General features: G+C 34.4%; 1 protein-coding gene across 2 annotated transcripts; it reads left to right on the forward strand.

The window, feature by feature from the left end:
- Positions 1 to 2,407: 2,407 nt before the first annotated feature.
- On the forward strand, positions 2,408 to 221,951 carry sema3ab (sema domain, immunoglobulin domain (Ig), short basic domain, secreted, (semaphorin) 3Ab). 2 transcript variants are annotated; one of them, XM_088647165.1, is made up of 19 exons: positions 2,408 to 2,606; positions 76,518 to 76,623; positions 142,695 to 142,874; positions 169,327 to 169,487; positions 173,349 to 173,411; positions 184,325 to 184,444; positions 192,848 to 192,941; positions 196,852 to 196,971; positions 203,111 to 203,253; positions 205,023 to 205,137; positions 205,234 to 205,303; positions 206,272 to 206,416; positions 206,637 to 206,856; positions 207,305 to 207,396; positions 208,805 to 208,846; positions 210,570 to 210,727; positions 213,588 to 213,655; positions 215,381 to 215,526; positions 216,891 to 221,951. In XM_088647165.1, the coding sequence occupies exons 3-19, from the start codon at positions 142,763 to 142,765 to the stop codon at positions 217,344 to 217,346; spliced, it is 2,325 nt and encodes a 774-aa protein (XP_088503291.1). In that variant the 5' UTR covers positions 2,408 to 2,606; positions 76,518 to 76,623; positions 142,695 to 142,762; the 3' UTR covers positions 217,347 to 221,951. The 2 variants fall into 2 exon arrangements, with proteins under 2 accessions (XP_088503291.1, XP_088503292.1); XM_088647166.1 differs by lacking the exon at positions 2,408 to 2,606 and adding an exon at positions 101,154 to 101,312 and having other exon boundaries at positions 76,194 to 76,623.
- Positions 221,952 to 288,358: the final 66,407 nt, after the last annotated feature.

Consider the following 288,358-nt stretch of genomic DNA (forward strand, 5'->3'; position numbering starts at 1 on the left):
GACAGGAGGAACTGTAGACAGTGGTGTACCACTTTCCCCGAGTTCTGCTGAAGTGTTGGTGTTTTTCTTTAAGCTTTTCAGATTTTCTAAAAAGAACTTTGGCTGACTTAGATACATCCCTGAGAAGCATACAAATCCACATATACACTATTATTATTATCATCCACAGTTATTTAACAATCTACACATTTTAGGGCCTTTGTTTTAGCAGAACTTTTTATGAGATGGGGAAAAAAACAATCATGCAGCACAAATTGAGAATTTTATCTTCAGCGGATATTGTATCTCATGTTAAAAACATTTACTTTCTGAATGGAGGTCTATGTCCTCTTTTTCCATTACCTTTGAGCATGTCAGCAGACCATGGATGGGGTTATTTGAGTGGAGCCTAAGGTGGTGGTGGTGGGGGGGGGTCTTTTGTATATTTTTAACTTATGAAGGTGGGGGAGCCTCAATAATGCTTTTTCATAGAAATTAATACACACACTCTGTTCTGCTCTCAATTCAACAGTTTTTCTCCCGTTTTCAAAGGAAGGGGGTTCTTATTCAGACGCAAAAGACTTGGGCTACTGTATATAAGATACCATAATTTACAACATCTACATTCCATTTTGTAAACTGGCACAAGACACAGCAGTATCCTCCATCTAAATGAGAAGTGCCAGATTCAGATTTAACTCGCAAAATCCCATCTGTTGCAATATTTAAACTATAATCCAGCTCCATGTGATGAGTCGTATGAAGAGCCCAAAAGAAAATTATTTTCTAGTCTTTGGCCTATATTTTGCTACTCCTGTGGTATTCTTGTGCACTTATCTCTAAGGAAGGATTAGTTTATGCAAACATTAGATGGGAATTTAGTGAGTCTGTGCAAAACCCAGCTACCGTTTGAAAACATATATTTCAGTTTTTTGTGTACAAAATAAAAAATGAAGTTGTGCAGTGGTTCTGATAGCAGTGTCATTAAGAGTATTCAGCAATTACCATAGAGATGCAACATTTCTTTGTAAATGTCTGGTCTATTGTGTACATTTTGAAACTCCTAGTTATGAAGCTCCTAAAAATTAGCTCACCTAAACTTTTAAAAAGAACTAAATTATTATCCTACTATGATAAAGTATGGGTTTTATTTGCTTACTATTATTATATTTATTTTTTTGGAAAACAAATGATACAAAGCACAAAATAATTAGCTAAATAGTTCTATAACTGGTTTAGCAATGACACTGGTTACTGGTCTGGTTATATTTCTCATTCTCAAAACATAATTCTCATGCGAGCAGGCTTAGTGAGGTCCTTACTTCCTACTTTAGTGTCCAACAATTAGGAAAACTGTAATCTTTACAAGTAAAACTAATTATTTCACATTTGAAAACTTAAAGTTTTGGATGTGAAAAAATGCTAATGGAAGAAGTTTGGATATAAGCAACATTCTTAAGAAATTAATATATATATATATATTCCACAGTTTCCTAATGGCATTGTAAGAGTTAAAGATTACTTCCACTTAAAAGATTTAAATTCCTGGTTATTTGCTCTGAATCTTTGTGGGATCAACACTGTGTTTTTTCAGGGTGTTTTCAAAATGCTAAATTATTTACAGATGTACAAACTTTATGTGTGTATATGTGTGCATGCACGTTTATTTAAGAATTGAAGATAATTTGTTTTACAAGACAAAAAGAAACAAAGTCTTGAATATCTAAATCTAAACTGTTCACATAATTCAGACAGCACAATTTCTAACCTAGTAATATTGTGAAAAATCATACAACCCCAAAAACCATATTCCATCATTAAAAAGCCACGTTCTGGAACATTCATTTCTCAGGATGTAAGTGAGCAGTGTCTTTTGAAATTGGAAAAATTTAATCATCCAACTGTACTGAAATGCTTCAAGTATAATACTGTATGTAAAAATAATTTGTGGCAGTACAATAACAGTGAAAATGAGGATCCTTCTGCTTCCATCTCCCAACCTCTAGGATGTATTCAAAGACAGAATAATAAGAAATGTTCTCATACTACAGCAAAGCTAATTTAGGAATGTAAAGAGTATTTTCATGTTTATTGATTAATGAAAGATACATTTCCACACATTCAGCCGGCAAACACTTGGCAAGAGATATCAGATTTGCTTTGCGGGATTAGTGTCTTAGTGGTGCTTGGTAGCAAGTTTCTGTACAGAGTGTTAGACTGGTGTCAGATGCTATCACTTAAGAACTGCTAGCACCAAACAACTGCTAGATTGCTTCTACTTGGAGCCGCCTGGCTCCCCAATCTCGTACTGTATATCTACACAGTTTAAAATAGTGGCTTAAAAGAACCTTGTTTTTTATATTTTCTCCTCATCTTCAGACAGTGTCACCGTTGAACTTGCAATTCATCAGTGATTTGGGAACTGTGGTTTATGTGTGATGGGAGGGCTGGATTTTGAAGCCAAAAGAGAGAACAGGAATGCAATGCTACTTATTCATGCTGTCAGCTTCTCAATGTCCTACAGTATGATATGTTATAACCTTAAGGAGCCTTAAAGAGTTACATTCAGCAGTCTCTGATAATTCTGTACCACTGAGCCCGAGAAGTTTCCACAACAAATCATCAAGGTAAGAAGACTTATTTTTGCATATAATGATTAAAAGAAATCAGTCTTTTTAGGGTTTACATATAAATACATGAAGTTTTCATTGTGTGAAAGCTTTACGAAGAGGCTTTTAATAAGTATTATAATGTAATCAATTAAATCTAACTGTGACAATTATGTTTGTACATCTAAAGTACATCTAAAGAAAGAGAGGGAAATGCAAATGCATAAACACCATTTGGATACTTAAGATATAACTTAAGATCTGTTCTGGATAGAAAATGAAGCTTAATGAGTATTTGAATTTGTGCAGCATTTGAAGAATATTTAGTTGTTTCTGAACATAGTAAGAAATTAGCCTCTTCTTTGGTTTTCATATTTTCTAAATTAAAAAAGGCTTAAGTACATATGATCATGATGATAGCTGTTACCAATATTTAATGGATTATTTCACCAAACAATAAAGAAAAAAAATATTTAAGAAAGTATAGTCTAGTCTATCTTTATAGACATAAAAAATTAATTTAACAATATCATTGAACAATGCACAATGCATAAACCATTATCCACTGTGACTGTACCTAGTAGAATTGTGGGGGTGCACATTTTTATACCATGAGTCAAAACTAACTTATCTTGATACTGTAGCCATTTGGGATTTTTTTCGCATTATTATTTAGCAAAAAATGCTTTGAAGAAGAAGAATTTCAGGAGTCTGGGATTTCATGTTAAGAATAGTCCCAGGTGAAACTAGCACTGCAGCTGCTGACATAATGACAACCACTTTATCAAAGCCATGGATGGCCATGGGATATCTGCCAAACAAAAAGCTATAGCTTTCACACAAGCTACTCATTAAGTTAACTTGATAGTGATCCTGCTTTCAGACCACAATACATGTTTGAAATTAGTGTTTTTTTTATATCAAGATCAAACATTTGAAATATTTACTTATATATAATATTTAGTTTAATACTTTTCTTGCAATCCTCAGACACATCCCACAATGTACTCCTCAATTTATATATTTAATAAATCTTTAAGTTAGTTAATTCTCCAGCCCCATCCTTTTCAACTCAGTTGAAGTGTTATATTGCCAAAATGTAATAATAGAATAGATAGAAGTAGAAATTTAATTTCTACTTCTATCAATTTCCAACTTTTTTGGAAAAGGAACAATGTTATGGATTTTTTATATATTAAGATTAAACAAGCCATACCATATATTTTCTGTTATAATGTGAATGTTCCTTTCATCTATTTGATTACATTTACAAGAAAGTAAATTTAATTTTCCTGCCTGTATGTGAAGTAGCCACATCTTCCATGGGTTATTTGTTTGCGGTTAGTTGTGTTGCAAAATTAACAGAAGGTCAAGATGGAGATGGCTGGTTTTGGAGTTGTGAAAACATACTTGTTCAGGACAGTGTACAGTATGTCATTTTTGACAGCTCAGATATTTAGGCATTTACTGGTCTGATCCACAGAATGAATCTGAGTCTCATATTCCATCCACTGTGACTTTAGGTACTACTTGGGCATGTTGGACATGTCCTGCCAGATCAATTTGAATTCTCATGTAGAGCAATGACAGCAATGTAGAGAAAAATAAAAGTGTGAATTTTATTTTAAAGCTTATCTTACCTACAAAATAAGTAGTTCTATATGGTGATTGCTGGAAAGACATCTTGTAATAATTAAAGCAATACTATTTAAAATATCACAATAAAATAGGAAAAATAAATTGGTATATAATCCTTCTAAATCCTTATATTTTATTACATAGTATACACATTTTACAGTATCTATTTAGTATACACCTAAATAGTTGATTGCTAAAGTGTAATTGGCATAAACGTTACACAATCTTTGCATGTAACATTATCTGAATGACTAATGCAAAAAAGTTTTGAACTTCAGTTTTTAAATAATATTCTTCATATACAGTATATGGAGTGCATTAATATAATTACTGGATTGCCTGCTTAGTTCTATATATGTTGGTGTAAAAGGGTTGCATATACGTACAGTATGTTATAATGTATACTGTAAGTTTGATGTGGTATAGACGATTTCTGAGGTGTGAAGGTGGAAATTTGGATTTGTAGTGTATTGGAATTTCCTAAAGAGTCCATTAGGTCATTGTAGTTCCTGTCATGTGTTGAAGCTTTTTGCTGCTTTTCTTATATACAGTATGCTAGTTTAAGTGTAATTGTAAATTCTGCATTGCTGTTCAAGTTGGTTGGATCTATTAACTGAATGGAAATATGTGATGGCAGTTTCCATTTGTGTGAGGACTAATGTTGAATGTAATGCATTTGGATGGAATGCACTTGAGTAGTATACAAAAGAGCGTAAAAATGATTTATGTTTCTTCAGTGTTATTTTCTTTTTGTGTATTGTGTTTCTCTGTACTCAAATTGACACTCTGGGCTATCGAGTAAATCTAGTTTTTCAGATTATCTTTGATTACAATAAAGAATACATTCTGAATGGAATATGATTCTCATATTTTAATAAACTACAATAGTTTGATTTCTTTATTCATTTACTTTATTTTATTGTTAACTTATAACAATAATAAAAAGTATAAAAAATAAAAAGTATACAAATCTTTTAAATGACTGTGGTTGATGATGTTACAACTTTTATAAGTTTTTGAACTGCTGTTGTAATAACATGAAGACTACTTGTTATGATACCCTGATATGCTTGTACAGCAGTTCTGGCATTCTGGCTCTGTTTAGGCTTACTGAGTTAAAAAGATTCGAGTTTGGTTTATCACAATCATATATGTTTATCCTTGTTTCTGATTCTCTGTAAAATAATATTTCCCTGGCTCCAACTACAGTTTTTAGTGCTGCTAAAATATCCCTTTGTAAGGCATTATTGACAGCATACAACAATGGAGTACACTCATCTTTTTCAAGCATAAAGTCCCCTGACACCATTTAGTAATTTAGGCCCTTTTTATAAGTAGCAACTGGTGTTGAGACAAATTTTTTAGCTTTTAGTAGTGAGCAGTGAGTGATTTACTAAATTACTGTGGAGTTAAGCAGCCTTACGTTTTGTCATATTTTTGGATTGTCATTTGTCATACAGCACTTATCCAAGAACCATTTGTAATTTCTATGAGAAACAAATAGCAGTAAAGGAACACTTGCTGTTAACCACATAGGTCACATAGAGTGTCTCTACTTTCTTTGTTTCTAGTAACTTAAAATATACATATCTACTGTATAATCAGACTTTGTATGCGATTGTTGTATTTGTGTACTAAAAAACGTAATGTAGTTCAATGAAAATGTGTCAGTGTAACATAAACTTCAAATCTAATTTAAATACATTGGAAGCATTTGGCCGTATAGTACAATACGTACTAAATGTCTTTTAGTCTTTTGATAGAATTTGACTTTTGGGAAACAAAAATACAGAAACACATGCTTTTAATCTGTATTTCACCATTGTAACTGATGATAAACCAATATAAATACTGATTTGCTGTTGATACTGATCAATGCATATATTGATTGATGAAAACTAAATTGAAAGAAAGAAATGTTTCATTGTTTCATTAATATGGATCTCTAACCAGTATTAATATTGAATTGCTTGCTTATCTATCTTGTTGGGCACCATAAGTCTTAGATTTCAGTGATTTGTAAACTTTGTAGTCACGATGTTTCCATTAAAGGAAACACAATTGCCAAGATTCAGAGGCTGGAGCTCTATTGTGACAGAGTTTTATATTTGAGAAGTTGAAGGAAAATATTTTTTAGGAAACTTCATAATTTACAGTAATCTGTGTAGTCTCTAGTTAAGTTACTATGTAAAGTAGTGTATTACATCTGTAATGCATTATCCTCCAACTTCTAATTAATTAAATAATATAACCCTTCATACAACTACTTTACTTTAAAAGCAGCTTCTCCAGCACTATAAGGTAATCAGGTCTGAAACTTGTTTCTGCACTATCATAAGGCTTTAAAAGGCAGCTGATGGAATTGTCAAGATGCTTGTGCCATACTAAGCAATTGTTCAAAAAAGCAAAATTTTGATTAACATTCATGTAGAGGAAATACATCTAAATAGCAACCAGTGCAATGTGGGACCATGTAAAATAATTTGGCTTTACTGAATTATTCTCAAATAAACCCAGCAAAGCAGTACATGTTTCTGTTTACACAAAGATGTTTTTACTTACAGTATGCTTGTCAGTACATTGTTTCCTCTTTCCATTGCTTTCAGAACTACATCATTGAAATATCCAGTTCTGTACAAGTTTTGTATGTTGATATTTGTATTGATAAATGCATAGACAGATGCTGCATTCATGGCCAATTACAGCTTGTCAAACAACATTAGAAAGATTTCTGCCGACATGTTCGTTTTGCACCTCATGTTGTCCGTTATGCTTTTGTTAATAACTATTAGATATTTAAAAAAAAGTTTTTTTTCTTTTTTTAATGCTCTATGAAGACTCAATGTTACATATATACCAACTAAAGAACCACTTCCACTTCATTGTCTGTGTTCTAGGATGGTGTCTTCTCAGAATTGTCCATGCAATTCGAATTTCAGAATTCACAGCTGTCAATGCATCACCAATGTAGGGCTATACTGATCAAACTGAACTGTAGCAGTTCGATAGATAATACACAGTGATCTCTGAATATTCAACAATAGTCATGGTTATAAATGTACATATTTCTGAAGAACTAAACAAAAAATGAAGAGGCAATAACTTTGTCTATTTTTTGGCTATTAGCCTTTGTCTAATTGTGCTTGTTGTGTTCAATAGAGCAGTTTTCTGATTGTCCTTCACTAGACACAACAATTTTAAATGTAGTGCTGTTGTTTTTTTATCTATTCCTGTCTGAAAAGTATGTTTAATTAAAATCAATCTCACCATTCTGAAACTAAATAGTTAGTACATGTTTAAAATTGAATGGATACAATATAAATGTCCATATCTGAGGTGCACTAGCATAAATATACAGTACTTTAGAGTGTACTGTTTGGTTTTGCATTATTACTTTAGCCCTGCTTGTATCTTGCCAGGATAAAACCATATCCTTCATTTCATTCCAGTGCATATCAATGTGACTGAAATCAAGAGATTATTGTCTCTTTACACTTCAGCTTTTGTATTCTAACCAATTCTGCGGTTAACCCCAAAGCATGTTTGGAATTTGTATTATTAAAAAATAACCTTTCCCTTTTCTTCCTTTTTTTGGCTGATACGATATTATTCTGAATTCAAAGCTGAAGCCTGTTAACATTTACATTAATACTTTCATTTTATTTGAATTAGAAGCTTAACAGTAAGCCATGATCTAAAACTTGGTTATTGCAATAACTTGCTTAGCTTTTTTTTTCCATTGTAATCTCTTCTGATATAGGCTGATAAATACAGTATGTTGACATAAACTCCATCTAAACTGCCAAAGTATTAATGAGATCCAATAGTGATCAAATAGTTTGTTTTGGAATCATTTGAGCTTGAAATTTGTGCATAAAGATTTTTTTTTCTGAAGAATGGAATCAATCAATCAAGACCCATCAAGCTGCTTAAATGTAGTTTTCTGTAAGTACATTTGGTGAAACATGAGAAAAATAAACATTTTTATTGCACTAACAGAACATTTTTAGACATTTATGCCACCAAAAATAAACAATAATTAAAAAATTAGGGTGGTATGGTGGTGCAGTGGTTCCTCAAACTGCGGGTGCTCTGGTTTCAATTCTGGACCTGGGCTGCTATCTGTGTGAAGTCTGTATGTTCTCTCTATGTTTTGAATGTTTTTTCGCCAGGTTTCCTACCACTGTCCAAAAACATACAGGTATGTTAACAGACTTCTGGGATAATTGTCCCTACTGTGATTGTGCGCATGTGTGTGTCTGTGTGCCTTTCGATGGACTGATGTCCTGTTCAGACTGTATCCAGTCTTGTACGCATTGATTGCTGGGAATGGCTCTGGAGGGATAGATATAAACAGTTAAATGAAATAGAGTCCTGAATTATTGTACATATTTACATATTGACCAAGAGTGCCAACTCATAACATTTGTTACATTTTTACAGTCTCTCAGTATATCATGCTTTATTTTGTTTTTACACATACAGGTAAAGATTAGAAAGTATTATTGTATTTGAATCTATCTAAAACATACACATTTCTAAATCTCAAAATAGTTAAACATCAGATTTCATACACCTTAAATGCTGCATTTTGGTTTCTTTTTTGTGCAAAGCTAAAAAGTGTCCTTCTTGAATGGTCAAAGATATTAGATGATTTTGAAATTTTAGAGATTTCAATAAACCAGATATGATCAGTTCACTTTGTTTACAAATGTGTTGTAGACAAATATGTTTTGAATGTAAACATACAGTGTGTATGTTTTTAAAGCCAGAGTGATTTTATCACCGATGAATCTTCAAAACAGTTCACTATCTGAAAGTATTATTATCAAACAGTAAAAGATGACATCCGTTGCACATATTTGAAAATTTGAAAATCTAAAATATGAAAGAATAAAAATGAAATAGTGATATTGGATTTTTATTTTCTCTAATAGAGTTTAAAGCTTTATATTACACCAGTCAGTGTCATTATTCCTGCCAATCAGCTTCCAGAATGCTACACAAAAATATGTCTCTAATGGAATAGTGATTTTGCATGAGAAACTATATTCTAAGTGGAAAGAATTACAGAGAATAATGCAAAACAGAACCAGTTAAATATACCACAAGTAAGATGTTTAATAACAGAATGCAGATGTATATTATCCCCTTAAACAACTAGCCTTCTGAGCAGTTTACACATCATTGTGTTGATATTTTCCATGATACATCGCACTTTAATATAAAGAGAGAGCATTGAGAAAAAAAAAGATAAATTTGGGTTATTTTTCTCTTACTTGAGTAAAGTTAGAATTATTGCTACCAAGTTGCATTGGTATCATAAGTATTATGTTTATATATTGTATAGTATAGTAACTCCTGATATTCTCAATATAATCTGTAAAAAAAATGACCGCATTACAAACCACAGAGCAACATGATGTATGGGCCCCTTCAATTCAGAATGGCAGCTTGGTCTGTTATTTAGTTTGCCTATAATATAATAATAATAATAATTGCTTACACTTATATAGCGCTTTTCTGGACACTCCACTCAAAGCGCTTTACAGGTAATGGGGTCTCCCCTCCACCTGGATGATGCGACGGCAGCCATAGTGCGCCAGAACGCTCACCACACATCAGCTATTAGTGGGGAGGAGAGCAGAGAGTAATGAAGCCAATTCATAGATGGGGATTATTATTATTAGGAGGCCATGATTGGTTAAGGCCAATGGGAAATTTGGCCAGGACGCCGGGGTTACACCCCTACTCTTTTCGAGAAACGCCCTGGGATTTTTAATGACCACAGAGAGTCAGGACCTCGGTTTTACGTCTCATCCGAAGGACGGCACCTGTTTACAGTATAGTGTCCCCATCACTATACTGGGGCATTAGGACCCACGTGGACCACAGGGTGAGCGCCCCCTGCTGGCCCCACTAACACCTCTTCCAGCAGCAACCTTAGTTTTTCCCAGGAGGTCTCCCATCCAGGTACTGACCAGGCTCACACCTGCTTAGCTTCAGTGGGTTGCCAGTTGTGAGTTGCAGGGTGATATGGCTGCTATATACAGCTAGTAAAGGTTATAAATAAAAAATGTAATGAATAGCATTACAATTAAAGCATGCAAATGCCACCTTTGGTCAGAAGAACTTTTAAAATGATCTATTGCAAGAAATTCTTGAAATGGGCTAATAATTCATTTTCATTACAGTGAGGAAGTCATTAATGTACAGCATTTCAGAGATGGAACAAATGTAAAGGCTCATGGCCAAATTAAACTTAATTGTTTATTAGCTTTTTAAAAATTATTTTAAGTGGTACACATGAAGGTGCTTGAATAACTACAGTAAACTTAATGGTAATTGATTTGTGCAATCCAATCAAAGAATAAGAACTAATGTTTCCTAAATAAATCGGTGCAGATCAAGTTTAAATATCCACACAGCAAACTACAGTAAATGGTTGACCTTGGAAAGGTCACTGTAGAAAGCATAGAAACCTGATGAGGTCCAGTTCTAGAAAAGCCAACTTGTATTTTGTCTATACTGTAAATTGGATATACTGTAAGTATGCAAAATAATATTTGGTAATATTATGGATACAGCATATGAGAGATTAAATCCATAATCCATTTCCAATGTCTAATTAACCAGGCAAGCAATGGGCACAAGGCAGGATACACCCTAGAAGGACACACACTCACTCACACCACGGCCAATTTTATAGAAGACAATTAACCTTCCAATATGTCTTTGGACTATGAAAAGAAACCGGAGTACCCAGAGAAAACACACATTAACATGGGAAGACCAAAAAAAAAAAAACCCATGCAGATAGCACCCCAATTATTGAACCCAGGGTCCCAGTGTTGTGAGGCAGCAATATGAACCACTGCTCCACCATGCCATCCTTTTGTTGTCTTACAATCAGAGCCATTAAAAAAATGCTCTTGTACAGTAACATATCCACATAATTTACTATAAACAAACCTCAATGTCTGAAGAGTAGAAATACACTTTGGACTAACATGGTTTGTATCAGGCTTGTTCTTTCCTGAATGCTTTTCCAAGTTATTTTTCCTTAAGATAAATATTCTTGCAGGACTAGATGTTATTGCATTCAAAATTTGGCCTATGGTTTCACTGTCGCTAAGATTGAACTACTTAATGCTAATTTATGTCAGTAAGTCTACGGCTCTTGCTAATCAGGGATTGTGAAACTACCCCTGGAGTGTACTAGTATACTTTATTCATGATTAAACTTAATTAAAGATGGCCTTGTACACATTTTGAGACAAAAAATCAAATTAAGGATAATGGGAATAATTCAATATAAATGGTTAGTATACTTGGTAAAATGAATAAGCGATATTGCTTCACTGGAACACAATTCAATTAGAAATTATAAATTGCTGATTTACTGAATTAATTATACTGTAGTTGGTGCAATGAGAAAAATTGTCAGAAACATTAAATATAGGTTATACAAAAGTGACGAGGTTGTGTCGCTGGTACCAGAATTTCCATTCATCTGTTTTCTTTTTTTATACGCTTTGTGTTCCTAATTTAGAGTTCAAAGGCTCATAGAAAATACTTTTTTTTTACTGTGGTTCTTATCAGTACAATACGGGAAAAACACTTTCATGCATTTAACAAAAAATCAAACCAGCTGTGAAGAAAACCGAATTAAACTTGTGACCTCTTAATTAAAACCATGGTCTGTCTCACATTACATGCATGTTGAAAATCATGAGCCAATTTAGAAACCTTTTTCACCTTTTCATAAACCATAGTATAGTCCTCTGAAAGGTGGGTTAGCCTGGAGCTAATTAATATAAGCCAGTGTATTATTTTATGTTTTCCCATGCAGAACCTTTTTCAATAATAATAATGCTCTTTACTTGAAACAGGTTACAGAAATCTGGAAGCAGATACAATTTAGCAGAAAATGCCTGTGTAGTGTCAGGACCATAAAAATAATACATCATGGAAAAAAAAGGATTTCTGTTTGTACTCCATTGAATGGTTGAGTGACTGACGCATATTAATTAATTTCCTGCTATTCTTCAGCAGATAACCTTATCTTCTAAAAAATGTTGAAGAGTGCTAATGAATTGCTTTAAAACATTGTGCAAGTTCTATATATCTGTCTTTTTTCTAAGAAACCTGGACAGTTGGAGATAGTATATGTTGTCTGAATAATCAATCACAGCAGTACTTCCAATGTAATCATTTTACTGCTATATTAGCTCAATTAAGAAAATCTGTTGTGTCGAACATTTTATACTAAGGGATTTTTTACCACCAGACAAATGAGTATTCTATGAGTATTGGAATTTTGACTGCCTTGTTGGCAATGGAAGATTTTTTTTCACTTTTCGTCTTCTGTGTACTACTGTATATTAAAACTCTGCTTTGCTATCAATACCATATTTGTCATTTTTCTACATTGTTAAGAAAAAGGGTTAAAAAGAAAATGTAATAATTTGTATCATGTATCTTTTTAGAAAAGCTTACATGCTTAATTTATACTCTGTCACAACAAACATCATCCTTAACTCTTCAGCTTTCCTAAAAGAAATGAGGACTGTTTGAAGTGTAGTCAGACATATGGAACAATTTCCTCATCAGTGTCTTATAGATATTTTTAAAAAGGAAATGATTGTGAGCTCAGGGATGCCAAAATATTACTAATCCAGCGATCAGAGTTACGAATTGACCAAAGCAATGAATATAACAATAATGGATAATGATGGCTATCATGATCATTCCTGAATTTATCCCCCTGTGTTTCCAATCCACTTTAAAAAGAGGAACAGTGATGGTAAATTGAGGTATCTGTGTTTTTTTGTTCATCCCATTTCATTGCTAAAGCAGAGTACTTTTCTGCCAGTAACTTGAACCATATGGCCATCCTTTTGATGTGTCCTCAGTGTTAGTTAAGGAGTCATGGCTTTCCGTTTCTCCACCTGAATGCGATATGAAGCAGACTTCCTTCACTGGCCCAACTGCTTATAGCACATAATGGATGGGCTTTTTGACAGATTGTGTATGGAAGATGTACCAGAGGAAATAAAAACGTTAGCCTAAAAATAGTCATAACTGAAAAATGTTAGTTTTAAGTGCTGCAGATTGGTTTTATAAACGTTAACCTTTCAGAAAGGATACATACAGTTCAGTAGTTTATGGGAACATTTTCATGTCAAAGTTATTGTTATGATTCTCTCAAAATGCAATAAATTTAACCTTTACTTGTTTTATAAAAAATAATTAACCCCCACTGTATTTCCAATCTCTTTGTGAAACTAACGATATCCTTTGGGAGGTAGTTTGAAACAATGAACAATTTCAAAGAAGTAATGTTTATCCAGTTATAGGCATCAGCTTTTTAATCTTTCCACAATAAATTGTGAGTTTCACATATGGCAGTGTGGGGGTTTTTTTCTTCAGAGTTTGATTTAAATTTCATGAGCGCCTGTAAAAAAGTCAAAGTGTGCGGATGTTTATATTTTGGTTTGTACAGTCCTAGGCCAACACCATTTATAATATAGAACATGTAAAGGTTCATTCCACGTGGAGAAGGAAAGAGACACAATGTTTGTCACACCTGAAAGAGACTCCATAGTTGAAATGCTGCATCTTTTTTTCTTTTCAACATGGAATAAACCTGTACATGTTCCATTTGCAGCCTACGCATACTCATGCAGTTACTTATTTGTACTTCAGTTTATGATATGCCGAAGGCAATTTAATTCAGTTTATATCTGTGGTAGAAGGAATATGAGTTACATACATAAAGTTGTCTTTAGTTAACTTAAGTACAAAGAGAATTTGAGCCAATTGATATATTTTCCCCTTAATTACTCATTATTAAGCTATTAGGATAATATTCAGTCTTAGAAGTCCCTATTTTTCAAGTCTGTATGTGTAAATGAAACATATAAAATTAAAAATAAGTGTTTAAAAAAGTAAATGTAACATCCGAAGAAAGGTCAGAAAATAGTTTCTTGAGCCAAAGATATTTGTTTTCATAAAAATACAACATATCAATTTAATTTCATTATTGTTAATTATTTTTGTGCGTGGCTGTCATTTATTTTCTGATTTAAAAGTTACTATAATTTGTTTTACATTTGCAAGAAACAGTAGCACTAAAGGATAAAAACTGTATTAAAGTAGTTTTCAGAGAATTGATATGGCTAATGGATGTAAACCTAAGTCATAGGTCCAGTAGTATGCATCAAGGTTTGTTCCTGTTGATTGGATGTGGAGTAATAAAGGGCGTTCATTAATGAGTCTTAATATTTCACTGTCTACTTCTCTCTTCGGAGGTGTTATCAAAACTTCATTTTCTGAAAGATGTTGTTTGAGACAGCAAACTAATCAAGATGTATTATGCTATTATAATGTTCTATTTTGTACCGTAACTAGAAGACAAGGCAACATTTCATGTCATTCTCCGGAGACATTTTTCCATGTGAGCATTACCACTGACAAGCTGATGTGCCTTAATTTCCCAGAATCCGTCATATTCATTTAATTTGGTAGACAAGCCTTCACTTCTGAGAAATGGACATCAATTTGTTCCCTTCTTTCTGGATGTCAATCTGGATGTCAATCTGTTTTTTTTATTTTCTCTACTGAAAATAGGTAAAACTTCAGTTAATAGTATCGTTATCTGTTTGATGAGTTTAATCCCAGCAATGGTGTACTGAGATTCAGAGACATGTAAACCAAAAACCAAAACAGGACAATGAAGAATAAGCCAGAGTTGTGTGTTTTAAAAAGCATAAATCATTACACATTACAAAATCTACATTTTTTTTCTTTTGATCTTTTTCTCATTCTTACAGCTAATAAAACACCAAAAAACAAAACTCAGCAAAATATAAGAATTGAATGGACCGAACAAAACTGTAAACTTAACTGGTGAATAATGAAGCTAAAATTCTCATAACTTAGTGGTTCTCTTTCTCACAAAATAATTTTTAAGTGGATAGCTAAATTATCTTACATTTTTCTAAGTGAAAATGTTTAATCTTGATGTGATTATAAAAATACAGGGAAAAATAGGGGCATTTACAAAATTCTAAACTCCAGTTGAAGTTTACCCCAGTCCTTCTAATCCATGAACTTTTCCATTTTAACCAGACCATAATGCAATCATTGAACTAATTGTTGGGCTAATTTTCCAAAATTAAAGTTTCTTCCAGGAATTTATCATTGTGGATTTACTAACACATTCAGTATGAAGCCTTTAAGAATTAGTTTTACAACAACAGAAGAACAATAAAGGATGAAATAAAATGTTTACAACATAATAACTGAAAACATCTCAGCAATGGAAAGAATATGGCTGATATCTATCCATTCTTTTTCAAATTGCTTCTCAGTTGCCTGCTGGGATGGGTTTCAGGGGAGCCAGAGCCAAACCTAGCAGGCAATGAGTGCAAGACAGGATACACCCTAGACAGAATGCCAGTCCATCACAGGACACACACAGACACAGATATGCACACACTAACACCAGGACCAATTATCCCAGAAGACAATTAACTTACTGTACCAGTATGTGTTTGAACTGAGAGAGGAAACCATAGCACCCAGGAGAAACCCATATGAACATGGAGAGAACAGTACAAACTCTGTGCAGAAAGCACCTCAGGTCCAAAATTGGACCCAGGGCTGCAGTGCTGCAAGGCAGCAATGCTAACCACTGCACCACTGATATATTAAATGAAAATTTAACTCAGGACAAATCAACATCATACGTAAAGGGGCAAAGTTCTATATTAAATGGTATGAGCTTAGAAGTGGCGGATAGTATTATAAACATTCTACTTAGGGAAACAAGATATTTGTTTAATACAACGACATCTCTTTTAGTCTCCGATGTAATGCCCATTCATTGAAATTGTAACAACCCTGAACCAAAAAATAGACCAATAAGTCTGTAAGTCTGACCAATAAGTATTTGTAAGGATATAAGGTTAAACTCAAATAGATGATCATATTAATGGAAATAAGATCCATGGGTGTATTCAACACAGTATTAGAAAAGGCAGCACTTGGTTCACTCATGTCTTAGAGTTCTTTGAACAAACAAAATAATAATGGGCACACAGAACAGAACATATGGTGTGTTTGCAGAAGATTTTTGATACACTTATTCTTAAAGGATTAATTTTTAGAATACTAAGAGTAGACAATAAAGGTATTGTGTGTATTAGACAGTATAGTGTATTGAACATGGTTCAAAAATTGCATTACCTTCTTGAAACCTCATTGTAGAATTCTGGCATAACAGAAGACCCGGTCTTGTGACGCAGAGGAATTTGCCGCTCTCTAGAGAGTGGTGATGTGTGGCTCTGGGCCCACTAATAACTGTGATCGAATTCCAGCAGGGATGGAGTAGAGCTGCAGTTGTCATTCCTACTGTGCAGAATTTTCCCGTGGTAGAAGACCTGATCTCTTGGCACAGTGAAGCTCATTGCTCTCTAGGGAGTGGTGCTGTGTGGCTTTGGGCCCAATCGTAATTGTGATCAAATTGCAGCAGGGACAGACCAGAGCCGCACTTGTCACTGGTACTGCGTAGTATTCTCTCATAGAGGCAGCCAGTTAGGGTGTGGGAGAGTGGGTATGCTCTTAACCCTGAGAGCAATTGTGATTGAATCCTGCCTAAGGCAGAGCAAAACTACATACATTAAACCATTGCTATTCCAAATTGAAGAAAATACTCTTGTGAAAGACATTCAATTGTATGTCGGCACATAATTTAGATTATTGTGGGCCATGAAATGGTAAATGAAATCTTAGAATATATAGAGTAAAGCACATAATTTTAATAATGGGATATTTTCAAATTGAATTTATACAATGTACTGTTAATATCTACTTATTAAAACAATTCTGTACTATTTTAGTCAGTATGTCAAAAATTATGTTGTTGCTCAATTCTTCAATAATCAGTCCAGAGAAGAGGAACCAGAGATATTTCTTGATTCAAAAGGAATATCTTATTCATACAAGATAAAATAACTAAATCTCTTTAGTCTTGAATAGTGAGGACTATTAGAGGAACTGATTTTTCAGTTTAATTTACAGTTAACCCTATAAATTCAGAGGTGAAACATGCATTATTGAAACAACATAATCATAGAATAAGATACTGGCAGGATAAGATCCTCAAATTAATTGGCTACCAGCAACCAAATTTGCTAATTGGGTCAAATAGCCTCCTCTCACTTGTAACCAGTCTTATTTTCTTACAGTCTACAGTTGCAATTCACTGGAAAAGGGTGGCTACTCCCAGCACTGTTGAATGTTGTTTTGTTTTCTTTATAAAAAAGAAAGTGTATGAGAAAATATAAACAAACAAATAATATAACATTTTACACTCTTAATCTTCTTATGTTACCTACCTCTTTTTAATTTGGAATAGTCATATATTTACAGTATCTTTGCTGTACAACTATTTACAACCTTATAGTTGCTATTCCTATACTGTACTGAGAAAATGAAGACCTGTAAATGTCCTCTGACATGCCCACTTGCTAGTGCCATTTATCTTCAGACAGTGTGAGCTCCACTACACCTTAAAGGAGAATTAGCATTGACTGAAGTAATAGTGTATCTCTCACTAATGTCTTTGAAAGCTTTCAGACATTTGACATGTTTAAGGTGTCATTAATTTGCAGAAAGGCATAAAGGTCTTTGCTGTTTATTGCCCCCCTCCATACCACTGGCATATATTTTTATATCAATGGCACAACTTAATATAAACAATTATATTTCTTCCTACCTACCAAAGGTTGCAAAGTACATTTTGTTCGGAAATATTGGTAGACCTTCATTATAGAGGCAATATATTTATGTATGAATCTCTTACAACATCTAAGAACATTGACAGAATGTTAATAACTTGGTAGTGAGTGAACTTCATAAATTACATGATTATGAAGTCAGACATTTAGCATTTATATTTAATTCATGGCTTTTTTAACGTCAATAACTGTTTTTAAAACAATTATAAAATGTCATTGGTACCTTCTAGCACAACATCTTACTGAAGTATCAGTTTCAGGGTATCTGTGTACAGTATCACATCACCTATTACATTGTGCAGAGCTTCAGTGTTTTCTAAATGTTCTCTAAATGTAGTTTTAATTGAAACTGTTTTTACTGTTTTGTGCCCATTTGCTGCTGATTTAAGCTCTGGCTCCCCCATGACCCTGTATTGGACAAAGTGGTTAGAGAATGGAGGGATGGATTATAGAAGATAGTCTTTGAAGATAAAGGATACAGGATATTTTCATACACAATACAAACCATAGAAAATGTACCTTGAGCTTTCAAAAAAAGGTGTTATAGTATTTTGATCTGTACTACTCTTAAAAGTAGTGTTCTTTTCCAGGATACATAGAAAAAATTATGGATAGATTAAACCCTGTCATGGCTTCTGATGAATGATAAATTCTTAAATTTAAATTTATAGGAATTAACAGTTTTATTTAACACATAATATGCTGTGTTTAGATTTGGATTTGGCTTTAGATGTGTTTCCAGGTAAGATGCAGTAAAATAAAGAGTCAAATATAAAGTGAAGTGCTGGAGATAGACATCACACAAAGAGATGTCCCACAGATTTTGCTGCTTGGATTGCTGCTCTCCAGGGTATTGCAATGACCTACAATAGATAAAGGTATCAACAGTATATTGGTACAAACAATATAAAAACTAAAGGTGAATAGTAGACAACAATGCAGTTAGAACAAAACAAAATGATTCAGATAATATTAATATGTGGAAAGATATATAGCAAAATAACTATGAAGTTATGACAAATATAAAGCATAACCATACCATAGGTGTGACAGAATTAAAAAATGCTTAAAAGTGCTCAAAGAGAAAAGCACTTTGGAGTTGTATTAGAGCCATATCTCTACGTATCTATCTAGGTAATACACAGATGTAAGGTGTAAACAATATTTGGATAGATTGCAAAAACTGCATAAGTGAAGAGAAGTTGTGCTGAAAGTGTACAATGCTCTATTTAGACCACGTCTAGACTAATGCATACACTTCTGGTCTCCATGGTATTTTTTTAAAATACAGAATTATCATTGTGTGGAATGAATGACTGGAACACACTGTGGAGGCAGAAATGCTGGGAGTTTTCATGTCTAGGCTTGAAGCAGTGATAGGATGATGACAACATTGAGCTGAAATGGCCTGATCTCACCATTGCCTTTTCCTGTGCTAACAGTATATTCTTGTGTACTGTATATATTGTAGTTCACAAAACAGTGCAACCATACATGGGATAGTACAGCAAATAACCAAAGCTTTAATTTATATGAATGTTATATTGTAATTTGTCAAATCTGAGTGTGCACAGTGCGATTTATTTAAGCTCTGTATTCCACATACTCTACATCATCTGTTTTTCAGATGACGCTATGCGCAAAAGGTAGGTTACCACTGCAACAAGCATGCCATATATGTGACAATGCATAATTCAAACCAAGGCTGTAACGTCCTTCACCATATTATGGTAGAACAAGGTTCATCATTATGAACTGGAAAGATCTACAGTTGTCAGTTCCAAATTGGAGGGTATACAAAAGACATGTATTGCCAATTCTATTTTTTTTTCATTTTTAAATGAAGCGTATTAAAAAGTCCATAAACATACTGTTCACAAGTCTCCTTAATGTGAAACTTTCAAATATGGTAAAGTAAATTGGATATCTGCCAAAAACAGATGATTAAATTAGCGTCAATTACATTTTTCTCCTGAAGACATTATTTTGCAATTTTCAAGAAAAAATGATCAAAGGCCTTTCATGAAACCTGTGCAATAAACATACAACAGATGTCCTATTTAGATTGGCACACATTACCGCCAAGCATAACTCATGCAGAATATATGCTAATGAGCCATCTTGTCTCCTTGGCAAAACAAATCCTATTATCTCGATAGATAAATGTGAAATGTCTGATGTGCCTCTATCTGTCATTTAGTGCATACGTCTTAATTTCCACATCCTCACAGGACCACATGATGTACTCATTAGCCACCTGTGTTTGTTTCTCCTTGCTTTTACCTTCAAATAATATTTTTATCTGTTGAAAATGCACCTTTATTTAATAATGAGTAGTAGAAGGAGAAGATGATGAAGAAGAACTTGCTTAAATGGAATGTTTAATTGAAGAAAATCTAATTTGATCAAAAGTAATGCAAATAAGTTATATGAGGGAAGAAAAGTAAAACAGAAAAAGATCTACAGAGTTCCATTTTGTAAATTAATATGTATTCTTATCTCATCAGAAATGAGAACCCATCAGAAAAGGAATTGAAATATTTCCTTAGAGAATAGTGTTAGCACTTGTAAGTGAGTTTATAAATAATCCATCAGTATCTAATTGCTCTCGTCCCTTTAGACCAGGCTCTTTCCCTGCTCCAGTCTTCATGATCAGGAATCTAACAGGTTTTCTATATTTACTTAATTACTACACCTGAGAGAAGGGTTAAGTTAATCCAGTTAAGGCTTATCAGGACCAATTTATCCATATAATATTTATTCATAGAGAGACATAGAAAACCTGTTGTATTCCAAACCCTGAGGCCTGCAGCTGGGAATCCCTACGTTATTGTGTCCAAGAAAATTCACTGGTTTTTCCACAGCCACTGCTTCCCGCAGAGCAGAAAACGAGAACCAACTAATCTGCATTCTAAATGATCTGTCATGAGTTATATGAGCCTAGAGGGTTTTACAAATGAATAAACATCATCATAATTGTTTATACGTTTTCCATTTAAGATTCTACATCTTCAAACTAAAAGTGAGAAAGATCACTACCGCTATGTTTTTAATCGCTTTCCCCTCATTAGAAAAATTGCTGAAAAGGTGCTGGTTCAGAGTTTGTTCCTTGCTTTAAAATACTTAGCCATTTCTATCAGTGTGTATGTAGTATTTTGGATTGTAATGTTATTTAATTTGGAGCAGTGCAATGTAGCCCTGAATAATATCAATATATTTTATTCTAATACAAATAAGCATCTTCAGATTGCAACACATACATATTTGATATGTTACCTTAAAAAGCCTCAGATTAGGCTGATTTGGAGCTTGGACAAAACAAAAATTTAACAAAAAGCATGTTCAACAATTCCTGGCAAAGAATCCAGATACAAAAGGGATATTTCAATAACACACTGCACACTGATTTAAGATCTAACCAATTTATTATGTTCCTAGCTAGCCTGGAGGAAGGGTGACCCATTAGTCATAAACTCCCTGTGGTTTTCTCATATAATTTTTATTTGTTTAAAAGTGTTTTTTCCACCTCTCTGTAACAACAGATCCAGCTTGCTCTTGGGGAAAAAAACAATGATGGGCTAAGTTGAAACTGTGGTACTGTTTTAGATTATAATGGTTACTAAAAGTACAAGTGACGATGATCGCTTATCTGTGATATAAAATTCAAACTATAACTCTATTTGGAATATTTTTTTCAATTTAATAACCATAGCTAAACATTCATACAGTATACAGTATGCATCTGTGTATATGTAGATTTGTATTTTTCTCATCTTTGCTGGTAAATTTACATTCAAATCACTTTTTCTGCAACATTTGGCAGAAACATATTTTAACGAAGATCCAAAATATAACATAATAACTGTCACTTTAATTTATAACAATTGTGGAAGTTTAGAGATGATAGATTGATAGATTTGCATAGATATCATTCAGGATGCAGGTGTGTGTGATAAACCAGATATGTCTATGGTTGCCATCCAACAACTCTCCCAAAAGCATCATATGATCTTTCCACTGATAACCATGGGTAGACCAGGGAAACCACTCAAAAAGCTAAAACACTCATGCCAAAAAAAAAAAAATGCTTTGTATCCAGCATTTACTCAGGAAACTGCAACATAGACAATGCAATTTTCTATTGAACTGTCACATCATCCTCTCAAAGCACTTTACACTCTTGCATATAATGTATGGGTTATTATGTTTGGGAAATGGAATGTAGTGGATTTCTGTTAATTAGACTATCCATCTCTGTAACAATTTTATTCAATTACCTAGAATATGTAGTAATTATTAAAAACAGAAATGTACATTTCCATAGGAAATAGGCTTCACTTAACATGAATGTGCCATTATAATTATCAGAATACAACATTTCTAATCCTACCTGTTGTTATATGAATTTTAAATAACACAATACAAATAATACCCTATGTAATTTGCATTGTTATTTTGTATGATTCGAATGAGCTAGTGCTTTACAACACATGTATTACAAAATAGTTCACCTGTAATTTAAGTTATTTGTTTTAATTTACCCCAGGGCAATACCCACAAATATGATACTTTATTGTGAGCTGTATGAAAATACGTTTTCTGCACAGTGACATACTGTATGGTTTGGGGCTCAGAAATAGTGTTGTATGGCACACTTAATATGAAATAAGGCTGTAGAAGAAAGTTGATACATACTGTAAAAGTCAGAAATAATCAGGACAAAAGATGATATTGTAACATTGAAAGATAATTCAATCTCATATATAATGTACACTCATGGAAATCTTTAATCATATCCACAATAAATCAGTTTATGTCATTTTAGAAGTTTTTTAATTTTACACGGTTACAATTGATGTAGCTATTTTAATTTTAAGAACAGATAATTTTGTAGTACTTATTGAAATTCATAAATACGCATAATGAATATTGTTAATGGGAATAGTCCACATATGAACTTCTTCCTTCTAAAAGTAGTAATGTGTTATTAAATTACCATGAATAAATGTCACTTTTAATGCTTTGAGACTGATGACAGAGAGTATAAGTGAAGATAACTGTTGGACTAAAAATAATAGGTTGCACATAAACACAAATGCCTTATGCATTCCTGTGAAATAGAGACACACTAAGTATGTCATCTTATAAAGATATCTACTATCTATGACAAAATGAGTTTGTCGACTGACTAACCCCTGCTTGTACCCAGGGCACTAAAGCTATTATTAGCACAGTGTAAAGTCTCCAGGGAGCAATAGGGGATTTGATTATGGTGGGTATGTCCTGTACAGCAAAATCACTTTGCAGGACATAATGTGATCGTTATTAATGAGTTCCAACATCAATGATGCTAGAACTATTTACAGCTAGTCATTCCGGAATGGTGCTTTATTAATTTAATCCCCAAGTTAATTATTTTTGTGAAAAGCAGGCACTAGTTTACTTTACTATTAGCCATTCTATCAGTTATAGTGCTTTATTGCAGACATATGTTCTTTGTAATACAGTAAATTAAAAGAGAAATAATTTATGACCTTCCCACATCTAAAGTTTCACTTTTTCCTGTGTGATAAATGTTGCAATGATACAAAAATACATTTAAATTAAGATTTAATAAATTACTCATTTGTCTGTCATATAATTTGAAAAAATGCCATAATACTGCAAAAACATTGTTCCCAGCAATTCTGGGTTTTGAAAAGACTTTTGAAGCAGAATTATAAAAATCAACAACAGAATACAGATACAAGTAATGGTTAATCCATGCTAAAAAGTAAAAAGAAGCAACACAGCATCTACATCTCAGTGTGGAATTAATGCTTACTTGTTCCTTTGCAGCCAGTGCAGGATGATGCAGCTCCTCACTCAAACCTCTTCATATGAGGATATATCAGCATTGTTGCCTTACACCATACAAATTAGTGAAATGTGATGGCAAAATGTTTATTTGCCTCTGCTTTACCCTTGTCTTGACCAACATTGTTGAGGTTATTATTCATCAAAGTCATTATCATTAAGTTATTATTAGGTTATTATTCCTCAAACACAAGAAACGGCACCTCAGAAATTATATACTGAACATTGAAACAACCTTATCACTCTAGATATATATGTTTTTATATAAAAAGTATAGGGATTTGGGCTTTTGTTTATGTTTTTTATCGTAATTGTCACTAATCATTTATGATTGACACCCCTGTGTGACTTTGATTTTTACAATAGCATTTGAAATTAGAAATGGAGTCAAGAAAGATAGGTGTGCCACCTATCAAGAAAACAATGTCTTTGTGCAACTGGTAAGCAGTGGGCTGCATTTAGTCGACACAATCACTGATCATATCCAGTATAGAGCCAGTTATTAGTATCCTGACAAAAAAACAACATTAGGCCACCAAGATCACTGGGGAGCTTTAAGTGTGATGGTGTATCTAGTGTGCAGATGTCACTAAAAACAACAAAGTCACTACAGAGTTCCACTTTTAGTGAGTAATGGCAACCTAGCTACATAGTGCTTCACTGATCAAGACCACATATCTCAGTCTGATTTCCTCCTGTCTACTCATCCAGATGTGACAACATTTCAACAGGACAATACACGTCCTCATGCTGCTCATGTAAAAACAGGTTTCTTACAAAAAGAGACTGACAGTTGTGTCATGGAAATCCTATTTGCTTGGCTAAATCCCCTGTGAAAAAATGTGACATTTAGGGCTCAAAGACCAGTGCACATGTAAAATATGAGTTGCAGATGTACAGCTGGAATTACTCGCTACTATGGCCACTTACGCTACTAGACTGTGACATTTACTCAAACCTTTTAACCTTTTCACACAGTTACTTTGTAAATCTGATGTATGGTCGATTTTGAGGCTGAGCATTTATTGGAAGCATGAAACTGCAGGTGTATAAAATGTTTCTCTTAGTGAAGATTTGTGTTTATTTGTAAAGAAAATCTAATACATTTTTATGTAAATATGTCTATAAAACTAGCTTCTCAACATAAATTCTAACTTTACGTTAATTACATCTACTTGACGACACCTGCTTTATTTAAAGAACACATTAAATGATTCCAACTGTGAACTATGCATCTTTAAATTCTGAAACAAAGTACTGTAACACAGTAACACAATGTTTAGTGTCTCATTGTTTGGGTGCAAATGAAAATACCCCCATGCTATCCATTAATAAGGAAGAACTAGTAATTTCCTTACTCATGATAGCCATCTACATTTTTTGGCTTTTTTCTCATGAAAAGTTTCATTGTGTGAGTAATACAGCAATGCCAATATAATCTTCAACAGAAACAGAACAATTGTAAGGACTTGACTTAAATGACACTTGCACAGAACATTTGTTGAAAATCTTTGAGGGTCTATTCCATATGTCCTGTAAAAGCAATGCGTAATGTGAGGGTTATTTGTTTGCTTTGCAGCTGTCTCATGCAGAGCTATAGTGAAGCATGCTATATAAGAACTCTCTAGAAGCACTCTAATCAGTTAAATGTTTTCTTTCCAACTGTTCTTCAGATTTCTATGGGGAACCCATGAGGTTCCAGTTGTCTATAATGCCCCTATTGCTGTAGGAGAACACAAAGTTGGAAAATTCCATGTAAAACAATGCACTCTTTAATTAATAGTGTGTTCCTTATTTCACTGTTTCTTTTATCCAAGTCCTGACCTTTTGTGTAATATAATACAGTAGGGATTTTGAAAACAGGATAAATAATAGAATGCCATTTGTATGAAACAATATGAACAAACGTCCCAGGACCTCCAACAGAGTTTTGTAAAGTTACTTAAGTTTCTTTTTGCACGGTATTGAAATAATCTTTTGTTCTACTTTACTTGTAGAGGCAAGCAAGCATCCTGAAACACAGCAATGTTTTTTGAGGTTTAGATGAAAGTTTGTTGAGCACTACTGTCACACTGTACAATGTTTTTATGTTTATTAGTGCTTATTTTGTGTTGTATTATTTCTAACCTGATACAGTTTAAGTCAAATATGATAGAAGACAATTCCTTGTACTGTAGATCAAATTACCTGGTTCAAGTAGTACCATTCTTTCTTTTCCATTATATGCACTTTGTAAGTAGTGAACAGTATGACAAACCTAACAAATGTACAGTATCACATGCAAATATTAGTATGTTGAAAAAATAATGTATCTGGGTCTTCGTTTTTTACTCTGACTCTTAAAGTAAACAATTCCAACTAATTTCTATCAAATCTTCTTTTTCACACAAAAACTATTTCTCATGGAATTGCAGTTATTTGATCAGCAATTCAATGCAACTTTTGTATCTAGGCTGCCAATACATTTTTAAATGACAGTGAAGTATAATTAATTCAGCCAGAAATCTTGCCTGTCATATTGTGGTGACTGTTGGACTGGTATAATATTTATTATACCTTACATATTGGTGTAAAACATGTTCTTGTTCCCTTAAAATTTATCTAGATTAGTATTATCTTAAAGGTTTTCTAGTAATTAACAAATAACATAGTACATAATGCATCCCTTAGTTTATACAGCCTATTTGTTTCCCTGTAAATTAGCTTTAGTAGTGTAATAATTAAATAAAAAAAGAGTGCTTCCAAAGTTCAATAGTGTTGTATAATACCATGTTTAGAAAATAAAAAAGAGTCTAAAAGGTTCAGTTTGGAGCAGAATGAATGGCCCTGTGTGTTTTAGTAAGTGGCTTCAGTAGTGCCAAATATGTTTTATAGCCTGGCTTCAAGATTAAAGAATGTAGCCTCTGGCAATCAAAGCATAATATTACATTTTCTCTGGACATGTTTTAAGCTATAAGTGACATGTTTAGGGCCCAAACTGGCTGAGTGCCATTTTTGTACATTGTTGTATTTTTTTCCTTTTTAAAGATTTTAAGGTTTACATAATATTTATGAAAAGACAAAAGCAGTTATTGCTAAGAGTTTCCATTTAAAGATTTTGTTGCTCCTGGGGACAGAGATAGATGGATGTAAGGTGACACCTTGAGATTTTGTCTTGAGGAGTTGCTGACATTTTTCACTTGGAGGCTGGCAGCTGCTAATGAATATATTTTAAACACGACACCCAAGAGGAAAAAAAATACAAAACAAGTTACAAATATTATAAATGGCATTCAAAGAGACAAGGAGAAAATGAACTAATTTTAGAAAGTTCTCTTGCTTCAGGCCTTGCAAAAGAATCTTAATAATGGTTTCTCTCAGTGTTAAAACATTTTTTTCAGAAATAATAATGCTGTAAAGCAGCTTATGAAAATATTAAGAATAAATGACATCTAGAAAAATGATTTAATTTTCTCTTTCTTTTCATTTCTAACAATTACAGGAAGCTTCACTGTTGCACTGAAGACAACATATCTATTTGATTTTATTTTGCAAAAGAGTTACATGTTTCCAGACATTTCCTGTCACCTCACAACTCAGGCAGTGTGATCTCTTTACAAGCTCAGAACTACAGTATATATATATAAACAAAATAGTTTGTGAGGTTTCCAATTGTAGCAAGACCAATAACCTAAAATTCTAATCTTATTTTTAAATGCACTTGGTGGCAATTATATGTTAATATAAATCAAAGTTTTCTAGTATTAAAAATACAATACCTTGCAAAAGTACTCAGATCCTTTCTATGATGTCTCATTTGGTGAAATTACAAAATGATGCATACATATTTTTATAATGTAATATTCTACTCAGATTTGAATGCTAAAACTGAAGACTTCTAAGAGTAGGATATGTTAGAATAAATGTAAGCAAAATCTGAAGAGACTTAACTGAAATAATTAATTACATAAGTATTCAGTGAACTCGGTATTTAGAAGAAACACCTTAGGCTGCAAGTCTTTTTGTGTAAGTCTCTGCCACTTTTACACACTGGCATTGTGCAATTTATGCACATTCTACTTGGCAGATTTGTTCAATCTCTCTCAAGTTGCTTGGGGATTGCTTATGGACAGTTTTCAAGTCTTTGCACAGATTCTGAATAGGATTCAAGTCAGTACTTTAGCTGAGCCACTCAAGGACGTTCACTTTCTTATTCATAATTTTTCCCATTGTAGATTTGGCCTTGCCCTTTGGGTCATTCTGCAGCTGAGTGGTGAATTTTCCTCCCTGTTTTTTAGGTCATTAGCAGGCTGAGGCAGGTTTTCCTCAAAGATTTGACTTTAGTTTTCTCCATCCATTTTCAACTCATTCTTGACAAGCTTCTCAGACCCCACTAATGAAAAGCAGCCCCACAAAATAATGCTGCCGCCACTGTTTAATAATAGGGATGGTGTTGACTGGGTGATGCACAGTGTTGTTTACACTAGTTGCAACATATGGAGTTGTTAAAAAGAAGTTCTGGATAAAATCAAATTATAATCTCACACTTACACTCTCAAATATAAAAAATAGGTGCTTGCTGAGCAGCTCTTTTTCACACATCTTTTCGAATACTCAGTGTTTCAGGTTCATCATGGATAGATGTCTCTCACACACGTTGTTTTGAGGCTTTGTTGCTTGTGCTTTCTCATCTCCTCACATTCATCCGCCATTATACATGGTTATCTGACCACCATTTGTCTAATCCAAGCATGACAGGAAACGCTTTTTTACTTATTTTGGAACAATCACTTTTTCCTCAGGTGCATCACTTTAGATGACATTTTTCTTCAGGCTCATCATTTTAAGAACATTGCTTGAGCCGATATGTTTTTTTTGTAGGGGAAGAATTCTATTTGAACTTATCCATTCAGTTGTAGCACATATCAGCAAGTGAGGAGTCAATACCAGTTGCTATTCTACTGTACATCTGCATTAGTGCAGATGACCTAAAGCTTCTTTTTCTAAGTCAGTACAATGTCTTCCATTGCCCAACGCAGAATTCCAATTTCAACCATTCTAAGGTTTTTGTCTCTATTGCGCCACTCAAGGACATTAATTGACTTGCTCTTAATTAACTCCATTCTAAATTTACTTAATTGCAAACGCAAATTTGTAGACTTGCATTCCATCACCTGCAGTTCTCATCCACTCCAGTCCACCACACACATTCTTCAATAAAATGAGATCTGTTATTTAAGAAATCATGTTTTTTGGGTTCCTTTAATGCTTTTTTAGGGGTTTGGCAGCCTTGGCCTAACAGATACAGTTTTCTTTTCTTCAGCCAGATAACTTAACACTGAATACTGACCTATGTATGTATGTAAGGAAGTATGCTATCCTTTCAGATACATCGTCACATTGCGTTAATTAGAATATGTCTATTGAAATAGAGCGTAAATTGTAATCTGTTCTCTTACTTATTATTTTCTTGCTCAGCACATCTTTGTCTGCATCTTTTCTAGCACCCATTCCTCCACCCCATCTTCACCCTTGTGCGGCCTCCATAGTTCATTCCTTGAAGCTGAGGGGGGGGGTTGGTAGCCTTAACATTATGGTTAACACTGGTTATTGGTTACTTCTTCAATGAAAGTTTTTGAAAAGTTTGCAAAACCAATTAAATGCTTTGTTGCAAACTTCATGTAAGATCTGGGATGTGTTTTTCTGTAATGGTGCAATAGATTCCTTTTTTCAAGTAGTTAGCTGTGTCAGCATGCTATTTCTGCAAAGGAACAAGTAAAGGTTTGTTGCATGGTGAAAAGAAAAGACACAATGTTTCGGCTGTGGAACCTTCTTTTCTATTTCTTAATTATGTTTTTATACTGTATATGGATGCTGTTTATTTGTGTTTGTAAATGAAGCTTTATGAATTAAACATTCTTCTTTTTTCATATAACCTTTTCTTGTTCCTAGTTTCCTTTTTGTCACTTTGGCATACAGGCCATCTTAGACTCATAGACATTTTCACCCACCTCATTCATTGAATTCCGTAGATTTTTTAAAGTCAGTGTTGGCTTCATGGGTGTCAGTTTGGAGGGACAGTCTGATATATATATATATTATCTGTGTAGTACAATATACCTTCCATTTTCTTATGATTCACTTCACGATAAAATTTGCTATTTTAAGAGGTACTGACTACAAGCTTTAAAGCGAAAAAAAGTGAAAATTGTGCAAGGGTCTGAATACTTTTACTAGGTATTATGCTAGGAAGCTTTTTTTATTTTTCACTGTGAATTAAAAAAAAAAGTGAAGTCCTCACTGAGAAATAAATTAAAAAACAGTTCATCAATAATCAGTATGCAGGTCATAAAATGAATTACTTATATCAATCTTTTTAATATCTTCTCTTTTTCTTGTTCATTTCAAATTTAGCCTTAGTCCCGGATTTTGATTTCACATTTTTTTTCTTTTTTTGTCACTTGTCAGGTCATGTGCATCTTAGCATAACAACACAGCTGCACAACTTCAGATGGAGAACTGAATGTAGCTCTCACTCTCTCTAACAACAGTGGAGGCTCATAGTGGCCTAGCTAGTCAAAGGCATATTGCTTCGTTGCAAGGAATGAGTAACCTTACTGACCTTCTACTGACCCAATCCATGTAGACTTTACCTAAGTCTTTGAGAGCTTCAGCTTGCAGTCAGCTAATGACAGCGCGGATTCACATGAATAATCTCAAAACGGACTCTTGGACTCTCTCATACTTTGCTCCTAGTTTATAAACTGAACCTTTAATATAACCATACGCACTAGGTGAACCCAAAAGATCTGTCTCATTTATAAGTATTATTATGTTTTTATACTGTATATGGAAAAGCTGTTTATTTGTGTTTGTAAATGAATGTTTAATTGATCAAATTCTTTTTTTCTTTTATAAGCAATCAGCAGATTATTTTTCAAATATAACTTTTGTCATTAGCTGGACCTTGACCTTCAGCACAGCCATTCAAAAGCAAATGTGTCACTGGCTTTTGCTGTCATACCCTGGAGGTTTTATAATGTTTAATTTAGATTCAAAGAGGAAATCAAATATAATCAATGTTTCTATGTCTGTCACTGGTAGACTTTAACATGTCACATGTGCCAATAGCTGGAAAACTGAAAATTAAAACTTTTACCATACAATGTGGTGATATGTCAGTGAGGGCAGAAAGCTTGAAATGTCCTCTCTCAGATGCAGAAGAAATTGACATTATTTACTATTTAATACAACTATTTTGAATTAAAATTTAATCTAATTCATAAATATACAGTACCTTGGCCTTTTAAAATGATACTGAAGTTTATTTATGTTTCCTTTAACATATGTGTGATTCACTTCACTTATTCAAATGACTTGCTAGAAAACAACAGGATATTACAAATAAGCAGGTGCCCTTTCATTCAAGAATGCAGTTTTACTGCTACTAAGCAGAGTAGCACCCGTAGAATTATGAGGTGACCTATCGGTAAACCAGCCATTGATCAACTTACAAGTCAGCGAAAAAATGATTTCATTTCTGGCTACAATATACTGCATTGCAGAGGCTGAATTCCTACATATAATGTTAACATAAGACAAGCACGTTGTATGTTTGTCCTCGACAATTATTGAATGTGAGAGACTTGAGTTTAAACTGTTTCAAGATTGAAAACTTGCCCAGGATAGAAATCTGACCTGAGCTATATTTTCTCCATGAGTTGACAGGCTATACATATCATATGTTCTTAGCTGCCCTGGTATCTACATAGAACTGTGTATAAGGAAGCATGGTGTTAAAATAATAACTTTATATTTATTTTTAGTATCTTATTAAAAGGCATTATAATGCCTTGCGAAAGTGTTAGAGATTTTACATTGTTCTACTCTTTTCTCCCAGCATTTTCTTCTTGATTTGTATTTCAAGAAGAAAATGCATTTGCATGTTTTTCAACATTTTGATCAATGAGAATGAAACATTTCACATCATACAGTTTTGAGACAGTTTGCTTTGTCTTATTTTCTGCAACAGCAGCAAATAGCCACATACTGTAGCACACATTGAAATCTGAGAAGACACCCATGCCTAAATACCAGCCTTTAGAATGCCCTTGAAGTCTAAGTCACAATCCCTTATCTTTTTTCATAACATCACACGTGTCGCAATTGAACATTTATAAATTGCAAAAATCACTTTATATTTTTTCACATTTTTATGCATAGCAGCTACAAAGGTTTATTTAAGCTTAAATTTTATTTTTTAGAAAAAAATTAATTATATGGATGCTAGACATAAATTGAATGTAGCTGAAATAAAAATAAAATTTTGATTAAGTTCATCATTCCTGAGTGACTACAGTAGGTACACTCAAGACAATGTATAAACACAAAACCATTGGAGTACAGGTGCTGAAGTGACATAAATAATTGAATATCAATCAAGGTAAAGACCAAGAAAGCAAACCCAAAAGGGAAACTATATGCTTCACTTATCAAGAGGGCAATGCCTTTGTAATATTGAAGATTGGACTAAGTCAGCATGCTTGCAAACTGTGTGTTTGTGTTTGTGGTGTTAACATCCAGCAAATTCAAATCTGTATCAGCAAAACTCAATTTGTCAACGATAGGCCATAGTCATGGAGTTTGGATGACATATGACATATAAGACTCAGTTATACTGTAAGTGAAGAGGGATATGCTTGTCAAGGTCCTGTGAGAGGAATCCCACCTGTCAAAATCTGTAACATGGTCCAAACCATGTATTGCTTATTTACAGCTTCAAGATACTTTTGAAGATCCTCTTGAACTATGGGTGTTCTCCAAAATGTGCCAGCATCTTTTGCCTTCTTCATGGTAATATGCATGCATTAATCCTTGTTTATGGATTAATTACAGAACACAGTGAAGTGTGAACAGATACTGTATCAACAAGGCTAGATGCTCCAACTATATTCTCATCAATAAGTGCCATATTCCATTTGATTACTCCCTGATGGAGTGCATATGACTTAACAAATAGACTATAGATTATTTCATCTCCACGGAAAACATGGTCCAAAACTAAACCTGCACTTGCTTAACTCATTGCAGTCCACTATATTGTGGAATGTATCTTAACAGAAATAGATCTCCAGACAACTTATAACATATTTACCGAGGCATATGAGAAAAAGAGCATTACATTTCATATTCAGAAGAAAAGTCCTTCATCATTGAGCTGAAAACACAAATTCATGCAGCATCAATTTGGATTCATGATGAAAATCTCAGCAACGTAGAGTACTCTCTGTTTCTTGGAAGTTATATTTCGCAAATATGTTATCTTGACAAATAATTGAACAACATAAACAACTTAAAAGGACTGAAACCGTATCGACAATGTTGTATGCAGAAGATTTTACATATCTAGTAAGAGCACAGAAACACTGACATCTGTCAGTGCAAGGACTATAGGCTTGGACCACTCACTGTCGTCTGTGTTGGGTTGACAATGTTGCCTAGTTTATAGACTCAAGACATCTAAACGTCCCCTTCTCCCAGCTTATTTAAGACGATCCAAGACAAGGGAGATTGACCAAACCAGATAGAGGAAGAATATCGGGAAAGGAACGAAAAGTGTCAGAATATGTAAGCAAGGAAAAAGAGACACTGCAGGGTCACCATGACCAGATTTGCAGTAAACAACCAGATACTGTATGTGCTGAGACCACACCCAATCAACTCACCAGAGGGTGTGCTTATCGGTCTCACCAGTTACTTTCAGTTTAATGGAACACAATCATCCTCAATTGTGAAGTGTAGACACAATTCTTTGATTATAATTTTTTCTCTGACTGGGGTAAGTTTTCTTGTGATGTTTTTAAGCATTGTAAACTGTCCACATCTACTGTATTTTCTTCACTTAATATCATGATGACTAAGGAGCTGTGAACTGAACAAGTGGAGGGGACAGGGAGGTAGGCATTGCAAGCAGGGTTTATTTCTTTTCCTTCTATTTTATTTTTTGTGGGGAGCCAATTCTTTTTGTTCATTATTGGGAATTTTGGTGGTAAATGGTACCCTCTAAAGAAGTGCTGTTAAGGATGTAATTTCTACCGGTGTATAAACACTAAATGACATTTTTTTCTGTTGTGTCCTGGAACATATGTGGTATAAATTCTACAAATATCTGAGCTCTATAGACACAGAATACTACAGTCTCAATTTAAAAATCAACATATTTGTAGATTTGTCAATAAATATTACTATATACAGTACCATTCTCCTCTTTGCATAGAATAAAACACAAGTTGCTTTAAATTTCTATTTTGTGGCAAGAATTGAATAATGGAGATCATACTTCAAAACCAGTATTTCACATTAAAAAAGTCAGCCCAATTGTTTATATTTTAACTTGGCCAATTCCACTCTGTCTGATTCTGAGTTTATGTATGAATTCTGTCATATTGCCATATACTGTACTAGGCAGATCAAAACTGAATTATATGAGTGCCCCTCTCTATGACATCTACAGCATGAACAAAGTGTCTGATATGGGTGTGCTAGACATATACAGCGTATTTAACCCCTCAATCAAATAACTTTTTCCAGCTAGACATAAATCATACTCCAGAAATGACGACATCTATCCATTTCAGTTTTTTTGTGGAACACATGTTGAGATACTCTGATCACTAGATCACTATGCCAATTTTTTTAGTTGCTTTATACTGTTATGTTTTTACATGTCCCCTGCTGTTATCTTGATACCATTACATTACAAAATAAGACATTTTGGACACAGCTTCAAGCTAAATTGGAGTAGTTTTAACTTCTCTGTGGCTTGGTCAGTGACCCTCAGTGGAATTCTATTAAAAGCTTTATTAAATGTAATTCTACTGCATTTGCCTCAGCTGTGCATAAATCTTCTCTCTCAAAATAAAAAAAAACTTAATTGAAGTTGACTTTTTTAAAACATGATCACTAGCTCATATATATATATAGCCTTGTTAGAAAATAATTAATGTTGTTGCTGAGCTCATTTCCTAATTTTATGCTTTATATATATATAAGCATCATTAATGTTAACTCTCCTGCATTTATTTGACTTTTTGGACCAGATTAATTAGCCCTTTACTGGAATAACATTTTGCCATTCAGAAAGGATAATTTCCAATGGATGAGTACTGTGGATATACAGCAGTCCTTTTATTGAAAAAAAAAAGACACATGGGATATGTTATTGCCAGTTCATATGGGTTTGGCATCATGTTTCATATACTGTATGTAGTTGAAACATAAAAAGCCAGCCATTGAGCAAAGGTGTTAACAGATGACAAGTGCTCTTTCCAGTAAACATTACTGCCTTTACATTTTACAATGAAGAAAATTGGCTTAGCTCAGATTGTGCTGCTAGTTAAACATCAAATATCTTGGTATCGGAAGTAATTCCCCTTTTACATAGTATAACAGTACAACAATATTTCTAAACAGGTAGACTTGGACCTGAACAGATGGACAGCTCACATCTCTATTTTAAAAATGTATGTGCTTTATTCCTTGTGGTTTGTCAGTCCTATAATTATTCTTTCTCCTCTTTTAGTGTATTTGTTACACTGGGCCCATAGATGGAAAGCAAAGGAGCACAGCAAAGTAATTGTCCTTGAAGTCTGATTAGCAGTGAAGATTAAAAATGTATTATGTGATTGGGTGATAATGTAGTAATGGGAGGCAGAAAGAAAAATGGCAGGTAGCTGAGATGCGCAGGGGAAGCCACAGGAGAAAGGCAGGCAGCTGAGTTGCACAAGGGGAAGCAGTCAGATCTGGGCTGGAGACAGGAAGGGATGATAGCTAGTAAGCGAGTGGTAGAGTTGCAAACAGGAAGTGGAAGACTGAATGGGAAAAACTGTAACTCCCAGAAAGCTTGGAACAAAAAACAAACACACACTCTTGTTAGTCAACTCAATGTCAGAGCCCTAACCCCTAATGGTTCCTAAGGGTTAAATGGTGTGTGAGGTGCAAAACGAGGTTGATAAGCCCAGCCTGATCTCGTTAGAGATGGCCCTGATGAGCTCCTTGCACATTTGAAATGTGCCGTGGTGATGCAGGAGCACTGGAGCTTGTCAGGGCATCACAGTATTGGAACAGACTGCATAATAGCATTTTTAAATTCATATGTAAAGGGAGGTCATTACAGAATCTTTAAATTCTCCATTCTACTATGTCAAGAATATGTAGGGGGCTAGCTGTGCCAAACAATTCCAACTCTCCTATATCTTGAAGATTAAATTAATTTTGTTTTTTACATTGCATTTTGGCTCAATTATTAAACAATTAATTATGACCTGGTATTTTGTAGAAAGACATGGTATTCCTACTTTACTACTTTGTATTATCATAACTCTTTAGAGGTAAAAACCCTTATTCAGCTTCCCTTTAAAGGGTTTTAAATTCTGGAAGATATTCCGACATGTTATCTTAATATAAGCTTTCTGACTCCTCTTTTTAATCTGGCAGTTACATTCTGCAATGTGTGCCTATGGTGTGATGTTATTTATGCATTCAAAAATTAATCTGCTAGACCTCAGGAAAAAAATGTACACATCTTTACCACCTGTTACTTTGGAACAAGAACACCTGGAACAACATGTAATGGTTCACTTGAATTTTCTTTACAAAGCACAATCAACCGCTCATAAACATTAAGATACTGTATAAGTCTAGTAAATAATAGTCATTATTAGTATTAGTGTGGTACTAATAGTGGCGGACTGAGTCATTTAGTTCCATATCCTAGATTCCTTTATTGGACGCTTTATTCCACATTTACATGTCTTCCATGATCTCCTACTTCATATGCTCCATGTTGCAGTGTGCATTGTGCAGGGAAAAGTAAGCTTTTATTATCTCCAGTCTACATTCACAAGAATCATTAACAATAAACTGTGCATACATTAGTGATATTATAATCATAGTTTTTGTGTTATATTCACAGAAGCATGGTGGCAGCCCACATATTTTAGACAAGATATTAGACTCAAACAATATCATAAATGCATACAGTCATTAACATGCAGAAACTGTCAGTGTGTGAATTATTTCTTTAAAATGATCAATCTTTCCTTTCTCAAGTCAAACACGTCTTGAATAAATAACTGGGAAATATACATTCCCAGTTTATCCCAAATACTAATGTAGCTGCTTTCTTATTTCTTTATTAATGCAGTAGTCTTCTAACATGTAATTGTTCACATGCCTTTTCACTGGCATGCTATAGTTTAGCATGTCTGAGTTTATATAAACTGCTTACCTGGTTTCTTGTGTATCATTTTAAATAACAAAATAAATTAATATACTGTAATAGTCGCTGCTATTTCATATTTTTTAAGTAAATTTGTTTGATGTACTGCTTCTTAGCAGAAGGCTGTGATTATGTGTCGATTTAAATTATATGGATAATGTAAACTATTATTTAACCCATCCTTGGTGCATGCTTAGAAATAAGGTTGGTATAATATACTAAAACAAAACAATTGTTATTTCTCCTTTGTTATTTTTGGCTCACTTCACTCACACCTTTTTCCAAAGTGGCAAAATTATTCAGAATTGTTTTTTCAGGGAACATTCAAGCACTGTTCAATATCTCTGTAAAGTGGTAAACCATGAAAGGCAGCATGAAATAAAGTTAAAGATTAGCTAGTATGAAGCTATTACATTATTTATCCGGTATTTCAGGAATTCCCAACAGCTTGTTCATTTTTTTAGCTTTTCAAGCGCTGTAATGTCCTTGGGTTCCCCCTCTGTTCGTACTGAAAACTGTCGAGCCTTTCAACACAACATTGTGCTCTGGAAGTCTTCATGAGACATACTTATATAAAATAGGAGAACACACCAGGGAGTTTCTCTGAATTTCCTCATGTTTCCTAGATTGAATTTCTGTGGTTTTTACATCCCTTTACAGGAAACTGGTTTTGATGGACAAAGGTGTGCCTAGAAACTTAAAAATTTAAGTCTCTGTGAGGTTTGATTGTATTGCTTCTATGTAATTTTGATCTCCCTCAGGTCTTAAATGACAGATGGTAGTTGTGTTTCGTGAGAGCTCTTCAAAGGCTTACTGGTATTCGAGCTCATTTTCCAACAGAATGCAGTTGCACAAATGAAAAGATCGGAAACAAAAGACAAATCTTGGCCAACCCCAGTGTATCTCGTACCACAGAAGTGGAAGGAAAACCAATTTAACACCGACGGACACCATACATTTGAACATCAGAATTATTGATAAAAAATTGGATTAGATGTGCAGCATTCTCACATTTGTAATCAAACTTATTTTCATACAACTTGCTGCTTTTAGGTTTTGAAGCCATGGTGAAAATGTCCCCATCATTCGTATACATTCATTTCCTTTACTACGTTTGAAGGTAATGAGCAATTTGTATAAAACAAGTGTAAAATAGTTTATAATCAATTCATATGGATTAGATGGTATAATAATGTAATTACAGAGAATTTTACTACATTGCAATTAAGAGGAAAGAGGCCGTTACTTTCAAGGCTGTCATGATAGAACTAAGAACTTTAATACAGACTTTACTTTTCATGTTTCTAAATGTTAGTCATTAGTATCACCAAAAAACTGTCTTACAGTATATATACAGTAAAGCAATAATACAGTAAAGCAATACTGTAAGTTCATTTTTAAATAAAATAGCATAGTGCCAGAATATGTAGAACATATCCTTTGGAAGTCAAATAACAATAGCACTGTAATGTGTTTTTTTTTAGATGTTGTGTGCTGGGGTGGGGGGTGGGGAGTAAAATAAACCTAATAAAATACCAGAAAAAGAAGATATTGAATTGAATTTACAGTCTTTATCTCTCATTAGTCTAACTGTCCATTATAATCACTTTCACTACAAGGGATACATTATAATTTTCAAAATGTAACCTCAGTCACATAAATACCATCTTTCCTGTTTTAAAAGTAAATATGCTTCTAAAGTTTGTTTAATTATGCAGTCACCAACTGCTGAGAGTTTGTTTGGATATTTTTATAATATGGGTATGTGCATACATACCTTTTGGAGTTTGTTTAGTCTGGCTGCATTTTATACACTTATCTTGAATACCGCCAATAATGAAGTGTGAAAAGTTCCCAAACCATGTGCTACTTCTAACTGGATAGCAAGCCCAGCAAAATAAGCATCTGGAGTTTTCTGTACTTTCACACCAATAAAACACTAAGTTGTAAATGCAATAAATATAGTAAGTTAGAACTTCAGGGGTGGTGCTGCTTATACTTAAAATGCCATAGAAAATATAAAGAGGTATCTGTGGAATTGCAAATATAATCACTTGTGATGATGTGCCATGAGAAGGGTTGTATTATAATATAAGGATATGGTAGATAAAGGACATACAGGATTATGAAAAAGAAAACAAATGAATGAAGACATCCAATCATTTTTATCGCCTTCTTTCTTCACTTCTACTTATACTTGAATTCATCCCACTCTAGAAAGGTATCATTGATGGGTATATAGTAAAGTAATATTGAACTAAATAATTAACATTCTTTGAAATGAAGGAGGCACTTCTTTTGTCTGTGTTTACTGAAGCATTTCCAGCAGCCTCTCTGTGGAGATGTGTTCTTTTACTGCCTCTCATCCTGCCATGCTTTTTTGCAAGCCGCAATGTTTTACAACCAAGGCAGTACTGATGTGTTGGTACCGTCTACCTTAAAGTGTTGTCCTTTATTGATACAGGTTCTTTACCAGACTTTCTGCTCATTTTTCTTCTCACCTCTTTACCTTCAGCGTTTTGATCCCTATTATTACGACCCCAAGTGTCTAGGGGAAAAGGGGTGTAACATTTAGGATAATTCTTTTGGAAGCAGGTTGGTTTTGGTGAGGGACTAGGAAGCGTGATAACAAGGGTAAGGAACTAGAGTGGTGCCAAAGGAAAGAAAATAACAAACAAAATGGAGCTGGCTAGGACAGTGAGGGAAAGCTAATCTGACTACAAAAGAAAACCCGAAACACACGGGTCTTCGGTGTCTTCAACACCCTAGCTAACCTGCACTGACTACCCAAAACCATACAAGACAAATGCCACTCACCCGTACTTAACTAGTGTACTAATACAAAATCAACTAAGTGTGTAAAGTGTACCCCAACAACCTAAACTAACCTATATACAAAAGTTCACACAAAACTGAAGTGAACCAGGAATACAAATAAGGGAAAACAAGAGTAATCAACAGGAACAGGGTACAAAAGAACACAAAGGTTGAACATGTAACACGTTAGGGCAAGGCAATAACAAAACAAGGATGAACACACAAACAAACAAAAGTACAAAGAAACTAACGTAAAACCAACAAAACAACAAAGCCGAAGCTATACGAAAATACACACACACAAAGCAAAACAAACCAACAAACGAAGCCGAAGCAATAATCAAAAGCGAAGCGAAGCGATAACCAAAACCAAACAGGACCGAAGTCAAACGAAAGGCCTCTCCTTGCTGGAAACCTCCATGTTATATGCTGAATAAGATGTGTTCTGATTGGCTGAGAGCTAACTGATGACGACATCATACTGAAACAGTGGTGTGATGGTGGGTCAATGGGGAAGGGAGAACAATTAAGGGTCAGCAGTGTGGACATAACAGAAAAAACACACACAGAACACACACTGGGACGTAAGATCTATAAGAACTGGAAAACTCATTCGGTGTTTCATTAATGGTGAGATATTTGCCAGTTGTCTGTCCTGATGGACATTTCATGAATAATAATAAAAAAAACTAAAATATATTTGTCATAGTTTTAATCAAATACAGAGAAAATTCTACTTTCACAGCATGTCGGGGGTAAAATAATTTGGGGATAATATGTAATGAACTGTGTTGTGCCATAGCCGCAGCCATATCACCCTGCAACTCACAACCGACAACCCACTGAAGCTAAGCAGGTGTGAGCCTGGTCAGTACCTGGATGGAGTAGGGGTGTAACCCCGGCGTCCTGGCCAAATTTCCCATTGGCCCTAACCAATCATGGCCTCCTAATAATCCCCATCTATGAATTGGCTTCATTACTCTCTGCTCTCCTCCCCACTAATAGCTGATGTGTGGTGAGCGTTCTGGCGCACTATGGCTGCCGTCGCATCATCCAGGTGGATGCTGCACATTGGTGGTGGTGGAGGGGAGACCCCATTACCTGTAAAGCTCTTTGAGTGGAGTGTCCAGAAAAGCGCTATATAAGTGTAAGCAATTATTATTATTATTATAAAAGTTATTCTAAAACAGGAAAGTACTGTCTACAACCTTGGTCTGTAATAGCCAATAGAGAATAGAAAACAACTGCTAAAATTAGAACATTGCTTCAATCTAAAGTCTAGTGAATACAAATTTTACATTGCACCAGTAAAATCTATAGAACGATCAGGGATTTTGGTTATGGAGAGATATTGTGTACATATTTTTTACATTTCTTTCTCAAAAACAACACACACACAAAAGATGTTCATGAACTCCAATATAGTTTGACAAAGAATGTAAGGATACATTTCAATACAATAATAACATAAAATCCCTTGCATTTCTAAACTGCTTTTCATCACAGTTGATCTGTCATTGAAGTACAGCACCCATCTTAGTGAGGTTTTGGTCATCATTTTGTGCCAGCAACCCCACTGCATACAATAGCTAACCACAGGGTGATAGGAAATGTACAAAATTGTTTATGTACAGGATGGAATTAAGTCACCTAGTGTCTTAACATCCTGGTGTTAATGCCCTTTTTTATGAATACTATTGTGGGGTCTAAGGTCAGGAGTTAAATTTAAAATTTAATTTGAAGGACTGCATTTTATAGCATGGTATCCTGGTCACTACAAAGGGACATTAACAACACCACTTACAGCACTAAGCAATAACTGTTAGTTAGCACTAACCAGCACTAACAGGTTTTCCCTAGAGGTTTTCCAGTATTGGCACCAGCCCAGCCTACTTAACTGAACACTAAACACTGAGGAGATCAGCCGTTGAGGTGGTTAAATTCCATTATTATTGTTATAATTATTAGATGTTCTTTTTAATGTGGTCACCTTGTTTTCTACAAGTGCTTTTGCTCTAAGTTTCTTTGGAGTTCAAATAAGATCAAGGGCACACTCATTTTTGACTGGCTTAAGTAGGAAAAACTGTCACTAATTCTACATCATTAAATTTAATTGATATGGTTCATTTTTTATACGTCAAATCATGATCAACAGTAATAACTAGCAAAGTGTTCTTCCCAGTTTGTCATTTCACTCATCAGAAATGTCTAATCTATTTCCTTTGTTCTTTGCCTTTTCCTTGGATCCATTAGCTCAAGCTGTCAATCTGCCATTTCTACCTCCATTCTGTCACCAATGTTTAACACTGCATGGCATGTCATACAGATGATACATAGCTTGATGTAGGTAATGTCTCCTAATTCCTGTCTCATCTGCTAACTACTTTAATGATTTTAGTGCTTGATAGGATATAAAATTTATTGGTCCAAGACATTATTACCTTCACATTTTGTAATGGAAAAATGGCTTACCTCTGATTGTGTCACTGGTTTAAATGTCTTAATATTGAACTTTATTTCACTTAGTCTTTGCAGTCTTGAACAGATGGCTTCCTCGCTTGAAATTTCTTTACTCTTATATTTTATTAGAATAAATTATAGACTCAAATGTCCAAATGCTTCATTCTGCAGTCAGAAACAACTTGCACTGTCACACTTTAAATTGTTGTTTTTCCCTTAATTTTTTGATAACTTGATTGGATCCTAAAATCTTTGTAACTTGGCATCCCTCAAAGAATCTGTTCTTTCCACATATAGAAATTGATATTCAATCCATTCTAGTGTTCCACTTGACATTGTAAATTACATTTTGGCTCTATAATGAGGAATTAATTACAACTTGGGATTTGGTAGAAAGACTCACAAAGTCCAAGAAATCATGGCATTCTCTTTCTCCTATTTCTTATAATTATAAACTCCTTACAGGTAATCTCTTTTCTGTGCTTCATTTCAGAATGATAACATTTTATTTTAATAAGCGTAGTTCCAGTGCATGGAATCTCAAAACAAGCTACCTGGCTTTTTTGTGTATCCATTTTGGAATGCATGCATATAACATTCCTGGAGGTGAATTTGTTTTTGTACTCGGAGCATAATGTACTGGAGTTAAGGATCAAATTAGAGGGACTGCTAGTGGCCTTATTCAAACATTTAACAGATGTTAATATATAGAATAGAAGCTTGAATGTTACATTGTTGTGTTTCTTTGTTCTCCATTGTTTTGTTCTGATTTTGTAAAAAAAATAAGACTAAATTGTTAAACTACAACAATACAGTATGTAGATGATTACAACTTGAGTATATACAGTACAAAACATAGATATTTATTTGCTATTGTTCACTTAGTATTGATTTTTAAGTCTCAGGATACTAAACAAAAGATAATGCAGTCTTGTTTGCATGATATTTGTAGTGAATTACCATGACCCTGGAAATGTTTTAATTCCCTTTAAATATAAAAACAGTTATTTTTATTTGCTACATTGTCCAAGAGTATTTTTTTTATGTTTCAGCCCACCCACTGCATTACACAAATACACATGGAAATAACCTGCATTAATTTAAATATTATTCTCATACATCGATATTGAAATGCAGTATGCATACATTGGCATTTTCATATTGGCACACCTGAACCAAGCCCTTATGGTATACCTCTACACACACTAGCTGTTATACCAAGCCAAACTGGAACCAACACAGGGCTTTTAAAGTGATCTAGTGCTTTCCCAAAGCAGAGCAGTGTTGGAAATGTGGTTTACATTTTGTACACTGTCTTTAAACCCATGCACAAACATTATTTTTTATACTGGATTGGAGGAATAGGTGCAATTACTTAATTAACTTAAGATATCAAAATTTTAAATTTGCTAGTTCCATAACACGTGTCATATTCAGCTTCTTTCTTTAAAAATCTAGGTTATGGATTAATCACCATAGAGATTACAATGGTACTTTTTACAGCAGTGGGATTATTGACATTTGCTGTTAGTCTATGTGAATGACTGAAACAAATTAACAGTGTGGATTAAATCAGGAAAAGGTTGAATACCTCTGCTGCTTTTTGGTAGCAAGTTACTGTGAACTTGGAGAAATCAAACAATCATAAAATAAAGGAATATTTGTGGAGATCAGGTTCAGCCTGATAATACAGGTTTAAGACTGGGTCATGTCAATAGCTCACTGTGACTGGAATTGATCAGAATGTAAGAAACATAAAAAAGTTAAAGCATGAGAAGGCCTTTCAGTCTATTCAGTCTGTGTGGTAGTAAGTAGCTATTTGATCGAAGGCTCTCCTCCAGCCATTTCTTGAAAGAAGCCAGGATGTCAGCTTCAATAACACAGCTGAGTAGCTTGTTCCATACTCCCACAAAACATTTGGTAAATGTTTAGTGTTTCCTGTTCTTGATTCAAAATGCTCCTCTATGAAGTTTCCACTTGTGTTCTCTGGTTCCTGTTTCAGTGTTCATTCTGAAGATTAACAGTGACTTGACTATTCAAAGCCTTTGAGGATTTTGAACATTTGTACCATGTCCCCTCATAATCTTCTCTGTTCAAAGCTACAAAGGTTCACTGCCTTTATCCTGTCAGTGTAGAACATGGAGTGGAATGCCCAGGAATTATTCTAATTGCTCTTCCAGAGCAGCAATATCTTTTCTATAATATGGTGATGAAAGATACAGAATATTCCTTAAGCATCCTCAGCATCAGTATACAATTGCCTGGGTATATACTGTACAAGGGAAGGGTTGGGATTTGTTGACTAGGTTATCACAGCTCCTGGTGACACAGCAGTCCCTGTGCATTCCTGGGCATCTCTGCTGCAATCAATTTTGAATCTGTGGGTGCTATGGAGCCTATATTATATCCTGTATTAATAGGATGAATGTCTTGAAGGTGAGTGAGTCAGAGGAGTGTGTCTACACTTCTTTATTCTCCCTGTGTAGTTGCAGGGTTTGTGGCAATGAGATGACACACACAAGTGGAGATTTCAGATCAGGTGGACATACCATATGACAAAATAATTGAGAAAATGTTTGAAAAATAGTAAAGGAGTTTTGAAAAATTATAAACCTTACATTACGTTTGTGATCTAATTACCTATATATCCTATATATCCCTCTGTGTCTCTGCAATATCCTTAAATGCTAGAAATAGAAAACACTCTCATGACTTAATATACAAGAATAAAATAGTAAAATGCAAAGAAGTTATTGGGAATAAAATGTAAAGATACAAACTAACACCTTCTTCATAGTACATAAAAGGAGTTTTGTATTAATACAGAATTCATTCTATTTAACTGTAGGGCAACTGTCCCTTAAAGTACTAAAAAATCAAGTGATCTTTGAGAAACATACAAATAGATGAACACTTCCTAATTAATATAAGGGAAGTTGTAGCATAGGGATTTATGTTTTCAATGTAATTGCTTTTTAATTTGTAGCATGGTGTGCATTTCAGACTAAACGTGTTCTATGTTAAACTGTTCGGGGTGTTTCAGTTTCTCCAGCTGTTTTCAAATTTGCTGTGCCAATTTCTTTTCAATTCAGCAATATTTGGATAACCAATACTTATACCAAGACAAGTTCCATCTACTGTGTGTTACTGACCACATCTGCAGTGCAATTTACTCTTTGCAGAGTAAGGAAATAGTTGAGTCATGCTCAACTATGCTGGGTAAAATAGTTGCTGGGTAAAATGCTGGGTAAAATCATCCAGGCCCTGACTCACTTTAGCTTCAGTGTGCCAAATAAAAAGGCCCTAGTTATGTACAATAACAGTGTACATGTACACAAACTATTAAAGGCAAAATTGCACAGCCTGGAACTTTTACTACACATTCAGTCTTAGCTTATCAGGCGAGGTGTTAAAAAAACAGCCACTACTGGATGGCAATCAGTTCTCAACAAGGAATCAGTAACCAGTGACTCTGGGGAAGTCTGTGAACTACAATTATACCTGGTTAGGCTGCAACCTAGAAATTCCTTGGGGAAACCAGTGAAGTGCTATCAGTTGCTACCAGTTATGCCTTTCAGTTTTTGTTGTAAGACATCACACTTGAAGTTAACCAAGTAGAAATACAACTGTGTATTAAGCATTATTTTGATGATGCTTCTCTCAGTTTTTAAGTAAGATATCTACTGTAGGTTTAGCAAAAAATAGAATGTTCTTATTACAAGATACCTTCTTAGATTGCTTTTAAATTGGGGATTTATATATAATTAAATTTAACATTAAATTTCATGTGAATTTATTTTAGCTTATTTAATGTGTGAGAACTAATAATATTTTCCTTTTATATACTGTAACACTTACACAGTATCATTTCTTTGTTCATATTTTTGTTCATTGTACATACTGTAGCAAGTATAGTAGGTCACATCAGTTTGGAATGATGTTATGAAAATCGTTTCACTTTTAAAGCTCTGTTACTGAATGAGAAAATATAAGGCATTTGGCCAATGAAGCAATATTGGAAAGTAGCACAGACATCAGAGTCCTCTGGGGCTCTATGACATCCAAGAATGTCAGAGAACAGCTCTGTATTGAAAGAAAAATTGATTGTTTCATGTGCAAGGACATTTTCAGTATAAAGATCCTGTATCACTGAAAAGAGACAAGAGTGTGTTATAATAATTTAATTATATTATAGTGCTATTCTTGGATGATGAAATAAAAGCAAGACCTGCCTGTCAGTTTTCATACAAATGGTTAGGAAACATTATATATAATGTGCCTCGGCATGGGTATGTGTCAAAATTGATTAATTTATTTTTGAAGAAAATAAGACACAATCTTGTTTTAATGCTTTTGGTGAATTATTACATTTAGCAGTTTCACATCTGAGACATGTAATGTGATTTTTTTCTCAAGGAAAAAAATGGTCTCTAAGAGCAATAGAGACATCAGAATACATAAGTGATTCTTTTAAATCTGAAACAATGACATGGCTTCAATTCCTGACAGTTCAATTTAATTTACCTGAACGTAATTAACTCTTAAATTCATTGAAGCACAGTGAGCGTCTACAGCAATGTCTGATGGATAACGTGTTTGAACACTGGCCAGAAATTAAATGAATGCTCCCTCCTTTTACATTTGAATTTGATTTCGGTGCTGACAGCATTTATTTTAAATACTGTTGCATTCTATTATTACTCCATGGAAGCTGCTGTAAAGGTGCACATATTTTAGTTACATGTATTCACATATATACTACAATACACTTATATGCACTTTTACATGGCGGGGGACAAACCATGTTCTTCTTTCTTATTCTTTTACATTTGCAGATGAAACAGTTCAAAAGAATTGCGATTTAAACCATGAATATGCTATATATTAAGTAAAGATGCATATTGAATCTGATTCTGTATTGATGATGCAATGAAAAGTTTAGACAACTTGTTTTTTTTTTTATAACAAGTGTGATGGACATATCTAGCTCTTTGACCCAACATACACTCTTTTTAAAAAAGAGGTCATTTGCTGAAAATGTGCAAAATATATAGTTAGGATCTTTGTATAGGCCATACTTCCTAGTACCTGAATGAATAAAATAACATAATAAGGGAACAGCACAAAGAACATGATGGCTTGAGAGAGTCCTGTATAAAAAAGATATTAATCATGTTATCAGCTCAAGTTAATACCATTTTATTATTCTTATTTTTAAATACAATTAATAATAACAATGATAAGTCCCCCTCTATGAATTGGCTTCATTACTCTGCTCTCCTCCCCACTGATAGCTGATTTGTGGTGAGCGTTCTGGTGCACTATGGTGCCGTCGCATCATCCAGGTGGATGTTGCACATTGGTGGTTGTGGAGGGGAGTCCCCATGACCTGTAAAGCACTTTGAATAGAGTGTCCGGAAAAGCGCTATATAAGTGTAAGCAATTATTATTATTGTTGTTGTTATTATTATTATTAAATCAAATATTTCTGCATGTACGTTTCTCAACTGCCTCTTAACATGCATAAATAAGCTGTGCTATTGTTTGTAAAAACATCACTAGGCATAATTGTGTTTTTTGTTGTCTTTGTAATTACTGTAGCACACTATATTGTTGTAACCCTTTGTGATAGTTATCATGCAGAGAACTGTGATTATTACCATGCTACAAGGAATATGGTATTACATGACAAAATGTGGAATTCAGTACCCGAATCCAGGAATTGGAAATACAAAAGACCAGAATATGTGCATATACTGTACATGTACACACACTTATAAACAGATGGTTTGCCTTTTAGATTCATTGTTTTATAGTCTTTGAATGCTTTCTTAACCTAGCAACTGCACCCACCTGGATTCTATGAAATAACCATAAACATTGACCTTTGTTTTTTTTTTTAATGCAGATTTTTTGGGGGAAAAAAGCACAGAACAAAGAAAATGATACTGAACAGATCCAGACAATGTATTTCTAGACACCCACCACACTCTGACATTTTAATGTACAGTCGATCCTCATAATCAGATCCAGTTTCCTCAAAAGGAAGGAAACAAGATAAAACTGGCAAGATGACCAAACACTAACCCTCAGAATTTACCACAGACATGGAAATGCCATCTTTGTGAATGTTAAAAACTTGGATAATTTCCATCCATGTCATGGAGACATGCAATAGAGACAAGCTCTAAATATTTCTCCTTCATTCCAGATTCAACTGTATGAAATAGAAGTCATAATAAAGTGGGTCATTTCTGACAGAAGTTTCTCCAAAATTATATCTCTGAATACCTGCAATTTTACATGACTTGTAAAAATAATTTGAAAAACTTTTTGGTAAGGCATTTCCTTTAATTCTAAAATGGGCACTCTGTTAATCAATTGCTAAATGAAAAAAAAATATCTTGAGTTTAAACGAGACTAAATTTTGGAACTCGGTTTTATGTGAAGTGTTGTTTAAGTCCTTATTTCAGGTATTTTTGCATTTTAAAGATCTTATATCCAATGGCAGATTTCACCCTTTTTAATAAAGAAACAAATGAAAAATTTTAAAAATAAAATAAAATTCAAAAGACTTAAAAATCAGCATATAGTAAATTCTTATTATTCACCTGAAATACATTTTGGTTGAGCTACTTTTATAATTTCAGAAATAACAGCAGCTTCTCACCTCTCAAATCCAGTAATTTGTTCTTCTTGCCTTGTCTTCATCCCATGCTTCTGCTTGGAAAATAACTGACAGGCACAGCCTTTACCTTAATTAAAATGCCTTTTCTTGTGAAACAATCTCTCAGCTAGTCACTGTTGGTGTTGTTCAGTGTGAGATGGCCTTTGACCTAGAAGTTGAGTTTTGATAAGTATTAAAGTACCTGTAACAAGAAGAATTACACCATTGTGTTGTTTTGGGGTGAGACATAAGTTTAAAAAAAAACAACATGAAAATCATTTGAGATTAAAAACATACAGTCAATATTTCAATATTATTATTATTTTGATAATTATATAATAATAATAATGTAGTATTTAAGAGGTATAATAGTATTTAAAACTTTAATTTATATTGCATTATAATCTGAAATGATCACATTGTTCTGATTTATTTTGGCTTTTTATACCATAATTGAAGATTTACATTTACTCCTTATAGACATACAATGGAACCTCAAAACCACTGTGCTCTTTCATGGATATACTGTAGTAAATGAATCTTAATGTTCATTAAATAAAATATCTAAAGTGTCTAAATATGTATTTTAAACTATATTATTCTACATCTAAAGCTTGTATGCTTCTCTCTAGTCATGAGATGTTTTAAAAATACCCAAGCAATTTAGAATTAATCCAAATGTATATATTATTCTGTTTTGCTGAACATAAATATTATATATATTTAATCTTTTTTAGGCAACTCTGATTATATTTTTGGAGAATGTAATCTTGCTTATCCCAAAAAAAGAGAAAATTATTTTGAATGTTAAAATGTTCAACTTAAGACAATCCTACAAATATTTATACACAATTTTATGACACGATGATGTAAACAAAAAAATGGAAAATAATAATTTGCAAACTTTAATCTTATGAGAACCTGCAAAAAAACAGTGAAAATTCTTACACAGCTGTTTTGACTCAAAGGCTGGGCTTTGCTGATCTAGAGTGTAATGGAAGACATCTGAAAGGTGTTTGCGGTACAGATACACACTGGCTTCACCCAACAGACAGAAGCCAAATGGTTAGTGTGCCCACTGCAATTAATGTGATGAAGTGACGAAAAGCAAATCATTACACTGCAAGGTGCATAGGACATTTTTCTCAATGTTTAGCCAATGTGTCCTTTTAGTATAAACACTGCTAGATTCATTAAGCTAATTTGGCTAAGTGAAACACCTAAATCTACCCAAAGACAGAGGTTATCTGTGAGGCGTAAAAAGGTATTTAAAAGGCATAACAATTTGTAATTCCTTTACCATTTGTGCTTCCTCTATTGTATTGCCTGTCTAGGGTGCATAGTTCAGATATCTTTGGTGAGATCAAACCCTTTAATGTGATTCCTGCTGTGTTTCCCAGCAAGTGCTAATGGCTGTGTTTTCCTTTGCATAATGTTTTCTCCTCACAGAAAGCAAATTGTTTTACCACTTGGGTTTCCTTGTTTTATTTCCCTTCCTGGGAGTTCAGGCAAGTTTTTACTGATTGATACAAGAAGCTGTGTTTCACTGTGTTCAGGAATTAGCTGTGACTGTGGGGTTTTTAATGAAAGTAGACTAAGCACTTGTTAAGAAAACATGCATTTGGTGAGTTTATTTGGCTCAGTGGGTGGGGTGGCGGGGGGAGGGGAGAGATTTTAAATCTAGAGCTGAAATACTTCCCCATATTTACAGAGAAATTGTAAAAAAAAATGAACGAACCTACAATCTACAATGTGGTTGTTTACTTCGGACTAAAAGAAATAGAAAATTCACCAGAGCTTAGATGCTTAGAAGCAAAGTTAGAAAAGCAAAATTTCTCTCTACTGAATGCATGCTGTAGATAGAGTATGTGTGTCTCTGTTCATTTTATAGGCATGTTACACTTCTCTTCATTCTAAATGCATTTTTTGAAGTACACTTCATTACTGCACATCTATTCATTGTGGATTGAACGATGATTAAGATCATTTGCTCTTTTGTGAATGAGTGAAGTGTAACATATTAAAATAAGAACCTATACACGTAACCTTGAAGATTTGAATACACTGAAAAACAAAGCCACGATTCCCCTGACCTTTAGTGCAACCACCTGCGTCTAGAATGGTAACCCCCTGAGGAGTTGGTAAGGTAGTAAAAGCAAGGGGTTTTCTCAGTAGTAGGTGTTTGGAGATTTCACTCATCAGTGCATTCATAGTAATAATACTGTTAGGGACAAGCTAAAGTGGCTGTTGGAACTTTCACAGCAAATCAAATGAAGTCCTATACCTGTTAGTGGCAAAACATCTGCTATGATTTCAATTGACATGTTCCACAGATGTAAATTTAAAGTCACAGCTGAAGAGACGCAGAAGGATGTGGTCTCTAGACATAAACCTGTCTAAGGCTTTTTCCTTAACGTAAAGATAAAGGAAGACAATTCTCTGAAAAACATCTTGATCAGTATTTAAAACATTTTCAAAACATAGTGACGTTTTATGTTCATTTATTTATTTAAAACACAAAAATAAACAAAGATGATATGTATATATCTTGCTCTCTAAGATTGTTGACCAAATTTATGGTGTTAGCAAAAAGTACCCTGCAGATAAACATTTCCAAGGCTCTGATTAACCATTACTTTTTTTCCCTTTATTTTTGTATCAAAATGAAAGATTATTTCATTCAAAAATAAAATGTCTATACAGTGTTTTAGAGTACCCTGTGCTTTTTGAAATAGTTCTTGAGCTTAATAAGTATCATATCTGAATGAACATTAGAAAGACAAGAATTTATACAAGGAAAAGAAAAAAAACATGCATACCCCAGGAACACTGTGATGAAACAGGCATACACAATTACAAATTTTACTGTGCAGCTGGATTTGTGTGCATTCCTTTTTGTGGGAAAAAAACATAAACTCGGGTACTTTTTCAGTGTTACTAAATTTTGGATAAAATATGTGGTTATTCATTAGATCATTAGACAAGCCATAAATCATTTAATTAATTTGATAAAAATACAAATATATTGCATAATACAAGTAAAGTAATGTAAACCTTAGTACATGTAAACAAATCGGCAGTATGAAGTGATAGAGGCATAAATCACTTGTGCTTGTGGTAAACTGTTGTTATTCCACAAGCAAATTTAAACCACGAAGCACCAATGTTCTCTAGCCTAGAATATGGCTCACGTTCAAAGAGTCAGATTAATATTTTAAAACAACTGCTAATATTATTTTAAACTCATAGACGGCTACTTCTATTACCAAACCTAACCTATGTATGACAAAAAAAATACATGGTTATGAATATATTCCAGTATATATTGTATATATATACTGGAAGATATATTGTATATATTACCTATAAATTTGAAAAGACCAACAGCATTTTAAACTCTTGACATTTTTCCCTCTCTCTATATATAAATTTACATATTCAAGACATAACCATACAGTAAATAGTATTGGCTGTGGAACTATGAGTTAGGTTAGTGCTACATGTTGACACCTTTTCCTTTATACACACCAGCAACGTATACTTGCCTTTTAGAATGAAATGATCATCTGTGCTATTGTCATACATACATGATTCTACATAATCAGTTTGCTGGCTAACTTTTCACATATTTTTCAGACTGTATGCAGTCACTGCGGTTATTCAGTGGTGAATGGCCAGGCCATGGAAGAATATTGGTATTATTGTCTTTCAATCATTGCATTGACATTTTAGTTTAAAATGTTCTCGCACATTTCTAACAAAAAATGCTTTCCTGGGCAGATGTCTATAGGTATTGAAAGACGGAAGTCCTGACAGAAGTCTTGCTTTCTGATTGATTTACATCAGTCAATACATGTCCCTTGCAGTTAACCAGATGTGACCACACAAATCTCACACCAAAGGGAGTAAAGACTTCATAGATTTGTTTGAGTTGGGAGCTGCTTCAGCAACTGTTGGCTGCAGATGAACAAGTAAAGGTTAATTTCATACAAAATATAAAGAAGAAACAATGTTTCAGCTTAAAATCTTCTTCAAGTGTGAGTACTCTTTCTACTCTCAACTTCTTCGTCACTTCAGTTTCTTCTTTGTACTTTTGTACAGCCATAGAATTTACCTTAACTTGTTTGTATTTGTAGATTTATTTTAGCTAAAAGTCTCACTAGACGTACAGTATACCATATACTGCAACAATTGACATTGCTCAGAGTTTTCCTGAATTTTTTTAACAAACTCACTATCAGTGCTCCCACATGCAGAATGAAAGTAACATGTCAGCACTATTGATTATTTCTACCAAATATTAAGTCATGTTTCTGCTTTTCAAAAGTAACAGAAGAAACTTTAAAATGAAGAATCCTGACACAACTCTGTTTGTGAATCTTTTACATATAGTATACAGTAGTGCTTTGTAATAGGAATAATACCCCTCCAATGACATCTTATTTTAATCAATTACAAATGTTGTATACACATTTTCTAATGTTAGTATTTTTAATGAACACTTGAGTGCCCAAACAGAATTCTTTTATGGGTAAAGATGTTAAATGTCAACAAAACCTCCCGACAACAGTACTAGGGTATACATGCTACAGTATATGAATGTATATCAATTACTCAGAAAATGTGCTAATTTAATACAAATAATATTTTTATTCATTTGGATAGTCCATGTAATGAAAATAGAATTAATCATAGAATATGCATGTTGAGTTTAGAAGGACATAGATCTGTTTCCTTGAAAAATAATGTTTGCCCATCCCTTGTGTTGTAAAGACAGATTGCACTTTTACACTATTTCAAGGTGATTTCAAGGACAGCAATTTTGTCCTTAAAAATGCAATCTACTGTATCATCTTAAATCTGCATCCAGTTATTGCCAGTACTGGATTACTGGATTAATTTTAAAGATTTATAAGGCTGAATCAGCATTCAGTTTTGTAATTGCACATTCTTTTTACTTATTTATTCTGTTTCTGTGACTTTAAATATGATGTCAACTCATATTCCATTATGTGGCCTTTCAAATGTACAAATTATTGTATTCTTTCATCACTTACGGGAAGCATAAGAGATACATAATCTCTGTACCTTAATTCCAATTGAACATTTGACACATTAGTAGGAAGCATATGCTTGTTCTTCCTTTCTGTGAAATTAAAGTTCACAGTACATCCTGTTAGTGAGAACATTTTGTGCGTATCATTCAAGGACTGAAGGGCAAAAGGAACTATCATTTGTCACTGCCAGTAATGCTAAAATAATTATTTTCTTGTGAATGAGGATAGTTTTGATAGCAAAGGATGTAATGCAATTTCTAACACATAAATGTATTATTTTTATTCCTGTGCAATGTCAGTTTCAGCTTCATAAAACATTACTGAGACATTAGTTATATTCAAGCCTTCTTCTCTGGAACTGTATCTAAATTAATCCTACAGTATGTTCAAGATTAAAACAGTTTCTTTGTATTACCAGTAATACAGTATCTCTCATTTCACACCTCAATGCAACTGCTATATCTTTGTTTAATCACTTTGTTGTATCTCTGTGTTTATTAACATAGTCCTATATTCAAAATGCATGGTACAAACCCGTACCACACGCAACTACCCACAAGCCACCGCAGTCCACCACGGTAAGTGATTGGCTGGCCAAAATAACCGACAGGGGCACTCGTGGTGCATTGGTCGGTAGTGAAAAGATTTAATCATTTAATCTCTTTACTGTGCACGTTTTAATCCACTTAGTATTGAATATTTATATGGAATTTTACCACTAAAGGGAAATTTTAGTAGTTGAGCATAAAAAGAAGAGGAGCATAATGCATCTGAAGGTCATAAATGATATTAATTTAGGAACATATTTCTGTATGTAAACTGTACTGTATATGGCTGGTTTTGGTAGTTTAAAGAAAAAATACACACCAGTCTTCCATTTCTCCCTAAACATTTTAAGCATCAAAGTTTTATGAAACGGTCCCCGAATATGCGATTGCTGTATAGAATGAATTTCAATTAAAAAAAATTATTTAACACGAAAATTAAGCTGTTTACGTTCCTCCGCCTGAGAATATAGTCACTCGTTGCTACGCAACGCAGAAACACAGCCACAGGTAACTAGCAAGGAGAGGAGATTAGCTAGCCAATATGATAAAGGAATAAATTATTTTTTAATTTCTTTTGCACATTTATTTGAACATTTCCATCGATTGTACAAGCACTTGGAAACTGTCCAATCCCTAGTTTGTCTGCATTTTTATGTTCCGGGCAATCTCCCGGTCTGGCGCCGGTCTGTGTTATATAGGATATAATGCCAGCGATTTGTGTTAAAATTGCGTTTCCAATAATGCCGCAGCAAACTCTTGTTTTTATGTCCACTATAATGGACAATCTCTGAGCGTTTCATAATTTCCAAAAATGAAAATGCGACAGAATTCTGGGGTGTCCCTATACCAGAGATTACAGTAGGCTTCAGAATGGTGATTGGCTGACACCATCTGACACCCTCTGATTGGAGAAAAAAAAACTTGCTGATCTGTTCTACATAGCAGGAAGAAAACTGCATATGCTGCTTCTTTTAGAAACGCGTATTTTAAAAGTTTAATTAGGAAGTAAAAACCTTAAAGCATACACAGATTTCTAAACTGATCAGGAGGAAGAAAAATCTGCTTCTATTCAAAAGGCATATTTTAAAAGTTTAATTAGAAAGTAAAAACCTTTGCTAGTTACCTGTTTGGTGCATAAAAAGGAGTTATTAACTATCGAAACCTGTTTTATTTATTTTATTTGAATTTAGATTAAGAGTTCCCATCACCCCCATTTCCATTTAAATCGCAAACCTGTGTTTAATTAAATATTTTTATTGATTCACAATCTGGCAATGCAACGTAAATCGTTATCTTTGTCTTCTGCAAAATAATGTTCACCTCTCTGTCCAGCAAATTAATAATAAACTTTATTTTCGTCATCTCCGCTTTAAAGGTACCCCCGTCGCGGAAGAATTTGACCTTGGAACGTTTACCCAGCGTAATATTGTATTTCATTGCACTTTGACAGATTGTCTTTAAATCAATTGTTGTCAGAATATCCCCACCTCCAAACAAGAACAAAATTGCAACAATTTTATTAACTGGCTGTTTCAGTAACTTAAAGTATATATTTAAAGTAATAATTTAACAAGATATGTACATTTTTTAAGATATGTTTATGTTGTGAATATCTGTAGATTGTATCTTATTTTTAGTTTTTGTTTGTTTCACGTTAATTTTATAAGGGAATCTTGATTAAAATACTTTTATTTTTCACAATCTGGCAATGCCAGACAGAGTTCACTTTTGATGCAGCCAAATGGCCTTGCAGATTAGAAAATCAAGGAACAAAACAATTATCGCGCCCAACATGCTAATGCGTTGGTGTAACACTCTGTGTCTACAGTACATTGTGAACAAACCGGTTTTACAGGTATTTTCAACCCCCAGCCACTGTTATTTCCTCGGTTTTTATCCTGTAAAGCGCTTTGAGGAGCCACCTTTAAAGGCGCTATATAAAATACAATTTATTAATATTATTAATATTGATCATATTTTTCCTCCCAGAACTTGTAAATTGTTGTTTTTATTGTTGTTGTTATCCTGTAAAGCACTTTGAGAAGCATACTGTCCAGCATATTGTATTTCATTGCACTTTGACAGATCGTCTTATAATCACTTGTTGTTAGAATATCCCCCAAGAGGATATTCCCCCCAAGAGGATATAGAGGATATCCCCCAAGAGGTATCCAGGTAACAGTGAAACGGGTGTACAGTCTGGGGAGATCGCCCGTTTTCCATGTAAATAGTTCCCTGGTTCCGCACCCCTTGGTGTCTCTCTGTCTCTCTCTGTCTCTGTCTCTCTCTCTCGGGCCCGCGTTCTTGGCGGGCTTGTCTTGTGTCTCTCTCTTGTCGCGGGCGCGGGAATGCTGCTGGCGGGTGGTGACAGAAGAAATAAAGCACAGTTTTTAACTCCACAAGTTTGAGTCTCTGTGTTCGTCCTCAACAAACCCAAATTCATTACATTGGTGTCAGAGCGGGAGGATGGACAGTGAACAGCCGATGATGTCGGACTCAGAGAAGCGCCGGCTCCCCCAGCAGCCGAGTGACCCCCTAAAGCGCCTTTTGGGGGCGAGCAGCAGCCGCCAGGGGCCGGGACGACCCCTCAGCACCGCCACTGGCCACAGCCCTTATCAAGGCTACCCCACGGTGACCTATTCAGCGGAAGGGGGGCCCTTTCCCGGGTCGCCTCAGGCCGTGTGGCAGGAAGGAGATGCCAGACCGGCGGGGTCCAGCCCGCCAACCCTGCTCCAGCCTGCGCCGGTGAGACCAAGCCGTTACAATGGAGAGATCCTATGGCAAATGTTTGAGGCCCAGTTCCAGATGGCGGCCTGGGCAAACGGCTGGTCTCAGGTGGAGATGGTGGGCCACCTCGCCGCCGTCCTGGAGGGGAAGGCCTGCCAGGCATTGCTGGATGTACCCGGGGACCAGTGGTACAACTACGTGGCGTTGGCGTCAGCCCTCTGGGGGCGTTTTGGCAGGAGATGGGAGGCGCTGGGACTGCTGCGGGCAAGGTTGGCCCAACGCTGCTGCCTAGCGGGAGAGCCACTGGGTCCAGTCGCCACAGACGTGGCCTACTTAGCCCGCCAGGGTTACCCTACTCTTCCGGAGGAGGCCCACCGGGAGATAGCGCTCCAGGCGTTCCTCTGGGCCCTGGTGCCGACTGAGTTGCAGCGCCACGTGATGCTGGCCGCGCCGGTCCTCTTGGACCAGGCCCTGGCTCTGGCTGAGCAGGCTGATGCCGTATTCGAGGAGACCGGTGGGCACCAATGGAGGGGCCCACAGGGAATCAGATGGGGAGGAGGAGACGGCCAGCGTGGCGATTCTGGGGGAGCGATGACGGCTGGTCATCTGCCACCGCTGTGGGGAGAGGGGGCACATGGCCCAGGAGTGCCAGGCTCTGGATCCCTGGGGACTCCGGAGGCCGTTGGGGAAATGGGAGCGGGGCGGCCTAAAGGGGGGAAGGCCGCCCTTGAGCGACGCTACCCCCGCTCCGGAAAGCCAGAAAGAGTGCTTCACCCCGCCTGCTGTGGGAAGGGTTGGCCACAGCCGGGGCTTATTTCTTCCCTGCCTCGTCGATGGCAGACCCTGCCAGGCCCTCGTCGACACCGGTTCGACCATCACCCTGCTGCAGCCTGGTGTCCTGCCAGGCACAGCGGCAGCCGGACCCCCCATGGCGCTCACCGTGCACTTTGGGGCTGCGAGGGTGAAACACCCCTTCTACCTTGCCCCAGTCCACGAGGACTGTATCCTGGGGTTGGACTGGTTGCAGCAAGTGGGTAGTTGCCTTGACTTGGTCCAGCGAGAGTTGGTGGGGCAGGGGGAACAAATCAGTCTCGCGGTGGGCGGGGCGGGAGGTGTCTGGGATGTGTGGGTTGACCAGAGCGGGAAGTGGAGGTGGCACCCACCACCTCTGGCGCAGCACCCTGTCCCTCACGCCCAAGTCAAGGCAACCACCCACTTGCTGCAACCAGTCCAACCCCAGGATACAGTCCTCGTGGACTGGGGCAAGGTAGAAGGGGTGTTTCACCCTTGCAGCCCCAAAGTGCACAGTGAGCGCCCTAGGGGTCCGGCTGCCTCGGTGCCTGGCAGGACACCAGGCTGCAGCAGGGTGATGGTCGAACCGGTGTCGACGAGGGCCTGGCAGGGTCTGCCCTCGGTGAGGCTGGGAAGGAATAAGCCCCGTCTTCCCCGTCTTCTTTTATTTCTTCTCCGTCACCACCCGCCAGCAGCACTCCCGCACCCAGACGAGAGAGAGACACAAGACAAGCCCGCCAAGAGTGCGGGCCTGAGAGAGACAGAGAGAGACAGAGAGAGACAGACACCAAGGGGTGCGGAACCAGGGAACTATTAACATGGAGAATGGGCGATCTCCCCAGACTGTACGCCTGTTTCACTGTTACCTGGATACCTCTTGGGGGATATCCTCTATATCCTCTATGGGGGAATATCCTCTTGGGGGATATTCTAACAACAAGTGATTATAAGATGGTCTGTCAAAGTGCAATGAAATACAATATGCTGAGCAGTATGCTTCTCAAAGTGCTTTACAGGATAACAACAATAACAACAACACTTTTACAAGTCCTGGGAGGAAGAATATCATCAATATTAATAATAATTATAAATGCATTTTTTTAAATGCATTTGCATTTGCACACAGAGCAGTGTTTACTTACTGTACTTACTGTACTGTACTTAAGTACTACTACTGTAAGCAAAAAAAGGGGTTTTGGAGGGGGGGGTGTCTTTCACTGGAAGACTTGCCCCCTTCTACTTTGAAAATACCTGTGAAACCGGTTTAATTTGTCACAGCCAGCACTCCCGCAGAGAGTGATGAAAACCGCGCAGCGCCAGGCGAATGCACATTAATATGTTGGGCTTTTGGGCTCGGGTGAATTTGCGCCCTACAGTTCAACCTGCGGTACTGCTGTGTACTGTACATACAGTACGAACATGTGTTATTTTTAAATATAAAAACTGTCAATATACTGTAGGAGAAATTGAGTATTGGTGTTTTTTTCTTTAAAATTCCAATAACAACATACAGTTTACATAATATGTTTATGTTCCTAAATTAATATCGTTTATGACCTTTATGACCTTCATTATGCTCTTCTGCGTTCTATGCTTAGTTACTAAAATTTCCCTTTAGTGGTAAAATTACATATAAATATTCAATACTAATCGGATTAAAATGTGCACAGTAAAGAGATTAAATAATTAAATCTTTTCACTAACGACCAATACACCACATTATCTTCCGTGTCGCATTAACATTGAAATGTTTTTTTACAAGTGTAAAAAGAAGCAATACACAACCTGTCTCCTCTATAACTCTTTAGTTTACAGAGAAATTCCTCCAGAACGTCACAACATTGTCCAATAATATTCTTCTCGTGTCTATTTTTTAGTTAAACTGGATTTGAGCTACAGACTATAACAGACCAAAAAACAGAATCCACCTGCAATTCAGGTGTTAACAAAACGTGTTTACAAAGAAAGTGATATACAGTAATACTACCAGCTATATAGATACATAGATTTCGATATTTAGATCCTTAAATTAATATCATTATTAATTTATTTAGATATGTGATTACATATTCTCGATTATAAAACAGATAATTCCGGTCCTGGAATCTGACTGGCTGACACCCTTCTGAAGCAGTACCATAATCTCTGGTATACAGACGCCCATGAAATTTGACTTTTTACAGTGTGATAAATTTTAAAGACTACTTCTTACAAAGATAAGAGAGCGTAGATCAAAAAGCTTGGATTCTCATGTATCTGGTACAAGTATCTTTTAAAACAGTCTTTGTTGTGCTCTTGAGGATCCTTGTGATATTTTGAGCTCTGGTTGAATGATAAGTGTCGCAGTTTAAATAATTTTCGTTGTTAGAAATTCTGAAATGCTCTGTTAAAAGCAAGGGAGTTTTTATGTCTGTTATACTAAAAGAAAATGCCCGACAAACTAGGGATTGGACAGTTTTTCAGTGCTTGTACAATCGATGGAAATGTTCAAATAGATGTGCTAAAGAAATAAAAAAAGTAATTTATTCCTTTATCCTATTGGCTAGCTAATGTCCCATCCTTGTTAGCTAGATCAACGAAATGCTGTGGTGTTACTTTTTGTCGATGAAAAAATAAAGTATTTTCATTTAAAATGATGGTTACAAATAATGCGGACCAGCGTAATACGTTTAGTTTACAGCTTGTCCAAGGTCATTCATTATTAATACTATTAGTAAGATCTTCGGTAAAGGCTTTGATGCATAAAATATTTCTGCATAATTAAAATATTTATGATAAAGGTAGGTTGTGTACTTTTGCCCAACTGAGCAATCTTGCTTACATAAAATACACCAACTTTTTAATGACTGATGATTAACATGCTGTAATAAACAGTTTAAATGTAAAAGCTCAAATGCTGTACATGAGAGGTTAAGCTTTATTGGCTCCTCCTGGCAGTTTTACAAGGTGATTCCAGATACTTTCCGGTATGACGTCAAATGACGCGATACACCGCGTGATACTGCTTGAAACTGCATTTTGATGCAACACGCCCACCGCGGTGTACCGCGAAATACCCCACCCCTTTTGAATGGCTGCATCTGTACATCTCTCTTGCCAGACATGGTGTAACTCAACACTGGGCCCATTTTCTCTAAAACCTAAATGACTAGAAGCAGTCAATGTTTTTCTTGCTTTTAGTATGAAAACTCCAAATATTTTTATCAGGTGTGTTTGAAATGAAGTGTACTCAGATTGCCTGTGGGAGGAGGTTACACCAAAGTTATTTCAGAACTCAAAACAGCCCACTCAGTGTTGCTTCTTGTGCAAAACTACAGTATGTAGCCTATGTGATTCAGTGGACAATGTGTGAATATAACAAGTCAGAAACATAAAAATGAAAAAAAATCACCTCAGTATTAAATGTTTCAACACTTGAAAATGCCTAGATGTGAAATTATCTAAATGCATGTCCTATATTAAAAAGTTGACTATTTGGAAATTCACTGTACACTGCACACAAAGAACTGTGTTTATTGTAAAAAGGATTAAGTGTAATCTGGTCAACAGAAAGAATTAACACTAATGCCTATCCATCCTTGAGGAACCGGGCCAGCACCTGAGTCATTGCTACATGGAGAGCCAAGGACTGTCAGTCGACCATAGCACTTCTAATCACAGTATCACTTGAGTACTTCAGACTGTTACTCCGATTGCACACAGTCACGGTTCAAACCACCAAGGGCTCAAAGCAACAAGGCTCATCTTACACCATAGATACAGTGTTTTACAAGATAAATCATTAACTTAAACATTTTCAAGTAGACTTGAAATTGTACATTACCAAAAAACCTGGGAAAGCTCCAGGATTTGAAAACGAATATACATTTGTTACTTTGTTCTTCTTTTCATTCATTATTTATGTTTTCTGAGGTATGTGAACTAATTCATAAACTGAAACTGTATAAAAGGAACTATATTTTTCTCGCCATTTTAAGTGAAATGGTTTCTGACTAGGTTAACTTGAAATAACATATTTTAAGTGGTTTTGAAAGAAATACACAGAATTACATAAAAATACAATTACATATGTCTTGATTGATTCATTTATACTTAATAATTCATGATTTTGTAATGTATATTCCAGAATAGAAAAAATATTCATGTCCAATTTTCTTTTAAAAAGGAATATTGTGAAACTAATAAAAATCTCCTTTAAGTATTTCAAAGAAATTAGGAATGTTCTGATCAAATTTATTTTGCTTTATTATAATTCAATATAAATTATTTGCTTTCTCAAAACAAATAAAAAATATTTTCCCCCTTGGTCATTATATAAGTCATCAACTATACAAAATTATATGTGATATTTGATAAGAAAACATTAAATGCAAATGCATGTTGGATGTAGCAGTTGAAGTAAAGCAAAAAAGTTCATGCAATTTCCCTCAGAATTACAACTATAACTAAGCAATTGGATTATATATTGTAGAGCAAATAAGCAATATTCATTGCTACATATGTGCACCAGAATTCTCATTCATCTTCACTTCTAATTAAAAAGTTACAGAGATGTGAATGTCTAATAGTTTCCAGACATTTGATTTTTCCGCCAAATAATCGATGCAGCCCTTCATCCACAGTCATATATTCTTGGACAACAATGTTGTGAGTCGTTTCCAGTTTCCAAACATTGATTGCTCATTCTTGGAACAATAAACATTTTGCATCGTTAGGAAGGATTATTGTTTAGAATTTTTTTCATATTTGGAAGAAAGCTGAGCCAATTGCGTAATGACTCTCAGATGTACAGGACATCCCAATGCAAACAGTCTTTCCAAGCAATGGGCATGCCCCATTAGTGACTATGTGATAAAGACTTTCTGTATAGAGAACCATTCATTTCAGGGAATCTAACAATAATTGAAAGTAACAGGTTTTATATTTAAGTGCCTGGTAATGACAAGGAAGTGGCCATGATCCTCAGATCTGAAATACAAAGATTTCAATTATTTTTAAAATCCTTTACTTACTCGATGAAGGTCTCTTGGTAGACACTGAGAGTGAACGATCTCAAGTTAAAACCAACTTGGAACACTTTTGGATTGATAATCATTTTCTTAGTCAAGTCAGACTGAATTAAAAAAAAAACAGCTAAACTGGCAGAAATGCGGGCTAAGCTTTAACTATTTGGCACATTAAAATGCCATTTTTAATGTTAGTTTTAATAATGATATCCAAGATCACATGAAAAAGCATTTATTTTGTGTTGCATGACAGATTACAGGACATGAATCAGAAGAAACAAAATAAAAGCTTTTTGCATTAAGAAGAGCAAGACAGTATTGCATACTTGAAAGTAATTTCCTGAAAATGTAATTAAGACCTTGATTCTTTTCACTGTTCAGGTGACATGTGAGCATAGATACAGTATGACACAGGATTTCCAATCAAAGCTGTATTTTTTTTTAGAATATTTTTATATTCCCTATGTTTTATTTATTATATACATTTTGTAAGAAATATGTTCAAAAGTACTATCTTGATGTTTATTTGTATTTTTTTCTGCATGAAATATAACAAAACTGTTTATATGTTAATTATGTTTTTTCAGTCACCATCAAATTGTTACATGTGGGAAAAATGCAATAGTGGGGAAATGCTTAGTCTATTACATTTATAAATATTGTCAACTTATGTTAACAAATGTAAAAATAAAATGAAAAACACATGTACTCATATGAAGTAAATCTTCTGCCAATTAATTAAAATATATAACAAGTGTTTGAAAATGCTAATACTGTACATTGCAATGGAGTAGTCAAAACAAAAATGCATTAAACACTTAACAGAATAAGTGCAGCAGTACTGGTGTTTTTCTCCTCTTACTAACTTTGCCTTTATGGAGGCAGACTGAGATGTGAATGGAGGCACCTAAGAACACAAGAATTTAATCCACAGTTTATTATTGTCCTTTTCAATACTGAACTGTACACTGTCCAGTTTTCATTACAGCAATTGTGTAGACGGTTCCATTGTCTGTCGTGAGTCTAGGAGCGATATAAGAACATAAGGAAGGTTGCAAATGAGAGGAAGTCATTTGGTCAATCTAGTCCGTTTGGAAGTGGCTAACTGATCCTGTCTCATCCAGCTGTTTTTTTTTTTAAAGAAGACAGAATATGAACAATTTGAAGAACACATTTCCTTCATAAGCAGAGGGATGAGTGTATATGTTTTACAAAAATTGCATATTAGCCGCAGTTCTGAGATGTGAATTGCACAGGCTCTGGGATTAGTGATCAGCAAAACCTGTAAATTCTGTCTGAGATACTGATAGTACCATTACTCCATTACTATCTGTGAATAGTGAGACACATCTTTCCTTTTTTAATACACAGCAGTTTTAGCATTTTGAAATAGGACACAGATTTGCAAAAGACAAGATTAAAGGAATGCCATGTGACAAAATATAACCGTAGAACACTATTTTCTAGATATAAGCAACATGGAAATAGCAAAAATCATATCAAAAATCCCTTTCTATAAATAACTCCTGCTGAACCTCTTCAGTAGCACATATTATCAGCTCATTCCCTTTTATGAAGAAATATACATTTTTCAATTACTCTTGCACCACACTTATTTATCATAATCCATCTGAAGTTATAAAAAACATTTGAGACAAGGGGTTATCATGTCTTTGAGCTTGCTCTGGATTTTGGAAGAGCTTAGAGGAATTATATGGACGTGTCTTGCGCTTGTAGTGCAAAAACACACTCCTAAATCTGTGACATCATGAAACATTAAATTAGGGGTTCTCAAAACAATTTTAGTGAGACTCCCTACACATATTTAAGACATTTATTCAGTAATTTTATATATCAGAATGGAGGAACATAAGAGTTTTTGAAATTTCAGTGAGAAGTACAGTACAGTACGTCACAGAATAAGAAAAGTTTTTTTTAGCAAGAGAAGATATTGTCCACATTAAAATTCTTAGGGAATATCAAGGTTATTCGATCTAGTGCTCGGTTATTAATTTAGAAACAGTGACAGAGATCTTGTTTTTATTATTATTTTACATTCATTATGACATGAAAATAAATTGATCTAATATCATTTAAAAGTTTATAAAATGTAAACCAATCTTCCAGCTATTGACGGGGCTTATCGTTTTTTCTTATATTCTGTAAAAAAAAAAAAACTAAGTTGGTTAAGTAACAAAAAAAAGCTGGAAAAGGGTATCAAATTAACATTATTATTCAATAGGTTGAAAAGCCACATCTTTTAACCCATAAAAGGTTTTTGTGAAATATGTTAAAAGTTTTAAAGCTACTTCAAGACCAAATCCACCCATCACAAATTGTGAATCTGGTACTTGACAGCAGCTTTTTGTTTTGAAGAGGCCCCCTTTCCTTCCCAACAAAAGCAATCTGCCATTGGCAAGCGGTTCAGAATTTACAATTGCCAGGTCGGTTGAACTCAGAAGGCTTTGAAACAGTTAACCTGTCAATCATTCAGTCAAATCAAAAAACATCATAAAGGAGAAAAGCAACCACACATACCAGTCCCTCAACATCTCAGTCTCACAAAACACTTAGTATTGTGCATTTTACATTCCCCCACTTCCACTCCTTATTAAGTGTTTCCACTAATTATTTTTTTTTAATTGAAGGGTCCTCACTTGTCAAAACACATATGGACCCATAAGCAAGGTGGGTAAAGAAGACAAATACATGTTCATGAAACTTCTTGTGGGTTCCTCTATCTCATTTCAACGAATAGTCCTATTTTCTAGAACTGAATGTTCTTTCACATAATGAAATGCACAATGTACAAATTTGTTGTGAAAGTAAGCTGTTTCCTATGATTTGTATAAGCCCAGATATCAAAGCAAAGTGATATCTATTAACTAGTCTCCTGCATTGCATTATTAATAGGAATGTTCTTGAGATGCATTTAATTTCAAAGACGGATGGTTTTATTTGTCCTATTTGAAGTTTCAATTACCTATCCTGGTAAACATAGAGCCTTTATTAATTAATTATTGGCATTTTCCCCTAAACAATAAAATGACATTGGTTTGTTTTGCTAGGGTTTAGTCAGGTCTAATCAAAGACAGATCTTGCTTTATTTATGGTTTTAATATATCTAATGTTATTTCAGTTTTTAATAGATTTTTTTTCTTTATTTAATCATGTAAAGGTTGTTCAGCAAGTGGTACAGATTAACAAAGTATTTTCAGTTCTTATGTTAGGTTTTCCTTTTGACTTGTGGAATTAACCTATTAAATTAGGAAAACATTTAACTTTGATGTGTTTATTAAACCAGGCAGCATCATGCTAATGTGTTTTTAATTTTCGTGGTTGTTAACTTGAAATGAAATATAAAAAAAGTACAGATCATCCTGAGTATAACCATACTTTGTATTGCATACTTGTGTTTTGTTAAGAAAAAAAATACATTGTTTAAATGTTATTACCCACTTTAGAATACATTTCTAATCTATAACATACAGCTGTATCTGTCCAAGCTGACATAGTTTGTGCCTTAGCACATTGGAGGTTAGCTGCAGTTATGACTACAGGTAGAAGAGCAGAGTCTGGGATACACAAGGAAACCCAGGAAGTGAATAAGATTCCCTTAGTTTCTGAAATGTGTGCAGGGCATTACCATCAAAAATGTTTCAGAGACTGTAAAGTTTACACGTTAGTTCTGAACCAGGGTTCAGAAATGAATAAAACAAATTCCAGCCTGGTGGGTGCTTGTAAAGTCTTGGGGTGTGCAAAGAAATGTGTTAACTTTATTCCAAATATCCACTGAGATTGCAAAGCCTCCTTTGTTAAAGACTAAAAAGCTTGGGTTCCTTTAATCTCTTGAATGTAGGACATTCCTTTACGCTGGGGAATTGGACAGATTGTGCAGTGCAGTAATAATATATCATTTTTTTGTTTTTGTTTGTAACATTACATCCTCACAATGTTATTGTTTTCCCATAAGTACCTGTCTTTTTTTTACAAAAGAATTATTTGAGATCAGTGTTTTCTACATAATATTTAGAATTTGTTTTTGCTCTAAGTAACACTGCACTTATTTACATTATTTGCCATCTGACAGGTATTTCCTTTGTATTGGCTTTTGTTAAAGGTTTTTGGAATGTCCTTTCCTGCGTCTACAATGTTTTCTAATCCCCTATTTTGATATGAATAACCAACATACTGAATGGATTAGTAATCATACCATTATTTAGATCATTGATTTAAAACAGGGTGAGAAGTGATCCTAATACAGACCTCTGAGGTACCAAACATATTTCTTTACCCCTGTGTGGGCATTCATCCCTTGTGTATACTGATTTTCACCCAGTTAGCCATCAACATACTGTATAAGTACAATATGACCGTGGATGACTTCAATCTATGTGGGTTTTTAGCCAAATACTTATAAAAATCTAAAAACATAAAGACGTCTTAACAATCTAATACAGCTGTTACCTGCTAATGCTAACAAGATGGCAAAACAAGACCAACCTTTTCACTTTGACTATCCTCTAGAATCCTATTACTATATTCACACAATTTTCAATTTTAGGTGTACAGTAACTGTTGTCTGTTATTTTGCAGTCTTACAATTACTTTGGTATTGTTAACATTTCTATGGGTATGTGCTACATTAACATTTTTCTAGTGAATAAACATTTCACTTCTTCTTGTATGTTGGTAAAATAGCACCAAACCCTGGGATTTTTTTTTATCTGTAACACTCTTTTTTATTTCTTTATTTGTATACAGCTGTGCGAAATATTTAATACTTTATCCATTTGCCTTTCATTATCTAAAGGTTTTGCCACCTACAGTAGATAGTTTACTTCAAATTATAATTCTGAAAAAATATTTAAGTTACTGTAGCTATGAGTCAAATATGATTTTCTTGCTTCTGGCCTTTCTAATATCCTCTTTTACTTACACTTGTAATTCATTATTCTCCCTTTCTTTTTTTGATCTGTTCTTTTTTCAACAAAATACGAATTGCTTTCTTTCAGCATAAGGTCGCTTCAGGAATAAAGAAATTAATAATACTAGTGACAATGATGATACATGTGTCAAGTGCAAAAGGTGTCATACTTGGCGTATATATATATATGATGGGACTGTTGTATAGAGTACTATTCATGCAAATTAATTAATTCCAACCAAAAAAGCTTATTGAGTTTCCAGTCTCCTGAGAAGTTGGTATAGATATAGTATATATACAGTATATAGTACCTGTTCTAACCTGCTGTGTAATGCTACCTCATTCATGCATGGTTTTGGTAAATACACTAAATTTCTGTGGATTTTTATCTTGATTAGAATATCACTTTGATGACTAAGTGGTGGTAAAAACACAATTTCCATGTTGGGAAAATATTATAGATAGAACTTTCTACCTGTACCTAAATTTACATTAATTCTGTAATGTATATTTAGGGGAACAACAGCTTTAGTTGTGATCTCATTATTTAAGGTTTTCTATTTTATGTAGAACAATGAAATATTTTTTTTTGCAATCTCCTTTGTTATTTATTAAGTTTCACTCAAGGTAAACACAGACATTGTTTTACGATATTTGTATCATCAAATACAATGTCAGTCTTTTAAATTACTAGATTGGTATTCAATGCTTGGAAAATATTATTTTTTGCAGTTTGGAAATGTATCTTTTTATTTGAACTTGTCTGTCTGTCTGTAAGTATCTTCCAATTCAGTTAGTAATTTGTTTTAAAACTCTGTCATATTTTATATTATTTAAAAAGGAGAAAGAGAACACCTGGCACTATACTATAAGAATAAGAAGAGGACTACAAACTGTCATCCATTAAGGCCTGAATGTTTTTTTAAGGAAATAACTTACCCTTGATGAAGTTCTAACTGTCTAATTATACTTTAATTCGCATTTCCTTTAAATTATTAATTGTATTTATTTATGAGCCAAGGGAGCATTCAGTATAATTTTGGTTTGTGTAACATGGATTAAGAATTAATGAAGTTGAAACTAGCCCAAATCCTGTTGTACTATACAGTAAGCAACTGGATTATTTTTACTTTATTTTTTTCCTATTTCTTACATTCAATCAATGTCAGGTGTTTTAGAATAGAAAACAGCTTAGTTAAATAAAAACATATAAGACTAAGTGATCTATGCAATCCTACTTGTGAAATTTATCAACCCATTAGAGGCTGTACATTTGGACTGTACAGTGTATGTCTGTTTATAAGAAAGGATTTGCATGCAGCTGTTTTACATCCTTATATCTGTTTTACGTATCCTGCAATGCAAATGGGATGTTGAAGCAACAATAAATTTACATTTGTGTCCCCCCCCAAAAAAAAAAACAACTTGATCACACAAGCTACAGTACATATGTCAATGTTCAGTTTTATTTTTAATTAACAGCCATCTCATAAAAATAATTATTTTGTGGACCACCCAGTGTAAATGCATCCTTTTAAATAAATAAAGCTGTTCCGGGTTCGTTCCATCATTTATCAACATGCAATTGGGTGTCAAACTCTCTCACAGCTGGAGTCAATATTTCGTGAGGAGACATTTCATGCATGAATAGATAATTACAGTAGCCACAGCTCAGGAAGACATCAAGTATCAATTCCAAGCTATGTAATTACTCTGTGCTCACGAAATTGCTGCCTGCAGTGCAGTATAAGCAGCAAAGGCTTGAGGCTTGAGTTTGAGGGTTTCATATAGTGTTTAATAAGTCAAGAGTCTATATTCTTTTAAACACATAGTAGCTATAAAAACTCGTTCACAGATTCTGTTTTGAGTTATCCAATGAATAACTACTTATCCAATGGAAAAGGCAATTTTGATTGAATAACATCCCTTTAGAAAATATATCACTTTTTAAATAAATATTGCATCGATCATTAACTTTGTCTCTCAAGCATACAATATATTCTTGCCAACACTATTTCTAATTTATACAAATATTACAAAATGACATTGATCTGGGCTCAGTAAAGATCACAGATGTCAGCTGAAACATTCTTGAAGAACATCTTTATGGTTCCCAGTTTATGGTTATGGTTTTCCTTTTAAATATTGGTAATCAAGACCAATCTTTATGCCAAAATATAAACCTAGGGCTGTTGAATGGCTTAGAAAAACAACTCTGTCCGTTGCACACAGAAGCAGAGAACCTTACCTGAATCCTGATTCTACTTGTGCTCTGGATTTTCAGTGGAAGTACGGAGCTGGCGAAGCTCCAGTGAAACTAAGAACTGTAATGCTGGCTGGGGGATCCTTAGTTCACTGTGCAACAGTAAATTATTTGGCTGGCTTGTTGTCTGTGTCTTGACCAAGGTAGCTCTGTCTGTACTCCAGCTAGCACTAACTCTAAGCTGCGAATGTTGTGGAGCACAGTGTAAAAGGTAACTGGATTTAGGAACCAGCTTAAAGGATGCACAGTCTGGCTCATATGCTGTAAAATTACTCTGTATTAGCATAGACCTATGCACTGTGGAATTTGCACTTCCTCCCTGTGATATTAAGTGTCACATTTAATCTTCACCTGTTCACATATGCCTCGTACTATTGGTTGTATTGGACCAAGATAGCATGCTTTTACTCTTTACATCTGTTAGCTTAAACAAAATCTGTTTCTATATAGTAATAATTGTTTTTTATTAAATTCAGCCATATACTGCTTTCAGGGTGTGTGAGGTCTCTGTGACATGTGAATTGAGTCTTGCCTTTATTGCTTACCTTCTTCTGACCCTTGGCACATGTTGATTTTGCTGTTATCTACTGATAAGATGGTTTCCTCTCAGATACACACAAATGACTTTAGATTCCCCTCCAATGGCCATTGCTACTCTCATACTTCAAGTGTAATATTAATCACAAGAACTGCAAATACTACAAGAAAGGTGGCTTAGCTGGACACTGAGAAAGGAAATGGCCCTCTCTGCACTTTGAGGAGTAAGGGGCAATTCAGGGTTTTGTTTATCCAATGGGAGGTTATAGGCATGGAGGCAGCCAATAAGTTTATATACAGACTGATTTTCATTCTCTGTGGGTCTGGTATTAGTGTAGGAACCTGGATCAACAATAACGTTTAATAGTGTGATATAGCTTTAAATGAGTAAACAAATAATCCAAAGAGACTATAGATCCAATGAGGGATGATTAGGACTATTAAATAAAATCGAAAATGATTAAAAAATAGGAAATCTATGATTTGAGTGTAAGTTTACATTTGTTTTGTTTTTTTTCTAAAGTGGTTTCGAAGTTTTGTTGAAGTTTCTCTAGTATTGCTTAATAATTTCCCTTCACTCACAAAAACAGAATAGACTAATTGTCCCTTGACTTTTATTGTTACCAAAATTGTAAACATTTTCCAGTAGATTAATGAAGTGGAAATGAATGCTTAGATGTATCTTAACAAGGGATACACCATGAAACACAATATAGGACCAAGGGAGGAACAAGTCCTGACGCAAAGTAATTTGCTAAAAGGCATCATTTGTTGTGAAAATGGCAACAACTGCTGGTTGTTAATGCTTCATAAAATACCCTTCCATTTATTACAGAAGTCCACTTTTTCATCTTCCAACAGACATAATTTTGCCTATGTGGCTCAGTAGTTCTTGGAGATAAATAATGTATAAATGCCTTTAAGCCACTATGATATTATTTTTCAGCAAGATCTAGAATTGTGCCAACAAGTAAAATCTCCAGCAGTTGTGTGCAACTAATGATGTCAACAATAGGAATCAGAAGCATAAAGTTGTTGGTTTGGAGCCAAGATGGGTTACAGTTGGAGTTTTCTCCCCAGGATGTACAGTATGTTGTACTGGATCGTGGCCATTTGAAATGGTGTGAGGGGTTGACATCTTAAGGAATGAAGAATCAAAACCAGGTGAAGCAGACAGTCAGCAATATTTAGCAGTCTCATATGCTGTATTACCTGCTTAGAACAGTTTGAAAGCAACTTATAAAAAGTTATTTTAAAAATTCATATTTCTAATTTTGTTATTTTGATCAAATGTAAAAATAATCAGTGTTTTTAGACCTAGAATACTTTTTAACTCAATAAATATACATATATCCCTTAATATAATGCATGTACCAGGTCAGGATTCTGTTTCTGACAGTGACTGTTTTTTCTGTCATCCCTCATATTACCACTATACAGCTCTGACTACAACTACATTATTGAGCAAGATATAGCATTTTATTCTGTCCTACCTACTCCTTTATTGTAGTACTATACATTGAAACCCAGGTTGCAACGTGCATAATCTCTAATATATTTAACAAACCTGTTAAAGTTGAAGAAGTCTTTGTTTATATTGTGCCTTTTGCTGTAGTAGCCAACACTGGGCATTTTAAAAGGCATGGATACAGAGAAAAAAGCATCAAAACTGGTATGCAACTATATTACTCTATTAAATGGTCATTATTCAATGAAAAGCATTGCTTGAGATATTGTATAGTACCATGAAAGGTGTTATGTAAAATTGTTTTTGTTTAGGTGGGTAGCTGCGTCAGCATGTGTAGGCTGCAAAGGAACAAGTAATAGGTTTATTTCATGCTGAAAAGAGAAGAAAGAAAACACAACATTACAGCTGTGGAGATGAATTTTCTAGCTTATTTATTAATCGTTTTCTATTTTATTTAATAGTCCTAATCATCCCTCATTTGATCTATGGTCTCTTTGGATTATTTGTTTACCCATTTAAAGCTATATCACACTATTAAACATCATTGTTGATCCAGGTTCCTACACTAATACCAGACCCACAGAGAATAAAAATCAGTCTATATAAACTCATAAACTCATTGGCTGCCTCCATGCCTATAACCTCCCATTGGATAAACAAAACCCTGAATTGCCCCTTACTCCTCAAAGTGCAGAGAGGGCCATTTCCTTTTTCATTTTCCAGCAAAGCCACCTTTCTTCTGAAAAAGGCTCCACGGCTGAAACATTGTGTTTTCTTTCTTCTCTTTTCAGCATGGAATAAACCTATTACTGTTTTTGTTTCACAACAATGAGTTTCTCACCATAAAACCAAAAAAACGTCCAAATGGCTTAATCTATGTTTTAACATTATTTTATTTTATTTACACTTCTTGGGCATAGTTATAAAAAATAATTAAATTTATCCTTTTTAAATTATCTTGTGTTAAAGTATTTCCCATGCTTTTTCTTTCCTATGTCAAGATGCCGGTGTCCAGATTGTTTCCAGCAAAAATTTTGATTATTTTAAATGAAACCCAAATTTAACTAGTAATTGTCACATTCAAAAGGTTCAATATACGTACACTTCAGTATAACTTTCCAAAATTTTAACAGATGTATAAAAATAAGCACATTACACTTACAAGTACTGTAACAATTACAGTACAGGGCAGAATATACTTAAAATATCTAACTTGTAAAATTACTAGTTCAATTAATGACCATTGTCAATTAAGCTATTGAGACTGTCTTTGGTAAAAAAGAAGACAAATAGGTCATGAGGACCAGGATTGGGCTCTAGGTGAGAATAATTTAAAAAAATGAACAAGAATTCATTAAACACTGTAAGTTGTTCATCTTTTTATGTCCCATTTCCTGCTTAATAATGCCTCACAGTTTTCACATTTTCTAGATGTTTGTATTGTTTGAATTTAGAATGCAGCTAATTTCAAATTAATAACATTTCTTGACTTCAACATGGTTAGTTAGATGATGCAGACTTCTGACTTTTTTAAAAAAAATTACACTTTAGTTATAATTCCACTTCCTTTTGTTTTGGATGTTGACAAACTGAACTTTTTCAGATTTATTTCCAAGCATAAAACTATTTGAAGTTTAAGGTTGTATTCAGCCAACAAAACTTTGTAACATTCTTGTTTGTGGTTCAGAAAATTATGTAACATTTATGTCTGGATATATACTGTAGACTCTTTGTCACCTGCCAAGATCTGGCAGATTTCAAGGTATTCCTTACTTCATAAGTGTAGACTGCATGTGTTTCTGGTTTATCCCTATAAAGAGAAGAACTGAGAAAAATCAGCCTTAAAAACCAGGTTTCACACAACAAGACAGCAAACAAATTTGACAGCTTTTGACAAGCTAAAGCTCCATTCCCATTGACATTTCTAAGTGCAACAGGCTTTGAGGTAAAGGGCTTGTATTTTGTCTAAGAGCTGGGATAGTTTTCTGCTTGCATCCCGTAGGTCATGGATTACAATCCCATTGGAAACCAATTTTCAAGCCCTCTGGACTTCATATTTATCAGATTTGTCAGATTCCACTTCCCATAACAATTGAGATCCTTTTCTGTGTTATGTCTAAACTGGAGTGATTAGAATACTTTAATGAGTGAGTCCACCAACCAAATAATATGAGCTGTACCCCAGGTGTTTTGGATTGTTGGAAAATTGTGTGGAGCTGTTTAAATATCGTATTTATGTTAATGAAGACATTCGGAAGCGAATATTTTTAAAAATAGCATTATGCAAATTGCATCTAAGTATGTATAGATGCTTAGGTTTTTAAATGTTTTCTCTAGGCACAGTGAATTCAAAAGCTTGAGAGAACAAAAACATTGTTCCTGTATACAGAACATTCTGAGGTATTTATTTAAGACAACTGTTCATTTTCCCACAATAACTCTAGAAAAAAATGTTTTTGCTTTTGTACAACATACTCAGCAGGTAACTTTTCTGTCACAAACATTTGCTTACTGACACATACTGCATCTTATTGCAAGAGTTATTGATCTAGTTATTTATGGTTATATTTTCAACAACATGATTATGTTTCAATATTAGCCTTAGAAATGGAGATGTTAAACACAAGCTCGGAAGGAGATCAAATTGTAATCCTGCGCTTGTGCACTCTTATGTATAAATACTCGCCTGCTGTTACCCCATCTTCACCCTTGTGCAGCTTCCCTGGTTCATTGCTTGCAAGTTGGGGGGGAGGGGGTTGGCAGCCTTGACCTTATGGCCAGGTTGACATTTCTTGTGCCAGGCGAGTTAATACCAAACATTAAAATATTATACATGCTCTCTCATATATTTATATTCATTGTCTTTTGACCAAATTTGACCAAAATACTAAATTAATTTTATGTGATTGTGTTTTTGAATGTTAAAAGGAATGTTAGTTCATTCTGAGTGCTGGTCATGCTATTCTGTGGGGATACAAATATTAAAATGTCAAGATTAAAACAGGAGCAATCTTGAAAGTGTAAACTGGAGAGAAAGGGGCCATTAAAGGCATCTTAGCACATTTTCAGCCCATTTATGACAAAATTTATTTATGTTATATTTCATAAATGTTATATTTCAAATAATAACACATACAGTACATGATAATACATTTTTACCTTAAATTGTTGTATTTCTTAATTGTTTATCCAGCATCATAATTTGCCATGGAAAGGAAGTGAATTACAGTATTACCTGAATATTTAATGGCTTATGTTTATTTTTATTTTGAAAGATGACTTTCTGTGTTGCTTACATTTTAACAATTCATGTACAGTATACTGTATGCCTTTATAGTGTGCTATTCATTGATACATTTTAAACCTAGGATAAAACAAAATTCTGCCATGCAGCAATATAATATGAATCTGGAGGAGCAGAGATAATTAAATGAATGCTTCAGAACTTCATCCATTTCCAAAACAAAATCCTCCAAGTATCTTTGACATAAACACAGTTTATAATTATAACACAATATATTTTTGCCCAGTAAATTAGGACCTTTTTTTCTCAGCAATAAGAATCATGTTAGAAGCTGCGAAACAGCTCTTAAGGCTTATAAAAGAACAATGCCTTTAACATATGATGATTCCTATTAGTAATATTATCAGCCCCATTCCCTGCAGTGCACACAGAGGGATTGGCGTGTTCATCACCGCCCAAGTCAGTGTGTTGTTTGTGCCCTGGCACGGCCCATCTCTACAATCCTTTGCTCTGCTGGGACTATTTCACACATCTGCTAACCAGACTACCTTCTCGCACAATCCACTATAAGGCTCTATTAATAGGAGACAAGTTCTTATTTCCATGCAGAGGCAGAGTCGGGTCCTCTGACAGAGGGAATGACGCTTCATAGATCCACCCAGGTGTAGGTGAAATGGTAGAGCCTCAAGGGTAATAGATGTCTATGAGAGAGCAGTACTTATGTAAAGGGTGTTTAAAATACAGTACTAGCAGCAACAAGGGCTGTCTTGAGTAAAGAGCAGGGTTAGTTAAGTAATTCTGTCGCCTCATTAAGCTGTCATTTTTTGTTGTTATTATATATTGTCTTCAATTCTATTAGAAGTAAAACCCACCTCGGACTTGGATGAGAGAATTTCTGTGGAGACAAAGCCTTGGCAAGTGATCCATTCAAAGTGTGAACCCAGTCTGAATCACAGCAGCTTACCGTAAGTGCAAAGATTTTCATTTCTATTCTTTTGTTCAATTCATTAGTGAAGTAATTAAGTTCTAGTGATTGTTAATTAGCATTTACAAAGAAATAATGACATACATTGGGGCCTCATGTGTTAAGTAAGAATTTATATAGACTTGGATGTGTTTCTGTTTCTCAAGGCTGCCTGTGAGTAATTGAAAGAGTGTGTTTACCTCATAAAGAAAAAAAAACATTAGACTTCTTCTAATTTTTGTAATGCCAAGACTAATGTTAAAGTCATATGAACAACAAATATAGTAGACAGAAAACATGTAAGTACTATATCATACTACATATTTTTATCCAACATTTTGAATATGTTAAGAGATGTCTAGTATATTTCAGTACAAGGAATTTGAACTCTTTTTTTCAATTCATTTTGGTTTAAGCTGATATTTACCAAGGGATCTTCTCAACAGAGAAACCTGTATGATTTATACTGTAAACACTGCACCTGCAACTGTAAAAATAATAGTAAACCTGACAGCAAAATAATCAGTTTTGTTTTTTTTTTTCTGTTTTAAAATAGTTGTTTTATAAAGACATACTTACAAAGTGTCACATAAAACATTATTTTGTATCCTCCTGGGCAAAAAGATATCACTTTTTTTGTAAACTTTTTATTTATTTAAATGTATTTATTTAAATTAATTTCTAAAATACTCGACCGAGACAGATATATCTTTTTCAGTGGAGAATTTCTAAAGAGACAATTAATGTCAGAGTAAAGTAATAGTAGTAGAGTCTGTTTTTCTAAAAGTGCAGAAATATATGAACCAGATGTATGCTGCCTAACACAGTGCTGTTTGATCTTTCTGTTGCACATTTCATGAGACTAAAAAAAAAAACATTTCTAGGTTTATAACATTGACCTGTTTAAAATCATGGATGTTGAATTTGTCATTCTAAACCTTGCACTGAAAGTTTCTATCTTAATACAGTTCTGATATATATATATAATTTGATTGATTATAGGCTTGTTACATTTAATAATAAAACAAATCTTATATCTGCATCTGCACTAGTGTTTTTCACAAACAAATATCGTTACACTTATTGTGCACATCCTAGTCAAGGACATTAATATATATATTAGACATATTATGACAAAGAATTTGAATCTTTATACTGTAGATTGTTCTCAGTCTCTGTAGATTAATAAATTCTTAAGGGGTTACTGAGTCTTCACTTTTCATCTGCACAGTCAGCATCATTGTCTTTGCAAGAATTTATGTGACTAAAAAAATAATATTTAGCATTAAACAAGAAAGGTTAATTGTCCATTGGGTCATGCAGTATTTTTATTTTTAAGCTTTATATATTAATGAAACCTGATCTAAAAGATGTTAAATATTTTTAAATTGATGGTATATATATATGTCTTCATGCAATATGTTGCATTTTAAAATGATGTCATTGCACCTAATGTTGTACACTGGCTTGTTGTAATTGGGTGTGACCTCAGTGGTCATTTGAATTTCAGTTTGAGTGGCTTAGACAGAAATGTGTGATAGACGTTATGTGGCATTAATATGATTTGCCTCAGATATGCTGTGCAAACTTCTTTTTTCCTCAAATATTTTACTCTTGTGAACAGTCAATGCATGCTTGCTAAAATGTTTGCACAATTTTATCAATGCTATTTGGTTAAGGAGTGATTTATATATAATTTATATTTATCCATTTTGTTTTTGGATCACACCCGAATAAAAAGTTACATCATTAATTGTATTTTTACCATTGGTTCTGTATGGTATAGTGCTGGGCAGATATCTCTGCCTGAAAAGTATAATTCTGTCCATTTGCAGCTAAATTTACTGAACTGTAGTTCATAATAACTAGTTCATATGTAATTCTACAGAATATGTTTTAGTTTTTCAGTCTCAGTTATGAGTCTGGTTCATGTGTTATGTTTGCATGTTTTAAAATGTATTTTATGAATACACGATTTAAAAAATGCAATTCCAAATCCAGGAGACTTGTATTTCCTTCTTTTTACAAGATCAGTAAAAACTTGTTTATTAACATAAAGTACACTATACTACCCCAGAACTTAATGGATGAGTCTAGACGACCTTGAAGTGCATGTTATATAGTACCATAAAATATGTTTTGTTGGTTCAAAATACATTCAGATTCTGTAGTTCACGTTTTAGAAAGATTAAATCACAAATATCACAGAAGTTTAGTAAAATATAAATATAATATCTCCACCCAACCAAATTTGTGTAACCCTAAACAGAACTACTGGGTTATGAGTAAATGAAGTGGCTTTAATAATATTGTAGCTTCGGATTAAAATGAGTGAAGAGTGAAATTTATTTATTATTTTATTTTTTAAATAAATGATAGTATTGGTATTTTAAATGTTGAAACATTGGAAGTGGTATGTCAGTATGTGAGAAATCTCTTAAACTGTAATTACAATTATGTACAGACTCACAGCCTTTGTCAGTGATCCAGTAGTAGACGGGTATGCCTTAGTTTAAAAAAATAGATAGACTTAAGACTGGGTCCATGTAAATCAATGTAAAATGAACGAGAGAATTGCAGGGCTACATAAAAGTGAAGTACTAACAATTCTTGGACACCAATCAATACTCATTAAAAAGAATGAAAAAATTATTTTCTTCACATGACATTACAGAATTAGGGCTGTATTTTCATCACTGGAAATTATATGTTGAGAATCAGCAAACATAAATGATGGTTGAACACCTGCCTATAACAAAAAAATACTCTGAGAGAGCACTGTAGCATTCATGTCTTGTAAAGAAAAGGAAGAAGTTTTACTGCCAATTTACTAAAGTTTGTTTACTATGGGGTACAAACTTAGTTTTAAAATTATCAAATAAAATGATTTCAATTCATCATTTCTCTACAAGTGTTTTTAATTTTAATTTTATTGCAAGTTATTCCCACAGAATGTATAATTGTAGAATTACTAAACCATTCCATTTCAGACATGATCCAATTTTGATGAGGTTTTGTTGAACTCATATTTAAAAAGTGTTTTCATTGTAACAACCCTTAGTAATACATGCTATGGCAGCATCATTAGTAGGGTGTGACAGACTTGCTTGTGGAAGTGTACAGCTTTATGCAGTGTACTGTAGCTCAATAAATAAATGGTTTGTAAGGAAGTCAGTTAAATGATAAAGTTAAATTATTCAAGGCAACATGGATTTTTTATTTTCCCTATAACCTCATATTTAAACAAAAATCAAACAATTGAAAAAATAAGTGTACTGTACATTAAAAATACACTTCATGTTAAGATAATCATCACAGATTTTATTTGAAACATCAAACCAGGTATAATTATCATGTTTGATTTTTTTCAAAGTACTGTATTAGTAAAACAGTAAAACGAGGATAAAGGTAATATAAACAAAAGACAAAATAAGAAACTTGTCATTGCTTCATGACCTTAAGCTAAACAAGTGTGTTCTTTTAAAAGCCATATTTTCTTGTGGATTTTTAAATAATAAGGTGAAAAAAATCTAAAAAGACCAAAAACCACATTAAAATCATTTTGATAAAATAGTAAAAGGTATTCTGGACAGAATATGAAGATTTAATTATATTAAATTGGTTTTTCCTCAGACGAAGATAGAGATATTGATTTTTTTCACGTCCTCCATAGAAGTGATGAATTTAAATGTATTTCCAGACATTCCTCCATTGATAAATGATCTTGTTGTTTTTTTTCCCCCATTTTTGGTCAGATTGCATATTGCTGTCAAAAAGATCTGTACAGGAAACAAATTTTGTGGTGGCCCAGAAGTGCAAAACACAAAAGCAAAGATGAGTGCACAAAGAAAAAAAAATGACACAGTGAAAATAAAAATTAGAAACCAAACAAAAAAAAATGACATAACACAAACAAAAATGAGTGCTCAAATATGTGTTCAAAACAGAAATACGTTCTCACAACGGACATAACATCTGTTGTAAGGTGAGAGGGCAGTGCTGAGCGGAGTGCACATGTTGAGTTCTTGAGACGTTTTCGTTAATTTTCTAAAACCTTGAAAACCACGACAGTAGGATGTTGTGTCCGTTTTTTGGAGGGCAGCTTTGTTAGAACCATTTGTTTTGCCCATACTGAGGTCAAAACAATATGCTGTCTTGTGGTCCAACCTTTCCAGAGATACTGTATGTTTCTGTGAGAAGCTCATACAGTATACTGTACAGTACATAGCTTTGAATGAAAGTTTCCCCACTCTAAAACCTTTATTATTTTAATTTAAAAAAGTAAATAAGAAGTCTATAGTATTTTAAATTAAATTATGGCATTCTTACTACTTTATTTATATTAACCTTTAATATGGTCCAGATAAATTATACTTTACCTCACACTAGTCTGTAACGTCCCCTCTCACTTTACAAAAGATGTCATGTCAGTTATGAGAACCTGTTTCCATTTTGAACACATTTTTATTTGTGCACTTATTTTTGTTTGTGTTGTGTACATTTGTGTAGGTGTTGTGCAGTCTTTTTTGTCTGTGTTGTTTTTGTGTTTTGCACTTCATATCACCCTGCATAGATAAAATGTATCAAACTTTATGAAAAGGCCAAAGTTTATGTGCCTGTTGAAGGCAGATAAATAAAACAAAAGTGTTAAATGTAGATGAATATTTTCAAGAGCTGCCTTAGCCTAATAAAACAGCTGAATCACACAGGGCACTCTCAAATGGAATGAAACAGACAGTATCTCTGTTTATATTAAGAGATATTCATCCATATTTATGGTGCATGTAATGTTCAGTTAAAATAACATTGTGTGGTGTACCGAATTACAAGACTCACAGAAAAACAGAACCTTGTGTGTGTCATGTTAACATTTCACTGTTATCACACGACTCCAGCTGGAATAGAGCAACCATAGTGTTGCATTTCTTAAAGAATGTTAGAATGCACCCAATAGCATATTATTAGAGACATTACAAATATCATATGGCTGTAAATCAAATATAAAAGGCAACCTACAGTGAAGAATAATATATTATAACCTCATTAATGTCCTTTCCCAAACAGTGTGAGGAAACAATATAGAGGAGCTAAAATTCTCTGATATATACTATGAAGTGCTGAGTTGATATTGCTCTGCTTTGGTGAATATTCTTCCAAAAAGGTACTGGTGCATTTTAACAATGTCCAATAATAACAAGATAATAAGACAATTAAAAGAGTTTTTCAATGTGTCTGGAAAAAAGTTTTTTTGGAGAAGCTGAGCACTTTGGGAAAATTCTTAATAATAAATAATAATAAATCACAAGATAACGTGATATCATTTGAAACTGGTATGAAGACAGTAATTTGCTCTCTAATTTATGAGCATGTACTGTACAAACATATTAATACAGTAGGTATTTAAAATAAAAAAAAACAAAGTATGTTACACTTTTCATGATGAATGAGTTTAAATTTTTCTTGTTAGCAGGTCATTTAGTTTCAAAACACAATTTTCTAAATTTACTGCCACAATCTGTTAAAGGTTACAATGCATAAGGTGATCTGATTCTGTTGAAAGTCAACTGCTTATATGTACTGTATACTGTACATATATGGTTTTATATCAATATTATTATAAATGTGAATAATAATATATTAATAATGTGAATCTAAAAAGAACTGTTAAAGATAAGTCATGCAAGCAAAATCTGGATCCATCCTCAATAAAGTGTGTACCATTAAGCAGAAATAGACACCATGCAGCTGTTGAATATGTAATGAATACACAATATGTTTTCAATCTTCTTTCTACTATGGTTTCTTTGTGCATTGTTTTCTAATTACTGTGTTAAGAGACTTGCAAAATATGTAGTAACTGTTGGCTGCATTCATTACAGTGTAAATCTTAACTAATTTTTTCTCAAGTACAGCCATCAGACTCTGGCTGTCTATACTCTGCCATATGCTTTTGTGATGTTTAGGGATTTTAAAGCCTTGAATGCTACATGTTTAATATGAACAGGAAATTACATTGTTACATTGAAGTGTTGGAGTTTGCAAGTAGGTGTAGGTGGTTTTCAAGCAGTAAAAGAATACGATGTAAAAAAAACATTTAAAAATATCATAAAAACAAGCCTAGAAGATACTTCTGTGCCTTTATAGGTCAATTCCACTTCTTTACAGATGTTTAATGCTCTTTTCCAAAGCACTGGTCTTTCCCTGATTCCTGCTGTCCTATTTTTAAATCACCAATCTCTCTAGTATCAAAATTTCATAATTCATCCTTGTGGCATGGTTTCTTGATAACTCACAACTATTTAAAGTCAGGAACACCAGCTCGAACTGTATGTAATAACTAACTCTGCTGAAAATGAAATAAACTCTTCATGAGTGGTGGTGGAGGGGAGTCCCCATTACCTGTAAAGTGCTTTGAGTGGAGTGTCCAGAAAAGCGCAATATAAGTGTAAACAATTATTAATTTTTAATTATAATTATAAGCTTCATGTCCTGTACAGCCTGAATAGAAAAGTTCCAATAAATGATTTGTTCTGAAAAAGAAAGGTTTGTAAGCCAGCTATTACAATAAAAAGACATTGTTTGAATAATTTGAGTACATCTTGTGTTTGTACATCTTGTGTTTGGCTTAAGGAGCATGAGATGTGCTTTCATCACCTTCCCTGACCAGAAGGCGCTTTTAATTGCAGAACATGCAATTAAATTCCAGTCTCAATTACTATCATGGATGTTTCAAAACAAAGTGATAGCTCTAGAAGAATGGAACAGGATTAAGCTGCAAATATTTCAAAACCTTGTGGCATACATGGCACATTCTGAACAATAGCAAGTTGAACAATAATTCCTCATTGTTACCCATAGTAGTGCTGACTGGACATATTACCTAATTCACAAAAAATACTCTATAGTTATCAAAATAATGAGCCTTCAGAAGAAATATCTAGAAATTTAATTTATACCATTAAATACAGACATTTAAAACAATCTTATCTATTCAGTGTGCTTTGTTACACAGTTGTTAAGAAGCAACCCTTGCTAATACGAAGCAGAAAACACCCATGTCAGCTCATTATATGTAATGTTATATAATTATTATTATATATTGATGCAATTTGATTCACTGAACCTTAAATAACCCTTCAGTAAATGTGTTTATTTTTACTCTGCTGTCTTTTTTGTACAATGAAATATGTATCAGACAGTATGTTGAGTAGAAATTATAAATACCTTAGATACTGCACTGAGCTAATTAAATATTCACCTAACCCATGATAAATATATATGTACATGTATCAGATATATAATTATAAGTAGAGAAAGAATCCTGAGATGGAAATTAATTTGTAGCTTAGATTTAGATTTAGACTTAGATTTAATGATATCTAAATGTGTATGTATTAAAAAGTGAACAAAATGCTGACAACACCTTTTGGACTTATAGATACATTCTTTGTGTGCTGTTGTAGAATTTAAGATAAGCTCAGGTCTGATAGACTTGCCAGCAGAGATGGCCCACTAGACACTAAATTACCATGTTCAGAACAATTTGAAGTTACATTTGAAAGATATGAACAAATGGAAGACAACAAAATATAATTTCCTACATTTTAAATTGGCGGAAAGAAACCAAAATAACTTATTCGGTTGTTACAGCATGAATTATGTAACATGCAAATAATGGAAATTTTGAGGAGTCTGTGTAAAGGTTTTGGGCTAGAAGCTTGGATTTGTTCCACACTAATAACTACTTAATTTTAATACCTACAACAGTGTATGTCAAATTGTCCCAGAAATTGTATAATAGAGTATATGTTCACTTATACAAAGATAATTCATACTTAAGGATATTAAAATTCGCGGGGTTGGAATATCATTGTGCCAAATTACCTGTCTGTTCATGAAATATCAAAGAGCCACTTATGCCTAGTAAAGGCTGTGGCACACATAAGCCAACTCCAGAAACAGAAGGTACAAAATAAATTCTGAAAGAGATACCAATCAGTATCCCGCGGCCAGCAGAGGAATCCTACTCCGTTGGGCTGCTGAGCCTTTAAGGCCCTTAACCCCAACTGCTCCAAGGGCACAGTATAAATGGCTGACCCTTAGCTCTGACCCCAAGCTTCTCTCTCTCTGTCTGTCTGTGTGTCTCATGAAGAGCAAGTTGGGGTATGCAAAAAGACAAATTTCTAATACAAGAAATTGTATATGGCCAATAAAGTGATCTTATCTTATCCGGCATCTCTTTGGAAGGGGGGAAGGAAACCAAAGCACCTGACAAAATGTCATGCAAACACAAGACAAACATGCAAACTACACACAATTCACCAGTATGCAACCATACCCAAGTTTTGTGAGGCGGCAGTTCTAACTGCCATAACACTATGCCACCAAGACAACCTAAGACATTTTTCACCAGCAGTAATTTCAGTATAACTACATGCATACATCTGTTTAGTATTACTTCAGCTGTTGACTTTAAATAGGAACTTAATAGTGCACTTCTTTCTATTGCTATGGAAAATGAAAAAAAAAATCACAAATAGTGTGTATCTACTATGACATCACCAATAGTCACACAGGTGGTTCTCATCATTATTTGCAAGGCAAATCATTCCATTCCAGACCTTTGATGAAGTACAAGAATGCTGCCTGTTTCATTCACATGAAAGATTTTATGGGGAGGAAGGGTACAAAGAACTGCTGAAAGTACTGAAATATTTGATGAAATATAAAACAGCACAGGGCTTACCTATGGTGGACTGTAAAGTATGTTTATGATTTCTCCAAAATCCTTCTAGGAAAACTTCAAAGCTGATAGATTTGTTTTTCTTTGCTGAATAAAAAACTTTCATTTTCTGTTGTCCTTGTTTAGCCACTCTTATTCACCCTCAGGTTTCAATAAGCGTAATGCATTTTCTAGTTATTTTTCTACGTAAGATGTTTTTGTTCCATTTTGTTAAAAGCATTCAGATTAAAAGTTCAATGTGAAAAGTATTTTACGATAATGTTGGAATGTACTGTAACTTCTTGATACTTAAAAGAATAATTTATTCAAAGTACAGAAGAGAGGAATATGATTTCCTCGGGATATAAGAACACTTAACACCAGTTATGTTTCCCAGTCACACTATGTTAGTTCTTTAGTTAACAGTACTTCAGAAGAAACCTGTAGGAGTGTGATAAGTGGAGGCTGAATGTAAACTGGTGACCAACCACTTCCCAATAAAAGATGATAGCTCTTGAGGCAAAGAGCCAAGTCATTTTATAGGAGCAATCAAAACACCTCAATTGTAACATTATAACACATACTGGGGAGGCCATGCACAATTGTTGTGTTTTACACAAAACAGCATTTCACCCTACACATTTACTCTATCTTCTGTTAAATACTGTATTTTAAATTAAAACATTTGTTTTTTAAGCTCAACTAATCTTGGAACATGATGAAGATTTTCTTTCTTCCTTGGCACGAGCAATCAGTATGGCATCTGCATCTGGAAATAAGTTAATTTTGCATTTGTCTTTACATAGGAGGATACACAACTTAAATACATTAAAGAACTGTTATAAACTAATTAATCATTCATCTTCTGGGCGTGTTTTGAAGAATGAGAGAATACTGAGGTTTTCAATGTTTGGTAGGAGTTGAACTTATGCAAATATGCTGTGTGAGTGGTGTGGTTCAAGTCATTGTTTTAGATTTGTCATGCTCAATGAATTGGTTTGAAAGGGATGTGAGACTGAAAATTTTACAGGGAACATAGATATGTTGAAGCAATGGTTACATTTTTCCAACACACCTATGCAGTGCCTCAGTGCCTTTGAGATACAGTATAACAATGAAATTGCAAAGTTTCAGAAAGTGGTCAGAGAAAAAAATACAATTCACAGAGCATCATGGATGTAGGCTTGCAATTACACTATTTGCAAGAACTCAGGTGTGTAATTCATTGGGTTGTAGGATTATTGTTATGATGGTAAAAGGTAGGAACAGCAGGGTGGCACAGCTGTTAGCATTTCTGCCTCATATTTAGACCAAAAAGGTCCAGTTCCAGAGTGTTGGAACCCTGGCTTCATTTCCTAGGGTGCTGTCTGTGTGGAGTTTGTATGTTCTTCTTGTGTTTGTGTGGGTTTCATCTGGGTGCTCCAGTTTCCTCCCATAGGCCAAAGACATACTGGTAAGTTAATTGGTTTCCTGCAAAATCGGACCTGGTATGAATGTGTGCGTTTCTTTCTGTGTGTGTTCTGCGATGGACAGGCGTCCTGTCCAGGGTTTATCTTGCCTTGAGGGTTTTGCTTGCCAGAATTGGCTCCGGCAACCCCCCAATCACTGTATTGGATGAAGCGGTTAGAAAAAGGATGGATGGAAGGATGTCTGCAACTTCTTGTGTAATGTGTGCATTTGTGTTGTTTGATTGCACTGCTTGTGTGAGTCATTCTCCATGTGTGTCCTTGTCCTCTATTAATCTATGTTTCCTCAGCCATAGTTTCTAGCTGTATTCCTGTTAGTCTCTGTCTCTTGCTGCTTTTACAGCAGGGTTCTCAATATCTCTTGATCCTCAAGGGAAAAAATGGTTCTGTTTTTTTATACCACAAGTTTTAACTGCTTCCTTGAATCAGTTTATTAATTGATAAACATTACCATTACATTACCTGATTTTCAGCATTGTCCTTTTAATACTGCAAATGGTAATGTTTTTCCCACTGATAAACTATGCTTATTCATAAGAAAAGGCTGTATTTCATTCTTAACTGAAGGATGAATTTAGAATGGTCCCACTTTCTCTTTATCTTCAATGCTGGTGGTCATTCTAGAAACTTTAAATGTGTTGCTTTTAGTAGTCAAAATATGGACAAGAAAAACAAAATGCAAATGTTTATCTGGGTTCTGCACTGTTCTTTAATACCCATATATATAATAAAAGCTGTGCATTTTGCCTCATTTTGTCTTATGTTCTGTATAATTTTACAGCATGACCATAGTCTCATACTGTAAGCTATAATGTTTTTGTAGTATTTTGTTGTAAATTCGAAATGATCAAATGTGCACACCAACTTGGTGCAAAATTTCTCGATTCTTTTTGGGAGATGTGCTTAAGCTCTTTAAGATTGCTTGGGGTTCAATTATGGACAGGGTTTTTGACATCTTTCCTCAGATTCTCAATAACATTCAATTTAGGATTTGGAATGGGCCACTCAGGATAATCCATTGTCTGAATCTTTAGGAACTTCCGAGTAGCTTTGGATCATTGCCCCGATGAAAGGTGAATTCTTTTCCCAGTTTCAGATCTGAAATAGGTTTTCTCCTAAGATTTATCAATAGTTTTTCCATCGGCCTCGACAAGCTTTCCAGACCCTACTGATGCGACAAGACTTAAAAGTATAACACAATGCTGCCACCACCATCCTTGACAGTGAGGATGGAATTGACTAAGTCAGTGGTTCTCAAACTGTGGTACGCGTACCTGCAGTGGTACGTGGCGTGCCGCCAGGTGGTACGCCAAATGACCCCGGAACTGTGTTGTGTGCGCTGAAAAAATCGGGACGGGTTTTCAGATTTTGTATTTTTATACGTGTTGAATACGCAGCCTACGTACTACGATACAGTGCGCGCTAATACTTCAGTGAACACAAGAGATACTCTGTAATTCTATACCACTCTATAGGAATGCGTGCTACAGACGCAAGTGACCAATTTTATTTAAAAAAAGCTACTGTATCTCCAGCAAATAGGGAGAAAGGAGAATGTGCGTGATTTTGGAACAATGCCAACGTTGTAAACACAGGAATGCATAGAAATGCGTGCTACGAATGCTGGTAATCTTGTGAGCACAGGAAAGCGTGAAAAATAACAGAAAAAAAGAACTGTTCTGAGTTAATTTGAGAAAAATACACCGAGCGTCCCTGTGTTTCTCTCCCATTCGCATGAAATAAATACTTAAAATAAACACTGAAATAAAAACGGAAACGTGGAAAAACTCAAGCTTGCGGATTGCTAAAGCAGGTAAGCCCCACACTATTATGTGTGGAGAAAAAGCTGCTGAACAGCTCGACCTGCTGCCCCCCCCGAAAGACACAGTCATTCATAGAATTATTGAAATGAAGGATTATATCAAAAGTACGCTGACAGAGCGCGTTAAGATGAGCAGATGTTTTTCACTGCAATTAGATGAGTCTGTATTCGATTTGGCCAATTTGCTCGTTTACGTTAGATACGAGTTTGAGGGTACGTCCCGTGAGGACTTTCTGTTCTGTAAGCCGCTACCAACAGGAACTACAGGAGAGCACGTATTTCAGCTTCTGAATGAATTTATCAAAGAGAATGGCATCGACTGGATAAAATGTGTCGGAGTTTGTACAGACGGTGCTAGAGCAATGACAAGCCAACACAGCAGTGTAGTTGCATGAATTAGAGAGGTTGCTCCAGAAATTCATTGCAACATCCACCGCGAGACCTTTGCTGTCAAGAAAATGCCTGACAATTTAAAATCTGTTAGACTGTTGTGAATTATATCAAGGCTCGAAAAATTAATTCACATCTGCTTTGCTCGACTAAACAGGCTCACCCCTCTCACTGAAATGGTGCTTTTTTATTTTTATGTGTTGTTGTTTTTTTTCTGTAAAAGACTTTGAGAAGCCACATCTTAATATATCAAACAAAGTTTATTATTATAATATTTATTATATGTATGTGTGAGTGTGTGTGCACATGCGCTCATGTTGGTCATTGATAATTTCTGGGGTTCCTATGAGATGATGGCTTGTAGGTGGTACTTGGATGCTTTGGTTGGATTAGGGGTGGTACTTGGTCCAAAAAGTTTGAGAACCACTGGACTAAGTGATGCACTATGTTGGGTTTGCACTTGATGTAACACTTTGCACAAAGGTCTAATTTTGTTTTTTCTGACTTTAAAAACTTTTGCCACATGTTTGCAATATCACTTAGATGCTTTGCTGCAAATCCTATGTGGGACCTGAAGTGTTTTTTTTTTCCATTTCTATACAGGCCCCTTTTGTGTAGTGACCAGATAATTGTTGACCCATGGACATTTTCTCCCATCTATCTCAACCACTGAACTTTGCAGCTCTGTAGCTCTATTTCAGAGTTGCTGTTGGCCTCACTGTGGCTTTCCTTCCCCCCTTGCCCATCTCCTCATTTTAGAGGAACAGACTAATCTTGCATTGTATGGGTGCCTTACACTTACACTTAGTAGACTTCACCAAACAGATATTAAGGCTCTTTAAAATGCTTTTATATCCTCTTCCTGATCTATGCCTTTAGAGAACTTTATCCCTAAGTTGCTTTAAAAGCTCCTCAGTCTTCATGGTTGAATCTCTGCTTGAAATTCACTACATGATTGTTGGATCTTACAGTTTAATTCTGAAATCATGTGAACCACCTATAATTGCACACAGACAGAGACTGGGTAATACATTAAAATAAATCATTTTTTGACTTTGACAAAGAGTTTTAATATTATTAATATGCAATTATTATTTTTTTTCTTTTTGGTTTCATATTAATTATCTATTTACTTATTTATTTTTCTTTGCTTTAAATGTATGAACTTGGCAGAATCTTTGACTCATAGTAATTGATAGCCTGACAGCAGTCTTTCAAGCAACAAAATGAACAAATCATTTTGAACTCATGTTTGAGAATTATTTTAGGCTCACATTTGTGCATTTATGTACTTTAGAATTGTTGAGCAAGAATTCCACATTTTTTATATGACTAAATATATAAATGATTATGACTTAACCTTTTTGCTGCTTTATATTTATATTGTACAGTATGTACAGTATATTTAACTGTATATGAAATGTTTACATGCTAATTTGTAGATTTAGTTTAACAAATAGTAATTTCATACCATATTAAAAATAATACAGTATATCAGTTTCAGTATATCTCAAATGTTTTCCAGCATAAGATACACTTGCTTTAAGCCTTTAATAATTGTAAATAATAAACCTGGCCCCTTCCCACACTCCCACAACCCCCAAAACTATGACTTCTTAAGCAGTATATTGCTGCATGTTTTAATAGCATCTCCTTTTACAGTATGTATTTCATTACATTGAGCTCAAAAACGGTTACACAATTAAATTAATAAATTAATAAATAGATAAAATAAAAACCAGAAGGTTTAAACCCTGTTTAACAATTAAATACAACCAAAAAACTGAGGCTGAAGCAAAAACAGATATTGCTACTGTATTATATACAGTATATAATCCTACACAATTTTTTTCCTTAATGGCATAATGACTGGTTTCATTAACCATTATAGAGAATATTACTTCTAAACTTCTACTTCTATAGAGAATGTTTTCTGTAGTTTTACATAAGCCTCAAAATTGTAGCTTATTTTGAATTTGTATTTTTATTCATTCATGCCAGGTATAATTGATAGGTGTGGATGTGAGTGTATTATTTGAATCAGCTTCATCCTCATCTCTTTGTAAAATTTACTTTTTAGATTCTTTACTAACTTCCATGGTTCCTTTTCTCTTGCTCAAGAAGTGAGCATAGACTTTCACCAGCACTATGGAATGATTTATGAATACTTACTGTCTTGAAAACTGAAACTTCATGACAATACAGCTCCAGCAAAATTTTGAAAAGTGGAAATGCAAGAATTATATTGCAATGCTATTGGACCAGTTTGGAAACAATGCAGTACATTATAGTATAGTGGGTTTTGTTATAAACAGAAATACATTGAACACATTCAAAATAAGCATTACAAATAAAAGGGTTTGTTCTATATTTTAGACACTTTTGTAAACAAGTTGTAAACAAGACAGACCTAAAGAAAGTGATTAATATAGTACGTTGATTATGAATATAAGCCTGCAAGACTCACAGAGATGTGATTCTCTGGGATGCTTCCACATTGCCAGATCAGCAAGATGATATGGTGGCTTGATTACTCAATCTACCTTATCGAGCTACAACCAAAATCTGGTGATGTTATTTATCCTTTGATCTTAGACTCAAGCAGGTCTAAAGTGACCCTGGTATGCTGTGATGAACATCAACATTACATTTTAAAGGACTGCATTTTTAATGTAGTTTTTCAATCAAAATATTTTTCTAATGCTCAGAGAGAAATAAATATTTTCCAAGGATGTTGAGATTTATCTCATATTTACATTAGATATGCAAGACATTATCTACTAAAACGGTTTATTGCTTGAGGCTTTTGAGGTCTGCAATGGACTGAAACAAGAATGTGTTCTAGCAACAACTCTTTGGCACGTTCTCCTCTCTGTGGCCTTCGGTAATTCCACTGAGGGTATTTACTTGCATACTAGGGCTTATGGCAAAATGTTTAAATTCACTTTTTAGAGTACAAAAATCAGAGTATGCCAAGTCCTTATCAAAGAGTTGCTTTTTGCAGATTATGCTCCTCTAGAAACCCACAAACAAAAACCTTAAAAAACCTATTTAAAGACTCTCCTGTGCCTGCAGCGTGTTTGACAATCAGTCTCAAGATTGACCAAAGACATTGCCAAGATATGTATTCAGCACCCTCATGCATTGTGGCAAAAAATGGAAAATGTACATTTAAGAGAAAAAAAAAGACTCAATGTTTTTACCTTTGAGGCCTCATATGGATTATACAGTATGTACAGGCAGGAAAGAGCGCCAAATGCAGTGGTTTTCAAACGTGCAACCATCCTGTTGAGTCAGTGACACTTGTGTTCGTTTGACAACCTTTAAAGATGAAAATCAGCCAGATGACAAAGGATCTTGGGCACCCAAGTCAAAGACATGACACAGACATTTTCATTTTCAAGTGTCACATAAAGATGTCAGCAACATTTAGAGTCAGATGCTGAAATTTTTGATGGAACCAGTAAAGGAAAGAAATAAAGGAAAGAAGAGACACATTGTTAACTTGGAAGAACGAATACAGGATACATAGGACAGTAAGTCTTGTCCCTCTAAGATAACTCCTTGCTACAACTATGACAAAGGTTGCCACTCAAGAGTTTGTCAACTCAACCACTACAGAAACAATAGTCAAATGAAAAGATGTCTCTGTATGGTGCTTACAGACAGATGTTGACAGCCACATTGCTATTGCTGCTAGTATAGCATAAAGGGCAGTTCAGGTCTTAAAACTTTACGTTTAGCTATGAGATTATTTACAATATCAGTATTTCAGCTCTGACTGTTGTCATTAATAGTCTTTAGATCATGCCATTTTTTATGCAGTCATCTGTCACCACTTTTCTGGTTTCTTCTGCAAATAGAGTTTTACCAGATGGCACACAAAATCGATAAAAAAATACCACCACTTATCAATAATTATGGGACTACTGTCCATTTTAATGCAGAAAGTACAGCCATCCACCTTGTTTTTGTTGAGTTATATCGTTTACATCATAGAGGTTCCTTAATCAATGCCACTGTATATATATTTATTTGTCTTTCCTGGATTACTGTACTTGTTCAGCCATTGCTGTGATGGAGCAATTCCTTTCGTGATCCTCTAAATCTTGCAGTCCAAGAAGTGGGTTGATGCATGAAATATATCACTTTTGGATTAATCCTGGGTGTGTATTGGCTGGATCCTGAACATTGTGTTGCGACATCCATATTAACAACACTACCACATACTTTCCTCTCCCTCTTACTGGTCCAGGGATTGCTTTGAGATTTAGCAGGAAACCTTTGTGCCTTTAATACCTTAAACATCCCCTATTCATGTGAAAACAATGCAAGAACATGTTTACTACCACATTTGTTTTGGATATATTCTGCAATTTTTGTTATTTAGTGCTATTGTAACTGGTATTTGTTTAAACAGATGTGGGGAGGAGGTCAAATTGTAATCTCATCTGTCTCTTTCTAATCCGTCCACTTTTCTATGCATATAAATTATCAGGCTGCACCCACCACATCTATTCTAGCTCCACTCCCTCCACCTCATCTTCATCACTGTAGCATTTTCTCCCTGGCTCATCCTTCATAAGTAAGGGGGGGTATGACAGCACTGATCTCTGACCATTTCTTCAACCAAGCGAGTTAACTCCAAAGTGTTAAGTACACTATCCCTTTATACACTGAATATTTAATATGTGTAATTGGACTCCATGATGATGAGAGAGCTATGAAGCCACAGAAAAGGATGTACTGTATGTATGTAGAAAAATATAACTTATAATTAATAAGGATTCAATTACTAACAAAATTAATATTAGCAAATATTAAAGTACACAGTGCTAAAATAATTTAAAATCGTTCATATTAGCCTAACAGAAACAAACTAAAGAGTTCTAAAGGGTATGAACATGAATTAGCTTTGTACCAGGGGAGTAAAATCAAAGCTGAGGAATTAACTTAAGTAACAGAACTGCTTGATAATATTTAATAATGTACAGCTCTGACATGAAAAGAAAACAACAAAAAACATATCTTTTTATATAAGAAATTATTTCTTGAGGTGCAATTTAAAATAAAATAGTATAGAACACATGGTAGTTAAAGCCTGAAAGGCAGCAACAAAGGTTTATTTCTTAAAAGCTTGTTCTAGTTTGCTTGTTCAAGTACCTGTCAGGGTGATGAGTGAGCTGGCAATAAGAGACTGTTTGAGCTTCAGCAGGGAATGAAAAGCAGTGTGAATATTTGCTGACAACTGAGTGTGCATTTATCACAAAACGTCCTGTAAACAGGTATAGACATTGTTAACTGCTTTTCCAAAACCAGTAAATCAGCTTTTTTATCAAGAAAAAAATACTGCATAGGTCTTTTCCCATAATAAAGTGAAACATGCATTTTATTAAATTGTTTTTTTGTTAGAGTTAGGTCAGATATAGTCAACACTAACGACATTTAAAATTAATCAATCAGTTAAGCACATTAATGAGTTGCATTTTAAATCCATAATTGTGGTTTTAATAAAGGGCCCATAGTCTTGCTATACATTGTGTATTTAAGTTAGTAAATGTAATAAAATGCTTTTTCCACAAATCTATGAATAATATATGAAAAACACACACATCACAAACAACTATGTAAAAAACTATCGTAATTAATCTTATTTTTTATTTCAAATTGTTTTTTTTTCTTTTGTAAACAATGATTTGAATGGGGGTTGAGTTAGAGTTATCTTAACTCTAGATGACTCTCAGAGTTAAGCTGATGTGAATTTTTATTCTTTTTTGAAAGAACCTTTCTTCTAAAGGGGCTTTGAAAGACATCCTCCACTAAACTTTAAGAAAAGGTTCCATTATCTGGTGGCTATAGTTATCAGTTTCTCCTGAGTGCCCCTAAAGAGTACAGCTAATTCTTTTGATTATCTGTATAAAGTGTTGGTAATCGGTAGGATGAACTTAAACTGACTATATGCCCCACTGCTCACAGCCAGATACTTTACTCTTTTCTAATGGCAAAATTAAATCTGTTCACACATCTTCAGGGCATAGATAGGCTTTTGACACTTAAAAGTAACCCTTTGTTTCAAATTGCGGCTGTGATCTGCAGTCAACCACTCCTGGACTATTCAATGTAAACATATTGAGTCTAAAAAGTACTAGCTTGTATCTTGGACTCTTTGGCTTACATTATAAGATACATACTTCTTACAAATTTCAAATTAGAAAATGTATCTGTGTTACTGTGTTATTTTTAATTTTGTAAAATAAATGTGTGTTTCTTTGCAATTTTTAGGTTACTAACAGTAGAGTCTTACAAGTTTACTTACCTAATATCAATATTCTTCATTTTCTATTTATTATATCCAGTGTTTGTTTAATGGCAGATTCACACAGGAAAAAAGATGCCACTGCCACAAAAATGACCATCAAGTACTGGATATGCATTTATGACTAGCAGATTCAAATTTTGATTTGATCTGGGTCCACAAACTAGAATAATATTCTTGTTAGCTCCTGTATATAAATGGCATGGATATAACTGAAATAAAATTAAGGGGAAGGTGTAATGGTTGAACTGAAAATCTTTTTACAGGATGTTGTAGATTTAGGATACTGTACCAATAGTAACATTGCTATAAAATACTGACAAGATACTTCATCTTGATTTCTTCAGTTAGCCATGCGTAAGTGTGTGTGGGCTTGTCTAGGAACATAATGTGTAATGGTGTTGTCTTGTGTTTTTAGATTTGCCTAAATGCAAAAAGAAGAATAAGCTTTGGCCCCATAAGTCACTTAGGACCATCACCTTAAATTCAATATTTTGGTTTGGATGAAAACTAACTTAAATGTATGCCTGTTGTTTACACATTCAGGGATAAGACCTTAATCAATAGATATTCGTAATAGACCATTTCAGACACATGAGAAACCTGTGATAACTATAAAAACAGTTATAGACTAAAATAAACTTTAATCTTCACAACAATCATAACACAAACACCCCTTTCCACACCACAAAAATACTGACAATGAATGCTGTAAATAATAAGTCTTGTCCCAGCTGAAAATATGTGACCCTTCAGGTAGTTCAGTTGTATTGTTTGCAAACTGTGACAAAGTATCAAATTCTTTTCTCTTTATCAGTGCAGTCACCATGGCATGGTGATGTTACGGGGTTAACTCTGTATGCTTTGTATATCCTGGAATTAGGAATTCAGACAAGGATGAATGACTAAGAATACCTAGTTTGGTGGGCTAAAACTGACCTCATCCAAAATGTTCCTTGGGTTTCTGATGGCCTTTTCCCTGATCCATAAATGTAATTGAAACATTTTTACTCTTCTGTGCTTTTCATCACTATATTTTAAAAGGCTTCCTAATTTGACTTCACATATGTAAGAGTATGCAGCTTTCAATAACTTCCTTTCAATGGCATTTCTTTTAACTTCAGATGGCAACTGTGGTGAGGCTCCTGCAAGTTATCCTATTGTTGTTGACAGCAGTTGAATGTTCTTCAAAGTAACCTGGGAAATTCCTAGAATCTATGAGTTGATTTTTCTTTACCTTAACAATGAAAGGATCATTAAGTGTTTAGCACGTTTTACCAATTTATTTTAATACATTTTACAAGGATCAACAAACATATACTGTAACATTGTTTCATGTTAGTTATAGTAAAAAGGTAACTGCTACAAGAGTGAAGAAAGCTCTTACACATCGTTTTTTGTTTTGTAGACTCTTGGTTTAAAACATGAACCAACCATTTTTATTGGTGCATATTAGGATTATCAGTATGCCAGTTAAGCAAACCTTTTCCTATTGCATTTCTGTGATAGTCCCAAGTCTTTTTGAAAAGGGAAAACAACAAAATGGGATACTGCAATTTACACTTTTTTTTTAATATGACCCTATCTGTTTTATGAGAACAAGGCTTTGATCTCTGTTTTAAAAGATTACATGTACAGTATAATGTGCAGTGGGGCCAATTTTAAGTAATTACCCATTTTGTTTTAGACTATTTGTCTAATTCAAGCAACTACAATGACCTAGAATTCATAAAATATGATAATCATGCAACAAATACAAAACAATTTACAAAACATGAAAAAAGGAAATATATATGCAGACCTGTTTGGCATAGTCATATCTTAAAGCCTGATTTAATTTTGTTGGGATCCATTTAATTTGCCCCTAATTGAAAGACAGGAAGCTGAACAGCTTCTGGATGTTTATAAGAAAGGTCATAGTTCACTCACACTGTTAAAATAAGTTGATGTACTGTAGATACAAAACATTTTGAAAATGCCAAATATTTTTAGGTAAACCTTCCATAACAAAATAGAAAAAATCAGAACCTGCAGATTTATTAAGGTGACAAATTAAATAATACAGAAGTATGTAGAAAATAACATTATTTTTTTAAAGCTACATGCTTTAATGCATCTTTTATGCTCTGAAGCAGCATAAAGCTTTTATTTGATTTTTTAATCAATTTTTGCACCTACTTTGAAGATTGTTTAATTGAATGCTGTTTTTAATGTTTTGCAATTTTTATATTCACAAAAAGTCTGTGGCAGGAACATTTCATGTTGCTATACCAACATTTGATGTATATATTCTTAACAGTATTTAGTTCTGTTTAATTTCTCTTTCACACTGTTAACATTTGTATTCACTGTGAAACATTTTCTTTCACCTGAATATTCTGTATGCTTAGTAGTTCTAATCCAATTGTACTGAAAAAGCTAAATTTCACAATTTAGTTATGGTATGCCATTAAGTCTTGAATTTTAATAATATTGTATATTCCTAATCATACTAAGTACATTTTTATGTCATTCTCCAACAAAAACAAGTTAAGCGCATTTAGTATGCACCAACCCCAGGCAGTCACAGAGGGATACATTTTATTCATAACCAAAAACATTTGGAGATCTTTTACTGAATGCCAAATGTATTGAACTATGCTGGGGCAAAGAAGTTTAGAGAAAACAGATGCAGTGAAAGAGTATTGGTATTGCAGAGATTTGCGATTCATAACTCAAACCAGAGTAAAAGATTTGCAATACAAGGTGGTTGTCCATGTGTTGGGTTTTAACAAGTATTTTATAATTTCTGGGTTGCAGATGCAGAGGATTCAGATATTATGCATGGTAATGTTTTAAATAATTCTTTAGTCAGTGCTATCTATGAAGTTTTAATTTGCCACATACAGGTATATGATGCTCATCCAGGTAATGTTTTAAATCATATTTTGCATCTGTGCTGTTTTTTTAACTCTTACAACAGCTGGTATATGGATTTCATGCTATGAATGTCTAGGGAAAATCACTCATTAAGCCATGTTCTGTTTTGAATTTAATCAGAGATGTAAGCAAATCACCCTTAAACCAGCATTGGAGTTGGCTCTGATTGGAAAGTTTCAGGCAAGATGAATGTTTTCAAGAAAGTTTCTTAATGAACTAATTTTGAACACGTTTGTGTGTTTCCTGATTTATTTTAATTTAATGTGTTATTGCTTCAAACAGCAAAAGGATATACTGGTTGACATTTTAGCTCTGTTTCATGTAAAATGTCTGCATATGGCTAAAGCAGTAAAAGATGGGAAGCAAGAATTGTTTATATAACTTCATCTTCTCAATTTGAAATGCAAGTATTATGTTTATTTCAAAATTGAACTCTTTTCACCTAAGTGAACCCTTTTCGTGTGAAAGTTATACATACACTAGAATCCACAGTTAAAGTTAAGATTTATAGAGTTTTAAATGTTCCCCAAACCTTCTGTTCACTATTGTGAATGCATATTATAATCATAAGTTAAAAAGAAGTACCATCAACATGCGTAATATCTATCCACTGCTCATGTCACACTTACAATAGGCTACAGTGTTTCTAAGGGTGCTTGTCTGCTACAGTACAGTATATGCAATTTAAAATTACAGTGACTCAAAGACACACACCCTATTCTTGTGCTTCATAGACAATTTACCAACATTTTGGAGACCATTGAAGCACAGTGATTGCTCATCTATAATTAAACAGACAAGATTTAAAATTTGATTCCCCCTGTACAGTAAACTACATCTCAAGTAATTATACAAGATTTATCAGAGGAATCCAGGGCTCTTGTACACCAAACAGGAAGTCATTTTCCCAGTATGTCAAGAAATCTCATGAAATTGGAAATGGTGTACTATGAATAAGTCTAAGTCATGCAGTAAAGAGTGCAAATGAACCAGAGCAGTTGTTAAGTACATTTGCTGTAAAATAAACAACCATCAAAAATTTTAATGACAACCTCCTGACTTTACATAGCCAGTGTTTACACCGCTGCTGTCATCAATGTGCTTTGTGGTTTCATTGAATATATAACATACTGAACCTTACCTGGAAAGAAAAAAGAATGAAATGCAGATTCTCTTATTCAGACTTATAAACTGGACATAGACTTATTTTGAATTGTTAGTAAAAAGCACAGAGGATATAACTGAAAAGAGGAAGCACTATTTCACACAAAAGGCTATGGAAATCTGGGACACGTTACTCAGCCATGTTCTTGTAGCTGATATTTCAGCTTCTTTATGAAATGGCTCGAAAAGGTCCTCAGATCAATTAGATATTAGCAATCTCACAAGCTTGATGGGATGAATGACCTATTGTACTCTCATTTAAAACCTTTCTAATATAATTTTCTTATTACTAGTATTATTAGGTGTTCAGCATGAAAAATGATCTAATCTAAAGAAAACCACACCAGATTCAATTTAAAATCAAGAAAAAGTATCTTATGTATTCCAGGACTAAATACAAAGTACCTTAACATTAATTTATACTTTGCTATCTGGCTTATATTGGATTTCAGTGAAGCCACTGCATAAACATAAAACAATTTAAAATGCCTTATTTGTCAGTAGAGCAATTTATGAGATGATAGACAGAGGCCATAAATGCTAAATAGTGCTATTTGTATGCTACACAAATAAAGTAAAATGGTTCCGAAATTCCAAATTATCCAATGACACTACATTACATGCAGCTATTACAGATCAATTACTCATTATACTATGTTTTAACTGGAATATTCACAGGCAGCATGTATTGAAGGTTTATGGGCTTTTTAGCTCCAGCTGCTGAGATAGCAGTTTATATAATGCATGTTTTATATAAGAGTCAAAGTGTGTCATTTTAATTGTTTAGATATGCCCATCAATCAGTCTTATTTGCATAAAAAAATGAAAAAATAAGGATATCACTCTATTACATCCTTAGCTTATAAAATGCCTCTTCTGCTTATCAGGATACTCATGAAACCATTAAGCATGTTTGATTTCTTATCTGTAATGGACAATCATTATGGGAGGAAAGCAACTGAAGTATCTGTGTGCATTTGAACACTTAGCACATTATCTAAAAAGATTCTGGAACAAATATTTCTTTTATGAAAGGACTTTTAAATTAAATTGACCTTCAGAACAAACATTAAAAAACCCATAAACATCCCTATGAATAGTATTTAAATTATATAAGCATTTTGTTTACTGCATATGGCCTATCTGAATAACAAATCTGATAAACACTGGAAGCATGACAAGAAGTTGTACTAAGAACAAAAGAGGAAAATCTAGGCTTTTGACCACTTGTAAGAAAATTATTTGAGTTTGAAATAGCATTACAATAAAAGAGAAAGACGAATTTGCATATACTAAACACAGATCACAGCACCCTCAGGGTGAACTTTAAAGTTCTCATCAATTTTAGCAAAAAGAATGTCAACAGAAGGTGACATTTGCAAAATACAATCTTGTAATATAATTAACACACTAATCACTAATCTCAGAACTCTCCATATTGTGCCCTAATGGCCACTTAATTTGTCACTCAAAGAGCAAAAAAGAGCAAGCATTTGCAATATTTGAACACAGGAAAATGGGTGTTCATGTAAGTTTGGAAGTAAATCAAAAGGAATAATATTTTAATTAAATTTGTAATATATATAGGAATATTAATAATAGAATAAACAAAAATCACACAAACTGTACATATCTAAACCACAAGAGAGATTTATTTTTTATTGAACATTAAGTGATAGCATTATCTAATTAGACATATTGCCTCTAAGAAAACGGTCTTATTGATTGACAGATTTGGATGAACCTGTGCCATGGGTCAGTGCTCTACAGGGCCCCATGCACTAGACACGCAGCCCAACATCCTCTTGGGTTAGTGCAGTCTGCATGTAGACCTGAGACTGAAAACATCAGCACATTTCTTTGGAATTCTCTGACCTTCAAAAATTCTGAGGTAAGGCAGCACTTCAGTTTTTTTTTATTTTCTCTGTGTATATAAACACTGTATTACTGAGCATTGGATGTCTACAGTTATAATACTTTCTACAGGGTATAGTTGTCGAGATTAATATCAGTTGCATACTTATTAGTGGTGTTTGGTGCTCAAACTTTCCCATTCCCAAGTTACTATCAATATTCATCTCTTTAGCGGAAATGTATTGTATTTATTTCTGCATTTTATACTGCATATTATTTTTGAGACCAGTCAAAGAGATCAAGGAAGATTCAAGTATTAAGTAAACTTAACTGAATATTATGCAAGCTGCAATCATCACTTTTTTCATTTTTAAATGTAATTTAAAAAAAATGTTGGAGTGGTAAGGTCATTCAATCTGATATGAAAATATTAACATAATTTTCAAAATTTGTAATTGCATACGTTTATAATGTAAGTTCAAACAACACAGCCCTGTACTGGCAGAACATGGAACATATATTTACACTTATTAGTGAAAGTTTATGATACAAAAAGCTATTTAATGCTTTAATGAAAAAAAAAATACTACGTCTTCTGAAAGATGTAGGAATTTAACAATCCTGCTTTCTGAAAATGTTCCAGTGCAACTATAAGGAGGGTTTTTTCAATGTTGGAATAATTTCATGCTTTAAATAAAACTTGATATCAGAGAAGCATTGTCATTAGAGTTACATAATTCAAACTATATACTGCAGGTTGAGCTCTCTGATAAAAAGAAAATTGTGTATTTAATAGAAAACTAACTTTGACTCAAAGCACTATTTTATTTTTTATAGTATGGGCGATATAGTCTACATGCCTGGAATGTTTGCATGTTTTTACTATGCACTGTAAATTGAACATTTGCCCATTGTTAATAAAGGTAATATGTGTATTATTTTTAATTTACATTTAGATCTAAGTTTTTCAGTTCTGTTGGACATTTTTCCTGCTTTACCTAGAGTTGGTTTATCCACATTTGGAAATGATTTGTATAAATATACATTAAAAAGATAGTATAATCAAAAAAAAAAACTAACTTCAGTTTATTGATCCAATACTACCATGTTTGGCAAAGAACAGTTGTCTGGCTTACACAAGACAGATTTTGTTCCACTGTCTAGCCATTTTGTGTGGTAATCCTTTCCCTGCCAATCTATCTTGGTCAATTTACCAAACACTATATTTTATTTTCTGGCTTGCAACCAAGGTAGTTAACATTTGTGGAGAAAAGAATGCTGAAGTTGGTTCATATTTTGAAATTGAAGTATTAGTTGATTTATACCACATAATTTGTTTAAAAAGGATTTTTGAATAGTAAATGGTCTATGTATGGCCAGATTTTCACTTTCCTGCTTAAAAATCGTATGTATTTGCCACCTCAAAATCAATAAGATGAGCTGAAAATTTGTACTTAGCTGAACTGGTGAAATATTTCATAGATTTACAGGAACTACAAGTGAAACCGCCAATACAGTATAAATCAATCGACACATTCTTTATTGTTCAATGAATGTCTACCAATTATGAATAGTATAATGTGTTAATTTATATAATTTGATATTTACATTATTATTGTTTTATTCTATATGCATCTCAAGAGCTGTTTGGTAATCACTGAGTGTTACTATGGTATACCTGTACTTTTTTTTTTCCTGTGGAATAACTCTAAACTCACTGCCACAAATGAAATAACTGTGTGGCTATACATTTTGTACAAATCACATGCAAAGAATTGTTGGTGCAACTAAATTGTCTTGCAAAATCCTCTTCCAGGTTTGGGTCAGAAGTAGGGTTTATTTTCAGCCACACTAATCATTTTGTGATAAATGTTTACATAGAATTTCCAGCCTGTCTCATGGTCACATTATTTACTGTATGTACACTTTTTACATTTACCTCATTGGTCACATTCGTAATGTTATTTACATTTAAAATAGTGAGCAGAAGGATTTGTTTATTGTTTAAATACTGTTCCTAGGGATAACAACTATACTGAGTTCAAGTCTTGAGATTAAATAAAAACACCGGGTGCTTAGTATCTTGTATTTGATATTAAGTAAAATTGAGTTGATTAACAGTATGTATAAAGAGAATAAATAATCAAATTTTAATTAACGCAAGTACAATAAAAGACGTGTCTATGCACGTTTGAGTAATGGAGATCAACATGAATTTAGAGGGCCTGTCTGTAAAAGAAGTCATCCAAAAATTGAGATGTCTTGCTTCAACAATCCGCAGACTAGAAAAAAATTAAAATGACTATTAGGGACAGGAGTTATGTAGGAAAGCAACACAATGGATTGGAGTAAAAAAAAACAATCCAAGTCCATGCCCTCTGTTTTTCAAACCACAGTGTCTATTGAAAAAAAGAAAGTCCAGGAAGAAACAACCTATTTGTCATCATAATGACTGTAGCTCACCATTGCATGAAAACAGTCTGCATGCATGGAGGCTATTCAGTGGAAACAGGTTGACAGATGAAGTTGCTGTGCTCTGTGTGAAGTACAGTAGCAGTGACAGCGGTGGAATTTTTAATTTCCTGATGAACACTGTTTTAAATACATTCAGTACACGAGAGAAGGCAATGTGTCTAGATATGTCATGGAGAGCATTATTCTGACTTTTGCTCTATTCGAGTCAACAGGTAGAATAGTGGAATTTTGATGATGTGGAGGGGAATCGTCTTTAACACAACAACATCTTAACCCAAGGTGAAGGCAACTTTACTACTCAGTAGTACATTACCAAAGGCCTTGTACAAACAGATTTTCTGTTCCTGCTAACCAAGTGAAAATCTTCCAATAGGACAATGCAGGATAATACAAAAACAGTGTTGAGGTCGTGTCATGGTCATGTTGTGTTTTTCTTCTGACCTATTCCAATAGAATATCTAGGGAATCAGGTAATCAATGTCATCAATAAGAGATAAATGATCCGATTTATGCTTTGTAACCTAATTGCAGTTAAAACCCATATCAGTCTGTCCAGAGGTTTATCTGGTTTATGGGTCAGTACTGCCATCATTTTGTTAACGCTCAAAAGACTCATGCTCGATATTGTCTTTGTAATGTCCCCATTGACCTATAAAACGACATGATACTTATACATATATATTATGCTTTTTATAATTTTTAATATTACTGTAAAACATTTCATTTAATCTATTAGAAATTAGATTTGTGCATATTCTTTTGGGTTTATATTTGTATATATAATAATGATAATAATAATTGCTTACACTTATATAGCGCTTTTCTGGACACTCCACTCAAAGCGCTTTACAGGTAATGGGGAGTCCCCTCCACGACCACCAATGTGCAGCATCCACCTGGATGATGTGACAGCAGCCATAGTGCACAAGAACACTCATCACACATCAGCTATCAGTGGGGAGGAGAGCAGAGTAATGAAGCCAAGTCATAGATGGGGATTATTAGGAGGCCATGATTGGTAAGGACCAATGGGAAATTTGTCCAGGACACCCCTGCTACACCCCTACTCTTTTCGAGAAACACCCTGTGATTTTTAATGACCACAGAGAGTCAGGACCTCGGTTTTACGTCTCATCCGAAGGACAGCACCTGTTTACAGTATAGTGTCCCCGTCACTATACTGGGGCATTAGGACCCACATGGACCGCAGGGTGAGCGCCCCCTGCTGGCCCCACTAACACCTCTTCCAGCAGCAACCATACTGTTTCCCAGGAGGTCTCCCATCCAGGTACTGAAGAGGCTCACAACTGCTTAGCTTCAGTGGGTTGCCAGTTGTGAGTTGCAGGGTGATATGGCTGCTGGCAATATAAACAATATAGTATATATTGTTATATATAAGTATATAGTCCAGAATGCCTGTGTATTCTAAGGAGTTCTATGTGAAAATTGTAACATTTATACATACTGTACCTGTATCCATCAAGCATGAAAAATATAACCAAATTATCAGATTGAGTCCACTTCATGATCTTGAAAGAAACGTTATAACAGTGGTGTGAATTTCGAGAGAGCAGTAATGTATATGTTTTTATTTAGATCATCAAAACAATTAATAATTATAACTAATATTGGACATGTGATGCAATATAGATGCTGTAAAGCAGTAGCTTCTAATCCTGGTAATGGAAAACCTAAGTAAATTAACAGACAATTTGGAAGAAACATCTGAATACCATTATACCCTCAAGGATCAGCTTCTCCAAATTACTAAATTACCTGTTTAATTGATCAGTAACTTAAAAGTGTGCAGTTTTTAGAAACAGGTGACTTGATTTGACCTATAATAAGAACTGAATTGGAAGCAGAATTGGAGAGCACTGTGTGCTGGATGTTTTAAGAAATGGTTACCTTTTACAATTGTACTAGTGTTTTTTTCCTTTTATTAAGTTTTATGTGCACACAAAATATTTGTTAATGACTAATTGAAGGAGAATTTGGAAATTTGTTGGCACAATGACATTAAATTACGAGAATGTCCAGTTTATAGAATTCATCTTGAGTACCATTCGTGAAAATGAAATTAACTTAATGTTGACCTATTTTGTTATTCATTAAATTTTATGTTTCCATTACACATCCCAGTGGAAGATAAATGTTGCTTTTTAACATAAATGTGTACCTTAGAATTCATTTAATTGAAATTACAGAATTAACCTGTGTAGATGGTCAGTAAATTCCTTAGGAATATACAGTACATGACATTGCACAGTATTCCTGGTCATATGCAAATAAAGTACTGCAATCACAAGTAAGGCTTTTTAATCTCAGTTTAATTGTCTGTAAAGGGGATGTCAACTTCAGTACTTTACACATATGGTAGTAAACCAGGGAGCTTGATACTGTCATAGATCAGTACTCTAATGGAATAGACCATGACATTTCTGAAATGGGCTGGGATGATATTGACAGTTAAAGCAAAAATGCCAATCAAAATCACAGCAGCAACTCTTGCAGGCACTGTAAGAAGACTTGAAGAGTATCCTGTGAACATGCTTAGAATAAAGCAGTATAGTCTCATATTGTAGGCTGGAGGGGTGGGAGGGTCACAACAGCTTTTAAGTTATACACTGCTTTCTAAATATAGGTTGGCGTTGATGTACATATGACACCTGGTGTTGTTCAAGAGAAAGCTACATTTTAATTTGCAAGTCTCACTGGGAGATATTTTATAAGCACAGATTAGGTAAAGCATATAAAAATAATATTGTAATGGTGAAATTAAATCTGAGCATTGTTTTTACTTCCAAGAAACAGTACAATATTTCCTAACCAGCTATTCTTATTATTAATGCTTATAACAAAGCTATCTTGCACTTTCAGTTTATCATGGGTAAGCCATGTTTTGTATTTAAATATAGATATTAAATGACAATATCATTTCAGGATAAACTGCCAAAGACCTGAGTGATGGGAAAATGGAATCCAAATATGGTTCCCATTGGCCCCGTAAATTATTAACAACACCTTTTTTCCCAAATGCATGTTTGCTTACACAATTTCTGTGTACTGTGTAATAAGTAATACCTTTTCACTTGATGTGAAAGTAATCAAGTTATGTAAAATTATAGTATGTTTGCATTTTTCAGTTAAATAGAATGGAACATGTAGTGTTTGTGCCAAAAGCACTTCCTACACTGTATGCATGGATATATCCCAAAATAAATTGTATGTTGTATTTATCATTCTTATAATTAATTATTTAAAATACAAATTCCTGTATTGTAAAGAAAAAATAAGTTTTGCATTTGCGGTCCCAATACTTAAATAAATAATTATTAAGAACAAAAGTATCTTAATAAAATAAAACATGGTCCAAAATTGAAATGGTTAGGTAAATGGTTAAGTTTATTAAATGATTAATAATTCTAGATCATTGTTTCTCACTGGGGCAGCTAGATGAGGCAGTAGTTAGCATTGCTATACTGCTCGGGCCCTGGGTTTAATTCCTGGTGTACAATTGGTGTGAAGTTTGGGAGATCATCTCATTTTCAAGTGGGTTTCCTCCAGGTGCTCTGTTTTTTTCCCCACAGATGAAAGACATACTGGTAGTTAATTGGCTTCTGGGAAAACTGGCACTAGCGTGCTTGTGTGTTTGTTTGTACTGTATGTGTGTGTTATGGACTGGTGTCCCATCAGGGCTGTATCCTGCCTTGTGAAAATTGCTTGCTAGAATAGGCTCTGGCTTTCCAATACCCTGTATTGGATGTACAGTATGAATGGATGAGTGTTCGGGTAGCATGGTGGCATAGTGGGTAGCATTGCTCCCTTCAGTGCCAGAGTCATGGGTTCAATTCAAGAACTAGGGTGCTGTCTCCATGAAGCTTGTATGTTTTCCCAATGTTTGTGTGGGTTTACTCAGGGTGCTCTGGTTTCCTCCCACATTCCCAAGATACTGTACACGGGGGTGGCAAATTGACTCCTGGGAAATTTGGCCCTAGTGTGGAGTGTGAGCAGGTCTCTGTCTGTGTGAGCCCTGAAATGGACTGGTTTTGCCTTTTGGGATAGGTTCTGGCACCTCCATGACCCTAAATTGGATTAAATGGTTAGAAAATGGATGGGTTTCTGTTTCTGTTTGTATAATGTACATTATAGGGAAAAAAAAAAGGTTTATTTCTTGCTTACATGCCTACAAAAAAAAATAAAAGTTAGATTTAGTCCCACTTAAACATAGCATATCACTGGAAGTTTGCAATGTGGATGTGGTTAGACAAGACTCCAGACTATTGGGTGAGAAGGGGCAGGGTTCACAGTGGCTCAAAAAAAACAGTTTTGAGAAGATGGAAATTAGTGGGACAGATAAATGTTTTGTGGTTAAAGTGGTTGCTGGCTTCCTTCATGTAAACCTTATAACCCAATGGATTTTTTTCTTTGTTTGTAGATTTTATGTACTACATAAGAAATACAAATAAGAAAAAGAAAAGGTATACACTGTCGTACAATGTTTTGCTCTTTTCACACTGTGTCTTCTCTTCTTTATATAGAAATACACAGTTCTAATGCTAATCATCTATCGAAGTTTTACCCATTTAAAGGCAACAGTTCATCCTGTTGGATGTGTTTTATGTGTGCAAAATAACCTTTTCTCTTCTTAGATGTGTAGTGACGATTAAATGATGTTAATTATGGGGTTTACCTGAAAATGGGTTAATTATATTTGATTGTTAAATAGTAAATATACATGATTGGAAAGGATTATCTAAAGAGTCTTTACAGTGACTGCTCATGTATAGTTTACCCTCAGTTGTTGTGATCAAGTTTTTGAGGGTTTTGATCAATGTGAGCTAAAGACTACTAAATGACAAGCTTGTTTCTTTGAACCCAAAGTAAGCTGTATTAAGTTGTAAAAATAGTGGAAAACACTGGTGGAGGCTTAAAGTAAATTGTTGATTGTGTTCAGTTCATGGCTCCTACTGTGAATTGTGTTCGGTTCATGGCTCCTACTGGGAATTATATGCTGACCACATGGGCATGCTTTCACAATAGCACCAGACAAAAATCTACAGGCGTGAAACTCAGCCTTTTCATTCACACAATTGTTGTTTAAAAAAAGTAGTGTTTTTTAAGTCTTGTACAGAACTCTTCCATGATTTAAATGAAAAAATACACTGGGTTTTTAGTGCTATTTAAATGTTATTATTTCAGATTTCAGTTTTGTGTATGTTTGGTCCTTGCATTGTAGAGCATCTGGTGTACCAGCTTTCCAAAAAGCACCACATTTCCAGTGGAGTGGGCATAGCGTCTTACTAGTACAAAGAGTAGCAGACTCTTTTAAGCATTTAGCTTTAAAATAAAAACACATGAATGTTTATAAAACACTATTACACTAATAGTACAATACTTGTAAAATGATACCCATGTTCTTCTATTAAAATAAATAAATGTGTATATGAGAGAAAGCAATCAAAACTTTTGGCTTTACCCATTTAATTCACATACAGTAGCACTCTCCTTTCATCAGAGTCCTGATACTTCTTTCTGTTTCCTATTTATTTATGACTTAGGGATTGGAATGTATTTCTGCAAATGTTTCCAAAAGAGTCTTTGCTTTACATTTCGCTGTCCTAAGGATGTATGCCTTTATGAAATTGCACATTCCCTTTTTGGTATTAACACGTGTTTGCCACTTACTGTATTTGGCACAGAATTCATTTCTGTAAAGCAATGCTTATACCAAAGAAGTATTTCTGACAATGGAGAAAAAAATGGACCACATAATTTCATGATTATTATTGTAAACACATCCTTCATTTAGTTATTTGATTAAAAATACACTGGTGTAAGTCTTAGACATCTTAGACACTGGTTTTACAAAAACGTATGTAATAAATATTCAAGATAAGGAAAAGGCTCAGCTATTGCATATAAAGCAAACATTCAATGCTTAAAAGCTGTTGATTCTGAATGTTTCAATTTCACGTCTGTAGATTCTTGTCTAGTGCTATTGTGAAAGCATGCCCATGTGGTCGGCATACAATTCTCAGTAGGAGCCATGAACCAAACACAAGTGCTCCTGGTGAGAACAGGTGGGTGATTTTATTTGCTATTAAGAGGCAGTACAGAAGGTCAGAATTTAGTCAAGAATAAAAATCCAAACTATAACACAACAGAAGCAATGGATGATATGCAGGATGTTAAAGTAATAAAGTTAATATTGCAATAACAATACATTGTCGATGATAATTACATTTTGAGCGAATTGTAAAAAGCAAGACAGGTTTTAAAGATTGTTCAGATTTCACTCTGTCAATTGAATTTTAAAACAAAAGTGGGGTAGCTCCTGTCATCACAGCTGCATAGTGATTTTTAAAAACATTCCAAATAATTCAATAATTGATTGCAAACACCTGACTTTGAATGACGTTCGGCCGTAGAGCCTTCTTCAGGTGTGAGCCTATATATATATAGTGTGTGTTTATGTGTGTGTATATATACAGGTGTGTGTGTATATATATATATTATATATATATGATACATTTATACTGTATGTGTATTACATACTGTAATGTAGTAAGAAACATACATGAATCTGAGGAAAATATTTTAAAGGTGTATTTCACTTTAATTTAGGAATACTGATCATTGTTCCCTAACCAACATTTTGCTTGCAGTAAAATACTTCTCCAATATTTTCTTTTCTGTTAAAAAACATGACATCAAACGGATCTGTTATAAATACCTACAAGCTACAAGCAATATATAACAAGTGAAAGACAGAAAAGAAAAAAATCGAGGACATTAAAACTGAACTTCTTTTTGCAAAAAAAAATAATCTAGGATTATTTATTCTCTTAAATGTCAAATTAAAAAAATGTCAAAGTTAGGCCCTCTGGACACATACAAACTGTTCAAGTCTTCAAACAAAACACACCTTTATCCATGTAACAAGTCTGAGGCCCTCTGGACACGTGCAAACTGTGCAAACCTTTAAACAAAACACACCTTTCCGCATGTACCAACAAGTTTTAGATACAGTATTCCCATATGTTAAAGTATATAATACACACAATATGATAATATCACAGATTCATGTTTAATGGGATTCTTAAGCAGTAACACTATATTCTTACATATACTCTGATGTACAAAAGTCTTAGACATCTTATGCACAATCTATAATTCACATTAAACAAAATCTTCAAAAAACTTGAACATTACATCTCAGGGTAACCTGCACATGAGCAGGCAATCTGAAGTGTTCTAGCAGCTAATCCATCATTTAGCAATTAAAAATAATTAACTTATTGTCAGGTGAATCCCATCATTAGTGATTTCTCTACACATCCTGGAAGATTAAATATCAGTAGAATATCAACTTAAAAGTTTATATCTGCATAAAGAAGATCAAATATTGATTGAAAAGAGCAGAGCGTGAAAACCATTCACACACACAAATTATTACACAACCAGCAAACACATTGCTATCATTTACTGGCAAGAGAGTTAAAAAAACTGTTGTCATTCGTAAGGGAGGCTGGAAATCTTTAATGCAGTTTTCTCAGTCCTGTATTGAAAACGTAAATGCCTTCAAGAGTCATTCATTCATTCCAATAAAGCAACAATGGTAGCCATTTCTGTTTGCTCCTCCTATAGAGATTACCAGCCAAGGTTTTAAAGGACAGTGTAAAAGAATAAATATAAAAGAAATGAAAAACAGTAAAAATCCAGCAAGATAAGTTTCACTAGTGTGATTTTTGTGTAATTAGATGAGCTGATTTGTTTTAAACCTATCAGTCTCAATTTGGGGATAATTTGGAACTGGGTCTGTTATAGGTTCACAGTTTCTGCTTCATAGGTTTCCTGTACTAAGAATGGCTCAATTTTGCAACAGATTGAGCTCTGCTGGCAGAGAGAGATGCCTACCTAATGTGGCATGATGCATTGAGTATGCTTCAAAAGCACAGCTGGGGCCCACTCCAGCATAGTGTTTCCAAAGTGATTCCCCTGTCTGATAAAGATTTGTCTTCCAAATGAATACATTCTTCAGCATAACACAGAGCTGGTGAAATTGTTTCCACTTATCTCAGAAGTAATCAGAGATAAAAATTTGTTGTGTTTTCCTTAACTTTTGCCGCTTGGGTGTATCTTTTTTGCAGTGAAACAAGACCCCTGAAGTGTGATCAATATGGAGAACACAAAATTCTTCTTTTTTTGTCTCTCCAGTTTTTTTTTTCAGTTGTGCAACTTTCCAAATCAGTGGAACATAAACTTCAGTTCACTGTACGCATTGCCTAAAGGAAGGCATTTTTTTTAAAACCAGGTTACAATTGCAATATCTGTGAATAAATATTCACCATAAAAACAGACAATACTGATATTCAGACAGAAATCAATTATTTTTGGGAAGTGCTTATAAGTAAGTTAAAAAATAATTAATATAAAGTAAATGAGATAAGTACTATCTTGCTTATGGATCAGATTAATTGTTTTAAGTTTGATTTGCTTTTTTCACCTTTATCGAATGTTGGTCAGGGCTCAGGAAAATATTCATAGACAATATGTTGTGCACATTTTTGAAAATAAAAATCTATAAAGATTGAGGTTGTTGTAATCTAAACTTTGTTTTTTCATGTTTATTCTGTCTTGCCATTGAATATTGAACTTGATATTTTTCTCCAAATTGCATTTTCCATTGATTTTATCATTCTTTGTTAAAGGCTTTCTGATCAAAGTCAATTTACACTTGTTTTCAGTATTATTAATATTTTCAGGAAAAAAACAACACATTGTAAATAGAAGCTTTTTGGCCAGATGAAAGTTACCTATTTTAAAATAGTCTGCATAGGTTTAAATGAATAAATGAAATATCCAAAGATATTAACTTGTTTTACAGTATCTGCCTATTCAAGTTTCTCAAAAGAAAGAAAACAATATATGTACTGGATATTTATACAGTATATTTAAATTGTCAATCTGTAGCAATGATCTCTACCCTGTGGAGTTAATATTTTCAATATTAGTCAATTATCCTTTTTGGAATTTGAAGAAATTAGAAATTAGAAAGTTTCAATCCATCCCAGACTAAAAATATTGTTTTATTCATTCGATTGTCAGAGTGATAGGATGGCAACAATATAAAAAACCATGACTCATTCCAGCTAAATGTAAGAAAGGAAAAGAAATGCTATTAAGATCAGAACATGGCAGTATGCACCTGCTTAACAAAAGGAAGTGACGTTAATAAAGCAGTGTCTAATCTGATGAAGAGTGGTTTCAGTAGAAAGTGGTGCAATTTCCAGAGGCAATCAAGTGTCAACACCTGGACCAGCAGGAAAAAAAGCACATTGTGTCAAATGTCTGCGACTGTTGAGTAGTAAATTAAAATGAGGTGCAATTTCCTGAGGCTCAATTAGCAGAAAATTGGTACTGTCTGCTTCATCAGCTTCCTTGCTCTCTCTTGAGGGAAAAAAAATTAACTTCAGTGTTTAAAAGGTAGACATGGGCTATGTATCTGTCTGAGAAGTAAAAGGTTTTGAAAAGTTAGTTTTAATAAAAAAAATATAAAATGTACTCATACTACAATAACAGGAATGTGTATATAACAAATTATGACTGCATTATGTCTACAGTAAGGTGGTTAAAATTCTAATTTGAAATTAATTTTAAAAATGAAGCTTTAACGAGAAAAATATCTATTATAATGCAGACATTTAATTTCTATAGCCATTACATTACAGAGTGATATGCTGGTTTCATCTGTCATAACAGAGTACTAAAGCTTTGTACTTTTTCTATATTATGAAAACATATAAGATGTTGATGTCAGGGCCAGCAGAAAATTACATCCCATCAAAAACCATTGTAACCTGCTGTTTCACTGTAGGTGTTTACAGGGATTTGATTTGTCTTGATTACTTGAAAATATAAACATTGGCAAGCACAGCCTGTGGTCCTCAGATTCCTCTGTGAGAAGCGACCAATTTGGTTTAAATGGCTTAATTTTTTGCAGAACCATGTGCATATATACAGTGGCTGGTCAAAAAATTGGAAACAGCTGTCATATATATCACTCTCAGTCTTTAGGTGGTGAAAATGAGCTATCCTTAAGTATTTTTATGCTCACAAATCCTCTGCAAAAGCAAACCTAGGGTTTTGTAAGCCTTGTGGAAAACACTATGGCTCACTTGAAACGGATGAGTTTGGTTTTCTAGAGTGAACAGAACATATGGAGTTTGAGTGTTCTTTTCAGATCAGGAATTTTGTTTTAGATTTACTGCCATTATCCACAGTCAGCAAATGAGAAACAGAAGCATGTAATTCAGGGCCCTTGAAAGAAAAGAGGCTTATTCAAAGATTTTCTGCCTCTGAAAGGAATAAAACCATTTTTTTGATGGTCTGATGTAAGGCCTCCCTGAGTTTTTAAGGAGACAGGTTTAAACTGTGCTATTACTGTTTTGGGAGAAAAAGTAGGAAGTGAATCACACTCCCATTGCCTCAGCTCTTGGATTTCCATCAGTTGTGTCAGGGTGGTATAAGCAAATCGACTTTGATTCCTCTTGGGGACATTAAGAAGTAAAAATCTTGACTTGGGTCACAGCCCTATCACACTCAAGTTGTGTGATTGAAAAGCTGCCCAGACCCCTGAAGTTTTGGGAAGCTCACTGTTTGGCACTCACAACTGTGAGTACAATGGACTACATTGATTATCTGTAGTGCTATGATGCTGCTTTTTTCAACGTCAATATGCAATTGAATAGGTTCAAAATGCTACAAATGTGTATTTATACAGTAGCTCTGTGGTTCACACATTGTAACAAGTATTTTTAGGATTATTATGATAATTGCTTTTTAAATATTTTATGAGATCTAATCATACAGTAGATATGATTCAAGCGTGTGTCTTTTGTTAGCATATGTGATAGCCTTGTCCTAAATCTGAGGAAACACATACTGAGTAGCAAATGGATGATGTTGGCCAAGCCCTCTCATATTGGAAAAGGCCCGTGCTTTTTCTGTCGATCAATTTTGACTCTAAGGCATATCAACCATCAGGACAGATGATGATTTTGATGACTGAATTAACATGACCTGGTCGAAGCTGTTCTCCGTTTTTTTTTTAAGCAAAGTATGAACTCTGTTTATGCTTTATCTGGAGCTTGATGTAAAAGAATTTGGCAATTAGAAAGGGCCTGGCCTGTAAAGGCATGCCCGCCCCAAGGACAAACAACAGACAAACTAGCATTTCTGTGGTGAATGCTTCAGAGGAATCTATTTATGGATGTTTCATTCAGAAAAAATTCACCTGAAAATATGTATATTTAAATATATGTATATTTATATTTGATATGTAAAGATTTTTTCAGACATTGTAAAGAACTTCATCGAGTAATGTCTTCGTCCCTTATTGAGACCTCCTTATTCTGTACTCACAGTATTCTGTTCCACATTAAAGACGTGGCTGGATGGGTCCACCACTCCAGACTTCATTCTTGATCAAAAAGTCAGATTCTCCTCAGAGGTTTGGTTTACCTGAACTAATATTTTCACATCTTCACATGTGTCTGAACCTTTTTCCTTTTTCAACTTTTTTAAACTAGAGATGAGTTTACGTTTCTGAATGAGAGTGCACTTTGTAGGGTTTTCATGAGTTTCCTGGATAATGGCCTTGAATAGACATTGTGTTGAAATATATTTTGCAGACGCAAAACTCAAAATTTAGGATATTAAATTCATGGTTGGCTCATTAAAAGCTTAAACTGGTCATTTCATGTCAAGAGATATGTTTATTTACTGCTGAAATGACACTGCTGAAATGTGCCTAGCTAAAGCAGATGTTATTATCCTTACCATTCACCTTTATAATTTTACACTTACTTCCTGTATTTGGCTGTGACCCTTTCAGTGCTAGATGGTATCACATGCAAAGTCACGATTCAAACTAAACTTGCACTTCTGCATTGTGACTTGAATTCATAGCATAGAGACTAAAATGCTGTATAAATATACAATATGGAGAATACTTACAGGGCCATTATACACATAACGTATAATATTAGATAGTGACACTCATTTCACCTTGTCACCTTTCTGAGGTACTTTTCCATGAACCTGTGACCTTATTTATTTACCTTCAGTGTTAAATAGTAGATATGTGTAGGAGATCTTTTATCAAATAGTGACATTTATTAGGATTGTAATTCAATTTAGCAGCAATTAATTAAAATGTATACATGATCAATATGCAATCAGGGATAAAAATCTCTTAATGGTCAATATAATAGTGGGAAATGTGACTACAGTAGCTGCAGTTTATCTGTTAATGGAAAATGGAAAAGAAGAAGTGGCAAAGCGCTTTAAAATGTGAAGTAATAAAGGCACATTGTGATACTATCTTTTTAAAAGGTGTAAAAAACGTTTTATACAATTGACAGTTTTTTCTACAGCATTCCTGTTTTTGGCAAAACAACTTGTTGAAATGTATTTTCTTTAAAAGCATTCTGTAGAATTGTCCATACTGCATGTTACATCTAACTAATTTTGATTTTATGAATGATTTTATGAATGATTGCTTGTAAGGCTTATATAACAATGTTGTCAGATTATTTTGTATTTAGTGTTCAGAGGCTGAGAGAATAGTTTCTTCCTGTGCAGCTAGTTTTAAAATAGAGGACTATTCTAGACCACAAATAACCCTACAATGATTGGAATATGAGCTGAGACCTCTGACTTAACACACTGTGATGTATGCCAATTCCCTCCTTGTTTATAATCTTGCATCAAAGAACAATGAGGTATTTATTTGAGCAAGGCCAATTGCTTTTTAATAATGTCAGTTTCCTCTTGTATTCTAATGACTAGACAGATTTACTTTATTTTGTTAATGTTTACTTTAAAATAATTAATTTGATTTTTTTTTAATTTAAAATCTGTATGCAAAAAAGTATTCCATTTCAGCCTGGGGTTTTAGTGCCTGAGCATGTAAGCATTTTTTTGTGCAAAAATATATACTTGTCATAATAGACTTTTAACTTGATAGAACAAAATTCATGATCAGACTGGACTGATAATATACGGTAATAATTTAAAGTGAATTTCAACGTCATAGTGCATTATAAAAAAGTTATACAAAGCTGTGATTCTTATACTTCTTAACAATAATAATGATAATTTGGCATGTTTAATATCACAAGTGCTTAGTAACATTTGGGCACAGCCTTCAAAAGTAAAAAAAAAAGAAAAAAATCACTTACATTTGGCTTTTGGAAAAGTATTTGTTATGTCTGCATCTAGGAGGTGTATCATTACTTACCCAAATCTTGTATTTGCCTCTCTCTGGCTTGTTTCCATTACCAGGAAGCTGATCTCTCTTTTTCTCTTGTCTCCCCAATACATCTCCTCTTGCCCTTCAAAGCTCCAGAAGAGAGCATTATGGGGCACCAGCACATTACATTAGTATCAAAGAATTGGAGCAGTGCCATTTATTCTTCCTTTTTTTCCCATTTCACTGCATTCACAGTGCAAAGGGAGCACAGCTGATGTATCTGATTAGTGAAATGAAAGCTTTCGCTGCCTTAATCCTACACCACAGTTTGAAAAGCCATCTCCTGTGGGATTAATGTTTGCACTCAGGTATGCATTCTTTGTCTGACAAGGATTACTCTGGTAAGGGAGAAAATCTGTTTGGCATATTCACCCACCAGATCTTGAAGGGGAAATGAGAAAAGTTCCTGTTCTACTTTAGGAAAGTCAATGTGATGTCTGCACCACTCTTTGTGTTCTGACCTATAGTCAGTTGAAATAAAGAAATCAACCAAAATGTTGATTATACTTAGAAATTCAGAAAATGTTTCTGTATTATAAATTTATGTTCATGGAGAATTCAAAGATCCAGGATGTGTAAAGTATGATACTGTGTAAAAATTTAAAACATAAATATATTTTCTTTTATTTTACATCGACCAGTGATACAATGCTATATCACCCATTTCCACACTTACCACGCCACTTTGAGTTTGAGTTCTGGAAAAAAAATTAATGTGTTAAAAATGCAGAAGAGATGTTGTGTTAGCCAAACTGTGAGCTTTGCATTGTTTAATGAAGAGATGGAGAACAGATTTATAGTATAAATCTAGGAATATATTCCATGGAAAGATTGGATGCATTGTACTGTACAGTATGTCTCAATGATAGCCGAGTTTTATCATGCAAGATACTGAGGAATGCTGAAGTAGTCACCTAATATTGTATTAAAATGCTGGCAGGGACTGGAAATTGTTGAGGGTATTGTTTCCAATTGATGAACAGTAACAGTGGGAAAGATAACAGAAATGTTCACCGTCTTATTTGAAAAACGTAATTAACTCAAAAAGATAAAACAATAAGACACCCAGAAAAGATAGTAGAAACATAAATCAAGACAAAGGAACACTAAAAGCAGAGGAGTAGTGTAGAGGGAAAATGGATGACACTAACTGCTTTGTCAGACTAAGACATAAGCCTTAAATGTGCTGTCTAAAAAATCTAAATCATTTGCTCTTTTTTAAAAGAAATTAAATGCAAATGTCAATTTCCTAACTCCAACTGGGCTCCAGATGTTAGCTAAAAAGCAAATACCTTTGAGGTTTTTTCTGAAGACAGGAAGCTCCCTGATTATGGAAAAGCAGAGTATCTGGAGACCCAATATTTCCAATATAAATATATGAGAAAAATGCATTCATCAGGATAAGTAAGGTTAGCGTGCATGACACTGCCTTTTAAACAAGAAAACTGTTAAAATAACACACAATTCATTATGTCCAATTACATTTGGAGATAAACTACTCTTGTGCAGCTGAGATTATGTTGAACCACAACACAGTGATGCTGTTGTGGATCTTGAATGACTGTAACCTTGTAAAAATAAATTTGGGTAATCCATTCGCAAGGAATCTTCTAATGTTAAGACAAGGTAAAATCACAATATACTCATATCATATATACTCAAATAATCAATCTAACAGGGTAATGATTTACATGCAGGTCATGATCATTACAATTTTAAGTTCTCTTTGGTTTTTGTACAGTATTTATAAATATTAAGCTACAGTATGTTTGTACATTATCAAACTAAATTTTGATACCCCAGGTAAAACCACCACTGTACATTGTAAGTTACAACTTTTACAATGATTTTTTTGCAATAATGAACAATTATTATTCTACATACTGTACATGTTAGATTCAGCAATTAATAATGAATGAAAATCTTATGACATACTGTACAGATGTAAAGAAGCAAGAAAAGGTTTATTCTTATCCAGCATGGTTTGCACATTCCAAATTCTTTCAAATCAGAAATGAGTCTAGGATGTACAGATGACTCGAGAAAATTGCATTAAAAATGCATTATTGTTTTGTAAATAGAGAGAATAAGAAGGTGGCTTTCATAGCTAATAGAAAATGTATATTTTTGTTCTAAAAGGATAAAAATATTGTAATTACTATTTAGTTGTTTAGATAAGCTCCATATATGTAGTAAATGCATTTGCATTGATTTTGGTTTTACCCCATTTGACCAAAGAGGAGGCAACTGTCCTACACCATCAAGTAAGGTGAACCAAGGGACTGTTGCAATGGTGGTGGCTTGGGACAGTGGAGGGTTGCTTGTAGTGATGCAGTAACAGTCGATTGCTCAGAAAAGGGTACTTGTCTTCCTCCTTAAGTTTGGATATAAACTGCATAGAAAATAATAATAAGCATCAAATACCAGTACATGCATTGGCTGTCTCTATTTTGTAGCACAGAATTTGTACCTAAATTCTGCGCTTTTTATTGAAATATCTTAAAATCTGTTTTTGTTGTATAAATTATTTATTTTTCAATCTTTTAAAAAGTATTTTTAGGGTTTTTACTTTTTCCAATAAGGCTGGCAGACTGCATTTGTAATGTTAAGAGACCTTTTACTTTTCATTAAACACTAATTATTTAACTAAAAATGAGCCTGAATGTCTCCATTTAGAAGCTGTTTCTAATAGAAATTTTCAGGACCGGCTTATACTAGATGGAAATGTTTCATTTTGTCCTGTTGTAATGTGATTAACTTTTTTTTTGTACTTTTGAAGCGTGTCTTTGTTGAGTCTAAAGTGCCTTGACGGATTTAGTTAATCCTACTTCAGAAAGCCTTCCTGGGGTGTTCAGATCATTTGAGCCCCAACTGCACCCTTTTAACAGGTAGAGCTGACCCTCTGCCAAGATCTGTACTGGTATTTCATCATTCTATAAACATATCAATGATCATTCTCTTCAGATCTTTACAATAGAAAAGTATAATATTTCAACTATTCCAGTTAAAACACCTATGGAATGGGCTTCACGAAGATACATTGCTAGTCCATACAGTTAAAAATCTTTCAGATCTAATGTAAGATTTTGTGATCACTAGGATGTGATAAATGAACACGTTTATGGACCTGTTTAACAATATTGCATTTGGGTATGTGATTTAGAAAAGCATTCATTGTCTACAATGTAAGCAAAAATCAAAGGAAGGAGATCCTTCTGCGCCAGAGAATGAAGATAAATCTAATTAATTGTGGCTGAAAGATGTGGAATGGATGATTGTCAATGACTGTGAGGAAAAAGATGATGCACAGTATGGTTTGTTTCAGCTGTATAAAAATTGATCTTTTATTTTGATTTCAACAATCACACTACAATGTGTCCTTTGAAAAAACTCCTTAAGAGAAGAGATGGAAATTTCTTTGGTTAACCTCCAGGTTTCAATAACTATGTAGCATGTAATTATTACATTTAGCCAGGAAATAAATAGTTGTTATTAGCTGTTTTCATGGATTAAACAAATAAAACCTAGCAAACATATGACAAGTCATACCATATTAAATTATTTATCATATGTATTAACTGTATCTCAGGGGAGGTGGTACTAAGATATTGCTCTTATTTTGAAACGGGTCTGAAAATTCTCAATGTAAATTGTATCTTACCATATTCTTCATATTCAAGTAATAAAGATTTAAATTGACTTAATTTCTGTTTACCTTCCCAGTAATCCCGTCCTACAGTATTTATATTTCTTTACAAACATGAAAAGGTATAAGTATGTGATGCATGACTAGAAGTCAGATACAAAGTTATACAGTATCTATGAAAGTTAACCTGATATTCCTGATAACCTGATATATGGTGTCCAGAATAATATTACTGTATATATTATTTTCTTTGGTTGATTGAATGTAGTTCTTTCATTATTTTTGAATTTTAGTCAGGTGGGATCTCTTTATCAAGGGTGTATTTAATAGATAAAAATCTAAATCGAACAAGTTAAAGTCACCATTGTTTTTTGAGACATGTTGTTTTATATAATTCCATAAGGTACAGAATAAAGACCTGCAATCAACAAGGGATCAGCAGGAAAGTAGTGTTCGCCTACAATTTCAAAAACAGAAATAATAGGACAGAGGGGACAAATTGCAACAGGTTGTTCAGTCCTTTCTGTAGGATTTCTTTTTTTTTTCATTTTAATAAAAGGGGAGTAAATTCCTAACACTGTTTGCTTTCTATGATCTGATTAATGAAAGCAGATTTTATTCTGTTAACACTTATAAACATTTGATGGCTCTTGTCAACATAAATTACAGTGAAAACAAACCAAAATGTTGATTTGGTGTTAAATGTGCCCTTTGTGCTGAACTTCTTTCAAGGTCCTTCCTCTGGCGTGGTGGTGATGGTTGAAGTGTAATGCTGCTCCAGGGATTAACAAATGTATGGCCTCCATGGGGCATTAACATCACAACTGCCTGGAGTAATCTGGGTGGGACACTTCACAAGGCTTATCAAATCAGCACATCCTAAATCAAGAGAGCTCAGGGAGGCTCAATAGTGGGGTCCCAGCATCACTCTGCCTGTCTTTCTATGCTGATAACCCAGTATACATACCTAAGTCATACTATCTTTTCCCAGCTACTTTCTGATGAACAACATGACAAGAGGTTCCATTTTATCTCAGGGTCACATTCTTGACAGATGGCCAAACTGAAAGCCTCAGAGTTTAGATTTTCCTGTAAGGGTGCTATCCTCTAAAATGCCCCTTCTTGTTTCACCTCTCCCACTCCTTCCGTGAGATCCCTATTATATAAATTGTGTTGATGTCATTATGTAGTTTTATAACAGTAGAGCCCATCTGTGGTGCTGGAGAGCCACCAGCCTTAAATCATGAATTTGTAAGTACACTGTACAAGTAATACATAAAGTTTTGAATTATTTAGTAAATAAATTTATTTAGGTCATGAACGCCCAATCATGTTCCTTGTGAGCTTATTTTCATTTCAAAATGTCTCTTAACTACTCAATTACCATACTTACGCAACCTAAAAATATGAATTAAAGGCTTCAAATGAAATATCTCCCAGGTAGTCACTTCTGTTTTATAACATACAGTACAGTATATTCTGAGCTTCTTTGAGGTCTTAGATCTGAATATTACATACAGTTGGTAGAATACATACAATGCTGTCCAAAAGTATTGGGACAATAAAATCCGCAGTGGACTTTTCACTATAAAACTCTAATAATAATCATTTCTCATGGGAAAAAAAACACAACAAAATACAACTGCACAACCTAAGCATTATATTTGTTAATACAATTTTTGCGGTCAATTAAACATATTGGTAGTGTTGAACCTCTCTAGTTTTGAAGGAAAAAAGTATTGGACTGACAGATGCTGTTTGGTGGGTCATTAAGCCCTAGTAAGAGCTGTGTAAATCATATCAACCAGTTTCACTTTAACTTTAGTGTTTGGAGTTTGGAGTCTAAAGTCAAAATGAAAACCAAAGAACGTTGTTTTAAAGAAAAGCAGGCAAGCTCAATCAGGATCATACCAAAGAAATTAGGCATACCAAAATCAACAATTTGGAATAAACTGAAGAAGAAACAAACCACAGGTATAATTACCAATCAGCCAAGACTGAGTCAGCCAAGAAAAACATCTGAGGTTAACGACTGATGACTGAGGATGAAGACTTGTTCAAGGAAAAGTCTAAAACGACTGTCAGTAAGATCACCAAAAACCTCCAGACCATTGTGGTGAAGAAATAAAAATCCACAATTAGCAGAAGAATTTAAAATGTAACACTGAAAGATATGCTTTCCTTATGCTATCAAGGTGCTTTCATTAGCACCTACAGCAGAAAAGTTACAGCATAATTTATTCAGAAGTATGAAGATGAACTAGGGAGGTTTTTAATAATGTTCTATACAGAGATGACACCAAAGTGATGGAAAGGTTAACATACAGAGAAAGAACTGCAATCGATCCAGAGACCATAACCTCATCTGTGAAGCACAGTTGAAGTAATGTTATGGCCTGGGCATGCATGGCTGCTTCTGTAACTGTCTCACTCATCTTTATTAATGATGTATCTAATGCTGGCAGCAGCAAAATACATTCTGAAGTTTACAGCAACATTTGTCTTTTTATGTAGAAGAAAATGCTTCCAATGGAAGCTTCCATTTAAATCCAATTAAGTATGCATTTTACATGCTGAAAAAAACAAATCAAGCCAGAACACCCCAATAACAAACAAAGAGCCGTGGCTTGGGAAAGCATCTAAATGATTTCAGTAAATGAGCTCAGTTGGTAAAAGACTTCATATAGTTATTGCTTCAAAGGGATATGCAATCAAATACTGACTTTTATACTCTGGAATTTGCTTAAAGTAAATGTGTCCTACTACAAATGGACACTTGAAATCAATGGTTTAAAAACAAATGATGTTTTTGTTCTAATATGAACAAATGAATGCATCATACTGTATATCAAATTTCAGTTTGCTGTCCTAATACTTTTGGATGGTCTATACATTTCTTAAACTGTGTGTTTATAATACTGCTAATATTTTCTTTATTTTTGGTAACAACATAATTTAAGACATTAATGCATACACACATATACTGTATGTAAATTGATTTCTTATAATATTGCTTTTAATAAAATAATAAGTTATATAAAGTAATAACACTATTCCTTAATTTAATGTAATATGTATCCTTTAATTTAATATTACACTATGATCAACACCTAATGAATTTCAAAATCTTAAATGTTTTGCTCTGTCCATTAATATTTTTTTCAAATATACCAGTTAGAAGCATCATATAAATAATTACATTAAAAATGAGTGTTTCATGGAAATTGTAAGGATACAATCATCAAAACGATTCCAGATGTTTCCAAAAAAGAAAATTTAATATAAACAATGTTGAATGTGCCATTTATCATTCAAGTACAAAATAAGCAAGAAAGGCCATCCCAATCAAACTCAAAGCATGAACAGCAGTCAAAGTTAATGGGTTTGAGGTCAGCTTAAATGAGTGAATATCAGTATCTCTTCCATCCTGATACTCTAAATAGATAGATAATACTTTATTAATCCCATAGGGAAATTGATGAAATCAATTTAATCAATTTCAATTACATAAGTCTTATGTAATTGATGAAATCAATTACATAAGACTTAATGGAAGGCATGCTCTCATAGTTATTAAACACCATGTAATTACCAGTGTTCTTTCAATAAGAAGAGTATTAAAAACAATTTATTTGTTTTGAGCATACCTTTTTGATCCTATTAAAGTTCACAGATATGCTGATAATATTATCAGTTTTAAAGCTTGCCAAATATATAATTATGAAAGATTTTATTATTACATTAAGTTTTGTAATTGTGTTATTGTTAAAAAAGATCCAAGACGCTAACCTTATACTTTCATATGTACTCCTAATGAAAGTTTCTAAATGCCGAACTTACACCAGCAGGCACTATCATTTATTTTTAAAGATAGCGTGCATCAGTCCGAATTTCTTCCAAGCAAGAAAATAATGAGGCTGTAGCTCAGATACATGCTGCCAGGAAATCTCAGTAGTGAACTTTAATGCTTTGGGACTGAGGGTTACTACATTTATTATGTGTATTCAACAATCTTGCTGGCACACTCATGTGCTGTACATTTGCCTCAAAGCAGATCACTTGTTTTTTAGCCTATAGTGTCTTACAAACGTCTCCTATAGTGCCCTATTTTGTCATTTTGTAAAATTACAAAATGACACATACTGTAACATCGCTTTAAACAGAATATTTTATTCAAAATCTGGATGCTCAAATAGATTTCAGAGATAAGATACGTTACACTACATGTCAGAGAAAAACAAAAGAGAAAAAAACAATGTGTTTGACATAAGTGTTCAGACCTGTGAACTCAGTATTTGGCAACAATTATCTATTGCCGCAAGTCTTTTAGGTTAAGTTTCTAGCAAGTTTTCATAGGTCTTTGTGCAATTTTTTTCCCCCATTCTTATTGAGAGATTTACTCAAACTCTCTGAAGTTGCTTGTGGATGGCTTATGTGCAGCAGTATTCAAGTCTTTTCACAGATTGTCAATCAGGATTTTGATTGGGTTGGTCAAGGACTTTAAAGGTAAAAAGCTCAGCCTCTCCAGAAGTGATATTGAAGCATATTCTGCTAATTTTTGTATTGTTTTAAGTGTTTCTGTTCAATTAAAAAAGTTTGACAGTGAACGACCAATAATCCTTATTCACCCTGTAAGCTGAATGTGATAATTCTGTTTCTTTTTTCTTTGTCAGTTACTACATGTCAGTTCACAAAATTGAAGTTCTGGGTTTGCAGATTAATTTGGAAAAATAAGAACAAAAACACAAGCAAGATATATCTTCATTAAATATTTATATCAATATCAATTGTCATCTTTGTGTCCCAAAGTTTCTTCTGATCTCTTGATATCCAGACCATCATTCTATATCTAAAAATGAAATAATGAATTATAAATATAAATGTAATTACCATAGTAGTGAAACATCTAAATGGAATATACCATTTTTAATATTATTACCTGATTCTAAACAATCATAACTCTTTATATCTTGTTGTGGCTTATTTATAGACAGCTGCCTGACAATACAAAAATGGCACCAAGAAATTGACTAGAAGTACCAAACACTAAGGTGTTTTCAAGGTTGCTTGTACTTTGGTATAGTCCAGCTGGTGTTATATGTGAAAACAGATCTGTAACTAAATGTGGATTTCAATTTTTCATAGAAGACATGCCCATGAGAGGTAGCTGCAGGTAGACCAAGTTTAAAATATTTATAAATTATAATAAATTGATGTACGCAGTGAAACAGTAAAGCATGGCCCAAAGTGCTCTTATGATACAGACTGTTAGAAAACAGGAATACTTTACATAATTCAGAAATTAGGTGAAATGCCATAGAGGTAATAAACTTTCCATTCATAGTTTAATGAGGAAGCAAAGCCAGCATAGAATAGCTTTCTGACATTATCCGGACCACTTACATATTGTATCAGTTTTCATGCACAACCTACCCTGAATCCGAGAGTGTGAAAAAAACATGTCTTCCTTGTCAGCTAAACTAATAATAATAATAATGAAAATGATGGTGATGGTGATGATGTCGATGTTGATGATATTTGGTAGGATAGACTCCGGTTTGTTCACAACCCTGACTGGTGGAAGTGGTTACAAAACAAGAAGAATCCCCCAAATTAATACTTAATAGTAATTACAGTTGTGAGCCTTTTTAGATAAGTACAGTATCTCCAGACTTCGTACACGGAAATGGTGCATTTCTTTTTTGCATATTAAATGCTTTTTTGCTAATTCCATTCAGCAATTTACAGTAATGGTCTCCTTCCTGCCAGCATATCATGCAGACCAGCTGTGATTCATGGACATTTTCTCCCAACTTTCAAAGAGATTTTATGGTTATCTTAAATGTTTTTATATAACCTTCTCCCTGAGTTGTTATAAAAGCTCCTTAGTCTCCATGGTTTCTTTAGTTACAATTCACTACCTGACTGAGGGACATTACAGAGACAGGTGAATTTCTGGTGAAATCACATGAAACACCATTACAGTATTTCACACAGACAGAGGCCACTCAACATATGGAAACTGTGCAAGGGTATGAATACTTTTGCAATGCACTGCTGGTGATCATATTGTAACGCTTACGGCTGACAGGCACCGTGTAAGAGCCGGCGTACCAGAGCAGGTGACGTCACCGCCCTTCCCTGTGATAGCAGGACTACAGCTACTGGGCTGTAGAGAGATCTCTCTTTGGCTCACCGGGCTGGGTCGCTGCAGAGTGGCACGGGAGTCCGGGGTTCGAGCCCCCAATTTTGGGGGGCCGACCTAATGCAGCAAGGGCGCCTGCCTGAGCCCCCGTTGCTTTACAATATATTAGAGTTGTAATTACTGTTTTCATAACTTTACATGTCATGAAAATAAGAGTTATTGGTCCATAACTGCTAGCTTCAGTTTTTCCATCATTTTATAGTTGGGCACAACATTAACAATTTTCCAGTCAGTGGGTATTATCCCTGACTTGAATGACTATTAAAAGAGATTTGTTTAAGCCCTATGAATAATAACTGTTTCTTCCCTCAGTACAAATTGCACAATTCCATTAAGCCATGGGGGTTTGTTTATGAGTGCTTCTAATACTCATACCATTTCTGTTTCAATTATGTTAATACTATTTAATATAGAACTTTGGTTTTTCTTAGCCTGAGGCATGTTGTCGAATTCTTCTTTTGTAAACATCCAATTGGAAAGGTTAATATGTCAGCTGCTTTCCTTTCATCATCTAGATTTTTTTGATTATTTGCTCTTGCAGGCCGGCCTAAAATGGGGGCCAATAGCAGACAATCAGCCACTTCAGACCACCAAAAGTCCTCTAATTCCTGTAAATATGGGATTTAAATATGTAAATGGTTTTGTATATAGCAGACTAAAAACCCTGTAAAAAATGTCCGTTGAAAAAAATCCAAAGAACACAAATATATAGCACTGTCTGACCTCTGTGGGATTTTGTGTGTGTACAGATCCCTGAGACAATCCAAGCCAAGGATGGGTTCAGGCACATTATTTACTGATATTTCACTTTATTTCCAATGATTGTTTTGCTGTTTTATAATAATAATAATAATAATAATAATAATAATTATTATTATTATTATTATTATTATTATTAATATTATTATTGTTATTAAAACATGATATCTTTGTTTTTATTAACTTTCATTTAATTATATTCCTTTCCTTTTCCATTCCATTTTGTGAGGTGCTGTCTGTGTTCTTATATTTTTATAAAACTACAGTTTGGGCCACTACTGTACTTCCTATACTCTGCATTGCTCACTCTTGGGATAAAGCTGTTCTGTTTGTCAGTCAGAATGTATTTAAGCTTTCTATCTACTAATTGCTGATTCCATCCATCTTCTAAACCACTTTATCCAGTACAGGGTCATAAAAGAGGCAGAGCCTAAGGTAGCAAGCAATGGGCTCAAGGTGGGATGCACCATGAATGGGATGCCAGTCCATCATGAGCACAAGCAGATACAAACACACACACACAGTCACATTAGGGCCAATTTTACAGAAGCCAATTAACCTACTTGCATGTCACTGGACTGTGGAAGAAAACCAGAGCACTTGGAGGAAACCCACACAAACACGGTAAGAAGATACAAACTCCACACAGAGAACACTCCAGAAATTGAGTCCAGGGCCCTGGGAATGCCACTGTGCACCCCATGTGCTGATTCCATATCTGTCTTATTCCATAAGTTCTCTTAAGCTCTGTCATTCCTTTATAACCTGGATTTCTGAGAATGTACACCTTTGTTTTGGACTCTACGCTTACCGTTTCAAAATATACTTCAAAGCATACAATATTATTGTTCTGCTAACACTGTTGGTTAATGGTTCTAATGATTTTGTTTGTGTAACTTCTGAGCTTGTTGCCTTTGAGCTAGAAGACAAAATCACATCCAGAGACAAATCACACATTTGCTCTGGAGGAAATTTAATGCAAATTACAGCCCATACAAAGTTTTCACTAGAGAATAGTTGGTGACAAAGCTCACTGTTGCCTGGCAATTGACTTAAATCCACACAATCTTGGCATTTTTGTTTAATCTCTTCCCGTGCATGACCAGTTCACCTGTGACACATCAATTGATCACAACACTGTGGACAAAAAAAAACTATATTCATGGCTGAAGTGAACAGGTTAAGCTACTCAGAGTACTTCATAGATAATTATTTTCAGTAGCACATACAGAATAGTTATAACTAACTTATTCATAATTCTGTGATTTCGTCTGAATTTTCATCTATTTTTAATTAAGAATGAGTACAGTGCTAGCAGTATTTATTGTTCCATGAATACTTCATGCTAGGATGAGGCTTTAGTTTGATTATTATAATGGAGAATTATTGCCTTTGATTATGAATATACTAGCAAATGACAATAGTTTATACAAAACGAAGTATATAAGACTGAAATAAATATTGTGCCATGAGAGGAGTTGTTTAACTTTGTGTAGAGAATCTTATTTAAAGCCAATGAGAGATTGTTTTATTTTTTTTTACTCAATGTCAATACATTTGCATGAAAAGCAGCTGTTACTTGTAGTCTTTCAGTGCAATCCATACCAAAACTATAAAAAAAATAATATTAATAATGAAGCTAATTTGTACATCATGGTGAATATGTGATTAGTATAAAGAACTCTAGTTGTTTAAGAAAATTTGATTAGGTTTATTTTCCCTCAAATAAAAAATCATCATTACAGACTGTAAATATGTAAAGAGTGAAGTGAACACTGTCTTTTTTACAAAACAATAAAAGCAAAAAAAAAGTGTATTTCCTGTTTGAGAGTATGAGTAAGGTGCTCTTCTGTTTTATTTTGGTTTGTTGTGCCAATAAACAGCTGGACTATAGTATTATATTCATAGCACTAAAATAGGTGGACACAGTATTATTTTATAGTTCTTTCAATTTGTAATCAAAATAGGGTTGTGCAGTGTTACCAGAGAACTGCAAATGTTGTACCCATTCATAGTAATGGGAACAAAATAAAACTAAGCCATTATCCGTGAGTAAATCTTACCACTGCGTTAACTCCAAAGTTAAGGAGACGTTAATAGAATGTTTTAATTGTATAATAATCTCAATGAGAGTAGTCAATATGGGATAAGAAAAGGCAAATCACAGTTTCTAGAAGTGAGGTTTATTACTTAACTTTTAGACTTTGTTAGCAAGCAACAGCAGTGACGGGCAGAAGCAGAGATTATGACGTAGTATATCTTGATCCAGAAAGCATTCTATGAAGTTCCATTTAAAAAAAAAAGAACATTAGGCTGAAATTGATAGACATACAGTATGAATTTAAGATAATGTATATACACCGGAGAAATGGTTAATGGATGAAAAAAACATACTACAGACCTGGACACTAAAAACAGTGGGAGGACACCTGGCAAATGAAATTTATTGTAGACAAGTGCATACAGGTAGTAAAAAAGTATGCCATAAATATCAGGTGGGTGACTCTGAACAAGAGAAAGGAACCTACACTGCTTGATAAAACTATGGAGGTTATACTTACACATTTACTTTTACAATATAGAAACAACTAAATGCTGAAGCACGATACTGAATAGTGTAAAAGTGGAAACAAAGTGAGTAATGTGAAGGATGTACAAAATACCATTTAGATCTCAGAATGCTTTGTAAAATGTTCAAAGAAGCAACTAGAGTAATAAGGTCTAAAAGGAATGTCATAGACAGCTAGGATAAAGGAAATGCTTTGCTGAGCAGAATATATTACAAAGGAACTTGATACATTTTTAAATCCTAAAGGTTAATGAGAAAGGTAATGTACTTTTACTGGTTTATATTATGATGAGAAGTGAAACAAGAACACAATAAATCAACTACAAGATAATGAGGAAATAGTATTATGTTCAAGAACAGGAGCTACTTTTTTGGAATATATTAACAAATGCCTAGAGGGTGTGGTCAAACCATTTGTTGAAGTTAATTCTCTGGTGAGTTTTAAGTATAAACTGGATTATACTGTCTATGATCCTAAGCTAAGACCAGCCAAACAGCCATGAATGGTTTGTAATGTTCTTAGGTTTAACATATGCTTGGAAAACCATACAAGAGCATTGGATATGCAAGATATTGTCTTCAATACAGACATATTCTGTACTTACTGTATTTATGTATATATTAATATAAATATTAATTTAGTGTATTGTAGCAGTTTTAATATATAATTGCGTTTGATAATAACAGATATATTACAATATTTTGTTTAAATGATGTAAAACTATTATGATAAAGTCTGAATAAATATGTTAAAATTTCTACAAATAAATACAGTTGCAAGCAATGTACACATTTTCTGAATTTGTTTTCTGTTATTTTTATCCTTTGTCTGAAAAGGAAACTAAATTTACCGAATGTAGAGATTGTGGGTGCTTATTGTGGGTCACCTTATTATGTTCTGAAGGGATTTGTCACAGGAGACTGATCTTGATTGATCCTGTGCTGATGTAGAAATGCATAGGTGTACAATACAAGCCCCACCACTTAAGTGCTAGACTAATCCCTGCATTTACTGGATTAATTTCTTTCCACTTTGGGGATATCTGGAAATGTACTTTACATCTGACTACTTATAACTAGACTGGGGTCAGGATGTGCTTGAATTGGAGGTTAAGGCAGACCTCTTATGAGCAGCTGTAAGCAGAGAAGACATTGCTTGTGGGAGGTGAGGGCAGACTTCAGATATCAGAGTAGGGATCTTTTCTGCTATATCTACAACTTACACATCTGTTTCCCCTGGCAAAGTTAAATTTAGATTCTCTTTGTGCTCTTATTAACTGATACTTTGATGTGTGTTTCAGAACTCCGCATAACCTGGTATTGCTGTTAAAAGGATGTTTAACTCTGAAATGTGGAAACATCTTAGTGTTTTCACTAAATTTTCTTCCAAGGGAAATTAAAAATAGAGTTGGTTGCTGCATATGGTTAGTCTATTCCATATGGTGTATAATATCCATTAAAGCATTCCCATTTGGTCAGCTATTAAGATTGCTATCAAATAGTCTAAATGATCATCTCTATGGTTCTATGCTGATGTTACTCAATCTGTTTCCATACTAGACCTGACAACTGAGTACTAGTCTCTACACTTTATGCAGAAATTGCATCTCTGCATAAAAACCTGGATGAGACAAATGTAAACTGTGATAACACTGAAGTCATGTTTCTCATTCACTCCCATCACCTTTGTAAAGCCAGTGCAGTAACCCTATCTGTGGACAGCACTGTACTTGAATTTGAAACTAAATTAAAATAAACTTGTGGGTGATATTTGATCCAGGCTTGATGTTGGACCAACATATGCAAAATATTGTAAAAATGTCATTCTTCCATCTCAGAAATATCATCAGACTTCATTCTATGTTGTCTCTGACTGTAGCTGAAAAACTGGTCAAGACATTGTCTTCTCTAGAATTCATTACTGCAACGCCCTTCTCGCTTGGGGTATCTACAGTAAATCCACACTGAACAAACACTGGCCAGAATCTTATTATCTTCCTACTCTCCACCTTGCAATTTTCATTCCTCTGGTCTCCTGTTTGTTGATCTCTTAATTGTAATGTAAGCTTAGATTTTTAAAATGTAATTTTCAAATATGATCATATCCAAAATTAATAAATGAACATCCACATCTTACCATTTAGTTTAATCCTTTTCCTTACTTTACACTTTTTACACTTTATGTCAAAATATTCAGAGAGCACATGCTGTATAGAGGACTGTGCATAGTAAGTATATAGTATACTGTACATACACTGAGAGTTCAAAACATTAGGGATGCCTGTTCTTTTTTTAAACAGACTGACCAGGTGAATGTCAGGCATGCTAGTTTGAGTGTGTAAAGAACGGTAATGCAGCCAAGTTTTTCAAGTTTAACAATGTCTTGTGTGTATATGGAATGGTCTACCACCCAAAAGACATCCAGCCAATGGCAGGCCAGTGGTCGAAAATGGCTCGTTGATGAAAGAGGTGAAACAAGGCTGACATGAATTGTGCAGATCAAGAGACTGTCTAAATTTGTCAAATGACAGTCCAGTAGAACATTTGTACTGAAAGACCCACAAAAAATGCAACTTGTCGCATTTTGACATGAATTGGGCAGCCAACGACCTTACAGAGTTCCACTTTCTTCAGCTAAAAAACAATGAACTGTGGTTGAACTGGGATAAAGGACAAAAAGCTTGGATACTGGAGGATTAGTAAAACATTGCGTGGTCTGTCGAATCCCAGTTCCTGCTGTTTCAAGCTGATGTGAGGACTAGTGTATGGAGAAAACCACATGAGTCCATGCATCCATCATGCGGTGTGTCAACATTGCAGGCTGGTGGTGGTGGTGAGATGGTGTGGGGTGTATTTTCATGGCACACATTGGGCCCCTTGCTAAATGTGGAGCAACTTTTGTGTTGTGTCCGACAAAGGAGACACGAACCGGGTGTGTATGAAGCAGGTGTTACCTTTATAACGTATGCATATGGGAGTCAAAGCCGATGAAGCACTGACTCAACTTTTTGATACAAAAGGATGCTTTTTATACAAAACCACAAACAGAAAACCCACCCAGATCAGTTTCAGTACAATTCCATGCCATATATGGTGTAAAGCCAAGGGTGTTAGGCTTGGTACATGATAAACTGTCTGAATATTCTTGGGTTCCTTTAATTATTGTTAAAGCAGACATTATGTACTTCTAGATTTTGTTAATCATGGTTTAAGCAGATATCAGGCACTCTCAGTTCTGGTCAGGCTGCCCGAAGCTGCTCTGCCCTTCACGTTCCAGGCACATAGCCAGCTGGTACTTAAGTTGCAGTTAGTAATTTTCCATTATTCTAACAGGATAGTTAGTAAAATGATGTTAGTACATTATTTACACAGTAAAAGCAAAAAAGGATGAAATGAGACGTGTGTTTTCATAGCACTCATTGGGCCCCTTGCTAAAAGTGGAGCAACATTTGCATGTCACAGGATATCTCAACATCATTGCCAATCAGGTGCATCCCTTTATGGCAGCAGTGTATCCATCTGTAAATTGATTTTTTCAGCAGGATTATGCCCGCTGCCACTAGGCTAAAATTGTCCAGGAGTGGTTCCATGAGCATGACTATCAATTCAGCTTAATGAAGTGGCCTTGAGTCACCTGATCTCAAGCCAATTGAATTCACATCTGTGGGATGAGTTGGAACGACCTATTCGTATTAGAGGTCCACTATCAACCAATTCAACACAACTGTGGGAAGCATTGGTATCAGCATGGGCCAGCACTTATGTGGAACGTTTTAAGGTTGTTAATTAGTATTCACACTAACAATCAGCAAAGTGAAAAAATCTTTTGTGGCATTTTTACTAACTTTCTATTTATCAAACATGTAAATTCTAATTAACATTTGTCATAAAGAGGAGCGTCTACATAAGAAAGGGTTTCAAATGAGAAGAAGCCATCTACTGTAGCTCTAGTAGGTAATTGGTCCAAGGATTTAATCCATCTGTTTCTTTGAATAAGCCAGGCTGTTGCCTTTGATAACGTGGCCGGTAGATTGTTCCCAGCATTGTAACAGCAAACTATTCTGAATTGTCTTTCACTCTTCACGAGAGATGTAAAATTCAAATAGGCAAATGTGCTGTAATATAGGTTGCACGTTTCAATCTTAAAGCCCAAAATAGTAGGAACATTTTGTAAATCCAACAAGTTCTTGACAAACGCATCAACAACATTGCTGGGTAGCTTGTTGCAGAATCCTGTAAAAAGCACAGACCAGCAACATATTGTATGTGGCCAACACTGAATGTAATACAAATCGTACATCGGTGATGCAAGCTTTGCATCAGGTTGCACATGCTGTTTTGTGTGTCATCTGGCTCTTTTAGAGCCTGGACAGAAAAGTTGCCTTTTCACTGGTCGCTGGTCTTTACAGTTCATATGTCTTCCCTGATCATTCCACAAATGTTCAGTTTGTATGGCATTCATAGCAATACTCTTATACTCTCATTGTGCAAGAAAGTCATTGTTACACAAGCAGCAGGAGCATGGGCCCGTTAGAATGTTGTCATGACAAGGTGAGCCCACAGAAAGGGCAAGTGAAGTCCCACATCATGATTAATGCAGTGCTGTGCCATCAGTTTTACTTCAATCACTACAAATTTATTTGTGTAGCAAATTGACCCTTACCCCCAGACCATCGCATTTGGATGTTTCCATTGATTGGTCTACTGTACACAGCAGTTTTTGTATTGTTTTGCATGTCTGTGCCACACTTGTTGACTCCCAAACAGGTGGCCTATAGAAAACCTACTGTATATTCATCACTAAATTTGCTGAAGAGCGTACGTGGCTTGGCCAGTCGTGTGACTTATACTAGTCTGAGACATATAGCAAAAAGGTATTATTTTCTGGATAACATGTATATATTGGTTACTTTTTTTAAATTTCTTAATTTTCACTACATTTCAATATTCAAATGATTAAATCATCTCAACACCTGTGCCCAATCAATTCTCTAACAACGAAGTGATTACGTGTTTCTGCAACAAAATCACAAGATTGTCATGTCACGACTGATCAATTATTCAAAATGACATACTGTATTTAATTTAATTGTTAAAAAATACTACATCAGCCCCTATATTAGTTACAAATTAAAGATGATTTTTTAAATACTTAACTCTATGCAAAGTGGCTATCAAAAGTATTCACTCTCTTGGGCTTTTTCACTTTTCATTGTCTCACAATATAGAATTATAAGGCATTTCATTGGAATTTTATGCCATTGATTGTCATAAAACACTATACTGCACTGTATAATGTCAAAGTGAAAGCAAAATTCTACAGATCCTCCTAAATTAATCACAAATATAAAACAGAAAATAACTGATTGAATATGTTTTCTCTCCCTTGGCTAAGACACACATACAAAGAGAAAACAGATTATGGTGCAACCAATTATCTTTGGAAGTCAAAATATTAGTTTAATGGAGTAAACCTTTGTGTTAACAAGGTGTTTCATAAGTTAAGGTTAAGTACACTTATTTTTGGTAGGTCCCATACAGCAGGGAGGTCTATCTGCATGGAGATTGTACGTTCTCCCAGTGTTCATGAGTGTTTCTTGTGGGCGTTCCAGTTTTCTCCCACAGTTGTAGGTTAATTGGCTTCTGGGAAAAATTGGCCCTGGTGTGAGAGTGCATGTCTGTGTTTGTACAGTATCTGTCTATTCTGCAATGGACTGGTGTCCCATCCAGGGTGTTTCACTTCTTGTAGTGATAGGCTCCGGCTCCTCCATGACCCTGAATTGGATAAAAAGTTTAGAAAATGGATGGATGGATTATAGATATTATTCTACTCTTCAAAGCAATTTCACCAAATTATATCAAAATGAATTTCAAATAAAACCAAAACTAATGCTTAAATATGAACATATGAATTTAGAACATTCCCATGTGTTAAAAGAGGGTTGTAATGCTAATTAAGTCCTGTTTTCACTTTATTTTTTTACTCATACTATACTGTAGGTACATTAAGGAACCTAAGCACAACTCAAGTACTGTTCTATCTTTTTTGACTTACATGTATATTACAGATACAGTTGGTATTCTAACCATAACAGCGAAAAAATAATATTGTAATTGTGTTTCAAAATATTAAATGACTATTAATGAAAGCTTGCAGTTTTTATCATTTTAAAATTAGATGCTTTACAGCCTAATATATTTGTAATTTACTGTTTTGTCCACATGGTTGTATACAAAATTATAAAATATATAATATGATGTGAAAAGCACATATTGAATCTATAATAGCTACCTAGTAGAAAGAAGGTTTTTGTTAAATAGGTAATTGAAGAATTGAAGAAGTTCACAATGTGATTAAGGTAATCACAAGTACTGTATGTCTGATGTATGTCTGATATAATCAAATATTATTAAATGTCTGGATTACAGTTGCTCACTTTTTAAACCTTAAAAAGTGCATGTGTATTCATAAGCACTGCAGGGGTACTAGTCTTTGTTCAACACAAGGTAGCATTTGTGCTGCAGATGTAGTATAGAAAACCATAATTTCCATCTTAAGTATCTCTGCTGCTGCTGGTTATGTATTAGTCACACAACATTCTTAGTAAGTTTCATTTACATACACTATTAATGAAAAAGTATAGTGAATAACCATATGTAGCACTTGAAGTGGAAAGTGGTCTAACATTCAGGCAAATTGTAAAACAATACAACAAATAGAGTTATTTATTTAAGTGTGATTAAGAAGTTGCATGGAACTATTAAATATCTACTTCTGGACCTGAACGTTTGTTCCAAGATGTATTATGCATGCAGATAGTAGTAACATACTGTGCATTGAGTTCAAATAGTCCTGTTTCTTTGTAAAAGTCATTCACATGTTTAAAAGCATTGCTTTAACTGCAATAACAATATTGCATCATTGTTCTTCACATTTATTATGCAAATCCATATTTTGCAACTATAGTCATATTTTGTAGTATTCATATTACACAAACAATAAAATGCTTAATGGTTATATATATTTCTACATTATAGAGTTGTGCTACTTTTACATGTATATACCATGTATTAGTTTTCTTCAAATAGATATTTATAGATTACATTGAATTCCAATATTGTACAGAAGGTTTCAAGTTTTGAAAATTATCAGGATGTTTGTGACTAAAGTCCTGCTTCAACTGATTTTGCTCAAAATGTCCTGGAACAAATTTTTTGAAAGACAGAGAAAGCAGATGTTAAGCTCCATTTAGTGATTAATGTCAAAGTGAAATGATCCTCAGAAACTGTTTGTAGAGCCTTTAAAGCTGACTCTTAGCAGTTTTGTAGGAAATTGGCTGAAGTATTTATTACTTTTTTATTACTTTCAATTAATTTATCACTGCAGACACATGTTACCAAGTAAAATAAATGATTTCCATAAAATAAATGCCTATTCCTTACTGTAGATATCTTCTTGACTAATAGTTCATGGCAGATTAGAGAGTTGTTTGTAGTTATGTAACTGTAAACAGTCCTCAAAAACTTTTTGGTCACAATAATGAAGTGAAGATATTATTCTAAATTGTGACTGTGACTACCTTTAAATGGGAAGAAATTAAAGTACTGTCTATAAATACAGTATTTATAACCGTAAACTTTCTTATTATCTAAAACAATAAAACACTTGTATGAACAAAGTCTTTACACTGATAGTGTTGAATACATTTTCCCCCACTTAATGCAAGCCAAAAGTATGAAATTGGGTAAAGAACAGAAAATCAAATTCAGAACAGAACACTTTAATCAGAGGGAAAGTAAAAAAAAAGACAATGAAGGACTGAATGTCTTATGATGCATTGAAAGACAACAAGGGATGCCACAGTGCATGTTAAGACATGTAAGTTTTCAGGAACTTAGTCGGAAATCCACTTCCTTAGTTTCTTTCACAAAAAAAATATTTTACTTATATTTTTTATTCAAACAAATGTTGATATCCATTTGAATAAGTGCCATGAAGCATTTTATAAATGGCTACCTCATATTAAGAGTGCATGCTTTTAGTTCCTGTTTTACAATGCTAAAGGTACATGAAGAATAATTACAATTGTTTACATTTAATTTTTCAACTAGTCACATCATATTACTGCATTAATACAGTATGTTATTTTATCACACCAAATATTTTCTCTTTGGGAATACCTTTAGACTTCTGCCAAGGTGTACACTTAAGTCTATACAGAAGATTAATAATTGAATTTCCATATTTCTTTCATCCCAAAGCATCTCCTAGTTATTAAAGGCACTTTACATATAGAAGGGACCCACTTCATCCACCACTGTAGAGCCATTGGAGAGCCATTATCTGTCAGCAACCCCACTACACAACGGCTCAAGTAGAGACAAGTGAGAAATTGTTTCACCAGTTGAATTAAAAGGGGACTTTCGGTAGGCTACACTGTTCAAGTCTAGATTGGAATTTTAGGCAAGACACCAAAGTTACTCCTGTGGGAAGGGTCATAGGATCTTCAATGACCAACTAAGTATGAGCTCAGTTTAATATCACTGCACTGGGGTACTGGTTTGGAAATTCTGATCCAGAGGGAAGAGTGCCGGTCCACCAAGTTAACATGCATCTAAGATCTGAAACTTAAAATAATTAAAACGATTGCTGTTCATTAGTCCAATTCAACAGATTTTGTGCTGATGCTGCATAGTACTGCTGAATCGATTACTGCTGATATTTCACCAGTACAAGCAGAACATGATGTATTGATGAACAGTGGAGCACTGATATTTTGCATAAGATTAATATGCAATAAAGTATGTGTCGTCGTAGCTGAATTTGATCATTGCTGTCCATAAGGTTCTAATCTAAAATACTAGTTAAGTCTTTGGAACACTTCTGTTGCCTGGATATTTTTAGGTATCATTTTCCATTAAAAAACAACTTTCTAGGCTGGCTACAGAAATCTGTGTTAAATTAATAACTAAAACACTTGCTACACCATGACAAAATTAAATTATTGAAAAGGGGATTTGATTTTTAAAATGATGTGATTTTTTAAACAATTGTAAGAAAGGTGTTCATCAGCTATAATGAAATTCTTTTGAAACAGCTGGCACAGCACAGCAATATGATCAGGAAACAACATAGCTCTTTAACTGTGTATGAAGCTGCGCACCTCAGGAGCACTGAGACACAAAGGGAAGTTAAAATGTGGTGATATCCTGTGATTTCACCACAGAACCTAATGAAATGACTAGGAGGATGATCCTTGCACTCTATTTCAATAATTTTCTATTGTTTTAGCCATGCCCTGGGGGAAACAAGAGAATATCTCACTTTAAATCCCTTGACCTTGTTTCATGAATGCCTCAAAGAGAAGTGCCTTTTTTTTAATCCCGTCCTATGTGCTGAATGTTTGATACTCTGGCTAAAGGTTATGTTGAGAATGCAAAACTCATACTATTTGTAACCTGAGCAAGACCTGAACTCATGTCCTTAGAGATTAATATCTTCAAAGGAAAGTAAAAAACCTTTAAAAGGTAGTAGATGACAGATTGAATGTAGCAATATTATAATGATCTACTGTAGACTTGTATTCCACTTTAACCATTTACCTCTGCCTAAAAGACAAGAGATTGTTAACCTGTTTTTGGGTCAAATGAAATTTGAAGCAACTGTTTTTAACCTTAAATTTCTAATTTACATAGAACACATTCTAGGTGGTGTAGAATTTCATTGGTATTTTAGACATAGCTAACAAAGAAGTCTTGCAAAGGATTTAGCTTGATAGTGTTTAAGAAAAAAGAGCTGGCAAAAGGTCACCTAGCTTTCTGTCCTTTGGGGAGCTCTTTTGCTGGGTGATAAATGGGAGAAGAAGGTTCCAGTGATCAAAGGGACCAGTTTCTGCTCCCCCCCCAAAAAAAAAAAAAAACAAAAGTCTTGACTAAACCTTCAGGTTTTCCTGTCATTATTAAAAGAGCTTTCTCCAGAGAGTGACCTGCTGGAAACTTGGACCATGACTATTTTGCATCTAACTATACTTTCAATTAATTCTTTATTCAGCAGACAAAGCTTTGGTGTTGGGAAAGCATATGCAGTAGTGTATTTTCTATTTTTAATGTACTGTGTTGAAAGCTCTGGAAGCTCTTGTCAATGTATTTTAATTTGGTGCCGACAGCAATGTCACAATTTATCAAACATCCTAACTCAAATTTTCTCATTTCTAATAAAAACAAATTTGAAAAATGTATGTGTATGTACAGTATAAGAAGATAACAACTCTGACCTTAATATAACATATGCCATGACACTTCAGCTATTATCTCATTTCACATTTATACATAATGTTGATCATCAAAAAGAAATCCAGAATCTTTTTTCACAGTTAGTATTCATGAATAAACTTAAATTATTAACATTTGTGTAATCTTAGCTTTATATTTGACACCAGGAAGGTTTTGTCTACACACAGTGGCCCCTGTTATTTAGCACAACAGTGCTGGTAAAACAGATTTCAAAAGGTAAATGAAATTGTATTAAAGTAACCCAAATACTTTGACACCTGCATGTTCACAAATACAGCTTAAACATAATACTTAGAGAAGTGATATACATTTATATCATTGCTAAATATATGTATTTTCATGAATACAATAAACAATAGAACAGGATTTCTTTTCTTCTAGTTTAAAGAACTAGAATAGAAATTAAACAGATGTGAGAATATTGTATTTAATTAACATTGAGGCAAAGTGCTTGAAATATTACCTTTAAAAATACTGAAATTGTACAACAGATTTCTTCTCTTAATTAAAAGTTTTACATTATAGTACAGAGCTTTATTTTTTTAAAAAAAAGCTCTTATATTGTACATAGTATTGAATAATTTTCTTTTTCTTGCTATTGTAATTGGTGCTATCGCTGTCAGTGCTATTAATGAAATAATTACTATTTAGAAAATAAATGTGTTGGAGTGAACCATTGACCACAATGTTGCTACTTATTTTGCCCCAGACAATCACACTTCTACTAACATGATTATTATTTACACTTTTGCCTAACTTCTGTTTTCAAGGCCTGCTTTTCTGTTTTTCTTGTTGAACTTAAAAGGTTGTGTGGGTTAACCCTGTTCATTTCCTTGTAGGATTTTACATTTCTGAATACCTATGACATTTATTATGAAACTTTAAACATATACTATACCAGAACCAACTACTGACCAAAGGTAGAATAAATCCTTGATGTTTCATAGCCAAGTTTCTGTTTCCTCTGGTTAAAAGAGGGGATTGACATTAGCCAATGTCATAGCATGACATTCTGAGGTCAGCAATTAACCACCTTTGTGTAGCAATCAAAGGCAGGGCCAACTAAACACATTGCCAAAGAGTTAATTTATATCATATCATAGAATAGGATGGCATCCTTATGGTAATGAACATAAAGTACATTTCTGATTTAACTAAATCCAGATGGTCTTTTCTTTTCAAAACAATCTAAAAAAAGCCATCGCACAGATGCAAATGTTTATTATATCTAAATATCTTACAATAGCTCTCTTGAGAAGGGAGGAGTGTATTCCAAGAAAGATAAAAAGAAACACAAAATTACCAGACATAAATATACTGTATGATGTATGAGACAGAAAGATACATGGACATTACATGTAGGCACAAGCTCTGTACATTAGGATAATGCTGACTGAGTGACTACATCAAAATTTGATAGCCGACCATTTTTTATTGTTTCCTGACGTCTAGCATAGCAATGTGTGTTCTGATAATGAGATAGGAGTTTAGGGAACTAGGGAAGGTAGTGTGAAAAATGTATTACACTCTTTTAATTCCTTCAGGAAGGTATAAAACCATGATAAAAACAAATGAACAGCATCAAACTTGAAAGAGAAGTAAATTGCTGCTGCTGTTTGTCACTTGCGAGAAACTGCAGGGAGTGTGTTAAGTAGCCTCCCCTCAGCTCTGCTCCACGTGTTTTTTTATGTGTGCTGTAACGCTACCAGAGGAAAGAGGTGGGTCAGACTTGCCTGTGTTCCTATTGTCAGACTGCCTAGGGAGGGAGCTGAGAAAAACCTGTCGAGGGGATCTTCTGTCATCTCCCCGCTCACAGCAGAACACAGTCCTACTCTTTCTCTCACAGCTGCTCTTACTCACTCACTCTCTTTCTGATTGTGCAGTGGCTCTCAGTCAACTGGAGCTGAGGACAGGATTAACTGCTGCCAGTGACTATTAAAAAAATTGCTTAAGAAAAAGGCATTACTACCACAGCTCTCGTGAATTTTTTTTCCAAAGCCTCATTATCCACCACATACAGCTCTCTGTGGTGAATTTTCCATGTTGTCTGAAGTTCTTCTGCTTTGACTTCCACATCAGGAGCAATGTGAGCACAGCTATTGTAAATCGTCTGCCTCTCAGTGAAACTGACCTAAATCACCTGTTAACCCTCAGCTTTTAGGATCCGGTTTTCTACTGAGTGGAGTCTTTCCTGAAGGACACTGAACAACTACACTGGGACCATGGACTACCTCATTGGGATTGTACTGCTACTCTCTGGGGTATTGCTGCCAGCAAATGTGTATTCTCAACGGGGGAAAAGCAATGTACCCAGGCTGAAGCTGTCTTATAAAGGTAAGATACCATTTTTTATTTCTACTTAATGATTCTTAATATAAGGATTTATGCTGGTTTTAGTTTTTAAAAATCTACTCCCCTTGTAATTTAGAATCTTTAAGGCTATGCATTTTTACATTTCCACATGTGCTCAGAAAGTTAAAATCATTATGATTAGCTTTTACACTGTTTCCTTTTAAGTTCTGATATATCATTATTGAATTATGTCTCAGAGCAATGATGTGCTAATATCCAAGTCTTGACAACAACAGATGTAAAAAGTACATAGGCGTATATCACTTAAACAGCTTTCAGTTACATATTGAATTCAAATCATTCACATCCTATGCATCCAAATGTGAGTTTTAACTATATAAAATGTGATTTCATCCCTTTCTGGACAGGCAGCTTTTTCAAAACTGAGTATGTAATGTCTGTATTACACCTTCATGTCTAGGCCTAAATAAGGCTCTTTGTAAAGTTACAGTCAAAGCAAACTTTTCATCTTTAATTAAAATAACCACTAAAGTTTTGAGGGATTTAAATTCTTTAATGTCCATTGAAAAGGTGCTTTGATTATCTGCCCAGGACAGGACTGAAAGTTTTTTCCTTCAGAGCAAAAGGGAAAAAGTGAATTGAAAATCCTTATGGAAACAGGAGCTTTAGACATCATGCACATAGAGATCTTTTTATTTTAGGTGAATCACTGAAATACAGTGTGGTAGTACTACATTTTAAAATGATTCCTTTTCATTTAACTTCTGTACTGTATAATCTGTAAAGATAGCAAGAGTCATTTTGTGAAAGAGTGTACCTTTTCCTAGAGTTAATTTTATATCAAGCTGATTATTGTTTACATTTTGCAGAAGTTTAATCATTTTGATTAAAACATAGTTTTAGCATTTAAACACTTTAACAGTGAAATGTTTTATGTATGGCTGTTTTTAATCAACAAAAATTTCAATTGCCACATGTATATACTGTAAATGTACCTACAAGAAACTGACGAAACAGAAATAGTAAATTAAGGTGTGCTTTTTATGTTATTTAAGCAAGCTTGTTGCCTGCTTCACTATAATATTGAAGTGAAAAAAGACGTTTAAATGCTAAGGCAATTGGAATTCTAATTATGGAATTTAAACATTCAGCCTATGATGGAAACCTGGTATATGTTTGAAAATAAAGGAAACCTTTGAATAAAATAATATCTAAAAAGATACAAGTTGTGCTTTGAGAAGGTACGGCGCTATGCAAATCATATCCATATGTTTGTGGCCACAGATGTCAAATAAGACAAACTTCAAACACAGGCAAAACCAGAAGTATTTAAAAAAATATTCACAGTCTAGGTCAATGAATTGCATCACCAAACTACTGTTTCAGAGCCAGATCCTTATGTCAGCCACATTTAGGAGAGTTCCTGCATTTATTATTTTATTTTAGCATGTTACATTATTGAAATGTAGAACTTACTGAATCTTTCCAAGAATAAAGATCATGACTTTAAATAAAATGACATTTATGTCTGTGGCTGTTGTAATCAAGTTTTAAACACATTCTATCTTATTTAGCTTTTGTTTACTTGTTTTCAGTGCATATGAAATATTGTAACTGTACTTTACTTCCCTTGCCTTTCCATTGTCATTTATAGTCTTTACTAAAATGGTTAAAATGGTAATTGTTTTCTGCTAATAAGTAATGGTTCACAGTGAAAAAAACAATATAACAAAAACCATCTGTGCAACAAATTATAATGTAAAATACAGATCCAGACAAACAGTCCTACAATAGTCCCATTGACAGCAGAAAAAAGAGAGTCACAATAACATAATAGCAAGGTTCAATGCAAGCATATCATGAATACATAGCACCCTTAAAAATTACGTGGATATTAAATGTAACAATGTAAGTTATTTTTTGTGACAATAAAAAATGATAAAATCAATCACATAAAGGTATAAATCCGGGGCTACTATGGTGGGTGATGAATTATGTAAAGTATGAAGGCGCCATACAGTATAAGTGATTTCTCATTGAGAAGAATAATGAACTCTAAAATATTATCCTTAAGAAAAACAATGAGAATGCATGTTATTAAAAATCCAATGAAATAAAAACAAAAGCATTTGTATTTGAAAAGTAACCTTAATTTAAAAGTCAAGAATAAAACATTGCTTTTATTGTAGTGTGGTTCTAGTTTAGAATTGTGCTGTACGAAGATTGACAAGCTATTAGAAATGCCTCTTATACAGTATATAGGTAACATTGTTTCAATTCAAATTCCTTTACAAGTACTGATTCCTTTCTACAAGTACATGACAGGATAGATATATAATCATATATACAGTAACAGCACCAAGCTGCCCACAGAAGTAAATTACAGAAACATTTTCAAAATAGTTTATATCCCACAGGTGTTGGTGTTTAATTATATTTTCAGAGTGTATTGAAGAGGTTTTTACCATACTATATAGGGTGTAGTCGGGATATATTCAATGAAGAGAGTTTCCAAAAGTAAACCCAGTGGGAGAAACTGGTTGTTAAGAAAAGTGCCATTCTGTTTTTGTGTATCTAGCATAGTAATTACTTCGAATAAACTGGGAAAAGAATGCTTTCCAGACAACTGTGCAGAACAACACAAAGTGAGCAATGTTTCTCCCCCCCCCCCCCCCAACCCTTTAATTATGCTGACATGTCTTCTTTATTTTTAAGTGTACAAGGAGGTTTTTTTAACAATAGGTATGCCTTGAAGGCTCTTGTCACTGTGATATACCTGAAGACAAAGCTCTTACTCAGCTGCCCCTCTTATTTTGCTGAAATTTGTGGGATAAGTGTTTCTTAAACACAATATAACTCATTGCGTTAATGAAGTCACATATTTGCTATGAACTTTTGTGTATTTGGCAGTGTACTGTATCTTTCCAGTTTGTTTTTTTGGTTTCTAGCAGTATGTTTCTCAAAACATTGATTCCTTGGACAGCTGTGCATTGTCCTAAACTAATAACTACTTTCACTAAACAGGAACTCAAAATTAAGCATACATTTAAAACAACCATTTTAAAAAATCAATTTCATCTTTAATTAAGAAATTATTTAAACAAGTGACTGCATTGTCCTCGCATTTTTTTCTGAAGAAACAATTTTAAGAATTCCTATTATCTGAAAGCAGAACGATGCTTTCAGATTCACTCTGTATAGATAATACTGACCCCTGTAGGTCAAAAATTAGCACCAAATTCTAACAGCATTTCTAGGAGTAAAGATAATTTACTCCTATATTAAATTACATATAAACTGTAATAAAATGGCCTAGATGTACAGTTTATGAATTAATAGGTTTGTAAGGATTTTAAGATTAAATTATCATGCTGTATTTAATGATTATACTTGATAAGAGTGAAAATATGTAAAAAGTAGTTATATTAAAAAGTAATTACTGGTTACAAAATGTTAAGACATTAAATAACAGAAAATTGTTTATGTTAGAGCATGAACAGCAGAGGTAATTCCGATCAGAATAATCAAAAACAATTTACAGCCTTTGGAAAAAAAAGGTTTTACATTGATATGAATATTTTTCTGCACTAAAATATACGTTTTGTAAAGCTTTAAAGGGTGAATTAGAGGAGTCAAAATCATATTTTTATTTTTTTTATCTGAGATGATTTTAGCACAAAAGCAATTAAGTATTATACCACAGAGACTTCAGTCAATATATCTTCCAAAAGATGAAGAAGTTCAAATGGTAATCACTGTGGCTGAAGTGGGCTGGAAAGCATTTAGATAATTCAGTGTCATAAATTAAATTTGTGAAGCGTTTGCACATTAGTAAATACTTGAACGTTCCATACTTTTGCAGTTGGATAATGTATTTGTTTCTTGTTCCATGGCCAATCATGGTAGAAAAAAAATGTTCCTATTGGAAATGATGTTACATAAAACATCCATGTATTCAGCAACAGATCAATTATTAAAAAAAAAGAATATGGATTAAAAAGTTCAATGTATGGTACAGCACTTTGTTCAAAAACTACTTCTGGATTTATAAAAATATATGTATACAAAAAGTATAAAAATAGACAATAAATAGTGATAAACATTTAAAGGTTAATGTTTATATTGTATTTAATTTGTATAAAATAAAATACATTGCATTACATTGCAAATCCAAGTGTAGTACTAAAATTGTATCTACCAGTGCTAAGGCAAGGTGTAATTAAGCACCAGTAAGGTGTCACACAGCCAACATACTGTAAATGAGCGGGAGGATAATACTTCTTAAAATGCTGTTGTAAATCATTGAACATTTCTAGTATAAGATATAGATGATATAATCATTTTGTTCTGTAGCCGTTTCAGAAAAATAAAAAGATAAACCATATACTGTACGTACCATATACGTGTCTGAAACCTGGCATGAGCTAGTTGTAAAATAATAGAAAGTACTATTTTATCATCTTATTTCTAATAATGTTAAACTATAAATCAGCATACCAACAAAAGCAATTTGCAAAAAAAGAAAAAGTACTTCCTGTGCAGTGCAAAAGCAAGTCATATGATAGTTTCAACACCATGATGTAATTCTCCTTAAAAATAAACCATAGTATTTTTCCTCACAACCTGTAGTTTGATCATTAATTATTTAGCCTTGTCTGTAGGCAATTACATTTGCAATAGGGCTACAAGTTAAACCTTTCTACCTGGGAAAAACAGAAGGAGCTTAAACCTCTGTGCCTCTTAAGATTGAATTCTTATCCTAGTGTGCTATCACCTTGTTTTTGGTGGTACTGTGGTAATTAGTTTGGTTCTTTGTTTATCCTTCATAAGCCAACAGCTTTCTCTCATCCCTTCGATGTTTAGATCCAGGTTGAAAACTGTAATAGGCCAATAGGACAGGGAGAACTGACTGCTACTACCCAGGAGCTCCTCTTTTCATCCCCTTCTTGACACAGGCCTTATTTACATCATCAGGAAAGAAAGCCTTTCCTGGGGCAACTCACCACCCAGGAGGAGGCCTTAAACATTGCTGACATGCCAGTCCATTTTAACCTTAATGCTGTCGGAGAATTTCAAGTGCTCTAACTGCACCGCAAGTCCCAGGTTTCAAAACAGATAGACATTAATGGTAATAAAAATAATACTATGCCTTAATAAAACTAAGAGTTGTGTCACAGCCTTGAACCCTAAATACTAATTTTACACATTTAATCCGGTGCAAACTGAAAATATGTAAAACGTAACATTCATCAAAGAAAAAGCATCAGATCTGTATTACCTAAAAAGAACACAAATCCACATGTTTTACTGCACTAGATCTCCTTGGAATCCATATAGGTATTTTACTTTTTTTTTTTTAATAGTGCTTGTCATGAAATGGATTATATTACAACATACTGTATTGCCACATTAAATATCATTAAAAAAAATTATATTTTATTACAAGTTTGTAGGAAAGGGCATATGCTATCCATGTGCAGTAAAACAAATATTCTGCATTCAGCTCTGGAATACAGTACTTATGAGAGGTAAAACAGCTCTCTTTTGATAGAAATTACTATATGGGACTGTATGAAAGAGCCTTTTTTACACTTATGTTAAGCTTTTAATCCACAGAAATGCAAGGAACTTAAAGCTTGAATGTCTATCTGGGTGGTTTAGGAGAAGCTTATTTTAATTGCAGGGTTTAAGATGTGATGAAGTACAGTACAGGGTTTCAAATGACTGAGTGTGCATAGAATCTATAGTTAAAACAGCACAGAATCCAATGTAATTTTCTCAGCCATATTAACTAAAATGCTTTAGGTTTTTTTTTTCTTCTAAGGAGTATAACACTGTAAAGATCTCTGCATGCTTCATTTACTGAATCTATTTTCACCTATCACTGCCAGAGGACATGATAAAAAAAGACATTTGCAGGGAGTCTGCATAATCACAGTGTGTCTGACACACCTGAGTGCACTGAGTATTGCACTACCTTAGCAGAAAGAAGTAACGGAAAACAAATTCACAGTTAATCCCTTGTTGTACATCTATGCAAAGGAAAGCATGGTTTCTTGGTTTCTTGTTTTTTGCTCCACAGAAAAATGAAGCAGTTCACCAAGAAGAGGTTAGTTTGGATTCAATCCAAGCACCATTTTTCTGTAAAATGTGACATTTGATTGTCAGTAATGTACACCAATCTATCTGCCTAACAGAACCCCCAGTCCATGTTATTATATTTTTTTAAGAACAAGGCACACATAGCTGCTACACCTCCAATGGGCTCTCCAGAGTGGCATACTTAACCTTAACTAGCACAACAGGACACTTATGTATTTTACAAGAAATATTTTCAAGGTTAGGATGTCTTTTTAACAGCTGTCACTATGAATTTTGGGAATGTATATTAATAAGCAATGTCTGGTTCACAATGAAGAAAATCTATGTGGCTATTTAATAAGAACCAATTTTCAGGGTTATGGTGTTTTTTAAAAGCAATCAAGCACCCATTCATTTTTAGAAAGATGTATTTTCATGATTAGCATCATAACATTCCAGACAATATCTCCTTACACAAAATGTAAGGCTGGATCACTCCCTGGAAAGGATGCCAGTGCATTACAGGGATCAGATGTGCACACACATGCACGTACAAACACACAGACAATTTTAGGGATTCAAATCAACATAGTAAGCATGTTCTTCAGATGTGGGAGGAAACCAGAGCACACCTGGGAAAACCAAAAACCTTAGTACACAATTGAACCCAGTATCCAAGTACTGAGAAGTAACAGTCTGAATTATGAGCAACAATTGGAAAGAAGCTGATGAGCTCTAAGAAGAGCAAAAGCATTTACTATATTTGGCTTTTGATGCTGACATTATATGCACACAGTGGAATTTAAGACATCTGTTTAACTGGTTTAGCTTTCTAATGTTATTAAATAGCCAGAGTTAATTAACATTTACTTTCCTATGATGTCTAACTATCCAGTTAGTTAACTATCTAACTAGACATATAGATATCAGAGTGGGGAACTAAGCCAGCATAACACCTACACACACAGGTTAAATGTATGCTGAAAAGTATGAAAAACAATACAACATTATGCCTGTAAAGTTTTCTGCAGGTATATTGATCTTCTTTTTACTTTTCAGTGTGGAATTCTTAGTGTATTTTTATCTGTAATTCTGTCAATCATATGGATTATAAATATTTTCCCAAATAATATCTTAATTATGTAGTTTATTTCTTGAAATATGCTAACGTCTTGAACTAATGCACAAGGGAATGAGACTCATCTAGCTCAAGATATTATCCACTGCAAAAGGAAACTGCAATAGAACCTACCCTTAAGGCCAATAACTGCTAATTATAAGTGCAAGACCTAAAACATTGAAACTTTACTTATTTGGGGTGTTTCATACTGTATTTTAAATGGTAAAGAACATTATAATCATACTTATAAAAAAAGTATGTACTGTACTCATATGGAACAAACTCATATTGTAGCTGTGAGTTTGTTCTATATGCTCACAAGTTTATGTGAAGAAATGCCTTTTGATGTTCTCCACATTTCCCATTTTTGTAATTTGTCTGTTTAAATGCTTTTGAGAGTTTTGAATAGTTTAATCAAGTTCCCTGATAGTTGACTCCAAACAGAAGATACAAGTTGGGATTGCACTATTTACCAATTGAATAGGTTATAGGATAAAATGCATTGCTGTGTTTACCTTTGTGTAAGAGCAGTACAATGCAGCAGTGAAAATTCAAAATGTAGGGTAAAAGCATTTATTTTTATCAGATTCCAATGGGAATGTTGCAGTGCATCCATCTGCCTACTATGTTTTAAATCCACTGTAACAGAATTAATTTGCAGGACAAAAGATAGCAGCATGGCAGAGAGCCTATCAGATGGTGTTGCTTTCTGTTACTATCAGCAAATGTAGCAATCTGTCAGCAGGGCAGTGATTCATCATGACGGTGAGTGTAGTGCTGTGCTTCCTTTCCACACCTAGGACCAAGGTTATGCTAACAATGCCATTTCAGAAGATGACTCATTTGTCTCATCATTGAATGTTCTCTGTGTATCAAAGATAACTACATCTCTTCCTTTTCTGTCATTTCACCTCCTTTTGCCTTTTTGTCTGTTTCACCTAACATTTTTTTTGTCATCTGAATTAATCACCTGATTTGGTGTTTTCCTTAAAAAAATAGTATGCTTTTGGAACAGGGGTAAATATATAGTTTGAAGAATTCCTAAAATCTATATTTTAAGTAAAAGACTCAGACATACAGTATATAGAATGTTATATAAGGTATTTGACAGTTGCTTACTCAAAACACTTCATTAAAAGTACAGCTACTTATGAAACTCCTCAGAGCCAAGTTACAAGTATTACGCTTATGCGGTTAATAAAATAATTACACCCACTATGTAACTGAAAGCACAGTTTGGACAACAAATCAGGGACACCAAGCCCACTGGGATTGGAGTATGGCAACCTTGGGTTAGACAATAAAGTCAAGTGTGAATCTCTAAATCCTCTAATTTCATTTATTTGGGTTAAGTGTCTGCATTCTTTTTTATGATATTTATTTGGAATTCACAATCATTTTTTTATACCACCAAAATTTGGAAATGGAAATCATCAATCAACTTCCTATGACCTTTGTTCAACCTGTTGCACAGGATGAATAAATATATTTTTTTGTCCAGACATTCACCTGTTTTCAGACTTATAGCCCAAGAGCATCTTCAGCTAGGAGCAGTTAGGATCAAATGGAGAACTGATCTAGTTGATAGCATTGTAAACTATGGTCACTGCGGGTTTAAACCTGACAAAAAAGGTCCATTACAGGTGACAAATGATTTATGTACCATAAGTGGTGGGCCTGGAGATCGTGCAGTATACAGTACATCAGCTCTTGGGAACCTTCTTTTGTTTGAGCTGCATAGCTAGCAAACCCTAAACGCTAAAAACATACCCTAAAGGAGTCCTGTAAAATGACAAAACTATAACAATCTCATTTTGGCCTATGATACAGAATATCTTGCACATAGCCCAGGCTTGAACCATTAATGCTTAAATTACATGGTTCAACCCAATTGAATTGGGACCCTTAAACAAGAGATTATTTTATCTCTTAAATAAGAGATCTGTTTTGTTTGAGACATTTCTGTGAAACAGGAAATACATTCTTGTATTCTTGTATTGCAGAAGTAGTTCAGGCGGGTAGCTGCGTCAGCATGCCTAGGCTGCAAAAGGAACAATAGGTTTATTCCATGCTGAAAAGAGAAGAAAGATAACAAAAGCTGGGAGAGGAGGAGCAGGAGACAGGAGCAGGGGACAGACAGAGTGGCCAACTAGGTAGTGTGAAGTCAGGATGGGTGAAGAGAGGTGTGAAATGAAACCTACAATGAATAGACAGAATTTAGAAGGGAATTAGTCTGTCATTTAGAGGAGGGGAACGTGTGATCCTAGCTGCAGGATATTTTAGGTTCTGTAGTCTTTCTGATGTAGGAGTTAGGAAAACCATCCTTGAGAACACAGGTGGAGAGATTAGAGAGACCACCAGAGGTGAAATGAGAATTGTCCTGACGGGCCTTGAATGAGTGTGGTGTTAGATATGTACTTGCAGGTGGTACAGCGAGCTCTGTTGTAAGGGAAAGTGCCTGGTGTGGATGGTTGCTGAGGGCGGTCAAGGGAGCTGTGAACAAGACGGTTACGCAGATTGGGTGGTTGGCGATATGAGATGATGGGGTGGTCAGAAAAGAGGGCCCCAATGGAGAGATCATTCTGTAGGATGGAAAAGTTGTCATTAATAGTCCTGGGGATAGAAAGTGTTGATCAAGTTAATTGTCCGAGGGGTGTTTTTGGCTCGGGCAAGTGCCCTGTCAATAACACTGCTAGGGTATCCTCTGTTAAAAAAAGAGTAGATTTTGAGGGCTTGGTTCTGGAAATTGTTGTAGCCAAAGGAACTGTGAAAAAGTTAAGAGAGTTTTTAGTGTGTTTGGAAGGTCTGTGAAGTTGGACCCCCTACAGACAGCACAAATGATGAAAGTAACCTCATTCATTAGGGGTACGTTTGTGCAGGTTTATGCCATTGAAAGCTTTTGTTTCCAAGATATATCGCCTTGTGTCTTCGGGGTCATAACTTCACTCAGCTCCCCTACAACGTCGTAGGGAAACCAAGCCAGTCTCATTCGTTAGTGCGACATTTGTGCCGGTTGGTGCCGTTGAAAGTAACTTCCCAGCTTCTTTCTTTCCTGAGATATAGCTCCTTCTTATTTGGGGGTGTGATGTCACTCAGACCCCCTACATTGTCGTAGGGGAACCAGACCGGTCTTATTCGTTAGTGCTGCGTTTGTGCCGGTGAAAATAGCTTTCTAGCTGCTTTCGTTCCAGAGATGTAGTGCCTTGTTTGCCTGGGTGATCAAGTGAACATGCACAGTGACTTTGACCGCCCGTGACCCCGTCAGCCGAATTCAAGCGCTCTGTCACTGGTGCGAGAGTAACAGTTCTGCAATTGTGTTTCTCTAGTTGCCCGGGTGAGGGGCGGCGGTTAATTTTGCTTATAATACCAGTATCTTCTGTGCATTTGTGTGAACAGTACAATTAAAATTGTCACCAATATCATACCCTAATCAGAACAGTTGCGAATGTAGCCTTAAAAGGCAAACATTAGAAAGCAACTGCATGGTCTTAGAAAGAGGCTTTAAGTAGCACGTCTCAATATTTCGCAGCTGTGTCCTTTATTAGAAATCTGAAGAAGTGATCGGTTTACCTGGAGCATTGATCCATTAGATTGAGAGCTCTCGCTGTAGACCACTAAAAGATGGGAAAATAATGTAAATATACCAACATTTCCAAATATTAATTATGGATATAAATGTATTGAATCGATGGTTGTGATAGCTGAAAATAAAAAAAGGTGCAAATCAGTGTTCCACCTTCATAAAAATATTCTGCAGCACATTGCTCATTGCAGCAAATGAAATGTTACATTTTTGCTATATTTCCCATGAACACTTGCAAGGTTCGAATTAAAAACAATAAATAACATATGATTGAACAAGCATAAGTTACAGTATGTACAGGTAAGTGTTTATAAACCACTAAGGCTGGGCAGGACCTGCAGGACCTAAGGAAACAGACATTGATAAGGACACTGCACACAAAAAGATACAGAAGAACTGTCCTCATGTCTACCTGTTGTACTCAATACAGATTTATCAACACTTACAGTATCTCATTGGATTACATGTTGAGATGTGAGCTAGACAGCAACAAGTGCTAGAATGTGATTGCTTCAGCTTTCCCGACTATCCATCTTCTTCTTGGCTTTCTCCATAGCCAAGTGTTATTATGTAATCATCCATTTCTTCCCCATTTGAATAACCCATTAGTGTCAGCGCTTTTTAGGTGGTAATCTAGTCTAATATACATAATATAGCATATTATAAATAAAAATAATTTGTAATGTGGCACTTTGGCAAAAGTGTGGTTTCTCCATCTTAAAGAGAATCCCAACACAACACATGCTGGGCACACCCTTATCTCACAGGCTGGTGAATAATAGAAAAGTAAATATCTTGTGGTTAAAAAGATTAAAATTTTGTTTTAGAATTTTTGTTGTAACTGTTAATACTATGGCAAAATTGCAGTTCTACTGTTGATTGTCTAATATTGCAAGTCAAACACGTTATACCAGTGATGTGATCGGATGTACATCATTAGTAAACAGGTATAATCTTTGTTTACACTTAAAAAAATTGTAGCTGCTGTGTTGAATTATGCTGTTTCTTTCCATTTGTATCAATGCAGAAAAATATTTATTTTAAATGTGTCTGGTACCTAAGCTTTTTTAGATAGGAAGATCTTGAGTTTTGAATTTGAACCAAAAAATTCCCACCTGATAGCAGATACTACAAATATCAGAATCCCTAGACAACAGGGAATATTTCTAAAGACAAACAGACAATTCGAATAACAAGTTTCTGGGTTGATTTACATGATAAAGACACCTCTCATGCAATTTAACGCCAAAGAGCTTTTTGCCAACTGCTGTTAACATTTTGGATGTGTGGCAGATACAGTAAATGGTCAGTAAAGAATGAAAATGCTTTGCCCTCAGACTGATGGGGAATTCTATAATTACACTACAATTTTATAACATGTGAAAAGTTAAAAATAGCAGACAATATTTTTTTTTCTTTTTGATAACATGGTTTCAAATACTCTATATAGAAAAAACATTATTTCTACAGTATATAGCAGGTTAATGTGAAGATCAGATTGTGTTACTTGTTACTATAATGAATGAGACCTGTATTTGTTGTCACCTCAGTCAAATCGTACAGCACATGATTTAGAAATGTGCTTGGGTCACTGACGAAATGGTTAATTGATGTACAGTACAAATTTCGTAAGTCTCTTGACCCACTTTTTAAGTTTATTTTTATCTAAAGAGGAATTTAGATTAATATAAAGGATTTAATAATGTCTTTTAATATGTGCAATGTATGTTAGCAATATTGGTTACCTTCTGCTTTTCTTTCTCAAGAGGTTAAATCTGTCTCCAATCAATATCATTTGAGTTTATCATGGACAGTCATGAAAGATCAAGTAGTAAAAAAAAAACCCAGAACATTTATTTCATATCCAAAATCTGTTATTTGCATTTCTTTTATTGCTCTGTATATACTTTTTATTGTCTTTGCAACACAATTTGTTTCTTCATGATTCAATCGTGTAACAAATCCTACCCTTGTGTTCCTGTTTCATATTTCCTTTTCACACCACAACAGCACTCAGCAGTCACACAGCACTCAAAATACCCAAGTAGCTTTAGCACAATGCACACCCTTTATAGACCAAATATACTGTAAGCCTAATTGCACTCATGTGGCAATGTAAGGGATACTCTTCACCTCTAAAATAATTACATAATTATCACCCACTCTGTGGTTATTATCAAAGATTGGAAGCCATATAGTCGCCTTTTGTGGCAGGTCAGCTGTGAATGCAGTCCCATCTTAAACCAGATTCTAACACCTTCTCCCTTTTCAACTCTTACCAATGTGGGGAGCATCGATCTGTCACAAACAAGTTCAGTCCCTGCTCTTTCTCATAAGAGTTGCCACAGGTTTAATCTCAGTGACTACATGTACAGTGCCCTAACCCTGGCAGTACTCTTCCACTTGGACAAAGATTGCTGGAAATGCAACGTTGCCAACCTATTGACACTGTCTCTCTCAGATGCAGACTGCAGGGAATGTGACACCATCATCCATGTAATGCTCTCTCCCACATCTCATTTTAGAAAAAAGGGTTATAGACTCACTCTATCTTCCACATTCTTTCATTGTAATTTGTGCCTGATGTCCCACCTATTTTTTCTCTCTTTCAAGGCCTTTCGGTCTGGTTGGCAACTGTAGATTATCATCTGCTGCCTTTTCGAAAGGTGCTGACCATGATAATAGATTTAATAACATTAATAACAGATTATTTTTCCTCCTCTGAAGACTCAAAGTCTTTTGACAAAGTCAAACTATTATGTCTCTTCTTCTCTAGCTAGCCAAGGTGCAACACCATCTGTCTCAGGTCTTGGTGAGAACAACTGCACCTCCTTCAACTGAGGAGACTCTTGAGTCACAGATCATTGTGCCTCCAGCACTAAAGTAATGTCTGGAAGGATTTATGGTTTGCCTATTCAGGTTGCAACAGCAAAAAGGATCCAATAATCCAAACAGCTAAAATAACCCTTTATATACCTAACACAATTGTGAATTTTTATAGGAAACAACATTAAGCAGTAATCTAATCATGTACATAATTACCACCCAATATGTGGCTATTTACAAGAATTAGAGGTTGTATAGTACCCTGTTTTGGCAGGTTGGCTGTAAATGCAGCCCCATCTTAAGCCAGTCTGCTACAAACATTTGTTTTACCCCGAGATGCTTAAACTAACTGATATTCAATTACATTGGAGAGTGTATTGCTCACTGAGCACATACAGTATGCTGAACAATGCTCTTTTGTGTTCTGAATAGGGGAAATATTAATTGTAACTGTTCACTACTAGTCTGAAAAAACACATTTGGTCTAAATGCATTGAAGATACTATTTTACAGTATTACAACAATAAATGTCACAAATGGCTTAAAAGTATTTCTGAAGATGAAAATTACATTGGCTTCAATGACATGATAAACAATTCAAGCAAGCTGACAGTTACCTTTATAGGAATAATAACAAGCAAGGGAAATGCCTGTTTTACCTGTTTTATTTGTTTTATATACATTATACATGCAGAATATATACATTGATGAACTAGAACATGTACAAAGTCTCGTCTGACATACAACTTTGGAATTCTGCTATTTTTAATTTAACTTTTCCAAATATGAGTTCATTATAATTGGAATTTTTAATAAAAAACCTGTAATCCATAAGGTAAACTAGGATGAATTTCTACAAAAATTCTGAAGGAAAACAAAGTACAAAGTTATTCATTATTTCTATTGCTGAGAAGCTGCATAAAGATGAAACTCGGATTTTTATTATTTTTTCTCCTGGAAAATATTTTCTAGAATGCATAATCTAAAACAGGTAGGATCCTTGTTTATAACACTTCAGACCACAAAAGGGAATGATTTTCTTATTTAGATGATCACTTATATTTAGAACAATTCTGAAAATGTAAACATCATGAACTAAAAGATTAATAGTGAAAATAATTAGAGAAACAAATATTTTATTAACAAGCATTTTATTTTAATAAGGAAAGTTCTTATACAGTCTTATACAGCAAACAAGACAAAACGGTTACTTGACAATATATTAATGATTCCTGGCTTCACAGTTTCTGTCTGAATGGATAAAAATAAATTTGATATTTTTTTCCATTTCAGTTTGGTCTTTATTATTATCATAAATATTTCCCTCTAAGCACGAAAAATGGAAAGATTACAACTAATTTAAAAACAAATAGCAAGTTCTATTTTTGTATGCAGCGTTTCTTCCTATTTTAAAACATTTAGTTAGGATCAACCTATCAAATTTCAAATCAAAATATGGAATCAGTTATCCTACTTCATTTTCCAACTTGTAGTTGGAACACATAAAAATTATTTCACAGCTGACATTACCAGGAGAATACTGTATTCAGCCTTTTTTTAAATTATAAGAACACACTTAAATAGATCAGTAGACCGCAACTACTGTATCTTTGTTTTATTTTAATTAAGTAAAGCTATTGAGATGAATTTGAAAAGAAATATGACTGGGCTGAAAGTAGGCCTCTATTGAAGAAAAAACAAAGGTGAAGCACAATGTGCTTTGCAAAATGATTTTTAAGAACAAAAGATGGTCCTTGTTTTCTATTATGTATTTAAATCAATATTTTTGTGCAGTGTAGATTATTCTGATTGTATTCATGGTGCAGTATAAGTGGGTTGTGTAAGCAGTGTTTAACATTACAAAGCAGGGCTGCCGCTATTGCTCACGCAATCTTCAGTCTTTAACAAAACAGGAAAAGCTATTAATCAAACCCTTCCTGACATGTAATTGCTTCAGAATTTACATTTTCAACAGAATTCCAGACCATAGCTGTCAGCTGGCCCACTAAGATTGTTTACTTTAAGTACAAGTGATTTTTTTTCCCCTTCAGGTTCTGTTCATGCGAGCTCACCATAAAAGTATCGCTCAGAATTACCTTTAAGGCATTCACTCAGGATTACACTAAGCATCTGCAAAATGAGCCTTCAATGAAATGTACCAATTAAAAGTTGAAGGTCAAAAGGCTACCTACTGGAAAAGTTTAAATATCAATGCTTACATGTCATTTTTATCTCTGTTATCATATCCTTTGTGACTTTTGTATTGTTTTAAAGAAGGTTAATTATGCAAGCTCTGAAGTGGAATACACAACTGGGCATTCTTTTCTACCATACTGTACTATAGGTGTCTTAATACAGACACATTTAACTTAGTGGAGTTTTTTTAAGAGTGATTAATTTGTGTAATTGTTAGTTCTTTGAAGTTTTGTAGCTTGTGCAGAAGTAATTTTTAAATAGCAAACAATACTGATTTTTTAAATTGTTTTTATTTTAAGGAAAGTCAATTGTTTTCTAATTTAGATATATTTTGATTGGGGTCCACAGTGGGGCTCCATCAAATATCATGTGTGTGCCAAATGATATGAGAAGCAGTAGTTTTTTATGGTGTGGAGAACCAAAGGATTTAACAGAATTATAAATGGGAAAACTGAAAAAGGTAAATATTTAAGTGACAAGAAACTGGGAATCACTCAGAAATATAATTATAATTTGGCTGTTCCTTATGGTTGAAGATGATTATTTTCCATTAACCCAACAATGAATGATAAGGCCAAAACAAGATCTGACACTGACAGATTAACTGACAACATTTGTTGTTTTTGGAAATGTCAGACTGTTCACTGCTCAATCTGGTTGTGGCAACATCTCCTCAGAGCTTTGCTTTTCCATTCTGACACCTTTGTCTCTCATAGGTTCCTTCCCTAATATTCTCCCTGATACAATCTCCCAGGAACTGAAACTCACATTGCATTTATTTAAATTGGCTTTTATCTTCACTTTGAAATGATTATTTTGGCCTTCTTTGGTGTGATTACCTTGACTAGGCTGGGAGAATAGAAATACTTAGCAACTTTGGAGTCTGACATTCAGATGACATTATTAACCTAACAAAGTGGACAGCAGATGATAAGAGCAGCAATGATTATGGTGCTTCTCTGGGATGCACTTTTGTTTGTGCATTTGTCCTTCCACTTACTGTCATATGTAAAACTATTAATGAGATCACTTGATTCCTTTTAAGCATCTCCTTTATGTTTTTTGATGTTTCAGAAAAGAAACAATAACTGCACAGTACAGCAAGAGATTGGTTTCAAATTGATGTTTTGCTCTTAAAACACCCACTTCCTCGGGGTGGAAAAGGCTGCATTAGCAGATTTCAGGTGATGCTGGAGAGTTTCAACAGTAACAGCCTTCTGTGAAAGATAGCTCCCAAGTTATGGATCATGTTCTACATTCTTCAGACACACATGATGAATCTGATTTGAAGTCACTGTTGTGTACAGTTTGAACTTGCCGATGGAGAATCTAAGTCTAAGTTTAATCTTTTTATATAGCTTAATATCTATGTTTATAGAAATTTATTAATTGACAATTGTCTGGAGATCCATTCCTGTCAAGGTACGCATTGAATAATCAGCAGTGTACTGGCATTTGACATATTGATATTGGTGTTTTAGTTTCTGACTGTGCATTATATACATCAGTTATATTCTAGCAAAGAGAATTTGTTATAAAATGGACTGTGTACCTTCACTGACAAAGTATTAACTATTCAAAAAATATTGCCAATACAGTAGGGGTGTGTGACACATCCTTGTTTGACATATGCCCAGACATCAATGAGCTATGTAATTGATCTATTAGAAGAAATTATTGTATTTATTTCATAAAGACATTATTGAAGGATGCTCAATAACTCCTTTAGGAGGATCATTCAGATCTCTTCTACATAGAGAGGTTGGAGCTACTCAACATTTTCCCAGTAATTAACACGGTGTAAGAATCATGTTTGAAACCACATTGGGATTCAGTATAAGAAAAGGAACAATTATGGATCGTTTTTGTAATAATCTTGCTCACAGTTAATATCAGAAAAATCCTTCTTTAATTTCCACAGTTGGATTTGTAACCTACTTGAAAATTGTTACAATTATCCATGAAACCTCTTTTGAGGTTGCCTCATTGCCAAGGTAATAATTACATTATGATAACATTAAAGAAGTTTAGTATTAGCTCCTGTCCAATGTCCTTAAATATTTTAGCTGCTTTAGCTATTCACTTTGTAGGATGGATTTGAATATCCTATTTTTGACAGTAGATTCTTGGTTCAATAGACAAAATACTCCTTCTGGTAAACGTTGAGTTTGTCTCTTTCCTTCGTCTCCTAAAGTCTGAATTTTTGTATGTTGTCTGTAAAATACTTATTTTTAATTTTACAAGTTATTTGAACATGTGCTTGCTGGTGAACCAACATTTTCTCAATCAATCAACTAGTTTTGGTCAATCAACATGTTTTGGTCGCTGTGCCATGCCCAGAATATATTGCGTTGATCTCCTGGTTATTTGTGTCAAACCAGTCCTAATATTTCTTGTTTTTAGGCAAATGTGTCTCTTTGTAGGCATTGGTGATGTCTCTCTCAAAGACTTCCCAAGTTATTTGAATATTATTTTATCTTTTTAGGTGACTCTTTAGAGCTTATCTAGTGAATTCTTAAAAACATTGGAGCTTTTAGGGCTTTTATGTTGGTTTTATGTGAACATTGCTTCTGCTGAAGGTGATGTTTGGGAATTTGAATGACATAATGTAGTGTATAAGGCTGTGATCAGCTCTAAATAGGACTGCTTAGAGACAGTTACAGCTGCCTGAATACATTTTTCCCTCAATCCACATGTTTAATTAGCCTCTTGTAACAGCTGCCTCTGTACCAGATTATGATTAGGAGCTTCCAGACATTACTGTCCTGTTCTAGTCACCATTAGCTGGTTGCATATCTTAACAAAAGAAGACCGTGATCTGATGACATGTAGACCAAAACAGATGGAGATCTGCTGTAGCCTTTATCCACAAGATCAGCAGATAACAAACTTAGACTACATGGGGATTTTACAGTTAATACATTTATTTAATTTAGAAGATTTTATTTTTGCTTCTTGTTTTGCAAACCTACATTAAATAGGTTAATCTAATTAAAAGATCTTTGGCAGTCTTACAAAAGTTGAAAAACTTAAATGAATAGAAAGATTTAGCAGTAATTATTTTAATATCAGTAGGGTACTAAATCGTTTTTTTTTGTAAATAAATGGGTATTGATTTGATTTTGTCAAACATGTTTCTCCTTGGATTTGAACTCAATTAATTCTACAATACGGATCTTTGCAGATCCGATGACTAAGCAGTCATCACCATTGTTAATGCTGATACTTTCAAAAAAGTCTTACAATGTATTGGAATGACAAACGTGAAACAGGCCATCTTCACTCACCATTTTCTAATCATAGCACATTAGTTATTTAGTTTTAATATTTTTGCACTGAAAAAATGTTTCTTAGAGATAAATATATAAATAGAATGGTAGTCTCCTTTTTGGGAGGTTGTTATGATCTTTACCTCCTTGAACTAAATTTTCAGTTCCATTTGTTAAAGAATATTTCTACTTCCATCTGCAGTAAGTGCTCACTGAAGTGTTACAAAGGCAAAAGTCTCCTGACATCTGACATGCAAAACATAAAGAACATTCAGACACTCATTAGTAGGTGGCTGAGATCCTGGTAGCGTTGCTGTACTGCTTTTCATTTATTTTTTGTGAGTTAACATTTGCAGGTGCGGTCATCACCTCATTAAACACTTTTGGATCCTTTGTGTAGCCCTTTATAGCTATTGGAATTTTCCAGACGAGAAGTCACTTTATAGCTTACTGGTATGAAAAACACTTGGTCCATTATGGTTTTTTCTAGTGGTCTTTTGTTTTATAATGTTATGCCTCATTTCAAATAATGCCTTACTTCACAATCTTGGAGTAGAAGAGTTCTCTTCACACCAAAAGAGCCTAGGTTCACATTTTCTGACACTTCTTTCTAGCACAACATTTTCTAAATTGTATAAAGAAGCCAGATTAACAAACATGGTTTGGCTATGGTTTCACAAACGAATTCCATATACATAAGTTTAAAATGGGTAAAATAAAAACTTGAAGATATGTTTACCTTTATCTCTATTCACATACTGTAACTTTTGCTTTTAGAGACCTGCTTCTGTTTTTTTTTTTAGTATATGAATGTAAATTCGTACATGATGGCCAGATAAAAGGGGGAAGTGGTATTTTCATTGTCATTTACAGTAATCTTTATTTTGTATTGATGTACAGTAGGTGGAATTTTAAGTGATTGATATTTTCTGTTAAATAAATTTCCTTTTATGGATTGCAAAGTTAGAAGCCAGTTATTTGCTAGTCTATAACAGCAAATTTCCAAAAGTTACACAACTTTGCAGAGTGGCAGTTTTAGCAAAGATAATTATGAATCCTAATTTTATACACAGCAGCAATAATAATACATGTTTTTTTAAATGAAATTGTCAATATATATCAGTGAAATTAAGAAGTGATTATTTCCTTTCTAACAGATAATATGAGTCTCAACATACATCGTTTTTTTTGGCAAAACTAAGGTGAAAAACACATCTCTTTGGAAACTTCCTAGACAAGAATCTGTCTGGCCCTTATTATTATTTATGAACTCTTTCACAACAAACTGTTGAGAATAAAAGACCTTTCTTGCAGCTGAAAGCTTCCCTTCCCCCAAAAGAATCTCCCCTTCAGAGTTAAAGGATATCGGCTACATTTATTCCATGCAGGCAGTTAAACCCGAACTTCCTGATACAATTCCTAATTTCCCCAACCTAGTAGCCTTAAATTACACCATTTTCTTTATCCTGTGTTTTATTTATTTACCATTTCTTTCTTGTTATTAGTGTAGAAATATAAATTACAGATAAATCAAAATCTTAATTGATAATTATTATTTTATTTCACTGTGGTTTGATTTTGCTGTCTGATAATAATATTAACCAGAAGACTTTCTTTTTAAATAAAAGGTCATAGCTACCTGGTTATCCCTTAGGGTAAAATTTAAAGTTCATATTGAGCAGCTTTTCAGTAACAGAACTCTCTATTGTAAATCCCTGTGCACAATGAAAGCATATGCTTTTAATTTCCTTAGATTGGATTCAATGTCTTAGGCTGAAATATTAAATCTAGAAAAAAATAAGGAGGCTTAACTGATCAAAAGCAAAAAAAACAACTTTTGTGTCCCGTTGGCCATATCAAAATCTACAGCATACATTTTAGTTTTGGTATAGGAGTAACTATGAAGAAGAAAGCTGTTTGGATTTGTATGAGCATAGGGATTGCACTCACCACCTTCAATATAAAATCTATTTTTATTACAAAGATCAGATAAAATGGATTCTTGCCATAATGCACTTACATAATTAAAAAGAGAGGAGTTATTTGACACATTAATAAAGACCATACCTTTATATTATGCTTTTTATTACAGGGCATTTCACACTGGCAAACTTAAAACTTTATCCCTTAAGGGTTTTTGTTTCTGGGGTGGAACCTGAAACTGCCAGCAAATCCCCCACTCCTACACCAAAGTAAGAGCTTGGGAACAGATCAAAATGGAAATTGGGAAATTTTACTTTATAGAAGGTATTAATGCTTAAGTAACAAAAGAGAAAAACTTTTATAAACAAAGTACAATTAGATCAAAATATTTTAATTTGAACATGTTCTTAAGTGATTATTTAATATCACGTTTCTCAATTATGATATAATCACAAAGACAGAAGTATATTGTTTTAGTCCATCCAAAGTAAAAAAAAGTGTCGGAATTGTTGTTCTTTTTTTATCGAGGATATAATTATTCCAGCAAATGGCAGCAGTTGCTCAGAAAGTTCAGTGTTATTACATTTTCTGCCAATTGATTTTAGGGGGTCTTTTTGTTTTTTTAAACAAAAAGCAGAAGGAATTTAAACGGTATCTTTCTTGCTAATTGTTCTGCTTTTTAGTTCTTAAATATATATTTTTCAGTTCATTTCTTTAGGTCTGTGAAGGCCAGATTTGCAAAAAAAAGAATAAAAACAATTATTTTGGATAAAAAGATATCCAAATGGGATAATTCTAACATCAACATACAATTTCAAGATACATTTACAGTGATATATTTCATTTTTTAATGGAATAAGGAGAACATGATCCCGCTATCAATATAACCAAGCCTATGTCACAGTATTCATTATGTAAAGTAAATGTTCCTGCTCAAATTTAGACAATATATTGTCAATTTGGCCCTTAAAATACTTCACAATTTTATATCTTAAGTGTTGCTTATCCAGGGCTAGCTATGCACCTATGCACAATTTTTATATTAGGAGAACCTTGTACTTATGAATCATTTTGGTACAAGGAAATGAATTAAATGACAAAAGCGGAAACAGTTTGTTGAAAAGTGAACACAAGTGCCTCAAGAAAATAAAATAGTATTTAAGAGGTTAAATAAATTACCATGTATTACCATTTATAACAGTTTTTAAATAATATACGCATAGTCCATTTATTCCATTGAATGTTATCTAAATAAGAATTAAGGTACACTTGAAAGAACAGTACTCTTAAATAAGATCTTCTCAATGATCACAGGTCATTACGAGGTCATCTGATAAGTAAGAGACCAAAACCATTTTAGTAGCAGAGTTACTTTGTCATTGAAGAGATAAATCAATTTTTATTTCCTCCTCACTGTACAGTGGGTTTTACTTGATTGGCACATGTCAAGATAAGCAGCAGTGCTGGGGTGAAAGCTGAGATTGATAGAGCAACTGTGAAAAGTAATGCAAGGTGATAGTGTTTAGATAATTGATAAGATAAACTCAGCTTTTCTTTAGGAGAATACACCATTTGGGAATAGTAAAGAAGTGATAAGTACAAAGAAGAAAGGTTTTGAGCACAGAAACAAGGTCGATGTTATTTAATCAGTATTTAAAGAAGGCTGTTTTCACCTACTTTCCCCCTTACTTCTGTTTTCCTACATACAGTATTTTAGTCTACAAGACAATGACATTTCAAACTGCTTAATTTTTTCGTGGCTCATCCAATGGTGACAAAATAATTTTATTCTTAAAATATTTTTAAATGCTTTACAGAATGTTTTAAATGGGTAGCTTTTTATTTTTATAGGAGGAAATACAGAAATAACTACAATTACCATAACGTAATTTGACCTAAGAGAACATACAGGACTGTTAACTTTTATGGGCCTAAGAAGAAAGGAACTCATCTATTTCATGTCTTAATAAGATTTTTGCTCCTTTTAACTCCTTTTAACTTTAAATATTTTCTCCGCCATCATGTGGTAAAACAAGAAATAAACAAACTGTGAATTAAATTCTTTGTGACAGAAGCTATTCTGAATCATATATTTTAATTTGAAATATTAAATTAAAGGTCAAATTACAAGAAATGTTACAATAACTATTGAAGTTAGATGACATCAGTTATTCCATAGTACAATACCTTTAAAGATGAAACATTACAATTACAATAAAGATAATGTAGTTTGAGATAATTGTTTGCTTTTCACATTACTAGTTTATTAGATGTTTGTCATTTGTAAAATCAATAAATGACATAGGACTTGACATCATTATATTCTTATATATTTATAAAAGTACTAGTAAAACTCTTTAAAGTCATGTGATGCATACAAAAACTAAAAATGACAAATGTACTGTTATACGACACTTAGGAACTTGGGATAGTTTGTGAGTAGTAACATAATAAATTTACTTTAAATCAACAGTCCTAGATCAATTACAAAATTAAAGTTAGACTTGAAATTTGAACACTACATTAAACCAAATGATTAATTGAAAATTAAATTTAAGTTTTGTTTAATGTAAACCCACTTAACACCTCTTGAAAATGTGAACTCAGGTGTACAATTACAAAATGAGTGGGGGCTACCTTCACAGCAAGCACCCTGTCTGGACTGATTTTGTACTGAGTCATTTTGTTTGAGTAATATTAACAGTGGTGGTTTGATGGGGTACAAGGAGACATTTGCTGGATGTTGAAATGTCCATGACCAATGATAACGTTCGTATTTTGGGTTAATGGTGGAGGGTTGGAATATCCACTTAATAATACCCATTTAAGAAACAGGATGAAAACTTCAGTTACAGTCTGTATACCTGTATGCTTAACATCACTTATTGTGCAATAATGAGGTAGCTTGAAGTTAACTACAACTGGACTAGTAAATGTATGAAAAGGTTAAGTATAAAATATTGTTAATGATATAAAACGAGGTATAAATGCATTAATAATAGCATAATTTTGCAATTGCACTGAAATTTTGCCTGACTTTTTATGTCAGTCACAAGTCAATCACTTCAGTCTAAAATGCCACTTTACCATATTCGCTTACATGTATATGGTATTAAATAAATAAAAGTTTATTTTAAATCTACTGAGCCACCCACACAACTCTTGGCCCGATTAATTAAAGACCACCTCCAGCACCCTGTCTTTACCAGCTGTGTTGTGGCTGGCTTGAATGCCTGTTTTGTGAGGTTGAGCACCTGGAGTGCCTGAAGTACGAAAAGGGCACGCAGGCAAGTATGACTGACTGCTTCAATTGCAGTCCATCAAGTCAAAATAAAGCCAAGTGAATTCTCTGCCTGAGGTGCTTCAGAGTTTAATAATCCACTCTCACCTGTGCTTCTGCTGCCTATATTCCCACATACAATAGTTCTCTACCATACAGAAACATGTATCTTTTATCTGACAGGTAAAGGAAAACAACTATCCCGTAATCTGTACAACAAGTTCAGTGGATTGATCAGGATTGTTCACTCTAAGCAAGATATAGTGTAACCTTTTCTAACTGTGTAATCCTTGTAGAATCAGTAGACCAACTGTTCAGTTCATATGCTGCCAGTTGTCTTTGTGTTGTGAAACAGAATGTAGCCTTTTACAGTTTAAAAATATTTTTAAAAACAAAGAAAATTGAGGGGATATTATTTAATCTAGAATGTACATACACTATATGCAGTATATCATCCCTCAACTATATTTTTGCCTTCTAAAACAACATTCATTTTCAGGTAAATAACAGTTGAGTACAGAGAGACCATTTCCTTTTAGAAATTTTCGGCTTGCTGGGTGTATTTATAAAAACATATGGTAATCTGCAAATGGTTGAGAAAAATACTATCATAAACATGATTAACACTACACTACATTAAGAATGCTGAGCCTCTAACAAATTATAATCTTGTCTGTGCCTTTAGACTGTAAAATAGCAGTTTTACATTAAAACGCAGCACTGACTGGCACATTAAGAAATGTTTCTAGATCCTGCTGTACAGTCCCTTCAGCTATTAAACATTCAGAGGAGAGACTCAAAAGCAAAAGATGAGTGTGCTGCTTGATTTAAAAAGCTGTCTCCCCTGTGGTGTTCAGAGTGGTGCCTTTTCATATTTATCACAATACATATTGGATGGAAATTTTATAAATTAAATATGGCATCAGTTTTTACCGTTCATTTTTCACTATGTTACTATGAAAAAGTATCGGGTAGAGCTAACATTTTATGAATACATTTGTTTAAAAAGGTTATGTCACAAACACTTTGCTCCATTTGCTTAGAATTTATTAAATTAATGTTTCAGCATGAAACACTGGTTTAATAAACTGAGTTAGTTGATGAATTTGCTCATTAAATGCTTGAATAAATTTAAATCAAGCTGTGCTTCAATTGATAAAACGTTTTATGATATGCTTGACAGATTCCTGTGATATTTTGGACAGAAAGCAATGCCTTAAAAACAGAAAAGATTATGCATCCATTTATCAAGAGAAAGGACAGATACTATATATCCAGTGTTTTGAATAATGCTTTATATGATTTTCACTATTCGACATGAATATTAAAATAAGAACAGGTAAGTGGTTGAATCAGGCAGACATACAGTACTGATCTTCATCCATCAAGATAAGAAAAAAACAGCAATTTGCTGTAGATTAATGAAAGTGCCTTGTGTGGTGAAAGAGAACCAAAATTACTTTTTCAGGAATTTTGTACTTGTCATTTTTATGCTAAATCAGAGAATATAATGAAAAAAAGTAGTTTTAAGAAAATGCAGGCATATTGCATTTTTCAATTATTGTTTCTTGAGCTTGTTGGTTGACCTTTCTTATTTGAATGTAATGTTTTAACAGATAACATACAGTATTATACATACAGCACCAATAAAACGTTTGTGTAATATATACAGTATGGACACTATATAATTTAGATAGCATGATACACCAACAATGTGCTTATAGATATCCTGAATAATAGATATATAATTTTAGAAAATTATTGTAAATATGTACAGGTAGGACCTTTAGGATATCTTCAGCGCACTAATAATCAACAAAATTATCACAAACATATACACTTATACACTTTCATCCACACATTGCTAAACATCTAATTTACAGTGAAATGTAATATTTTCTCATGAACTGGTAGAGAGCATTGCAGTGGGTGTAATGTTTACATTTCTGGTGTTGGTTATTTCCTCCGAAAGGGTGCCATTAAATGCTACATGCACCTCCTAATGAAAAACATGTAGGAGCAGCTGGGATCTTTACATGCACTACAGGCATTTAAGTGGAAAGCAGCACAGAAATGGCGCCTTGACATCAAAATGATATACTGATATGCAACATATTTATTACTACATTCTTTCAGATGTAATTTTCAAATTGTACTTTTCTGTTGACATATGATATTCTTTATTTCTTTTTCAGAAATGTTGGAGTCCAACAACCTAATTACCTTTAATGGCCTGGCTAACAGCTCCAGTTATCACACTTTCCTGTTGGATGAGGAAAAGGGGAGACTATTGGTGGGAGCCAAGGACCATATATTTTCCTTTAATCTTGTCAACATTAACAAGGACTATTTAAAGGTAACCTTGATCGCTTTAGGAATGACAGGCAAAGTGAAACGTGGAAAGGGGGAGTATTTGAATAGAATGTCATTTTCTTTAAGCTTTTTCTTTCTTCATGAATTAATTAGGGGCTGAGATACCATGTGTGCCATTTATATTTTTAAGCCATACATGACTTTTGAGAAAAATATTGTATTACATGTTTCCAGTCTGTGATTAAATTATCTAGTATATAGTATACTGTTTCTATTCAGTGTGGCATTGCAGCGCAGTAAATGCTACTGGCTCATAACTTGGGTCCTAAGTTTGTTTCCGTACTTGGCTGCCTTTTATGTGGAATCCATATGGTTGTGTGGGTTTTCACCAGCTCTGGATTCCTCCCACCTTCCAACGATAAGCAGGCTAGTTTGTATCTCTAAACTGTGTGTGCTTGTGCCAAGCAATGGATTGGCTTTTCATCCTGAATGTAATTCCACCTTGTGCCTTCTGCTTCTGAGACCTTTACCAGAAGTAGTTGCACTAATGCTTGTATGTGGGCACCACGGTGGAATAGCTGTTACTATTGCACAGCTCTTGGGGCACATTCTGTGTAGACTTTCTGCTTTTTGTTTGTGTGAGTTTGCTTTGCATCCTTTTGTTTCCTACCACTTTCCAAAGTCAGGCTTGCTTGGTTACTTGGTGTATTTACCCTGTGTTAGGTATCCCTATTGGTATCCAACGTGTAGTCTCACCTTGCACTCAATAAATTTCTGGGATACATTTCAGGTTGCTGCAAACCTTACCTGAATGGTGTTCAGATAATATGACATCATAAACAAGCAGCTAATAGGTCTTGGTTTTACTTTATACAATACAGGGCCTTAGGGGCAAGCAACAAGAGCAAGGCAGGTTACACACTGGATAGGATGCCAGTCACAGGGCAAATGCAGACACAAACATACAAACTCTCAAATGAGCCATTTTTCCCATTACTATAAGATGCATAATCACAGACTAAGTGTCCACAGTAACATTTCCTATCGATATTTAATAATGAAGCTGGTCTAAAAATGCGGAGGAGGAAAATGTGGTAGGAAATTAAAGCACCCAGAGGAAACCCACACAAACAAGGGGAGAAAATAAAAACTCCACACAAATAGCACCCCAGGAAATGAGCCCAGGGCTCCAGCATTGCATGGCAGTAATTGCTGCACCACAGTGCCCTCCATATTTGTTTTATTCCAAATAAAATCAATAATAAATATTATGAAGATGAAATAATTGCATATTACAAATATCTGCTACAACTAGCTTTGAAGAAAAGCATTTTTTGCAGACTACTATAATATGCACAGTCAGGGACTGAGTGTCCACAGTAATGTATCCTATTAATTTTTAAAAGTGAAGTTGGCATGAAAATCTAAAGATGGACCACCCATGTATGATGTGGATCATACGCCTGGGTAATGAACAATTAACTGTAGACAGAATACTAAAGAATACTGTATGTTTAATTTTAGTTTTTTTTTCCATACTCCATTAGCTTTTTCTATTATGCTACCCTTAGTTTACTCTCAGACTCACTCCTCAGATGAGTCCCTCAATGATCTCCATTATATAATTACCTTTATCTTCATCATACTGTTTATTTGAACTCTAAATTGTTTTTAGATAGTTCTTTTAAGCCACTTAAAGATATATTTTATTTGTTAAACCTGTGATACAGCAGCAATAGCTTCAGAAGCTAGCGACTTTCAAATAAAACATGTCCAATGAATCAGTATAGTTATTGTATAGTATTGGTTTTCAAGGGGTTTAATCTGCTTAGAGAGATTAGTTTTGCTTCATCATTTCCTACCTTTAAAATAAGATAATTTGATGATTAAATCCTGTGCTAGAGATGTCAAAATATTAATGGGGTTTCTCCTGTTCAATAATGTTTGGGAAGATCTTACTAACCAACAGCAGATTCAAACAAAGTTGGGGACGTAAAGGCAAAGTGATTCCCTAATACACAATGAAAAAGATGAAAATTGCATCACAACAGGAAATAGAAATACAATAAACTTACTATATGAGCCACTATAAATCTGTAATATAAAGAACTATTAAAAGCAACACACAAAACATAAAGCCTCCCTACGTATGTCATATGTGTTGTAGAATATACTTATATAAAGTGATGTTTTTGGTTTCAGAATTTTTAAATGCTGAGATTTTTTCATTAAAATGTTCTATAAAGTTATCTATTATTTACACATAATAATTCAGTTTTAAATACCAAATATTCTTACTGCAGGTAAATAATAATCATAATCATAATAATAAAATGGAACAAGTAAAGGTTTATTCCATGCTGAAAACAGAAGAAAAGAAACACATTTCAGTTGAGAAGGCTTCTTTGTGTGTGCTGAATAATATTATAATACATTTTATTTGTAATAATGACTGTGTTTTCATTCCAGGTGATAGTCATTCCAACAGGTACCATAGTACAGATGTGTTTATTATAGATTTGATTCTGATGATGCTCTTGAGCTGCTCTTCCAGTAGAAGCAGGATAAATAACAAATGTTGTACTACAGTATGAAAGCTGCAGAAATAATTTATCAACTCAATTATCAAAATGTCTTCGGCAGCACACTTTTCTTTGGAAATTTAAAGACTTGACAACCAAAAATCTAACAAGGTTACCATAGGTTAGGTAAAGTAATTTCTTAGACTTGGTACCAGTTTTGGTATTTTTGGAATTTGTTGGTATCAGTTTTGGTAACCCCAGGATGCACTGGAATTTTTAGTTATTCTGCTCATCCACCACCAAAAAAGTAATGATTTGTAACCATTCCGAAGGGTTTAGTCATGGAATCTTGTTTTTTTACCATTATGTTGTACATACTGTATAATTAGAATATTTCAAAATATGTTTTGTATACTCTGAGTTTTCAGTGAATTCTGTCTGGATAAATTTCAGAGTTGTACAGTTGCTGGAAAAGCCCATATATAGACCATAGTTTTCTGTGGTGTCAGACTAAATCCAAATAAGGCAGCTCTTGTAATGTAATGTAATGTGTCTATGATACTTTATGTGGATGAACAGGTCTGTGTCTATAATTATAACAGTGTACATTTTTCTATGCAGACTGTTTTATACAGAATTGTTTTGAGTGGGCGACATTGCTTACATTTCTTTACTTTTGTGGAATTTGCTAAAAATACATTAATAATCTTTAGGTACCTGAAATAGGTTTATAGATATCTTATCTGATAATAAGGTAAAAAAAAACACTGTAAAATGCTAGGCACAAATTCCTCAAGGCTGATGTCTGAAAAAATATCTTTGTGTCAAAATAAAGTCGATTTTGAAATTAAAAGGAAACATGATAATGTAATACTTGTGGCTTTTGCTTAACTGAATAAAAACTTGGGCTACTTTCAGATTCTGCAATGTTTTCTTTTACTCAAGTAAATTCTCAGTACATTTTAATATTAACTTAAGCAAAAAGGTATGAATGCCTTAATGTGTAAAATGTGCATATGAACATATTTGCTGAGAAAAGCACATATCTTGCTGTTGTTTGTTCCAGGAAAGAAAAAGAAGTAGAAAAAAATGTTTTAGATACAAATCAACATAACTATCTGTTTTTTTTATTTACGATTTTGAATGTAGATGAACACAGGACAGAGTGTTTTGTGAAATAAGCATCAACAGTTAATTCAGCATTAAAAGGCAGGATTTCTGATCTATTCAAATGTTGGTTAGATATTCTGTCACAATGAAAGTTATACTTATAAAAGTGGTTTTGCAAGCAAATTACTGTTACTGTTATTTATGGAACATGATTGTAATGTAAGAGATTTTAAAAACAATTACCCTTATGATAATTTTCTGGTCACTTTTAGATTGCATGGCCTGCTTCTCCCACAAGGAGAGATGAATGCAAGTGGGCAGGAAAAGATATTTTGGTAAGTAGATAGCACTAAATATCATTTAAATACATTGAAATTCCTTTTTGAATTGATGTTTCGACAATTAAAAATTAACCTAACTTTATTTCGGTTCAGATGTTATTAATTTGGGGTTAACACAGGGTATCACTTCTAGTCTTCCAAATCTTGCAAGCATGATTGTTTTAAATATAAAGGGATGAGTTTGCATTGGTTTGCATAATTTTAAATCTACTGCATTGTTACCTGTACCAGTCATTGATAATGGAAAGAGATGGCATTACATTCTCACATTCAATTTCTTCATTGATACCTTATTTCTCTGGAATAGAGGGATGTTTCTGGTCTAGTAAACTAGGAGAAGTTTAATTTAAATGTGTCAAACTCACATGGCTGCCTTCTAAAGTTCTAAGATATTCTTTTTATATATAACAAGCAGAGCATGTCAAAATATGCACTAGGCCAGTGGTTCTCAAACTGTGGTGCGCGTACCGGCAGTGGTACGTGGAGTTCCGCCAAGTGGTACGCCAAATGACCCTGGAACTGAGTCGTGTGCGCTGAAAAATCGGGACGGGTTTTCATATTTTGTATTTTAATACGTGTCGAATATGCAGCCTACATACTACGATACAGTGCGCGCTAATACTTCAGTGGACACAAGAGATACTCTGTAATTCTATACCACTCTATAGGAATGTGTGCTACGGATGCAAGTGACCAATTGTATTTTAAAAAAGCTACTGTATCTCCAGCAAATAGGGAGAAAGGAGAATGTGCGTGATTTTGGAACAATGCCAATGTTCTAAACACAGGAATGCATAGAAATACGTGCTACGAACACAGGTAATCTTGTGAGCACACGAAAGCGTGATAACAGAAAAATATTTAAGAACTGTTCTAATTTGAGAAAAATAACCTAGCGTCTCTGTGTTTCGCTCCCATGCGCATGAAATAAAAACTTTAAATAAATACGGAAATAAAAACCGAAATGCGGAAAAATGCAAGCTTGCGTATTGCTAAAGCAGGTAAGCTACACTATTTTTGAAGAACCTTATTTACCGTTGGCAAAAGAGCTGACACGTATTATGTGTAGAGAAAAAGCTGCTAAACAGCTCGACCTGCTGCCCCCTCCCCCTGAAAGACACAGTTATTCATAGAATTGTTGAAATGAAGGATTATATCAAAAGTACACTGATAGAGCGCGTTAAGATGAGCAGATGTTTTTCACTGCAATTAGATGAGTCTGTAGTCGATTTGGCCAATTTGCTCGTTTACGTTAGATACGAGTTTGAGGGCATGTCCCATGAAGACTTTCTGTTCTGTAAATCGCTACCAACAGGAACTACAGGAGAGCACATATTTCAGCTTCTGAATGAATTTATCGAAGAGAATGGCCTCGACTGGATAAAATGCGTCTGAGTTTGTACAGACGGTGCTAGAGCAATGACAAGCCGACATAACGGTGTAGTTGCACGAATTAGAGAGGGTGCTCCAGAAATTAATGTACGCATTACAACATCCACCGCGAGACCTTTGCCATCAAGAAAATGCCTGACGATTTAATATCTGTTAGACTCTGTTGTGAATTGTATCAAGGCTCGAAAAATTAATTCACATCTGCTTTGCTCAACTAAACAGGCTCACCCCTCTCACTGAAATGGTGCTTTTTTATTAGTTGTTATTAATGTTTTTTTTTTCTGTAAAACACTTTGAGAAGCCACCTTTAAAGGCACTGTATCAAATAAAGTTTATTATTATAATATTTATTATATGTATGTGTGAGTGTGTGTGCACGCGCGCTCATGTTGGTCATTGAGAATTTCTGGGGTTCCTATGAGATGATGACTTGTAGGTGGTACTTGGATGCTTTGGTTGGATTAGGGGTGGTACTTGGTCCAAAAAGTTTGAGAACCACTGCACTAGGCCAACAACAGTTCAGTCAGATTACGTGAAGATATCTATGAAAATAATAACGCCTAAAATTGCATTTATTTGAACTGTCAATCTTAATTGAACCTACAAATATACAACAAATGGATTATAAAAAGACTTTTACTTTAAAAAATGTTCAACACACACGCAAAAATGAGAACTTTATGTAAACAAGTTTCTTAAAAAGATAGTTTTAAATAATCACTTAAATGACAGGAAAACTAAAACAAAATACAGGACAGTAGTATCTGATAAACTAGATTTTTGCATCCTATTTATTTGCATTCTTAAAACAGTCACAGTTTTTTATCCAATTAAATAAAGCAGGAAATAAAACTAATTTTCCAATCATTATGTGGTCAACCAAAAATAACACTCTTTTATTTACTATTCACTTTATAGACTGAAAAAAACAACAACAATTCTTTTAATCATTAAAGTCTGAGATAATTAGTCTTCTTTATAACCATGTGGCTTACACTGATTCACGATGTCAGTGTTCATGTGAAATTTTGTCAGTAATAATTAATAGCTTGTTATATTATCAAAAATATTATTAAGATACTGTCAAAGCTTTTTGTTTAACTGACATGTGATGGTGACATTAATATGTTAGAGAGAATAGGATTCTAAAAATTCTTACATCAAACTTTATCTGGGCTTAAGTGTATAATGGGACATTATATACTGTATACTGTATATGCAACAACAATTATTAAATATACAACTGTAACTGAGTATATTATCAAAGGTTGTGATATGTTAGTACAAAACTTTACATCTCATATGTTCTCCTTTTTACCTTCTGAGGAAGAAAAATAATGAATGTTACCCTGGATGGTCAGAAATGTGTGCTTGTAAGATTGTATGTGCAAAGACACATACAATCTGTAATTTCCAGATGTAGTGATGCCACAGCTCAGTAAAAGAAGGAGGGGGAATCTCTGGGAAATGTGTTAGCTTTGTTTGCACAAAGAAGACCCACAAACATAATAGCTAGACTACCCAGTGCAGCAGCCTTCAAATACAACTCACTTTGGTGCAGTTTTCACACCAAAATATGCAATAAACATTGTTCTCAGGACTCCCAACCCTGTTCCTCATTTGTCCAAGTTGGAGAATAAGGTTGTTAGTGTAACATTAATCCTTTCTTGTTTTATTGAAAATGTCACTGAACAGTGTTATGATGACAGCATTTTCAGACCGATTTTCCACCAAGACAATGGTGAACATACATAATTGCTTAATCTCTGAACATGATAATATGCAATATAGTACCTTGAAGTAAGAATCACTTAGGACTTTCTATTTAAATTGGGGATCACTCACATACTATAGATTGGGACATCGTATTTCATTAAATGTTTACCCAGTTTGTCATCTGTAAATTGAGTTAGATAGAAGGAATGTCAACTACCAACAAACAACTACCAACAAATAACACTTGCATTTTAACAGCTGTTTTAACAATTGAATGGAGGAGTGTGAATTGACTTGTGATGCTGTAGTATGTCCTAAACTCTCTATCAGTCTATAAGAGTCTTGTATGTGGGTTAATGGTGGACATACTGTACTAGATACTGATCACTCATACAGTCATACCACATGCAGATTCTCTTAAACATGTTTACACGTGATACCATTATGTCTTTTTCACTTAACATCAATAAACACCACTTTCTCTCATCTTGCGTTTGTCTTGAATGAGAGCTTATTTGCTTAAATTGTTTCATTGTGGCATCTGAAAGGTCAGAGAGGCCCAAACAGCGTTATATCAATATGAGCATGGCTATACTGGTGTGTTTCATTTGTTTTCTAAACACACTGAAAGTACAAACATAAAAAAGTTAAAATGTTGATAGAATGTTGAGAGACATTCTATCTTTTGCTTTATGTACGGTACCATATTTAATTACAGAATTATAGAGAGTTAGAATACCATTTCAGATCATTCTATTAAGAAGAGTAAACAATAGTTGTAAGAGGTAAAAAAAATAGTTTTTGGTTTTCCATTTGCAAAAATAAAAGTGAAAGTAAAAAAAAATACAGTACTTCAGCTTCCAATTACATTATTTTTCAAGCAAGCCATTTTCTAATTTCTCTTGTTATGTATGCTTTTACACAGAGCACTTCTGGTCCTTTATCTAATCATAATTACACGGTTACTAAAATACACATAGTGATGAAAACAGGGGTATTGCTAATGGGATACCTGCTAGAAACTCTTAAGTCTGTTTTTTTTAATTGTCATCTGTGGATGTGTATTTAAAAAAAAACCTTAACAGGCAGATGGAGTTCTTCATTATACTGCATATACTATTAAATTTGTATCTTAAATAGCACAGCATTTTAAAATAGAATATTTGTTTTAAATAGAAACCACTACAGCAGAAAAGAGAATGATTGGCAAATCTTAAATTATATGCAGATCATATAATAATTTGCTCTTATGTTGTATTTTTTTAAAACACTAATTTTCCATTAAAACATGTTAATAATAAATACACTTTTACAGTTGCAATGTGACTTAGTATGTATAATACTATGAAACGGATCCCGCAGTATTATAAATGGAACAATAGTAATCACAATAATTGAAGAAATTAAATTGTGAAATGATGCTGGAATACACCACTTAGTGTACTGCGAATTCTTAGTTTTAATTAATAGTTATTACATATTTAGTGTAAGTATCATCTAACTGAAGAATAGAAAAGACGTAGTAGACATTTTTGCTTTGTGCACTTAACATTTGTTCTGCTATTTTAATAATTCAATGGATTTATCCAGCCTTTATTCACAAGATTAACTTGTAAAGCATGCAACTACTTAAGCAAAGACAATAACAGCAGAAGCTTATAGAAAATGATTTTCTTGTGTTTATAATGAAGGGGTAAATCTATAGAGGTAAAAGATTTTTCAGCTGTTTTTGGAATACACTTAACAATAGACCTTCCGGAACATCATGATCTAACACAGACTATGGAGAGTGAATTACTCATGATGTAAGCAAAGGTTTGTGCCAAGAGGATTAAACACGGATCATTGAGCCTGTCTGCTCTTTTTTGACCATGGGCAGGCTTTAAAGACTGATGTTTTATTATTAAACAAGTTGAGCATATGCTGAGGATTAATATATATGGTTTAAAAGACTTAAATTAAGATAAACCTTACATAATCCCTGTCTTTTATTTTGTCTTTAATTTTCATTCCCTGAAGGCTAAATCGGCGACATAAAGGGATAAAACCAACACATTAAATAACTATACTGTTATTTAAGGTGGGTAGTTACGTCAGCATGCATAGGCTGCAAAGGAACAAGTAATAGGTTTATTCCATGCTGAAAAGAGAAGAAAGAAAACACAACTTTTTTGGCTGAGGAGCCTTCTTCACACTCGAAGACCCAAAGAAGGCTCCACAGCCATTTCCTTTACTGTTAAGATTAAGATCACTTTATTAGCCATATTCAATTTCTTGCATTAGGAATTTGTCTTTTTTGCATACTCCAACTTGCTCTCCATGACACATACAGACACAGAGAGAGAGAGAGAACCTTGGAGTCAGAGCAGAGGGTCAGCCATTGTACAGCACCCCTGGAGCAGTTGGGGTTAAGGGCCTTGCTCAAGGGCTCAACAGAGTAGGATTCCTCTGCCAGCTGCAGGATTTGAACTGGCAACCTTCCAGCCAAAGGTGCAGATCCTTAGCCACAGAGCCACCACTCCACCCCAATTGTACACATTATGTAATATTATGATTGAAACCATTACATTAAAATACAAGAGAAAAGATCTATCTGCAGAACAGCATTTATAAAAGTCCTAAGCATATACTGTACAGTACTGTACAGTGTATGTATAAACTGTATATGGAATATGGAGAAGCCCTGACTGTTGAGAATAACTTTGTGGATCACTTAAAATGTGAGCAACGATCATAAGACAACCTTAAGTGCTGACATAATTAAATGTAATCAAATAAAGGACAAGTTTAGTTTAAGAAAGCAAAGCTTATATATTCTGTGTTATATACAGTGTATATAGTTGTAATTAAAATGCACTGCTAATTATACAGTACTTGTATTCAGAGAAATTTGGACAGGAAAAGTGTGATGCTCGTTCTTAACAAATAAATTTCTTCCAGAAGTTCCCCAAAATACAAATATTTGAACACTTTCTTCATCCTCTACATGGACATGCATAGACATGATGGTGAAAAAGAAATATGGACTATAGGCAATTGTCTGGGATTGGAGCTCTCTTCTTTCAATGTTTTTTCACCTTCTAAGAGTGGAGTGGAACTTGAAATTGTAACGCTTAGACAAAGGCTAGCGATTCACTTTCCAAATGAATGGGAACGTTCCATACAATTGCACCAGCTATTGCTCCACCACTGTTACACACATGGCTTATTTACATTTAAATATGGGCTTATAATAATACTTAAAATATAGCTGCTTGCAGCTGAGTCAAATACTCTAAGCAGTAACACAGAAGAATGATTATATTTTTTGGACTTGATTTCTGACTTCTTGTCAGTTCTAGTGTACTTGGCAAACATACTGTACAGTACACCCATGCTGGCAAAAGATGCTCTAAAAATAATAATAATGCAAAGAGCCTGTCAACTTCAAAATGTCGCTCAGTAAAATGATAAATGAAGTGGCACGAAATCTCTAGATTAAACTTCAGCATATGAATATTACAGATTACACACGCTGATAAATTTCAACAAGATATTGCCCTGGGCAAGTCAATGAAATACGAAATTGTAATAACAGAGCTTTTGCCTAGATGGGTTCATATGGAAACTATCTAGCTCTATTGACTTTGAGTAGGTTTTGTTTGAACTACTGTATTTTTTTTTCAAATACATGAATGTCAGGTGATCTCTTTAAACAGGTTTTCTGTCTGGACAGAGATTTGCTCATGAAAGGAGAGGCTGACTAAAGCTATTTGTTACTGAGCTGGAACAATGTCATTTTTCAGCCTATTGAGACTAAATGGAATTACTGAGTATCTGTCTTGTCAAAAAATAAAAGACTGAAGGCTCTGAGCAGAGCGAGATAACAAAGGGTGCTGCAGCTTAGCTATCTTTTTATTGTTATATTTCCTACTAAGCTGAGTCTGAGGACAATGGAGCTAAAATAAGTTGAAATCTGTAATCTTCTTGGATAATGATCAAGTGTGATTGGTAAACATTTGCTAATCCAGTGGGGAAAGTGCAATTTTATTAAATGGCATGATTAGCTTTATTTTAAAGTTATATCCATAACATAATGCCTGTAGCATTCCAAACAATCTGTAACTTAAACCTTACTTCCTGTAAGAGTAATTCTACCACTTCACAATTAATTATATGTAAGGCTTCAAGTCTGTAGTATATTTATTTTTGTCTCTAAGCCCAAGTTAATTTTTTTATTTTTTCCTTTCCACCTCTTTTAAGGTACAGTTCTTCATCATAGTCATTTTAATTGTGATCCTTTTTTTCCCATTGATGTTTATGATTCCCATGCTTACTATGTTTATGTATTAGATGTTGTTTATTGACAGGAAATGTAAGTGAAAATGAATTGTTAGGTACACTATATTGATGTAAAATTGAAACAGGAATTAGTTTTAACTTGACTTTTTATGTGTGGGGGCAGGAATACAGATGCAGAAAGTGTTTTTTGGATCTGTCTATTTAATTCCTGAATTATTTTCAGTTAAATAACTTCTCTAGCACCACTATACTCAGCTACCATGAGGAATATGTAGTAAAACATAATAATATTGAATAAATCAATACAACCTTTATGTTTTTATATAGTATATAGTCATAACTTAGAACACAGATCTGTGAAGATCAAGACTAAAACCACCAAGCTAAAAGATTTGTTCCTTGCTGTGGGGTATGACATTAATATCCAGGGGTGAGTTTCCCGAAAGCATCATAGTGCTAAGAACATCGTAAAGTCGCTCTTAAGATATATTGTTAATTTACGAGTGTTTCCCAAAACCTATCGTAACTAAAGTAGAACGTTAAATCCTTCGTAATCTACGTGCTCCCCGACCCACTCGTTAATTACTAAGTGCTTCTTAAACTGGCTACGTCTTGCGCCAACCTTAGTGACAGAGATCGCCAGACAGAGCACATTCAATTCACGTCATGGGAATTCTCTGGAAATATAGAATACTAAGAGTTTATATTAAGGATGTTGATATTTTGGTGTACAATGTAAGAGGAAATTCGAAAAAATAACATTTATTTATACAGTAATTAATTTATTAGTCATCTTGGGTACATTTCATATTCATAAGTCAAATGTTTTAATAATACTCCCTCTTTTAGTACTTTTGGGGGGGGGGGTTAAATTGTATTTAAATTCCATAAAGAACGTGAAACATGTAACATGTATTACAATGTACCGCCATGCAGGGCGGGCTGAGAACAGCACCTGGGGACTACCGGACTATATAGTGGGACGGAGTCTGGGATACAGTCTCTTCCCTTCGTGTGTGTGTATGTTAGTGTAGGTGCAGCGCTGTAACCCCTGTCCCTGTGTGTGTACCTTTCCCGATTTGCTTGTCATGTTTGCTTCATCCCACTGAAGGACCAAAACCGACACCATATAATGAAAGTATTGTCAATCGATTGTTTTTCAATCGACTTGTGATGCTTTTTGCTAAGCGACTTCAGGGGAGGGGTTAACAAAGAAGTACTTTATACTTGCTCGTTAAATGATCGATTAAGAGGGGTTTTGGGAAACCCACAAAAAAGTAGCTCGTACGTTACGTACGTACATCGTAAAGTTGCTCGTTTGTCTCTAAGATTCATCGTTTTCGGGAAACTCACCCCAGAGCAGTTGTATTTTATACTACAACATCTTTTACAGTTTACTTACTTTATGCCTGGCAAATTGAAATTAAATCTATGAAAACAAATTCTTAATACTGTATATGTAAATTTGTTTGATAAGTAATTTGAATTAATTGAATTTTTAAAATTTGGAATATGTTTACTATACAGTATATACTGTAATATAAAACATTGTTTTCTAAGAATCCAATGTTTAATTAAAAAGGATTTCAGCAACACTTTCAATCTTTAAATCGCCTTGATCACTTATAAGACTGATTCCTCTTCGCACAATTCCTCAAAGATCATACTCCTTCAGCTTTAGGTAACTATACACATTGACAAAACAAAAAAGCCCAAGAAAAAAAAGCCTTAGCCTAAGCCTAAGTTGTACTGTTCTAGACAACTAGGACTCCACAGCTGTGTTGTAGAAAGTCAACAAGCCACTCACCTGAATATACAGTATAACATACCTTACCAGTAGTGCCCTTTATTAATAAAATAAAATTATTGATCCTTAATCAAGATATACTTGAAAATAAAGCTTTTTCAAAGAATCATTGAGATCTTGCAGAGTTCTTTTATGTTTCCTGCAGATTTTTAACATTTTGATTTTTCTTGTGTTCAGTGGCCCTGCAGAAACTGTTTAAAGTTGTTTAAAGACTGTAATTAAATCATTTAAAGACCTGTTAAATCTATGGAAGTAGAATTATCAAACCAGCTGAAATATTCTGATTAAGGATACTCCTGTAACAGTGCCCTTCAGGAAAATTAACTTTCTGGAATAATAAAAATATCAACCATGTAATTGCTGATGTAGTTTCATTAACAACTATCCAGTGACATTTCATATTCATGTGTGCTTAAAAAGAGATCATATTTCTATATGACATACAAAATACAAGAGACACATGTTTGGCTTCCCTTTTGAACAGATGTTTACACAGATGGATGTTCTTTATTGTTTTAACAATTCTGAAAAGGTCTGCATTAATCTTTGTGGATTTGTGCTTTGGAATATGAAATTCTCACTGATATGACCTTTGCTAAAGAAGCTCTTGTGAATGTTTATTATTCAGGAAGTGGCCTGCAGAAAAAAGATATGATATCTTTAAATATAAATAAAAAATGTGGTGTACATACTGTATGTTTTTAGGACAAACACAACTCACTTTTTTGGGTTATCTCAAATTCCCAGTATTAAAATAATTACTTCTGAAAAACAGTCTTCTCACTCTCAGTTACAAATGAATCACAAAGATTAGTGTTGCTGACATTATTATAAGAACAGATCTACAATGTCACTCAGAATGTAATGTGTTGTAATGAAAGAGATATTTATCACAATATGAGCATTAACAAATAAAATTTGTTTGGATTGGTTTCTAAAATATTTCTAAAAATATAAGTTCCAATATTAATGCTGTAGGTTTCTGTGAAGGTTTTTTTGTTATTTACTATGTTTGTAATTTGCTTGTGATTTATTTCTAAATGAACAGGCCTTCATAGTTTATTGACTTTTGAAAGCACATTTATTTCTATCTTTAAAGGTGATTTTCTTAAAATGAATAAACTTTTTGTCCATTAACAGGATAAGTATGCATGCCTTTCTCTTTGGAAAGGTGAAAATGTAAAAAAAGTAGAAAGGTATAAATAAATGTTTTAATTCAATATAATTCAATGTACTTGTATTGATACAAATTCTACATTACTTTATTTGAGTGTTCAGTTCAAGAAGTAAACATATTTCGTGGCTTGATTAGTTTAGATGGCATGGGTTTCTCCAATTTACATTTGTATTGTCTGGAGTTGTAATGTGTTTCAGATATGTCCACCTGTATGTATCATATGGGAAAGATTTCCTCCATAGATGCTCTCCTAAACATCCTGCTGGGTCTATGATTTTTTAGGAATGCTATTAAAGTTTTGTTGGAGGGCCTCCACTACATCCAGCCTTCCTGAGAATACATAAAACAGGTGGAAACAATTCAGTTGGGAAGAATCAATTTAAAATTTATAAACTGAAAGCAAGATCATGAAGCTTATGGTTACCAAAAACCAAGGTTTTGTTAACCACAAACATACAGTAGTACCACAAGAGAAAGAAAATTGAACATGTTACTGATTAAATCCTATTGTTGTACTATTATCTTTCCCAATAGAAAGAATGTTCCAATTTCATCAAAGTGCTTCAAACCTTTAACCAAACACATCTGTATGTTTGTGGAACTGGGGCCTTTCATCCTATTTGTGCCTACCTTGAAGTTGGAAGACGTCCTGAGGTAATTATTTTCTTTTAAGTTCATTGTTAACATTTTTGGTTGATTCATGTCTTGCCGATTTAAATAACATTGGCATAGAATAATTTAGTAACAAGAGGAACAGATGTGTATAACAGTCATTTTTAGTTTTAAAGTGTCAATTAAGTATTTTACATGAAAGCAGACTGATTTGACCTTTTTACAAGTGTGTGTTACATTAAATACAGTATATACAGTACATGCACACATACAATGTTTTCCCATTAAACATTTTGATGTTCAGAACTTCAATACTGTATATTCATTAAACATGCTAACATTTGGCTTCTTCCTTTGTTATTGTGAGCTCAATGCTTATAAAATAGAAAGCTATAATCCAATACAGGTACAGGTCCTACATTTTGTCTACAACATCATCCACTAAGTCATCTCCTTTGGCTTATCCCTGTATCACTACTCTCATTTGACATTACAAGCACTTCTGGAGAGCTGATTCAGCAGGATGTGTAAAGACTGTTCTCATTTGTTTTGTTGGATATTGACAATAGGTTCACTGAATGCACACAGCACAGTATCTGAAAACATACACAAGCCTTTTGATTTTATTCCCCTTGAAACAAATGTGCTCATACAGTAAACCCATTTTTACATTGTTATTGTTTTTTTATTGAAATGAATTAGATTTAGCATAATTATGTATAATTTAGTACAAGCTTTTGTCCAAAAATAGCACAGGTTCAATTAAAGTACACTGCAACAAGATAAATCATCAAAATAGAGGAAAGAAATCATACCTTGTGCACTCTATTGCCTTTAATTATACTTACAGATCAAACTCTACGAAGCCTAGTTAGTTGGCAATCACTGCACCACAGTACAATGATAGCATTATTTATAATACCGACAATTGCTATATTAAAATCTTTCATTTCCTAATGTCTGCAAATAACAAAATGCTTGGGAGGCAAAAATCCATTCAGACATAAATAAGGTCTTCATTGTTTGGACGTCTTTGTTTGGACATTGTTTGAACTGCAAATTGACATGAAAGTGACATATGAGGCTGAGAGAGATGGGATATTTTCCAGCTGTCCTGTTCAACCACTTTAAGATGTCATGTTTCCACAAATGCATTGTTAGACATGGTTCGAAAATAGAATTGGACATATAGTTATACTCTATGAATAAGGAAAATGAGAAAGAGTCATTAGTCTTTATTGAATGAACTTTGGTAATGATTCTGAGTTTTGATTTTTCTATTATTTTTACAATGATAAAATACCTTTTAATTTGGATTTTACCTTTAAACATCCTATAAGCATGAGACTGTTTCTACTTTAACATATGAGACGTCATCTGTGATCATCAAATGTAATGCATACAGATAGCTGATGGTGCCAGTGACCAAAATTTAACTTTGTAAGATGACTAGGTGAACTTGCAGCCAAAAAGTCTCTATGAGTATTATATTATAAGATTATTACAAATTATGATTATTGTATTCTGATCTGAAAATGTCCATGATGTACAGATCAGACCAGATTATTTAAGTGTAAATTGAGTTCAAAATACTGAAAAAATTGTGAATCTCTATTTGTTGTGTAAATTTGGTTTACATACAGACTAAGTAAATGAATATTTATTATACGGATATTTCTGTTTAAAACAAATAAAATTCCTATTTGGATATTTTCATTATTTTTATCCTTTCATTGTTGAAATAATGTTTTGAAATAATGTTTTTTCAGCCTTTTAATTATTTTCCAAGTTATTTATGAGTGTCTGTTTCAGATACAGGATTAAACTGCACTCAGTGTCATTTCATTGGAATGCAAACAGGGAGGTTTTGTTTTTCTATATGCTCTGTATACTCCAACCATATTGTCTATTTCTCTGTATAAATAGAGGACATAATTCCCACTGAAGACTTTCTCCATCCTATTCTTTTTTGTTTGGAATAAAACCCATTTCCTACCTTTATATTTATTCTGATGTCTATTCACATTATATTCTTCAATAAACATTTACCTTCTCTTAACTTATTCAGAACGTATAACAGGTGCTAGGCAGTGTGAATATCTAGCTAATTATGAATGCAGTCTTTATGGAACAAGATTATCAAGATAATACCATAAATAAATAAAAGGTTCTCAAAACATTGTGTTAAGAGCTAGCTAGTCTGAAATTTCAGATTTAAACTACAACATCTTTAACATTGTTAAACTACACAGATTTAAACGACAACAGCCAGCAGCCATATCGCCCTGCAACTCACATCTGGCAATCCAATGAAGATAAGCAGTTGTGAGCCTAGCCAGTACCTGGATGGGAGACCTCCTGGGAAAGCTAAGTTTGCTGCTGGAAGAGGTGTTAATGGGGCCAGTAGGGGGTGCTCATCCTGTGGTCTGTGTGAGTCCTAATGACCTAGTATAGTGACAGGGACACTATACTGTAAAAAGGCACCGTCCTGGGTATGAGATGTAAAACCAAAGTTCTGACTCTCTGTGGTCATTCCCACATCCCAGGGTATATCTCAAAAAGAGTTGGGGTTCTATCCCGGTGTCCTTGTAAAATTTCTCATTGGCCTTTACCAATCATGGCTTCCTAATAATCTCCACCTATGAATTGGCTTCATCACTCTCCTCCGCAGTGATAGCTGATGTGTTGTGAGCATACTGGCACATTATGGCTGCCATGGCATCATCCAGGTGGATGCTGCACATTGGTAGTGGTGGAGGGGAGTCCCCATTACCTGTAAAGTGCTTTGAGTGGAGTGTCCAGAAAAGCGCTATAGGAGTATAAGGAATAATTATTATTATTATTAACATTTATGTAAATATAACCCATAACAAGCTATAGAGTTGCTAAAATACTGAATATTGTCTCATAATCAGGCATGAGGAAAGTCCCCCAAGTCCTCCAGTTTTGACCACTTACAAAACTTTTCTTTTTTAAACATAAAATGTAATATTACAATAAAACATAAATATAAAATATTAATGCAGCATAGTAATATCAAGATGTATAATTTTAGTGAAACTTTAGAAATGGAAAAATACTAATACTATGATTAAACTGAATCATTTCTAAAATTCAAAGATACCGAAAGGCTGACAGGCAGGATAATAAATCATGCCACGTCTTCCCCTTTGACATCTTAGAAACGAAATTGCTTTTCACTTTTGCCTTCACACAAATCGTGATAATGTTAAAAGCCAAAATAGTGAATAGGAGAAAAAAAGGGGGGATTGTCTTTAGCTTTGGTTGGAAATGTAGACTTAAACTAAGAACACAATAACAGTTCCAAACGAGAGTAGGTCATTCAGCCCTGCCCTTCTAGCTTGTTTGGTATTTGAATTAAGTCATGAGTTTACAGAGTTATAAAAAAGGACTGTTGCTTTTTTCACAATGAATCACTAGACACAACTGCATTGTAATTATACTTGGATTCACAAATGCTCATATGAATATTTTATGGCCTCCACCTTTACACACTTTACTTTTCAGCTCCACACCACTTTACTTTTTCCCTGTCAGTTTCCCTCATGGCGATTTGTCCCAGACAATTTGTCCCCATGACAATTCACTCCCATGACAAATCATCCCCATGACAATACATCTAAATCGGACAACTTGTTCCCAAGACAGTACATTTCAACAACAATAAGTGTGTGTAATAATTGGCCCTGTTACTTGTTTTACTCACTAGAATTCACTCCTATGGCAATTTGTACCTCTAACAGCTGGTCACTACTCCTCTGATAATAATATTCCAGTAATCAATTCATGTTACGTTTTTTAATTGTATTACTGTCATGTTTTTCTCTTACACTAAGAAGTTGCAGAATTTGCTTGTGGAGTCAGTTTCTGAGAACTAGGCTATGGCTGTATATAGCCTGATGACTCTTTATTAACTATAATAAAAATAACTAGGAAAACGTACACTAGGTCATTTGTAAATTTATCTTAGTTTGAAATGTATATATATATCCACAGCACTTATCTATCTAAAATGTATGTTAATTATGGTATGTATAATGGTAAAAAAAATAGATATTGGAGAAGTGAGTGTTTGTCATATGATGTACATTCTAACTTGTTTCACTTCCTAGATTACATTGTAATTGTACCTTTTAGATAGATATCTATTATATCAAAATCGAGGAAGAAAAAAATATGTTTTTATATCGCCTGTAGAGGAGAAAACCATTACGGTAGATTCAGTTTACAAAAATCTATAAATGTATTGTTGTAGTTAGTATCTAATTAATTACTTATTACAACTTATTTATTTGTATTTTACCCTGTATTCATAGTCTTTGGATGTAGTGAAATACATTAAGACAGTAATGAGGTACACAAGTCAATGCTCCACGGTGAGCAGAAAGTGAGATTTATGTGGTAAAATGAGCATTTTTAACAGAAAGAAAGTGACTTACAATGTGGTAAGCAGTATGAGGGAAATAGAAAGGTCTCCATGGGGAACTGCATTATTATTGTGCTCTTACACTCAAATGTTTTTGATACTTTTTTAAAACTAAATTTATCAGAATAATGTGGAGAAATACAGTACAAAACACCTGATATACAGTATACAATGAAGCTACTCATATGAATGATATAATATATAATGATACATTATATGATACTCATATAATGATACAGTAAGAAGTAAGGGTCACAGTAACACAAAGCCTTTCATAGGGGCATACTATGCTCTGGATGGCACACCAGTCCATTGCCGAAATGGGATTCATATTCACAGAAATTATCACACATAGCTTACTCGGTACTGCATTTATCTGGAACAAAAATGGTGAATTCTACTCCAAGTTAATCTATTAAAATATAAATGTTTCTTTCATTTAGTATTCTATCTAACAAGGGGTATGTAGGCTGTAGTCTTTGATGAATTTAAGCATTTGTATTACAGAATATCCAATTATTTACTGAATGTCAAAATATATTAAACACAACAAAGTAACTGGGAAATTACTTTCCCCCAGTTTTGGGACATTCTGAATATTCATCGTAAAAAAATCTCTTGTAAACAAAAAAAAAGACCAGAGTTTAATGTATCATTCATTGCATTTGCTCTAGTATGTCTTCAATAGGAAACATGAAACTAAAATCTTATTAACGTCTACATTCTTCACCTTTATAGATTCAGACCACTCTACTATTCTCACTCTAATATTTTACCAAGACATTATCTTCATACATACAATAAATAAACCAAAATAATAGGAAGAAAAAAAAAACCTTAAATCGCTATTCAGTTGTTAATTTTAACTTGTTGAGCAAATCCAGTAGTCCACCCACAATTGGAAATGTATGGTAATACATGGATGCCAGCACTACTGCAAAATGTCCTCCCAAGGCATTATTCTGTAGTAGTTCAGGTGGGTAGCTGCGTCAGCAGGTTTAGTCCATGCTGAAAAAAAGAAGAAAGAGAACACAATGTTTCGGCCGTGGAGCCTTCTTCAGGTGTCAATAATTTTAACTTATTCTACAGAATAATTTTAACTTATTCTGTAGTTATCATTAAAATCAATATATGGACATATACAATGTTGAGCTCAATGTGGTTGATGGGTGAATGCTCAAGTAAGATGCAAATAGCCCAATGACTGAGTAAATCACCATCACGCTGTTTCTTAACACAGACACACAGTCATCTTCAACAACATGGCTTAGGAATTAGTTCCTGATTTCCACAGGCTTCAGTGTAGATAAATGTCTCCCATTTTATTGTCTAAAATGGTCCTACATTTAATTTCTACCTTTTGTTTGTATTGTTACTGATATTTAATAAGTTGTTTCAAATTAAATTGTTTCAAATAATAAATCTGTTTCAAATTAAAAAGATGTATTATTATGACATTCCCTTCAAATATGATTGCTGTCATTTTAACCACAAATAGAGCCATTTGTTCTTGGAATGTGATGACTGAAATTGAACATTATCTCCCAAGTGAAATCTAATGTTTGAATATTATATTACTATTACTTTAACTACATTATCCTTTAACTACATTTTAACTACATATCCTTTAACTACATTTTACATCTATTCAAGTATTTTTATACTTCATCACAATTTTTAGATGAAAAAGGGAAGAGTCAAAATAAACCACTAGATTGCTGTATCTGCTTCTTCTAGTTCAATACCACCTTTTAAAATTTAAAATATATTGTCTGCTCACAATTGCATTTGTCTGTGCTAAATGTAATATGCCAGGTGTTTACCCTGTTTGGAGACTAAAACAATGTACTGTACTTTTTGAGTGAATCTAAAACTACAGTAATAAGCTCCATTAAGTGCTTTGAGAAGCCACCTTTAAAGGCGCTATATAAAATAAAGATTATTATAATTATTATTATAGTGTAATCCCTCAAATCACCCATTTTCTAATCACTTTATCCAAAACAGGGTCATGAGTGCAAGGCGGGTTACATCCTAGATTGGAAATTTGTCCATTACATGGCATAGACAGACACAAACACTCACACCAAGGCAATTTTTCCAGAAGCCAATTCACCTTCCAGTATTTCTTTGGACTATGGGAGGAATCTAGAGCACCTCGCAGAAACCCACATGAACATGGGGAGAACATGCAAACTCCACGCAGACAGCACCCCAAGAAGTTAACCCGGGGCCCCAACGTTGCAAGGCAACAATGCTTATCACTGTGCCACTGTGCCACCCCGATAATGTAATATTATAAAAAATATGATTTACAGTTGGCCTTAGAGAACTTACTTAAAAGAAATAAAAGAAATAAAAGATACGTAAATATAGTATGTACTGTAAGTCACAAGTGAGCAGTGTGCATTTTAGTTTTATTTTGTTCTTCATTAAACTGGCGGTCACACTAAAAAGACTGACAAAACAGGGCAATGTTATAGATCAATATTTATAAGTCAGTTAACATGACTGGATGAAATCTTTGGATTAAATTAGCTACTGAAAAACGTTAAATGTTTTTAAATGACCTCATCTCATTTGTAACTGTTCTTATGCAATTGGCTGCTTGTAAAAAGTGTAAAAAAGAATTTTGATTTTATAAAATAGCCCAAAACCACTGGGTGCTGTGCTTATTACTGCCTACTGCAACAGCTGTTTTGTAATACATTAGAGATTGTTTTATACCAGCTTTACAGCTGACATTAGCATGGAATCTGCTTTATTTTGCTTATTCATATCTTAAAGTACTATAGTACTTTGAAAGTCTGCATCTTCTTAATCAATTTATGCTTAATACACTGAAGAAATTTCTGTCTTAAATGTTTATCTTGTGTTCTGGTTCAATTCAACTTGGAGTTGAACAATCCGGGCTGCCCAAACTCCCCCTTTAATTCAATTGGTGAAGTCATTTTTTACTTTTCCATCTATAATGCCAATTTACTGGTAGGCGTATATGAAACTCTGAGGCAGTTTTTACATACAAAATGAATGTGTTCTGTGCTGCACTGCCCTCAGCCTGTTATCTTTTTGTAAAGATCAATTTTCTTCATAGGGTTGAAGAACAATTTGATAGATTACACTTGACAACAGTGTGTTGCTCGGTCAAATGATTTTAATTGTCAGTGCTTTTGGAGAATTGTGCTTCCATCCCTGGAGAAGAAAGTTCAATACTGTTGATTGAATTCAATGTCTCCTAAGTGATTGACTTACCCTTACTACTGCCTTCATTAATCAGTGCAGGTGAAATTGCCATTTCCACAACACTTGATACACAATAATTTTATAATTAAGATGTCACTGAGTTAATCAATTCTGAGATGTACTGTCTCAATCTAATGGTTCTTAATTTATGAAAATTAAGAAACCAACTACTTCATTCCATGCATGCTCAATGGGCTACATTTTTATTTCACAAAATGCAATATACTGTTCAAGTGTGACAAATGGGTGTTTTTTGCTGTACAAATGACTTAAAGATTTAAATCTTAAATGATTTGGATCAAACAGTGAAGAAGAAAATCAAAAATAGTTTACTGCGCCATGATCTTTATATTTGTGTAAAAATGCAATTTGATTTTTTTTCTATAAAACATTAATGAGTAGAATTGACAAATTACTGCATTTGCAGTTATTTGGGATATAATTACTCAAAACTTAAATAAGAATGTATATTACATGTACCAGTACCCAAACATTTAATGTTGTCAAAATAATAGGGTTGTTATAATAATTCTATTTATTCATTATATTATATTTACTAATACTTCTCTGAATACAACAATTCCATGTAATACATTAAGTGACAAGCATGATTATTAAAAAAGTTAAACATATTCAATTAAATAGATTTCATTATGGTGAGACATGTCCACCTTAATGACAAAAATATTGAAAACTGAATTTTAATAATGTATTTCCTTTCATGTAAGATTTCTTACTATTGATTTTATAACTAGGATACTATCTTCAGACTGGAAACATCCCATTTTGAGAATGGCCGTGGAAAAAGTCCCTATGACCCAAAGCTGCAGACTGCTTCTCTTTTAATTGGTAAGTTTGTCATAGATAAGCTGATCATTCATTTACCCTGGGACTTTGAATGTGTTGGCCACATTTCTAAAAATAGAAATTGCAGAGGAGCTGAGACTGGAGAACATGAAGACAAAGGTTCTTACCATGTGTGACTGATTCTTTTTTTGCTTAGGTATTAAGAAATTTACTGAAAAGTTATGAATTGGTCTAAAAACATTTATTCAGCCCTTCTTAGTCTATCCTGGAGTGCAAATTTTTGATTGATTGTGCAGTGTTTGCCCTTAATGAAGGACACATGAAAGTTTGCAGGCTGTTAATGCTTCATGATGACATTTCTATGTTTCTGAAAATGTAGGTTTCTCCATGGTGTCATAATCCAATGGCAGTTTAATCCAGATGTCTGTAGCTGCTATCGTAAACAGACTACCCCTTTGACCTAGCATCTGTTACAGAAGTTGTCTAAGCACTGTTGCTCTCAAAGAGTTTTATTTTAAAATTACTTCCAGATGAAACTTTTCTGTCATGAGTAAATGTAAATGTTATCCTAATGAACAGCTCAGTAATACCATTTTCTAATCTGTATGTTTATCTTATTGAGGGTAATAATAGCAACAAAATATATAGAAAGCTTGTATCATTTTAAACTTGTGTTGGCTAAAACGTGACATGTCATGTATTGTTTCCAAAAATTATATTTTTTCTATTATTTTCTTGTTTGGCACCTAAAATTATTCATAGTGTTTAAAACATTTAATGAATCCACTCATATTAAAAATAGAAATTGTTTCTATTATAGTGTCTATTTGAAAATGTTAAATTTAGAACATTTAGCAGCTATAAAAAAAACTTATCAATTTGTTTTCATTTTGACTTAGGATTTTTTTTTTCACCCCATTAACTTCTTAAAAAGTTTATCCAGAATCTGAAAATATTCTGAACGAATCTTCTCTGCTTCCAGCATATATAATGAAGACAGGTCAGTGATTAGATAATGCTCTTTGGCTGACTGAAGTGTCAGAAGGCTGTTGACACAAGTACAAGCTTTTCAAAAAGCTCTTTTTGGACACCATGCAGCTCCTCAATGGCAGCAGCTCCATGCTTGACTTCTCATCTTTTGTTTTGCTCAGTGAGGAACGTAATTAAACTGCAGATTTGCCTGACTGCTGCAGATTAGGATTGGTGGGCTGAATAGATCTTTAAGTGCTCTTCAAGTATGCATTCCCTGAGTGCCCAGCAAGAGATGAAAATGGCTACAATGTCAGAAGAATACATTTGTGGCATGCCATGACAGAGAGTTCGAGACTTGTGAGAACATGTCTCATTTTAGTTTATAAATTTATTTCCTGATTTAACAACTTTTGCCAGCTATTCCCACAGGCTTTGAGCAGCCTTGGTATTTTTCACTGTACTTAACATTTTACTAAACAGTGCAGAGAAAATGTTTTTAAAACTCCAATTTAAATATTGGAATTACAATTTCTTACCATGATACCTTTGATTCATTAAAACCAAATTCATTCAAATTTTGAGACATGCCATATGATAATTCAATTATTAATTAAAGTGAAAACACTAAAGAGATTTCTGAGGACCTCAGGAAAAGAGTAATTGATGCTTACCTGTCTAGGAAGTGTTACAAAAACATTTCTAAACTATACATCACCTGTGAGACAGGTACTATAACTTACAAATGGAAAATAACAAGACCATGATGACAAAATCCAGGACTAGACATCCTGCCAAGACCTTCACAGAGCAACCTGGGAAATCATCCAGGGAGTCACAAGAAGCCTAAAGTAACATCTAATGATCTCTGAGCCTGTTTTTCTGAGACTTATATCAGTGTTTATCCCTGAAAAAAAAAAAAAACAGGAAAAGCCAGGAACAAACCATTGCTCTCTAAAAAGCTTAAAAACGTGCTGATCTCAAGTTCACCAAATAGAACCCTGATGAGCCAAAATGTTGGAAAACTACTGGAAAAATGTTCTCAGCACAAAGAAGTCCAAAGTTTAACTTTTTGGTTACAATGAAAATGTTTTGAGTGGTGCAAACCAAATACTGACTTCCAGCAGAAGAACCTCATCACATATAAGCAGATCTTCATAACAGAATAGGTGAAGAATATGAAATTTCACATTTTAGAATTTTCAAATCAAGGTCTGTATCTTAACTTCATTGAAAAGTTATCAACCAAGCTGTCTGTGTAAGAAAACCCACAAATGACTGCACTTGATGGAGTTCCATAAGAAAGAATGGGTCAAAAATTTGAAAAGCCAGTGTGGGAGACTGATAGTTAGTTATTGGAAATGTCTAGTTGAAGTTGTTGTTGAACCAGTCATGAATTGAAGGCTTCACATACTTACTGTACACACAAGAGGATATTTACTGTTGGATCGTTTTGTTAATAGATATAATCCAAATATACTGTATATATAACATTTATGTGTTTTACATTTAATTATTTTATGCTTATCATTTACTAAGGCTTCTTGCCTTAGTAAATGATCTACAGTAACTGTCTTTAAGTCTGAAATATATAATAATATGGATCAACCTAAGGGTCTTACAAACTTTTTCTCTGTACTGTAAATTTGCAGATGCTACCTCAACTTAATGATTTATATTGTTCACCAGCAAAAATATAACAAAAATATTTGATGTTTAACAACATTCTTCCTCTGCTTTACCATGATTTTTTTGAGAAAGCAGTTATACATTTCTTTATATTTATTTTAAAAACAAGATTTAAGAGGAAATGAAATTTGAACGTGCCAAAAGATTTAATTAAATCTTCATCTTTTGGAACGCAGGAAAGAGTTGGCAAGGAGATTAATCTTAAATGGCTGAATTATGCATGACATGCTCACTATTTAATTTTTTTATTATCCCTCCTGCCAGGCCAGTCAGATTCAATTGCTGTAAATCTGTAAATCATTTGAGAGTCCTTAATTTCTAACCACTTCCACTGTCATACATTTCACCCTTCTTGTTTTTCATCATTGCCATATGGCACTGGGTCTTTTCACCAGCAATTAGAAATTTCACACCACTAATTATTTCTGGTTCCTTCTTTGTTAAATGAGAATAATGTAATCAGGGTGTTCCACCATGATAAAGTCTCCATCATCTGTGAAATCTCACATTTCATATTGCTCACTAAAAATGGTAGTGTTAAGAGGAAGAAAATGTTTAAACAAATATTTGAAAATGTAAGTTTTAATTGGGGTAATATTTGTTTAATTACTTAAAGTTTGCTCCGTATGGTAAAGATGTGAGGTTTTATTATTTGCACTGTTAATGAACTTGTACAGTAAATCTTGTTCATAGGGAGCTCATTATTATATTCTTATCATCACAAGAATACATTTTCTTTAACATGAAAGGCAGCTGAAGTTTGGAAGCATATGTGAACCTACAGTTTGTAAAAAAAACTGTTTCTCTAACTGGGATACATACTGTAGTATGACATGATACAATGGAAACTATAGAATGATTTTGAGTAGTTGTGAAACATGCTTTATTGTTTAAATTATCCTGAAAAAGAAAAAAATACTGAATTAAAAAAAGAATGAAAAAAATTAAATAAAAAAACTGAAATGGCTTACCTAGAATTATTTCAAATGCACCCAGAAAACATTTGCATTGTTAAAATCATGTTTTAAATGAATTAATTAATAATTAATCATTGTTATCAAGTATTGCATTCCTGTCATTTTACAGTAATTTTAAGAAATTCTGATGCTATGAATTATAATGGATTCTACATCCATAGTGATTTTTCTTCAACAATGTGTCAAAGTAGTCACAGTGTGATTATTACCTGCTATTCATGCAGTGTTATACCTTAGGTACAATAAACACTTGTATTTTCTTCAATATACAGTATGGTCCCTTGGATTTTTTATTCATTTTTTGTCTTTAATCACAGATGGAGAATTGTATTCTGGAACAGCAGCTGATTTCATGGGCAGGGATTTTGCCATCTTCCGCACTTTAGGACAGCATCATCCAATCAGGACTGAGCAGCATGATTCCAGATGGTTAAATGGTAGGAAACATATCTTGTTCGCTTTTGCATTATAATACCAGGTAGGTATTATATTATACTGTATCTGTTTAATAAATAAGCAGGAGACTATATAAGAAGTAATGCATTTCCCAAGTAGTAGGTTTTTGTGAACTTTGAGATCAGGAAACCTACCAAGAAAAAAAAAGTATTCTCCAGAAATGACCCAATACTACAGATGTTGATACAAAAACTAAACAGATAGGCTCCTCCAGATGCCATTTGTGTTTGCTTAGGGTTTTTTAACATTGGCGACTTACAGAATGTACTATCCAATGACGCAAGTCTTCCTATGCTTCACTTTAATCTGTCCTTTGAAAGACAGCTTGCTAAGAGGGTGACTGTTATCAGATACTGTCTATTCATAACACACTTGGTTTTGATGTTTCATTCCCACTTCAGAGCTTAAGAAAAAAGGGTAAAGTGCCCTCTAGCAAATTGTCTTTTGGAGAGGAATTACAAAATACAATGGCTAAATTTAAGGTTTAGAGGATGCTGTTGTATTTTCCCACATAGTTAAGCCTTACTGAGTTCTTATTTTTTTTTAAAGATTTGCATCAAACTTAGGCTTTTTGTCATGCCTGACTTGGCTTTTTTTGTATTAACAATGAATACAATGCACAAAAAGAAATCAGAATAAAAGGAGCAGGCATAGTCCCAACAATAATCCTTTCAGACATGCAAACATTATCATAGCAAATGTGATGTTTAATGTCCATACTTACTGATTCAGCCTATTTTATTCACGTGTATTAACTGTCAATATTCTCCATTTAAATAATGGACAGCAGACAAGGACAAGTACATTTCCCTCCACTGGTCGAAGAACATTCAACATAAGACACTCGGATTCTTGCGCAGTGTCGTGACAAAAGATGTACTTCAAAGTTTTCATTCAAAAAGGAGGTCTGCTGGAAGATAATTATTTCAGTCTGTGCTGATCAGTGTTAAAGTCATTAGCTTATGCATAGGAAGGGGCCCGTTGTATTTTACTTTTTGTGACTTGTTAAAGCTTGCAAGGCTATTGAACTATTCTAAGCAACAGTGAGCATACATACAAGGTAATTACTATTTGAAATAGCATGCTAAAGATGGGGGGGCACTAAGGATCTGATAAGCCAATTTGTGTTGTTCTGATGCAGTCTTTTGGAGAAAGTTTCTTTATTTTAGTCAGTTTAATTAGTACTTGTCCTGTCAATTCCAATTTCCTTAAATCAGCTCACTACTTTATAATTATTATTTTTTTCTACTGTAAGGGATTTACTGATGAATAAGTCACAGATTAAGGCTCAAGTAGATGCCACAATAATTTGTGTCACAGTGATGTGACCAACTCTCTTGACATGGTTCTTCTAAACTCTGTTAAAGCCCGTGGCCTCTGTGCAAATTAATTAGTTTCTGTCACTAACTTGATTGTTGACCTAAAGGTTTTTAGAGTGGAAAACTATCAGGAAATACTGCAGAATAAAAAAAAAACAGAAATCTGAGTCATACACAACCATGAAAGGCTTGACTAAAGTGAAATAAATAAACTTTTATTTTTTTCTATTATATACAGAGACATAGAGGTCAAATATTGATCCTGTGTGATGAATTTGATTAAATCTTCTGTAAGTGAGAATTTGGAGGAGGTATCATAATAAAATGTAAAACCATTTTAATGTATTTATGCAAAAGCAAAAACATAAGAGTTGATTTACAGTACTGTTTTCTCCCTAAATTCTTTTTTTCATTGTTTGCATTTTATCAAACTAACATTTACTTTTTTTCAGATTATTCAAACAAAAGCAACACGGTTAGATGCTTTGAAAACTTTAATACAATAGAAATAATACTTATTAAAAGTTATATAATGCTAATTAAAAAGTTTAAAACAAACAAACAAGCTCACTGGATGTATAATGTGTTGGGACTTGTATTAGCGACAACTTTAGCAAACACTTCAGAAAACTTTGGCAAATTGTTTAGAAAATGTTTTTATTACACCGTACAGTGATCTTACCATTAATAGCAACACATCAGCTCCTAAAATTCATATACTGTAAGTTCCCCAACACCTCTATTACATTACAAAGCAATGTCTGTCCTTATGAGAGAGCTCAACAAACACTTAAGAACATAAAAGTGTTAAGAAAGCAATAATGGAATAAAAGCCATTCAATCCATTTAGCTTGTTTGATTGTTAATAAGTAGTTAATCTAAGGATCCAGCCATTCATTTAGCCTTTGTGTAAAGTAATACCCTCTGTTCTCAGTTCTAAATGCGCTTCTCTGTAATTCATAGTTGTGTCCTTTGGTTCACATTTCATTGTTGTTTCCAAAGTCCACTAGATTGATTTTGTCAATGCCTTTATGGAATATTTGAATCAGGTAATCTTGCTTTTTATTTAATAGTAAATACTGTAGATTTGGTTCTTTGCAATCTATCATAGCAGGACATTCCTGTAAGCCTGGGAATGTATCTGGTAATTCTTCTCTGGACCGATTCCAGAGCAGTACTATCTTTCTTGTAAGGAGGTGACAAAAGTGGACACAATATTCTAAATGAAATCTTGGGAGTGAATTGTACGATTTTAACTATGCATTCATTCATTCAAGTTTTGAACTCTAAACTATATATTCTAAAATGACGTTTGCCTTTTTATATCACCCCCATTCCCCTCTTTAGCTGTATGACTAGGAAATGAAAATGATGCGCCAGGTAGATTTTTCAGCTAGATTCTTTAAGCTCAGTTTTCCCATAGTGTATAGTGAGTTTATATTTCTTCTAAACTGATGTAATATGCTTCAGTTTTTATATTAAAATTTCCATCACATTTGTCCAGTCCTCTATTTTCTAATTAAAATAAAAAACGACTGATTTTCTTTTGCATCCCCTACAATGTTTTTCAGTCTTTCTAATTTGATATCATTTGTGAATGCCAGAGACTTGATCATTGATATAAAAAAAGAGCAGTGGTCCTAATTCATAATCCACTGGTACTCTATTAATTGCATCACTCTAATTTAACCATTCACTTTCCATTTACTATGCATTTAATAGTTCCTCAGATGTCAAACTGACAAGTTAGTTTAAACAATGCCTACCTTTTCTAAATCTAAATTTCTGTCCCTAGAATGCAAATGCTACATGATGATCCATAATAGCATGTAACAGAAGAAATATTGTACCTATTGGCCTGGATTTACTCAGGTTTTATCACCAATGTTTATGGCTATGTGTTGCATTTGCAATTTTCCAGTGATTGGGTATTACTCTGTCTTAAGTGACTATTGTAGGAATTGTATTAGCATTCTATGAGTAACCTCTATTGTTTCCTTAAGCAGAATTGTTGGAACACTATCAGGTCTTGCAGATCTGTTTACTTTAATAATGTCTCCTACATGTAACACTTCTGACCCTTATACACTAATATTACTTAATATGTAATAATGTCTTTCCTCAGCCTGGGGCAAGTTGTGGATTTTATTGTATAAAAGTTTTCTGTTATCTTTGGGACCATTACTTCTTGCTTTGTTTGGTGTTGTATAACTGAAACAAAATATTCTTTATTTTAGTTTCCATTCTCTGTCGTGGCCTCCCTAATACGCCTTTTTATCTGTGCTTGAAATTACCTGTACTCGTGTTAACTGGATGCTTTTCATTTGTAGTTTCTACTTTATATCCTGTACATACTCTGATATCACTAAGTGAACAACAGAGAAGGGTTGTTGTTCAGAAAATAAGTCAGGAACTCCACCAATTGCCGGTATAATTGTCCATATGTTTTAATCTGTATTGCTTTTCAAAATGGAGTAAAATATTTTTGTGAAGCTGCATCATAAAGTTACATTTACTGGCACTTTTGATGACTGCAGCTTGGTTCATGATTCTTCCATGATATCCTGTTCCATCAGGAGCCATGTCCATGTTATGTGTAAGTGACCCTTTCAAGGAAATTATTTTGTTCTTGCAAAAGGTGATCACAACAGAGTTGATCACCAGCCCTGCCTATTAATTATCTTTGGGACACTTACTAATAGTTTCTAGTGATGTTGGATAGACAGATCTTGATTGCCATACCCTGGCTATTTCTGTTAGCAGCATTCCCAAAATGTGATAACACTCCGGATTTGGTAAAAAGTACAAAAAAGGTTCTGATAAAACTTTCTAAATTCATAAAATTGATTTGCTGAATAGATTAGAGAGGGCTGTTGGTATTACTACATGCATCATTAGGGTTGTTTCATATCTTACTGATTGCTCATTCTTAAAACCCTTTGCATGTTTCTTCTCACAGGGCTTTGTTCTTGTTCCCAATTTTTTTATATTTATGTGTTACCTTTGTAAATATGGTATCAGGTTTCATTTCTTCTCTGATGACACCCAAGGTTCTATTTCTATATCTTAGATATCTGCCTTTTCACAGTTGTGTTTACATCAGAAGTCCAAAGTTGATTTTGGTTCAGGCAGATAGGGTTTCCAGCTCTGTAACTGTGTTAACTTTAGTTTCCATCTAAACGCTCAGTTAAGGAATTTTGGAGTCATCGTTGCATTCAAGGCTCATGTTCTCAATATTGTTTAGGTGTCTTGTATTTTTGATAATCTTTCTTGCTTGTATTTTGTACATGGCACTCCTAGTCTGATGGAGAGCAGCTAATGCAAACATTTGTCTTTTCCAGGCCTGAATATTGTATTACTCATAGTACTTATCATATTGTGTATCTCAGTATGTTCTTAACAAATTAAAATAAGAATTTGGAAGCTTAGTTAAAACTTAGTCATACTGTATGTACAGTATATCTATTTTCTCTTAGCTTCCACAAACACTGTTTTTATGTGTCACAACCTCTGCTCATAGACTATTTAGTTCAAGTAGGGACACCCAAAGAAGTCTCCACAACCAAAACGTTTTTCTTTTCAGCATGGAATAAATCTTTACTTCTTCCTGATATACTACTTAAACCAGTTTATGAGTTAGGATTGTATAATTAATAACTACAGGTGGAAATTAATTTTACTGTTCAGTAAAGTTACCAAAACAACATACAGTAGATTTAATAAACAGTTTGGCCTCACAATCTACAGTCTTTCTTTATGTTTTCTGGTACTTTTTACTTTCAATCTACATTCAGACTACATCCTGTACTTCAGCTAATCACGCCTTTGTATAATTTACAGTACATGTTAATGGTAATGGTTGTTACAATTATGCACATACTGTACATCAAAGAACAAATAATATCTTTATTGTATTTATATGAATTCTCATTTGAACAATAAGAAATAAGAAAATGAAGAAATTGTTTCCTATAACACCTTTAATTGAAATAACAGATTCTTTAACATTTGTTTCATCCTGTTGGAAAATGAAGAGAAACAAATTATATCAAAACATATCAGACTTACTACTGTATGTAAAACATTTTTGCAATTTCCCTCAGCCTGAAGCTAGAATATGATGAAAAATAAAACAAAACAACTTTCCATTTATATTTTTCAAAAAATCATTTTGTGCATTTTTCTGTGTTCTTTCCCAGAAGGCTTGAAACTTTTCCCCCCCTCCAAGACAGCTTAGGCTATGACCTAACTGCTTTTTTAATGCAGTATTCTAGGCCCCCAATCTGTTAGATTCAAGAATAAGCCACTGAAAAATAAACAGAAGGAAGTTCATGTCTGTTCCAGAAATCTGAAAAGTTCATCAGCCTTAAAAATAAGCAGTATGAGTGTACAAACAGGTGCTTTGCATGATTATAGCCACGATGGAAACAAACTTTGACCCACCTGACAGTCAGAAATGACAGATTTTGTATTCGATAGCAGTTTTTTTGGTTTGCTGGAAACGTCTGAAGTATAATTGGTATATTAGTAACTGGCACTTATGCTAAATCCTGTGAAAATAATAAAACATGACCAGGGTTGCACTAAACATTCTTTCACATCTGCGATTTTCAATGGTACTGCACTATTCATAACGTGATTACTATACATATAAACACATTTATTTGTGTTAGTTCTAAGTTTAGATTTTTGGGAATAAAAATGTAGTCACTGTGTGCAAAAGAATTCTAATATCATTTTAAGAATGAATTTGCCTGATTTTTCTCACAATATGGATCGCTATATTGCTATATCTTTTTAGATCCCAGATTTGTGAGTGTCCACCTGATTCCAGAGAGTGACAATCCTGAAGATGACAAAATTTACTTGTTCTTCAGAGAAAATGCAATGGATGGAGAGCACACTGGAAAGGCAACACATGCTAGGATTGGGCAGCTCTGTAAGGTAACAGATTTTTTTCACAATAACACAATTTCTACTTGTATAGAAGGAAGATTTGTATAGAAGTAGACTCTTTTTTGCTCCTAGAAATTATACCTTTTTAAAAGACCTTTTTTAATAAAGGGCTTTTAATGAGGCCTTTTTTTAAAAGACATCGTTTACCTCTTTATACAGGTACCACTTTAAAAGTACTGTAGGTATTTGGTTTTTCAATACGGTTTCTGTCCTTTTTTTAATTTAACCTTGTGCTGTTATTCAATATGGTTCTTAAACCAGATTGCTTCTTTCAGTCCTACAGCTGACATAAAAGATATTGTAAGAATGCAGAAACCTTTCAAAATCCCTGCATTAATACAGTGTATAATCTTTGGCTTCATGAAGAATCTCTAAGCTGAAGAAACTGAACACCAGTACAGACCAGCCTATGCTGTTAAGTGAAGACCCACTCATCTTACACTGCAGCTGTGATTTAATTGCCAGCTGCTGATTTTGAACCTCCACAGCAGTAAGAAAAAAAACTTAAGGAATATGGTGTGAGCAAAATAAAATCTGCCTATAAAGTTTGTGCTTGTGCTTCTCAAGATTTTCATTGCAAAAAGTCATTTCATCTTGATTTTCCTCATCCACCTAACAAGATCTTTTCTTGCTAGAGATCAAAGTTTTATGAGTGCAAAATCAAGATATACTGTAGGGATACGAGAGCATATTACATTCAGCAAAGGCCTCATAAAAATACCAAAGTTTATCACTCTAAATACCCCATGAGTTGTTGGCACTCATTTATGTTTGAGGGGTGATTTTATACCCTGTAAAGGATATACTGTAAATTCATTCCAAATTTTAAGTATCGCTAGTATTTTGAAATGTCTTGTGGATGGATTCTTGTGGATGCCATGGATTCTTAAACCACAGTAATCCACAGTAAGAAAATATGCTGATTATGCAGGATGTGCATTTGTAATAAAAATAATTTGATTTGCCTAATATTGTTTGATGTGGAAAATAAAAGTGTTGATTTTAATCAAATATTTATTAGGATTTAAAGGTTTAATACAACTAGAGTAAAATTACATTTTCTTACATTCTATACATTTCCTTTTTGATTTAACTATTGTATGCCAAACCAGCATGTTTGATATATTCCTTTTATAATCTCTTACATACTGTATATTTAAAAATCAGTTAATAGTGAGATTGACTTTACTGGGCCTTTTCCAGTGAATAATACACAGAAATAAGCAGTGTACTGAATGCTCTAGCAGGTTCATAGCTTCTATCACCTAATTACCGTAGGACGTAAAGTGCACCATTATGCAAACATTTAATTTATCCTCCCAATTTGCATTTCTTTTAACTGACTAAATTAAAGTGACAGAATGCCTGTATTTAATTAAACAAACTGTGTATATTGTAGTAACTACATTTTCCTGAGAGTAAGAGTAAAGCAATTACGTTCTCTTTACAAAAAATATTTCATCCATTTGCACAAAAATGCCATTATCACAAAATTAATAGGATTTCGTTAAGGACAACATCTAATTAAATATAATTATATTTTAAATGATAGCATAAAACACATCAGAGGTGTGAAACTGTAGTAGATGCAATAGTATTACTATTAAGTGTCCAACACTTAAAGTATTTAATCTATATAGAGGAAAATATTCACTATTATTATATATTAATATAATAATATGTTTACTAGGCAAAAAATAATAATATTGGTTTACTGTGCATTAAAAGCAAGTTAATTTTTTTTTATTTACTTACAGAATGACTTTGGAGGTCACAGAAGCCTTGTTAATAAATGGACCACCTTCCTGAAAGCGCGATTAATCTGTTCTGTACCAGGTTCCAATGGCATTGACACACACTTTGATGAATTACGTATGTATCAAGTCTTTATTGTAATATACTGTAAATGATTTATATGTATACTAACATATACTGTATGTTTCTGAACTAATGTTTCATTGATTTCAGAGGATGTCTTTCTGATGAGCTCAAAGGATCCCAAGAATCCAATTATATATGCTGTTTTTACAACCTCCAGGTACCTGTTCATTTTGCTAGGATTGTTTGAAAGGCACACACATTTCCTGTGTTTATTTCCTTTAATAATAGAATCAGAATCAGCCAAGATTTTTCTTTTCATTTTCAGAAATGCTGACCTAACATTTTTTTTGCAATTGTGCAATTGTCCTGCATCAGTACATTTCACAATTTTTTTTCTAATACATTTACCTGCAGCTATTTCTTTGACCTCACTTTACCAGAAATGGAAAAAAAAGATTATTTTAGCCATCTGTCAGCTCTAATAGCTGTACTCTTTATTCAAGTTTCAATCTGGCCTAAAGAAAATCTTGTTAACATGAAACACAAGTCTCCTCCTAGATACAGCCACTGCATTTACTAAGGATCAATGTACAGCATGTGCAACTGCACAACCAAAGGATACAGGAACGATGTTTACTGCTGAAGTATTTATCAAAATGTGAGACATTAACAAATAAGATATTTCTAAATGCATCAGGCTTACTCTTGTGCTATAATGTTTTTTATATTTGTTATAGAATGTTTTTCAAGATGCATGCTTCAATAATATTTTTAATTTTATTGAGAATTTTGAGAAACGGTTTAATTAAATTATTCCAAAATCACATTTGAAAAATAAATTTAATTTGGCATTAATTTCCACAATTAAATTTAAAGTACCAACAAACAATGAAAAAGCTTTATTGACTTTCTCAATTTTAAGGTAAATTGCCTTTTGGTTGCTTGAATTTGCATTTTATTTCCAGAGATTTTGCAGCAGTTTCTGGCACAAACTGTTGATAATAATCAGTGGTTTAGTTAATTAAATAGTTACTAGGCAAATGTTAATACACTCATTTTTCACTCTGTCTTAATCAATATGTGGTGCTAATTGTATAAAGTAGGCAATTTATCAGATAGATTAATCTTTCACTTAATTAAGTCTTACACTTAATGACTTTAATAGATTGATTGTATTTCCTTCAGCAACATCTTCAAGGGGTCAGCGGTGTGCATGTACAGCATGACTGATGTGCGGAGAGTGTTTTTAGGACCGTATGCCCACAGAGAAGGTCCCAACTATCAGTGGGTACCATTTCAGGGGAGGGTGCCTTATCCACGCCCAGGGACTGTGAGTGCAAGACAGTATGAAACCTAATTTAATGCAGTTTTGTATTGCTTAATACAAAGATTTATGAAGTTAAATTACTAATATCTTATTAATGAGTTGTATAATGTTTTTAAATTGATTTTAAGAAGAAAGTTACATTGAATGTAATATGTTTTCTTTTATTTGTGTGTTCAAATCCACATACTGTATACTGTATACAAAAATGACTTTTTTTTGGTAGTGTCCCAGCAAGACATTTGGAGGATTTTATTCAACCAAGGATCTTCCGGATGATGTCATAACTTTTGCAAGAAGTCACCCAGCCATGTACAACCCTGTTCATCCAATAAACAACCGGCCAATTATCATTAAGACCGATGTTGACTACCAATTAACTCAGATAGTTGTGGACAGAGTGGATGCAGAAGATGGACAGTATGATGTCATGTTCATTGGAACAGGTGCTAATAATTGTATTAATACAAGCAAACAGCATACACTCTAAATTAATAAATTATACAATTTATTTAAGCAGAGCAGATTGTGATTGACGTTTGTGTCTGGCAAATATTTTACAAAAAACAGAAGTTTGATCTGTCATTTTACAGTATATGTGATATATACAAAGTAAACACGTTTGCTTTCTGTGATGAAATACCACCTTTAACAGATTAACACAAAAAGGAATAAAGCAGATTTAAGAAAGTCCTTGAAATGATCTACATTCAAGCCTGTATTACTCATGTTCTGATACTCAACATTTTTTCCAAAGGCTTTCATCAACTTAACCACATCGATTGCATGATACGAATGAACCTACTAGTGTACACCTGATATTTAGAGACTTTATTCCTTTCCTTACATTTTGATATGAATCTTTAAAATCCATGTATTTTTTATGTTTTGAAGATGTTGGCACAGTTCTGAAAGTTGTATCAATTCCTAAGGAGACCTGGCATGACTTGGAGGAAGTGCTACTGGAGGAAGTGACTGTTTTCAGAGTAAGTTTATTTTTTAAATAATGACTGTTAGCGAAGAACTCTTTTCACAATAATTCTGCTCAGCAGACTCAAATTCCTGATAATCTGCATTGGCTCCTACATGTTTACTTTTGCAGTTTGGACTACACTCAAAAGGACATACCATTCAAAAAATAACATTTCTTGCCTTAAGTAACTGAAAAGCAATGAGGGATGATGAGTGAAAAGGGCCTTATGTCATTACAATATGCAAGTCATTAAGGCTATAATGGGGATCCTTTATGTGAGGTTTGGGTCTTCTGAGTAAAAATAACATATTAAAAGTAGGACATGAAGGTCATTCTGATTCATGTCAGAATGACCTTCATACAGAAAAGTTGGCTGTATGAGATCCTTGGATGAATTAGCTACTGAAAGAAAACATGCTAGGTGAGACAAATAGACTCATCGCAGTTGTAACTGTTCCTTCAAGCATGCACTGTTATTAAGAAATAAAACAGACAATCATAAGTATTATACAAAGCACACTGCAGTGAAGTTTCATCAGCTGGAAAGTATATTTCTGTGTATGTATTTGAAAATAGTGGCATAGAGATGAGTGATGCTGCCTCACAGTTCTCTGATTGTCCCTGTGTGCACTTGTGTGTGTACATGCACCCTGTGATGGACTTGTGTCCCATTTAGTGTATATTTTCAGGTTGCTTCTGGAGTGAGCAACATATATTATATATTAATTATACCTGTACTAACTTTAAAAAACAAACTTTTTACCATATATCCCTTCAGAACATGTATTTTACATTTCAGCTCAGCTGTGAAATTTTAGGGCATGACTGCAGTAAATATCAATGCATCCAATTTCAATAACCACTTTGTCCAATTCAAGGTCAAGGTAAGCTGGAACATAAATCATCAGGCAATGCAAGACAGGTGCAATGAATTTTAAAAGTATATATATTTCCTTTTTTATTAGTATTGAAAGCTTTGTTTGTGTTTCATATTAAAACAGACAAATCCCCAAATCCAGCAGCTTCAAAATAAGAAACAAAATTGCTATTAATAATTGAGAAATATGAGAGATTATTATACAGTAGTTTTTTACATATAATGAAAAATTGAAAACTGGTGAAATATACTGTACATTTCAGAGAAACAAAGGGAAGAAAATCATATTGGTTTGTGTGTGATCCATATGCATTAATTTAATCAGACTTTTCCACATTGGTATTAAAATACTTAATTCCATTTACTGGTAATATTGCATATGTCGGAATGCAACCTTGTAAACCTTGTAAACACTTTAAAGGGAATGGAAAGGTCTCATTTACTTTTTTATATTAATAGCATCCAAGCAGCACTATATAAGTGTCATCAACACACAGAGTTTGTCTTTGAAAAACAAAGGATTTTGTTGTTTACCTCATTACAGGAACCTACTGCCATTACAGCAATGGACATCTCAACAAAACAGGTAAGTTACGGGTTAATTGGAATGAATTAAATTACTGATGTCTGATCAAGGTCCTATATATAAAATGCATTCAAAAGAAATAACAAAAATATGAAAAATAATAGTGTAAAATTGTGGGCCATGGAGCACAAAAATCGTCTTTTTAACATACAGTATGTTCAGGAGGAGGGTAAATTCTAATGTTGCACTACAATTCTCCTACAGATAAATACTTCCTGGCTGCACACAATTCTTTGCCCATATTTTCTAACCCCCCTCCCTCCACCCCAGCTTCACCATTGCAACTGCCTCCCAGGTCATTCCTCAGAAGTGAGGGAGATTGGGACAGCACTGGTTTTCGGCCAACACTGTCACTTCCTCAGCCAGACAAGTTAACTCTGAAGTATTAAGTGCACTACTCCTTTATTTTCTTTGGCTTGTTTCATCATGGTTACAATTTGACTAAACTACTGTAGAAGCCACTTGTTGTCAACAGACAGCTTGATAAGTTTTAATGATGCATAGCTTCTGACATACAAATGTACTGTTGGACAGATCTGTTTATGTAGTAAGCTCTACAAAGCAAAAGTGTCAGCAAACAGCTGTGAAACACTACAGATAAGATAAGGCCGTGCACATTGGTAATCCAAAAATGATTCACAGAAGTTCATGAAGAATAATGAATTCTGAAAACCTAATAAAAATCTAGCAGAAGGGTTATTTCCTTTCCATCAGGAACGTGCCTTCCCAACCACACAGAAAAACTAAGGAAGGGACTAAAGATGAAGAGATCATACTGTACTGTACATTTAGCAAATAATTCCTTGAATTTAAAATTTAATCTTGAGTTTGTATTTGTCTAAATTCAAAGATTTGAATTTAAATTCAATAATTTAAAGTTTTGAATATTTACTTAATAGTTTTACATTACATTATTTTTGGCATTAAGCTTTTCATTCTTTTCTAGTACTAATCAATCCTGTTAATGTACTGTATATCAGTGTGGGGGCAGCATGGTGGTGCAGTGGTTACTATTCTGGCATTGCAGTTCTGGGGTCCAATATAAATGAGTTCAATTCTGGATGGGATGCTATCTGTATGTTAGTATGAGTTTGTATTTGTTTTCCCTTGTTTGTGTGGGTTTCCACTGGGCGCTCTGTTTTTTTTTTTAATCTGAAAAAAGAATTCTGGAAGAATTCCCATGGGAACCAAAAAAATGGTCAGAGCTATCGGCACAAACATGAAAAAAAAATGCTAGTTTTTATCTTATTAGATCAAAAATTGACTGCGCAGTTTAAAACCAAAAATAAAGATCACAAATATAAATAAAGTAGAAGATGCATTTGCCTCCTGAAATATGTTTAATAAGCATTTTCATAAAACCATTTTAATTTCTTTATATAAAGTATTGCATAACTGGCATTACTGGCTATGCATCTTATCTTACAGCATCTTATAGTTTTGCATTGTAAAATGCAGTTAATGTGGTGGAATTAAGAATTACTTCTTTAAATAAATGAAGCCAAAAATATTTTAGAAATCCATGCGTCAGAAGAATGATGTTTTATAATCTGTTCAAAATAGTGTAAAGACTCAAAACAAAAAAGGGAAATTTGTTTCTTGTATGAACTACAGACCACTGGAATACATTTTCTTGCATTCTCCTTTATTATTTACAAGGTTTGTAAAACTTACATTTTGATTAAGGACATTTAAACACACACTGAACTTTCTGCTTTTACAGCAACAGCTCTATCTTGGCTCAGCCATTGGAGTTTCACAGATCCCCTTGCACCGCTGTGATGTCTATGGGAAGGCGTGCGCAGAGTGTTGCTTAGCAAGAGACCCCTACTGTGCCTGGGATGGTACTGAATGTTCCCGATACTTCCCCACTGCAAAGAGGTACAACTGACTGGCTGAGTTCTGGAATCTAAACCAGGCTTGGTAATCAAAGGAATACATATTCAAACTGTGCTACAGGAGGTGCCAAATATCTTTACAAAATATTTGCTTAAACAGAGAAATGAGAAACAGACGACAGAGTCCTGCTAGAATGCAATAAAGAATGTTTATTAAAAAAAATTAAGCAAAAGCTTAGTTTAAACAGAAAAGATTTCAGACAGGCGGGTCATTTTAATGCATTACCAAAGGTTCCTGTAACATTACAGATGCCATTTCAACATACTGCATGTACTGGTTTAAAAAGGTAGTAACCTATTTGTTTATTTATATTCAGCCACAGGCAATGGGTGGTAATGAAAAGGGTTTATTTTTAGACACCTGAAACCAACAGCTCCAGAAATTACCTCAACCTCAGTCTCCACTTGCTTTTTGGCTCTAACAGGAGAGAGAAAGCTATACTAACAGTACCATTTTCCTAGTAGTTGCTACTTGCCAGGCACACTAGGCAACTTCTAGGCAACAATGAGTTATAGAACAGGAGTGATTTAAAAAGGTGGCCAAAGACCAAAGAACATAATCCAAACTTGCATTGTATAATTAGCACATAATGCGGGAACGTATCTAAGACATTAGCATAAACAGACAGTTTAATCTTCTGATTTTTTTCAGTAATAATTGTTTTTCGTCCCATCTTTATTATTTCAAAATGTGAGTTTTAATCCATGCAGTTTACATTTGGACATGTCATGCAAATAGTTTTATGCATTACCATAAAATAAACAAAAGTAGTTGCATTTAGTCTTGTTTGATTTAAATGTAAAATGTAGAGTTTTTTGTATGAAGTTTTAAATCCCTTTTACATTTTACTTATGTTTTAGCTGTATGGATTATGACTGTATATCTGTCTGTTACATTCATATATTTATCTCATGGAACTAAACAAAAACTGAACTACTAAAAAAATAGACATGCTTCTTAGATCTACACAATGCCTCTTTGAGTATGCCAAAAGGGCTTTCAAAGCATAATGAAAACATTAAATGGGATTTTATTAGGCATTGCAAGGTACTTCAGATGTGTGTTCACATCTGAATATATTTCTTCAACTTGTTAAGAAACAAAAGACAGCTTTACAAGGGCAGATTTTTGTGATTTATTTAACAATGGTGGTGCTATGATCAATCAAGCCCTGAATGTTCAAGTCTTTTAGATGATTAAAAAATGCTCATTAGGAAGCAGTTCTGGCTTTCATGGAACATCACCTCCTTTTAATTTGTCTAATAGAAAACAAAATCTCTGGTATTCCACACCTGTCAGAAAGTACAAATAAAAATAAGCACATTAAAATCCATGCCACAGAACTCCTACATCTGCATTGTTTAACATTACAGACGTGTAAATCTTGTCACTTCACGGTGGACTATGGAGATTCTTTTAGATAAACTAATTTCCTCTTTTCCATAAGACATTTTTTTTACCTTTTTAACACAGGCAAATCTGTTTTTCAGAAGATTTTCACATGCCAAGATGACTTTATAGAAAAGGTCTGGCACTCAAGAGACACTCAATGTGTTGCTTGTTTTGCTACCAGGACAGTAACTGCATTCCAGACAAAAATAATTTGTCAGGAAATGTTTGAAAGCAATTTATACTTACTGGCATTGTTGTATAAAGTACCTGTAGTGAAATAATTTAGAGCTAAAGGATGAAGGACTTTTTTTCTGAAACATCAAGAACAAATAGATGTTTTACTTATTTAAACTTTGTGTACAATAAAAAAATCAGAACAAACAAAACGACAAAAAATAAATAATGTTAACAATTTTATGCTTTCGGTTTTCAGCAGTGATTTCGAAGAAAAGAGAACCAAAACAGAACTACTGTACAGTATCTTTTCATAAGATTTATAAAAAGGAATCTTCTGTTTTTTTTCTCACTGAACACTGAAAAAACAGTAAATATAGAACATATAATACATATAATGTAAAAAGAAACTTCTAAAGCCTACTTTGGCTTTCAGTTACACAAAATACATGGGCATGTTTCTCTTAAGAGAAGAAAATAGTAAAATCACACATGCAGGATGCACATCTGAGATAAATGCTCCCTAAAGTTAAATCTTGAGGTACAATTTTGCAGCATGGAAAAGCAGAGCAGTATGTTTTATCATTAATATTACCCTTTGTAACAAAATTATATCTGGCATTTTACCTAAAGCGAACACACACAAAAAAGTTTGCCAGTATTTTAATTAAATGCCCTCCTACCAGTTTGTGCTTCATTGGGTTATTGATTTTAATGTCTGCTGCATGGCTTCGTGTTACTTTTGTTCCACAATGCTCTGTGACTTCTTGATGAATGCAGTATTACCCTGTAAAAGAAGCCAGTAGCTCTGCTTCCATGTATCGATTGGATCATCGAACCTCTGCTACAATCTGCTAAAGTTACAAACTGGGTGAATTCATGGATGAAACAAACTAGAGAGAAGAAGCAAAGCATGGCATCCATTGACCTTGGATCTAAAATACATTATCAATTATTTGCTTTGTCGATAGATTTCACTGTAGGCAATAAAGCAGTTGCAATTGATTCATTTTTTCTATTGTACTTGTTTATTGTGGTATGTCCTTTCTGTCTCGCAAACAAAAAAAATGGATTGTAGCTAAAAACCTTCAAGGTTTACATTCTAAGACAGAATACCCTTGACTACTGGACTGAACATCAGTTTTTGTATTTTGTAATTTGCAATAAGTAAGACAAAACAATGTGTTTGTAACATGAAAAAATAATCACAAATTAGTGTGATATGTCATTAATTAGTATACCCATTAAATATTTAGTTTTTATCATTTGATTTCAGGCGAACGCGACGACAAGACATCAGAAATGGGGACCCTCTCACACAGTGTTCAGATTTACAACATCATGGTAAAATTCTCCTCTTTAAAACGTTTAAGTTTTACCCATTGTTACACAGGAAGAGGAAAATCAAGTCTATTGAGCAAGGCTTGATAATGTGTTGTGTTTGTATATTGGATTCATCTGTTAATTTAATCTTTTATTTTTCTGTATGTGTAGTTATGGGGAAATGTTTGCTTAACTCTGAGTCATTTAAGGTTGTAGTTGTTATGTTTTTCTCTTTCTTAATATTAGTATTAAGTATTAAACAAAAAGAGTCCTTCAAGAATCCTTGAAGACCTATGTATTAATTTAATTTTCATATTTTGTTTTAAGGAGACAATTAATTTTGAATACTTTCAAAAAGCTTTCTCAAATGCATCCATTTTTTTGTTTTGGTTTTATTAACTTTTATATTAATTGGCAGTCATAATGTGCAAGGAGACTCCTGAGTTTTCTACTTGTTAAGTATGCCCTTTATTCAAATTACCAACATGCTATTTGTCGTTCTATATTCTTTCCTTATTGTCTATAAAAAAGAGAGTTTCCAGCCACCCACACTGTGCAGACCACACATTGATTTCTCATGAAAGGCTTGAGGATCAGCTTGTTGTTTTGTAAACTAAAACTGACTGAGCACTAAAATGTGGCCTGGTACCTTAGCCTAGAAACAATAGAGAAGTGCATTTCTGGAATTTTAGTTTTCAGAATGGTGACAGCTGGCAGATCAAAAATCCACAGTAATTTAAGATTTAATCTAATCTAAATCTAATAGATTTAATCTAAAAGCTTCAGAATAACAGCATTTCTATTGTTTTATGAAGACATGTAATGTTCTCTCTGCTATGGTTTTTCATTTCTAGATGATTAAAAGTCTTCTAAATGAACCTAATTTAAAGCTCTGGTTTAATCACAATCTGTAAACCTGAAACTGTGAACTGTTTCTCGTGTCTTTTTTATATCTGACAAAGGGAATATGTTTAAAAAACACCAGAAGACAATGTGTGCAAATCAAGGAAAAATATACAGTATATCTATTTGTAAGAAAACAATATACTTTGATTTTATTAAAAGGCTCTCTCAGCTTAACAGGTACTTGAAGTTACAGAGACTTGTCATAGATAAAGAGACATCCATGTTTTAATTCATATGTCTTATTTATGAATCCATAAAAAGCACTGACAAAATGTTAATGAAATACAGTGCAGCTATTAACCTTTAGCAAGGCAGAAGTTAAATGTGGCACAAAGAGACCAGCAATTCCCTTTTTGACAAAGTATAGTACCTGTTTCAGGAATTGTGAATGGTCAAGTATCACCTACAGTACATGTCTTCAGTAAGGTAACAATCACACTAACAAGGCCTTCCTAGAGTTGTACCTTTTTCTTTAATTCACAGAAGATGGATTATAACACCAAAATCTTTGTCAATGTTCCTCACAAGAATCTATTACCTACCCTTATGGAAACAAGACAGTAATTCCGCTTCATTGTACTCCCTCATGCATACTTTTATGGCATAAATACACTTTACCACTATAGTCCATTGCACCAATTGCCATGCAGTGACTTAGACATAAGTCAAAAGGCAGAGTAAAAGAGTATCGATTTTAGAGCCAAGTAGCATTAATCCCTTTCACATTCTAACATAATTCTACCACATTCTAGCAGGGTCAGATATCTACTGTATGTATTGTACAGTCTAGAAAAAGTGACTAGAGATGTAAAATGGAATTGTGTTTGTTTATTCTGGTAGATGACTTAAATGGCCAAGGGACACTGGAAGATAAGATTATTTATGGAGTGGAAAACAGCAGCACTTTCTTGGAGTGCAGTCCCAGATCTCAGCGTTCTCTGGTCTACTGGCAATTTCAGAAACAGAATGAGGATCAGAAAAATGAGGTAAATCAAATTTCCCTTTCTTAAACTACTTCAGATGTTCTTATAAATTTAAATTTGTATGATCACAATAGCTATAATTGTAGCAATAGTTAGGCACATATTTCATTAAATAAACTTCACTTTCATTTGCCAGTTTAAAATTAAATTTTATGATACATGTTTTTTACCTACCTGTACAATATTATGTTTTTGACTAATGATTAAAACTTTGCTCCACTCAGAAATATAGAGCACTGTTAAAAATGTTACTTACTTTGACAGCATGTAGTACTTTTTATAGAATTCAACTGCCCTGAGTTTCAAAAGAGAAACCACACCTCAGCTATAGATCCATTACCCTGAATTTATGTAATTAGTCACCTGGGATCATCAAATATTTGTCTCTCTCAATATTTCATTAAAAAATGGTCAGCATGGGCTTAGGATTTTTCTAAAGCCAGACTTCTAGAATTTGCACAGAATGATTGTTTGTTTTTTCTTTCCTGTTGTTACAAGATGCATTATGTCCTGTTTGTATATCTCTTGGTGTCAAGGGATTTGCAGTGGCAAGCTGGGATAAAACCTTACGTGAATGTGATGAAAATACATTAAGGGTACTATTAGTTTAAGAAAATGAAAAATTTTTGTCTTGGGTTTTTAAGCCTCAGTGGATATGATGTGAACATAAAACTTTTTTGAACCACTTTTACCGCTATGAGCATCCATCATTGATTACGATATTCTGTTAATACAAAATTCATTTGAACACCTGTACAACATCACATGACAATGGCAGTTGAAGCCTATAATGGCTATAATGGGGCAGAGCGGTGGCTCTGTGGCTAAGGATCTGTGCCTGTGACTGGAAGGTTGCCAGTTCAAATTCAGCAGCCGGCAGAGGAATCCTACTCCGTTGGGCCCCTGAGCAAGGCCCTTAACCCCAGCTGCTCCAGGGGCACTGTACAATGGCTGACCCTGTGCTCTGACCCCAAGCTTCTCTCCCTGTTTGTGTCTGTGTCTCATGGAGAGCAAGCTGAGGTATGCAAAAAGACAAATTCCTAATGCAAGAAATTGTATAGGGCTAATAAAGCGACATTATTATTATTAAGGAACAAGTAATAGGTTTATTCCATGCTGAAAAAAAGAAGAAAGAGAACACAATGTTTCGGCCGTGGAGCCTTCTTCATGTGTGCCTGAAGGTGTGCACACCTGAAGAAGGCTCCACAGCCGAAACGTTGTGTTCTCTTTCTTCTTTTTTTCAGCATGGAATAAACCTATTACTTGTTCCTTTGCAGCCTACGCATGCTGACGCAGCTACCCACCTGAACTACTAATTATTATTATTATTAATTTGCTTTAATGTTTTATTTCTATTCAAATTGCAGATAAAAACAGAGGAAAGATTCATAAGAACAGAACAAGGCCTTCTCATTCGCAGCCTTCAGAAAAAAGATTCCGGAATCTACTACTGTCATGCTGTAGAGCATGGATTCATTCAGATTTTGGTCAAGGTCACGCTGGAGGTAATTGACACAGAACACCTGGAAGAGCTGCTTCATAAAGACGAAGAGGGTGAAAGCGTGAAGCCAAAGGAGGGCCATGGAATTGTCCCACCTAACCAGAAGGTCTGGTACAGAGACTTCATGTCCCTTATCAACCATCCCAACCTGAACACCATGGATGAATTTTGTGAGCAGGTGTGGAAAAGGGAACGGAAGCAACGCAGACAGAAAGCTGCCAATACCCAAGCACACACCAACAAATGGAAACACCTTCAAGAAAACAAGAAGGGCAGAAACAGGAGGACCCATGAAGTCGACAGGGCCCCAAGGAGTGTCTGATATAATAGTCACATTTTAAAGACTTCATCCAAGTAGACTTTTAAAGAAACTCAACTGGAAATGAATGCAATATAATCTTGATCTAAGTCATTGCATTGGTGAAGATGTTTACAATGATTCAATGGAAAGGACTGACAATACCACCATGCGTTCATACTGTATGTGAACCTTTTGACTGGTCTCCATAACAAAATGATGGAAACCAATAATTGGACTAGACTTTCTGTAAATATTCAACAGCAAGATCTATATTTGACATAACTTTTGTTTTGGTTTTTATTCATTTGATAGTTCAGCTGTTAGAGAAATGATTGCCATTTTCAAGACATGAGTAAAACTTAAAACTAACACCATTTAAAATGGATGGTAACTAACTATATTTCGAATCTGAAAAGAATGACCTGAGTGTAAGAGAAACTTCATCAAAGTGTTTTGGATCACATATGTAAAATCTCTGCATGTCTCATTTGAAACGTCAACACAAAGCTCTTTTGAAGTACTGAAAATGTTTGTGGAAACCCTCATCGAGATAGTTTTAAAATTCTGGCTTGTTCTCAGATGGATCAAGACTTAAAATACTGGTCTACATATAAATTAAATTAGCATACGCAAAAAACAATATTTTTATTTCTGATTGAATCGAAAAACTTTTTTTGTTAAGAGCACTATATTTAAATTAACTTTCATAGCTGATGATTTTAAGAGCTGTGCAGAGTTGTTTTTTTCATAAAGCAATAGTTCGATGATGTCCGACACATTATGAGTTAGTCTTTTTTAATAATTCAATTAAATAAGCTCTTCCGATTCTGATAAATATTAAGCTTGTTGCAAAAGGAATGTTTTATTTTTTAATTCAACAGAGTTCTATCTTAAAAGTGTCTAACATAACATAGTTTAATTTGTATTCTAATGTCTATCAGTTTTCCCACAAATACTACTGTATCCCAAAGGGGACAAACTTTTACATTCTCTTACTTTTATTTTCATTTTGTTACTCTTATTTGAAGATGTTTTCTAACTTATTTTGGATAATATTTTAAAATCTGTTGTGAGCTTTATAAAGTGAGACTTTAACAGGCCTTCAGCATGGACAAGTGGGTACAATTTAACCCCAAAACATATACATCCATTTGTCTTTGAAAACCATACTGTGTGCATATATTGAACCAAACTATATCTGTACTTTTTTAAAACCTGTATATGTACTAGGATTGAATGTGATGATTTATTATAGTCTGGATGAATCATTTATGAACAGCTACATTACTAAACTCAAATACATAAGTGTCAGGGACACGGACCAACAAATACATTTTTAATTCATATTATTTTTGTATAAAATATAAATAGTGAAAGTAATTTGTTCAATAATATATATTTTAACTTACACAAGACACAATTATAGTGTGGCAATGGTTGTGCTTTCTGTAAAGAAACCACTTTACTTTGCTGTTCCTGTGGATGGATTTCTGTGACGCACAAGGCTCCTTTCCCCTATGTTTAAATTTGATTGAATAGCTGAAAAGGAATCAGGAAACTGAGCTGCATATAAATGTTAATAGTTTGAGTTATCTTCAGTTCTACACTACTAATGGGATTTTTGGTAATGCATATCCCAAATATACAGTAATAGAGCTTTTCGTAAGGGGGGCAAAATACTGGGCCATCAGTTCAAAATTGTTGTGTTATGCAGGGGGAAGTGCAGAGTATTCTTTCAGTATGACAATTCTGCAATACAGATTCTGTTTTTGAAAGAAAATATAACAGGGGACTGAAACACAAGCTTTGCAAGAAATTGTACAAGTATACTTTCACAAGGAAAATTGAGAAAAAATATTTCCGATATAGTGTTGTGTGCAGTTGGTGTTGCTAACAGAATGCCTGATAAATTGCATAAATATTATTTATTATGTAAATTAATTCTTATACATATGCAACATAAACATGAAGGGTACATTTAAATACAAAACCCAGCTCTTTAATAAATATAGATAAAATTAAGGAGAGTTTTCTTGTTAATACATTATTTTATTTAATCAAACACATATTGCATTGCAGTCAATAATGGGACCACAGTGATCACATATAACACATAAGCATAGTGATCATTCAGAACTTGGCACATAAACCAGATGTTGTTTTAAAAAAGTTTTTTAAGTCTTTTACATTTTTGTTTAATACGGTAAGTATATAACCTATGATAAATAAACATTTTCCTCAACAGCATGCTAGGCTCTTTTTGTTGACCATTGGTTTTGTTAAAATAATATTTTACATTCTTTTCTTCATTTACATTCTCCCACCATGTTAAACCTGAGATCTCAGTATTTTCCAGTTAAAGTATACCCACAAATTTGAGAGGGTAATTTTTACTTCAAAACCCTTTTGAGCAACATCTGTAAATATATGGCACAAAAAGACCAGATAAGGAATTGTATTTGTGATTAAATTCCATTAGGTTTTGCCAAACTGTTTCATTTTCAGAGAAATGAACACACGTGCACTCACTCTTTAAGTTTTTGTGGTAATCATCATTCACCTGAATATTTTAATGTTATTTGATCAATTCTACCAACTGCTAAGTTAAAACCATTAGCCCAGATCATGTTGCTAATTTAGAAAAAACTCAGTAGAAACACTCCTTCACAATTAAAGCTCAGAAACATAGAAAAAAGGCTACAAATAAGAGGTCACTCAGTCCATCTAGCCTGTTTAATAGTTAGTAACTAATTGATCTGTGAATCGGGTCCAGCCTTTTCTTTAGAATAAGTGCCCTTATTCTCAGTTTAAAAGGGACCTTCTTCATCGCTTTCACTTGCAAACCCTGCTTTGTGTTTCACTTTTTTATTCAGGAGAAGTCCATTGGTTTAACTTTGGAAATGCTTTTGAGGATTATGAATACTTGGATCAGGTTCCCTCAAAATCTTCTGTTAAAGACTAAAAGGCTTCAATTCTTTTGACCTGTCAGTGTAAGGCATGCTTTTAACACCAGTCTGCTATTCTCTGGACTAATTCCAGACCACCAATATCTTTTTTGCAATGCAGTGACCAAAACTGTACACAATATTCTAAATAAGGTTTTACCAATGCACTGTTCAGTTTTAACATAATGTTCCTTTTAAAAAATTCAATCTTAATTATAAATCCAAAATTTCATTTCCCCCCCCTTCCATCATCAGCTATACCACTAATAATCCACCAACATTGCTAACAGGAGGTGAATTTTTGTTTCTTTTGCACACAGTATTTTGTTTTACTTATAAGTATGCACCATTGTTGGCACCACTCCTTTAAGACCTTATGGCCTGTCTGCCTGCTATCTGGGAATTAGCTTAGTGTTTTATTTACAGTTCACACTACGATGAGCTTCACCAGAATAAAAGACACATTTTTAGTTTTGACCAAACAATGATTTAGAAAATACACTTAACAAAAACAAAAGTCTTGTTAATACCAGTTAACCATATAAGAGTCGTGCACTGCTCATACTGCCAGGCAATAAATTAAATCTGAAAAAAGTGTTACAGGTCTTCTGACTGAAATGTGGTCAAATTCAAAGTCACCTCCTACTGTTATTTTAAATCTGCAGACAGCCTACATGTTGGGATTGAAAACTGTGAAACCAATTGTGTGCGTCAGCTCAGAGCTAGCAGATCAGGATCAAGAGGATAGATGTCTAAATGACAACCATCTGAGCTGTATGTTAACCCACTTTGAGAACAAAAGCCAGTTGTTATTGCTGAAACTGGAATTCAAAATACTAAAAACATAAATTGTGAACAGTGATAATAAAAAATCCTTAATCTGTCATAATACAATGCTACAAAAGTGTAATGTTTATACACAATCCTTTGCTGGATTCCAGAGCTCCTTGAATGCGTTTTTTGCAAGAAACATATTTTAGAAATGTAAATCAGAAGAGCATACCAATTTTTTTTTATCTAGAAGTAAAGACGTGTTTACATAGTTGGTCTGGATTCTTTACTTTAGTTGGTTAAACTTCATCATGCAAAATGAAATATTTGCTAGATTGCATATTGTATGCAAGATGATATGTACCCTTAAAAGTAGCTGTGAATTTTATGTAAAAGGAATCATGTCATGGTCCAAAAATAAAGAATAAAATACACTGTGTAAAAGTTGCATGTGAATGCTATTTTAATGCATCAATTTTTATATATCATTTAGTAACTATTAATGTTGTGTGTAACAGATCTACAATTTTGCATTATGCAGTACACATTAACCTGTTTTAAAGGTGTATATATTTTTTCCTTAGCTAAATTAAAGGTACAGTGTAAAGTACTGTCATCTTTAGGTACTATATTCTAATGTGTTGTATATCACTTTTCATCTGCTAATATACAACAATGTTCCCCACATTGAATAAAAACAGTTATTTAATATTTCAATGCAACTCAATACAGTATCCATCAGATAGCATGGGTGTTTTCTTAAGAGCAATGCAATTACATGATAGCATTGCTCATTGCATTTCAGATGGTCTCTATGGAACTGGATGGAAGTATAATAAAAAAAGTGCTGCTGTAAATTATTATTTTTTGGCATGTACTCCAGTTGTTAAAATAAACATTTCTTCTAAAACTTGAGTTTTTTGTCTTTACTAAACTGTGAATACACTATTTTTAGCATAGGTAATGTATTAATTAATAATAGGGAGAAAGATTTTAAACTAGGATTTTTGGTTTATTACTTTTAATACTTTATTTGCACCCATGTTCTTAGTTTTGATTAAATTAAATCTTCTTACAGAACACAGTAATTCTGAAATTTAATCTAATGTAGATGCATCTGTAGAACATGATACCTTTAGTTGACTTTAGCCTGTTTAAATGTTTGATTTAAAGTCTTATTATTAGCATAAATGATTAAAACCTCAGCTTAGAATCAAATCTGAATATTCAATCTTTTTTCTAAAACCTGAAAAATAAAGACCCCAATGCATATGGAAAATTAAAAAAAGGAAATAATTGATCAAGAGCAAGTCTGATAGTCCTTCTTTCTGGTAGGATTTCTTGATACAAATGTTTTTTTTTCTGAATGTGGAAATTGTCAAAAAAGTGTTTGAGCCATCAGTGTCTTTGTCTGAGAACAAATGTGTTATTAAAGTACAGTAAAAGATTAAAAAAAATATTTGTCACAGACACAAGTGAAATAGAATATATCACAAGATATATAGAACCAACTGCAGCACTAGTCAACAAATTGGGAATCAACTAGGGCAGCACTGTGTAGCCCTGTGTAGGGCTCTGGATTCCAGACCAGTGGGTCATTGGCTGCTGCTTCACAGTTAGGCGCAGTAAGTAAGTCTCCAAATCAGCATTGTAAAAAGAGAAATTCAACTGACTTACCCTCTTAAATGAAGCAATTTGTTTTATTTTATTTCCGAAAGTACACAAGAGAAAGCACCAACATATGTTATTACATAAAACTTACAGGGAAGTTAGCCTGTTTGGTAGAACCTTATCTAGTTATATCTTTCTTACTTTAAAGAAAGGACTCTGGTCTAATTATGAGTAATTACAAAAAACAAATACCATTATTTAGTTAAAATTCAAAACTGGGCAGATGACACTGAAAGTAGACAAGTGAAGGTTTTTGCATATAAGCAGCAAAATCAAGTTAAATGGGAAACTCCAAACTTGAAGGGGCTACTTTTGAGAAAGACTTTTTAGTTTTTTTTATTTTTCATCAGGCGAGCACTGTTTGAAAAGCAAGTGTGATTTGGAGCAGCTGTCTGTGGCTGTGAGTTGAACATAGTTGCAGGTGAAGCAACGAAGATAGACAACAGACCAAGGTAATATCAAGCAAACAATTGGGAAATCCAGCAAACCAGGAGGACAAGTAGAAAAGGGCATCAAAGGAAAACCCACAAGCAAGTCTGAGAGAAAACAAAGGATAGTTTGTGGTCAGCAGTGATAATGGAATGCACAGGTGAAATCCAAATGCAAAGCCAAGTGAACTGAAATTTAGAACCAAAAGTAGACTTGAGGAGGAGCAAAACAAAGAAGAAGCCAAGACTCAAGACAAAGCTCTAAGAACTGATGTAGACACTGATATTTAAATATCCAGTGATGAATGAGGTAAGTGAATTTTAATCGAGGTCAGGTGGAATTGATTTTCGTCCTCATCGTGTTATCACAGTAACTGCTGAATTAACAGATGTAGCAGTTAAGGTTGCATCAGTTGCCATGGTAACTCTAGAGTGTCTCCAAGCAATCTGGTGTGAGGAAGTGTTACAAAAGGCACTCAAAATGTTTGGATATTTGGTTAAAAGTGTAGAAATTAATTCAGAGAATGTTATTTTAAAATGGTACAATGCACAAGACCACATATACATTCGTATATTTTGTAAGATTTTGGTCAACACAATACAAAAAATGACAGTATACTACCACTCTGGAATCATTTCAAAGAAGACCCAGTCCATTCTGCAGGCCCAAACAAATGCCCTACACTGACGGACTGAATTTAAAGATTATGGGGTTCCTGGATTCATATTGTTCTCAATGCAGTGGATCATAACACTATGATCGTCCATGGAGAATACTCTTAATAGACATTGAGATAGTAACCATATGATCTTCATTTCTTATGAAAGCCATGGCTGTATGTTTCATTTTCCGTGCTCACTATATGAAACTTTAATAACATTATGTACTGTACGGGCCCAAAGAGCTAATGATGTAAAATGTAGACTGTTGCATCAGCATATTTTCTTTTCTTTTCCTGGATGTATTATTATCACAACACATCACATCACTACTAAAAACTTTAGATTGCTACCAGATGAGAAAATAAAGTCAAGCCTTTATTTTAGGTATTAAATTAAATTACCCAATTAGACCTGATAAGAAGTAACTGATAGGATTTTATACACACTCTATTTCACTTTCATGCTGCTTCTGTTTTACTTTGGTTGAAGCATGTTGTGTCATTGGGTGAGTTTACATTGAAGTGAAACAAGATACAGAGTCAGAAACAAAACTACATTAAAATCTCTTGAAACAATAATCATTAATCATACAACAGAGAAAATTATTTGTACTGTATATTTTAAAGTAAAATAGCATGCTACAATTAAGAACAAGTAAAGTTTTAATCCATGCTGAAAAGAGAAGAAAAGAAACACAATGTTTCGGCTGTGGAGCCTTCTTTGGCTGAGAACACACCCTAAGAAGGCTCCACAGACGAAACGTGTTTCTTTTCTTCTCTTTTCAGCATGGAAGAAACCTTTACTTGTTCCTTTGCAGCCTACACATGCTGATGCAGCTACCTACTTGAACTACTTCATGGTACAATTAGTTTGCTGCATTACCTACCATGGGATTTTATAAAGAAAAGTAAATTTACACAATCTGTTTTAGTGACTGAAAAACATATTGCAAAAACCATTCCATTAGAAATTCAACTAGTTGTATTCTGTAAAGATGAAACTGCTATGGTACATTAACTTATACAGCATGTCAGTTCAGCATACCATCTGTACTCTAAAAAACTTTTTGACATTAATTTAACATCTTATTTTGGGGCCTTTACTGATGTTGCATAAATGATGCAACCTACTGCTTGGGTTCCTGGTGCCAGGGAAGACATTTTACATGTATGAGAGTCAGGTGTAGAAGACAAAAAGGTATTGCTGGTCCCTTTACCATTGCTCAGCTGGATTACTAGGACAGGCCACCTGGGATAGAGAGGGATTGAGGAAGGTAGAAAAGGGATTTGTTCCTTGTGGAGCAGGGAATTATGAGGGAATTTTGTTGCTGTTTATCTGTTCATTTTTTGTTTGTTTCTAAATAACAAAAAAAAGTTCATCACAAAAAACAAAGTTTCCCTAACGTGGTCTTGAGGACCTACACATTGGCTGGTTTTCATTGCATGACGGAGTTTTTAAGTTAATTCACAAACCGAATAGGCAACCTCCATGTTTAAAAACTGAAAGCTAAAGCTAAAGCAAGAATTAGACTGAATATTAAGGCTTCAATTTAGTTGCATGCTCAAATGGAACAAAAAACAGTAGGTTTAGAGGTCCCCAGTATCAGAACTGGGAAATCCCCCCTTACACCGCAGCGTATTATCCAATAGGCACTGTGCCTAGGGCCTACGAAGCCTTAAGAGCCTGTGAAAAAATGTTGACCATGTTTTTTTGTATGATAAAAACTGTAACAAAGATCTCTCCTTAAATACAATATATACAGAAAGGATAGATATCCAAAAAAATATTTCAAATATTTTTAATCACTCATCCACTCATAGAAATTAATACACCATTACAAATTCATCCACCAAAAAGCCTTCAAAACTGGTGTGCCAAGAACCTACAGTACAAGAACCTTAATCTGGCCCTGTCTCAAATTAAAACAGTTTACAGAAGCTCCAGTACAAAGAGCTAGAAAATTTTGGAAAAATCTGCTTTTCATATGCTGTCCCATTGTGTTACCTTTTCGTGTCTATGCTTAACCACAGACTAAATGTGGTTTGTTATTGAAGCACCGCCACACTGAAACCAATCAAAAAGACTGTCTACCATTTACTTCATACTATACAGTATGTATACAGACAATGAATAAAGCAGCTGGTCAAATGAAGGATTACTAACAAATAGATACTTATTAAAGTAGGATAAATTATACAAACATGGAAATGTAAACTTCATTACATTGTATACTGACACAAAACAAAATATGTTTAACAAAAATAAGAAATCAAGTACAAAAAGCAACCCATTCATAATGCTACAGTGAGGAAAAAACAAACTATGCCTTGTCTTTATAGAAGTGAGAAAACTAAAATTTGCAAGTTCTTAGATATCCCCTCTTTTCTGCATTTTTTCTGTGTATATACAGTACAGTACTTCCATCTGCTTTCTTCTATCTTCACACTGAATATATAGCACTATTATCTTTAACAAAATACCTCAGCACTGACTTCAGCAGAGGTAAAGAAGTATGTACTTCAACACTCATCTGAACAATGCCAAAGTCACATAATGAAATATTGCAAAAATAGTCATTCCTATGGAATTTTACTGCTGGCAATGCAAACATTTTCATCTAAAACCCTCTAGAGTGCCAATTCTCAAGATATTTTGCACTTTATTCATTTTGAAAGACTTTGCTGAGGCCAAAGGAAAACACCCCAAAGAGTTTGCCTCAGAGGGGTTCATGTTGGTGCAGTCTTTCCTGTTTCTTCTGACTGCTCATTCTCTCCTTTTTTCACCTCATGCTGGAACCAGTTATCTAGAAACAACAAAAGTCCACCATCTGTTAACACCTTCCCGTGCCTCCTCAGCACCCACAAGCTATACATTGAAACTCTATGGTTTATCCTTGTTTCATAATTTATGTACTGTACTTTGTCCAGTTTTGCTTATTGCATCATTATAACTCAGATTATTCTATAAATAAATTTATATCACTATACTGTATGTATTTGTGCAGTGTTATTTTATATTGTTCATTCTTTCATTCTTTTGAATGTATGTTGACCAGGATAAAACCACCTACTAAACAAGTCAGTTACTACTTGCTCTGACTGCAAGTTTGGTGCAATGGTCAAGACATTGTAAATTTGACCTGGGCCATGCCAGTACCTGAAGGTGACTAATTCCTCATGTGATGGAGCAATTAGTTCACAGCTCATAACCTCGGTATAACAATCACTGCTTTTACTTGACAGAGAGCAGTGTGCAAGGCAGTGAGGGGAATCCAGGTGTGAGGCAGGGCAGGCAGGCAGACGTCAGTCTCGGGGAGAGATTGAATGTGCAGTCCAAGCTGTACTCAGAAAACATTCACGGTTAGCAGCCTGAATAGTTGAGAATGCATAAAAAGGGAACCCAAAAGCATATCCACAAGCACAAGTGTAGAACAAAACAGTGAAAAATAAGAAGAACAAGGGGAAATTCAAAGTAAAGTAAAAAACACAACACGAGAGAGATCCGCAGCTGAGAAGAGACAATGAGAAAAGGGAGAAAACAGAAACACTAAGACTAGAGGAAGGACTCTCTAAGACTGAGCAGGGGTGAATGGAAATAAGGTCTTAAATACCCTTTGGAAAAAAGGTAAGTACTGATTTAATAGCAGACAGGAGTGACTGATAGATTGATTGTTAGGTGGAGCAGCAGTAACATTGGCTGCCATGGTTTCTGAGACACATCTCCTGGTAGTCTGTTGTGAGTGGGTATGACACTTCAAGGATAAGGTTGGGGTGTGTTGGCCAAAGCTTCATTCCATTCATTCCCAAAGAGAAGGCTTAGAATGACACTGGAAAGCGACATACAGTACCTTTCCTCCAACCAGTACTGAACCTGGCAACAGAATCTTGTGGCCATCTCTGCTAAGCAGGGCTTGGCATATAAGGAAATAGATGATATTGATCAATTCCATCTATTGAAATTAAGGTACCACTGTAATTGGTGTTGGTCAACCAATAGGTAGTTCAGAATTAAAAAAATAATTAAAAGACTTACCCTTTAAGGTGAACAGATTAGAAATGACAGTTACATTCTGCATATAAAGGCTTTTTACGTAAAAGCTCTATATAAATTCAACATATTACCATTAATATCTAATAATAAGAAACAGAATTGAATTGACAAACATGCTAATATGCTACGTAATCCACATTTAATCTGCAGAACCCAAAAGTCTCAACTATTTGCAATACTAAATACAGAACAAACACATTACAAGATACTACATTTGATGTGTGGGGGATATTGCCTATTATACAGTCTATGAAACAAATTAGCAAACCATTTTTGTATGCTGCCTCTTTTCAGTTAAGAACAAGCTAACTCATTGATTAAAATTGTTTCATTCTTTGGGACAGTGGTGAAAAAAACTGAATATTTTGATACCACACAACAAAATGTCAGATGAACATTACTAAAGTGAAATTAAACTAAAAAAATACACATTTTAACATTTATTTCATTAACATTTAACATTTAAGGCCAGGTCAGAATAGTGTGCTTCTTTTTACTAACATTTTATAATAAATTATTATTATTTTTCATGCACGGACAATTGATTCCTCACTGGAGATCTACGTTGGGTTTTTTTCTTGGGCGAACTCTTGCATTTTACTGCTTAGTTTTCATACACACATCTACTGTAGCATACAAATTATCATAATGCTTATACATTATGGTCCTTACCAACCCATTTGTTAAATTATCAAAACTACCAGAAGTCACACTTTGATACTGAACAGTGTTATTTCATAAAACAAAGGCACATTTTTTGCCTTTCACACACCTGAAATAATTATACCAGAGATCAAAAAGGTCCCAGTAAAAAGCCATCAACACCAGATGTGCTTCCTGAATTTGGAAGTGCCCTCTTTGACGCCATAATGCTCTGTGCTGCCTGGGTGCTTGAAACATATTTGTAAAATTGCACTGGTAAAAGTGAATAAAAAACAAGCAGTGAGTGACTTCTTCCCTTGATGAAATGCAGTACTTGCAAATATAATAAACATTATGTAAAAAACCGACATTAAGCCGACCCACTCTATTAATGTAGGTCAATTATGAAGGAAAATATTAACCTATTAAAACATGTAAAAAGTCTTGAAATATTTATGTACTAGGGGAAAATAAAATTAAATTCTCCAAGACTTAAAGCAGCTAACTCAGGTAATTTAAATAAGTACCCAGAAATGTAATAGTACATACAGTATCAACCTTTTTTTTTGTTTTAATTCTCTTGTCCTTTGAAAAGATTAGTCTCTAAGTTATTTTTATAAAATGTTACATAAATTGCTTTTATAAAGTATAAAATCAAAATATGTAAAAATGAGATCGTTTTTTCTAATGAGATGCATGATTAAAAAAATCTAGTTCAAATAACAACCAGGAAAGTATCCAAAAGCAGCTGAAATGTTTTCAGACTTTAAAGTATTTGTGTATTCCTGCGATTCATGGGCTTTCTTTTTTCCTGTCCTTCAATGAAAATTAGATTGTTTCAAAAGAACATGACTGCCACCTGGTGATTGTATCAGGGTGGTTCAGTAGGTGCTTTTTATTTTGATAGTTCAACTGCATTAATTTACTTTTTGTTGTAGTTTTTAATCACAAGCAGCAACAACAATAAACACATTTCCATTATCCATTGAATTTATTGCAGAGCTGCTTACTCTAAATTTATGTAAAACAACAGAATGGAAATTATATTAGCTGGAGTCTTATTGGAGCACATTTTTCTTAATATTATTACAATCATTATCATCACTACGGTTACTGCTACTAGTATCATTATAAAGACATTGATGACAACTATCGATAGAGTATGGTTAACCTTAAACCTACATACTGTATACAATAAAAAACAGGTATTCTATTTCTACACACAGTATATAAAAATGTATACTTTCACAATCAAAAGATCTAAAGTATAACATCACTTATAGGAACTATTCATTCTTATATGGGCAACCTGCTTTCTCTTCACTAGAGTTTGTCACTCTTGCTGGTCCTAGGATACTTTTCTATTTCTTAATCAAAATTCAGATCCAAAATAGAACAAAGCAATCGGATATTACAAGATCTACTGAAACGCTAGTACTAAAAATATGAGAGACATGCAAGTGTCTGCAGAGACACGCAACTGAGGAAAACTAGAGCCATCTGGTGGCTAAATGTGATTGCTATCAGGATCCTTAAGCAATCACACAGGATTGTGATTAAGACAGGATCCTTTCTTTTCCCACAAATTTGATTACAATATTCATCATTATATGTTAAAAGACAAAGTTCAGGTGCATATATAGTATGTCGCATTTTTTATCCTGCCAATGGCAAGTGACCATAAGTGCCACAGCTTTATTTATTAGCTTATTTTTCTTCAATGCCCCTGCAACTTAATTTGTCAGTTCATAATTTGCATGTTCACATCACTGAGATTATTTTGGTACTGCTAATAAAAGTGACAGGGGGAAAAGATGACAACTATAATCAAGGTTATGGTTTTGAGTAAAAAAGTATGCACCTACAGTAATTATTTTGAGATGGTGATCTATGTACAGTACTGTATAGTATGTGTGCTGTGGAGTTTGTCTTTAGGTCACAGTTTCCTAAGCCAAATATTGAGGTCCTTTCAAATACAAAACTGGACTTTCTACTAGGCAGACAAAATCTTTACCAGACAAAACTGCCATGAAGTCACATATTTTTGTCCAAAGAAGCAAGTTTAATTACATTTTTTTAAATTCAATTAACTTGTTTAAGCAAATTAATTAAAAGACATTGAAACAAAGAAATTGTAGTATGCATTATGTGGGCAGAAGTTTGGATATGCAATGAAACCAACAAAACAGAATTTAAGGCACTTCAGAAATCTCATTTGGATTAAATATTTAAGATACCTCTTGGATTAATACGAATACAAAAATACCTCCTGTGTATTTTAGTTTATCATGAGCTATGCTTTCTGTGCAAGATAATGCTATCACTTTCTGTGAAATACGTTTGTTAAATATTGTGCTATATTTTTCAATCTGATTGTCTATGTACTGTATTTCTTTTAACTTCTTCAACTAAAAATAAATTAGTCGATTGAAAACTTATGTGAATAAGATCATTGAAATAAATGGATGAAAACCTGTATAGTGTTTTTTTTTTTCATTTCACTCAGTCTTGGACAACTGGAAGCTATCGTTTGTTATTAAAAGCCTGTGCCAATGGGACTGCTTAAAGACTAAAGAATCTCTGTATTCTGTCAAGAGCCATTGACTATGTGCACTCATGCTATCCATACCACCATGTTTTCACTGGTCTGCACATCTTGTTTATACAGTGGTATAAGCAGTGAGATAGCACTGACAGGCGGACATTCAGCCACTGGCTCTGCAACACTCAAAATAGTCACCCACTGATCAAGGCCAACTGGGTATTGAAAACAAATGTTGGTGCTGAAACTTTGGAGACACTGAACACCACATTCATTCTCTTCAGGGAAAGTTCATGTCTAGTTCAAGGTAATGGAATATCTAGATTCAACAGCTTAGTCTCTGAAAGAACGGAGAACAAGGATGGAACTGTTCTACCATACCTGGGACAGCAGGAAATCAGTGTCTTTATAGTAAAAATGAGATAACCTTTATTTTCTAAGAAAAATGTGATTGTCACTTTTGACTAACATAGTAATGTAATTTATAGTACAGTATATGTTTCTCTGTTTTCATTAAAGTTGGATTAAAAGCAGAGGAGTGCAACAAATATTATGATTAAGTATTCACAACTGACAAAATACAAGCCCATTATCTTGAGCATAATTTAAATTAAAAAATCATCAGGATATATGAATTATAGGGAATGAATGATGCACAGAAAGAATATGGTAACACACAACAGAATGGTTTGATCTTATAGGAGCTCAGACATCTATGTAAGATTTTAGTTTATAAAATCATCATAAAATACAAAGGAAAGTGTGTTCTAATTTTTTTATATTCTTTATTTTATTTGTCTTTCACAAGTTGCAGCTACAGGTATACAGTATTAAAAGATTGTGTATGGACACTGATTTATGTAATTAATAAGTAAACATTCACAGTTGTTGAACCTTCCACTGCTGTGTTTACTGATGAAATATAGGAATACTGATATTAGGAATTAGGATATATAGGAATTCTAATAAAGTAGTACATGATTGTTTGATCTATATTATGCAAAAAACATGTTATCACCTTTTCAGCAACAATAGTGACTGAGAAAGAATCCTGCACTTTTCTTTATTTTGACTTGACTATATTTGCTCAGAGTTGTGCCAAAAATAATATAATGTACTGTACATGAAATTGTCTTTAAAAGCAGCATTAAAATGGTTGCTTCATTGCAAACCTAGTTTCTAGGTTTCTGGTAATGCACAGAAAAATCTTTTTAATATGTACAATACAATGTACCTAGTCAGTTTGACATTATACTAGTACAATGTACAGTACATGACGGTTTTGCTTTGTAGAACTGATTTTTTTAAATAAGTACAGCAATACATTATAATTTATCATGTCAACATTACTTAAGATTTAGAATTATTCTGTAGGTTTTCAAACAGGCATCAATGGCTCTAATCTAAAGCCTAAATACAATCAAATATTATACAAACTTTGTCAAACTATAGATTTTTGTGTTATCCAGAAAGTATAGATCTGGATAAACATTCAGGTACTATCTGTGGGGTTAATTATTTATCAAATGCTGTAGATAAAGCAGATGACATACAAAAAAATTAGGAAATAAAATGAGATGACAGGTGACAATAAAAGTAGACAAGCAGAGGGTTTGTCTTGAAGGTTATTTAAAACAAACTACAAATAAATAATGGGAAAAGCTGAACTAGAAGAGGCTATTTATGAAAAAGACTGGGATGTCTATGTTCACACATCATTTACATCTTTTAGACAGTGTGGGAAAGTAATTACAAATCACACAAAATGCTAGGATATACAATATAATTAAAAGTATTAAATTAAAATCAAGGGATGTTATGCTCTAGTAAAGCCTCATTTAGAATATTGTGTTCAATTGTGGTCAATAGCTTATAGAACAGATAAACAGTAGCTGCTCTACAAGCAGTCCAGAGAAGAAAAACCAGATCCTGATAGACTGATGGAACTGTACTATTTTCGTCTAATTAGAGAAGATTACAAGGTGACCATATACAGGTGTTCAAAATATTTAAAGGCATTAACAAAGTCAACTCAGTGAATGAATGAACGAACAGTAAAACACCAAATAGACAGCACAAGTGGAAACAACATAGGAGTGCATTTATAATGAGGCCCTTCTTTACCCAAAGGGTCAGGAAGATAAGCTACCCAGCCATATTGTTGAAGTTGATATCCTTCTTTCAAGAAACATCTAGATGAGATCCTTGGATCAATTAACTACTACTACTACTACTACTACTACTACTACTACTACTACTACTACTAATACTAATAATAATAATAATAATAATAATAATAATAATAATAATGTTACTGTAACCACCAAGCAGGCTAGATGGGCTGAATGGCCTCCTTGAATGGTTTGAAGGGAGAGGAATTTCTATTGTATTTCCTGAAGAGGTGCAATTTTGCCAAGATATGACTAAGCACAATATATCTACTTATAACTAAAATTAAATCTTTGCTTGTCTACATATGCACATATGGAACGTCTTACAAACCAAGAGAAACATAACACCATAAGACTTAGAACAAGATAACTAGCATAAAATGTGTAATATGAACTATCATCTTGATCTAAGAATGCTGACCATTGACTTATGAGCCTTTCCTAAGCACTTACAATGCTTCAAGTCAAGTCGTCTTGTCATAACCAGGAAAACCTAATATCCACAGCCTAATGCCCACATTTATACACACCAAATATGTATGAAAACTAAAAGGGGATTTTAGGAGTACAGTGTAAAACAAAAATCAGCAACTTTACATTAGTGCACCCATTTCAGTGAAAACCCAGAAATGCAAAAAGTGTTTTTTTTCCTTTTTTTCAATCAGTTGGATGTTTTATTTTTCTTTTATTATTTTTTGTTGCATAATTTCGTTTTGTATTTTTTTTCTTAAAAAACTAATATTACCAAATTAGTGTTCTTAGGTATCATTCAAGGAGGAATGCACATATTAATGAATCCCGACCTTAATCTCAAATACTCCAGAACCAAATACAGATATTCCATCTCAAGACAATAACATTTTTATGGCATCTAATGACAGAATAGCACAGGGGGAGACTACTTTCTACTCTTGCATGTATAATGTGAAGAGGATGAATATTATCAACAAATATGTAGATATACAGTACCAAGAAAAGCCTCTGGATGATATAGAGGACAACTGGAAGACCTTTGGCCACAATGAGTAACGTTTTGTGTGGGGAAAACCAAACACTCCCTTCCAACAGAAGACCCCATCCTGAGAGTTTACTGTATATTTCTGACATTTATGCATTTCTGATCTGGACAGTTTGCCATCAGTGATAAAAACATGAACAGAACATTGAATCAGAAATTCTATGGGAGAATGTTAGGCTATCCATTTATCAGATTAAGCCAAAATAGAAGTTGATCATGTATCAAGGCAATGGTCCTAGACATGCAAGAAGATATACAACAAAATAACTGAAGAAGAGATAATTTCATATTTTGCATTGGCCAAGTCTAGGTCCACACCTTAAAATGAAATGTTATTGAATGATTAGAAGAGAACTGTCCTCAAATATCACAGATTTAAAGCAGATTATTAAAACATCCATGTTGAATTAAATTTTAATGGATTTAACTAATTAAGTATTAGATCTACCATTTCACAGAATATGGATCAATATAAGGGGCAAATAATGGGTTTTCATTCAATGGTTGTGAACATAATGAAATAGTTAAAGTGGTTCACATGATCTCAGAATAAATACATCTATCTTTGTGAGGTCATTCAGCAAGTTAATTTCAAGCAAAAATTCAACCATGAAGACCAAAGAGCTTTCAAAACAGCTCAGGGATTGAGTTATATAAAAGACAGATCAGGAGAAATAAACATTTAAATGTGAAGTTGATCATTAAGAAGTGGAAAGCACTCAGACACTGCATATCAGGCTGTCCACACAAACTGAACAGCTTGGCAAGAAGGAAACTAGTTAGGGGATGCCACTGTGAGGCCCACAGCAACTTTATAAGTTTAGTGCCTGAGATAGCAGACTGAAATGAAGACGTTAAATGAAGTAAACGTGCAAAGTAATAATAGCTGCCTCTTAATAAACATGAAACCACAAAGATATATTAAAGATGACAGTCCGTGAAAGAATCATTGGCTGCTTTAAACAGGTCAATACTTAAAAAAGCATATTCATCTGGCAATGAAAACTTGCTTATATTTCTATTATCAAACAGTTTGTTTAAATGGGAGTGACATTTTTGTTGTTTATGTTTTATATATACACATATACTGTATATCATGCAGAGATATATACATATACATATACATATACATATACATATACATATACATATACATATATACAGAGTTATAAGCAGATTTTATTTCAAAATGCTTTCCTATTTAGGCATCCCATCTGTACAATGTTTTGTACAAAGCAGTCAGTCTAGGTCAGCATACGGTTTTAGAAGATACATGTGGATTACATAGAAATATAATGGATTACAATGGAATTTACGCTTTCTTTGGTACCTGACCTGAGTTCTTTATAAAGATTAGTGATCTCTGACCTTTAAAGTCTTTGAATCAGGGTGATCAGAAATTGACTGGCCATTTACTCCATATGAAGAAGGATGAAGGGACATGATATGGATAGCAAAACAACTATTATATACTGCATGCTCTGAGAAATGGAACAGCCAAGATAAGAGTGATATCCTCACTTGAATATTACAGAATTTAGTCCACATCATTCTTCTTGTGTTGTAGGCAACAAGTCTGGAACAATAAGCTGATAGTCTAGTCTATAAAGAGGTTGAACTTATTTCTGGTCGTTCAAATAAATAAAAAAGTGGCATGTTCATGCTTTTGAATAAAATAAAACAAAATTTATATCATGATAATGATTTAGATAATGTCAGTTTAATTATGATAATATTATGTTATGATTATATTGTCAAAACAACAACATTTAAATGTTATAGAAAATATTTTATTTAAAAAATGATCCCATAATGGACAATGAAAATCTGTACTCCATGTGTTATTCTGTTCACATCTGTTAGTCTAGTTGTATTTTTTGAGTCCACAAATGCAGTATGTATAGTTTAAAATCTGTTATTTTTGTGAAGTGTTCTAAATGAAATAGCTTCTCTTTCAGTAAATAATTTTATGGAAATGTTAGATTCACAGCACATATCGGGAAATACACATCAATTTTTGAAAGTGTAAAATTCAATGACTTATCCCCAATGATTAATGATGTTATCCCTGTGGCAGGTGTCCATTCTGCCATCTTCCCTTCTGACTGTTCAGCTTTATTTTTTTTTTTTGCACAAACATGCTTTTTGTAGGAAAAAGATTATAGGAAGGACGAGTCTTTTAAAATTTTAAAAAATATTCTTACATTGAAGGTGGTTTAATGATTTGTAGTGTGCTCTCTGAAGGCACCAGTTCTGTAGGGTTTGGGCATTTACTGGGACAATTATTAATTGTAGCAGTAAATCACAAAATGATTCTTTTGATGGCCTTAGAATCCAACCATGCGATATAACTCAAACAACGCACACACACAGGTACTAATACACGAGGATACATTTATTAATACATAGAATATGCATATAAACCTAACAGATCTTATCGAGAGGGTTATCAGAATACAAAAGGTATATATTCAGTCAGTTACAAAGAGTTACATATATCAAGAGGACATACGTTCAGTATATCATTCATTTAGACCGATTCGTCAATGAACTTGGTTATAACTTCTACATTAGATACTCAAAACAAGTACATAACTCTTAGGAATTAAATTGATATCAACTGGTTTGGATAACAATTGAATTCTCGAGCAGTAATGCAGTGAAGTTGAATACTCATCCAATCTCTGGGGATTCAGATCTCCTGCGGGCACAAAGAAACAGTTTCAGGCTGTTGCTGTCCAATCCGCTCTCTCTGGCTCGGTGCCAGGCTGTGCTGTGCGGCTTGCGACGGTGTGCTGCTGATGCTCACTGACCGACTAGTTAGTGTTGGCTTTAACTAGCAAAGTTTGCACAGGAGAAAAGATGACTGTGGATCCCAGCAGGTCAGGAAGAGGACCGGTTCGTTCCTGGTGAAGCGCTAGTTCTGAATAGTGATTCAGCTGTCCACAGTTCCGACCTGTTCACAAGGCCTGCTGCTGGTGCTAACCTCGGGTGGATCCTCTGGTTACTCTCTGGCAACCTCCGCTCTAGACTCTTAGAACAAAGGAAAGTTCTGGCACTCGGACACACTGGCCGTTCCGTGGTTGTCCGGGCTGAGTCTCAGGATGGTCAGGAGGCGCGCTGCGAGAATGTCCTTCCCTTGGGAGCCTTCTGCTCCTGGGCCGTCCTGCCCAGGAATTCTCCTTTGAATTCCCTTTAGAAAAGTCCGAAATAGAATTCTCCTGGAGCTCTGTGTTGCCTGTTTTTACCTGGAGGAACTTCAGCTCATTGATTGGCTGAAAGTTCCATGGGCATCAGAGTCCCATGTGGGTTACTCAGCCCTACCAGTCCCTGATTGGTTGATCAAGGTGAGATATGAGTCACTTACTCCTGACACTTAGGAATGCAGTCCAGATGTCCATCTGGCACTCCCTAGATAGATAGGCGCCAATGGATGACCATTGATCATGATAGCCAGGCTTAGCTAAGTGCATCCCCCTTTGGGAGGTGTCCCTTATCAAAAGAAAACATCTTTAAATCAGCCTGCATGAATAGCTTCTCTGTGGCTGCACCACAGAGATGAAGAGAGAGATGAGGCCTCATTTGGGAAAGCACAGCAACACTTAATTCTGTCTTATTAATAAGCCTCGCCGCTACAGATTCAAGACATACCATACCTGCACATTTACACAATTCTGAACCAGACAAAAGCCCCACCCCTTTGTATGAGGTTGTTGGGGGCCGGTCTAAATATAATCTGTAACATACTTCCACAACTCATCTCTCACAGCTCTTTTATTTTTTTCTTTTCTGACTCCATACTCTTCATGACTAACTCACACTTCACAGCCCCCAAATAATTCATTGTTACTGTTCACTGCTTTTCTTTTAAAAACATCAATCCACAACCCCAGCTGTCAGCACTTCCTCTTGCATCCAGCCAGCCTGTGTCTTGGACACACTGCACTGTCTGTCAGGGAGCCAGGTGTGGATAGCCAATGCCCATTCCTCTTACAATACAGAGCCGGGATTGACTTCATTTCATTATCTCTGGTCCTACAGCCATGTATTCCTCACTTCGGTGGACATCCCTTCTGTCCCAATCACCACTGTATTCACATACCATGCTTTCCTCTTTGTAAATCACAGTCACACAATCTGGCGTGTACTCACCACTGCCAGACCCCTTCTCTGTTCTGTGGAGCCAACAACAGGACAGGCACCCCCTGCTACAGTACTTTTATATAGAGAGCTGTGGTTCTTCCAGTTGCATTTCCTGCTTTCTGGTTTACAGCCACAGTCTTCCTTTCACTCAGGCATGACATTAAACATACAGATGCAGCCATTCAAAATGGGTGAGGTATTTCGCGGCATACCCCGGTGGGCGTGTCACAGTATAACGCAGTATCACGCGTTTCACGTGTGTCACGTGACTAACTATCCGGCGTCGCCTTGTAAAACCGCCAGGGGGAGCTTAACCTCTCATGTACAGCATTTGAGCCTTTAATTTTGAACTGTGTATTACAGCATGTTAATCATCAGTCATTAAAATGTTGGTATATTTTATGAAAGCAAGATTGCTCAGTTGGACAAAAGTACACAACCTACCTTTATCAGAAATATTTATGCATCAAAGCCTTTACTGAAGATATTACTAATAGTATTAATAATGGATGACTTTGGACAAGCTGTATACTCAAAGTATAATTTCTTTAGCACATTTGTACAACCACTTGGAATCTGTCCAAGCCATACTTTGTCAGGCATTTTGTTTTACTTCAACGGGGCATAAAAACTTGCTTTTAACAGGGCGTTTCATAATTTCTAGCTACGAAAATGATTTAAAATGCGACACCTATCATTCAACTAGAGCTTAAAATATCACAAGGAAAAATACACACCGGTATTCCATTTCTCCCTAAACATTGTAAGCTTCGAAGTCTTTAACTAACGTGATACCGGAGTCAACAAGCATACTTTTAGAATTTGATTAAAAGGGAATATAATATGGAATCGCGTATCTAAAGAATTTAATAACGGTATGATTATATCCGTGTACTGCGGCAGAGCTATGTAGGGCTGTTTCGCCTGCCTGATCATGCGAGCTCTCTTGTAGCCTACTGGTCTAGGTGCATGACTACCACCTGGCAGGTTGTGTGTTCGAATCCAGCTGGTGCTGGACTTTTATTTTAACAAACATTTCTTCGAAAAAATAGGTAAGCGATATTATGGACAATCAATTGACTTTTATATTTCAAAATATCGCAACATGATCGATATTTGCGATATTTTGAACATATCTTCCCTTCTGACAGCGGTTCCTGCTTCTATTGTGTGTGTGTGTGCAACAGTAAATTTTTATAGAGAAATGGAGGCTGGACAGTATGTGTTACAATATAAACATTTATATTGATTTAAATCGTGTTCTGATTTAAATTGCAAACGCGTGTTTAATTATGTGTTTTTTAATCATGATCAGGCTAATGCATTTCTACATTTTCTGTATGAACCAGCTTAGAGGTTCATACAGAAAGACAGCTTGTGTTTAAATTGAGTGTAAGGTAATTTATGCTTCTAAAGTCATGGTCAGCATTTATCTATCTCTGAAAATGCTTTTCCTTTATTTTTAAAGTAGGCTCAGATTTCAACTATAGATCGTATTATTATAAACTTTCTTGGAAAAATGTATTTTATGTAAACCATGTTTGCTATTAATTCATTTAGGGCTAAAATACGTTCATTGTCTTCTAATCGAGTCGAGTTGACATTGGAAGCCTGCCACACCCGGACCGTTAAACCAACGCATTAGCACGTCAAAGCCCATTGAGCCAGTATTGGCTTTAGTATCCCCTCCTTCTCCCCTCAATTCAATTCAATTCAAGGTGTTTTATTTGCATGACAGATGGGTACAAGCAGTGTTGGGTACTGTATGTATATTGTAACGCTTACGGCAGACAGGCACTGTGTAGGAGCCGACGCACCAGAGCAGCGCCTGCAATTTTTATATTTATAACTTAGTTTTTAAAATTAGTCAAGCAATACGAAGCATCTCCTTTTACTTAGTGCCTGAGCATACTGCAACGCGTGTGAAGCCCATAAACGATATTAATTTTGGAACTTAAACATACAGTATATGGCTGGTCTCGGTACTTTAAAGAAAACATACACACCAGTATTCCATTTCTCCCTAAACATTTTAAGCATCGAAGTCTTTAACTAACGCGATACCGGAGTCAACAAGCATACTTTTAGAATTTGATTAAAAGGGAATATAATATGGAATCGCGTATCTCCAGAATTTAAAGACCAGACAATCGCAAACTCGTTTTCAATAAAATTATTTTATTCATTCAGCGGTTTGTGAGAGGGACATCCAGCAGGGAGAGACACACACACCGGTTTTCATTGACAACATTGTTTTTTTTTCAATTCCTCTTGTCTAACAGGAATGTTTTGTTTGTGGACAGACTGTTAGACAAGAGGAAAAGACCGCCTCCTCCTACGAATCATTTCGTTGATCCGATCACGAATTCTTTTCCAGTCGTACGCAGCAAGGGTTGAGAATCTCCGATTCACCATCGTACTAATGGTTTCCTGGAGATTGGGTTAAAAAAAAAAAAAAACATACTAACAACTGTGCCATCCTACTCCTTAGTTAATACATTTTATTATTCATAAACAGTTAACATTGTTAGCAAAATATTTTGAATTATATTAAACCCTATTTTTTCTTTAGTTTTGTATTTAACTTATTATATGATAGTCAGACTTAATGTATATTTGAACAATGAAAATATAGTTTTACAAGATTTTACATTAAGCACTTAAAATTAATATGGTTAATAATAGTAAACTGTAACATGCTGTAACAAGATCGGTTAAACTGCGAAGAAAATGCTTTCAGAGAAAATGTTTCAACCAAACCTGTTCCCACACACCCCGCCCCCACTACCATTAGAATATACACAAACATTTTAGCGTTTCATTCTGAGCAGAAGACCCTCACACCTGAAGAGTGCTGGCTGTGACGAATTAAACCGGTTTTACAGGTTTCAATCACAGACCATGTGACATGGGACTCAGTAAACTACAGTAACACCGTATTTGATAACGCTTTAAAAACGCTATAAAATAATATGACTTGGCACAGAACAAGTTTACAGCACAGTACAAAGATAAATGCTGACCATGACTTTAGAAGCATAAATTGCCTTACACTCAATTTAAACACAAGCTGTCTTTAGCCCTCTAAGCTGGTTCATACAGAAATGTAGAGATCTAGGCTCAGAACACACAGCTTCATTAGCGAATACATATGCAGGACAACTAGAGAAGACGTTTTACAGAGGATGGATTTTTAGAAACATCCCATCAGACATCCCATCATATTCACAACGTGAAATCTAGAAAATAATATTACGTAACCAAAATCCGCAATATAGAAACAGAACCTGTGTAATTGTTGATAGATGATGTACTCGTAACATTTTTTCAAGACGAACTACAACATTTAAAAAATGACTTGTATGTACTTGATATCTCTAATCAATCCACGGGTCCCAGCACAAAACGAAAGTAAAACGCATACCGTTTCGCGCTTCTTATTGCACAAAAGTAATTTGACCGTATGAAATGCATAATATAAACCTAGAAACATATACGTAAGCAGTACTTAAGCACTGTAGTATCGGTGTTAAGACATACCTCTCAAATACTGTAAATCAAGTTAAAAATATCTCAAGACCGATTCTGGTCGTAAAGAAACCATGCAAGGGAGTTTTTATGTCCGTTGCAGTTCTTTTGCAACATGAATATAATTATATCGTTATTAATTTCTTGAGATACGCGATTCCATATTATATTCCCTTTTAATCAAATTCTAAAAGTATGCTTGTTGACTCCGGTATCACGTTAGTTAAAGACTTCGAAGCTTACAATGTTTAGGGAGAAATGGAATACCGGTGTGTATTTTTTTCTTTAAAGTACCGAGACCAGCCATATACTGTATGTTTATGTTAAGATTTCCCTTCAGTGGTAAAATTAGATATGAATATTCAATACTTAAACGGGCACAGTTAAGACATTAAATATACATATACATATTGTATACAGTACAGTTTGCATACGGTAATATGTTTATGTTACGCGATTAAAAAAATAAATAAATAAAACTGGAAGGTCCAGCACCACCATTATGTTTATATGGTTGTTTTTGTTGGTTGGTTGTTATTATGGTTATTAATAATACGATCTATAGTTGAAATCTGAGCCTAAATAAAAAGAAAAAGCAAGTGATTAGGTTTATGAGCAATCTAATTACTTATTCGTTTAAAACGCTATATAAAATAAAGTTTATTATTAATTTGCTGGACAGAGCGGTGAACATTATTATGCATAAGACAAAAATAACGATCCTGATCAGTTTAGAAATCTGTGTACGCTGTAAGGTTTTTACTTCTTAAACTTTTAAAATACACGTTTTGAATAGAAAGAAATCCTCTTCCTGGTAGTGTGTATAGCACACCAGCACGTCTTTTTTCTCCAATCAGAGGGGTGTCAGATAGTGTCAGCCAATCACCATTCTGTGTTGGGTAGCAACGGGTGACAGTTCTCAGGCGGAAGATGTAAACAGCTTAATGTTCGTGTTAAATATTTTTTTTTAATTCAATTAAACGGGCACAGTTAAGACATTAAATATACATATACATACTGTATACAGTACAGTTTGCATACGGTAATATGTTTATGTTACGCGATTAAAAAATAAATAAATAAAAATGAAAAGTCTAGCACCAGCTGGATTCGAACACACAACCTGCCAGTTGGTAGTCACGCACCTAGACCAGTAGGCTACAAGACAGCTCGCATGATCAGGTAGGCGAAACAGCCCTACACAGTCCTGCCGCAGTGCACGGATATAATCATACCGTTATTAAATTCTTTAGATATGCGATTCCATATTATATTCCCTTTTAATCAAATTCTAAAAGTATGCTTGTTGACTCCGGTATCACGTTAGTTAAAGACTTCGAAGCTTACAATGTTTAGGGAGAAATGGAATACTGGTGTGTATTTTTTTCTTTAAAGTACCAAGACCAGCCATATACTGTATGTTTACGTTCCAAAATTAATGTCGTTTATGGCCTTCACACGCGTTACAGTATGCTCCTATTCTTTTTATGCTCAGCTACTAAGATTTCCCTTCAGTGGTAAAATTCAATATCTACAACGGGCACAGTAAAGACGTTTACAGTAAGTCTTTCTACGACAGTACGTTTACAGTAAGTCTTTCTGTCGGTCAACCAATCACGCACCGCGGTATCGCGTGTCATCATACCTGCGGTATCTGTACTGCGGTGTCTGTACCGCGCACTTTGAATGGCTGCATCTGTACACCAACTGCAGACCAACAGATCATTAAAGACCGCACTAAACACTTCCAGCTCCACAGTATGCCTATACAGGATACTGCCAGAGAATCCCTTTCTGTGCTCTGCCATTCACTCCAGGCTCCTAGATCACAAGTGATGCTCCCCTTGTAGGGAAGGTTTTTGTCTTCTTTACCCTGCTATGTTGCCATACAACATGGGTTTGTGCAGCCTACAGCCACCCTGCTGTTCATCCTTACTGCATTGCAGGTGATTGAGGACAACAGCCTCTGCTGTATAAAAGTCTGCGATCACTGGACTCTCTTCCAGAGCCTCAGTGGTCAGTATTTGCCCCTTCCAGCCATATATTTTCTGCCTCTGTGGCATGCTCAGGTTGGAAGTAACACAGGTCCTGCAGCTGCATGAACACATTTTCCTGAACCTCAGTGGCACTGGAGTGGCTATCGACACCAGCTTCAACACCACTGCCATGTCCCTGGTGAACACCCACAATCACAGCGGGTTAGGAGAATTCTCCACCAATACACATTGCTTCAGGAGAAGCAAACTTCCTTCTCTCTCAACAGTCTGCCAGAGAGACAGCGAGGTCTCTGCAGAGGGTAAGACAGGCTGTTTAATTAGTATGGCCCACAGCTGTAGCTCAACAATCCGCCAAATCCCTAAAGCTGAGGATTTATAAAGAGACACCAGCTAATGCCCTGTCCCAGTTTCATAAATGCAAAAGGAAACGTGGGAGATAAGAGCAGCAGTACTAATGAATAATGAGCATGTACTGTACATACATTAGCACTTTTTAAAGAGTCCACATACAGTACCTTGGAGAAAGTAGAGTTGTGACAGCTCTTTCTGCAATTCTGGGGCTAAATCGTTGGCTATCCATAACATGTTCAGTTAAGAAGCACAACATACTGTATGCAAGTTTATGGAAGTTGGGGAGAGATAACTACAACCAAACCACTTTCAAACCAGCTGTTCCAAATACCCAACATAATTTCTCAAAACTATAAGTATCACACGCAAATCCCTGTCATTTTGTATTTCATATCATGCACCTCCTCCCCATCTCTACTTGCGTAGCTACCCCTGGGGGGTCCCAGCGTTCTCTTCCTGTTGTCAGAGGACTGGCCTTCAGCCAGGCTGGTTAAATCCAATCTTTGTAGGTTTGATTACACTCTTATGTTGTTACCACCCTCTAATAGCCAAATACAAGTTTTAATTATGATGAAAACATTACACAGAACACAAACTCTGGTAAGAGCCAGTCCAAATTTTGTGAAATGTAGGTGGGTGAAAAGGAGAAAATCATTTAAAATCACATTTTACAAAAGACCGGTTACAAACTGGTTAGAGCCATTTGGTAGTCAGAATCCCTGGATGGGCTGAAAAACATTATGCCAAAAAACATGTTTTATTATTATCTGTTACAATTATTTTTTCCTTTATTTTATATTTTTAATTTGCACATTTATACTGTAGTTGTGGTGTCCACCAAATGTATTTTTGAACTTTCAGTCCTGAGTACTCAGTCTTGAGTAAGCTCTACTGTATATTTACAGTACCCATTCCAAAAGTTATTCATTCTTTTCTTTTTTGTAAAAAAAAAAATCACCATCAACACTTACTATATGACATACTATATGACACACTCATTTACACTAATAAAACACATTTCATTTTTTCTCGCACTTTCTTAATTCACATTTAGAGCAGAAGGAACATTGAAAAATATTCCATAAGAAGGTTAAACATCTCTGCCCAGTATCTTTGCAGCAAAATGTTAACTATGGCATTAATCATTATTAAGTGTTTATTTATTCAGTGACTCAACATTGAGATGTATTCTAACTTGGTCAAGCACCAAAAAAGTTAGCATAAGAGTGCATAAGAGTGCATGGAGTTTCTAGGGGGTAAAGGCATGAAAAAAGAAGATCTGGCATTGTGTATATTAAGTAAAAACGTGATTTTTAAAATTATATCCAGAAACCAGGCTAAAGGCCAGTTCCAATTTCATAGTCAGGATTTACCAGTACTATCAGAATTTAAAAATACACTCTGAGGGGTAGTTTTACTCATGTTTGTGTAAAAAAAAAAAAATTGTGTAATTTTTCAAAGCATGACTTGACACTGTGGACATTTCGTGTCTAGTTATACACACCCTCATTTCTTGGAATTTGGCCATACTGGAATTGGCACTACACTTGTACTGTATATGTAGAATGGTCTACTTACCTTTGCAACCACAATTGAGCATAAAAACTGTACATAATAATCCCGTTGAATGAGAATACCGAGGAAACCTCTAAGTACTGATTTTATTTTTTTTCTTTCCACATGCACTTTGAGTGTGTTCAGAAGCACAAAGTGAGATTTATTGTTTACTTTTAAGTTAGTTATTTCTACAATTTTATAGGTTCTCCTTTTAATTTAGTGTACATTTGTATAATGAATTAAAAAAAAACAAAGCCACTATGAGATAAGAAGACATTACGATAATAAAAAGGTTCCCTGTATACTGAGCATCAAAAGAAGCTTGTTATTATACTGTACAGTATCTGCAACAAAACCACAAGTTTTTATCAGAAAAATAAGCAGTCTTCATCTGATATATTGTTGCTGCCCACACAATAATATATTCAATAATAACATTTGCTATCAACCAAATATTTACTGTGAAGGCCTAAAGTCTGAAGCATTTGTGACCACTGCTGGAAGCAATACAAGGGACACATCTCTAACATGTTTTTCACCACATTGCAGATGCTATCTTGTGGGATTCTGTCCCATTCCTCTTTTAAAACATGCTAAACATGTATCTGTTCATTGGTCTTTTATTCCTACATGTCTAATGTTGTTCCAGATAATCTTACAGAGTATCATTGGGCTCCTTGTCAAGTGAATAGGACAGCAAAACTATAACAGTCACATTTCTGTTTTGCAAAGCTGTCATTACAAGAGCGTCCTGAGGATATGCGTCTTCCTGCTGAAATATTGTCACAATCTGGATCAGTCCTGAAAGCAGCAAGTGGAATCAAGGTAGAAACAATCAGGTTTTCATCAATGGATTTCCCTCTTGATTGGTCTGTTGAAAGCTACAATTAGCATATCACTCTGAACATCTGCACAACACCTGCTAAAATTAATTGGGGTAGGTTATGCAAAACCTTGATCACTTAATCACCAATACGATGATTTAATGCTTGTGCAAGAGTTAAAATCCCTAAAATATAGTGCAGAGAATCATTCATATTCAATTCACCAATATTATTAATAAAAATTAAATATGTAACACCAAAAACATTTATTCAGTCATCAAAATATACCTTGTCAAAAGGCTTTAAATCTGAGTGAAGTTATTGTCTGTTTACTCTGTAAGACTGAGGAGATTGCAAAATAATATTTACTGTGTACTGCATGCTCTGATTAATGGAGATGCTGAGATTCAAGTGATTTTTTTCACCTCAGTATTACTGAATTTATTCCACACCATCATTCTTTTTATTATTGTAGCTATAATATCTGAAATACTATGATGACAACCAAATTTATGAAGAAGTCTATGACCTTCAGTTGACTCTTGCACACTATGAAATATGGGCTTCTTCAGCAGTGTAAAGATGTGGTATTAGATTGTGCACCATTTCCATAAATATATGTGCATGTGTTATGGTGGTGTAAAAAAGTAATGCAAGCAGGCTTAATAGTATCACTGATTCACTCAAAATGAAAAAAGATAAATATTTTATTTTCCTAAAATGCATACATGAAAAAATAGTGTGATAATTTTGCTTTGCATCAAAAAACACTTTTCAAGACAAATATTAATATTATTATACAGTATGTATAATTTAATTTTATAATATTAATATTATAAGTTGCGCTATAAAACTGTGCATGTGCTAGTACTAAATATTTTAAAGTAAGGTCCTAAGTGACTCAGGTATAACCAATTTTGTTTACATTACTCCGAACATTTATACCTTTGTGATGTACATGTTGTTTTCCAAATTCTCTGAGATCTACTGGCTTCAAAAACATGAATAAGTATCTGGGTGCAGTATGGCACTGTAGATATAGCAGGTATAATTCCATTATAGACTGGAATGTCATAATTTCAAATCCCAGGTGGGGATTGTATACTAGAGCAAGAACTAGCTTTCAAATTACTGTAATAAACACCCTGCTATATAAAAAGAGTACTTTCAAGGTCGTCATAGTAAACTAGAATTTGTTCCAAAATGATGTATCTGAATTAATACAGGTGTGATGAATCTGGCCCTCATTCTATACCATTCCTTGTCTAGACCAGCAGCAAGTGCATCATCTTATCCTTTGGATGGGCCCTCCAGTCTCCTGTGTTGTTACCCTTCCATGGAACACTGAGTGGAATTCTTCATGTTGGACACCAAAGCCTTGGTGTCCCCAACATAGCAATAGTCTGTCTGTCAATTCATTCTTTCACTTTGCTTCTCTCTGTGAGATGACCTCTCTGGCTGTACAGAGGATGTGCTTGTAATTCACTCTGTGCGTCTACTATTCTGGTCACCTTTCTGTAGTGAGAGGATGCACTACTGCCTTGGCAGGCAATTCCCCACTCCAATAAGTGACAACACCTCCTGACCCGTGGTGCAGTAATTCCTATTCTTCAACAGATGAATAGAGCCTAGCTACTGAAAAACCTATCCAAACCATCTGTCCAGGACCTGTGATACACTTTAATATTGCAATAAGCTGACCCAGTTCTTTGAGTCCCCCATGCCTTAGTATATTAAGCCTCCTGATCTTTCAGAAGTGCGGTTAATTCTATGGAGAATCTATCCTGTTAAATCTTTTCCCTCCGGTGGAATTCCATTCCCTCCATGTTGCCTGGACTCCATCAACCCAGCTGTGTTTCATTCTGTAGCCATTTCCTAATCACATGGTCACCACCTTGGCACAAGGCCATGGGGCCTGGGGTATGAAACAAGTTGGTTGCTTTCTCGCCTTTCATTACATCACAACAAGTTTAAATAAACATCCTTATTTTAACTTAACTAATAATATTTGATGTCAGAGACGTGCTAAGTCTGTTAAGAAAATCTAACTTAATATATGTTATGTAAATGAATTAAGGAATGTCTCCATTATGTCAGAAGCATCATTTATTAATAATATACTACAAACAATAGTTCAAACACATAAGTAAAAATAATTCTGTATTTTTTACATACTGAATTACATACAATGGTACGCTGTTCTGCCTACAGTTGGAAAATAGGGTATACAATGCATTCTTTTCCTAATCCTTTATTCTTAATTCTTTTTTTTCAGTTATGGTCTTCAAGATCTGCCTTAAGCATTATAAAATATACTGAATTTGGGGAAAATGCTAAAAAGGATTAGAAAACACAGTTGCAGAGTGCAACTAGCTTAGCTATTTACAGTATGAATCATAGGTCATGAGCAGGTATGTGATTTTCTATTTATCTCACTATACAGAAGTAATATTATCATGAGCATCTTTAAAATACTTTAAAATACTTGTTCAGTTCATACCTTTATATATTTAATGGCACATCATTCACATGCTACTGCTACAGCATCTGCTTCAGTCACTACTAGCAGAAAAGTAGTACATGGAAAAAATAAATCATCATAAATATAGGTCAAATGATCAGACAGCTACCTAGGTGCACCTATTATGTTGAGATTTGTCAGTAATAACTTTACTGTAGGATTACTCTTTGTGCTATTGCCACTTTGTGTTATTGTTATCTCTGGTTGCTATGGAAACAGAAGTCCCTTAGACTTTTTAGATTACTGTTTAACGATATTATATTTTAAAGCATCATATGTGTAAGAAGTGTAGAGAATAAATATTAGGAACTAGTTATAGGATTCAAGGAGAAAAAATAAGATCAGTCATCTGTGTCAAATAGGTGATTAAGTTTTCTTATTTGATATCACCGATATCATTCAGTGAAGATTTCCTGCTGATAACATTGAAATGTTGCTAAAAGTATCACTTATTAAAATGGATGGATTAAAAATATAATCCAATGCTTTAATGAATTCTATTTTTTTTCCAGTACCACTGCTCTTTTGAAGTTAATACGATCACACAGTTCACAAATGTAATTTTTTATTAAGGATCTAATGCATAACATTTGTTCAGTTCATAAAGATTTTGGACAGCTATGTACTAGCAAGTCATAAATCACTAGCTGATTCTCACTTCTGACAATGACATTTTGACAGAATTCCCAGAAGTCACACAGTAATATTTTACCAGTTAAAGTGAGTTATGCAAACCTTGTAGGTGTGAACAGAAAATGTGGATTGTAACCATATAGTTTAATCTTTTCATAAGTATAAAATTAAACAAAAAGATTAAAGCTTTGAAAATTTCAAAGCCCATGCACAATTTTTTGCTGTCAATAAACTAATGAAGTATGTCACTTTTAAGAAGTTGGATTCTGTAACAGCTCTGCCTTTTTCACACAAAAAAAATAGAATACATACAAACATACAACATACATTTTGGGTATTAATTTATGAATATGATACTTTAAAAAGGTAGCTTCTTTTCAGTGTTACCCCTTATTTACAAGTTCATCCTTATTTATAGTATTGTTCACTAGCTAAAGGAATGTAGCTGATTACATACAGTAAGTATCACTTTACATAGAAAAAACACTCATTTTATTGGTTTCCTTGTGAAAGAAATAACCAATATTCCATTACCTTTTGAAACTTATTCTAGAAGGAGTTATTAGCACTATGTCTACTCAGATTAACACTTCCTTGTGTATTCTACTAGTAATAAGTAAAAACTGAGGTTATCTTGACCTACATTTACAAAATTATTTGTAAGTAGGTTGGAAGAGTTCTTCTCCAGTTGGCCATTGTACTGTACATGAACAATGTAAAACAAAATACTGTATATACAGTACTTTATATATATAATTAAAGTCACTGATAAATATAAAAGCAACATCAATCATAATTCCTTCCAAATGGTAAAATGTATTTTTAAATTACATTGGTAAGAAACAGGGGCATAGCAGTGAAAATGTTATGCACATGCAAAGCTTTCCACTTCTTTTCAAATAACGCCTGGTCTTATACTCTTCCTCTGATCTTTTGAAAACTAATTGACTAGAAATTACAAAGATTACAAAGCTTTATGTTAATGCAACACAGACTTTTTTTAGACATTTAAGGGTTGTGTCATACCGTTTATCTTATCAGATATTAAAGGATTTTTTTTCAGAATCAAACACTACAGACTCATTCCAGATTTTTCTGTATAAAAACCACATGCACTGTTTTACAATGTGAACAGTAAAAATGAGAAAATAATGCTTTTCTATTATCTAGTTTCACTATGCTCCAAGTCATATAGTACATTACGATGTAAATGTAAAAATAATGTGCAGGACTACAAAGTGTTATTTCATTAAAAGTTTTCATTCAAATCACTGTATATTTGTGTAATATATTGAAAACCTATTGTACAAATATCTGGCACAGAACTGGTGCAAGGGTATCTGTTACAGCATTTTTGCAAATTAATGCAACCAGGTGCATTTCAAAGCATTTCAGTCTCTACTCAACCTTTCTGAATAGATTTCTAGTTGCAGTAAAAAAATACCATGCTTGAAAATTGATCAGAAACTGGGAATCATCACTGAGTAGGAGCACCGTTTCTTCTTAGTTCAATAGCACAGTTATAACAGTCGGTTTAAAAGTAAATTAGCCACATACTGTACCTTAAAGTTTTATCACAGGACAAAACAATACAAAAACGTTTTTAAAATATCTAAATATAATATATATAAAGATAAGTAGGTACCTGTCACCCAATTGCATCTATGAGAGACGCAGCTGGGAGCCACCCTTATAGTGTAGCTTTTGTTCTTTCCCAAACTTTAAAATGCATTGGCATGAGTGCTACATTTTTTTCAACCTTTTGGTGTAGTGGAATTCATCACTGTTTGGAGGAGGTAATGTATGGCTCATGGCTACAAGGTGCCTGAGAAATGGTGATGGAATCCAGACAAGGAATGAGCCACACTTGCTGCATATTTAAAATAAAAATTTACAACATTGCTTGAACTGGACACTATATATATACAGGCCATAATATAGAGAAAACATTTGAGAAAATATTAAATCTCACACACCTTAATGTTACATCATTAAAGAACATGCTATATATTATATATCATGAAATATTTAGACCTGTAATCAATATACATTTATTTCCGATTGTATTATATTTTTATTATAATCCGAAGGATTCTGGACTCTTTTTGTTTAAATATTACAACATGGCTAAACCTTTATAAAATTAGATAAAGATAAAAACAAATCACTGTTGTAAGTCAAATGCTTGAAAAAATCAAATTTGTCTATTCGAGAAAGATATTTACCTGTGTAGTTTATTGGATGCAATATTTTATTTCTAAAATTCAGCCCAATAATGTTGAAAGCCTACTGCATTAATTCATAATGTGGAGGGTTAATTTAACAGTTTAAAAGCACATTTAATTCTCTCTGAACCACAGAAAGAATTATTTTCAACAAAAAGTGGCATAAATTACACAAAAGTGCTATGTCCTTGTTAAATCTGGTTTATTTCTACTTCCACATTGAACATCATAAATTACAGTACTTTATCTAGCACCTTGCCCTTAACCTGAACCCAGAAAATTCTATATTCTCGCTTCCTTGCATTGCCTTTTTAAATTCATTTAACTGCAAAAAATATTCATTTAATTTGAAGAATAACCATCAAACAATGGGGTCTTCCTGCCCTCAATTTGGAGTGAAAAGAAATTAGTTTTTATAATGCTGCCCATAAATCAATTAAGAGCACACCCTATCATTGAGAATGTTGTGTACAATTTTGGAAATCATGTTTCAAAAAGATATTGCTTCTCTGAAAAACAGTATCCAGATAAATTCCTCGACTTGAAGGAATGTCTTGCATGACAGTTTAAACTAACTGAATCTTTTCAGTACTGAACAGAGAAGACTATGAAGAGTCAAGAATTGTAAATCCTCAAAAGGTATTGACAAAGCCAACCACTTTTCGGACTTCTTCAGAAATAACGGTGAAACTAAAAACAGAGGTGCAAGTGGAAATTATGTGGAGGTGCATTTAAAGCTGAGAACAAGAGGTACTTCTATAATCAAGAAGGGTTGTGGGAGTATGGAACAAGATATCCATGTTGCTGATTCTGGATAGATTCTGGATTGCATGTTCTCCCTATGTGATTTTCTTCCCTTTTCTTCTGAAGAAATGTTGACAATTGGCATCTCATCATTGTTTCTGTGTATTTGTGTGTCTTTCACACTGTGCTTCTGGGAGAGACTCCGGATTGCCATGACCCTTGCCAGAAATACTGTAGGTGAATTTCTAGTAACAACTTTGTGGTTGGAAATTTTGGTAGAAGATTCCACCCAGAATGATTTTTCCCACCCAGAATTTTCAAACATTGGTTCTACATTGATTCAGGCTATGTTTGGTGAACAGCATTTGGAATGATTCACATACTACAAGAGCCTTGGTCCTAAATGATGTGAAAGTGCAAGTGGAAAGTGAACTCACTGAATATGATTATTTGTTTTTGAACATAGACCATAATAATAATAACAGTAATTATAGTAAAACGAATAAAAGTTAGTTATAAAAGGTTTCTACATGTTTTTGCAGCCTAAAGATTTTCAAAGCATTTTACAAAGTCTCCCTTTAAGCAACTGCTTAAGTGCAGCTGCCTTTGAGATGGCACAAATATAAACTGCATATAAGGTAAAAAAAAAGTGGTTTTAGCTAGGGATTGTTAGAAAATTAGGGGTCTTCTGTTGTTTTCTGGCAATATTTTGCCAGAATTATTTTGGAACATTTCAATATATTAAGATACAAAATACCTTAAAATACATAGAATATGTTGACATTGGAACTGAAGTATTTGTTTTCTCACATTTGAGGTAATTGTGAAGGCATTTACAATCAATGATAGTTACTGTTGTACTGATTCTAAAGTTAGGATAGTAGATACAGTAGTAGATCTGAAGTTTTCTTTTTGTTTTTGGTTCACAAAAGATGTTTGTGGGTGTCCTATGTCTTCTTAATTAGCTAATATACTAGAGAGTACTCTAGCATGTGGTGGTATACACATGATTCACGTGAATGCTATAGCATTACCAAATTCCTACAGTATCAAGAGTCCCAGTAGTCTTCTCTGTTCAAAACTAAAAAGGTTAATTTCTTTAACCAATTAGTGATAGACACATCTTTAGGGTCAGGGATTAACCTTGTAGTCTTTCTTTCAATTGAATCTAGTTCCTTAATATATGTATATAACTATAGTGCACTTTTCACAATATACAGTATATTTGTCTGCAACAAGAAGCCATCTACTTTTTTATTTTCCACAATCCCCATAGAAAAGTATCAGTTAGAGGAGTAATGCAAAATTGAGTAGCTGGTTCCATGATGTTGTGGACTACAGTAATAAACAGTCAAAGAAAATCATGCAAACATCCTTGTTACTTATAACAGACAAACACAAGACTGCAATTGGGAAACAAACAATTAAAAAGAGCAGGAGACACAAAACCTAGAAATATGACTCCGGAATACCAGGATGGCTACTAATGCTGTGCGTATTATACATATCACTGATATTATAATGACACCAGTAAGTGTTATCCGGATTTGCATTCAAAACGTGCACTTAGAAATGGGATGTTATAAATACTTTTATGGTGCAGTTAGGCTAAAGACTCTTTCTACTTAAACAGCTGCTATTGGATTTGGGTTGGGTTTGATACGTTAAAAGTTAGGAACAGTACAAATATTATATACTGTATATTAAGAATTCAAGTGGTTGTTCTTTTCCCTTTTAGGTATATGTTACTGTCATTGCAAGGTTAGTGTTTAGCCAGTGTTGAGTTTAGGTTAAATGTTATCTTAATTTAAGGTTAACATTTCTATTAAACTATGAATTCCAGTTGAAAATGCATTTCAAATGGATTGATTTTTAAAGCTGCAGATTGCTTTTACCTTCCAAATATTGATATTGAATATTGGATTTAGGGTTGTGACTGCAGACAGTCCTAATATTTATATTACTAGAACCTAAAAGAAAATCAAGGTATAAGATAAAAATATGATATCTTTCTGACCGTGGTCTTTCAGTATTTCTAAAACCTACCCACAATGTGGATGTTGATGGCTGTGTAAAATTAACAGATATTTGAATCATAACCATAGCCCATCTTTAAGTTTGGCAACAGCCTAGAGTATATATTCTCACATCATAAAACAATATTGGATTCCAAAGCTTCTAATTTCTTCTCACAAAATCTCAGTTACACAAAAAATATAATCTACAAGTATTCAAAGTTCATCTAAACACAATTTTAAAATGTAACTGTCAAACCTCCTTTTCATAAAAAAAAAAACATGGACCATAAGCACTTTTAGGGGGCACATTGGGAAATGACATAATGCATATTTGTTTGACTTGTTTACATCATGTACAGGGTTAACATTATGACAGTATTGTGCTTATACTGTACATTCTCCTGTTTTTTATTTATGGAGTTTTGACACCTTGAACATTTTCATTAAAAATGTGCAAGTATCCGTGAGGGCAATTTATATTTCATAAGTGTTCTAACATGTACAGTGTTTGTATTACAATTATATGTGCCCCACAATTGTATAACCAATTTATATAAAAAAAAAAAAAATTCAAATATAGGTCATTAAATTCCCAGAAAAAAAGGAGCAGAGACCGGTCCACTGTCTTGACAAATAACTCCTTCAGATACCACCGAAGTATTTTCAAAATAGTTTTATTTTTTATTTGTATGAACAATCATGGAAACGCCACTCAGAAAATACTTAACTAAACTATACAGTACAGATGCAGCCATTCAAAATGGGTGGGGTATTTCGCGGTATACCGTGGTAGGCGTGTTGCATCAAAACACAGTTTCACGCAGTATCACGCGGTGTATTGCGTCATTTGAGGTCATACCGGAAAGTATCCGGAATCACCTTGTAAAACCGCCAGGAGGAGCCAATAAAGCTCAACCTCTCATGTACAGCATTTGAGCTTTTAAATTTAAACTGTTTATTACAGCATGTTAATCATCAGTCATTAAAAAGTTGGTATATTTTATGAAAGCAAGATTGCTTAGTTGGGCAAAAGTACACAACCTACCTTTATCATAAATATTTTAATTATACAGAAATATTTTATGCATCAAAGCCTTTACCAAAGATATTAATCATATTATTAATAATGAATGACCTTGGACAAGCTGTAAACTCAAAATATTACGCTGGTCCACATTATTTGTAACCGTCATTTTAAATGAAAAGACTTTATTATTTCATCGACAAAAAGTAACACCACAGCATTTCGTTGATCTAACTAACAAGGATGGGACATTAGCTAGCCAATAGGATAAAGGAATAAATTACTTTTTTTGTTTATTTCTTTAGCACATTTATTTGAACAGAACATTTCCATCGATTGTACAAGCACTGAAAAACTGTCCAATCCCTAGTTTGTCGGGCATTTTCTTTTAGTATAACAGACATAAAAACTCCCTTGCTTTAAACAGAGCGTTTCATAATTTCTAACAACGAAAATTATTTAAACTGCGACACTTATCATTCAACCAGAGCTCAAAATATCACAAGGATCCTCAAGAGCACAACAAAGACTGTTTTAAAAGATACTTGTACCAGATACATGAGAATCCAAGCTTTTTTTATCTACGCTTTCTTATCTACGCTAAGAATTAGTCTTTAAAATTTATCACACAGTATAAAGTCAAATTTCAGGGGAGTCCGTATACCAGAGATTATGGTACCGCTTCAGAAGGGTGTCAGCCAGTCAGATTCCAGGACTGGAATTATCTGTTTTATAATCGAGAATATGTAATCACGTATCTAAATAAATTAATAATGATATTAATTTAAGGATCTAAATATCTAAATCTATGTATCTATATAGCTGGTAGTATTACTGTATTTCACTTTCTTTGTAAACACGTTTTGTTAACACCTGTTTTTTGGTCTGTTATGGTCTGTAGCTCAAATTCTGCTTAACTAAAAATTAGACATGAGAAGAGTATTATTGGACAATGTTGTGAGGCTCTGGCGGAATTTATCTGTAAACTGAAGAGTTATAGAGGAGACAGGTTGTGTATCGCTTCTTTTGACACTTGTAAAAAAACATTCCAATGTTAATGCGACACGGAAGATAATGTGGTGTATTGGTCATTAGTGAAAAGATTTAATCATTTAATCTCTTTACTATGCACATTTTAATCCGCTTAGTATTGAATATTTATATGGAATTTTACCACTAAAGGGAAATTTTAGTAGCTAAGCATAAAACACAGAGGAGCATAACAAAGGTCATAAAGGTCATAAACGCTATTAATTTAGGAACATAAATATATTATGTAAACTGTATGTTGATGTTGTTGGTATTTTAAAGAAAAAATACACACCAATACTCAATTTCTCCTACAGTATATTGACATTTTTTATATATAACACGTTCGTACAGTATGTACAGTACACAGCGGTACCGCAGGTTGAATTATAGGGCGCAAATCCACCCGAGCCCAAAAGCCCAACATATTAATGTGCATTGGCCTGGTGCTGCGCGGTTTTCATCACTCTCTGTGGGAGTGCTGGCTGTGACGAATTAAACCGGTTTCACAGGTATGACATATCCCCCCCCCTCTAGGAACTATTTACATGGAAAACGCCCGTTTCACTGTTACCTGGATACCTCTTGGGGGCTATCCTCTATAACTTCTTGGGGGGAATATCCTCTTGGGGGATATTCTAACAACAAGTGATTATAAGATGATCTGTCAAAGTGCAATGAAATACAATATGCTGGACACTTCTCAAAGCGCTTTACGGGATAACAACAATAACAACAACAATTTTACTGCGAGGAATATTAATAATAATAATAAACTTTATTTTATATAGCACCTTTAAAGGTGGCTCCTAAAAGCGCTTTACAGGATAACAACCAATGAAACAACAGTGGCTGGGGGTTTAAAATACCTGTGAAACTGGTTTTTTCACAATGTACTGTAGACATAGAGTGTTACACCAATGCATTAGCATGTTAAAGCGATTCCATTGAGGAGCCAGGCGCGATAATTGTTTTGTTCCTTGATTTTCTTATCTGCAAGGCCATTTGGCTGCAGCGAATGTGAATTCTGTCTGTCATTACCAGATTGTGAAAAAATAAAAGTATTTTAATCAAGATTCCCTTATAAAATTAACGTGAAACAAAAACTAAAAATAAGATACAATCTACAGACATTCACAACATAAACATATCTTAAAAAATGTACATATATTGTTAAATTATTATTTTAAATATATACTTTAAGTTACTGAAACAGCCAGTTAATAAAATCGTTGCAATTTTGTTCTTGTTTGGAGGTGGGGATATTCTGACAACAATGATTAAAAGACAATCTGTCAAAGTGCAATGAAATACAATATTACAGGGGTACCTTTAAAGCGGAGACGACAAAAATAAAGTTTCTTATTAATTTGCTGGACAGAGAGGTGAACATTATTATGCAGAAGACAAAGGTAACGATTTACGTTGCATTGCCAGATTGTGAATCAATAAAAATATTTAATTAAATATGGGTTTGCGATTTAAATGGAAATGGGGGCGTTGGGAACTCTTAATCTAAATAAAAATAAAATAAATAAAACAGGTTTCGATAGTTAATAACCACTTTTTATGATTTTTCTTCCTCCTGATCAGTTTAGAAAATAGAGGTTTTTACTTCCTAATTAAACTTTTAAAATACGCTTTTTTGAATAGAAGCAGCATATGCCGTTGTCTTCCTGCTATGTAGAACAGATCAGCAAGTTTTTTTTTCTCCAATCAGAGGGGTGTCAGATGGTGTCAGCCAATCACCATTCTGAAGCCTACCGTAATCTCTGGTATAGGGACACCCCGGAATTCTGTCGCATTTTCATTTTAGGAAATTATGAAACGCTCAGTTAAAAGCAAGGGAGATTGTCCGTTATAGTGGACATAAAAACAAGAGTTTGCTGCGGCGTTATTGGAAACCCAATTTTAACACAAATCGTCAGCATTATGTCCTAGAAGACACAGACCGGCGCCAGACTGGGAAAATGTCCGGAGCATTAAAGAAATTCAGACGAACTAGGGATTGGACAGTTTCCAAGTGCTTGTATAATCGATGGAAATGTTCAAATAAATGTGCAAAAGATATAAAAAAAAAAATTTATTCCTTTATCATATTGGCTAGCTAATGTCCTCTCTTTGCTAGTTACCTGTGGCTGTGTTTCTGCGTTGCGTAGCAACGAGTGACTATATTCTCAGGCGGAGGAACATAAACAGCTTAATTTTCGTGTTAAATACTTTTTTAAATTAAAATTCATTCTATACAGCAATCGCATATTTGGGGACCGTTTTATAAAACTTTGTTGCTTTAAATGTTTTGGGAGAAATGGAAGACTGGTGTATATTTTTTCTTTAAACTACCAAGACCAGCCATATATAGTACAGTTTACATACAGTAATATGTTTATGTTCCTAAATTAATATAGTTTATGACCTTCAGATGCGTTATGCTCCTCTTCTTTTTATGCTCAGCTACTAAAATTTCCCTTTAGTGGTAAAATTCCATATAAATATTCAATACTAAGCGGATTCAAATGTGCACAGTAAAGAAATTAAATGATTAAATCTTTTCAATACCGACCAATGCACCACGAGTGCCCCTGTCGGTCATTTTGGCCAGCCAATCACTTACCGCGGTGGAATGCGGTGGCTTGTGGGTACAGTAGTTGCGTGTGGTATGGGTTTGTACCATGCATTTTGAATGGCTGCATCTGTACCTCCTATCCACCCTCATGTTTTCATGAAAAATATAATTTTGTATCTTTCTCTGTCTCATGTAGATTACACAGAACGAATTATACCTGTGTTATACCTGAATTATACTGATTCATTTTGAAACAACCAAGAACCCATTAGAAATTGCACTTTTAGTTGCCCTTACCTACAGTTTAAGCATATTAGTAAAAAGTAGATTTTATATACTAGGTACCATCTCAAGGCATTATATTTTGTAGGCTAATATTAGTTACTTTTAGCAGAAATGCCACAAAATATTAAAATCCTGTTTGTAATTTCAATACAAATATTGCTATATCACATGAAGTTTTATTGTTTGTATGTTATGTCTATATTAAATCATTGTGTCCTGACTTTATATTTTTGTGTTTAGAGGATGTACTACTTATACCAGTATGGATAATGTGGTGGCCATTTTACATCCTATACCATTTAGCAAATGCAGACCAGAGAGCTGTGCAGATTAGAAAGCTCCAGGTGAGGTTGGAATATTACTTGGAATATTCTCTGTGATTTTTCACCAGTCAGAAGTCAGCTGCTAATTCAAACCTGGAACAAGGGATGGCCTAAGAGGTCAGTTGATCTAGGATAAGGGCAAAACATTTATGCTGACAATACCTAACCCCATATACTGTTCCTTTACAGTGGGTGGTAAAATTAGACAGAGGCCTCTGTGAAAGATGCCCTGAAAAAGTTAACAAAAAGGCGAGCTAAGAGAATATCCAGTCCAGTGACACAAGCTTAGTAAAACAGGAGGAGGGCTGATCATAACTCTCTCTCATCCTCCAGAGCTTAAACAACAGGACTCCATGACACCATCTACTGTACATTCAGACAAAACACCAGCAACTCAGCCAACTCCTGGACTGAAACCCAAAAGGTTTTTCAGAGCCCTGAAGAGACCAGAAGTAAATTTAAGGACAAGGGGTCATGTTTTAATCTTTAGGAAAATATTTAATTTTTTAATCAGAGAGAGCTTGCATCTCCTAGATCTATTATTTTGTTTAGAGGAACAGTTATAATAATTGTGCATTCGTTTCGAAGTGCAGACTCCTATGGAAAGTATTTTTTTATACATAAAGATCAGTATTACCTACTTATCTTAGTACTGTAAGTTCATACTGTAGTAAGGTTGGTGTGAGTGAAGGAACCTTAGGACTATAGAAGTCCTGGATTTATAGTATTTGAAAATAATGTGTAAATGATGGTTTGTGTGTTAAAGTTTTGTAAATAAACATTTGCTTTTTATAGGCTTGTGTAATGAACAGTTCTTTCCAGACCCTATGCGGACGACACAATCCGAAGAAGTGGGGAAACACTAGGGAAACGTCATGCAGGATTACGGGGCTGAAAACAGGGGGGGCGTGTCCAAAGTGTGCTGGTGCATGGGGAAGGTGTGGCCGAGGCAAACAATCCAAAAGATTAATCCAAAGAGGGTATTCAAAAACACAAGAGGAAGTCCATAGCCAGGTGATCAATCCCAAACACGGAATTAAAAACACGAACCGGGTCGGAACCGGCAGACTAGGAACAGGAACAGAGGTTAAAACCTTAACGGGACCAGGCGCTTCCAGGTCCCAGACTCGCACGGTGCAGAAACCAGATGCAGAGCCAGGATGAGCGTCAGCGCCTGGCTTTTAAGGTGGGCTGGGTAAAAGGGATCAGATGCACAGAATGAAGTCTAAAGTGAAAGGGCTGGAGCACCCTTAAGGAGGGGGGACTATAATCGTGACAGCTTGTGCTTCTTTACTGCACTGCCATCTCACTGTCCCAGGAAAACAAAGAAACTAAAGGTCCTGTTGGTTAATTTACTGGATATTCCATACTGTAGGGGAGTTTTATCTTGAATTTTATCTTGAATTTGGTGTCATGTAATAAGTTTCAGTTTAGAACTCAGGAGCACATTCACTAATTACACACTCATATTTATACACCAGTAGTTTTTTTATACCTGACTTACAGTTTTTATTGTTATCGTGACAATGTCTGAATCTTTTTTATTTATTTTTAATATTATTTCAGTTCATTTACCCTGCAAATGTTACATGTGTTGTTAATCAAATAGTTGTATGTGAAGTAGATGTTCTGTGAAAATATTCTTCTGGGTAACTAAATTTTGTAACATAAAAACATTTCATACAGCATAAAATATCTTACAAGCCACATCTTTAAGTCTTATCATACCTTAAGAGCAACGATGACTGTAAACTTAGAAAGTTACACTCTGTGTATAAGAAATCAAAATCAGCACTTTGGATACACATGGATATTAATTTGCACTAGTCACGTGACAATAGCAGAGTGCAGGACCATTTAAACAAACTTGTCGTTACACATACTGTACTGCATATATTCCCCATTTCACTGGAAAGGATTAGCTATGTATACTGTAAGAGTGTTGTAAAAAGAAAACCTAATAATAAGCAGTAAAGTTTGGCGTTGCTGTAAGTGAAGCAAGCTATGACATCTGCATTTTGTTCTTCACAGGTTGTTTTAAATGCCTTGGCTTTGAAGTTTAAAGTGGTAGAAGAGAGCCCGAGATTAGCTGAGAACAAATACTCTGACACCTCTGACATACGTTAATGCTCATTTCTTTGGTATAAAGACATGCATTGTCAAAATCTGTGACCACAGCATTTCAGAATTACTTGAGGCTACAAGGTTTTATGAGGTTAGGTAAGAGGTCATTGCCAGAAGATTTACAGAAGATTTGACCTCTCTTAGTAAAGGTGGACAAAACGCTGGCTTAAGACTGTCTGTCAAACTAACTGGTAAAAAAAAATATTTGGGGTAAAGGATCAAAGCATTTGTAAAGCAAGAAAAATTTGAGGGTGGAGGTTAAAGTGATTAGTGCTAACAATGCTACCCTTTTCAGGTTTCAGAAAATGCAAATGAACCATAACTTTGGGTTACTGTAGTTGTGCTATTTAATGAGAATATTAAGTCTCTTGGTACACACTTCAGCTGATTGTGATTGTTCTGGCAACATGGATGCATTTACTGTCATCCTCTGCATTTTAATGGAGCATCTGATCTAAAAATAGTGATTTTTATATTTAGTTTTTACTTATAAACACTGAAAGAAAATAATACCATGTCCACCTTCAGTAATTTCTACTGAAATTTTCACATCTTTAAGTGCTGTTATATTGTCTATCCATCAATTTTCTAACCACTTTATCTGATACAGAGTCACAGGGTAGCCAGAGTTTATCCTTGAAAATAACAAGTGCAAGGCAAGATACACCGTGGATGGGACACCAGACCAGCAGGGCACACACAGATACAAACATGCACATATACAATGGTCAATTTCCTCAGAAGCCAATTACCCTAGCAGTGTGTTTTTGGACTATGGTGGGAAAACTGGTGCATCTTGCAAACAAGGGAGAACATATACACACAATGCAGATATCCCCAGCACTGTGAACACTGTGTCACTGTGCTGCCCATCTGTTGTATTGAGTATGCAGTATATTGACTTGTACTTACTGTAGGTATATCAGGGGTTTCTGCTTTAGTTAATTTGAAGACAGGGGTGCTGGGGAACTCTCAGACAGATTCTTTAGAAGAATCATTTGTTTGATGCTCAGATTAAGTTGAACATCACCATCATGAGATCATGATCAATTATTGCATATATTTTCACAAACTTTTTGAAAAAATCATTTGTAAAATAATGTGTTTAATTACAACTTATCTCTACTCATACAGTATACAGGTAACTGCCAAAATGAAGGAAACACCAATGTAAAGCGTCTTAATAGGGAGTTGGTCCACCATGTGCCCAATAGCTTCAACGCACCATGGCATAGATTCTACAAGTACCTGGAACTCTATTTGACACCATCTCAATACAATCCACAGATATCATGGTCTCACAGTCACTGAGAACTCTTCTTCTAGCCATGGTACACACAATAATGGGTAACTATGACTCCCCAGCATTTTTTATACGTGACCCTAAGCATGATGGGATGTTAATTCCTTACGCTAAAGCACCTGCTTTCATTATACTTTGTTTCCCTGATTTAATCAAGTCTTTCCTTTATTTTGGCAGTTACCTGTACCTCATCATCCGGCCTCCTTTATCAACTGGACTTCTAAGATATTCGAAGGAACAGGAAGAGTTTAATTTCATACTGAAAAGTAAAAAGTAGAACTTCACATTTCAGCTGTGAAGCCTTTTTACACTTCTCCTTTGTACTTTGTATTAACCTCCAATGGTTCTATGCATTTACATTCATATTTCTATACAGTATGCAGAATTTTCCTTATACTGTATATAGTCCTTAGTATTGAAGGAATTGATTTTTAAAAAATTATCTTCAAATCATTATCTTAAAAGAAATGACAGTATCAAAAAATCCCACAACCGTGTATTGGACAAAGTGATTAGAGAATTGATTGAACAAAAAACATTCAAAACAATATTTTAAGTAAATGATTGAACTGGTTGATGTGGACAGTTAGAATATATCTTATTAACAGCATACTTTATATTGTTAATATATTATACATTATATTTATTAACACATGTAAATACTGACTTTAATATTACTGGAATTTATATGCTTTATTCCCCACTGAATAATTTATCATGACATGTCTGTAGGTCGGTGCTTTGAAGTTGAGCTGTAGTTAGCATTGCTAATGAGCCTTTTAGGACAGGTCACCATTTCAAAGTGGATTTTCCCTTTGGTCTTGGGGAGTGTGTATATCTGGGACTAGGTACTGTAGGTGTGGGTAGGGTTAAAGTGAATGAGTTTAAAACAATTAAAGATTATGAACTACTAAAGGCCAAATGCCATTTTTTTGTTTGGTTGCTAGTGGTATATTGATCCAAATGATTCATCATGGCAAAATACCTGAACTGGTTGTTAGAACTGTTAGAATACAGCACACTTCTTATTGTTAAGCAAATACCGGTGTGCAACACTTCAAGGAAAAGAAAACCTCCACTGCATGTATTTTAGTTAGATTTAACTTCTAACTGCTATAACATCCAACTCAACATTTTAAGCAAACCCTTATTTGAATGAAATAAAGAAGAATTTGAATTAGACTCATTTATTGGTTTAACATGCATTGCTGAATGAATGGCAACCTTACCATAAAGATCAGAACCTCCCACCCCTTTTTTACAAGGGGTGAGACACAGTCTTGCTGCAGGGTAGAGGAATGTGAATTGATAATACTCAGGCAGATGTGGAAAATCTAAATATTTATATTTAGGTGTGCCAAATCGGATGAGGTTACGGTGTGACCTGCTCCAGAAATGTCATTTAAAATTCAATTTCAGTAGTTTAAATCAGGCATAATAAAGAAATAATTGGTATTGACAATCTGTCTTGCTATTGTAGCCCAAAGTGAGACAGGTTGCAAGATAATTCCTGTTACACCAGAGGATCCTAAAGTGGTGCAGGAGAAAAGGGTTGATAGGCATTGCTTTAAAAACAAAAGTGTTTTTTTTTAAAAAACGTAGATATCTGCTACCTATAATGGCTAACAAAATGTTCTTTCTTCCCTGTCATTACATTAAGGATATATTTTCATATCTCTTTTTTCAGATTAAATAATTACATATCATAGATAATGTTTCAGTCATTCCAATCACACTAATAAACTAACTGACTACAGACACAATTGTGTATGATACTAATGGGAGTAAGTGGGTCATTAACAATATAATTTGATTTCAATAAAGCGAACTGTCCACACTTAGAGTAGATGAGCTGTCAGCAGCAATTTAATCTCTAAGTACAGGAAAAGGTTTACACATCTGTATTTGGCAAGGAACTGGGAAAAACGATAATCAGCAGCAGAAAATATACCTAGTAATGATATGCATTAAGGTTATCTATGAAAGACTGAAGTTTATAAAAAGGCTTTTATTCACTTTACACTGTTAATGTTCCAGCAGTACATAGATTACAGTTACAGAAAGCAAGTGCTGAGATCAATAAAATACATTTTTTAAGAGATAATGCATTAATCCTGAAAATGCATAATTATTTCAATCCTTTTTGTGATGTCAAAATCAGACATACATCTCTATCACAGCTCTTATGGTATGTATGTATGAAAGCACACAACTAAAAGAGATACAAACACCCTAGTGAAAGTTGTCCCAAGACGGCAATTTAAATTTCTCAGTGTATGGTTTCCCATAATGGATAACCAGTCTCAAGAGATATTTTGCAGACTCAGTTTAAAAAAAAACCCGTGGCAACCTTTTAATTGTGCACAACAGTTTAATTAGTCTAGATTGTGAAGCATATACTTGAATTTCTGCAGGGCTCGGGGAAGACACCTTGCCCATTTAATAAAGCAAAGGAGAAATTAAAATTTAACTGTGCAACAGGTGAAGAAAACCCATAATGCAGGTGTAGTGTTTTATGTTGAGTCTAGAAGATGAAATTACACTTAATAGTAAATTACCTCATCCGGTTTGCTGACAAGAAAAGGAATCCTACTGAGAGGATTTAAAATGGTACAAATGGATTATAGAAACATATGAAGCAATTTTAATACCTTCTATTAAGAGTGAGTTAGAGAAAGCCCAATTACTCCTAATATTCAGAGATGAAGAGAAACTAAATCCAGCATTTTGTTTGACTGGTTGTCAAACTCTTTACAAGCATCCTTTTTCTAGGTATGCACGTTATGTACATTTCCTTTTGTCAATTTGTTTGATTGTTTGAAGACTTGTTTTAGTTCTGATGTACACAATCAAAACAGCAACACAAAGCAACAAAATGACATGAGGGAAATTAAGTCAATACATTTTAAAGTAGCTTAAAAGAACACTGTGCATCATTACATTATACTTCAGAATTCATAGTGTCTGAAAGTTACCCACTTTCTGAGCTATTTTTGAGTTGGCCAAGGGTAATTGAAAAAAGTAAATTGAAGTACTGTTGTACTGAGTAAGAAAATGACTTATTTTTGCATCTCTGAGTTAGTCTATTTCACAAACAAGCATTTCAGTTCACATTACATCTACTGTATTTCACATCATCATGCATAACCATTTCTCATATTCAATGAAATGCAGCTAAACCTGCTAAGGATCATGCTTATATAAAGTACATAATATATACTGAGCTGTTTGGGCTATATGATTTTAGTCAAATTCTGTTTTTCCGGGAAGCATGTTTCGATAGAAAGATAGTCTAATCTGATCAGGAAATAGTGGGAAGGATCCCTTCATATAGAAGTAATCAACAACAATTACTTCATCAAATACTGTATGATTTACATATAAATCAATATACTGTAAAAATGTTTCTCTACAAACTAATATTTGATGCACTTAAATTGGGAATGAAATTAAAAAAGTTAAAATGTTGTCATTTAATACAAAAACAGATATGCTTTGTCTCCCCAAAAAGTGATATGTGGATTTTTCATACAGCACCTTCTGTTTGTTCTTCATTTTGCACCTCAGAGATTTCACTGGAGGTCTGTTTCATATATTTATTTTCAAGAAACAAAACATTTATCACATGATTTAACATAACAGAGGGATCTACAAAATATAAGACAGTATAATAAAATAATGTCCTACTACATTTTACAAGCTACTTTATTAAGTATACTAAAACAAGTATTACAAAGTTTATCAAACTGTACTAATGTACATATACTGCTCTATAAGTGAATGTTTCTTATAGAATGAGTCCTGTTTCAAGCATACCATTAAAAGTTAAATATTGATTCTGTACTTACACTTGTTTAGAGGACTGGAATGTGCACTTAGAATCTAAAATCAACAGCACATGACCTTCAAGGAAGGCACTGATCTATCATAATCCCTGGTCATCTTTACATTAATGCGTGCTATTTTAAAATTACCCATTACACAGTACACAGGGTCAAAAGTCATGGGAAAGAGTAAATAATAGAGTCACACCGTAACATGTAACCTATGCATTTCTTTTACTGTTACATATGAAGTGTAGGCTCTAATATTAATATATTTATATAACCTTCCTAAATAAAAATACTGTATATAGGTTATAAATATATATTCACCATTACCTATCAGAACATAGATAAAAAAACAGAGACTCTGCTTTAATGTAGAACAAGATATTTGATAAAAAGGACTATCATACTGTTTCATATCTTGTTGATTTTTGTTATACAGTTTCAAGTTCAACACAAAATAATAAAATGACAAAATTACTGCTTTTTTAAAAATGTGGAAAAGTGAGCTCCATGTCCATGCATGATCATTACTACAAACTGTGTGCCTGCCTTGAATCACCATAGAAAACCTGTTCCACTAATTGGATGTACAGTAGTATACATTTCTTTAATGATCATGATTATAATTGTAACTATGTTGTTTTTGTCAACATTTTTATCCAAGCCAAAATAAGTTAATAATAAATGGAACTCAAACCCTTATTTCTAATAGGATTCATGGTGCAGTACTTAAATTTACCTATGAAACCTTAAATCCAATGCAATAAGTCATACAATAAGATAGAAATACTGTACAAATATAGCGTAAGACTATAATACCTAATGTTTAAACAGCAAACTCCAAACAGACTGCTCTGTCAAAATCTTTCAACATTTAGCACTGTTTAAATGCAGTTAATGAATTGCTAGATCTTCCTTCTTTTCTAACTTTATTGATGATGAATGTGGTAACCACTGGCACTGTTTTTAACATAATTCACATCTTCAAGCCAAATAATAAATCTATACTGTTTACCTGAAATGAGCAGTGTTACACATTCTTGAAATGCTTCCAGACTGAAGTAGATAATTTAGCTTCTATCATTTTCTATGAGTGGTGTTTCACCGGATTCTGTGAAAGTTCCTAAGGAAGAGTTCTTAGGGAATTACCATGAACATTATGAAAGAGTTTCTTAAAACCAAGTTTGACTTGGATAAAATGAGAGCTACAGCTTGGTCCTTAACTCCTGTTCATAATATTACATTCTTGTTTTTAGTTCTCTGCTCAAGTGTGTCAATCATTATTGAATTGTTGTGCAATGGAACAGTGTATTAACAATACAACTGTTGTTGAAGAAATAAAGTATAGGCAGTAAAGTTTTGTTTCATTATAGGCACATTTTCATTCTCAATTTTATGTTCATATATTAATTATATTATTACAGCTAGGTAATGATCATAATTACAATAAAAATTACAGTGTTGCAGGATCCCAATTGCAAGGCCATTCAATAGAAACTGAGCATCTGATTTAAGCATTCTGTTCATTCAATTCAATTAAACTTTATTGTCATTAAACTTACACAGGTGCATAGTATAATGAAAAGTGTTTCTCATTAGTCACTCAGGTGCAGTATATAAATAGGACAGAAGATAAGACAATAGACAGTAACACAATAGCAATAACAGTAACATGTAATAACATAACATAAATAACATGTAATCAAGTAATCAAAACTGTGCAAAATTCCACAAACAGAGAAAATATAACAGGACAAAAACAGTGCAAGGTAATTCTTGGAACAGTGCAAAAATAGTATGGTTAATTAATAAATATTAAATATTATTATGCCTGTTACAGTTTTACTGGGCTATCGAGGGGACAGTACAATTTCGGCTGACGTGTGTGTAGTGGTGTAGGAGTACAGTCATTGTGGGTACAGGAAGACGTTAGGAGAGATCATAATATGGTGGGAGGGAGTGGGGGCGTCACCAACTTGACAGCTCTGGGGAAGAAGCTATTTTGGAGTCTAGTTGTGTGCGACTGGAGTGACCGGAACCTTCTGCAAGATGGTAGGGGAACAAACAAGTTATGACTGGGGTGAGTGGGGTCAGACATAATTTTGGTAGCTTTTTTCAGACTCCTGGTGTTGTATATTTCCTGGATGGATGGTAAGGCACTGCTGATGATGTGTTGGGCAGTTTTGACCACCCGCTGTAGTGCCTTACGGTGGGATGTGGTGCAGTTGCCATACCAGACTGTGATGCAGCTGGTCAGTATGCTCTCCACCATACATCTGTAGAAGTTGGTGAGGATTAGTGGATGTAGGTGTATTTTCTTCAGCCTTCTCAGGAAGTACAGCTGCTGTTGTGCCTTCTTGAGGAGACTGGAGGTGTTCAGTGTACATGTAAGGTACTTAGAGATGTGAACACCTAGGAATTTGAAGTTATTCACCATCTCCACCGCAGACCCTTCTATGTAGATGGGGGAGAGAACTTTTCCTTGTCTTCTGAAGTCAACAATCAGCTCTTTGGTTTTGCTGATGTTGAGACATAGGTTGTTGGTTCGGCACCAGTCTGCAAGTTGTTTTATCTCCTCCCTGTAGGCAGTCTCATCATTGTCAGTGATCAGGCCCACAACTGTGGTATCGTCAGCATACTTGATGATGGTGTTTGTGCTGAACTTAGCAGTACAGTCGTGGGTGAACAGGGAGTAAAGCAGTGGGCTGAGCACACAGCCTTGAGGGGCACCGGTGTTAAGGGTGAGTGTGTTGGAGGTGAGGTTGCCAATCCTGACAGTCTGGGGTCTGCTGGTGAGGAAGTCTAGGATCCAGCTGCAGAGGGTTGTATCTGAACCTAGAGCCCTGGGTTTGGTAGAAAGTTTTATGGGTATGATGGTGTTAAATGCTGAGCGAAAGTCAATGAACAGCATTCTTGTATAGGTGTTCCTTTATCCAGGTGGGTTAGTGTGGTGTGTAAAGCTATAGAGATTACATCCTCTGTGGAGTGGTTTGTGCGATAGGCAAACTGGAGAGGATCCAGTGTTTTTGGAATGCTGGCTTTAATGTGCGGAATAAGTAGTTTTTCAAAGCACTTCATTATGATGGGGGTGAGTGCAATAGGGCGGTAGTCTTTTAGGCATGTGGGGGCTGATTTTTTCGGTACTGGCACGATGGTGGTCATCTTGAAGCAGCTAGGTACAGTGGCCTGGGCCAAGGACATGTTGAAGATGTCGGTACAGACATCAGCTATCTGCCAGGCACATGTTCTGGGTACCAGGCCAGGGATACCATCAGGTCCAGCAGCTTTATGTGTGTTCACTCTACTTAGTGATTTCCATACATCTAGCTTGGATAGTGTGGGGGTGGGGTGGTAGGGGTGTCAGTGGTCCGGGTGGTTGGTTCAGGGTTTTGAGCTTCGAAGCATGCATAGAAGGTGTTAAGCTTGTTTGGAAGAGAGGGGTCAGTAGCGCTTACAGGGCTTGTTTTGCTCTTGTAGCTTGTGATTGTATTTATGTCTTGCCACATGCATCGTGGGTTAGTGTTGGTGTTGTAGTGGTGTTCTATCTGGGATTTGTACTGTTTCTTGGCAGATTTTATGCCAGCTCTTAATTTTGTCCTAGCCCCTCTCAGTTCTTCCTCATTACCAGATTTGAAGGCTGCATCAGTGGCTTTGAGCAGGGAGCGGATCTCAGTGTTCATCCAAGGTTTTTGATTCGGGAGTTTGCATATCTTTTTAACGCTCACCACATCATCAGCACATTTGCTGATGTAGCTAGTGACTGCTGTTGCATACATATCAACATCGGTGTGGGATCCATGGGAGGCTGCATCTTTGAACACACTCCAGTCTGTGCACTCAAAACAGATGCTAAAAACGTATGAAAGGTTTCAGACAAGAGGAGGGTAGTCAGTAGTTCATCCCATTTCTGTTAGACCTTTGACACTGTTAGTCACACTACAGTATCTGATTTTAATCGAAGAACTGCAGTAGGATGGTATTGTTGGAAAAACTACTGACTAGTTTACCTCTCTGATCCAAAACAATTTGTGATCATGAGGTGTCAGAAATGTTTCAACTCAGTCTCTTTTGTTGTCCTACAATGGTAAATTGTAGATTCCTACCTATTTAGCAAGCTAAATGGGCTGACTACCCTCCTCTTGTCTGAAACCTTTCATACGTTCTTAGCATCTGCATCTAGTCGTGTAGTCAGATAATCCATTGGTATGATTTTAATTTTCTTTTTTTGCAGATAAATCTGAATACTTGATCCAATTCTGACACTGCAAAGATGAGCCTGCAGGGACTCAACTGCCTTTAAATGAGAATATATTTATTTAACAAAATAACTAAACTTTTTTTAACTATTAGATGCATAAAACAAATATTCTCATTTTACAAATACATTTTCTATTGTTTCCTTGAAAACACTTCAATGTAATATAATTCTTCAGTGCTCTACCAAAATATCAGGGAATGGCAGACCCCAGATGGTGTTGCATGTGGTATATCTCATTATTTGTAACTCTGATTAAGTCAAACAAAGATGAAGGATGTGGCTGGAATTTCTGAATTGGGCTGCATTTGTAAATTGGTGATAGCACTGCTTTAGTTTCCTCTGAGAAGGTGGAAGAAGAATGGAGCAACAGAAAGCTGGGGTAAGACCTATTTATTTTGGGAAGGCAGACTCTTCCCAAAAGAGAGTGTCTTTTTTGGGAAGGAGCATTGCATGGTATCATGGCACACAGAAAGCACAACTGGGTAAGTTAGAATTTTGATTGTATCTAGGTAGTGTGACAACCTCTTGAGTGAGTAATAATTGGATTTTTAAAATAGGTGTGTCTACGTCAACAAACACAGCTGCAAAATGCAAAAAATACCCTAATGCATTTTATGATGCTGAAACAATCCCAAAAATACAGTAACCCAAATAAGCAAAACAGAAGCCTAAGCTCTCTCTGAGCTCCTGACTACACTTCAAGAAGTCCCTTACTATAGCAAGCCAATAATTTCTCTCCACTGAGATTCTTCACAAATGTTTAATCACAAATTCCTATGTCTCCAGTCACAGATCAGTCCTTCTCCCTGTGGTGACTGGTGCATACAGGAGTTCTGCCCTCTGATCTCTGACCTCCGACCTCTGCTTTGCCCCCTTGGTCCACCACTCCCACTCCCTGACAAGAAGCCACTGCTTCCACTTTTTTAAGCAGTCACCTGAAAAATTGACTTCCTAGAACTGGTCAGGTGACTGAGAGCAGCATCTCTTCACCAAGAAGATTCTAGGGAACATGGTCCTGACAAGGCTGTGCTCTCACAGTAGGCAAAAGTGGGCAAAGTCAGGGTTTGATTTCTTCACATTTTTGTTTATAAATATATGTATTTATAATAATATCAGATTAAGTATTTTCTTCACTATTTTCTTATATCAGTACAGTAAAGAAGGCTGATATAAGACATTCATAAGAGGATTGATTGTTGATGTATTTACTACCATTACATCAATGAAGGCACAAGCAAACCTGTGTAATGGGTCAATAAGACAGACTCAAAAGTTTACAGGCAGTGTTTATGGGTTTAAAAACATTGTATCAACAAAGTGCAATTTCACCTGCAGTTCATTACTAATACTCCCCCATTCATGCAGTGCTATATTAACCTCTGTTAAGTGCTAATGTCTGTATCTGCAAACATCTAATGGAATGAGTATTGCAACAAATTGCTGCTTTAATCAGCACTGGAGGTAGATTGATTTGCAAATACTATAGGTGCAATGTGTTAATAGTTTAATTCATCTTGTCTGTTTTAGTGCTCTTCTTGTCTTTCTTTAATATAATGTAACTTAAATATTTATGTTAAAATGCTTGACTATAAAACTAAATGTATATAATTTGTATCTGTTTTGTTTAAGGTTTCAAACATTCTTCATTCAATAGTTTTGCTATATCCCTTGAAAGACGGTGAGAATTCGAAAAATGTCCTATAAAATGTTTTATTACTTTTGACATATTTAGCATTCTCACTGTTGAAATTTTAGATTCGAGGTCTTAAGCACTAGTTCCACAACAAATGCATTCCCTTAAAAAGATTTTATATAAATCACAAATTTAAGCACATAAAATACTAAAGTGGTTATCTGCTCACCTATTTATATAACAAATATGCAATTGCCTCACTAACACATGTAACTCCATTTAAAGAATGATGTCCATACTGCCTTCACAAGTGTACTGTAGAAGAAGTATTTGATGAGAAGACTCACTGTGGTAAAGCATGACAGCATTTGCTCTGTTATGCATGTCATCAGCAGTAGTAGCTACCATGTTAAATGGTCCCTGGAGTTGAGCTATTAAAGGATTGTTTATCTAAAAAGCTTAGGTTTAGTCAGGTGGTGAAATTTAGGATATGGTTTCTGTGAAGGAAAATCTGCTGTCTCCTATCATAATTAAGTACAAATTCTTAAGGATGTTAAAATGATTATTAACTTTCAAGGTGTCTATTATGCGAGTATAGTGATACTTTAATGAATATTTAAGACTTTGTTTCTGTAAAAGTACTCCTTTTACTGTGCTATGTAAGGAAGGAAGGACTTGTATTGGCTTTTTCATTTGGAGGTAGACCACCTAGAATTGTTTCTCTTTTTTGTATTCTATGTCTTGTACAGTCTTCAAATTTTGTCAATTTAAAACTTTCAGTTATACTGCTTTGAAGTAGTAATTAACACTTGGCATATACAGTAAAACCAGTTCTATATTTGTAATTTCACCATTTCATTTAAATTTTTAGTGCTCAGTTTCTCCCCATTAACAGAACCTAAATCACCTATTCACAGGCTTTGGAGTAAGTGTGTAAATGCAGGCGCCCATATGTGCATCTTCTTATCACGCATCTATAGTATGTCACCCACCTGTATCAGTCTTGGTAGTAAAGGTTTCGCTTCTTTAACAAAGTTAACATGTTTATGTAGCATTGCATCATGGGTTGTGCCTTTCTCATTCACCTTCCTTAATGAAAACATTACATGTGGGTTGTGTATATACTGTACCTGTTATCAAGGTAATGCCTTTATGTGAGTGTTGTGCTGCAAAATACTGTACATTTTAGGAAAGAAAAACCTCCGTGGGCCATAGGTTATGAAAGTCTCAGTTCTCACATGTCTTGTGGAAAAGGATCATGAAAACACTTAACAGAAAGGGAATTAGACATACCACAGCTGCAGGAGAGAGATGATTGAGTGGGTAGTGAGTACATCTGATACAGTAGATTGCCCAGTCAAACCCTTCATTTACCCTGATGTATGGTGTTGGCAGCATTAAATTATAATTTTGCTTCTCCTCTGTAGGAACTAGAAAGCTTGTTAGGAGATGGAGCAAAGCACAGGCAAATACCAGGAGAAAACTCCCCCCCCCCCCCCCAATCAGCTTAAACGTAAAACTAGGGTAAATATTAAGCTTTCAGTAGCACATTCATTAAAAACACAAGGTTAAAGCTACAATGGAGTGACGTAAGGATAAGAAAGCAAATGTCCTTGAGTGGCTCAATCAACAGCTTGAATCCTATTGAGAATCTGTGGAGAAACTTGAAAACTATTTTCCCATAAGTGGTCAAATAACATGAGAGAGTTTAAGCATATCTCCCAAAATGAGCAGAAAATTTATCAGGTGGGTGTGCTAATTTGTTAGAGATGTAAACAAACAGACTTACTGTACACATGTAATTACTGCCAAAGGTGCCTCCACAGAACATTGAGTTCATTCATCTGAGTACTTAATGCAATCAACATTCTTTTTTAGAGTTTGGTAATACAGTAACCTGGCTTTGACGCTAGCTTTTCTTACCCTTAGAAGACCAGTCTAAACATTCAGGTTTTGTATAAAATATATTTAAGTTTTTTAAAGATAAATACAAAAATCTACTCTACTTGGCAAAGACATTAAATTGAACTAAATTTAGTTTTAAGCATATCATTAATAGCTAAAATCTTTAATAACTATTTTATTACTAATTTGCTACATTTGTCTTCACTGCATGTCCTATTAGATCTGTGAAATATGATATTTCTATTGGAGTGAGTCAAAGTACTACTAGCCTATGCTATCAAACTCTGGGTTCAATTTCTGTCTTAGGCATTTTGGACAGCCCAATCAATTCTCATACCCACAATTCCAAAAAACAAATACTGATATGAAAAGGTTTGAATACTCTTGAGATTCAGAGTAGCAAACTCACCATAAGATTAATTATACATTACAAGCCCAGCTACACTTGTTACAATAGAAAATGCTGTAAATATGCATCAATACACAATACACATCTCTTGTCAATACACATCTATAAGTAACTGAGGAAACCCAAGAACAAATTGGACAGCAAATGTAACTTTGTGGAAAATGTTTTTGGTAGCCTGGTGTTAAGCTGGCCCACAGCTTAGAAAAACAAAGAAGGAACCTATGAAGGTTTCAAGATCACAAATATCCTATACCAGGTAGTAAAGGAAATCGAAGCACAGGGTCAAGGTTGCCAGTTCAAATCCCACGGCTGGCAGAGGAATCCTAGTCCATTGGGCCCTCGAGCAAGGCCCTTAACCCCAGCTTCTCCAAGGGGGCCATATACATTAAATGGCTGACCCTGCACTCTGACCCTAAGCTTTTCTCTCCCTGTTTGTGTGCCTGTGTGTCTCATGGAGAGCAGGCTGGGGTATACAAAAATATAAATTTCTAATGCAAGAAATTGTATATGGCTAATAAAGTGATCTTATGAAGAGGCACCATAAGTCCAGAACCAAAAGTTAGATTAGAAATCAAACACCAGAGATACAGACTAAGCATCAAGATCAGAAACTCAGGGAATATCCAGCACAGGTGAGATCCAGAGCTCTAAGTGTTGAAACAATACTGAGCAGCACCTGACCAAAGGGCAGGGTTTAAATAGGTTTGGGGAGGGGAGGCGTGGTGATAAAGGGACACTAAGCGAGCAGGGATTGGCTATTGCCGTTTGGCTGATCTGCACCTCTGCTGTTAAGAGGAAGTGCACCCTAGAGGTCAAAGTGCCCTCTGCTGGTGGGATGCTGGGACTGTAAAACCTGGTTGGTAGCAGAGCAGCTGAAGAATAGAAATACTGGATCATGCATTATCTATGCTGCAGCCCACCGTCATATCAAAACAGGGAAAATTATTATTCCTTTCATCATTACTGAGCCTTTAAAGGGACATATTGTAATAATAATAATGTTTCTTTATTAGCCCTATACAATTTCTTGCATTAGGAATTCATCTTTTTGCATACCCCAGATTTTCTCCATGAAAATACAGACAGGGAGAGAAGCTTGGGGTCAGAGCACAGGGTCTGCCATTGTACAGCACCCCTGGACCAGTTAGGGTTAAGGGCCTTGCTCAGGGGCCCAACAGAGTAGGATTCCTCTGCTAGCCACAGGACTTGAACCAGCAACCTTCCAGTCACAGGCACAGATCCTTAGCCACAGAGCCACCGCTCCGCCCAACTAAAGACGGTGTGTAATAACTACTTTTAATATTAACAGTTAATAATATAAGCATAAATAATAACTACTTCTGCGTTGAGTACTCAAGGTTTTTAATCACATTTTATTGCAATTGTACATGTCTTTTTTTTTAATCACATGAATCATCGCTATATGTCTCAGGCTGGAATAATGCAAGTTATTCCAACAAACTATACCAATGAGCAAATATGCATTATTTTATTTATAACCATAAAGTTTGGAACTTTTCAACCCCCTGCTTGTCTTGACAAAAACAATTTTTGTTTGCTCTTTGAACAAAATTATACTTGGCGTACATTGATTCATGTTTTTGTTTAAATGACTAATTCTTAATTTTCTATTTTCACTGTTAGAACCTTTGCATGACAAAAAACAGGGCTTTATTTTAGGCTAAAACTGCATGTTGTTAAACTGTTTGCTGACAGGATTAAATGTAATGCCTATAGCTCTAAGGCTTGAAAATAAATTTAACTTCTTCACTCTCTCTAAAAATAAAAAAATCTGTTGTTTAAAATCTACCATGTGTACCATATAATGGCATGTTTTTATTGCAAACAATTTTACAATTATCTTAATACAGTATATATAATCTATAATCTTCTATGTGTACCACATAATTTCATGTTTTTATTACAAACAATTTTACTAATTATCTTAATATATCTTAATATATAATATCTTAATATTAAGATATAAATATAAAGATGAAAAATAAAAAAATCATTGCCCTTCCAGATAACACTTGTTGCTTAACAATATTATTGTATTTATTAACAAATATATCATCCTCTCTGCAATAAAAGTACTCCATGAGTTTACTGTATGTAAATGTGGTCCCCCCACCTACCTATGTGGGTTTATATGAATCTTGTGTTTTGCTTGTGTGTTTTGTACTTCTGTGGGTGAAGCCAAAGACAAATTTCCACAGCAGTGGACAATAAAGCATTTATTTTATCTGAAGGTGCATAGGAGTCTAATCTGTGCTGGAGGAAAAAACTGAGTAAATGTAGAGTTTTAAAATTAAATATACAGGACCTAAATGCAAGCTTTTTTCCACCACATCTTGTTTTTCTTAAGAAGTCATTTTATTTCAGAGCAGTAACCAAGGTAACAGGTTGACTCAATCAACGAGAAAGGAGAGATGGATCTCACATTAAGTGTTGCACTTATTTTGTAACATAAGTTCAACATGTGTACAAGGTTTATACGCTGTATGTGCCTTATTTTGACTGTGCTCTGCTACAAAGAAATATAGTAATTCTTTGAAAATGGAAAATGAACACAAAAAATATTTAGCAATTACATATTTGGTCTTTTCCTTGACCTGACAATCTAAAATGAATCACTCTATGCTGTTTTGCATTCAGTTGGTCCCACTGGGAAATTCTTTTACTGAAGTAAACCCTGAACTTCTTTCTACTCTTGTTAGGCAGTGCCTGTTTCTACACGCTTAAGGGTCAGCAGTAATCTCTTGGGTAAATAAAGTTGAACATTTGATTTGGCCTCCCAGCGGGAGTTAACAACATTAATGTGCTACATGTTCAACGTAGCATTATTACAAAGCTGATGGTAGAAGCTTTATAGGTTCTGTTATAGATTCAACATGTTTTCTGAAATTTAAAAAATCATTGCATCATTACAAAATTTTAGATACAGTATGTGGGCATGTAAGCCTTTGACTTATGTAAATGTTCAATATCCATTTGAAAAGAAAACATATGTGGATACACATTTAGATCTTTCTGTAAAACTGTTACTCCTTGTAATGAAGTGTACAGTACATTACTCCCTCTGTAAGAAATCATAGATACTGTAGCTTTCAAAAGTAATTGAGACAAAACAGAAACGTGAAAGTCAGGGACAAGTCAGCATATGGTACTTTTAAAACAGATGTCTAGCAGAAACTAATTAGAAATGTATAGTTAATATGATATGATGGCTCCAAGGAAAGAAAGATAAAATAAAATCATGCATCCATAATTATCTTTTACTAGGAAGTGTATTAGAGAAAATACAAGAAAATGCAATATTTTGGATTTTAAAGTAGTTTGCTCAAAGTCTCATTAGGACAAAGGAGAGATGTGATTTTAATAACAAGCTTTATTGAAGGTAATTTGCCTGGGTGAGGAAAATAATAACGTGTCTGTAAGGATAGTGCTATTGGGATCAATGAAAGAAATGTCTATAACACAAATACAGAATTCTTAAATTACAGTAGCAGATTGAATGCATGAGAAATTAAAAGCCTGAAAGAAGATTTGGTAGCATTTTCAAATTAATCAGAGACTTGCATCATTGTATAAGAGTGTATGAGCTAGTGTAAAGAAAGAGAAAAAAAGGAAAATAAACAGTGAATAAGGAGTGAGCCAGCAAACTGGTTTGAGTAACACGGAGCTATCTTAAGAATGGAACAAATAGAAACAAAGGATAAACATTAACAGTAATCAGAAATTTGAAGTGGCTTTAATACAATGTGTACTACAGATATACAACTGAGCATACTGTACCAAGACAAAGTTATTTCTCAGAAGAACCCCAAAGAAGACAAGCACTATGGACAGGCATTGATGAGAGGTAGAATTCACAGAAACTATAGAGAAATAGGAGAAATCCAAAAGGTTTCAAGAGACCATGGGGCTGCAAACTATGTTAATCTTTAAAGGCACTTAAATCTATAGGTAGCCTGGCACCAGTGAAAAGTTGAAAGTTAGAGCAAGACAAAGTTATAGGAGACCGAAGTTTATTACAGTAAAATATATGCCATTCCATTGCTCCTATTGTTGCAGAAGCAACATTCTTAATTCCTCCAGCAGTTGAAATCCAAGTTAACATGATGATACATAAATTCTGTAGAAGAATCAAGGTTTGAGAAGATAAGTGACAGTGGAACCCGAGGGATAATGCACATAGAGTAGTTAAGTGTCAGAGGAGTTTTAAGAGAATTGCCTTAATGCAGGCAAGCTTGACTTGTGGCAAGAAGGTGTGAAAATTTAGAATCAAGGACAAACTAATTAAATTGATATCAACATGTTAGCATGGCAGCTGAACTCTCAAGTTTGGTAATGATAAATATTGAACTATATTTATCCACAACAGTGGATTTATAATTCCTGTGGATGAGGTTACAGTGTAGCGTTGATGTATATCAGTGATAATCAGTTCTCTCAAATGGGACAAAGACTGAGCACAGGCGTGATTGCTTGGTAGGGGCATGTAACACAAAAAAAGAAGGAATTTGGTTTGTTTCTGGTTACTGCTGAATAATGAGATATTCAGGCATGTTGACAAAAGTCAAACCATATTGCTGCAATGATCGAGCTGTTACATGGTGGCAGCTACAGTAGCTGCTTTTGAGATGCAGGCTAGACCTCAAGCAGTTCTGTATTTACATTAAGGCTCAGTCTCTATCTGCACTTCAGAAAAACAATGTTTTAGTCCCAAAGTTTAAACAAGTCATGTGGTTGTGTTGTCAGCCATCCAAGTTGGTTCAGGTGAGAGTTAGAATAAATGTGCACTTATCAAATTCATCTCCCTGTTTTCCAGTACACAGAGATAATTAGCTGTTCTATATCTGGGTCCACAGAGAGGGGCCTCAATGAGGAATCTGTAGCAACACTTAGCTCTGTGGTTTATTACTAAATATTGCTGCTACACAGGCATAGGTCTGAGCAGAAGTTAGGGGATGCAGAACAGGTACTAGACAGAGGAGCTACCAAAAGGGAGACAGGTTATCATCATCTTAGAAATACACACACTATAACTCCTAGAAGAAATTAGGTCATCAGAATGAGCAAGAAGAAAAGGGTTGACATGATGACGAGTTTGCTTCAAGATTTAGGAATAAGTAAGAGAGTTACGGGTCAACACTGAACCACCTTAAATGCCAAGCATAGAATGGAGGAAAGAGAGTTGCAAGGGTCATCACCACATGAAGAGGTCAGGGTTGTGAAAAAGGAACTGAAAACTGACACAGAAAAGATGGGCATAGAGCAAGGGGTGCACAATTGCCCTTGCAGTTGAGCATTAAGGAGAGATGAAGTGATAAAACCAATGCAATATATTGAGGAAGAAGCAGGACTGCAATAGAGATTCAGGTTAGTATGTGGTGGTTGGACAGGTGTGCAGACTGAATGAAGATTTTGCTGTTGGGAGATTTGCAAGGCAACTGGTGTGGCTGGATGGGGAAACTGAAGTTGTACTGAAGAAAATGACCGCTGGGAGACTTGCAAGCAGGACAGTGGACAATTTCAATTTGACATCAGGCTGGAGTTCTGTGACTTGCTGAGCCAGTAGGAATTCTGGAATTTGGTTTCCTTCCAAAACTTGAAAGAAGAAGAAGCCATGGCTTGCTGCATATCAAGTTACGTACATCTCCAAGAACAGATTGGAAAATCATAAAGGAAGTTAAAAAGTACTCCATAGTAAAATCCAAAAAACTGCAATGTACTCTTGACTTGTCTAATGTGACTGTCAACTATCATTAAACTACTCATAAAAAATGGTGTTCATGGAAGGATGTCAAGGAGAATACCACTGCTCCCAACAGCACATAGATGATCCACAAGGCTTCTGGAACAACATGATCTGGACAGATGAGTCAAAGGTAGAAAACCTTGGTGTGACAAAGGACTCTATCACTAGGCATGGGTAGCACAGGAAAATCACACAAATACACACATTCCACTGACCAGTTGTTAGCTAGCTCCTGAGGGTGCACACTCAGGGTTTGGCTGGTGACTTAATTAGTTAATTTGAGGCATAGTGGTATCCAGATACAGTACATCCGCATATACTGTAAGCATACATGTTGATTGTATTGTCTGTTTTTATGTTGCAATCGTGTGAATGGAGAGAGCTCTCAAGATGTGTAGAACTTACTTACTGTTTGTTTGCTATTCGAGACTACCTGGTTCTGTCGTGGTGTCAGCCTATGGAGGCTCCAAAAGTCCAAACCTAACCCCTAGGGAAATGGTAAAATGTTAGTTTTGGATACATGTGTTTTTTTCTTTCTTCTTTTATTTTGGGAAAACCAGACAAGACTGAATGAATTGTTAAAAATTTTGTGTGTAAAATCTAAGATAATTAGGATAATGGTTGATTCCAGGGGGAGGGGCTTATAAACAATATAAGCTGCTCCTCAGCCTAGAAGGTTAGTTGAGTTGGATGTTCGGGAGTGAAGGATTAAGAGTGTCAGAGTATGTATGCAGAGTTCTAGCTGGATCTATTGTGATTTCTCTTTGTCGCTGTTTTTTGTGAATCTCTTTGTATTTTTCTTGTTGGGAAGAAGAGCACTGTAAATAAATTGCATTTTGATATAACCCAGTGCTTTATGGCGGTGCCATCATTTGGGGAATAGGACCTGCTCTTGCCACTGCTCGGGCCATTTGGTGACATTTAGCCTCACTGAAAAACATTGTTTAGTGAAAACCACATGCTGCGTTCAAACAGAAAAACCTCATTCCAACTTTCAAGCATGGTGGTGGGAGTGTGATTGTCTGGGGCTACTTTGCTGCCTCTGGACCTTGATGGTCTGCCATCATTCATAAAACCACGAATTCTGAATTGTATTGGAAGATGCTAGAAGTGAATGTCAGGCCATTTGTCCATGATCTCAAGCTGAACCTACAGCAGATTTTGTAGCAAGACAATGGTCCTAAACAGACAAGCATATTTATAAATGAATAGCTGCAGAAGAACTAAATGTTGTGGCAGAACCTGAACCAACCTGTCCTTGCAAGACAACCCTCAAATTTGACAGCTGAAGGAGTTCTGTAAGGACGATTGGAGAAAACAATGCTTTAAACCAATGTCAGAGACTGACCAATATTTACAGGTACAGGTAACATTTATTTGCAGTCATTGCTGTTCAAGGTGGTGCCACCAGTAATTGAATCTAAAGGTTCACATACTTTGTCACACATGGATCGTGAATGTTGCATCATTTTGAGGATAAATGTTGAAAACGTATCATTTTTTGTGTCATTTGTTTCATTAGGAATAACTTTATTCTTAGGACTAAAATTAACACCTAAAAACATTTTAAATTTAAATTTCAAATATCTGAAAAATGTGTCATTTCTTTCTGGGATAGAGACTTTAATAAGTTAGAAAATATCTGAACTTGGGACATAATTCCTGAGAATATTTTGTGGGACAGTAGTTTAACGATTTCAAACAGTTTCACAGATTTTATGCAATGTCTCTGAAGTGAAGTTGAGAATGTTGGAATATTCTTCTTGTCAGGCTTATGTTTCTGTGGTGAAGGTACACATTTGAATATTCTCTGGGCATGACCAAAAGTGAATACATTTTGATAACAGGTGGTGTCTACTCTAGGCTCTGTACTGGTGATTGTGATGCATCCGTCCCTCGAAGAACTTTTGTCAGCTAATTAATCAGTACAATTAGAGTAAGGATGATAGCAACTAAGAAAACCATTTTAAAGAGTTGAGTGGAGTCTCATAACTCTTATCTTTTGTTCTGCTAGGTTATTTTTTTGATATCTTAATTTTAAAAAGATCCCAGCTCAGTTTCACAGTGCTGACAATGAAGTAGCACGATTATGCAATGCTGTGTAAAGTTCTGGTTTAGTGTCCTACAATGTACTAGCAAGTATACTGTATTGTGTAGCATATTTGCAAGAATTATGTAACTTGTTTATTTCTTTCCTCTCCTCAGAGTGGAGTTTAAAATTTTAAAAAGTAAAAAAAACAATTGTTCAGAAAAAAAAAAGTTTGAGAAATACATATCCTGTCAACAAACTGTATACAAAATAAAAAAACAGGCTTTTGCAATTTCCTTTGGCCATTCATTGGTCAAAGCATTCTCCAACAACTCCATCATCACTACCCTTGAAGCAACTTATTCAAATTTTCTTTCAATAATTACTGAAATGTTGTCTGCATCTCCTGCATTCATTCCTGATCTTCAAAATCAAGGAACAAAGAGGAAAGAACATACATGGAGGCCAGAGGGAAAGAGTCTTTGGCTAATCACAGCCAAAAAAGCATAAAAACTTGTTTTCAATTCAATATACTTCCTCATCCTAAATCGGCAGTGTTTGAAAACCAATCTACAGTATTTCTGTTGCAATAAAGCACATGCTTTAGACCAAGTGAATTTTGCTACTGTATTAATTTATATATAATTTTATTAAACCGACACATACAAGGCAACATGTTTTTAGATACTGTACCTAGACCATCAATTTGAATAAGTGCAATTGAATTGAATTCAACATATTTACTTAGAGATGGTTTTGTTACATGTTAACTTTGCATGCAGATCACATTGGAACATTTCTGCGGTGAAATATCTTAAATATACTCGTACATCGAACTGAATCTCAATGAGAATCTTGTCAATTGAACCAACATCAGTGACCATGTTACCCTTGTCTTGGCTAGTTGAATATCCCTTGGAAAAGAAAACAGTTTGACTTTCTGCTGATCCGCTTCTTTGTTTTGTGTGTTACCACCATGTCTTATACAGCCAAATACTCGACATTAAAATATATACATGGGTTGAGGAAGTCATAAAAGGATTAAGATTGTTTGGAGACTAAATTACTTTACTTACAGGTACTAATAAGCATGAAGGGCTGTTATTATGTCACAATTCACACAACCTCCCACTCTAGCTTGTGGCAACATTTCACTATTTGGTGCTAAATTCAAAATTTGTAAAAGTTTGCAATACTGTCAATTAATTTTTTTTGTTACCAAGTTTGGGACTGCAACTCTCCTTTAAGAGGCTATGGGGTGTTTTCTGAAGAATGCTTGGCATTAAAAGCATATTTCCTAATGCTAGTTTGAGAAGGTAAAACAAATCATATTAGTCAATAATGTATAGTCCTTTTTTATCAGTTCTATAACATTTTCCGTATGACCAGTTTTGTGTATCTTGATTTGTATTTTAAATCATCACTATACAGTATATGGCCAATGCATTTTAAACTAAGCTGGTGATGGATTTAAGATGTCATGTACTGTACATGGTTACAGTTTTGATTCTTGACCAAATCTACCACAATACTGTACTTGTTCTCCAACATGACATAAAGCACACTGTGTGGTTTTGAAAACCTTGTGCAGGCAAATGGTATACCAAGTGCTTCACACCAACCTTGAGATTTATAAGCAATTCAAAATGTTGTCTTCTTTAATAGTGGGACAAAAATAGTTTCAGTAAGTTAGATTCAGACATTATACAATTTTTTACAGAAACCACCAACCAGTATTAACTTTCACGTTTTAATTTTGGTAACTGAAATTTGCAATCAAATACTACCAGGGAGGAAGAATATATTTTTAAGCTTTTAACCAGGATTTTTTAAAACATTGTGTGACACTTTTGCAACATTTGAGCATAGATTTCCCACTCAAAAGGGTTATTTTCCTTGAAGAAGCAAATTATGAGTATTCTTTCACAGTCACATAAAATATTCCCCATAATTTTCAGTGGCAAGGGCATCACAGTTAATTCATTTGGTGGTGTAGTGGGTGAGTGATTCCAGCACTTAATCCAACTATGGCTTTCAGCTCCAAACTGCTATATCAATTTCTGTAACCAGTGATGATGTACTGAAGTAATGTGTTTCTTTCTTGCCAATAATTTGCTTTAGCTCATTGCAAATCTCCTTCATGTTGATCAGTTTATATTCAGGGAACCTACTGAGACAAAGCTTTATGAAATTGCAAACTACTAGTTTCCACTTAAGGTCATCTATTATTTCTCTAACACATATTTTTCAGTTTGTACTGTATTTCCATGGTTCTTGTTCCGGTAGCTTACTCTATGTCATGTAGATGCTGAAGGGAAAAGATAGGTGGAGAGGAGGATGTGCAACAAACTGCACAGAGAACAATGTAGAAATAAAATATTTATACATACCTGTAGGTTGGGCACAAAGTGTAGATTATGGTTTGACCTCCTCATCCATAATTGTTTAAAACTTAATTTGAGTATTTTAGCCAAACCATGATAAAAGCTGGAGGAGAGGCATGATTTAAAGTTTTATTGCCTTCATTTACCTGGCTAAGGAGAACAAAAAACTGATGATGAGGCTGTCAGAAGCCCCAAAAGAAAAGGCAATGAACCCAAATAATGTCAAAAAAGAATTCCTAAGTCATGAATACTAAGAAAAGAATATGAATAAGTATACACTTCGCAGTTAGAGTGAATAAATGTTATTCTATGTTATGAAAGTTCTGGATTCTTTAGTAACAGAATTTAAGGTGTGATTCTGATTCTGAATTAGCAGGACTTGCTGTCACTGCTGCATCACTTCTGACATTTAGCAGTACATACTGTATGTCTCTTCCTAATAGAAACAAAACAGATCAGTGCATACAGATGAGGAATGCAAAAAGGAAATTGGAAATATTTTGTGAAACTAAGCAATTGAAAACTATTTCTTGCAAAAGTGGGTATTTAGGAACTTGGGAGACTTGTTCACGTAGTGTGGATTCGTACCACAACCAAATGCAGGATGAGACTGTGTGGGAGTGGAGTCTCTCAAAATCACGATCGAGAGGGGCTGCGCTTAGGCTCAGAAGACCCCTCCAGAGGCTGTCGCAGTGCTATGAAATGGTGATATTAAGAAATTATGTACCCACACAGTCCCTCTAAGTCTGCATCCACCCACCTCGTCACCTGGTTATATGCGGCCACTGTGTGGGCTTCAGGTGGGCCTCAACGAGCCTGACTTGATGTTACTTACAGTATCTGTGCATTCAGGCCTGCAGAGGGAACAAGAAAACATCAGTGGCCAAGCAGGCTCTGGCATATACAGTAGACACCTTACACCTGAAGAAAGCTCCACAGCCGAAACGTTGTGTTTTCTTTCTTCTCTTTTCAGCATGGAATAAACCTATTACTTGTTCTCTTGCATATAGAAGTTGCTTGCTGAAAGAAAAGGAGATGAAACATAGAAAAAATTGCTGGAGTTGAAGGCAGAAGGGTAGTTCAACAATGAAAAAGAGGGGGACAGGAAGAGAAGATAAGGGAAGGAAAAGACCACATCAAGTTAAAATCATGGAAGGGTGAAAGAGAATGAAGGAGGAAGAGAAAGGATGGGTATTCGAGACAGGACAGAAGGTGGTATTGGTGGAGTGCTTCTACTGAAGCTTCTTGAAGGGGTGATGTCATTAGGATGGGTTGAGGGACAGAGAGCATTGTGACTCCGGCTAACAGGATATTTCCAAGGCATGTGTAGGTTGGACTAGTGTGTCTATCTGGAAAAAAAGATGTGCTTGAAGAAGAGATACAGGGTGGTCAAGGGAGCTGTGAACAAGTAGGTTACGCAGATTAGGTGGTTGGGATATTAGATGATGGCTTGGTCAGAAAAGAGTTTGCAAAACACTAGCTTCATTGGCTTTCTAGGTGCTTATGAGCTTGCAGTGTTTAAGATGAGTATATCCATCTAGCTGGTAATATGGTGACACAGTGGTTCTCCTCATGTTCTCATGGGTTTTCCTCTAGGTGCCCCAGTTTCCTCCCACAGTCCAAAAATAAACTTTAAAAATAACTTCAAAACTGGTTTAAAACTGGCCCGATGTGTGTCTGTGTGTGTGCCCTGCAATGGACTGGTCCCATCCAGAGTGTACCCTTCAATTGGAAGAAAAGGTTAGGAAGCAAATGGATGGTTATCCATCTAATTGTGGTAGATGTTGATATAATAATCACCCAATGATGTGCAGTAATAGCATTCCATAATTTAGGATGTTTTTGCCAGCAATCTAATGCTCTCTGGCAAATATCTCAGTTTATAATGTAATAACTTGACTTGCATGATAAAGTAACAACAGTCTGTCTGACTGGTCATTCAAACTATCCTGGATCTGAAGTAATTTTGCCCTGATTTTCCATTTTCTTTATAAAAAAGGTGCAAAATGGCAAACACTAACTAAAAGACCACTTACGACTAAAACTCAGTGGACCGTGTTTGCTCCTAGAAGAGGCAGAGGTGAGAGATTGGCTTGAATCTTAATGTTGATATTCATTCATCTTTAGTAAACATTGTTAAATGAATTACTGCTGTATTTCATCAAACCTGTCTAAATTCCAACTGATCACATTCAGAACATAAAGGAATTTCAAAAAAACTAAGCAGCACAACCAAACATAAAGACCACATTTTGTTTCTCAGGAAAGATTATGCTGTTTTCAATATAAACCTTTGAATCCCTACAGCTGTTCTGTGATCCAACACCTGCATGAAGTATACAGTGTCTCAGTAGTGAAAATACCTTTTTATATACACAACATACATTTATATAATCCAAGGTGGCAGCTGGTAAGGTAAAAAAAAACTATATGTAAATATCAGCAGCATATTTTCTTGACATTGATGGTCTGCTAAATCAAAGACCATGTCAAATGTACCCTGTGACAAAAGCAGATTTGCCAAGACAACTGATTCATTCCTGATCCACCTTCTTTACTGAATGCATGCAATATATGTTCACCTCTTACACCTGTCTGAATTTTCTTTACCTTAGAATGAATGAAGGAACGGATACAGTAAAAAGTTGTTGAATATTGCATTGTTAATAGCAACACCTTGTTAATTTGCAAGTTAGACATTTTGCATCAAGTCTACAGCTCACAG

Source organism: Lepisosteus platostomus, chromosome 9, assembly GCF_059453375.1.
Source record: "Lepisosteus platostomus isolate fLepPlt1 chromosome 9, fLepPlt1.hap1, whole genome shotgun sequence".
NCBI classification, from domain to species: domain Eukaryota; kingdom Metazoa; phylum Chordata; class Actinopteri; order Semionotiformes; family Lepisosteidae; genus Lepisosteus; species Lepisosteus platostomus.

What these genes read in the sequence shown, in the direction of transcription:
- sema3ab (XM_088647165.1), top strand. Translation starts at nt 142,763, where the DNA reads ATGGACTACCTCATTGGGATTGTACTGCTACTCTCTGGGGTATTGCTG. An exon ending in AGGAAGTGACTGTTTTCAGA is followed by an intron (nt 207,397 to 208,804) that starts GTAAGTTTATTT and finishes ACCTCATTACAG; the next exon opens with GAACCTACTGCCATTACAGC. An exon ending in TGGACATCTCAACAAAACAG is followed by an intron (nt 208,847 to 210,569) that starts GTAAGTTACGGG and finishes CTGCTTTTACAG; the next exon opens with CAACAGCTCTATCTTGGCTC.